Source organism: Gopherus evgoodei, chromosome 5 (genome assembly GCF_007399415.2).
Source record: "Gopherus evgoodei ecotype Sinaloan lineage chromosome 5, rGopEvg1_v1.p, whole genome shotgun sequence".
Lineage (NCBI taxonomy): Eukaryota > Metazoa > Chordata > Testudines > Testudinidae > Gopherus > Gopherus evgoodei.
This window is the reverse complement of record NC_044326.1, coordinates 53,406,691-53,647,349: the sequence shown is the minus strand read 5'-3', so window position 1 is coordinate 53,647,349 and position 240,659 is coordinate 53,406,691. Positions and strand designations below refer to the sequence as shown.

Sequence of the window (240,659 nt, the reverse complement as noted above, 5' to 3'; positions counted from 1 at the left end):
ATTTATATTAGTGTCTTTGGATTTTCAAGGTGTTTAGCAAGGGGATTTGTGGTCACTCCTTCCTTTCAGGCCCAATCCAACATTTTCCATGCACTCAGAACTCCCATACATTTCAACAGGAGTCTTGGTTCCACAACAAATACAGGATCAGGCCCCTGATTTTCTTCTCAAGATGGAAGCCAAGAGAATTTGATTTTCTCATATTATTACATGCTGAGAAAAACTTTTAAAACTAGCAGAGGCGGCTAAAAAGTACAACAGTAAAAATATCCTGAGACTCCATATAATCTGGACACTGAAATGCAGAAATATGACTTGACATGCAAAACAACCACAAGTGGCAAATGAATTTTGGATTATGCCCCATCTGATCCCTTCTTCAACTCGTTTAGGTTACCTTTATGGAAGGGGGCCTATACAGTCTGAAAAAAAACCCTTCTGGTATTAGGAAGGTAGCTTCTGGAGGCTCCAGCTAGATGAGGGTCCATTGTGCTAGTAAGAGACAGTCCCCTCAGTCCAGACAGACAGAGGATGGAGTATTATCCCCATTTTACAGACAGGGAACTGAGGCCCAGAGAGATTAAGTGACTCATCCAAGGTCCCCCCAGGGAGTCTGTGGCAGAGGCAGGAACTGACCCTTCATCTCCCAAGACCCAGTCTGTTGCCTTATCTAGAAGCCCATCCCCTAAGCTGCAGATGCCCCCTAAAGAATAGGAAATGCTCCACAGTTCAGGTCTGCACCCCATGCTTTCCATGATGGCAGCTGAGTTTTCTCTAGCAGCAGCAGGATTGGCTGCTTTAAATGCTATATTTACAATACTCCCTGCCGCAGAGATTATACCCTGGACCTGTAGCCCCACAAGTACCCACCCCCTTGAGCCAAGGGAACTACCTGATTGGCTGTGATTAAGTGGGAACCAGCCACTAGGGGGCACCATAGTCCCACAGCCTACCCAATGTTTACACCCATAGATGAGTGAATCTGATTCCCCCCACTCCACTAAAAAATACATCTAGGATCAGCCTCCTCCCCCACGCCAGCACAGAAGAGGGCCTGGTCCACACTGAATCACTCTCACATATCATGCAGTCCCCCTGCATATCTGGGTTGCTGGGGTGCTCCCCAGCACCCCTCGCCACAGGTTCTTTTATGCACAATGTAGGCTCCAGCAATAAAACCCAGACGCCTAATCCAATGTCTCAGGCATCTCTCTTGTCTCTCTGCATTAAGCCTTCAGCCACTTGGAATTGCTCACCTCCTTCCCAAATGGGTTTGTAGTTGATATTCTGCGCATGTCACTGGTAATACCTTTGATCTTTTGAAGACATTTTGCTGCAGTAAATGGGACTTGGGAGGGTTTTTTTTTTGGACAGAATGGTGCACTGGAGAGAGGTGCTGGGTTGATGGCTCTGGTACCTAGAGTCACCTCTGTTCCTGTAGAACAGGAGAGCGGCAGGACCAGCCAGCCAGCCCCCCTCATAATTCCCCAATGATGGGCTTCTGTAGATAAATCTCTGATTTTTACATTGTGCCTCGTCATATAACCTTGTAGTGGGTCTACCCACGTGTGACCTCCATTTTCATGAAACTTTGTATCAAGGCCTCATATAGAAGCCTTGTACTGATGAGCCTTGGTATATGAAAACTTTGTATCAAAGCCTCATGTAGAAACCTTGCATTGCCCTTGGAATAACGTTATAGACCCTAAGGATAGAATAAGATAGAAAAAAATGTCTCTTTGCTAAGAATAGATTAACCTTTCCCCCTACCCCTTAATCAATTGCCCCGTTGAATGAATGAAGTGTGAAAGAGGAAGGTGTGAAAGGCAAGCACTTCCAGACAACTGCAATAGCTGAAGAAGGGATGGAAGCCAGACCCAAGGACAATAAAACTTGTCAAGTGAGCTCACATACTTGATCATAGAACACAATATCATTCTTGTGTTTTTATTTAAAGTACAAATAAATATGTATAAGGAATTTAAAAGTATGTAGTCTGTAATTTGATATGTCGGGTGGTGCCTTTTTTTATGTGTTCACTCCCCCAGATGTTAGAACCTGGCTATGCCAGTGATCTCCCTAGACCCCCCCCCAGGGGGGGTGTACACCCCCCCTGAATTTCCCCAACACCCCCCCTAGTTTTGTGAGCTAGTTACGTACCAATTTAGTGACTGTTTGGAAATCTGAATGTAAACTGAAACATTAATACACACTTAAAAGCTTATACAGTGTATGATAAAATACATGTATCTGAAAAAGTATACTAGATTTGAAAAGTATGAACATAGACTAGCTTCCTTGCTTCCTTATATAGCTGTTGTTTTTTTTTGATGTCAGTCCATTCATTTTGGTGATGTTGGCCAACCTAATAATTTCAAATGATGATTTGTAAGCAAAGTCTAAATGAACTCTCCCTGACAGCTAGTGATGAGCTGGGGCTGTGGGGCCAGATTATATTTACATTCACACCTAATTTACCTAGGTATCCAGCAAACAGAGCTATGTTGTCCAAGTGATAGATTTTGGCTGTGGTTGGGTTACAAACCACTTGAATGTGGGGGGAATGGGGGATGAAATGTTGTTCTTATTGTATGAGTAAAGGGCAATAGAACTGTACTTAGCCTGTGGTGATTTGAAGGCATCAAGAGAGAGGGTGGGGACCTGTCCCTCTCCACTGTTTAAAGACAGAGCTGATTAGGCTCCATAGAGAGTCTTTTGTTCTGTTAAGTGACCACTGCAGCTGAAATCACTGACAATCAGGTCTAAGTGCTTAGTCCTGTTGTGGGGACACTGTTCCTGTGGGTACAATGTTTTTGTGTACAAGACAGCCCAGACTGCACTAGCAGTGAGCGAGGTTCCCGCACTGAGAGCTCAGCTGAAATCACTGAGAGCTGGTGGAACCTCAAGAGACCAACTCGCAGAGGTCACAGTGGCAGGTGGTAGCAGAAGGTGACTGCGCAGGGCCATTGGCAACAGAGCGGTGGAGTGAACGGTGGCACAGCGAACAGACGTGGCCAGAGCGAACAGTGAGCAGCTGGAGGAACAAGCAATGTGCCTTCTTGTCCCCCACCTGGGAGGTGAACTCACATGAAAGCACCTCTGAACTCTGAGTTTCCACTGACCAAGGACAACACCGGTGAGTGGAGTGCGGTGGAGGGAAAAGTGAGGGGCATGTTAAATAAACGTTTGTTGGACTATATTTTAGTCATTTTGCTTCAGAATGCTAGATTTGTTACTGAGAATGGAAACTTATATATGTTTCCTAGTAGGCCAAGATTTTTAAAATGCATTATTTGCCAAGGTTGTTATCTCACATTGTTGCTATCTTGGGAGGTCATTATGTTGGGGAGTTTCTGTACTAAACATTTTTTATTATAATTAATTTTTACATAAGAATGGTCATACTGGGTCAGACCAATGGTCCATATAGCCCAGTACCCTGTCTTTCAACAGTGGTCACGGCCAGGTGCTTCAGAGGGAATGAACAGAACAGGGAATCATCAAGTGACCATCCCCTGTTGCCCATTCCCAGCTTCTAGCAAGCAGGCTAGGGACACTCAGAGCATGGTATTGCATCCCTCCTGATCCTAGCTAATAGCCACCGATGAACCTATTCTCCAGGAATTTATCTAGTTCTTTTTAAAATTTTGTTATAGTTTTGGTCTTCACAGCATCCCCTGGCAAAGAGTTCCCTGGGTTGACTTTATATTGTGTGAAGAAGTACTTCCTTTTGTTTTTTTAAAACCTGCCGTCTATTAATTTCATTGGGTGACTGCTAGTTCTTCTGTTATGTGAAGGATTAATTAATATTTCCTTATTCACTTTCTTCACACCAGTCAAGGTTTTGTAGACCTCTATCATATCCCCATTCGTCATCTCTTTTCTAAGCTGAAAATTCCCAGTCATTTTAATCTCTCCTCCTGTTTCACACCCCTGATCATTGTAGTTGCTCATCTCTGTACCTTTTGCATTTCCAGTATGTCTCTTTTAGGATAGGTGACCAGATCTGCACACACCATTCAAGGTGTGCACGTACTATGGATTTATATAGAGGCAATATGATATTTTCTGTCTTATTATCTATCCCTTTCTTAATGATTCCCAACATTGTTTGCTTTTGTGACTGCTGCTGCACATTGAGTGGATGTTTTCAGAGAACTATCCATAATGACACCAAGATCTCTTTCTTGAGTGGTGACAGCTAATTCTGATGCCATCATTTTGTATATATAGTTGAGATTGTTTTCCAATGTGCATTGCTTTGCATTTATCAACATTGAATTTCATTTGCCATTTTGTTGCCCAGTCACCCAGTTTTGTGAGATCCCTTCGTAGCTCTTCGCAGTCTGCCTCGGACTTAACTATCTTGAATAGTTTTGTATCATCTGCAAATTTTGCCACCTATTAACCCATTTTTCCAGATCATTTATGAATATGTTGAACAGTAATAGTCCCAGTACTGACCCCTCAGGGATACCACTATTTATCTCTCTCCATTCTGACAACTGGTAATTTATTCCTACCCTTTGTTTCCCATCTTTTAACCATTTACTGATCCATGAGAGGACTTTCCTCTTACCCCATGATGGCTTACTTTTCTAAAGTCAATTTAAATTAAATACTTTTTAAAAAAAATGTATATATTTTTAGAAATCTAGACCTGTTATGTGTTTTGGTGTAAATTGCATTATTCTTATGTTAAATTTGCATAATCCTAACAAAACATTTACTTTATTCATATCTTTTTTATTTATCTCATTGGTCCTGACACCCCCCCAATTGCAATTCCTGGGGAAACCACTGGGCTACACCACTGGGATACCACCCTATTTGCACCCCCGGCTGTGCCAGCCAGCGTAGCTCTGCTGGTGGGCCCTTCTCACAGCAGTGCCTGAGTGATCATGCATCCCTCCAGACATTCTGAGGACAAGGCTATACAAGGGAATATGGAACCCTCTGCCACCTCAGTTCCTTACATTGCTCCCCCAGTCAAAATTAGGAACTTGAGGATATAGGAAGGTGGCCAGGAGCTTAAATAGGCAGAGTCCATCTCGAAGAACTCCAGTTCCAGGTAAGTAGCCATCATTTGGGTGGTGAAGATTCCAGGGGTCAGGTGTATGGAATTCAATTCCCTACTCTGCCATAAATTTCCTGATTGTGGCCAAGCAAGTCGCTTAAGCCTCAGCCTAGACACAGAAATTGTGTTGGTACACTGAAAGCTGTACGACTCCCTGCTGCTTCCCACTATGCACTTAGTTATAATCTGTGTAAAGTTACGTTATATTGATGTAGTTATTCTGTAGGGAAAAATAATCACCTGCAGTATAAAACACCTTTATATGAGTTATAAGTAGGCAGAATAACTGGGCGATCAACTCGGAAAAAAACTCCTCTCCTTGCTGAACATGCGCAGCCTCGTATCCGGTGCAGGCTGTGATTTTTCCCTTCGACTCCTCCTCCCTGCAGTGGGGCTGCGGGCTGCGCAGCGGGACTCTGGCTTCCGCCTGCCCTTCTGTATAACACGAGTCTTGTTTCCCAGGGGCGATATGGGGGGAGGGTCATTAACGGGAGCGAAGCACCCAGCTAGCACAGGGAGGGCAGCGTAGGAGGCAGGACTGCAGCGATCGGCTAAGGGCTTTCACGCGGCTCTACGCGCTGTGCCCGGCTGGTCTCTGCCAGCGGTTCCCTCGGGCTGTGCGACGTCCCCCTTTCCTCCTCCCACCGAGAGGCGCTGGGGATTTTACCAACCCTCCCGGGGTGCAGAGCGGGGCAGTCCCTGAGGCAGGTTAACAAGGCCAGGGACTCCGCGGTCAGACCCCCAGGGTCTCCCACACCCGCTGCCTCCGGAGCCCTAGGTGTGGGGCGGCCGGGGGACCCGCCCCTAAAGGAACTGGTGGCGCTGGGCAGGGTGAGGTAACTGCTTTGGGGCCCGCTCGGGCGGTCCCCACCGGCGCAGGGGAGAGCCCACAGCTACTGCCTCTGTCGCCGCGCCGGCAGCTCAGCCCGGCGGAAAGGCGCCATTTTCTGCTCACGGAGCCACGGCGTCTCTAGCGGGGTGCTCTGAGGTCAGGGAGCCCGCCCGGGTCTCGCTTACGTAGCTGCTCCGCGCGCCACAGCTGGGAGGCGCTCCTGGAAAGAAAGCACAAGCCGCGGTGGGAGGCCGCGCATGCCCCTTAGCGGCCAAGGCAAATCACTGGCCCAGCCGCGGCTGCCTGGCGCACGCGCACTGGCGCGGGGTTTAGCCAGTCTGGTGGTTGGTGTTGCCGGTAGGCTCTGGCGGCGCATGCGCAGTGCTGGCGGTGAGGGAATCGCAGGCCTGGCTGCTGCTGGAGGAGAATCTGGGCTGTCGGTGGGTTTGGGACTAAGCGCAGGAAGCGGCTTCGCACGCTGCGAGGAGCCCGGGGTGGCCAGGCGGCGTGGGGAGCCGGGTAAGGTGCGCGCTGAAAGGGCAGGCGGGGCGGCTGTGGCCGGGCGAAATCCCCCGGATCCCGGCCGGGCGCTTGGGGAGCCATTAAAGTTTGACAGTCCTGGCGGGGCTCCTGTCTCCAGGGCAGCGGCTGCCCGTAGGGCCGGGGCCGGGCGCGGGCTGCGGCCCCCGGCGGGGCAGGGCAGGATCTGTTTCACAAGGGACCCGCTAGGCCTTGTGACCCACTTTACTCCTGTCACAACTCCCAGCACGTTTGGAGCCCTGCCCGGCTGGCCCGGCGCCCGGCCGGGCTCCGCCCGCTCTCACCGCCCCCAGGGCGGGGGTGGGACCCTAGAGCCGCCAGCTCCCACCTGCTCGGGCGCGGGTTGGAGCTGGCGCTGCGGCGGGGACCCTGTTTGGTTTTTTTCTCGCGCCTGGAACTGTAGGCGGCGTCTCGTCCGGTCTGTGCAGCCGGGAGCGGCGCTCCCCCCGCGCTCCCCCGCTGTCAGAGGGGCTCTCCCGGCTGCCCGAGCTCGTTGTGTACCGCCTGGGCTGCGCCTCGCGGTTACCCCGCCGGCTCCGCGCCAAGCGTGTCCGCCGCAGCCGTAGCGCCAGGAGCGGTCCTGACTGCGATACAGGGTGGACAGTACAACCAGGCGGCGTGATAGCCCCTGGCCTGTCGTTGGCAGGGCGGGGTGTTCCTAGTGTTACTGTTCAACTGGAATGAAATTCAGTGGTGTGAGAAGTTATAGGACAACTGACGTTTGCAGCTAGGGTGACCAGACAGCAACTGTGAAAAATCGGGACGGGGTGGGGGATAATAGGAGCCTATATAAGAAAAAGACCCCAAAATCAGGGCTGTCCCTATAAATTTGGGGCATCTGGGTACCCTATTTGCAACTGCCCAAGTTATTTGCCCAAGTGCTGTCCTGTGGAAACCAACAGTCCTACTGACCTGCCGGAAGGTTTGTAAACTCAGACACATCCCTTTCATAGGGCCCCAAGGCGTCCACTTGCCTGGATCAGCTTCCAGGATCTATCTCTAAATCTCAAAATGATTCACATCATTAGTAATTATAATAGCTAATGTTTGTACAGCGATTTCAGTATAGAAATAGTTGCTTAAATTCTGTTGTAGCAGAGAGACTGAAGTTAAGGGTACAGTGAAACATTAAACATTTTTGTTGAATGAAAACATTTTACTTTGCTTTTATGTAACACTTTTTCAGCATCATGTCTAAGCAGTGTTTATTAGTAACACTTTAAATTATTAGAAGTGAAGATTTTACAGATAAGTGCCAGCAGGACTCATGAATATATGTACATGCTTAATTTCAAGCATGTAAGTAGCCTCTCTGATTTTAGTAGAATGGCATGCAATGCATACATACAGCTAAGCATGTGCATTGTAGGATTGGGATCCTAAATTACTTGGCATTCTTCTTGTGTTTCTCTCAACCTGGAAATTGCAACTCCGTGAAGTTTATAGTCAGTCTAATTTTCAGGTTCTCATTGTTCCCTTATTGGAGTTTTAGATACAGTAAGGAGAATGTTTGTTTAAAAGCTATTTTGATTGGTGATTTTTGTTTAATAGTGGAAACATTTTGTTTTTCTGAGGTCTCTTAGTATTATGGAGATTCCAAGAAAAATAACACGTCTCAAATAGATTTATTTTATAATACCAGGTGTTCTTGTTAAAGTGTGACTATTGTGCATCTTGGAGCTGATTTTAAACTATAGACAAACTTGTTGAAAGATAAACAGTTATTCAACCTAGTAGTGCAATATTTTCCTGAATAAATTACTTTGCATTATTACAGAATAGCATGAACAAAACAATTATTTTTCCGGCCTGTGTTTAGCAGCCAGACTCAAACATTATACAGCTGCTTCTCACTTACTGCTTGTTTCAGTTTCTTTACATGTGCACTTAAAGAAGGATGAATGTTTTCTTTGAGGTCTGTCATTTTATGCATATTTTGTGTGTTACTTTTTGTAAATTGTTTTGTTTATATTTTTAGGACTACTTGAATTCCCTTTGGCGGCTAATTTAACATATAATTTAAGACTGTCAAAGAGTGGTTATTTGCCCATGTAGTTTTAGACTGATCTCCCTGTGAAGTGCCTCATTGAGGTCAGTGGGGCTCCACATCAGGGTCCACCTGTGAATGACAAGTTACAGGTAGAACTCAATGGGAGGGAGGTGCCTTAGGTAATAGGTGATTACTGTAGTTATAATGATTGAGGCCCCAAGAGGCTGTGAGGATCTTCAAGTTTCACCTGATCTGGCTGCCCTCTCTGAATGTCAAGTGTTTATTTTTGGATTGTTTAAACAGATTCTTCTTCTTGATTGTATGGCACTAATATATATTTTTCTCTCTACGATCTTTTCCATCTTATTTTTTCACATATTTAAGTCCCCTTTTTACGCCCTCATGTTACCTTCCATGCTGAAAATTTCCTTCCCACTCCTTTAGAATATGCACTGGGAAGCAACATTCTGCCCCTGGGTTATATAACTTTTGCTGCTTTGATATTCTAGAACTGTATGCTGCTCAGAAAAATTTGCAATTTCTCATTTATTTGCAAAGTGACTTTATATTTTATCTGATATATTTTAACAAGGATGGTTCTGATAATTAAATATGTCTCCTGCAATATAAAGGATTTTAATAACGCAAAGAAAAAAATATACTCAGTGCTTTTAAAAAAAAAAAATGTTGACATTGCTGTTCTCCAGGAAACACCTTTGACAGAATTTGAAGCTTGTAAACTGAATAGAGATTGCGTATGCCTCTCAATTTTTAGTTGCTTTAATTCTTAAGCGAGGGGCATTGGTATACTAATACATAAAAAGTTGAATTTTAATATTCTGAGCACAGCATCTGACATTGAGGGCAGATTTACTATCCTCAAGGCTGAAATTGACAATTCTAAAATCCAGTTTGCCAATAGGTACTGGGCAACCCAGGATGACCCAATTTTGTCTTAATTTTTTTGAGTATAAATTACGTGGGCCACCATCCTGTTATCATAGCTGGAGACTTTAACAAAACTCCTGACCCAACCCTTGATAAAATCTTCTCCCTCTCCATATAAAAACATGAATACTCATGTATTTCATACATACATAGCAGATTTAGGCTAAAAAAGTATGGAGATTGGGTAGTCTTATGACCAGAGACGATATCTTTTTTTCTGCAGCTCATTCGGTGTATTCAAGATTGAACTATTTCTTAGTGTCACAAAACTCGATCAATTCTGTCACTGATTATACCATTGGTACTATTGTTATATCTGACCATGCTCGTATACATATGTCTTTTAGGCCCCCAGGGTATGCACCCCCAACTAAAATGTGAAGATTAAATACCTCTCTTTTCTTTTATACAACATTTGTTAACTTTGTCCAGCAAGAGTTGGAACTTTTCTTTAAAACAAATAGCTCCATCGCTTCATCAGTTATCACACTTTTGGGAAGCCTTTAAAACTTTCATCAAAGGCCATATGATCTTTTATGCCACATTTAAAAACAAACGGAGAGAGCATAGAATTGATACCCTTGTGACGAAAATTAAGGCCTTGGATGTAGACTGTGCTTCTAATTCCTCCCCAGAGAAATTCTGAACTCTCATCAGTTTAAAATATGAAATCAATAACCTTCTGTCCCAAAAGGCTGAGTTTGCTTTATTCTTTTTGAAACAAAACTACTGGGAATCTGGCAAGAGAGACAACCTCAAGCAAAAGGCTAACAGAAGTAAGATTGCTGCTATTCCTGATAGTAGCAATAAATTATATACAACTGTCATAGTATAATTCCCAATTCTGAACCTTAGTGTCCAAAATATGGGTACTAGCATGAATTCCCCTAAGCTTAATTACCAGTTTAGATCCTGTAGTGCTGCCACCAATCAGGACTTAGGGTAGAGTGCCTGATAAACTCTGGTCTCCCCCAAAACCTTCCCTGGGGACCCCCAAGACCCAAATTCCTTGAGTCTCACAACAAAGGGGAATAAACCATTTTCCTTCCCCCTCCGCCCTTCCAGGTGTTCCCTCTCTGGGCTCCTGGAGAAAGATACAGATTCAAGCTCCGTGAATCTAAACAAAGGGATTCCCCCTTCTCCTTTCTTCCTCCCAGATCTTTCCCGCCCTGGGTACACTAGGAGATCACCGTGATTCAAACTCCTCGAATCACAACACAGAGAATTCAGGTGGGTTCCCCCCCCTTTCTCTTTTCCCCTCACCCAGAGGCACTACAGATTCAAACTCTGTGAATCTAAAACAAAGGGATTCCACCCTTCTTCCCTGTTAAGTACAGACTCAATTCCCTTGAGCCTCAACAAGGGGAAAAATCAGACAGGTCTTAAAAGCAAAACTTTTAATAAAAGAAAAAAAGAATAAAGAAAATCACTGTAAATTCAAGATGGAATATTACAGGGTCTGTCAGCTTATAGACACTAGAAAGAAGCCTCCCCCCAGCAAAATACAATTTAAAATACTTCCAGCAAACTACACATTTGCAAATACAGAAACAATCAAAAGACTATAACCGCCTTTCTTACTAAAATACTCACTATAAAAGACTGTAGCGGGGGATTGGCAAGAAAACTGGTTGCCCGTCTAGTCCCTTCCAGGACCCAGAGAGAACAAAGCAAAACCCCAAAAATACAAACAAAGGCTTCCCTCCACTGAGATTTGAAAGTATCTTGTCCCTGATTGGTCTCCTGGTCAGGTGTTTGGTTCCTGGTTTGTTAACCCTTTACAGGTAAAAGAGACATTAACCCTTAACTATCTGTTTATGACAACAACAGTCAGATATTAATAAACAGTTTCAACAATTTTATTCAAAACTATATTTAGCTGAAGATGGAATCACTAAAGATGCCCTAGATAACTTTTTAGTGGATTGTCTCTGCTGCAAATCTCTGACTCTGATGGAACTTTTGGACACCTGTTTAGAAATCACAGATATAAAAATATGATGGTCAGAAAGACTCCTGGTGCAGATGGGTTCCAAGCTGAATTTTACAAAAAGTTCTCTGAAACTTTAACACCTAGGTTATTGAATATGTTCAATGAGACCAAGAATGAGCAAACTCTTCTGCCTACTCTATGAGAAGCTGTAATTTCAGTTATTCCTAAACCTGGGACAGACCTTGAACAACACCTCTACCCCGATATAACGTGACCCGATATAACACGAGTTCTGATATACCACTGTAAAGCAGTGCTCTGGGTGGACAGGGCTGTGCACTCTAGCAGATCAAAGCAACTTTGATATAACACGGTAAGATTTTTTGGCTCCTGAGGACAGCGTTATATTGAGGTAGAGGTGTATGTAGTAATTACAAGACAATTTAAGCAATTGTGATGCTAAGATTTTCGCTAAAGCTCTTGCTATGTGATTGGACAAAGTTCTCTCTTACATTCTACGCACAAATCCAGTAGGCTTCCTTCATAATAGATGTGGCTCAGATAACTTGTGTTAACTGATATTATTACCACTTCGAAAAATTCTAAAGAACTCTTAGCTGTCGTTTCTTTAGATGCTGTAAAGGTCTTAGTCCCAGGCTATGTGGGCAAATTTTGCTAACATCACAAAAGAAACTGGATTTGGTAAACAATATATTGCTTGGATTAAGCTCTTAAACTTTAACCTGACTTCCAGGGTAGTTATCAATGGTATTATTTACACCTCATTTTCATTACAGAGAGAGATGAGACAGGGCAGCCCACTTTCTCCTCTTCTGTTTGATTTAGCTCCAGAACCTTTAGCCTTTGCCATCTGAGCAAATAAACGTATTAATGGTATCAGGGTGGCCCAAACCAAGAATAAAATTGTGTTCTATGCAGATGATCTTGTATATGTGTTCCAGGTTGTCATTCCTAACCTCCAAACTACTGGTAATAAGTTTGGACACCTCTCAGGATATAAAATTAATTGGGATAAATCAGAAATTTTAGACACTAACAATATGCCCACAAAGGCCTGTTCTCAAATTGGGACTTTCAGTGGCAATCCTCTTATCTGAAATATTTAGGAATACTGATTCTCAAAAATATTCAGGGCATCTCTAAGATAAATATAGAACCAGTTATTGCCCAAGTGGCTAACGATTTGGGGAGATGGAGTTTAATGCTCAGTTTGTCAGGTAAAATTAGTACACTGTTCTTTCCAGAAATTTCTATGTCCTGAGCAGTCTATTTCTATTCCTCAAATTCATTTTGAGAAATTCAATAATGTTTTCTCAGCATTTCTTTGGGAACAGGTAAGAAATCTAGACTGGCTCTGAACAAATTACAGAATTACTTTTTGTTAAACCAGGCATCTCTGTGGATGTTACATATGACACGCAGACTCCACCCTAAGTTCAGATTGAATGAGAATTGGTATATCCCAGAGGTGGGCAAACTATGGCTTGTGGGCCACATCCAGCCTGTGAGACCCTCCTGCCCTGCTCCTGGCCTGGGAGGCAGGGGGTGAGAAGCCGGGGGAGGGGCAGATAGAGGGTGGGGGCTGGCCACTCCTGGCTGTTTGGGGAGGCACAGCCTTCCCTAACTGGTCCTCCATACAATTTTGGAAACACAGTGTGGCCCTCATACCAGGGCGGGCAAACTTTTTGGCCTATCCTCTACCCTTTTCAGACATTGTTGGATTATTATAGATTTGATAGCTCCAGAGTTCTCCCACTGGTGGCTGTCATCTAAGCTTGGTCAAACTTGGCTAACAAGTTCTGCTTCCCTCCGTTCTTCCATGTAGAAGTGGTCATGTGGAAAAATCCTGTTCTGAAAATCAGAAGCAAAACCTTGATCTGGAGGGATTGGATGGACAGAGGAATTATGGCTGTCACAGATAACTGACAATGATAAATTTAAACCATTTATGTAGATCTTCAATAACAGTTTGCAGAGTGGTTAACTCTGCTCTGGAGCATGGAAGTATCTACAGTTAAAATGTTTACTTATTAGTGTATTTAGACCAGATGCATTGGGAGTTCCAGATCATGTATTATTTTGGAGGAAACTTCCTGGATTTATTCAGCCAGTATCCTTTTATGATATTCTGGCCCAAAAAACTCTGCCAAAGATTGATTATTTGAGAGTTGCTTGTAATAGAGATTTGGATACACATCTGGCTTTGATCCAATGGAATACAATGCTGTCTAGTGTAAAAAAGCAGCTATAGAGCTGACATTACGGCTTATTTGCCAAAAGACACTTTTTCAAATATACTGGTCCCTGCGTAGGCTAATGGTAATGGGCCTCACAAATGCTGTTGGAAATGTAACTCAGTTGGTGCTACATTAAGTGCCCCGTGTCAAGAATTTCTGGTATGAGGTCAATCAGAGGACCAGTTTCATATTGAATTCTTAGTTGGAGCCCAAGTTTCATTCTTGAATATATTCCTGATATCTATAGATGACCTTGTAACAAGGAAGCATGGTTCCAACCTGCAGCTTTGTTTGCTAAAAAATTAATCCTGCAAAAATGGAAAAATTGATCCCCACCAGAAATTAGTGCCTTGCTCAGTGATATGGCTGACCTTACATGCAGCGAAAGGGAATGCCCAAAAAATTCAAAACAATGTGGGCTGACTTTGTAGAGGTCTACTATTAACATAGGCCTTGAAGATAGCTATTTCACTTCCCCTCCCCTGCCTTTATCATAACCCTCTCTGTTTACTTTTTGTATTATGATGAATCTGGTATTTTGGTATATTTATTGTATTTGGAAAAATTAATAAATGTCTTGCTTTCCTAATAAAAAAGCAACAAATTTTTGACTTGAGTCCATATCCTGCATCTAAATATTCACAAAATACACTTTTTTTAAAAGGCTTTGCGTAGTAAAATAATGAGCACTGAATGCTTTAGTTTTCTAAAGTAAACTTTTTAGATTGAAATGTAGCTGTCATGCAGTCTGGAGTGGCTTGTGACTGAGAGTGCCTGCCTCAGGGCAAAATTTCAAAAACAGGGCAGATACCCCAAACTGGTGGTATGTTCTATACTTAGATTTTACCAAGGTAATAACAAATGTGAACTCCTGCATCACTACTGTGGAGTCACAAACAGTCCCCTTAGACTCTCTAGTCTCTCTTTCCACCTATACAAACTTAGCTTAATGATAAATGGTCACTTACACAAAAATCAGACAATATTCAGGTTGCTTCCAGTCTCTTACACCAGATCAATCGGTACCCTAGACCTTAGACCAAAAACAATGCCTGTACCCAATCCTGTAACAAACTATCTGAAGATTTATTAACTAGGAAAAGGAAATGAGTTATTTACAGGCTAAAGCAGGGTTTGGCAAACTATGGCCTATGGGCCGGATCTGGCCTGTCAGAGCTTTGGATCCAACCCACGGGATTGCCACCACCATGGCGCCGTAGGCCCTGCACCACTCTGAGAAGCAGCTGGCACCACATCCCTGCGGCCCCTGGGGAAGGGCAAGGGGAGCGAGCAAAGGGCTCAGTGTGCTACCCTTGCCTGCAGGCACCGCCCCTGTAGCTCCCATTGGCTGGGAACGGGGACCTGCAGTCAATGAGAGTTTCGGGGGAGGTACCCACAGGCAAGGGCAGTGCGTGAAGTCCTCTGTCCCCCATCCTCCAGGGGCCGCAAGGACGTGGTACTGGCTGCTTCCAGAAGTGGCGTGGGGCCAGGCAGGCAGGGAGCCTGTGTTAGCCTCACTGCGTGCTGCTGCTACTCCGGAGCTGCTCCAGGTAAGTGGCGCTGGGCCGGAGCCCGCACCCCAAACCCCTCCTGCACCTGAACCCCCTGAGTCCCCTGCTGCACCCCAACCCCCTGCCTTGAGCCCCCTCCTGCCCCCCAACCCCCTGCCCTGAGGCCCCCTGTACACCCTGCACTTCTGCACCCCAACCCCTTGCCCTGAGCCCCTTCCTGCACACTGCACACCTTCCCACTCCCCAACCCCCTGCCCCAGCCCTACATTCTTGGCTCTGCATGCAATTTCCCCACCCAGATGTAACCCTCAGGCCAAAAAGTTTGCCCACTCTTGGGCTAAAGCATGCAAACATATGCACAAATGAGTTGCAATCTAAATCCTAAGAGTGACGAGTTGTAGTGATCTGTCAATTCAAAGCCTCTCTCAGGCAGAGGCAGATTATGTTTTTTTCTGGCGCCCTGGGGCAGTCCCCGCCTGCAGTCCCTAGTCCCCGCCTGCAGTCCCTGCACCCCTCCCCTGGTGCTCCTGCCAGGGAGCAGGGTTCGGGCTCGGGGCTTGTGCTGCTCTGCTCACCCAGCGCTCCTAATGAGTGGATTCAGGGTGCAGGGTCTTCCCCCGCTCCCTGGCAGGAGCGCTGGATGGGAGGAGTGGGACAAGCCTCCTTGCCCCAGGCCTGCTCCCCAGCAGGAGCACTGGGAAGGTGGAGTGGGCTGGCGCACAGGGGTGCCCATTTTCCTGGGGCCCCTGGGCACGGGCCCAACTGGCCCAGTGGCTAATCTGCCACTGCTTTCAGGGTGGAACTATGAGTTAGACTCTGGGGATCTCTGGCTTCAGTTTCGAGTCTCTGACCCCATGAGAGTTCAAACAGCAAAGAAATGGAAAAGTTTCCTGTGTCTATTTTATTTTTTTTATTCAGCCTTCAAATCCATAGGCCAAGCTTCCTTTCACACAGCTTTTACAAAGTGTGATAGGGCCATTGCCCAATCCTTTGTACTGCAGTGTTCTTTGATGACCCATCTCATTTTGATAGTTCTTCTGGACGGCAATACTCTTCCCACATGGGTTTACAAGTTTAGAGCAAACATTTTCAAAATTATGAAGCAAAATTTGCCTATTTCCTTAGCATGGACTACAGACATTACAAATAGGATTAATGCATGCAGCAACTTATAAGGGTTAAACATTCTTAAAGGTTAATATATATATTGAGCTACACTAAGGCCATATCTACACTAGCGAACTTACAGCATCACAACTGTACTGATGGAGCTATGCTGCTGTAAGATCTCTTGCATAGCTCTCCTGTTGGCATAATAAAACCACCTCAGTGAGAAGCTCTCCTGCCAACATAGCACTGTGCACACTACCACTTATGCTGGCGAAACTTGTCTCTCTCGGGGTATATTTTTCACACTCCTGAGCAATGTAACTTTTGCTGACATAAGTGGTAGTGTAGACATGGCCTACTTAACACATAAGTGAACTGGTCTGGTCTCCAGTTATGAGTCTGTCAGTTCTTTGCTAATGTTTGCAGCCTTGGCAAGAGCTGGCATCTGGCCTGCCAGTGTCTCAGCAGCCACATTCTGCCAATGAGTTTTTCACTCATTGTGTCACTGCGTCACTCCCTCTTAGTTTGGGAGAGCTATGCCTGTGTTATACCATTAGTCATCTTGTGTTCGGCACATCAAGGGTGAATCTGTCTTGCCTCGAGGGTCATGGTGGTCTGCCTGGAACTGAACACTTGTGTATTAATAGGACATTTAAGATAAACCACACTGTGATATTGCTGGGCAGAAGCAGAATTGCATGATTGTTTCTTTTATATTAAATAGTGTCATAAGATTTTCCATGATGAAAGTATCTGGAAGATCTTAGGAGATGGATTAAAAAAAATAAATCAGCCTATTGCTTCAGCATGTTTAAAATGTAAAGTTTAATACCCAAATGGACATTCAGAGAGCTTGGAGTCAGTAAAAGTTAGTACCCAAGCCATTCAACTGTCCCTGACCTTGTGGTGATTCAGTACCATATTTCAGAGTAAAATAGCACTCTTATCTTTTGTTTGGATTTAAAAATCTTTTGCAACAGTATAAAAGGTGTCTTTCACACATGTCAATTCAATAGTTATGATTTCTAGGCTTTACTGAATGTTTTATAGTTTCCTGGTTTGTTGGTTGATTGGTTGGTGATTCATATTTCCTTCGGCTAGGCAAAGTTTATTTGCTTTGTATTATTTTATTTCCATAGTAAGTCAGATTGGTTGGGTAATAAAAATTATGCTCCTTAATTTTCAGTCTGAAGATCTCTAGTTTAGTTGTCTGTGTAGTATTTTTAACTAGATATGAAAATTTAATATTATTGATTATTTTTTCATATTCAAATTTTGCAGCTGCAAAATTTGGACAAATGCATCTTACTAGTATGTAATCCGCGTGACCATTAAATTGTTCAGCAAGTATGTGTTTAAAGATTTTAAAACACTAATTTGGCCTAATTGCAGTTGCTTGGGGTTGTGCAGTATAATTTAAACAAAAGTAAGTATTTTAATCTTAGATCAGGTTCACATTGTGAACATAATGTTTTTTTAATCGGCTCAGTGTTCACCAGAAATGTAAAAATAGTCTGTTGTATGGAGTAAAACTATGTTATCTGAACGTGTGATACAGGTGTACTGAGTTTTTATTCTACAAGTGGACTTACATGCGTATGTGGATTATGTTTGTAATGCTGAGGTCTGAATTTTCAAAGAGTCCTGTGTTCAGCTTTTAACTTTGCACCTGAAATCTCGTTCCCACACTTAGTCATAGGAACAAATGTTTAAATTTTTAAATTCCCAACTACTTTATTTGATTGACAGATGCAAGTGTTTTTTGTGCCAGCAAATCGACTTCTAAATTCTAATGCTTGTTTTCACAGTTTATGTGCATATAATATTATATCATCATTTGACTGTAGGTAATAACTGGAAAACTTTTTTGGGGTAAAACCTCTAATCTTGCATATAAATTAATTTGTTTTTCTTCTTCAAGGTATTGTTTTCCTTGGAGTTTGAAACAAACTTTTGTTTTCAAGTAACTTCACCATCTTTTAATAGGGATCAGGTTTATATATCCGTAATGTGTCTCTATATCAAAATTTTGGAAAGGTAACCATTTGTTCCTTATTTTTGTGAATTCTCCCTTTTTTCCTGCACCAGAGCCATGTATTTTACTTGATGTTTGAGGCAGATAACAGATTTTACAAAACTGCAGTATAATTATGTAAACTGTTGATGATAGTAGTATTGAAAAGAGCGTTTTTCATAAATATGAAGTCCTGAGTACTGTAGAGTTCCTATATATTTAGTATTATGTAGCAGCAACAAAATTATTTTGGTTCTGAGTCCTTCAGCAACTTCAGCATTACAGGTTTTGGACTCTTTCCATTCCAACCCACGTATTTAGAATTCAGATCTTTTGTGTTAGTTTCCCTATCCAGTCTCAATGTGCTTATGAACAAAATTGAAATTAGAAAATCAATTTCAATATTATTTATTAAAGTACATACTTAAATGTAAAAATTAAAAGCTATAGTATGTAGATCTTACAATATGAGATTCTATTAATAAGAGGTTTTTGTTCGAAAGGAGAGGAGAGGTCAAGGCTTGTGGGTTTGTATATACAGTGAGCACACTCCACGTGTATGGAAAAAAAGGTAGCTATGCTTATGTAATTGTTCCAAATATCGTTTTTAGAACCTGTAAGTGATTTCATAGGCAGCATATGTCATGATTTAATAAACAATTTATTTTTTGGAGTAGGCTGAGATCACTTTAGCTTTTAAGAGAGCCTATTGTGAGAGAGGACAAAATCAGTATAATAAACTGTTAGTACAGCCCAATAAAGCCAGTACTGGAGTAAGATTTATTTGTTAAAAACATTAGTACAAATAGATCCATGTGGGTGTACGTCCTCTGACATAGATCCCTTTGTAGTACTAGGCCATTGAAGAGTCAATTTGGGGTAAGCTATGTGAGAAGTCTTTTAATATGCACTGATTTGTCTCATGATACTTTTCAGACTGAAAATACATGATTGCTATTCCCTTCCAAAATAAGGTTATGGTCTAAAACCCTGCTCCTGCAAGCATTCATTCTGGTAGTTTTGTTATAGCAGTAATCCCATTGACTTCAATGGGACTATTTGCTTGAATAAAATTACTTGTGTGTGTTTGCAGGATTGAACATAAATTTGGCTTTATGCAAAGGTGACAGGCAACTGGTAAAGTCGGGGTAAGGCCAGGATAAAGGCTATAACAATTTGATTGGGGTTGCTTTTACCATTAATATCATCTTGGTTCTTAATATATTTCAGTTAAAATTATTGAAATATTTAATTATACCTATTTGTTATTACAAACAAAGGAAAGAGGAAGATTTGGACAGGAGTGAAGCGGTAAGAAGAAAAGAATAGTGAGGAGTGGTGGGAAGAGAAGTGGTAAGGAACAGTGCACAGATCAAGGCCAGAACAGCACGATGCATAGCGATAGTGGATTGATAGCTCACAGAAAACGAAAGTGAGGAAGTACTGTGATGTAAAGAAAAAATAAATGTAAAGTTGGCAGAGCTAGTAAAAATGGCAACAGTAAGTTGATTTTGGCAGAATAAGACAAAATGCAATAAAAATAGTGGTACTGATGTATTTGATTTACTGAGTGTATTGGAGTGGAAGCAATGGATCAGATAAAGACTAGTTAAAGGTTAAAACCCGGAAAATGTGTAACTTAAAATCACATGGCCTGTGACTTCAGTTAAGTGGAAAATCACATCTCCAATAAAAAAATAAAAAATTCAAGGAATTAACCTTTTAATGGATTAAAAGTAGATCACCATAATGCAATCCACAATGTATGAAAATGATACAAGTGATACCTTTGATCCAGTATTGCATTTATAATGGTAGCAATCCAAAAATAAAATTGGGAATAGGAAGCTTGAGGTTAGTTACATTAATATAGCAAGTTACTTTCAATTTATACTTTCTCCATTACTGAAATTAATTGTGTTGTTTTCTTTAGAAATCTTAAAGAATGTGCACACATTCTTTAAGATCTCTATAGAATGCATGTGTATACATCTATCTTTGCCGTCTGTGATCTCTTAAAGAAATATTCAGGGAATTCTCATAACTTTTTTCTGTCTGTGCTCAGATATGACAAACACATGTTGCAGGTCATTCTCTAATATTAATTCATGACTCTTGTGTATCTTATCCTTAGTGTTTCGGAGCAAGTGCTGGGTCGCTGAGAATGTGAATCAGCTCAGCAGTTCCTGGGATGCTTCTGGTATCTGAGTGGGACTGGTTGCAATCGCATGAGCTACCGTGTGATATTTTTGGCAGTTGTGACTTGCAGATTGAGAACTGCTGTTGATTCATGTAGGGTGTCAAATGTGTTACTGTTGCTAATACTCTCTAGGCTACTATGAGAGAGATTTGAGTTTCAGGTACACTAAAATGGATGATTGGAATGTTGTAAAAATAAGGGTTTTATTTCTATTTGGAGGAGAAATGATGGGAAATTTTTAGTTGGGAAATGAATTTTTTTTGGTTACCAATCCAATTTGCCTAAAAACTTGAACATTTTTGTCTTATGCTGAGCTATTAATTCCTCTTTTTTCCCCTCTTGGCTTTCATTCATTTGTCTGAGTGCATCCATCCCCTCCCAACGCATATTCCCAATCTCACTAACCTGTACAAATGTCACATTATTTTATACTTGTTTCTTTTTTCTTCTCTTTTCTTTGTCATCTTCTTTCTCCTTCTAAGTTCCTTGTGCATCTACCTATATTTCCCTCCTCCCTTCCCAGATCACAATACTCAAAACACTTCTTTCTGAACAAACTATTTTCTACTCTTGTTGCTTGAGATGCCAGAAAAGGCAAAATAAGTGCTAATTTCAATAGCAGATGGCAAAAGTATATTCTATTACTTAATGCTTTTATTTATCAAGAGCAGTCTTTTGTGCAGCTTGTTTTAATTATACCTAAAGTATTTTAACATGAAGTTCTATTACTAGTTCTAGCTTCATTACTATTGTTTAGTGCATCCAGCTATATTAGTAAAGTATAGTATTATGTATGTTAACCAAAACTGTTCTTCTTTGAAGTAATTAAACAAGCATACAGAATTGTCCAGAAATGTAGTGATTTTTAGTTAATGTGCAAGGAGCAAAATTGTTTCCTTTCGTTCTTTTCATAAATTGCAGTTTTTGTGGGTAGCGAGGATATCTACTGTATAAACAAATACCTTGTGCTTGCTTAAACAATCTGCCCTGTGCTGTAAGCTGTTATCTTATGACTTTGCATTTATTAGTGAGTTGTTTTGGACTCAAATATTTGAATGGAATGGTTTTGGATCAGAGTGCTAGAGAATGAAGTTTGCATATAAATGCCAAAGATTTGGAGTAGCTTGCGTTCCTTATAATTGCTGTGGAAAGTTGAAGTTTTTGAACATATCTTTGAGGGGAAATGTTTGCACATGGTAAAACTTATCTTTAGGAATACATGGAGATGGGCCAGGAACCCTTGAAACGGAAATCTGAAAATCTGAAAGGTCAGAAAATGTACTCCAATGAAACCATCTAACTTTCCTCAGTTCAGTAGACAGTTGCAGACCTCTCTTCATCAAAAGCTATAGGAAATAGAATGGCATTTTTTTAAAGGATAAAGTTGTAATTGACATTACTTGTTGGAGCACACAGTGTCCCTTATTTTTACCAAGTGCTTCTTACCCTAATCAGAAATGGTGGTATTGGTTTCTCTAATTAAAAGGTTGTGTAAGTTTCTCATCTTGGATAGGCATGTGAAATATAGTTTACCTGAAATACATATCTCTGCATTCTTCTTTGCGGTTTGTGGGTCTGATTAAATTAACATTTTAATATAGTGATTCATTTTAAGAAGGCTTGGTTTTTGGCCATCCAAAACAGATCTTTTTTGCACATTACATATATATGTAACTGAGCTGCTGGTAGTTTGAAGCTGGGGTTCCACTGTAAGTCCTACTTCTGAACCCTGAACTCCATCACTTTAAATGGTTTTGCCAAAAAAATGTTCTTTTGGCCTGAAATTTTCATGTTTACTGCAGTTGGGTCAGAGGGGAATATTTTGAAAAGTTGAAACAGTTTCCTTTAAATTGTTTTTATTACAGCAAAAAAAAAAGTACCGTTTTCAGTCTTTTCAAATAACGTTTTACTTTTTTATATCTGTCTTTATTATTAAATATTTGTTTTCATAACTTTGCATGGTGCTTTAGAGATTAAAAAGCATGGTCCCTGCCTTGAAGACCTTGCAATCTATATTAGATTAATCTATTAATCTATATAATAGAAAGTGAAGAAGAGAGCCTAAGGAAAGAGGAGGAGGAAGGATTCAAATGAATAAAAATGTGTTATAGTGAATGAATCATACAAGTTGACATTTTGAGGTAGAGACTGAGATAAGATGGGAAGGGAGGATAAGAGAGAGAGTATAAGTGGAAGACAGTGGAAAGCAAGGCTGAGGAGGGATTTGAAGGAGGAAAGTGAGGAGCCTTGGTAGGAAGAGGGATGTTATTCAGATATAGGAAACAGCTGAAAAATTTAATGAGGGGAAGAAGCTACAAGGTAAGAAATTGAGAAATGGTAGAAGATATAGGCTAGAAGATGTAGACTTAGGGCTTGTCTACATTGTGCTAGAGCAAACCAGCTGAGATGTAAATTCTAGTGTGCATCAGAATATTGCACACTAATTGGCCTGTTGGACTGTTTGAAACAGGACTACGTTAACATGCATTAGGGAACTTTTTTGTGCATACCAGCAGGGTCCACACTGACCAATTAGTGTGCGACATGCTGGTGTACACCAGAATTTACACCCCAGCTGGGGTGTATTAATGCACCATGTAGACAAGCCCTTGGAAATGGGTTGAAGAGTTTGGCCTTCATTCAGAAAGAGACAGGAAGACAGTGGTCACCAACCAGTCGATCGCGATCAACTGGTCGATCCTAGAGGATCTCCTGGTTGATCGTGATCTCCGGTGGCATAGCGGGGTTGCTGCTCCCTGCCTTCCCTGGCCCCATGCTGCCCCGGAAGCAGCCAGCGTTGCCCTGAGGGTCGGGGGGGGGTTGGGGTCTCCCTCTGCACACTGCTCCTGCCTGCAAGCACTGCCACCGCAGCTCCCGTTGGCTGGGAACAGGGAGCTGTTGCCAGTGGGAGCTGTGGGAGCAGTGGTTGCAGAGAGGAGCAGCGCGTGGATCCACGTGCCTCCCACCCCCCCAGGGGCTCCAGGAGTGCATTGGCCCCTTCCAGGAGTGGTGTGGAACTGGGTTAGGCAGGGAGCCTACCTTAGCGGCAGCCACGCTGCACTGCTGATCGAAAGCTGCCAGAGCCTAAGTGCTGCCTGGTGGGAGGCCGCACCCCAGTCTTGAGCCCCCTCTTGGAATCAGCACCCCAAACCAGCCCTGATACCCTCCCAGAGCCAGCACCCTGTACCCCCTCCTTCACCCCAACACTCTGCCTTTGCCCGGAGGCCCCTCCTGTACCCAAACTCCCCCCCAGAGCTTGCACCTCATACTCCCTCCTGCATCCCAGCCCCCTGCCCAAGACTCAGCCCAGACCCCCTTCCCACACTTGAAAACCCCTTGGCTCCAGCCCAGAGCCCACACTCCCTCCTGAACTCCTACTCTAGCCTGGTGAGGGTGGGGGAGAGCAAATGACAGAGAGAGGGGGGATGGAGTGAGTGGGGTGGGGCTTTGGGGAAGGCGCAGGACCACGGGGAAGGGGCATGTTAGACCCTGGGTTGTCCTTAAATTCAGAAAGTGATCTTGAGTGTTAAAAGGTTGGAGACCACTGCAGTAAAGGGACTTGAGGATGTATTTATATGGTCAGTGTGGTAGGAAGGAGGGGACACAAGTTATAAAGCATTAGTACTGTTTCAATACTCTTTCCTTTTTTAAAAATCCTAGAAAATTTATGTTAAGACAGTCATAAAATAAACTCAAGAACAGTGACTCCTATAACTGAAAATTCATTTGAGCTTCTAATTCCAACATTAACTCTGCCTTCATATCCAGCTAATCACCTCAATAAGCCTGAGACCTTTTTACTAAGTTGTCCTGCCTCATCTATATTTTAATATTGTTAAATAATAATCCACATATATGCACTTAAATATCAAAGTGATTCATATTTTCGGTAAAATAATGATTGAATCACTGACACCTCATCTCATGTCATAGGCTTAAGAGCTGGTCTTGTACTGGTTTAACTAAAATTGGATTTTAATTTGATTTCAACTGATACATACCCTTGTATGTTACTTTCAATTGCTTTCATTTGAGAATCCAATTTGTGCTCATTTGCCAAGGACCTCGGTCCTAATTCTTTACTGGGCATCTCTCAATTGCAAAGGTTTGACTGCATAGTTCTTACTGCAAGATTAGTGTCATAGCCATCAGTAAATCCTGATGTCCTGCCATTTGCCCCAGAAACTATTGTCTTGGACTCCGGAAATGCTTTTTAAAAGCACATGAGCATACTAGTGATAACGTTAATGGACTCTAAAAAAAAGTTTACACTGTCCCTTTATAGTAAATAGAAGTAGCTGAAGTAGCAATTGCTTTTGGTTTGTATGTTTTTCCCACTGCTAGCAATGCTAGGGGCTTGATTTCAGAAGTGTTGGGCACCTGTAACTCCATTTGACTTCTGTTGGAGTTTTGGGTGCTGAGTGCTTCTGAAAAATCATACGCCCATAAGCAGTGTATAAGACTTAAAGAAGAGATGGCTAACTTGGTCACATGGTGACAGACAAAGAAGCTGCTACATGAGATGCACTAGCTCAAGAACAGTCTTAAGACTTGTGTTTCCTGGATCAGTTTTACTCACACATGTAAGTGAGGTGTTTGAACCCTCAATGGACAGTAATTGCTGTGTGTATTATCACCATTTGCTAGCTCAGTTGTGGAGTGCCATTAGGAGCCTTTTTGAGTCAGAGAATTGATGCTCTTGGAGCAGCTGTGTAATGAGAGGTAGAAGGGTTAGAAGATATATCATTGAATAGCTCCAGAATGGAGAATTGTGGAACGTGTGAAAAACTCTTCTGGGTCACTGCTAAGAGAGACTAAGCATCTGTGCTTGAATAGTTATGATGGGGCAGGAGGAGAAGGTTTCACTTCTTGGGTTGTTTTCTTCATTTTAAAAATAAAGTGTATGCTGGCAAACTCAAAGGACTTCATTAGTGATCTGTACAGATTAGCATTTTTAAAGCAATGAATAAATTGCTGTAGGTTTATATAAAACCTTTTTAAAGGTCTGAGTTATGTGTAGGTGTAAATACAATTAATAAACTTGAGCTGCAGTATTACCAATAATAAACAAGAAATAAGCAGTAACCAGAAAGTAATAATTATTAAGTGTTCACTAAGCTTTTGAGGCTGTGGGAGCTCACAACCAGCAACATAATGTGATTAATTGAATTCTTCAATACGATTCTCATTAAATGAAGTGGATTAATAATAATAATAATAATGAAAAAAAAAGCTTCTCTGTTCTTCCTGCTGCTCTTTAAGCGCTTGCAACAAACCAAAGAAGCTTATGACTTCCAGCAGGGGTTTCAGAAAATCTTGTTGGCATCACTGCATCACTTGTACTAGCTTCAGTTTTAAAGGCTGCTTCTGTTTTGGAGTTTGTTTCAGGTATTTTTGGCCACAGGTTGAATACTGTAGGATAACAAGGTACGATTGAAGTGTTGACTAAACTAATTTACTAAATCAAGTTATTTTAGAGCTAAAATATGCAAGTATAACAAAATGTTCCTAATAAAGTAGATAAAAGCAAGTTAGGGTTATCAGACTTCTCTAGTTGATAATTCTGGTAGAAGTAGAGTGCTAATTTACTAAGGCCCAGGCTACATTACAAACTTAGGTTAATTTAAGTTACCTTGCATCAACCTGCTTATTCATGTGTCTGCGCTCAAATATGTCCCCGGATGACATAAGCATCCCGTTACTGAGGTGCAATAAAACCACCTCCCCCAACAGTGTAGAGCCATAGAATCATAGAATATCAGGGCTGGAAGAGACCTCAGGAGGTCATCCAGTTCAATCCCCTGCTCAAAGCAGGACTAATCCCCAACTAAATCATCCCAGCCAGGGCTTTATCAAGCCAGGCCTTAAAAACCTTTAAAGAAAGAGATTTCACCATCCTCCTAGGTAACCCATTCCGGTGCTTCACCACCTCCTAGTGAAAAAGTTTTTTCTAATATCCAACCTAAACTTCTCCACTGCAGCTTGAGACTGTTACTCCTTGTTCTGTCATCTGGTACCACTGAGAACAGTCTAGATCCATCCTCTTTGCAACCCCCTTTCAGGTAGTTGAAAGCAGCTATCAAATCCCCCGTTGTTCTTCTCTTCTACAGACTAAACAATCTCAGTTCCCTCAGGCTCTCTTCATAAGTCATGTGCTCCAGCCCCCTAATCATTTTTGTTGCCTTCCCTGGACTCTTTCCAATTTTTCCACATCCTTCTTGTAGCATGGGGCCCAAAACTGGACACAGTACTCCAAATGAGGGCTCACCAATGCCGAATAGAGGGGAATGATCACGTCCCTCAATCTGCTGGCAATGCCACTACTTATACAGCCCAAAATGTGGGCACACCGTTGACCCATATCCAGCTTCTCATCCACTGCAACCCCTAGGTCCTTTTCTGCAGAACTGCTGCCTAGCCATTCGGTCCCTAGTCTGTAGCAGTGCATGGGATTCTTCCGTCCTAAGTGCAGGACTCTGCACTTGTCCTTGTTGAACCTCATCAAATTTGTTTTGGCCCAATACTCTAATTTGTCTAGGTCCCTCTGTATCCTATCCCTACCCTCCAGCGTATCTGCCACTCCTCTCAGTTTAGTGTCATCTGCAGACTTGCTGAGAGTGCAGTCCATGCCATCCTCCAGGTCATTAATGAAGATATTGAACAAATACGGCCCTAGGATCAACCCTTGGGGCACTCCGGCTGCCAACTAGACATGAAGCCATTGATCCCGATGATCTAGCCAGCTTTCTATCCACCTTATAGTCCATTCATCCAGCCCATATTTCTTTAGTTTGCCGTCAAGAATACTGTTGGAGACCATATCAAAAGCTTTGCTAAAGTCAAGGAATAACATGTCCAGTGCTTTCCCCTCATCCACAGAGCCAGTTATCTCATCATAGAAGGCAATTAGGTTAGTCAGGCATGACTTGCCCTTAGTGAGTCCATGCTGATTGTTCCTGATCACTTTCCTCTCCTCTAAGTGCATCAGAATCGATTCCTTGAGGACCTGCTCCATGATTTTTCCGGGAACTGAGGTGAGGCTGACTGGCCTGTAGTTCCCTGGACCCTCCTCCTTCCCTTTTTAAAAGATGGGCACTACATTAGCCTTTTCCTTAGTCATTCGGGACCTCCTCCAATCGCCATGGGTTTTCAAAGATAATGGCCAATGGCTCTGCAATCACATCTGCCAACTCCTTGAGCACCCTCAGCTGCAGTGCATCCGGCTCCATGGACTTGTGCTCGTCCAGCTTTTCTAAATAGTCCTGAACCACTTCTTTCTCCGCAGAGGGCTGGTCACCTCCTCCCCATGCTGTGCTGCCCAGTGTAGTAGACTGGGAACTGACCTTGTTTGTGAAGACAGATACAACAAAAGCATTGAGTACATTAGCTTTTTCCACATCCTCTGTCACTAGGTTGCCTCCCTCATTCAGTAAGGGGCCCACACTTTCCTTGATTTTCTTCTTGTTGCTAACACCTGAAGAAACCTTCTTGCTACTCTTAAAATCTCTTGCTAGCTGCAACTCCAAGTGTGATTTGGCTTTCTTAGTTCACTCCTGCATGCCTGAGCAATAGTTTTGTACTCCTCCCTGGTCATTTGTCCAATTTCAACTACTTGTAAGCTTCTTTTTTGTGTTTAAGATCAGCAAGGATTTCACTGTTAAGCCAAGCTGGTCACCTGCCACATTGGGATGTTTTTTTTCCTGCAACCTCAATAAGGAGTCTTTAAAATACAGCCAGCTCTCCTGGACTCCTTTCCCCCTCATGTTATTCTCCCAGGGGATCCTGCCCATCAGTTCCCTGAGGGAGTCAGTCTGTTTTTCTGACGTCTAGGGTCTGTATTTTGCTGTTCTCCTTTCTTCCTTGTGTCAGGATCCTGAACTCAACCATCTCATGGTCACTGCCTCCCAGGTTCCCATCCACTTTTGCTTCCCCTACTAATTCTTCTCTGTTTGTGAGCAGCAGGTCAAGAAGAGATCTGCCCCTACTTGGTTCCTCCAGCACTTGTACCAGGAAATTGTTCCCTACACTTTCCAAAAACTTCCTGAATTGTCTGTGCACCACTGTATTGCTCTTCTAGCAGATATCGGGGCGATTGAAGTCCCCCATGAGAACCAGGGCCAGTGATTTAGTAACTTCTGTTAGTTGCCAGAAGAGAGCCTCGTCCATCTCATCCTCCTGGTCTGGTGATCTATAGCAGACTCCCACCACAACATCACCCTTGGTTGACCTGTTTTAGTAGATGCAGTGGGAATGTAGACACAGTCCTGCCCCGTCAAGCTGTGTTCAATGTGATTGGAGCCGGAGAGTGGTGTTTATGCCAGTGTCCTCCAAAGCTGAAGTATCAATAAACATTTCTCATTTAAAGTTTCCGTGGAAATAAGGGAAGGTGTCTTGTCGACCCTAATGGTCCTTCAGCTGCTGTCTCACAGTGCCCCAGTCCCTGTGACAGTGACCATTCTGCTCACAACTATAAACTCCACTGCCCAGGGTTCACAAAGACCAGAAGCCCTCTGCCCCCCTTTAAAACCCTAAGTGTTTTTTTAAATGCCATTTCCTGGTTGCTCTCTGTGGTGAACACACCTAGCAGCTGACCTTTGTTTGCATCCAACCAACCATGAATCCATGCACGCAGAGAGGTGCTAGATGCACTTCTGCAGGGAGCAGACAAGGAGGATTTGATCCCCTGGATCTGTGAGGAGAAGATGCTATGCAAGGACAAGTGTGGAACAGCTGAAGAAATGTGGACATCTGTGAGCAGATTGCGTGGAGGACAGAGGCCGAAGGGAAAGACAGGGATCAGTAGCAGTGCTGCATGAAAGTGAAAATACTTTGTCAGGGACACCACGTGATAAGGAAGGGCAACTGGAAATCTAGTGCTGAACCACAGACCTACTGCATTTACAATGAACTGCATGCCATACTGGAGTGACCCCACCAGCACCCTGTGGATCCTCAAAAGGGCCTGAGATGGAGACCCCTTCTCTGAACAGCAAGGAGAGGAGAGAGGAGATGAAGTGGTGGACTCCAACCATACTGTGAGCCAGGACCTCCATAGGAGTTCAGCCAGTCCTGCCAGGCAAGTGTGGATGAGCCCACTGATGAAGGGGATGGGAGATTGGGTAAGTGAGTGCTGCATTTTTTTCTTACAATGTTTTATTTGCTTTTCCTTCCTCTCCTCCTCCCCCTCTGCCCTTTACAGATGGCCTGTCTCTCATCCCAAAGTGTATGAGACAAAAGTATTGACTTTTCATCGTTTTACTGGTATACTGTGAGAAATTAAAAAGTTAGGAAGCAGATTTGAAACAAATTTCTGAACAGTACTATGGCAGGCCAATTTCACGATCCACATCAATTCAGTGTCCTGTGTTCGGGTAGAAGTAGAGTCGACATCTGCTTCTGTTGGGCTAGGTGAGGGACCATGTGGTGCACCTTGTTTATGTGAATAGGGATGTCCATTTTATCTTCCTGAGAGTTCTCGATGGCACTTTCATGGAGATACTCACAAACCTTTGGGAGAAGATTGCAAAGGATGGTAGTCTTATTTCTTCCTCTGCAGTAGGACACTTTCCCATGCCACTATGTGATGTATTCAGCTGGCCCCATTGCAGGAAACAGGCTAGCAGCATATGAGCCCACGTGGCTTCAGGATGCCAGTAGCAGCTGAGTTCTCTGTGCTTTTGTTACCCTCAGGAGTGAGAGAAACAAAACTCATTGCCTGTCGGGGGGGAAAGTGCCAGTAATTACTGTGATTGTCATATACTCATACCTATGGAATAGGGGCTCAAATCTTATAAATTAATGCAACAGAAAATTTGCCCCACTCTCCTCCATGCCAAGCCATATTCACCATGGCTGGAGTTTGAGAGTGGTGCTGTTCTTAGGTGCTCCAAAGCTCAAGTATCAATAAGCATGTCTCGTTAAGTTTCAAAACACCCTTCCCTTATTTCCATAAAAACTTCTATCTTTCCCTTTCCGTTGTGACTGTAAATCTAATGGTGCACCTTATCTGTTTTTTATCAGCAACTTTTGACATGGTGGCTTTGAGTGGTGTCCCTTCACTCCTGCAGTACACCTGACCCTGATGAAGAGGGAAAGGGCTAGGAGAGAACATGTTCCATGAGATCTTACAAGCCAGTGTTGCATCAGCCTGTGAACAAAGAGCTTGGAGGGCCAATGTGACTGAGATAGTGGAGAAAGGACAACAAGGACAAGAAAGCAAAAGGAGTCCCAGCAGGACAAGGAACAGAAAATGTACTAGAACATAATGGGTCTTCTCAAGCACCAAACACAAATGCTGCAGATCCTAGCTGACCTACAGATCCAAAAATGCCAGTCTCATCAGCTTTTGCACTCCTTGGAGAACTCTGTGGTTGTTGCTCCCTACATCCCCCCAACATATCTCATGGCATGGCATCCTTACCCCTACCACTCCATGCCAAGGGACAAGAGAAAATGCTGACCAATGAAAACCACAGATTGGTGTATGTGTAGCCAGAGTAGACTACATTGGACTATCTTTTTGTTTAAACAAATGGCAATAAATATTTTCTTCCTTTTCAGTAGGAATTTTAAAAGATTTATCCCATTATGTTGTGTTTATAACATTGTGTGTGTTTGATTTTGCGCACTCAATTTTTGTACTCAGAGTTGTATTTTTGGAGAATTAAAATATCTTTTATTAGTTCACAACAGATATTACAAAATACATAGTGGCAGTCAAGAAATTGAACAGTATTTATAAATCTTCAAGTACCATATAGTTCATATGGCCCAAGCCTTGAAGTATTTATAATTTGCAGCAGGCCCAACAGAATAGATACCAGTAGGCAAAGACCAAAAAAAACCATTATTTAAATTACATAAGACAGGCTCTACCTCAAGCCAGCAAGAGAGTACACTACTTTGGCTGACTGTGAAAATGAACTTTTAAGTATCCCTCAAATGCAGGAGTTCTCAGACTTCATTACACTGTGACTCCCTTCTGACAAAAAAAAATTACTACATGACCCCAGGATGGGGGACCGAAGCCTGAGCACACCCATGCTCTGCAAAAGCTCAAGCCCCACCACCCTGGGTGGGGGGACCAAAACTCAAGGCATCAGCCCTAGGTGGGGGGCCTGTAACCTGAGCCCCATAACCTGAAGCCCTCAGGCTTTGGCTTTAGCTCTGGGCGATGGGGCTCGGGTTTTGACCCTGGGCAGTGGGGCTCAGGCTTTGGCTTTGGCCCCAGGAAGTCATGCCAGCCCTGGTGACTCCATTAAAATGGTGGTGTGACCCAGTTTGGGGCCCCGACCCACAGTTTGAGAACCGCTGCTCAAATGAATATCTCCACATTTTGCTCATCTAAATAGCCTTGGCATATGACTGTTGAGGTTCAGCAAACAGCCACTCCACCTCACCCCCTTCTCAGTATGGGCATTTCCCCATCACCCTCAACTGCTCAGGAAAGAATGTCCTTGTATGCAGCTTTCTGAACAGTCTCATGTTCTTAAAGATGCAAGCATCATGTACCTTCCCTGACCTAGCCATAGTGATATCCGTGGAGTGTCCTCAGTGATCCACTAGTGCTTACATAACTGGAAAAGTATCCCTTTATGTTGATGTTACTAAGTAGCCAGGTGGGCTGGTGCCACAATAGAGAGATGCATTCAATCTGTCACCCCACTGCTGCAAATCTATCCAGAATTTCTTGCACATTGCTGAGAGTAGCAGTCCTGTATAACGGGAGACTATTAATAGCCCTATGCACTTGTATGACAATGGCTCTCATAGGTTTTTCAACTCCAAAATGATTTCCCACTGACTGATAGCAATCCAAAGTGTGATCATCATGTGCTTCTCCATTGTCAAAGCAGGTCCCAGTTGGTGTCTCTGCACTGGAGGGCTGGGGTGAGCTCAGCACACAGATTCAGAAACATGACCTTTTGCATCTGAAAGTTCTGCAGCCACGGCTTGTTGTCCCAAATCTGCATTGTGATGTGATCCCACCAGTCAGGGCTTGTTTCTTGGCCCAGAAATTTTGCACCACCTTTTGCAACTGCTCCATGAATGCAACCAGCAACCTGGGACTTTTTTTCACTGTGTCAGTCCAACAAACTCTCCTCAAAGATAGCCTCATGTTCCTCATTGTGAGCCTGAAGGTGTGCAAATACAGGACAATTTTGCAGCCTGAGCCCCGTGAGTCTGACCCTGGCCAGCTGTGGGTTTTTTGTCCCAGTATAGACATAGCCTGTCGCTGCCTCTGCCACAGAGTTTGTGTGTAATACTAGGGAAGTCACTTAAACCAAACCTTTTCAGAGTTGTTCACTAATTGTGTGTTCCTTGTGGTCTGGGTGACCTGGGGCCTGATTTTCAGAAGTGCTGAGCATTCACAACTGCAGCTGATGTCAGTGGGAGCTGTGCTTTGATATGGCAGTGCTATATCATGCTAAGTTCTCTGAAAAATTAGGTCCTAGGTGTCTGGGTTTGGGGAGCCCAGCATTAGTGGATTCTTTTTAACTTAATCTCTGTGCTTCAGCTCTTCAAGTGTAAATGGGGAAAATACCTCTCACCTCATAGGGAAGTTGTGAAGATTGATTAATGTTTATGAAGTATTTAGATACTATTGTGATAAACACCACAGAAAATCATGAGAGGAAATGAATCATTCTGTCTTTAGAGCAGAGTTTGAATAGTGTGCAGTAAGTAAAGCCTAGGGCTACACACACTGATGAGCTGCCAAAATATTAACAACCGGTTCCCTCCTCCTCACCCCACGAGGGGACCATGCCCCCCACCCCGGGACTCCTGCCCCATCCTACCCCCCCCACATTCCTTGACAGCCACCCTCCCCAGGACCCCTGCCCCATCCACCCCCCTTCCCGGTCCCCTGACTGCCCCCTGCCGCCCCATCCAACCTCTCCTCTCATTCCTGATGCCCCCCCCCCCCGGACCCTTGCCCCATCCAACCACCCCTTCTCTCTGTCCTCTGACTGCCTCTGGAACCCCTGCCCCTGCCTGCCCCCAACCTCCCCATCCAACCCCTGCTCCTTCCTGACTGCCCTCTCGGGACCCTTGCCCTCATTCAATCCCCCTGCCCTCTGACCGCCCCGACACTAATCCACTCCCCCAATTCCCCTGCCCTCTATCCAAGACCCCCTCTCTGCTCCCTGCCTGGAGGTAGGGGCTGGGCCAGGCTGGGGCCAGGCTGGGCCACTTAGCCGGAGTTGGAACTGGAGCCGGGGCATGGGGCTGGGGCCGGGGCCGGGCTGGAGCCGCGCCAGCCAAGGTTGGGACCGGAGCGGCCCCGCCCGGCCGGCCGAGATCGGGACCGGGCTGGAGCCGCACTGGTTGGGGCCAGGCCGGTGCCGTGATGCCCAGCTGGCCGAGGTCAGGGGCCAGGCCGGTGCTGCGACGCCCGGCTGGCCAAGGTTGGGGGCCAGGCCGGAGCCGCGACACCCAGATGGTCGAGGTCGGGGTCAGGCCTGGGCCAGAGCTGCACCGCCTGGGTATGGGGTCGGGGGCCAGGCTGGAGTTGTGCAGCGCCTGGAGTCCTCCTCGCACCCCTGCCCCCCTGCCCCAGCTCACCTTCTGGAAGCCGCTGCTTCCTTCTCAGCCCTCCCAGGCTTCCCACTCGAACAGCTGATTTGCGGGAAGCCGGAGTGGGGGAGGAGACAGAGGCAGAATAAGGTGAGCTGGGACTGGGGGAAGGGCAGGGAGCTGCTGGGGCTTTTATTAAATTTAAAAGCCCTTTTCGAACCAGTTGTCCCTCGTGGGACAACCGGTTCTAAAAGGGCTTCTAAATTTAACACCGATTCTCGCTAACCGGTGAGTACCGGCTCCAGCTCACCACAGGGTACACATTGAATAATGAGGAGAAAACAAAATATTGAATAGTTGCTTGTTAGTTGTGCACCATCCCTTCCATGCACTGAATGAGGCAAAGGTCCTCATAGACTCTAGGACTGGAAGGGACCTCGAGAGGTCATCGAGTCCAGTCCCCTGCCCTCATGGCAGGACCAAATACTGTCTAGACCATCCCTGATAGACATTTATCTAACCTTCTCTTAAATATCTCCAGCAATGGAGATTCCACAACTTCCCTAGGCAATCTATTCCAGTGTTTAACTACCCTGACAGTTAGGAACTTTTTCCTAATGTCCAACCTAAATCTCCCTTGCTGCAGTTTAAGCCCATTGCTTCTTGTTCTATCATTGGAGGCTAAGGTGAACAAGTTTTCTCCCTCCTCCTGATGACACCCTTTTAGATACCTGAAAACTGCTATCATGTCGCCTCTCAGTCTTCTCGTTTCCAAACTAAACAAACCCAATTCCTTCAGCCTTCCTTCATAGGTCATGTTCTCAAGACCTTTCATCATTCTTGTTGCTCTTCTCTGGACCCTCTCCAATTTCTCCACATCTTTCTTGAAATGCGGTACCCAGAACTGGACACAATACTCCAGTTGAGGCCTAACCAGCGCAGAGTAAAGCGGAAGAATGACTTCTCGTGTCTTGTTTACAACACACCTGTTAATGCATCCCAGAATCATGTTTGCTTTTTTTGCAACAGTATCACACTGTTGACTCATATTAAGCTTGTGGTCCACTATGACCCCTAGATCTCTTTCTGCCATACTCCTTCCTAGACAGTCTCTTCCCATTCTGTATGTGTGAAACTGATTGTTCCTTCCTAAGTGGAGCACTTTGCATTTATCTTTATTGAACTTCATCCTGTTTACCTCAGACCATTTCTCCAACTTGTCCAGATCATTTTGAATTTTGACCCTGTCCTCCAAAGCAGTTGCAATCCCTCCCAGTTTGGTATCGTCGGCAAACTTAATAAGCGTACTTTCTATGCCAACATCTTAATAAGCGTACTTTCTATGCCAACATTTTCTTCCTGTGGAAGAAAATGTCGTCATGTAATTAAAGAGTATTACAAAGCATTTATGTATGGGGACTGAATTAAGGTTGCATAGTGCATAACTTCGCAACATTAACAATGTTCATTTAATGTAGCTTTTGGTGTGTTATACTTCATATATACTCCATGTTTAATGTATTGTCTCTAGATGGAAGGCCACTTCCTATTTTTTTTAAAGAGTTGTTATTTGGAATCATTGTTTCAAATGCTAACTTCTGTAACCATTACTTGTTTGTTTGTATAGCAGTCGCCTCATTGTGCTAGCTACTGTACACATGTACCTATGTAATCTATGTTTTTCCTCTCCCTTTGCTTCTATGTGTTTTAAATAGAAGTCACCTACTATAGGACGGGCCCAACAAGGAAAATAACACCACTGGCCATCACATACAGCCCTCAGCTAAAACCTCTCCAGCGCATCATCAAAGATCTACAACCTATCCTGGAAAACGATTTCTCTCTCTCTCAGACCTTGGGAGGCAGACCAGTCCTTGCTTACAGGCAGCCCCCCAACCTGAAGCAAATACTCACCAGCAACTACACACCACAGAAACACTAAGTCAGGAACCAGTCCTTCTAACTAACTTTGTTGCATACTCTGTCCCCATTTCTACTCTAGTGACACCATCAGAGAACCCAGCCACACCATCAAGGACTCATCCACCTGCACATCTACTAATGTAATATATGCCGTCATGTGCCAGCAACGCCCCTCTGCCATGTACATTGGCCAAACCGCACAATCTCTATCTAAAAGAATAAATGGACATAAATCAGACATCAGGAATAGTAACATACAAAAGCCAAGTATCAGGGTATGTCTACATCTAAAATTTTGCAGCGCTGGTTGTTACAGCTGTATTAGTACAGCTGTATAGGGCCAGTGCTGCAGAGTGGCCACACTTACAGCAACCAGCGCTGCAAGTGGTGTTAGATGTGGCCATACTGCAGCGCTGTTGGGCGGCTTCAAGGGGGGTTCGGGGAACGCGAGAGCAAACCGGGGAAGGAGACCAGCTTCGCCGCGGTTTGCTCTCGCGTTCCCCGAACCCCCCTGCAAACCGCAGGGAAGGAGACCTGCTTGCACGGAGGTTCGGGGAACGCAAGAGCAAACCGGGGAAGGAGACCAGCTTCGCCGCGGTTTGCTCTCGCGTTCCCCGAGCCCCCCTGCAAACCGCAGGGAAGGAGACCTGTTTGCACGGAGGTTCGGGGAACGCGAGAGCAAACCGGGGAAGGAGACCAGCTTCGCCGCGGTTTGCTCTCGCGTTCCCCGAACCCTCCTGCAAACTGCAGGGAAGGAGACCTGCTTGCACGGAGGTTCGGGGAATGCGAGAGCAAACCGGGGAAGGAGACCAGCTTCGCCGCGGTTTGCTCTCGCGTTCCCCGAACCCCCCTGGCAAACCGCAGGGAAGGAGACCTGCTTGCACGGAGGTTCGGGGAACGCGAGAGCAAACCGGGGAAGGAGAGCAGCTTCGCCGCGGTTTGCTCTCGCGTTCCCCGAACCCCCCTGCAAACCGCAGGGAAGGAGACCTGCTTGCACGGAGGTTCGGGGAACGCGAGAGCAAACCGGGGAAGGAGACCAGCTTCGCCACGGTTTGCTCTCGCGTTCCCCGAACCCCCCTGGCAAACCGCAGGGAAGGAGACCTGCTTGCACGGAGGTTCAGGGAACGCGAGAGCAAACCGGGGAAGGAGACCAGCTTCGCCGCGGTTTGCTCTCGCGTTCCCCGAACCCCCCTGGCAAACCACAGGGAAGGAGACCTGCTTGCACGGAGGTTCGGGGAACGCGAGAGCAAACCGGGGAAGGAGACCAGCTTTGCCGCGGTTTGCTCTCGCGTTCCCCGAACCCCCCTGCAAACCGCAGGGAAGGAGACCTGCTTGCACGGAGGTTCGGGGAACGCGAGAGCAAACCGGGCAAGGAGACCAGCTTCGCCGCGGTTTGCTCTCGCGTTCCCCGAACCACTCTGCAAACCGCAGGGAAGGAGACCTGCTTGTTTGGGGAACGCGAGAGCAAACCAGGGAAGGAGACCAGCTTCGCCGCGGTTTGCTCTCGCGTTCCCCGAACCACTCTGCAAACCGCAGGGAAGGAGACCTGCTTGTTCGGGGAACGCGAGAGCAAACCAGGGAAGGAGACCAGCTTCGCCGCGGTTTGCTCTCGCATTCCCCGAACCACCCTGCAAACCGCAGGGAAGGAGACCTGCTTGCTCGGGGTTCGGGGAACGCGAGAGCAAACCGGGGAAGGAGACCAGCTTGATTACCAGAGGCTTCCTCAGGTATGCTGGGATACCTGCTTATTCCACGGAGGTCAAGAAAAGCGCTGGTAAGTGTCTACACTTGATTACCAGCGCTGGATCACCAGCGCTGGATCCTCTACACCCGAGACAAAACGGGAGTACGGCCAGTGCTGCAAACAGGGAGTTGCAGCGCTGGTGATGCCCTGCAGATGTGTACACCTCCTAAGTTGCAGCGCTGTAACCCCCTCACCAGCGCTGCAACTTTGTGATGTAGACAAGCCCTCAGAGGGGTAGCCGTGTTAGTCTGGATCTGTAAAAGCAGCAAAGAATCCTGTGGCACCTTATAGACTAACAGACGTTTTGGAGCATGAGCTTTCGTGGGTGAATACTCACTTCGTCAGATGTGGGTACATGTACATGCATCTGACGAAGTGGGTATTCACCCACGAAAGCTCATGCTCCAAAACGTCAGTTAGTCTATAAGGTGCCACAGGATTCTTTGCTGCTTATACAAAAGCCAGTAGGAGAACACTTCAGTCTTCCTGGACATTCTATAACAGATTTTAAAGTAGCCATACTTGAACAAAAAATCTTCAAAAACAGATTTCAAAGAGAAACTGCAGAGCTACAATTCATTTGCAGATTTAACACCATTAATTTGGGCTTGAATAGGGACTGGGAGTGGCTGGCTCATTACAAAAGCAACTTTCCCTTTCCTGGCATTGACACCTTCTCATCAATTATTGGGAGTGGACTACATCCACGCTGATTGAACAGGCCCTGTCAACACTGGTTCTCCACTTGTTAGGTAACTCCCTTCTCTTCATGTGTCCGTATAATAATGCCTGCATCTGTAATTTTCACTCCATGCATCTAAAGAAATGGGTTTTTTACCCACAATACTAATGCCCAAATAAATCTGTTAGTCTTTAAGGTGCCACTGGACTCCTCTTTGTTTTTTTAAATTAGATTGTAAGCATGGGCATGCTTTTCTTTTTTTGCTGTTGTTTGTATTACAGTAGTGCCTAGAAGCTCCAGTCAGGATTAGAGCCCCACTATGCCAAACACTGTACACACACATAATAAGAGACAGTTCCTTCCCTGAAGAGTTTATACCCTAAGTTGTTGCATTTATGGTAATAAGACTTTGACAAGACCCGGACTCAGAACACGGATTACTGAATTTAATATCTTAAATCTATCAGATTTATAATTTTACTGCACTTTTAAATTTATTTGAAGTTAGTTAAAGCTTCCTGAAACATCTACAGCTGTGGAATCTTCGGAAAAAGTCTATGAGCAGCCATGGCAGAGGCTGATGATTTATTTTACGTCTTAGCTATGTAATATGCCATATTATACTAGGCTAAATGCTACAGTTTTTGGACTGATGGTGTTTACTCTTATTTTACTTCTTGGGGAATTCTGCAATACTTCTTGTGCATAATTAATGAGCTGTGCATATTTTTAATTTTTGCGCAGAAAAAAGTGTCTACTGAAATGTTGCTGCAGTTACACCTTTTGCCCATCAGAGGGTGCTGTGGTGATAGAACACAGCAGCTCCTGACCTGCTAGGAAAGAGAAAGAGCCTGCCTTCTTCGCCGTGCCTGTCAGGCCAGGTCAGGAGACGGGGGTTATGAGGAGACAGACAGCGTGGGCTACTGTGGGGATCAGATGGGGCTCATTAAGGGCTAGTGAGGAAGGACAGACTGGGATGGGCTGAATGGGAGTGGAAGCACAGGGCCACAGGGTGAGGGAGGTGTAGGGTCACAGGGTAATGGGGGAGGGGCTGAAGAGCTACATAGGGGCAGAGGGTGGCTGAGTGGGGACACTGACACCGGGGGGACAGGAGGTGGCTGAGTTGGGACACAGAGACATGTGGGGATTGGGGTGCAGGGACACAGGGACAGGGGTGGCTGAATGGTGGCAGAGACATGGGGACAGGAGGAGGGGGTGCAGGGACACATAGGGACAAGGGGTGGCTGAGTGGGGGCACAGAGAAACATGGGGAGGGGGGAAGGGGTACAGGGCCACATGGGGAGGAGAGAGGGGGTGTCTGAATGGGGGTGGTGGAACACATGGGGATGCAGGAACACATTGGGACAGGAGCAGATGTGCCTGACTGAATGGGAGAAGCTAGGGGTCAGCCAGGGTCTGCATGGGGGAAGGTCCCTAACAATCCCACCCCCCAAAAATGCCTGTTCCATATGTTTCCCACCCATACCCAACAACTCGCAAAGTTCACAGCCAGGCTTCCCCAGCAATTTATTTCCCTCTCCCTCAGCTCCTCCGTTACCCCTGATTCCCCAAAGTCTTTGCACTGCTTCTGAGGGGTGCGGGAAATACGATTCTGTATTGCAGTTTAAATTAATTATTACTCAGAGTTCTGTATTAATATGCCTAGTAAGGAATATATTTGTCAAACATCTACTGAATCTTTTTTGTTGTTTGTATTGTTACAGACATACTTGCTGACAGTATTTTGAAATAAATGACCAAAAATAATTGAAACTGGTGTGATTCTATTGTGTTATATTGATGAATAAAATGTGCACAATTTTGCAGAATTTTAAAATATTGTGTGCAGAATTTTTAATTTTTTGTTGCAGATTTTTTAGTTTTTGGTGCAGAATTCCACCCAGAATATTATTTGCATTGATAAAGAGTATTTTACTTCAAAGCATACTTTGTTCTCCCTGTTATCTGAAGACGGAAATAATTGTAATTCCTAGCTTTAGTTCCAGTTTTCTTTTAAGTGAACTGAGAGCTTGTTATATAATGTCTTGGCATGTTAAAGATTTATGGTGACCATAATTTAAGGCATTTTATATGGTGTTTGCAGCATTTGTGTCTAGGTCAGAAATGTTAACATCCTCTTCTTTGAGTAAAGCAAACGTATTACCATCCAGGACCAGGAGAACCTCGAATGGCATATGCACTTAAAGTGTGTTGATCAAAGTAAATGTCTCGTTAGTGACAGCTTTATCATCTATATTTAAAATATAAACAAAGCAACTTAATTCATTCAATTTTAAGTCTTTTTTAAAATGCAAGAGATTATGTCCAAAAAGTCTTGAATTACACGATCAGATACTATTTTTCCCATAGTTCCTCTGCCTCAATTGGTTCACTGAATGGATGGTACCCTTGGAATTAATCAGGGTTGTGTAGTTAGTGAGGCTGGTGTCTGCAGGATCCCTGTCTTGTTTGTTGCAGAAGTTGGAAGTTGTGTGGTGAATGAATCAGTGAGCACATAATTAGATTGCATCATAATACATATGCCCAAAGGGGCAAGTTAAGGTTGTTCAGACAATCTTAATTCTGGCATTTTCTAACTTGTAAGTGTTTTACTCTGCAACCTTAACATTCTTTTAACATAGTTTTTTAGATGTTAAAATATTTTAGCACAATCATGGTATCTAACATAATATGCTTGGAGTAGAGCTGGCTGAAAAAAGGGAATCCAAAAAGTATTACATTGGTACACAAAGCCAAAAATGCTCAGATTTTCACAGAAAGGTGTTTAAAGAGAACCAAGGCGGAATTTTTTGGCTTCCTGGGTGCCTTGCCAACCCAGCTACTGAAGGGGCAAAGACTGCTAATGCTTGTGCTGTTTCCCCCTCTGTCAATGCTTCCCTGGCTACCTCTCCCACCCCTTGGAGCTAGTCCTCCAGGAAAGCTTTTATCAGTTTCACTGGCAAAAATTGAAATTGAAAAGAGCTTTGCAGGCAAGCTACCAGGCAGCTGTCATTTTTTCAATTGAAAACTGAAATTTTTTTTGCAGAAAACTTCAGTTTCACAAAAATATCTTTTGTTAAAAATCATTCAAATTAAAAAAAATTTCACCAGCTCTACTGAAGAGCAACAGTTTCTTGTGATAGCTGTAACAGCACATTGGAAAAAAAATGGGTAACTATATTTCATCATAAGAGAGTAAAATAGTAGCGGATTTTCATTATCATGGTAAAGACAGGTGTGTGAGTTTTACTGAGAGCGGTGAATCTTAACAATTTTGCAAGTTTTATGTAAAACTTCAATTCCTGGAAAGATAATGGAGCAACTAATTAAGCAATCAATTTGCAAACACCAAGAAGATAATAAGGTGATTAGTAACTGTCAGCATGGATTTGTCAAGAACAAATCATGTCAAACCAACCTAATAGCTTTCTTTGACAGGGTAATAAGCCTTGTGGATAAGGGAGAAGCAGTAGATGTGGTATATCTTGACTTTAGTAAGGCTTTTGATACCATCTCGCATGACCTTCTCATAACCAACTAGGGAAACCTAGATGAAGCTACTATAAGGTGGGTGCATAACTGGTTGGTTATGTAGTTATCAGTGGTTCACACCAAGCTGGAAGGAGATATCAAGTGGGGTCCCACAGGGATCAGTTTTGGGTTCAGTTATGGTCAATATCTTCATCAATGATCTACGTAGTGGCATAGAGAGTACACTTATAAAGTGCTTTGGAGGATAGGATTAAAATTAAAAATGATCTGGACAAACTAGAGACATAGTCTGAAGTAAATAGGAGGAAATTTAATAAGGACAAACCTAAAGTACTCCAGTTAGAAAGGAACAATCAGTTGCACGCATACAAAATGGGAAATGACTGCTCAGGAAGGACTACTGTGGAAAGAGATCAGGAGCTCATAGTGGACCACAAGTGAAATATGAGACAAGAGAATAACACTGTTGCAAAAAAAGTGAACATCATTCTGGGATGTATTAGCAGGACTGTTGTAAGCAAGATATGAAAAGTAATTCTTCCAGTCTACTCCATGCTGATTAGGCCTCACCTGGAGTATTATGTCCAGTTCTGAGTGCCACATTTCTGGAAAGATGTGGGCAAATTGGAGAAGGTCCAGAGAAGAGCAACAAAAATTATTAAAGACCTAGAAAACATGACCTATGAGGGAAGATTGAAAAAATTGAGTTTGTTTAGTCTGGAGAAGAGAAAACTGAGAGTGGACATAACAGTTTTCAAGTACATAAAAGATTGTTTCAAGGAGGAAAAATTGTTCTCGTTAACGTCTGAGGATAGGACAAGAAGCAAAGGGCTTAAATTGCAGCAAGGGCAATTTAGGTTACACTGATTACACTGTCCCTCCCCCTCATACCTGCTTGAGGGCTTGTGCAAGTCTGCACTACCAGGGAAAGTCGATCTAAACAATGCAATTTGGGTTACATTAATAGTGGAACTCAAGTCAATATAGCTTAGATCTACTTACTGCGGGGTCCATACTATGCTATGTCAACAGGAGACATTTTCCCATCGACTCTCCTTACTCTTCTTGTTCCGGTGGAGTACTGAAGTTGATGGGAGCATGATCTGAAGTTGATTTAGAGTAAATCAAGTAGTGTAGCCGCAGCGTTGATCCACTGGTAAGTGGAGACAAGCCCTCAGGCAGACTTGGAGGAAGTGCTATAAATATCCTGATCCAGTTGAGTATGGTGGTGGCTGCTACTCTCACAGTTTCTTCCCTTTTGGGGAATCCCTTAGCACTCATCTCAGTTGCTTTGGTAGAGGATTTGGGCATGTTATATGTAGTTTATATGTATGTATAGAGTGTGTGTGGCAGAAAGAATAGTTGGTAATAAATGTTATGAAGGTTTTATCAGCGTTAATTCAGAGTTACTTTATTATAAATGAGAGGAGCCCGCAAATGGGTTATGTAGTTCCTGCCAGATGTGTACATTTCTACTCCAATTTTAATAGAAGACCACTTCTATTAAGAAGCTGATTTTTCTTAATCCTTTGAATGGTTAAACAAGTTTTCCTCTAGTTTTTTTGCTGCTAACACGTTTGTTCTTCAGCTCATGAGTGCCTGGACTGTCTATTTGCATGATCTGTTGTCTGCTTCTCTGTACTATTGTCTGCTTGTGAGCTGCTTTGAAGAATAGTAAAAAGGACTGTTCATGTTCAAGTACAGTAGAACCTCAGAGTTACAAATGCCTCAGGAATGGAGGTTGTTCGTAATTCTGAACAAAACGTTATGATTGTTCTTTCAGAAGTTTACAAGTGAACAGTAGCTTAATGCAGCTTTGAAACTTTACTGTGCGGAAGAAAAATGCTGCTTTCCCTTTATTTTTTTTAGTAGTTTATATTTAACATAGTACTGTACTGTATTTGTGCTTCTTTATTTGGTCTCAGCTGCTGCCTGATTGTGTAATTCCAGTTCCAAATGAACTGGAATTCATAGTGTGTGGTCCACTGGTCAGTTCATAACTCTGGTGTTTGTAACTCTGATGTTCTATTGTACAACAAAGTTTTGTATTGGGACTATTGTGGATTATTGTCAAGATAATTTTAGTTACCTAATGATTAACAAGAAGCAAAACAAAGTTGCCAAAGATTTCTGTACTACTTTCTGAAAAATAAATGACAAACTACCATAGTAAAATTGTGTTCTGTATTTATTGGTCATTACATTTCCCTGCCACAGTAAACTTGAGATTTTTATTCTTACACAGAAAATAGGTTTGGTGTTGCTACATTTATCTTATGTTGTTTCAGTACAGTAAGCTGTTCTTCAAATTAGTTCATTTAGTGTTCATTCTTCCTTAAAGCAATGTTTTTACAAGTTTAGATGCTTTATTAAAGTTTGCATTAGATCAATCAGTATTACATTAAATGTGTGTTTACTGTTGTACAGATTTTCCAAAGTCCCACATATTTGATTATTATTTTTTGTTTCACAAATTATTTAGAGTGCTGAATTTTAGTTTTAAGTTGCTTAAAAACTTACTACAGGCCAGATTCTGTTCATTCGTTTCTATTATCCCATTGACTCTAAGGTGGCTGCATGGATGTAAAATAACAATTTTGCTCTATTTATTTGATGACTACTTTAAGAAGTGTAGATTTTAATGTTTAGATGATAGTCCCTGACCCAAAGAGCTGCCTCAAGTGTTTGTACATTGCCTGGCACAGTGACACTCTGATGTTGTTTGAGGCATCTAGGTGTTACCTTTGCACAAATCATTAATAAGAAAACTGTGAGCCAGGGATGCAGGGTTCTATGCTTGTCTGCTCAGCTTATTTCCTATGTGATTCTAGACAGCTCATACCAGCTTTTCTGTAAACTGCCTATAATAACGTACATACAGTGATGTTAAGGCTTGTTTGTAAAGCATTTAGAGATTCTTAGACAAAGATCACCTATAAATATTAAGCATTTTCCTTCATGATAATCAGTGACTCATAGGAACTGGGATGGAAAAATTATTTACTTAGCAAGCTAAACTAAATGTCCAATGCCCTTCACTACCTTGGACTGAGTTGTGTAGACTTAAAATAATGTGTATGCATCTCCTTTCACAAACACATTCCCAATTGCATTACACATAGCAGCAACATTAAACACATACCTTTTCAATATCTGTTTAAAGGCTAAAACAGTTTTTGCTGTCTGAATATTAAGAGTATTCTACAACTCTTATCAAAATCCCCATTCTATAATATTTAAAGACCAACTCTTCCAAAATGACTAGGTTTATAAAAGAAAAAGCAGTTTACAAAGCTCACTTTCTGTAGGTGAGCAAAGTACTTCAATACCAATGAAATAGGATTTTGGAGGATTTGAGAATAAGATAAATAAACTTAAACCAATAACTGTTGAAAATTGCCGCAATTGGACTTCTGTCACTTCCTTCAGATGCTCATTAAGAGTTAATGAAAAAAGAGTTTAAAAAATGTTAGATGATGATCAGTTTAAATGTTCCTTTGCTCATGAGTTGTCCAATTAGTTCTAGGTATACACCTTTGAACCCCTCCCTAATCCAGTCCTCTCAATTTTTGCTGGCTTAATTCTTTACACACTTTAAAGCAACGTGTTCCCTAGCGTGGTGGGGTTTGGGGTCAAACTATTCTAATTTTTTTCTAAGCTTTCCTCCTAAGTCAACCCTCTTGTCTGTTCAGCATTTGTAGCAAGTCTCTGAAATCTTTTCAATGTGTTGATTTATGCTGTAGTGTTCAGACCAGATCATTGTAAAGTAGGTATGTTTTCACCATTGCCGTATGCATACAGATGCTTCCCCACTTATGCAAGCGGAACACCTTGCGTAACTCAATTTTTTTGTGTAAGTCGGAAGCATATACCCAACAACTTTTTCTGTAACTGCGGATTTGCGTAAATTGGGTTTGCAATCGGGGGCCATCTGTACTGTGTGCGGTCCAAAATTGCAAATAATTTTTTCTGTTACCATACTGTGAGCTTATACGTAGAATAAATCTCTTTGCCATTATTTTTTTCCAAAAGCACATTGACTTTCTTATACTGAATACCAGTTTTGGATTATTAACTTGCACTATCCAGGTTGCGTCTCACTTTATTTCCTCCATACATTCCTCTCTAGGTCTCTTTGTATTATTTCTTTGTACCATTGATTAATTCCTTTATTCTCTATGTTTTACTTGGGCTGTAAATCCTGAATCTGAAGCTGCTCTTGATCATATAAACTAATAATATAGCTGTGACAGAATACACCTCTGTATTCACATCCTCCACACTATTGTAATAATCTTGGTACAAAGTGTGCCTTGTTAAGGTATCAGTTAAAAAATTATAATTTGCTACTCAGGATTGTCCTGGTAAAATATGTATGGCAATATTGTATGTGAAGTTGTAAGATTCTCTTGTACGATGATGGTAACTCATATTCCAAACTCCACAGCCGTGCCCAGGCAGAAGCTAGGCCTGTGCTAAACGAGGAAGGTGCTTGTCTTAATTTGCATTTAAGCAGTAAACAGAGTCATCAGGCAGGGAGGGAAAACAGAGGAAATTCAAAGTGCTGGGGAAAAAAACCGAGCAGGACTATCCTTTTACGTAGACTCTTTGTCTCCTGGGTCTCTGCTGGAAATATCACAAGGGAGACTGGAACTATAAGAACAAATACCCCTTTCTTTCTCTCCTTGTCTGTCACATTCTCTGTACCTGAGAAGGCATAAGGAAAGAGCTGTTGGACTCATCTGAAAAGTTTAGTCAGTAATCTGCTGGAGCATGTGATGAGAAAGTTTTTTAAGTAAATGTTAATAAGCATTTTGTCTTTATTTTTCTTGTAACCATTTCTGATTTTCATGCCTCATTACTTATACTCACTTAAAATCTCTTTTGTAAGCTTATGTTACTGTTTTTATCTAATCCAGCATGTTTAAATTGAAGTGTCTGAGCAACTATGTAAGTTAATAAACTAGCATATGATTCCCTTAATGTCTGGCTCGTCCCTCCAGGATTCGCCGCTTGATGTGTAGATGGTGCAGCCAATGACGCAAGAGCAAGTGACTGGTGCTGGTCAATAAACTCATCTCCTCTTGGGAATTCCTTATGATGCCCAAGGGTGGGGTAGTGGGACAACCTGGGTGAAGGAAATATCCCCAGAAAAGTGGAAGAGCCAGTATCCTGTTGGCTAATGGTACCAACACTACTGGGACCAGATCCGTTTAGAAAAGGCGCAGTTGCGGATGCGATAATGCAGGTGCTTTTTCAACTTGGAGCTTTCAAATTATCTTGACCTTCATCTTGCCATTGAAGTTCTATAGAGAAGAGAGAAGATATAGGGCCTATGGCAATCCCTTCCTTCTTTGTTTTGCTTAGGCTTACACATTGAGGTTCTGTGCTCGATGGTCGCTCCTCTTGGTGGGAAGGACCCAGGCATTTGACAGAAGCTCAGATGTCCAAGTAGGGGAAGGTCTGCTCCTCGCACTTCGGGCTCTTCTCCCACACTACTGTCAAGCACCATTGACTGGCTATTTTCATTGTGTTTTCTTTCATCAAGACGTTGGCTGGCCATGTAGATTCCCTTAAAGGAATAATGGACTTAATATACTGGTACTCTCCAGGAGAGGGCTGGGCAGTACAGGACATACATTTCTGGGGGAAGATCCGGGAGTAGGAATGTGGTGGGATCACTCTGCAGTATAACCATGACTAGTGAGTTATGTATGTAGCTGGCAGATTGCAGTTACACACAAGCACTTAGGGTGTGGCATGTTGCAAGGCTGTTTGTAAGTGGTCCAGGTCAGAACTGCTACAGCAAAGCGTTGCAGGGCACTTAAGGTTACAGGGCAGTGATGACACAGCTCCCTACTAGCCTGAGTTGTGCCCTGGTATGTCATAGGAGCTTTATTTTATAATAGATTTTATGAAAGATGCTATCTTAAATTGTTTTATGAAGTAAGTAATTACAAAACCTAAAAGTTTAAAAGACAGTAGGCAAATTAATTAAGCTGCATAGACAAGGGATGATTTCAAAAGAAATTTGGAGAGGTAAAAGCGAAGGAAAGCTGTTTCAGATGTTCTTGCCTCTTCCTCATCGCTTTGTGTGTATGATTGTATGTGTCTTGCTACTCTTGCTAGGAGTGCACCTGTGCTGCTGCTTGTTCACAAAACCATTTTCCCAGGTGGAGCAGCAATGTGAAACTGAGATCTTCTTTAGATGCATTTTGATGTTTCTGCTGTGGAAGCACAATGAACAGGATATAAAGCAGTACAATCACTGTCTTCCCAGAGGCATGGCGAAATGTTGTATTTCCCTGCAGTTAAATGCCTTAGTCATAATTACTGGGGCTGCGGTACCTCTCGCTGTCAGGAGGAAATACAATTAGTTCAAAAATTGTGTACTAGGGTGTAGAGAACTGATGACCTGAGAAAATAGTCTACTAATTCCTAATCAGGATTTAATGAACAAAAGAAGAAACTGGTTCAAAATAATACATCCCAGGCTTGATACTTGCCCTAATGGATTATTAAAGGAGATGAGAAAAACATAGGTGAACTACACTCATGAGAGGGAGAAACAGAGGGCTTGTCTCCACAAAAACTTAATGCACAGCAAGCTAGGTTGTGAATGTACAATATACTAGCCTGCTGTGTGCTTTCTGTGTGGACCCTGCACTAAAAGTTCCATAGTGCTCTTTGACATACTGCTGTTAAAGATTTGCTGACCGGAAACCAAGATAGGCAGCACTGGAAGCAAAGGTTTGCCCTGTCTCTTGTTGTCTAAACTTAAAAATTGTAATGGCCATATCTGTGCCAACTTAAGCCCTGGTGTAGACCTAGTTAGATTGACAGAAGATTCATAGATTCTCCACTTGAGGAGTGGATTACTTACAGTGATGGAAAAACTTTTTCCATAACTGTAGGAAGCATCTACAGCAAGAGTCGGCAACCTTTCAGAAGTGGTGTGCCGAGTCTTCATTTATTCACTCTAATTTAAGGTTTTGCATGCCGGTAATATAGTTTAACATTTTTAGAAGGTCTCTCTCTATAAATCTTTATTATATAACTAAACTATAGTTGTTTGTAAAGTAAACAAGGTTTTTAAAATGTTTAAGAAGTTTCATTTAAAATTAAATTAAAATGCAGATCTTATCAGTTTAGTGCAGTGGTTCTTAATCTGGGGTGCGCATACACCCTCGGAGGTGCGAGATATCCTTTCTGGGGGTGCGAGACATGCAAGATTTTTTTAGAAGGTATATCATTGAAAATACAAATGAAGCACAGACTCTACTTCGTTTCATCAAACCTATGTATTTATTAACATTATACATGTTTTAACGATTACTGTAATATATAAAGTTTTTAAGTTTTCAAATTTTTAAGCTAATTGTAGTGTAATTTTTTATAAGGGCTGCAGAACGCTGGGACCAAGCCAGGAGCAGAGTCCTGGTACCCCAGGCTGGCAGGAGGGCTGAGCAGGGCCGGAGGCCTGGACCCTGGCTGGCAGGGGGCCGGGCGGCTGGAACCCCAGACCAGCAGTGAGGTGCGCGGGGCCGGTGGCTGGTATCCCAGGCTGGCAGCGGGCTGAGCCAGGCCAATGGCTGAGACCCTGGCTGGCAAGGGGATGGCGGCCAGAACTCCAGAACGTCTGCAGGCTGAGTGGATCCGGCGGACAGAACCCCAGGCTGGCGGCGGGCTGAGCGACTCAGCCCACTGCCGGGCTGAGCGACTCAGCCCACTGCTGGTCTGAGGTTCCATCCGCCAGTTACTGCCAGTGGGGTCCTGGCCGCCGACCCTGCTCAGCCTGCCGCCGGCCAGGGGTTATGTTCGTCCAGGCCGGCAGCAGGCTGGGCAGGGCCAGTGGCCGGGACCCCGGCTGGCAGCAGCGTACCAGTAAAAATCAGCTCGCGTGCTGCCTTTGGCACACGTGCCACAGGTTGCTGACCACTGATCTACAGTGTATTGCTGCAACTATGCCACTGCAGCACCATTGTGTGGACATGGCCTAAAATGAATGAAAAGAATGTGACCAGAGACTTGTGTTCTTCTGGTTGAACAAGATCCCTGTTTGTTGTGTTCTTGGTTATTTGCTTAACCAAGGGCTCCTGTGCACTTTCTCTCCAAATGTTCAGATTCTGGCTGTGTCAGTTACCCAGGTAGTGTGTGTTGTGCAGAAGTTAAAGGGCAGAAAGAAGTGTTTGAAATTGTATCACTTCTCCTTGGCAAATGTACAGATTAAAAATGAATACAGAAGTCATGCTAAAATGTTGTGGCGAATTATTTCACAGTGGCATAAAATTTAAAGGCAACATATTTTAATTAATGCATATAAAAACTTCAGATATATCTGAATTTCTTTCCAGCATTAAGACAGAATTACCACCAAGCTGTGTGGCTGATTTTTGCATTTAAATCCATCAAGTACGGAAGGAAAGTTCTGAACGAATAAGAATTTGTTATATTTGTCTTTCATGTTAAGTGTATGTCTAGTCTTTGTTTTGGGAACTGCTTCATGAAATGCTGCATTCCTTTTTTGCAGTTGCTGAAACTGAAAGGATTTAAATTTGCATGGAGCTTTTGGAAAATTACTGCAATGCTGTAAATCAGAACCTCAGTTAAGTTCGGTGAGTGTCTATGGATATTTTTATTATCCTGACCATATAAGGAGTATAAAGAGTTACTCGTGCATTGGGATTTAGTGTTGTAATTTACAACATTGAGACAAGGCTCTACCATTTAGCCCTAAAATCTTATGATCTAATTGATCGATAAGTTTTCATATAAACATTATTTTTCCCCGTAGAAGTTAGTTTATTTTAAGCAATTCTATAAATCAGTTCCTTTCATTACTGTTAGGTTAAATAGTTTTGTATGCCCTATAGGGATTTAATTCAATACCTTCTCTACTAGGTTTGAACAGAGTACTTTGTCCATAGTTTGGCAGGAGCATAGAATAAAATTTCCATATTGGTTTCACTCTAGTTCTGCTGTTCATGGTAGTACCACTGGGGAAGTGCTCTAGGAGCCTCGTAAAATATGGGGTACCCTCAGTCCTATGCTAAACTGAAACCACTGCATCCTTGGTCTCATTTTTTTTATTTAGTTTGAATATGTTTAGTACTGGTTTTTGAGACCAGTGTAAGGGACTGAATTTACCAGGACTAAAGATTTGAGTGTGCGCTGGTATGGACTGATAAGGTTACCAGTCATTTTTTTCATTCTTCGCTGCTCCAGTCCATGAATTACAAAGTAAAATTGACAAGATCTCTGATGCCTTAGTTGAAGGGATCTGAAATCTTGACAGTTTCACTTTGCTGCTGGCATGTGTAGCAGAGCTGTAAGAAGGGGAAAGAAATTGGGCGGGGAGGTGGGTAAACAAGAAGTAAGGAAAACGGGTTGCTGGGGAAGTAAGAAGGGTCATAATATTTAGTGAAGAAACAAGGATAGAAAAATGTGAAAAGATTGAGGAAGGGAGACATGGGAGGGGGTGAGGGTAAAGATAAAGAAACAGCTGCAGTAGTAGGAGTGGATATCCTAATGTTCTTGCCTCATCATTATTTTCCTGCCACTGAGTTCTGAAAGAAGCCTAGCTCAGAGTGGGAGGCATATCTATTTTATGATAGCCACTAGAATACCATATACTAATGAAGTGTTACCTCTGCCATCTACAACATCTAATTTTCTTTGAAATATGTGTTTAAAAAAGCCACACTGAATCCTTTATGCCCTCGTAGTATTTCTAATATATCAGGTACCTGTTTTAATTAATCTCCTTTGGAAAGACATTACTGTAAGATTGTTTAGTTTCTGTCATGAATGAAGGTACTGAGGTGAAAATTCAGAATCTATTTGCATACTTCACCATTGCTAGGTTCATCATTGTTGCTAAAAAGTCTTTGCTTTTTAAAAATCTTTTCTTATTTGAATACTTTGACCTGCTTTAAATCTCAGCATTAACATGCTTCACTCAAAATATGCATGTTCCCTACAATCCTTTACTGTTGCCAGTCCCAGGGAGGTGGAAGAATATTGTAAGGCATAAATTAACAGTGAGAGTAGCTCACCATTGGAACAGCTTTCCAGTGGTTGTGGAGGATTCTCCATCACTGACAATAATTATTTCTGGGAAGTTCTTTGGCCTTTTTGTTATGCAGGAAGTAAAACAAGATGATCATGTTCCCTTCTGGCCTTTGAATTTATGAATGTATAAAGTAGCGTGAATAAAAATGATTTAAAACTTAAAACAGTTTTTAAAGTGTACATAATGGATTTTAATTTACGTTTTAAAAATGGAAGTAATTGTAATTTACATAGTATTGGTTTGCTTCTTTCCATTTTATAGTCTTTAAGTTGCTAAAATAGACATTTTATATTTGTTTCTTTAGTTTCCTAATTTTTAGTCAGACTTTAGATTTTATATTATTTTTTCTAAATTTCACATCTAAAATGTTCATCTGTGCTGAAAAAGACAAGTCTAGGGCCTCACTGCCATCTTTACTGTGAGAACAACACAAAGAGCCCCTGCTATATTTACAGCCAACACATCGAACTTTGTCAATAAAGTTGAAATGCTTCAACTGGACTTTAGTCTGCCACCAGGGTTGAAGTCAATGGGACTTGTACTCCGAAGGTCATTTAGGTGCCTTTGAACGCCTAAATGCCTCAAATGCCTAAATTTGAGCATAGGAGCATCATGGTAAGTGCCTTGTTTTTAAACTCTGGCCTGTGTGTGTGTGTGTATGTGTGTATACGTATATGTATATATATACGTTCATAGTAATTTTGTTAGCATTCTGAAAGTCCAAGCTTTTCATTGTTTGCACTGAAGTAATTTTATTTTGAAGTGATAACATTTTATCCCACAAAGTAGTTTTTAATAAACCTTTAGCCTGTGACGCTGCAAATGCTTGCGCTTAAATAAGACTGCTCATGCACATGTTTAATTGTAAGTCAATTTGCATGAGTAAAGTTATGTATCTGCTTAGATGTTTGCAGGATCTGAGCTTTAATTTTCAATATTTTGGTTTTTGCCCATAGCAGTTTTATAAAATTCAAATAAAAGACCCCACCAGTAGTGACATTTTTTCAATAGCATTTATAATTTAGTTTATTATAAATTTTAATCTGAAGTTGCAATGGCACAGATCTTTAAATTAATTTTACAAATCCTCAACCTGATTTTAAACCAGTGGTTTTAAAAAAAAAAGTAAAGTTGTTTAAATAATTTAGATTGCCTTATGTTAGAGTTATGAATATATTTGATTCTTTTGGATCACAACATCTTTGCATCAGGCATTTAATTTTTTCTGAAATACGTATTACTGAAAAATATAATGTATTTGCAGCACCATAGCTAACAAAAACAATGCATGAATAAAGTAAAAATATAACTATATTTTGCCAAAAAAGTCAAGCAAAGAGTTGTCATGCTTTGTTTATAGCCATTAAAATAGAGAGTAGCAACTTGACAAACCACCCATAACAAAGCAATTATTAGTATAGTTGTGTGCAAAGATCGTAAGCTTTAACATTAGAAAGTTTCTTGGAAGAGGAAAAAGCCTCCATTGAAAATGAAGACTAATGTTGTTGGAAAGTGTAAATAAAATTCTAACAGCTCTTAATAGCTTACTTTAAAGTCTTGTCTATACTACAGAGTTTTGTGGACACAAGTTAAGCCAACAGTGAAAACCCGGTATAATTACATTGCCTGTGTATGTTCATACAACACTCCTGTTGGCAGAGCATGTTCACAGCTGGTGCTCTAGTATTGACAGAGAGAGCAATGCACTGGGTAGCTATCCCACTGTGCTACTCACCACCTTCTGTAGCTAGGAGTTGTGGGAAGGCAGAGAGGATCACAGGGCATCATGGGTGCATGCTTAATGTCCCATGATGCAGTTCTTTCTGCCCCAGCATTCCATGGGCTTCCGACTGTTTCACAGCATTTTTCAACATCCCCTGTTTGTTGTGTGCCTGCCATCTCTGTCTGAAAGGATGGATCACACATTGCTCTCTACTATTGTGATCAGTGTTATGAACACAAAGTGGCTGGTCATGCAGTATATCATGAGCTCCAAATATGAACAGGAATCAGAGTTTCCTGACCTGCTGTGTGCCATGGAAAGAAACAGGACCAGATTACTTTTTGCCTTCACGGAGTAGTTGAACACGATGGACTGTCGCTTTTGGGCTCAGGAAACAAGCACTGAGTGGTGGGATCGCATTGTTAAGCAGGTCTGGGATGACAAGCAGTGGCTGCAGAACTTTAGGATGCAGAAAGTCACCTTCTAGGAACTGTGCAGAGCTTGCGCTAGCACTGTGACCCAAGGACACCAAAATGAGAGCTGCCCTCGGTGGAGAAGCAGGTGGTGATCACTTTATGGAAGCTGAAGACTCCAGACTGCTACCACTCGGTCCCAAATCAGTTTAGAGTCAGGAAGTCGACCATTGGGACTGCAGTAATTCAAGTGCGCAGGGCCATTAATTGCATCCTGCTACAAAGGACCATGACTTTTGGCCACGTGCGTGAAATATTGGATGGCTTTTCGGCAGTAGGATTCCTTGACTGCCATGGGGCGATAGGTGGCATGCATGTTACAATTTTGGCACCGGGATGGAGTACATCAATAGAAAGAGGTACTTCTCTGTGGTATTGCAGGCACTTGTGGATCACTGCAGGCATTTCACTGACATCCGTGATGGTGGTCCAGGAAGGTGCATGACATATGCATTTTCAGGAACACCGGCCTATATAGAAAGCTCCAAACAGGGACTTTCTTTCCAAACCAGAAGATTTCAGTGGGGGGTGCTGAAATGCCCACAGTGATCCTGGGAGACCCAGCACACCTCTTAGTCCCATGGCTCATGAAGTCTTACATGGGAAACCTGGAGAGTAGCAAAGATGCTTCAACAATAGACTGAGCAGGTGCAGAATGACCATAGAATGTGCCTTTTGCAGATTAAAAGTGTGCTGGTGCTGCCTTTATGGCGTTTTAGACCTAAATGAGGGAAATATTCCCGTGGTCATAGCAGCCTGCTGCACACCCCATAATACTTGTGAGGCTAAGGGTGAAAAGTTTCCCCTGGGGTGGAGCATGGAGGTGGATTGTCTGACTGCTAGGGGAGGAGGGAGTGAGCGTGCATGTGTTCTGCCTGGAGCGTGATTAGGGACTTCAGCATCTCTGTTTGCTCCTCCATCACTTATCATCCGCTCCTGGCCCTTTTACAATGTGCTCCTCACTCTCCTTTCTGTCCTGCCATTCTATTTTAAATTTGTCTTTCAAGGTATCTCTCTCTCTGCTCCCTGCATTCTCTTTTTTTCAGCCTCTGAGGATTGGAGCTCCTCTTGGAACATGTCCTCCTTGCTCCACCTTGGTCTCTTCCTTATTTGGCAAAGATACTCCACCGGTGTGTAGGGGGTTCCCCTGAAGGCCACATCTGAAGAAGCACAAGAAACTACAGAGAAGCATGATTGTTAGTTCACGCAGAGCATTGAATCATTATAGTAAAATACACCTCTTTTTACATACAAATCACTTTCTCTCTGTCACTTGATAGGCACACATCTCAGCGGACATCCTAAACATGGTGAGTTTGGCCCAGGGAGATGGGGTGGAGGTTTGAGGGCTCAAGATGAGGATAAGGGTAAGGGAATCACTGCAGGCCATTAGGCACAGTATTGTAAAAATCTGCCACCATTTTCCACAGGCAGGGGTCATTGAAGCTGAGATCTCACTCGTGAGGGTAAGCAAGTGTGCATCTCCTGCACTTGTGCGGCTTCAGACCATGTGCTGCCCACCCTGTGTGCTGCTTTAACCCCTGCACAAGTGACTGCTGATTGGCATGGGAAAGTTTCCTACAATGAGGGAAGGAACAAAGCAGTTCTGCCAAGGAACCTTCAGCACAGGATTGGCAAGTACCTGCAGGAAAGTTTCCTAGAGATCTCTCTCGAGTATTCCCATGAAATCTCAGTGAGCATTAACAGGCTATTCTGCCGCACTGCTTAGCTGCACAAAAGAATGTGGAGCACACTCAGACTCAGCTAGTCTTGTAAATTTCTATCCCTTCATCCACTTCTAGAATATACAGAGCAAAGGACAGTTCTACTTCATATAACTGAGCAGCATCTGCTCAAAAAGATCACTTACCAGGGCTCTCCTCTCCTGCATCATGCGTGCCAAGAGATTGACTGCTATGACTGGCTATACCCCTCTGGAGTAGAAAAGAGGTCTTGACTTGCCGCGCCACCAGACGGCCCTGCTGTGTGCTCCACATTGTCCTCCAACTTGACCTCCTCGTCCACAACTTCATTCTCTGGGTTGAGTCCACTGTCCACTGCCTCCAGCCCTACTGAAGTATCCACAGGGCTCTTGGTGGTGGAGTGGAGTGGTCACCAAAGATTGCATCCAGGTCCTTATAGGAGCAGCAGGTCTTTAGCACAGCACCAGAGCGATGTTTTGCCTCCCTTACTTTCTGATATGCCTGCCTCAGCTCCTCTATCTTTGCACAGCATTGATCATAGAATCATAGAAGATTAGGTTTGGAAGAGACCTCAGGAGGTCATGTAGTCCAACCCCAACTAAATCATCCCAGCCAGAGCTTTGTCAAGCTGGGCCTTTAAAACCTCTAAGGATGGAGATTCCACCACCTCCCTAGTTAACCCATTCTAGTGCTTCACCACCCTCCTAGTGAAATAGCTTTTCCTAATATCCAACCTAGATCTCCCCCACCGCAACTTGAGACCATTTCTCCTTGTTCTGTCATCTTCCACCATTGAGAACAGCCTAGTTCCATCCTTTTTGGAATCCCCCTTCAAGTAATTGAAGGCTGCTATCAAATCACTCTTCTCTTCTGCAGACTAAATAAGCCCAGTGCCCTCATCCTCTCCTCATAAGTCATGTGCTCCAGCCCCCTAATCATCTTCATTGCTCTCCACTGGACTCTTTCCAATTTGTCCACATCCTTTCTGTAGTGGGGGGCCCCAAAACTGAACGCAGTACTGCAGATGTGGCCTTACCAGTGCCGAATAGAGGGGAGTAATCACTTATCTTGTCCACTTAGCAGTCCTCCTACTAATACAACCCAATGTGCTGTTAGCTTTCTTGGCAACAAGGGCACACTGTTGACTCAAATCCAGCTTCTTGTCCACTGTAATCTCTAAATCTTTTTCTGTAGAACTGCTGCTTAGCCAGTCGGTCCCCAGCCTGTAGCAGTGCATGGGATTCTTCCATCCTAAGTGCAGGATTCTGCACTTGTCCTTGTTGAACCCCATCAGATTTCTTTTGGCCCAATCCTCCAATTTGTCTAGGTCACTCTGGACCCTATCCCTGCCCTCCAGCCTATCTACCTCTCCCCCCAGCTTAGTGTCTTTGAAATTGCTGAGAGTGCAATCCATCCTATCATACAGATCATTAATGAAGATGTTGACCAAAACTGGTCCCAGGACTGATCCCTGGGGCACTCCGCTTGATACCAGCTGCCAACTAGACATCGAGCCGTTGATCACTATCTGTTGAGCCCGACAATCTAGCCAGCTTTCCATATTTCTTTAACTTGCTGGCGAGAATACTGTGGGAGACTGTATCAAAAGCTTTGCTAAAGTTAAAGTGTATCACGTCCACTGCCTTCCCCATATTCACAGAGTCAGTTATCTCATCATAGAAGAAAATCAGGTTGATCAGGCATGACTTGCCCTTGGTAAATCCATGCTAACTGTTCCTGATCACCTTCCTCTCCTCCAAATGCTTCAAAATTGATTCCTTGAGCACCTGCTTCATTATTTTTCCAGAGACAGAGGTGAGGCTGACTGGTCTATAATTCCATGGATTCTCCTTCTTCCATTTTTTAAAGATGGGCACTATATTTGCCTTTTTCCAATTGTCCAGATGCGTGTCCCATTCATAGCCCTTATCCAACAAGCCACAAAAAAATCTGCCTGTAGGTATCAGAGTTCCTACAGCTGGAGCAGAGCTGGGATTGTGCCGCCTCCTCTCCCCACAGTGTCAGGAGATCCAACAACTCAGATGTGCTCCAAGTGGGAGAGCGTTTGCTGTGTGGTGCCGCCATTGTCAGCTAGGAAGATGCGATGTGAGCCGTCCACACTGAGCAAACAGGAATTGGAATTTCAAAAGTTCCTGGGCCTTTAAAGGGGGAGAGGTGGATGCCTGTGTTCTGTGATCACAACTGCTGATCAGAGCGGTCAGGATGTGCATGTGGGACACCTCCTGTAGGCCACTTATAGTGACATAACCAAGTGTGGTGTCTACACAGACACTTTGTCGATATAACTTTGCTGCAAAAAGCTCAGCACTTCTTGTCGAGGTGATTTTATTTTGTCAGCAAAACAAAAGAGTTGTGTTGGCAGAAGGAGCATTGCGGTGTGTACACCTCCATGTTTTTGTCGATTTAAACTTGATATTTGTTGACAAAGTTGTGTAGTGTAGCCAAGGCCTAAGTAAGCTATTAATAAATTAGAACATAGACTCAACAGCTAATTTACACAATTTTTTCATGATTTTCTAATAAATCCTCTAGTGGTTGGAGTCCCAATTTTTTTTATTTTGTTGCCAGTGTTAAGTAGAGCAACAGCAGGCTCTGCCCTTTATTGGTGGCATCACTGAAACCTCATTCTCAGTGTTTTAAGGGAAGATATACTCTACTGAGCAGAAATACATATTTCTTTAAAAAGAAAACTTCTTACTACTTTTCCTTCTATACAGCTGACCCCTGTTAGAGAGCCAAACTCCAAATATTGTCTGTATGGATGCCTGTTTGTGGGATGCTTATGTCCTCTAATTTGATAAATAGCAATGACCAGTGACACAATATGTGAGATTCAGGCATTTTCAGGACCTTCCATAGTGCTGGATTATTTGATTCAATTGGCAAACTGGGAAGCAGAGTAGGGAATGGATTCAAACCTATTTACCAAAATAAAATGTATTAACTGTAAAATAGTCTAATACAACTTGGTTTTTAACCCAAATATGTTAGAATTGGTAGTTATCTTAGTGTTTGGCTTTGCTAATTTTAATATCTTCAATAATGATCTGGAAAGAGAGGATAGCAATATGCTACTGAAAGTTGCTGATGCTAAATTGGGAGACATTGAGAACTTGAGAGGACAGAGGTAACACAGAGCAGCCTAGGGAAGTTAGAAATATGGGGAAGAAGCTTTAAACTGGGTATTTAGACTGAAAATATTCAAGCAGTATGTGAGTTTTGGGGTAATGGTGGTAGAAATAACAATCATTCTGTCCAAAACCTGGAAAGTGGTAGTGCTGAAAGACTTAAGAGGGACTGAACAGCAAACTAAATGTAGCCATTGCAGCCCCTCAGTGGTCAATATGATTAGGCATTACATGCTTGAGGCTTCAGGATGAAGGAATAAGGGGGTGATAATCCCTATATGACTAACTATGAGAGATCATTAAGAATTTTACTTTTAATTTTGGTATATTGTCTTCTGGTCTAAAATCAAGGAACCTTTTCTTTGGGTTTAAAATCAAGCATGGAAAGTTTCAATCTTCAAGAAAAATTTGAAAAATTACTACTTTATTGATTACATGCATTTTAAAGGCACCCATTACTGTGGTCTCAGTGCACATGATGCGTGGCTTCAAGTCAAGTTATTAAGATTTCCCAATAAAAAGTACTGGAGTAATACACCCAGTCTTCCGCAGTTTAACTTAAAACCAGAAAATGTAAAGAACTGACCTGTCAGCTAAGTGCCATGGATTTCATAGCTTACCATCTGTGTAATGCCTGGTGAAAGCAACTGCCCAAGATTTTGCTTTAAATACAGTTCCCATGGGAGCAAATTCCTGACATGGAAACCTGCATCAGAGCAAGTTATGAGGGGGTTATGGTGGAATACAGAATATAACCATAAGCTTTGCTATCCTGAATGCAACAATTTTCATTTTTGTTTTGTGAAGGCAAGAAGGGAAGTTCTCCCTTGCTCTATCCAATTGCAGGTGCTAGGGAGTCAAATTTTCAGCTATTGAAGTTTTTGTTTAATTATGACCTCCTGTTTTTGTAACAGGTAGCTGTAGTGGGAGGGAAGTGGAAGAATCCAGTGACAGCCACCAGAGTTTTAGAAAAGTAAGTTTTTTATGTTGTCATATTTTGTTAGTTTCATAAGAAATAATAAGAAGTTATAACTGGTCAAATACGGAATTGTATAATAGAGCTACAGTGTTTTCTATTCCTTGAGTATATTTTAAATGTAGGTTTCCCAGAGTTTATTCACTGTTTCATCCCCACCCCTTCCAGCCTCGTGATTTGAGGTGAGCTGATTCTAAAATACTGAGGTTCCACAGTGATGATTTGGATGGGCAGACTGGTATAAAAGTCTCAATTCAATTCCCTGCCAAACTCTCTCAGGCTGTCACTAACTGAAGAGCTGAGGAGGCAGTGCAAACTGTCCACTCTCCACAAGCACTTAGGTAGCCATTCAGATGTGTGAGATTCACCCGTATGCTAAGAGTTAAGCATCAGAAGCAGTTTTAACAATGTACAATCCTAGAGATTTAAAAACCGCAGCCACTGTAAAAGAATCCCATTAACAGGCCCTTATTTACATATGTTTGCATTTCCACAAATGGAATAATCAAGTTTCAGATTAAGTCTTAGGTTCCTTCAGTAACTATACTTGAGTGATGCAGAATGCATCTACTATTCTGTTCTTGTAGACTCTGTTAGCTACATTTCAGGAATCTTACAAATTACATTGCCAGAGTCCTCCACTAGCCTTAGGATTAATGCATCCTTTTGCTGCGTGTACATAGCCCCATAGTGGTGTCCTTTATGTAGATGAACACTGAACATATTATTAAAATATGCAAAACTCAGGTTGACATGTTACTAAGTAGAAATAGCAGCTAATATTAGTGTGTACACATTGCATAAATGCTCTGCTTTCTGCATAGGCTCCCCATTGAACATACAGTTCAGTTCCAGGTTTGTGTCCTGATACTCAAAGACTTCTGAGCCTGGCCCTAGCTATCTGAGTTCCCTGATTAATGTGGTTCACTGAAATGGTGAAATTATTAAACAGGGAAGAATGAATGTGATATTGATTACTTTCAGAACTAAATACAGAGCTCATTTAAATCCATTTATCTTTCCCTTCTCACACACACACATACAACTCACCTACCCACTCACAAACAAAAATCCCTAAAGACAAACCAAGCTAATTTTCTACATGCGGGAAGGAAGAAAATGGGAAATATATACTTCTAATTTAGAATATTTGGAAGGCTCTCTTATAGTGTGCTTCTGGTAAGCAAAGATGGTAATATACGGCTACTAGCACTGTCTGAGTTGTGGTATTAAATGAGTTAATGTGTTTGCAAAAAATTGGGTGCTCAGCATCACATAGGAACTCTTGAGTGGCTCTGAAACAGAGCAGGGATAGAAGGTTAAGAAAATTGTGTGCTTGACTTTGCAACCTTTACATTCTTTTAATGTAGAGGTTATTATGTAACTTCTTAAGTCTTTAAAAAAAAAAAAAAAGCAATCCCCCTGCCTAATTCTGTCATATGGAACTGTATTGACCCCCGCCCCCCAGTTGGACCATCAGAAGGGTTTCAGCCTTTAGATCACCAGCAGAGACTGCTAACAGTAAGTAGTAACATTAGGATAATATCCTCTATGTGGCATTATATGGGGATGACACACATACTTTGCCAGTGGGTTTCACAGCAGAGATAACGTGGACTCCAGAATTCCAGATTCAATCCCAGGCATTGGAGAAGGGTGTGCTTGGTGCCCTCTTCCTTCTTTCTCCATTGCTACCTCCTTCCCACATGTCCCCAGCTCCTGACCCCTCTGCCTCTATTACCCCCTCCCAAACTTCCCCTCCCTTTGCTTCTATCCATATCTCTCTTCTTCTGCTTCTCTCCACCTTCTGGTTCCTGCAACACCCTCTTTCCCATGTTCCCCTGTACAGTCCAAGGGTATGTCTACACTGCAGCTGGAAATGTGCTTCCCAGCATGGGCAACGAGACATGCACTAGCTCTGCTCAAACTAGCATGGTAGAAACAGTGCCCAAAAAAGGCAGAATCTAGGGCCTTCAGAAAGCCAAAGAGAGAAGAACTGGCTCCTTTCCTTTCTGAGTCAGTCTGGGTGGTCAAGGCTCTCAAGTGTTTCTCCAGTCAGAAACCCCTTCTTCTGAGGGCTAGGGAGCTCTGAGTTATAGCCCTACTCCTTCAGGGTATGTCTACACGGCAATTAAGAACCCACGACTGGCCCACGTGAACTGACTCGGGTTCATGGGGCTCGGGCTGTAGGGCTGTTTAACTGTGGTGTAGATGTCTGGGCTGGCACTGGAGCCAAGGTTCTAGGACCAGGCAAGGTTGGAAGGTCCCAGAGTTTGGGCTGCAGCCTAAGCTGGAATGTCTACACCGTAATTAAACAGCCCGCAGCCCAAGCCCTGCAATTGTGAGTCAGCTAGCATGGGTCAGCTGTAGATGTGTAATTGCAGTGTAGACATACCCATAGAGTCCTGCCCCAAACTAAGCAGGGATCCACCTTTTTAAGGACCCCACCCTCTCCAGACTTGACAGACTTCACAGTTGCAATGGGTTGGGGCTGATTGTGCCCAGAGGAGATTTTTAACACCTGGGGTGGGGTGTGATGGGTTCGATCGCAGAAACCCCCTTGGGACTGGAACCTGTTATGCTGAGACTATCTCTGAGCCTGTTTTCTCTGCTGGCTTGGGACTTAAGAACATAAGACTGGCTGCACGGGTCAGACCAAAGGTCCATCCAGCCCAGTATCCTATCTGCCGACAGTGGCCAATGCCAGGGGCCCCAGAGGGAGTGAACTTAACAGATGATGATCAAGTGATCTCTCTCCTGCCATCCATCTCCACCCTCTGACAAACAGAGACTAGGGACACCATTCCTTACCCATCCTGGCTAATAGCCATTAATGGACTTAACCTCCATAAATTTATCCAGTTCTCTTTTAAACCCTGTTATAGTCCTAGCCTTCACAACCTCCTCAGGCAAGGAGTTCCACAAGTTGACTGTGCGCTGTGTGAAGAAGAACTTCCTTTTATTTGTTTTAAACCTGCTGCCCATTAATTTCATTTGGTGCCCCCTAGTTCTTATATTATGGTACCAAGTAAATAACTTCCTTATTCACTTTCTCCACATCACTCATGATTTCATATACCTCTATCATATTCCCCCCTTAGTCTCCTGTTTTCCAAGCTAAAAATCCTAGCCTCTTTAATCTCTCCTCATATGGGACCCATTCCAAACCCCTAATCATTTTTATTGTCCTCTAAACCTTTTCTAATGCCAGTATATCTTTTTTGAGATGAGGACACCCCATCTATATGCAGTATTCAAGATTGGGTGTACCGTGGATTTATATAAGGGCAATAAAATATTCTCTGTTTTATTCTCTATCGCCTTTTTAATGATTCCTAACTTCCTGTTTGCTCTTTTGACTGTTGCTGCACACTGCATGGATGTCTTCAGAGAACTAGCCACGATGACGTCAAGATCTTTTATCTGATTAGTTGAAGCTAAATTAGCTCCCATCATATTGTATGTATAGTTGGGGTTATTTTTCCTAATGTGCATTACTTTAAATTTATCCACATTAAATTTCATTTGCCATTTTGTTGCCCAATCACTTAGTTTTGTGAGATCTTTTTGAAGTTCTTCACAGTCTTAACTATCTTGAGCAGTTTAGTATCATCTGCAAATTTTGCCACCTCACTTTTTACCCCTTTCCCCAGATCATTTAAGAATAAGTTGAGATTGGTCTTAGGACTGACCCTTGGGGAACACCACTAGTTACCCCTCTCCATTCTGAAAATTTATCTTTTATTCCTACCCTTTGTTCCCAGTCTTTTAACAGGTTCTCAATCCATGAAAGGATCTTCCCTCTTATCCCATGACAACTTAATTTACAGAAGAGCCTTTGGTGAGGGGCTTTCTAGAAATCTAAGTACAAGACTTCAGAACCCTAAGACTTCAGAACCCTGTCTTGTTGAGCCAGAGACATTAATCTGCTACAACACAGACCCAGGGTCTGACCTACGCTCCCAAAGCTGCAGACTTAACTGAAAATGGCTTAACAGGTACTAAGCACCGAGGTACCCAGTTCCCAATGGGATCCAAACCCCAAATAAATCTGTTTTACTCTGTAAAAGTAAAGCTTATACAGGGTAAACTCATAAATTGTCCGCCCTCTATAAACACTGATAGAGAGATATGCACAGATGTTTGCTCCCCCCAGGTATTAGTTACTTACTCTGCGCTAATTAATAAGCAAAAATGATTTTATTAAATATAAAAAGTAGAATTTAAGTGGTTCCAAGTAATAACAGACAGAACAAAGTAAGTTATCAAGCAAAATAAAACAAAACGTGTAAGTCTAAGCCTAATACATTAAGAAACTGATTACTGATGAAATCTCATCCCCAGAGATGTTCCAATAAGCTTCTTTCACAGACTGGACTCCTTCCTAGTCTGGGTCCAGTAATCACTGACACCCTCTTAGTTATAGTCCTTTGTTCCAGTTTCTTTCAGGTATCTCTTTGGGATGGGGAGGCCATCTCTTGAGCCAGCTGAAGACAAAATGGAGGGGTTTCCAGGGCCTTTTATATTCTTTCTCTTGTGGGCAGAAACCCTTTTGTTCTCCTGTGCAAAATCACAGCAACAAGATGGAGTTTGTAGCCACCAGGCAAGTCACATGTCTGTGAATGATTCCGCTTTTTACAGGCTGACGCCATTGTTAGTTTGAACATTCCCAGGAAAGCTCAGATGGGGATTGGCTTCTCCCAAAGTCCAATGTCAGTTAAGTGTTTCTTGATTGGGCACTTACTGAGAATAGTCCTTTCTCAAGAAGCTGACCAAATGCTTCACTGAGGCTACTTAGAATCAAACACATTGAGATACAAGTACATAGCCAATATTCATAACTTCAGATACAAACATGATACGCATATACAGACAGCACAATCATAAAGAGCAAACTACAGCCTTTCCATAGACATCCCACTTGACCTCCTCTGTACAAGACCTAGTGCAACCACAGGACCCTGGTTGTAACAGTGATCTATATGGTCACAATTCATGTCAATAACGTCACAGAGGATCTACTCTAGTGCAGTTATGTTGATTTTGAATCTGACTGATGACAGTATAAATGTTAAATTATTTGTAAAAGAACTTAGTCCTGCCAAGACTGTCATTACCTCACTTGTTCAAGAAACACTAAGTTTCAGTGAGGTTTTTTTGTGTGTGTAGACCCTGAAGGTTCAGATTGGTGTAAAATTGCTAGACCCTTTTGGATTGCTCCTGGAAAGATGAGACAACTTGCAAAGACAAAAGCAATACTGACCTAGACTCAAAGATATGTTTTGAATGCTGCTGCTAATCAGACTGTGGAGGATTGAGTGCAGAAATAATTTATATTTAAAAAAAAGTTTTATTCTCTACCTTTACAGTTCTTTGACAGTTTGCTACTTTTGGGAAGAAATTGTTTAATAATTTGAGCTAATTTTTTAATGAAAATTCTTCTGTGTTTTTCAATAGTAATACAAGAATAAAACATTTAAAATCTCTTTTGTCTTTGGTCAGATATATTAAAATGTTAATCTTCAGGGGAAAATGTGACCAGCATTTTTAAGTGTTTAAATATCTGAAATTGCTAACACACTATGTATTGAGTATGGGTGTCTGCAAGCTGATAGTGGTCTCAATGCTATTATTTTCATATAAATGAAAAACCTAAGTGCATTAATATTTGAAAATTACATCCTTCGTAATCTTCTTAACTCTGAGACGTTTTCAAGAGAAAATAATTAAGATTTTATAAAGGGGCGTGTTTCTTTTGTGTTTAGCACTTCTGATGTCAAATAAACACCAATGCCTGTTAACTTGTATTCATCTTGCAGAAGACATTTGTTGCTTTGCGCATACTGTTTTTTGTCTGGGACTATTACTGATAAATCATATGAACATGGGTAACTTTGGGTATCTACATATGGTGTTTCTCCCATTTTGAACTGGCAAATAGTTACTGTCATTTGCATGCATCTTCAGTTTATTTGAAGGAAATTGGAAAAAAATAAGTGGAATGGTTTTGCCTTGTTACATGAGAATGTATTTAGCTTGATATGGCTCACATGAGAAAAAAATTAATAGCAGGAAGTTGAGACTAGTTGACTCTGAGTTTAGGTTTGCTGCTAAAGTAGGGATTCAACCAGCTTTTTTACACATTAAGAATGTAGCGCATACTCTCCAAAATTATAGCACTCTTTGAAGTGCAGAATAAAGTTTGAGAATTTGCGAGCAGTATCTCCTGCATATTAGGCTTTCTTTGTTTTTTTGGTTATTTATTAAAGAAGGGAAAGAAGGGAAGATCAAAGGTAAGGAAGAGTGAATATACAAGCCAGGATTGAAGCAGTAATTTAGTTTAGACTAGAAAAGAAAGGGAATTGATTCCCCAAATCAGGCTGTTAATCCCTAACTTTTGAAATGCATCATCAAAATATTTCAACATCATTAGGCTTATACTCATTATTGATTGTCTGTTATTTATGGTTCTTCATTGTATTGAGCTGGGAGGAGGGGAAGTGTTCATTGGTGTGCTGTGAAGATCAATTTTTAAAGCCAGTTTCATTTAATATCTTAATGAGCTGGAAGCACACTAAATATCATCTGAAAATACAGTTAATTGGGAGATGTTGAAAACAAAAGTGAGGACAGAGATAATACTCAGAGGCCTAAGAAGGGAAGAAAAGATGGGCTTGTGATTAAAGCACTGGACTGAAACATAGGACATTTTGGGGTCTATTGCTAGCTCTGCTGCTGATTTCTTCTCTGACCTTGGTCTTGTCATCTGTAGCAGATGCCTTTGCCCATGGGAAGCCTAGTGCAGGATTGGGAACTTAAACTCTTTGTACCTCAACTCCCCATCTGAAATAAGGAAAATAATATCTACCAACCCCCTCACAAGTGTGTTGTGAAGATAGTGTGTGTGAGGTACTCAGATATTATGATGATAAATCTCACAGAAAAGCCCATGGACAGGGAATAACAAAAATAAATTACCTGAAAAGAGTAAGGCATACATGCATCTATTGAATAATCCAAAAATACAGATATTAGTTGAGAAGGAAATACCTAAAGAGAAATAATGCCAAAAGAATCCTAGGCTTGAGTGTATAACAGACTTGATGTGCTTGCGATATAATATGATGACATAAAAAAAGCTAATGCAAATTTGAGCTAGACACCATGAAATCATGTTACAGATGAGAGAGAGTGAGAGTGTCTATATTGGTTTTATTTCTGGGCACCTCAAAACCAGAGAGAGAGTGACAAATTGGAGGCAATACAGGGATGATCAAACATAGTGATAAATGGGTTGCAGAGACTGACTTGGGATAAAGGACTTACAAGAAATTTGTGTTTAGCTTAGCAAAAGCAATTAACAAAATGTTGTAAACATTTTTAGGTATTCTAAATATGTAAGCACCAAGTGGAGAGAGGAAATGTTTAAGGTGCAGCAAGGAATAACAGGGTGAAATTGAGCTAAGAAAAACTCGGGTTGAATATTTGTGAGGGAGGGGTGAATGAGGGGATTCAGGACTAGAAGACTGTGGCTATGTCTATACTACAGCTTATGTCAGCATAACTTATGATGCACAGGGCATGAATAAACCACCCCCCTGAGCGAGATAAGTTACATCGTCACAAGCGCCAGTGTGGACAGTACTATCTCAAAGGGAGCGCTTCTCCTGTCAGTATAGATACCACCGCTCACAGAGGTAGTTTTATTATGCTGACGGGAGCCCTCTTCCCTGTCAGCATAGAGCATCTTCATGAGATGCACAGCAGTGGCGCAGTGTAGACATGCTCTGTGAAATCCTCTTCCAGTGGTGGAACAATTCTGCATGTGCAGGAGCATGGAGAGAGATAACTTATTAGGTCTCTTTCATCCCTAACTTCCTGACTTCTGAGAGAATATTCTACATTCTGACTTTCAGTTGAGCGTGTCAGCCTAGTGTGAAAACCCTATCCTGAGGATTTACAAAGCTTGTTTTACTGAAGAACTATTATTACTTTTAAATGGTTTGTTCCTTCTGTTTTTCATTTCTAATCTCTGTGGCTCAGTTTGATATTAAAATAACTACAGTGACCTGACCTCTTGATAGTATTTTTAACCTATTCAAAATCATGAAAAAATCTTTCCTATAAAATATGTAATAAGATGTAAATGCAAGACTTCTGTAAGTCCCATAACATTTACTTATAAAATGTCATACACATACTGAAAAGGTTATACAACCACACTGTATATACAGGCAAGAAGTTAGTATAGACCTAGGCCAGTGAAATATTAGAAAAAGGCATGAAAAATGTAAACCCCTGTAGAATACTAGTTGTATTTTCAATGTGCCAGGCAGGAGATTAGGTAGAATGCCAGTTGGAATAAGAATTGCACAATTCTTGTTCCATCATACTCTTCTTTCCCACACATGGTGGTTTCTAGGCTCTTACTGGCTGCTGCCATTGGAGGAAGGGTTTTTGTTGTGACTAAATACTGTGAATGGTAGTGTGGCAAAGTACCTGTCTCTCCTCTCCTAGCTCAGTCCTCCTCAGCCTTGGAGACACAGGCTTGGGCAAAAGCAAAAGCCCTTCACAGTCGCGCAGGGTCTGGCTGATCCCTTCTCAGTCAGGCCCTTGTTCTGTTTTCCTCTCCTTCTGGGGAGAGTGCAACCTGCCTTGCAAGAGAAGTTTTTAGAGTTCAGCTGCCTCTACTCGCTGGCAGCTACTCTACTTCTCTCCTCCCCCCCTGCTTCCCTGCCAGGGAGGGTTTAAAAAGGTCTCCAGCCATTGGGGCCAGCTGAAACTAATTACCTCCCTGGTAACCCCTGTTCCAACTGAACCTTATTCCTCCATGGTTAAGCCTTCTGGGACTAATTACTACCCCACGCTTGGTAGCTAAGTGTCCTGAGTTTGCCACATATCCCCCCCCCCCCCGCTCAACACTATGGGGTTGGGCTACTTGGGTCGGAAAGCAGTGCACCCTCGACAAGCTATCCGCATCCATGTTGGGCTCCCGACCTGTGTCGTACCGTGAAGTGGAAGGGTTGAAGCGATAGGAGCCATCTCATTACTCTCGCATTTTTGTCCTTGTTTTGGTGCATCCACTGCAACGGGGCATGGTCCGTGACCAAGGTAAACCTCCGTCCGAGTAGATGGTAGCGGAGGCTTTCAACGGCCCATTTTACCGCCAAGCATTCCTTTTCCACTATGGCGTACTTCCGTTCCCTAGGCAGGAGCTTTCTACTGAGGAAGAGGACGGGGTGTTCGTCATCTCCGACCATTTGTGAGAGCACCGCCCTCAGCCCTACTTCAGAGGCATCTGTTTGCAGGATAAACTCCTCCCTCCAGTCTGGGGCTATCAGCACAGGGTCTGTGCAGAGGGCCGTTCGCAGATCTGCAAAAGCGGCTTCGGCCTCAGCAGACCATTTTACTATATCTGGGCCCCGAGCCCTGGTCAGGTCCGTTAGTGGGCATGCCCTGGTGGCGAAGTGGGGAATGAAATGTCTATAATACCCCACGAGTCCCAGGAATGCTCTGACCTGTTTTTTCTGGAGTGGTTGGGGCCACTTCTGTATGGCGTCTATCTTGTTGAGTTGGGGCCTCACCACGCCCCTCCCCACAATCTATCCAAGGTATTTGGCCTCAGCTAATCCGATCGAACATTTGGAGGGATTCGCAGTCAGTCCGGCCTTTCTCAGGGTATCCAGGACTGCCTCTACCTTTCTTAGGTGCATCTCCCAGTCAGGGCTATATATGATGACATCATCAAGATAGGCAGCAACGTACTCCCCATGGGACTGTAACAGTTTGTCCATCAGCCACTGGAAGGTAGCGGGGGCCCCATGCAATCCAAAAGGAAGAATAGTATACTGATATAGTCCTTCTGGGGTTGCAAAGGCCGTCTTCTCCTTGTCGGCTTTAGCCAGGGGGATCTGCCAATAGCCCTTAGTAAGATCAAGGGTAGACATGAAATGAGCTTTTCCCAGTTTGTCAATCAGCTCATCTATCCTGGGTAAAGGGTAGGCGTCAAATCGGGACACCTCGTTTAGCTTGCGGAAGTCATTGCAGAACCTCATACTGCCGTCTGGCTTAGGCAATAAAACCACGGGACTAGACCATTGACTATGAGACTCTTCAATGACTCCTAAGGCCGGCATCTTCCTGACCTCTTTCGTAATCTCTTCTCTCTTGGCCTCCGGGATCCGGTATGGCTTAATGTGCACCTTCACTCCAGGTTCTGTGAAGATGTGATGGTGAACCTCAGTAGTCCTGCCTGGCTTTTCTGAGAACACATCTTGGTTGCGTTTGATCAGGCTGACCACTTTGGATTGTTGTTCCAGGGTCAGCTCTGGGGATATTCCTACCAGGTTGGGCTGATCGCCTTTAGGGGATGGTGCCCCAGCGCAGCTACCAGAGCTTCTCTATCCCGCCAAGGTTTCAGCAGATTTATATGGTAGATCTGCTCCTGCTTCCAGCGACCTGGCTGCCGGACCTTATAGTCAACTTCTCCTACGGCTTCGATTACCTCATAGGGCCCCTGCCATCTGGCCAGGAGCTTGCTCTCCGCCGTGGGTATGAGCACCATCACCCGGTCCCCCACCTGGAACTTCCGAGACCGTGCTTGATGATGGTAGTACGTCCGTTGCGTCCTTTGGGCCTTCTCCATGTGTTCGCGCACAAGAGGGGTGACTCGGGCTATTCGGTCTTTCATTTGCAGCACATGTTCCACAATGTTTCTCCCTGGGTTCGGCTGCTCTTCCCAGTCTTCTTTAGCCAGGTCCAGTATGCCCCTGGGGTGTCGACCATATAACAGCTCGAAGGGGGAGAATCCAGTGGAAGCCTGAGGAACTTCCCGTACGGCAAACAGTACATAAGGTAGCAGGGCATCCCAGTCTTTTCCGTCGCGGCTAATCACCTTCCGTAACAGGCTCTTCAACGTCCTATTAAAACGTTCAACGAGGCCATTGGTCTGGGGGTGGTAGACCGATGTTCTGAGGATCCGTATGTGGAGCATGGTACACAAGTCCGTCATCAGTTTAGAAACAAAGGGGGTCCCTTGGTCCGTCAGGATCTCCTTAGGTATCCCTACTCTGGAGAATATCTGGACTAACTCTTTGGCTATGGGCTTGGACATGGCATTCCGTAGGGGGATGGCCTCGGGGTATTGGGTGGCGTAATCTAGTACTACCAGGATGTATTGATGGCCCCGGGCCGACTTCTCCAATGGCCCCACTATGTCCATAGCTATCCGTTCGAATGGAACCTCAATAATTGGCAGAGGTACCAGAGGGGCCCTTAAGTATGGTCTGGGCCCATGTATTTGGCATTCCGGACAGGAGGAACAATATCGCCGGACGGCCGCATAAATACCAGGCCAAAAAAACCTCTGTAGGATCCGATCAAGGGTCTTATCCATCCCTAGGTGGGCCCCAAATAGATGACTGTGGGCCAGATCCATTACCGCTTTTTGATGCTTCCGGGGGACCAAGAGTTGTTCGATGACTTGCTCTTGGACGCGGACTACTCTATACAGAAGATCTTTTTTAATCATATAATACGGCCCTGGGCCCTTAGTTCTCCCCTCCACTGGGACCCCATTTACCTCGACTACTTCCTTAAAAATGTTGTGGTATATGGGATCATTGGCCTGATCCTGACCAAAAGTCCCGTGCGCGGTCCCTATTGGCCCTATTTCGGGGGGGTCTACCTCCGTCTCTCCCTCAGGGACAGAGCCTGGGGAACCCGGTCCAACAATTGGGTTGTAGTTGGCCGACCCCGTCCCACTGTCAATTGAGTTCCTTCTTTCTCCTGCTAGTGTAGGCATCAGGTACCGTGTCAGGATCCTCGTCCCCCTCCTTTTATCCGCCCTCCGTTCCCTCCGAGTCTTCCTGGACTTCCCCGGTGGGGAGAACACATCCTGTCTAAACTCGTGGAAGGTGGGGAGAGGGTCCCCGATCTGGGCCACCATTTGGATCCCAAAGTCCTTCTTTCCTTCTCCCTCGTCCCCGGGGAGTAGGCCATCAACCCCAGAAAGTCTCGTCCGATAAGGACAGGGTAAGGGAGTTTCGGGACGATTCCCACTGTCAACTCAGCGGGGTTCCCTAGAACTTCTATGCGTACGGGGATGGTCGGGTAATAGCTGATATCCCCATGTACACAGGAAATTCCCGAGCGCTTGGCCCGGGATAGTTGGCCCGGCCTGACCAGCTTCCCTGAGACCAGTGTGACTGCACTTCCCGAGTCTATTAAAGCTGTGGTCTCTATACCTTTCAGCTTAACGGGCCTAGTGTACCTATGGGGGACCATCGCAACCCCGACTAGACTTATTAGCTCGCATGGTCCCCCTATATCTCCCAGTTCACACTGCATGGGCTCTCCTAGATTAGGGCATTGGGCAGCAATATGCCCTAATTCACCACAGGCATAACAACGGTACCCCCCTCGGGGCAGCCCCCTATTTTTCGGACTGCTGGGATTTATCCCCTGAGCCTTTCTTCCCCAGTCCTCCCGTCTCTCCGGGACTGCCAGCGGCTCTTCCACCTCCTGCCTCCCCTCCATTTTCCAGCCTGGAGCTGGGGCAAACCGGGGCCTCGGTGCAGAGGCTGGTCTCCGATACTGGTGCCTTCCTCCCTCCGGGGTCGGAGAAAGTTCTTGGGCTGCCAAATGCCTCTCCACGAGAGCAACTAGTTCGTCATAAGAGGAGGGATCATTTTGGCGGACCCACCCCCGTATGTCCGGCGGCAACCCTCTCATGTACTTCTCCAATACCAGGGTTTCTACTACCTTCTCTGGCCCACGGGTCTCGGGGCGGAGCCACTTCCGCACAAGGTGTATCAAATCAAACAGCTGGGACCTTGGTGGTTTGTTCTCCCGGTACTTCCACTCGTGGAAGCGCTGGGCCCTTATGGCTGGCGTCACGCCTGCCCTCGCCAGGATTTCCGCCTTCAGCCGAGGGTAATCCATAGCTGCTTCTGCGGTCATGTCGAAGTAGGCTTTCTGGGCCTCCCCACACAGGAATGGAGCCAGGAGAGCTGCCCACTGGTCTTGGGGCCAGGCCTCCCGCAGTGCCGTGCTCTCAAACGCGAGGAGATACGCCTCTATATCGTCATCCGTTGTCATCTTCTGTAAGTAGTTGCTTGCCTGTAGCAGCCGGGTCCCCTGGGCCGCGTGCGTCATCGTAGTCAGGGCCTTCAACTGGTTCACTACCTCGGTCAGGCTGGCTCGATCTTGGGCCGCCTGGCTCATCAGCAGCTGGTTGGTCTCTTGTTGCACCCGCACAGACTCTCGCTGGGCCGCCACCTGTACTCGGGTAGCCTCCTGCTGAGCCGCGGTGGCCTGCATCAACGCCTTCAGCACATCCTTCATTTTTCCCAAAGAAAAAAAATGTTTTTTTTTTCTCTTTTTTTTTTTTTTACCTTGCCCTTTGATGGCTTGCTACCGAGCCACACTCACTAGTACGTCCCACTCCTGACACCATGTGTGGCAAAGTACCTGTCTCTCCTCTCCTAGCTCAGTCCTCCTCAGCCTTGGAGACACAGGCTTGGGCAAAGCAAAAGCCCTTCACAGTCGCGCAGGGTCTGGCTGATCCCTTCTCAGTCAGGCCCTTGTTCTGTTTTCCTCTCCTTCTGAGGAGAGTGCAACCTGCCTTGCAAGATAAGTTTTTAGAGTTCAGCTGCCTCTACTCGCTGGCAGCTACTCTACTTCTCTCCTCCCCCCCTGCTTCCCTGCCAGGGAGGGTTTAAAAAAGTCTCCAGCCATTGGGGCCAGCTGAAACCAATTACCTCCCTGGTAACCCCTGTTCCAGCTGAACCTTATTCCTCCATGGTTAAGCCTTCTGGGACTAATTACTACCTCACGCTTGGTAGCTAAGTGTCCTGAGTTTGCCACAATAGGCATATTAAGAGATGTGGTGCCAACATAATTTTGAGTTGTATTTGTGGGTTTCATTGACCTTTCTTGTAGTTTGTCTTTTAATTAAATCTTCCACCTTCCTCTATCCCCTTTTTTTCATTTAAATTTCTCACCCTCTAATCTCAAAACCTGTGTGATTTACCAGTTCCCCCCGTTACAAAGCCCACATGTCTTCCTCTGCCAGATCTGACTTTCTGATTGGTCTATCTTCCAGCTTCATCTTCACTGAGGACTTCATTGTGCAGGTTGATGTCCCTCTTGAATCTTATGACTCCCTTAGATTTACTTACAATTTGTTATCACTTTTGCCCATGGCCATACCATGGCAGCAGCTTCTACTTTGTCCTGTCTAATTCTTGTCTATGCAACTCCTCCCTTTATTTTGTTCGAGCATGTTCCCCTTTTTGTTCCTTCTAGAAATGAGCCTATTCCATCACTCTTGAAAACATCTTGATCCTTCTAGAGTTCCTCCAGTTCAATTTCTAATTCTTTCTCTTATTTCCCCTGCATGTCCTAACCATCTTGCCCTATCAGAACTTGTACTCCCTGCCTCCCACACTTCAAATTCTGTCTGGCACACTGAAAAACTCCAACATTAATTTAAGTCCTTTAAATAAAAAAAAAAAGGTGGTTGGTAAATCAACATTAAAGTCTAGAAATTTTGTCAGATAGTCTGTGCTGAGGGAGAGGAGCAGAATGTTTAATGAAAACACCATGATCCTGATCCACCTCCCACAACTGCAGGCAAAGTGGCAGGCATTAGAGTCATGCACAGGACTAGTGTAGAGCCCCGAAGGAAGACTGGGATTCCATGGGTCCTGCAGGATCCGCTGCCATAATAGCAGGAGCGAGATTTAAAAAAAGTCCCCTTCAGAGTTCTAGCAGACATCTCCTTGAAAACTACCTGCTACTTATGGTGGCTCCTACTACATGTGGTTACAGAAGCAGGTCATATGTACATGTCTACAGGCTTGGGTATTTTCCTCAGTGTTCAGTTCGCACACTACTTGGCTCAGCTTGGCCATGAGAGAGCATATGGCCAGGCACCTCTCCAAACAGCACATATTTTTCCGGGGTGGGGAGCCACAGAGAAAAAGAGAATTAAAAAAAATTAAAAAAGACATGCGTGGGAAAAAGCAAGATTAAAAAAAGGATAAGAGAGAAGGAGAAAATGAGGGAAAACAGAAACTATTCTGGGGCATAACGTGATATATGTTGCCCATCCACACATCCCTTGCACTTGGGTGCTCCAGGAAAACAAGCTGGGAACCACTTAAAGAAATTAAAAAAGCAGCTTTTTGCTCACCAGTAGTACCCAAAAATATATGACCATCCCCAGCGTTCCCATTGTAAATAATGTTTGTGGTGTAATGGTTAGATCAGGAGGCATTGTATAACTGCAGAGTATTGTTCTTGAGAAGAGTTTTGATTTTTTTTAAATCATGGAGGATTAGCAATAGAAAAGTCCTATTAGATCATTAGTCAATTCCTTTATCATATTAGGATTGTGGCACAGAACTGTTAAGTACTAAAATGTTAATGTTCTGCCCCTGTTTTCAGAAATACTTACTAAACCTAGCAAGTTGGAAAACTGGGATACGTGCAGATTCTGTCAGAAAACTGAATTCTGTTTTCTGTGATCTTTCCTGGGTGAAATTCTTTGACTTAATGCTGTGTAAGAATAGATGATGATAGTTGTTTTCCCTTCTGGTCTTAAAATCTATGGATTTTCTGAAGTTGTTTGTAAAATCAATCTATGTATATATAATATTGTTTACAAAATAAGATTAAAAATTCACTGTCTCTTTTAAAATATTTAGTGATATAGGAAAAATATTGACTGGATTGACTGCCCTTGAGATTTAAGTTCTTTGTCCACACAACAGATATATAGGGTAGGTAGAGGCAATGCAAGCTTCCCCACACTGCTTCGGCAACTTCTCAATTCTATCCTGAAGGGACTGGTGCCAGGAGTGAGACGATTGCTCAACCTGCAGGCCTTGTTCCATCTTTGAACTCACTTCTGAGAATCAGTGGTATCAATGTTAGTACCAGTTGTGGAGGTAGAAATCGACTGTGATTACTGATACTTTCCGTATAGATATCTGCCCCCATCCTCATGTGGTGTAAACTTTCATTATTATCTTGGGCAGGATTCCAGCTGGTGACCCTGTAAGTGCTTTAAAGACTCAATATTTCATTTCCTTTGGCCACCCAGGCATGACTGTGCTGCAGTTGGGAACATTTGTCTGAGCCCAGATAAAGAGACACATACTAGCTCACTAAAATAGCAGCATCAACATTGTGACACAGGTGGCAGCTCAGGCTAGTTGCCAAAGTACAAATCCATCCAACACTCTGGGTCCCTACTCTGGTGGCTACCCTGTGTTACCATCTGTGCTACAACGTTGAGACTGCTATTTTTAACGTGTTAGCTCAAGCAGAGTTGTCTGCCCAGGCTGGGAGGCACGCTTCCAGCAACCATCTAGGTGTACCCCTCGTCAGTCACTGTCTACCTCTGCTCTGCAGGTCAGCATGAGGTGGAAATGTGATAGTGTTGCCAATTGTCATGATTTTGCTGCAAGTCTCAGTGTTGTTTTTCTTAAAGCCCCAGCTGCCAGAATCAGGAGATTGCATGAGAATCTCTGCTTTAATTAAAAAAAAAAAGTTTCTAGCCCTTATGATTGCAGAGAAAAGTTTGAAAATGTTGCTGGAATATACTCTAAAGGCTTAGCATCTAGAAGGCAAATAAAAGAACCTAATATATATTTAAAAATCTCACGGTTTTTGGAGATCCTCATGACCTGTGAACATTTTGGCCGGGCAATACTTATGTGTAGGCATCCAGACCTTTCTGCAAGCTTTCACATGCATGCAATTTTCTACTTACCAGAACTATGTGGTTTTATTTTCAAAAAGCTTTTCCACCATGTTCAGCTTTTTTCTTACTTTCGTTTAAATTTGCATAAGTTCAGTTACCAGTTATGAAATAGTCAAAAAATTTTTTCCTCCTTTCTCTAAATTCCCTTTTCAATGTTCCTTCAACTTCCTTTTTATTATGCTCTTTTTAGATATTGTGAAATGTGGCTCTGTTCTGTTTAACCTCGGTGTATCCTCTGCAGTAGGAGATATCCTGCATCTGCAGCTCGTAGAGCTGTAAAATTTTCCTCATTAGAGCTGTCAGAACTTTTGGAAGGGTTAGCAAAGGCCTCCTGCTCTGAACAGCTTAAAAACATAGGCTTCATATTACAGTCTCTGTAATCTAGATTTCAACAGGTCTCTTTGTAACTGTTAATGTTTATACTTGTCAAACCAAACAAAACTCTCTAAATATAAGATGAGGTTTTAACTGCCTTACAAAAAAAAGTAGGTCAATGGGCCAACAGGTTATTAGGCTAGAGAAGATTGAGCGGGTTCACTGAGTCATGCTGTGTAGTTGTTTTTTCTTCTTCTGCAGAACGTTCTGCTTTGCTTTAATTTCATGTTTTTTTACAAGTGTTTTTTTTAACCAGTTCCTTCTTACCGCCCGTGACAGTCATTGGAACTGTGGAGCGCAGCTTTGCTGATCTCCACTCTCCCTTGCATTTGTTTAGTACCTGTTAATAGTTTGTGCTTAGTTGTTAACAGTTGTTGATAGTTGTTAATAGGAGCAATCATTGCCTTTTTAACTAAACTAAACCATAGTACTTGTACTTTTTACTTTCCTAAGAATAATAGCTATTCAACCTTTAGCAAAAAGTACAAATTCAGTACTTCTCGCTTTAGCAAAAACTATTTATTTTTTTCTTATAACCCAAAATACATTATAACATTAAATATAAGGCACCAGAGTGAAAATGATAGAAAACAGTGGCATATGATTCATTGTATAGTGAAGAAATCAAAACCTTCTGTCAGTGTGGCCAACAGCTGATGCAGGGAGAAATGAGGTATGGCAAGGGAGGAGAGATGTGTGTTTAGATAACTTTGAAAAGAGATGCAAAGTGGCATGGAGAGCAGTTTTAGACAACGGGAACTGTAGAAGAGAATTCATTAAAACCAAAAATGATTGTATGAAGAGACTGGAAGGTAGTGATTGCTAGATTAGTGAAGGGGAGCATGAAAGGGAGTAGAGACTTAGATCTAGGAGGTAGGTTTGGAATAAGTACTTAAGAAGAAAATGATATTGGACTTCATTTTGAAAAGAAAAGGGGGAGCCAGTGGCTATGTTTGAGGTAGCAGGAGTAATGTAGCTGGGTTTCTCTGTGATTGAGTGAGCAGCATTCTGAACATTCTGGAGTCCAGAGAGGAGTGATTTGATGAAACCAGAGAAGAACTGAGGTAATCAGTAGGAAAAGGGATGTAGACGTGAATAAAAAACCAGCAGAGAAGGAGTTGAGGGAGTGGCATAGACAAATGCTGTTTCAGAATTAACAATAGGGAGATTTAGAGACTTAGGCAATGTGGGAGATGGAGAGTTTGAGTCAAGGATGACACTATGATTACAAATAGAGGTAAATAGGAGATCTTAGTCAAGCTGGATGAAGTTTCAGAGTATTCCTCTTGCTGAAGAGAAGCACTTCTGTTTTTGACACATTGAGGGCTGGTCCAGACTAGGGGGGGGAAATCGATCTTAGATACGCAACTTCAGCTACGTGAATAACGTAGCTGAAGTCGAATATCTAAGATCGGATTACTCACCCATCCAGACGGCGCAGGATCGATGTCCGCGGCTCTCCGTGTAGATTCTGGAACTCCGTTCGGGTTGATGGAGTTCCAGAATCGATATAAGCGTGCTCGGGGATCGATATATCGCGTCTAGATTAGACGCGATATATCGATCCCCGAGCAATCGATTTTAACCCGCCGATACGGCGGGTAGTCTGGACGTACCCTGAGCTAACTATATTGAGCTATTTCTGTAATTCATCAGGCAGAGCATTACATTTATAAATGATATATCACAATAGTACTTTACTAGTAATCAGAATAAATGATGGCTATAAATATTGCATTTGAATACTAGTGACATACAGAATTGCAATCATTTCCAGTTCTCTAACTTTTCTTTTTTGATTCTTTACAGTGCAGAGTTTGATGCTCTTCTGTAGAAGAGGATATATTTAAACCCACATTCATCTGAAGGATCAGTGTTTATCCTAAATATCATGGTTTAACATCCCAAAAAGTGTAAGAGGTAAAGAAAGTCTTGCTGTAATTATGAGCTACAGTGTTGTAATTTGATTCCTGTGATTTCTTATTAACTACATTAGGGATCTGTTCCCATTGTCAAGGAAGTTAATGGACTTGGTTCCAAAAAGGTATAGAGCCCTCAGTCCCCATAAGACTTGATCTAAGGCCCATTAAAGTCAATGGGAGTCTCTTCATTGATTTCAATGGGCTTTGCTTCAGGCCCATACAATTCAGTAAGAGTTGAGGATGCTCAGCACCTTGCAAAATTGGACTCAGAGGGAGCAGGAGCAGGCCTGAAAGAGAGAAGCAAATGTCTATTGTTTTTTCTTTGGCTTTTGGGTATTTGGAATTTAGGTACCATACTTATGCTGCTAATTTTGACATAAAATCTGAGTACATTCAGTAAGGTGAAATTGGTATTATAACAATATTGAATATACTTCGCTGTTATGGAAATAGTGATTCTGACTTCTGATTCTGCATATTGAAAAGTTCAGTCTTGTTCCATGTGAAGTCCTTTTGTGCTTTGCTATTCACACATTTATTTCTTATGAAAATAAATGGAATGTTATGTGATTTGATATTCTAAAAATTCGTAGAGTCTTTGATGCATATAGTAAATGTTGAATACCAGATTTGTTTTGAGGACTAATTATGCGATTATGTTACTAGCACATTCAGTAGATGGGGAAGGGATAATTCAGTGGCTTGAGCGTTGGCCTGCTAAGCCCAGGGTTGTGAGTTCAGTCCTTGAGGGGGCCATTTAGGGATCTGGGGCAAAAATCTGTCTGGGGATTGATCCTGCTTTGAGCAGGGGGTTGGACTAGATGACCTCCTGAGGTCTCTTCCAAGCCTGACATTCTGTGATTTTAAAGGAAAATATATTTACAATTTTCCAGCTATTGTCAAGTGAAAGCCTAAGGGTATTAGTTCTGTCTCTTTGAACACTATATTTATCTCATGTAATTAAGCACTGGAAGTGGCTTGCATCAGCCGTGAACGACATGTAGTGAGACAGAATAATATCAACCAGTTTATAATAATATAAACTGAGGTACACAACCATAAAAAATTCAGATCTCCCACATTCTCCACATTCTCTTTTTAGTGCATTTCTGAACAGTTGAATAAAGGACCATGCCAGCTTCCAGTCTTATGCACTGAAAATGCTTTGGAGAATCTGTGAATTTCATAATGTCCTTAGTACACTGTAGGTGGAGGCACCTCAGTGCTAATAAGCATCTGATTGTTCTGTAACATCAAAGATGAGCAGCAAATGAAAAAATTGCCACCTCTGGTTCAGCACCATTGTAACACGCATATGTGTTGGGGCACTAATGTAAGTCTGCTTTGTTAGCAGAGGGGCTTCTAAAGCTTTACACACTTCCTTTAGACTCAGTGGAGGCAGTTTGCCTTGAAGCAGTTACTACTTTACCTATATTACAATTGATACCCTGGATCAGAGCAAATTATCAGTTTTACTAACACTGCTACTACAAAATTAGTTTTATTATATCATTGTCAAAGGAAATTGGCAGTTGTTACATGGTAATCGGTTCTAAATATAAAGATTTTTCTTTCATGTGGAAGTGGAGGGAGAATTTGAAGAACACTATCACAGGGCAGGGCTTCTCCTCAGCTTCCAAGCACATACTACCATGCCCAGTCTTCTTTAAGGCTGTTTATTTTCTTAAAACAGGCAACTGAACAAACAGAAAAGTCTTATAACTCACTCCTTTGTCTTGGACTTCAGGGCCACCCCTTCCAGGGGTCTCTGGCACTCCTGCTTCTTGTTGCTTTCCAGTTTTAATCAGATCTGCCCCATTCCTGGAGGAGCAGCCCCAGGGCTGTTTCCCTGAGGACCTGGATCTTTGCTACTGTGGCTTTCCTTCCCCAGGCACAACCTGTCTTAGTCACCCTCTCCTCCACCTCTCATTTTCTGCCCTTTATAGGCTCAGGCATAGTCCAGCCCCCTTTAATTGGCTGGATTGGGCTCCTGTACTCTGACCCAGAGGAGCTAGGACTGGCTGTACTCACAGGGAACAGGTACGCTGTGAAAACATTTTCTGCCAGTTCAGTTCTGAGAGATTAAAACTACTTTTTCAAACAAACACCCCCCCTCACCCTCCTGGCCCCTATTTTTCCTTTTCACAAATCTAATCAAGTACCCCTTGTTTAGGCACTCACCAGACTTCCGTAAAGGTAGCAACATCTGAATCCTGTGTCCTCTAAGCCTCTTGAGTCTGAACAAAATCAGTCAAGGCACTGCCTCTGTCTTGGCTACTGTAGGCAGTGTCCAAATCCCCTGTCTAACACCCCCTTCTGACAGCTGATGAGGAGTTCACTGGACCGTTAATGTTTTTCAGTAAGTCTTGTAAGTTCCAGAAGCCTGGCAGAATGCTAATATTGTGCCCATTTTTAAAAAGTGTAAATGGGATGACCTGGGTAATTGTAGGCCTATGAACCCGACGTTGATCCCAGGCAAGATAATGAGGCGGCTGATACGGGACTTGATAAGTAAAGAACTAAAGTAGAATAATGTAACTAATGCAAATCAGCATAGGTTTATGGAAAATAGTGTCAAACTAACCTGATGTCTTTTTTTATGAGATTATAAATTTGGTTGACAAAGGTAATAATGTTAACATAATATACTTAGACTTCTGTAGGGCATGTGACATGGGACCGTATGACATTTTGATTAAATTTTATACCATCCTAGTTTTTTTTTTTTAACATGGCACACACTATATGGATTAAAAACTGACTGATAGGTCACATAATGTAACTGTAAAGGGGGATTATCATTGAGCAAGTCTGTTTCCAGTGAAGTCCCACAGGGACTGGTTCTTGGCCCTAAGCTATTAAACATTTTTATCAGTGGCCTGGAAAAAACATAAAATCATCACTGATAAAGTATGCAGCTTACACAAAAATAGGGGGAATGGTAAATAATGAATAAGAAAGGTCACCGATTCAAAGCAATCTAGATCATTTAGTAAACTTGGTGCAAGTAAACAATATGCAACTTAATATGGCTAAATGTAAATGTATATATCTTGGAACAATGAATGTAGGCCATACTTACAGGATGGGTGACTCTCCTGTGAAAGCAGTGACTCTGAAAAAGGTATGGTAGTCGTGGTGGATAATCAGCTGAACATGAACTTCCAGTGTGATGCTGTGGCCAAAAGAGTTAATGATCCTGGGATGCATAAACAAGGCAATCTCGAGTAAGAGTAGAGAGGTTATCTGTATTTGGCACTGGTGCAACTGTTCTGGAATACGGCATCCAGTTCTTCTGCGAGTACTTGCTCATATCCATTCCAGTTAGGTACGTGCGCCGCGAGCACAATCGTCGGAAGATTTTTACCCTAGCAACACTCGGTGGATTGGCTGAGGGGCTCCCTTTAGTGGCACCTTCATGGTGCCGGATATATGCCCCTGCTGACCCAGTGCCCCCTCAGTTCCTTCCTACCGCCCATGACAGTCATTGGAACTGTGGAGTGCAGCTTCGCTGATCTCCACTCTCCCTAGCATTTGTATAGTACCTGTTAATAGTTTGTGCTTAGTTGTTAATAGTTGTTATTAGTTACTTAGGATAGTTAGAATTAGTGTACTTAGGGGGGTGGAAGAGGGTCTTCTCCCCTAGCCCGGTACCTGGGCCCGTGCCTGGGTCTCCAGGCTTCAAACCCTGCTCGGCTTGTCTGAAGCCGATGCCAACGGGAGACCCCCATGACTCTTGCCTAAAGTGTCTGGGGGACTCCCACCAAGCGGACATGTGCTGCATTTGTAAAGCCTTCAAGCTGAGGTCTAAGAAGGAGCAGGACATTAGACTGAAGCAGCTGTCATAACATTTCTTCCCAGATCTGGACCTTAGCGTCCAAAATATGGGTGTTAGCATGAAAACCTCCAAGCTTAGTTACCAGCTTGGACCTGGTATTTGCTGCCACCAGCTAGGAATTATACAGTGCCTCGCTCACTGTGGTCTCCCCAAAACCTTCCCTGGGGGACCCGCAGACTCAGATGCCTTGAGTCTTACAACAAAGGGAAATAACCCCCTCCCCTTGTTTCCTTGTTACTTCCTCCCAGGCTCCCCTCCCTGGACCACCCTAGGAGATTTCCTGCTTCCAGTCCTGGAAACACAAGTACCGAGAGATCTAATCTCTCTTCCCCCTCACCCACAGGGTATGCAAAGTCAAGTTTAGTAAATCTAACACAAAGAGATTTCCCCCGACTTCTTCCTCCCAACAATTCCTTGGTGAACTGCAGACTCGATTCCCTGGAGTCCCCACTAAAGAAAAACTCCAACAGGTCTTAAAAAGAAAGCTTTATATAAAAGGGACATTAAAAATAGTCTCTGTATAAAGGTGACTATATACAGGGTCAATTGCTTAAGAAAAAAAGTGAATAAACAGCCTTATTCCAAAATAATACAATTTAACACATTCCAGCAACTACACACATGTAAATACAAAAAAAACAATATAAACCTATTGTCTTATTATCCTTGTACTTACAACTTGGAAACAGAAGATTAGAAAACCTGGAGATAGAAAAATCACTCTCAGAGACGAGAAAAGGAACAGACCAAGACAAAGAACAAAGAACTCACACCCAAAACTTCCCTCCACCCAGATTTGAAAAAGTCTTGATTCCTGATTGGTCCTCTGGTCAGGTGTTTGGTTCCCTGTGTTAACCCTTTACAGGTAAAAGAACATTAACCCTTAGCTATCTGTTTATGACAGCAGCTCCTTATGGAGGTGGCACTTAGCCCGGTTCCTTCCTCCGCTCACCGGGACTCGGCACCATCATCTTGAATGCGGAGTGCCCCTGCGGCACCGACTGGCCCTGCATTGCATTCGGATTCTGCTAAAGTCTCACAGCACCAGATCTCCCCGGCACCTCCACCATGGTGGCGGTCCTTTTCTCTGGGCCAGAAGAAGAAGCAACCCACGCAGGTGGCGACTGCTCCTTGTTTGCTGGCTCGACAGCCACCGACGCTTTCCGCCCTGCAATCAGAGCCACCTTCTTTGCTGGAGGGCACAGGACAACTAACCGCTCCCGCACCGTCGACTCCGGCACCGGAAGGGCCGTCGAGTCCAGTGCATATAAGCTCCCCGGTGCACACTGTGGTCGAACTGAGACTGCCCTCCATGCCAGAGACCTTCTCAACAGTGCGGGACCTGATCGTGCTCGTAGAGCCAACTCCTCTGCAGCCGGCGGCACCTCTGGTGCAGACAGTGCTATCGAAGGGAAAATCATCCTTGATATGACCACGGTTGCCGAGCGAAGCAGGACGGCACCGGTCCTGGTCCCGATCATGGTTCCGGCACCCATCACGGTGTCATTCACAGTCCTGGCACCGATCTCGTTCTCGGTGCCAGGCCTACTCGCAACACCGCTCCGGCTCGCAAAGATCCGAATCGTGGTATGGCCGGTACCGATCAGACTCCCAGCACCGTTCCTGGTACTCGTTCGCACTCATTCCAGAGCCGATCCCGGCACTGATCTCACCAGAGTCACCATCGAGATCTAGATCACGTTCCCGGTACCGATACAACTGCAGGCACCAATTGCCGTCTTGGTACCACTCTGTATCATGCCACCGGTTCCCAGCACCATGGCATTGTACAGCACCAGCCGCCTAGACTTGTTTGGGCTCAAGGTGTACTTGGCTGGAGGCTTGCAGCTCAGGGTGGCCAACCAGCAGATGCTTGTGAGCCGATATGACTATAATTTGTGGCTCTCTATGGCAAAATTCAAAGAGTTGATTCCACAGGAGTCCAGAGAGGAATTTGGGGCTCTAGTAGAGGAAGGCAAGAAGGTAGCCAGAACCTCCCTGCAAGCCTCTCTGGACACAACGGACTTGACAGCTTGGACCCTGGCCTCAGGCATAGCCATGTGCCACATCTCATGGGTGCAGGTTTCTGGCTTACCACTAGAGTTGCAACAGACCCTCCAGGACCTACTCTTTGATGGCCAGGGCCTATTCTCTGAAAAGACAGACTCAAGGCTGCAGAGTCTGAAGGACAACAGGCCATCATGCGTTCACTGGGCATGCATACGCCGGTAACGCAGAGAAGGCCCTTCAGACCGCAGCCTCAGAGATCCTACTCTCCCCCTCAGCCAAGACAGGACTTCTTTAGAAGACACGGCCGAGGCGGTAAAAGAAAACAGACTGAGCACAAAGCCGGTCAAGGCGAAGGCCCTCTCAAGCTATCAGCAGGGCCTAAGCAGAACTTTTGATGGAGCACCAGTCTCTATTCAGGATCCTTCCGTGCCTTTCCAGAATCGTTTCTCCCACTTCCTCTGTGAGTGGTCTTGCATAACATCAGACTGTTGGGTCCTGCGCATGGTGGAAAGGGGATACTCCCTCCAATTTGCTTTTTCTCCCCTCTCCCACCCTCTTTCCCCTTCCATCTTCAGGGACCCTTCTCACAAGCACCTCCTTCTAAAGGAGGTCCAATCACTCCTACATGTGGGGGTGATAGAGGAGGTTCCAAGAGAGTCAAGGGGCAGGGGTTTTTACTCCCTCTACTTCCTAATCCCCAAGGCCAAAGGCAGGCTTTGGCCCATCCTGGACCTACGTAGACTCAACAAATTCGTGGTAAAGTTGAAGTTCCAAATGGTCTCACTAGGGACCATTATTCCTTCCTCGATCCTGGAGATTGGTACGCCGCCCTCGACATGAAGGACGCATACTTCCACTTTGCGATCTCCCCAGCGCGCAGACGCTTCCTTCCCTTTGTGATAAATCAACAGCACTTTCAATTCACCGTCCTCCCTTTCAGCCTCTCCATGGCCTGCAAGGCGTTTACCAAGTGCATGGCTGTTGTGGCTGCTTCCCTTCGTTGACAGCGGATCCAAGTGTTCCCGTATCTCGACGACTGGCTTATTTTGGGTCACTCCAGGGATCAGGTTCAGTCTCATGTTCAGCTCACCATGAACATGTTCAATCAACTAAGCCTTCTGCTCAATGGCGTGAAATCCACTCTTGTACCAACGTAGAGGATAGAATTAATAGGAGCAGTCTTAGACTCAGGTCTAGCCCAGGCACTTCTGCCAGAAGCACGCTTCCAATCCCTGATGAACATCGTCCATGGCCTGCAAAGCTTCCCAGCCTCAACTGTGAAAACATGCCTATGCCTTCTGGGGCACATGGCCTCTTGCACGTTTGTGACCATGCATGCTAGACTACGTCCACTCCAAGCCTGGTTATCAACAGTTTACAAACCAGGTCAGGACAGCTTGAACACGGTGGTTACCATTCCGCTAGGGATATTAGCCTCTCTAGACTGGTGGCTAGACCCCAAATCAGTGTGTGAAGGGGTGCCATTTCACGCCCTGCAGCCCTCCATGTCAGTTTGCCCAGACGTCATCCACTCTGTCTTCCGGAAGTGGGGCTTTCCCCTGATAGACCTATTCACTTCTCACGAGTATCGGAAATTCCAGGTGTTCTGCTTTCTCCAAGGACGCTCCCCAGGTTCCCAGTCGGACGCCTTCCTAATACAGTGGAAGTCTCACCTGTGCTACGCCTTTCCTCCTTTCCCACTAGTCCACAGGGTCCTGCTCAAACTGCTCAGGGACAGAGCCCGTCTGATTTTGGTCGCCCGAGCATGGCCCAGACAGCACTGGTATACCACTCTCCTGGAGCTGTCAATGGATGCTCCAGTTCCACTCCCACTGTGGCCAGACCTGATCACTCAAGACCACGAATGGCTCTGTCATCCTGACCTGCAATCTCTCCACCTCACAGCATGGATGCTGCATGGCTAACTCAATCTGAGCTGTGCTGCTCTCACTTAGTACAGCAGGTCCTTTTGAGTAGCAGGAAGCCCTCTACCAGGTCCACATACTTAGCCAAGTGGAAGCGTTTTTCCTGCTGGTGCGCTCAGAGTCCTACGGCCCCTCTGCTGGTGTCAATGCCTATCATCTTGGACTACCTCCTGTCCTTAAAGCGGCAGGGCTCGGCAATATCATCTATCAGAGTGCACCTGGCAGCTATTTCAGCTTTCCACATGGGTGAAAACAGGTGTTCTGTCTTCTCCAATCCCATGGTCACTAGATTTCTCAAGGGGTTGGAGCGCTTGTTCCCACGAATTAGACAACCAGTCCCTACATGAGATCTTAACCTGGTCCTCTCCAGACTCATGGGTGCCCTGTTCGAGCCGATGGCTTCCTGCTCGCTGCTGTACCTTTCCTGGAAGACAGCCTTCCTTGTAGCTATCACCTCGGTGAGAAATGTGTCTGAGCTCAGGGCACTAACATCGGGACCACCGTATACGGTGTTCCGCAAGAAGAAAGTACAACTGCAACCCCACCCGGCCTTCTTCCCTAAGGTGATGTCCGCCTTCCACGTCAACCAGGACATCTTCCTCCCTGTCTTCTACCTGAAGCCTCGCATCTCTAGATGGGCACAACAGCTGCACTCCCTGGACATTCGCAGGTCCCTCACCTTCTACATCAAGCGAACAAAACCTTTTAGGAAAACGTCACAGCTGTTTGTTGCTGTGGCAGACCGGATGAAGGGCCTCTGGTCTCCTCCCAGCACATCTTGTCCTGGATTATATCATGCATTCATGCGTGCTATGACTTGGCTGGTGTCCCAGCTTCGAACCTTACCACCCACTCCACGCAGGCTCAGGCTTCATCCTCTGCTTTCCTGGCACACGTGCCCATACAGGAGATATGTAGAGCAGCGACTTAGTCATCAATGCATACCTTCGCTGCCCACTATGTGATAGTTCAGCAGTCCAGGGGTGATGCTGCATTTGGCTCAGCAGTCCTTCACTCCATGACATCTCACTCCACCACCTAGGAAAGGCTTGGGAGTCACCTAATTGGAATCGATATGAGCAAGCACTCGAACAAGAAAAGACGGTTACTCCCCTTTGTAACTGTTGTTCTTTGAGATATGTTGCTCATATACATTCCAAGCCCTCCCTCCTTCCCCTCTGTTGGAGTAGCCAGCAAGAAGGAACTGAGGGGGGCACTGGGTCGGCTGGGGCATATATCCGGCGCCATGAAGGCACCACTCCAGGGGCGTGCCTCAGCTGACCCACCGAGTGTTGCTAGGGTAAAAATCTTCTGATGATCGTGCACGCTGCGCGTGCAGACACCTAATTAAAATGGACATGAGCAACACATCTCGAAGAACAACAGTTACAAAGGTGAGTAACCGTCTTTTCTGGTGCCCACAATTCAAGAGGGATGTGGATAAATTGGAGAAGATTGAGAGAAGAGCCATGAGAATGAGGCTGTCTACACTAGAAATCTTACAGCAGGACAGCTGTACTGATGCAGCTGAGCTGCTGTAAGATCTCTCATGTAGCGACTTTATGCCAATGGGAGAGAGCTCTCCTGTCGATATAGTTAAATCATCCCCAATGAGTGGCGATAGCTATGTCAGCGGGAAAAGCTCTCCCTCTGACATAGCACTGCTCACACTACTGCTTACACCGGTGTAACTTGCGGTGCTCAGGGGTGTGGGTTTTTTCACACCCCTGAGCATCGTACGTTTTCCCCTCATAAGTGATAGTGTAGACATGGCCTGATTAAAAGATTAGAAAATATACTTTATAGCAGTGGTGGCCAAATTGTGACTCGTGAGCTGCCTGTGGCTGTTTTACAGTTAAAGTGCAGCTTGTAGAGCCCACCATATGCCCCATTCTCTGCCTACGAGACTGCGGGGGGCAGGGACTCAGGGCTTCTGCCATGCGACGGAGTGGTGGGGCTCAGGGCTTCTGCCAGAGATGACTGGTGCCTGCTGAGACTGGGAGGCGGGGCACAATTTAAAGGTTCGGCCCTCCCAACAGCTTGAGGCATGCCCCTCTTCTTATCCTCAGCGGCCCCTCCCTGCTGCTCCCAGCTGTTTGCCACTGCTTCTCCCCACAGCTGCAGCTCCCAGCCTGCTGGCTTCAGCAGTTGCCATGCGGGAAGGGGCCTGGCGACACTATGTGGCAAAAATCGAGTGTGGGGGGGGATGTGACCCCACATGCACCCCATGCATTGCCTCTGGTTTCTGCCCTGGGAGGGGGGCGGGTGTCCTGGAGCTTCAGCCCTGTGGGGCACAGCTGCCCGTGCGTGGCTTTCAAACTTTGAAGATTGTCGTATGTGGCTCGGAGGGTCAGTAAGTTTGACCACCTGTGCCTTATAGTGATAGACTCAAAGAGTTCAATGTATTTAGTGTGACAAACAGAATGTTAAGGGATGGCTTGATTAGTCTATAAGTACATATATGGGGAGCAAGAGAAAGGTATAACATGATGTGATGGCTGGAAGTTGAAGCTAGACAAATTCATAAGGCATTCATTTATAACAGGGAGTAATTAACCATTGGGGCAATTTACCAAGGGTCCATCACTGACTATTTTTATATAAAGATTGGATGTTTTTCTAAAAGATCTGCTCTAGAATTATTTTGGGGAAGTTCTATGGCTTGTGTTATAAAGGAGATCAAACTAGATGATTACAACGGTACTTTCTGACCTGAGAATCTATGAGTCATTAAGGCTATGATTATAGCATGGAGGCCACAGTGTTCACAATAAATTGTGAATTTTTTTTAAGTCTGTGACATCAATCAATGCTGGTTCTTGTGGGTCAGGATGCCTGCTCTGGCCACGTTTGCACCACCACTCAGGTTTAGTGCATCTGCTCCTCCATTGATGGAGATGAAGGGGCAGATGGGCCAAATTTGATTGGCATAGTGAGTGGCCCATGTGGTCAGAGTGCCACTCAGGTTTGGCATGTCCACTCATCTAATGCATTATAGAGGGACAGACAGGTCAAATTTGATTGGCATTCCGATCTGGCCCATATGGTTGCAGCGCCACTCAGGTTTGGTCTGTCCACCTCTCCATAGCATGACAGAGGAGCAGACAGGCCAAATTTGACTGGTGTGGCCAGCTAGAGCACGGGGTTGCAACGCCTCGTAAGTTTTGGTGCATCTACCAGTGGCATGATGGAAGATAGAGAGGCCAGATTTGATCGGCTTTGGAACCTGGCCCATGTGATTGCAGCACCACTTAGTTTTGGTGCATCGGCCCCTCTATGACATGATGGAAGGGCAGATGAGCCAAATTTGTTTAGTGTTGCAACCTAGTATACAAGGTCACAATGCCACTCAGTTTTGGCACGTCTGTCTCTCTGTAGATTGAGACAGAGGGGAGGATGCATCAAACCTGAGTGGCCATGTTACTTAGTGTATGGGATCACAATGCTCGGTGTGGGGAGCCACGCCCAGCCTTGCAGGACAGGAGCTGCCAGTGAAGGGTGGGCTCACTTTCCAGTTTCCCCAACACCCATACCACCCCTCCTTACTGGGGCAGACTCAATTTCCAGCCCCCTGGCACCTCACTTGAGTCAGGCTTGCTCTACACCCCCTTCTATGGGCCATGAGCTTTCTGTGGTTATGTTTTTCCCTCCACACACCTCTGACATGAAATGGACTAAAAATTTGTGTGACAAAATTGTAGCCTTAATCATCTACACCCAAAGTCTTTAGTCCCATTTCCCCATAAGTTCTCTTACTTCTCAGGCAAGTTCAAGGTTTCCAGTGGGGGCAGGCACCAGTTGGTGCCCAACACTGCCCAAATTCAGCACCATTCTACCCAAGGTGATTGTGTCTCTGTTCTGTTCTGTAGAGGTTTTTATGCCATGCTGATCAATGTAATAGTATCTGAGCACCTTCCAGCAGTGCATTAAGCAATGTGACTATGCATCTCACACATTTGTTTTTTCTCTCATCCAAAGGGAGAAGTGTGTGTAATAGAGTGTATTATTTTGGTAAGGTTTTATTAATTTGTTAAATAAATATATCTGTTGCTATGTGTTTATATTAAAGAAAGCCAGGTCAAAGAAATTGGTACTGCTTGTGAAGAGGAAAGTGGTGAGGTTTCTTATGGTTAGTTCCTGGAGGAGTTCATTCCACAGTCTTGAACCACCCCCAGGAAAGGTTCTTTCTCATGCACAGATGAAGTGTACTCTTACTGTGGAGAGTTGCCTTGTCCCAGAGAAGTGAAGTTATCAACTATGGTCTTCACCCTGGAGCTTTAGAGACTGTCTTCTACATATCCTGGGCTCAGGCATGGGATGCTTTGAAGTTAAGGACTGAGACCTAGAACTTGATCTGAAATTAGAGCACCAGTGTAGAAGGTGGAGGACAGGTGTGATGTGCTCGTGTAACCTGTCTTCCTGAGGGGAGACACTGCAGCCTTTTGTACTTTTGGAGTTTCCTAAGTGATGAAGATTTCATGCCCAGTTATATTGCATTGCTGTAGTCCAGCTGATAGTGATGAAGACATAAATAACTAAGGCCAGGTCTTCATCCACCAAGATGGGATGGAGTCTCCTAGCAAACCAGAGATGGCAGAAAGTATTACGCATGTCTGTTGTGATGTGAGAGCTCAGTGTCAGCGAGGAATCTGAGAGTAATCCTAGAATACGGACTGAATTGACCAATTGTAGATGGGAACCTTCAACCAAAGGGGAGATTGCACCATAGCTGCAAACTCTTCAAAGTACTTTGCTTTACCCACCAGCATCATCTCTGTTTTGCTCAGCCAGCTGTTTTTGATTCATGAGCTGATCTCATCCAAGCATTGGGCCATCTTGGTGTGGTCACATGTGGTGCAGAATAGGTAGAGATGTGTGTCAGTTGTGTATTGATGGTATCTGAGTCCATGTTGTCTGACCAGTTCTCCTAATGGTTGCATGTAAATATTGAAAAGGACTGTATAGAGAATTGATCCTTGTGGAACCCCTCAAGTGAAGGGTCCAGTGGTGGAGGTGGTTTCCCATCACTACTCTTTGGGTGCATCCTTCCAGGAAGGACTCAGACTATTTTAGCACGTTACCCTGGACTCCTACTAAACTTCTCAAGCAAGACAGCAGTATCTCATAGTCAACACCATCAAACACTGCAGAAAGGTCTGGGGGGATGAGAATGAGTGCCTTTTGATAGGATGAGATCATTCATCAGTGCCATAAAACAGTTTCAGTTTCTCTCCTGCTCTTTAGGGAACTGTTTTCCCCTTGGCAGTCTTTCACCATGCCTTTCCTCTTGGGTGTGTTCTCCCCTCCTCCTTTTTCTGGAATGAACAGGATTTGGCTTACATGGTCTCCAGACCACTCCCACTTCTGAAAGGATTGGAGTCAGTTGCTTGGGGTTACTTTTTTCTTCTCCCCTTATGACAGTTCACTTTGTCATATTCCCTGAAATTTATTCACGTTCTTTGAAATATGGGCCAATATAAAGAATAAAAAGCTGTTGCTGAATACAGAGGTAAATGAAAGTTTAAACTGGCTTAGCCCAAGTTGATTCATCATGGCATATAGAAAAGTGATAGCCTCTTAACCCCTGTATCTGGTGAAATAAGATGTTTAGGTTCAGCTATATGGGATACATAATTGACATAAAGAGAAAAGGTGGAGGGAAAATAAAGGTTAGAAGCACCACTCCTTTTGGGGCAAGCCGGAGCTTCATACTTTCTATGAGGGGAAAACCAACATGTTCTACAAAAGTTATATTTTCATTTGTTTCTGTTCTCAACCAGGCAGACGTACAAATGTCTACCACAAGACTAAAGTGTGACATGTTATGTTCTTTACCATAAGGACCCATAAAATGAGCTCCATTACCGACAGGTATGTTGTTAGATGATTTTGTTTTAACTGATTTATAGGTAAACATTTTGATGATGTATTCTTATTTAAGATTAAGAGTAGAAGGACTACAAGTCAGACTTAAGTGTAATGAGGTTTTGATTTTTGGCAAAGTTAAGGTCTGTTAACTACACTTTAGTTATGAAAACATAGCTATGTAGGCATCACATGTTGTAGTACGTGTTTTTGTTTAAAATTATATTATTTAAATATGTTTTATATTTGGAACAGCAGCTGCCTAATTGGAATTGTGTTTTGAAATTTGTTGTATTCTTAGGGTTTTTCTCTTGAAACAACTGATCTGGGGACTTGTTTTAGAATTACTTGAATCCAAGAGCTGGGCTTAAGGTGCTTTCATAGCAATCTGTGGCCTTCTTTTTGTTATAAAATGCTTTACATTAAAGTTTTGAAGTTTTTAGAAAATGAAAAAAGTTTGCCTATTGTATAGAACACAATTGGGTTTTTTATAATCAATTCATCTATCCAGAAACTAGGGGTAGAATTTTTTTAAGTGCCAAAATGACAGCTTCCCAAGTTTCAAAAGTGACTTGGGCACTTAAGAAACTAGGTTTCATTGACTTTCAGTGAAACTTGGGCTTTTAAATGTCACTTTTGAAAATGGGACTTAGGCGCTTTTGAAAATTCTACCACAGAATTCTCCTGCACTGGCTTATTAAGGAAACGGAAAGAATAATCAAACATGTTTCATAACATTACACCCTTCCTCCTCTTTTTGTCAACTGTTGGTACTGTATTTTACAGTACTAACAGACAATACAGTTCTAGTGCTTGCATATATCCATTACACTGTAGATGTGTGTGCATCCTATGCACCAGTGCCAGAGAGTTTTCCTTAGTGGTACCTTTAGGGGCATCCCAGCTCCTTGTGCTTTGAATGGAGAGTATATAGAGGATGGAGCTGCCCCACCCCTCCTTCAGTTCCTCTCACCATTAGTGGTCAGAGAGTTCTGTGCTCCTCATGAACAAATTTCTTGCTTCTTTTTTTCTTACCTAGTGGTACTTTTTCATCACTCCATTTTTTTCTAATTTTAAAATTTCTGGTTTTAGTTGGGGAAAATATATATATATTTCAGTCAGGCGGGCCTCAAGGTCTTGCCCTTAACTGGGGCAAGCTTGTGCCAAGATCCCCTGGCTTCAAGTCCTGTTTTGGTTTCCAAAATCCCATGTCTGTCAGAGAACCTTATTCATGCTGCTTCAAGTGCTTGGGTGAGTGCCACAAAAGAGAGATGGGTGCTCCATTTGCAGTAGTTTAAAGGGCAGGGCAAAGAAGCTGAGAGAAGAACACCGTTGTTATATCCTTGTGGAGGCTGTCCTTAGGCCAGTGTCTGAACCCCTTTGGTTGTCCAAGGGAAGTTTATTGACAGCGCCTTCTTGGAGTGCTCCTTTCGCTTTACCTGGGAATAGGAACCACAAGAGAGTTCTGTCACTGGGACTCTTGTCTTTGAGGCCGAAGACATTGGCGCAATTGTGGTGAAATAAACATAAGAAATAGACACTGGAGTCCTTGGAATCTATGATACAGGATTGCTCCACGGAAGGTCACTGCAGTACCAAAGGTAGAATGACATCTCTGATCGTGGTGGGGCAACAACCCATATTAGTGCAGACAACGCCAGAAGCCTATGTGGTGACGAGAGATGTGCTATGCCTATCAGTACCATTGTCGGCATTGATTCAGGGCAGAGATCCTCGGTCAGTACTGGTGCAGGTTTTGAGACTGTCAGCTCTGGGGCACTCTGTTATGGGTCCATCACTTAAGGGCCCAGTACCACTGTTTTTGGCCTCATCCATTCTGGTACCAGCCTCTACCCTGTGACATCAACTAGGAAGCCCTCTATGTTTCCTCCAGTGTCACATTCCTGGCATAGATCCAGAGGATCAGACTCAATACAGCACAACCATGGCTATTGGAATACTCTGATTCTTCATCAGACTTAGAGGTGGGCTTTTGAGTCTCATACTACCGAAAGTTCAGAGTGCTGTTCTGGTCCTTTTCTCTTACTCATTAACTGTTTTGAGAAGAGTAGAGCCAGGAATTGATATGTTTGGACCTGTGCTGGACCAGTATTGGGACCCATTACTGTACCAGCCTCCTAGCTGGCCTTATTGGATGCTCCCCAGTATCTGGATCAACATTGCAACTACCTCACAGAAGCAGATCCCTTAGGGAATAATCTTTTTCTGATGGTACTAAGGCCTGTGACGGTTGGTACCCATCAACCTTTACCTCAGGTTTTACCTCAGCCTGCTTCAGACCAGTAGCCTAATCCAGTACTGTAGGACCACCCTCGGGAGCATATTCCCTTGCCTCCCTTTCATGCATCTTCTTCATCACCTGATGAAGCCCTGATATTGGAGGTGTCCTCTCTGGTCCCAGATTACCTTTAAGGTGTACCTTAAAGGCGAATGCCAATTCTTTACAAGTGGATCTTGTGGAGGAGAATACCCACCAACTGATCAACCCTGTGCATCTGGCTATGACAGGAAAGGTAGCCCTGCCTACAAATGATGCCATTATGCAGGCTATTTAAGATACTGTGGAAAACCCCATCCTCCATTTCACCTGTGGCCAAATTAATGGAATGCAAATACCAGGTTTCATCCCAGAGGTTTGAGCAATTTTGTGGTGAGTTGTCTGGTCTCTCAATCAGCTCTGCAGCGTTCCTTGGATGTGGTGGATTCTGCTGGCAGGGCTATGGCAATGACTATGCACCCTTGTACTTGGCTGCAGACCTTGGGGGTTCCTGAAAACATACAACAGACAAATGAGGCCCTTCTCTTTCAGGGCTGTCCTTTGTTCTCATCCACAACAGATGAGGCTTTACACACTCTAAGTTTTAAAGCTCTTGGGCCTCTACACTCCAGCTATGAAGAGGACAAAATATCATCCTCAATTCCAGCCTAGACAGCAATATTCCTTCCATTATGCTGACCATTCCAAAAGAAAGCAAAGGTTTCAGAGAGAGAGAGACCTCTTCCTCTTACTTCCTAAGTCTCTTCATCCAGACATCCACAGGCCACGGAACAGTCCAAGTGGTCACTGAGAGCATCTTAGCAGTGGTTTTTTTGTGGACAAACAAGGGAATGTCAAGTCAGACCACTTCTGCCAGGAGGTAGTTGAGCTGTGGAATTTATACTGAGTCGCTCTCAGGATTTCTCACTTGCCAGGTATTCAGAATGGCTAGGTAGATCACCTGAGCAAATCCTTCAATTTAGACCACAAATGGTCTTGCAACACAGCCATTCTAGCCTTGGTGTTTGGCATAGGAAGTTTTCTGATGGTAGATCTGTTTGTGACTTGGCAAAACAGGAAGTGTCCCTGGTTTTGTTCCAGAGCAGGTCACAGAGCTGGGTCAATCTCAAATATTTTCCTGGTTTCCATAGGATAAGGACGTGGTGTATGCATGTACCAGAGCCCCTGATTCCCAGGTTCATTCTCAAGCTGAAACAAGTCTAGGCAGAATGATCATTATAGCTCCAGCCTGGCCAAGGCAGCCATGGTATTGTGAGTTATGCGAGCTGTGTGCTCGAGGACCCTTGTTGTTGCCACTAACCAAAACTGTGGGCAGATGTTGCACCCAAATTCTCGGTGTTGCACCTCACAACATGGTTCATCAGTGGTCAAATGCAGAGGAGTACACTGCTCAGCGGCAGTCCAGAATGTCCTCCTTAATAGCAGAAAACCTTGTACAATAACACCTTACCTGGGTCAATGGAAGTGCTTCTCCATATGGACAACCTCCTATAATGTATTCCTGATGCAGTCTAGCAATCAAACAATTCTGTACTACTTCTTGCATCTTAAGCAGTGGAGAAAGTCTAGCTGTCAGCTCCATTAGACTGCATCTTGCCACTGTCTCAGTGTTTCACTCTCAAATTAATGGTAGAGCTGCTTTTATTAATCCTATTAATCCTATCCTATCTTGACCAGGTTTCTGAAAGATCTAGATGAGTGTTTCCCACCTATCTGGGACCAGTGCCAATTTGGGATTTGAATTTAGTGTTATCTGCTTTTTTATGGATCCTTTTGTGGCATATGTCCCTGTTATGACTGTCTGAAGATCAGTGATGTAGTCTTCCATACATACATTCACCAGACATTCCACGTTGGCTGAGACATCAAAGGAAGATGCCAATGTAGGGAGAATAATCCTACAGTCCCTCTTCCAAAGAGACTCTGAACCCTGCCACCTTGGATTTACAGCTTGGGAGTCACTATTGCGAGATGGATATATGCATGAACTCAAAAAGAGAGAAGAAATACTCACCTTCTCATAACTGTTCTTTTTGAGATGTGTGGCATATGTCCATTACACAACCCACCCGCCTCTCCCAGTGGATCATAGTTTACCATCAGTTTCCAGTGCAAAAGAACTGAGAGTTCAGGGCAGTTCTGCTCTTTATACCCTCTCCTCCGAACATGAGGAGCTGAGGTATGGGCAGGGCCGCCTCTACAGGTACTGCTAAGGAAAATTCTCCAGTATTGGGCGCACAGGATATGTGCACACCTTATCAGTGTAATGGACATCTGCAACACCATCTTGAAGAACAACAGTTTGAGAAGGTGAATACCATTGATTACTAGCATCTACCATTCACAGTATCACAAATCACTTTACAGTATGTGAGTCACAAATTAGAGAGAGAGATGAGTGCAAGGGAAGATTTAGAGGGAAAGTGTTTTCATATCTTGAAGGAAGGAAGATTAACTTTCCCAACTCAAATAAGTTATGGGGAGACAAAAATTGGAGGACTGTACTAAGTATACATGGAAATTAATAGAATAGCTGAGAGAGGTAAGATGGAGAAAGTCTAATATATGGTAGTTTTGAAAACCAGGCATGGATTAATTCTCACTTTAAAATAAATACAAAGAAGTGATATAGGGAATAAAGTGCAATATGGTCCTATTTAAGTGAAGAGTATATTCTGCATTCTGGGTTTAGAGACTGATTTAGGAACACCGTAAAAGAAATTGTAATGGTCAAAAAGAGGCATTGTGTAATTTTTGAGTGATATTTGGAATATTATTTATAGCTAATTTTAAATTTTATATTTGTAAAATAACATAATGGGATGAAATATAGCACATTCCTCTTCCGTCTAATCTTAATAATTTATTACCATATACAAATGATGCTTTAAAAAAAAAACTATGAATAACCCTATAATTTAAATTAAGGGCTTGCAAACAAACAACAAAGATCTTATGGCAAAGTGATTCTGTCCTCTCCTTTGTTTTGAAGGACAGTAGCAAAGGCACATATTTAAAACTAACACAGGATGGTGTAAGCTAAGTACACAGAGAGGATATTTGTGAGATATCTCATTAAAAACTTAAATATTCTGAAAATAACTTGAGATATATCTTAGAAATGTCAGCCTTTCAAAATACAGGGTTTTAGTAAACTAAGGCAACAACTTATAAAGTCCGTGGATTCATGGAAGCTGTAGGCTTTGTAAAACTTAGATCACAATAAAACAGTGCTCCTGTATCTTGGGTTAGTTGAACTATTGAATGATGGCTCCTTTGCTTGCTATTTTGTGTATTCCTTCTCATAGTGTTAGCAGTCTGTGAGAGACTATTGTGCTCTAACGTTTGTCTGTTTTCTCACTTGTAGAGATGATGGTAGTATTTTGATGGTCTGGTGGAAGAAGATGACAAGGATAAAGCAACAAAGGTAGTCTTTTTTTAAGTTACCTTATGCTAAAATGGCCTTTATTTGACTGCTTTGGTAAATTCCAAATATATAACAAAAAAAAATGTGACTGTGTTTGTGACCATACAATAAAACAGAAGTTCCCCGTAGTGTTTATATGTCAGGTTATGTCATATTTTTCTACATATGGTTTATTTATTTTGAGGTATTGGTTAAAGGAATCTTTGTGCCTCAAGTTCAAATATGGCTATTCTTGTATATGAAGACTCATATTTCAAGTAATGGGCAGCTTATTCCTTCCCTGGGACAATGGATGCCTTGAATGGAGGATCCCTCCCAAACGCAGCCTTCACTGTCATGGCTCCAAGGGTATGTCTGTACTGCACCTGGGAGTGAGCCTCCCAATCTGGGTCCACAGACCGCCACTCCCACTCCAGGCTTGAAAGCCTGAGCTCCAATCCAAGTTACATGATCTCTGAATAGCAGTACTATATAGAACAGAACCTCTTCCCAGGTTATTAACTCAAGTCACTAATTAGGTTTGGACTCTCAGTTTTCTTTTAAGGTGGTTAAAAGGGTTTCAAGGCTCAAACTGATTTCAGCTGGAACATGAATAATCTCCACTCCTTCCTGCCTATAGCTGATTTAGAGAATGGCTGGCTAGTAACAGGCTGGTTGTGCCTACTGGATTCCTGCTCTTGCAGATGCTCCCAGAAGGATTTATGGGTGGCCCCCCCAATCTTCACCAGTAGGCACAAGGCATACGTGGCAAGCATCCCATTCTAGTGATTCGGGCCATCACTGAAATAGGCACTTGCTGCTGTGGACAGTAGGAGAATTTCTCAGTCATCAGAGCCAAGTGCCTAGATTAGATACGGTTCTCCCCTTTTTATCCTGCTGACCCACAGCAAGACAAAAGGAAGGAATGTATATTGTGGAAATGACTTAGTTTCTGAAATCTCTGTAAACATCCTTGTTTGCGACAGTGACTAGTGATCACCCAGGTAAGAGGACGCATAGTAACCTAATTTAAATAAACAGCTGAATAATTTTTGTCCACGTCCCTAAGTCCTCCATATACTTAACACTTGTATCCTGATCACAAATGAATTGTTAGATGTTTGACTATTAGACGAATATTGAATTGATGGTATATTTGCTACCATCATCAAATTTTATCTCATTTTGGTGTTAATCTGTAAGTAGTATGTTCGTTGTACATTCACAGAATTCATATACTATCAGTAATACACACCTTGTAAGAGGTGACTCCTCTAACTCTCATTCCAAATTGAAAATTTGATTAAACCTGTCATCTGTGAAATATTCTTGACACAGTTTGCTTCTGTTTTTATAACATGGTTTCCATTTTTGTCTTTTTCAGAGGTCTAGAAACAAGTCTGAAAAGAACGTAGAGATCAGTTTTAATGTTCTCATCAAAGAGCTTGGTTCCATGCTTCCGGGTAATGTTCGGAAGATGGATAAATCCACTGTACTGCAGGAAAAGCATTGACTTTTACGGAAGCACAAAGGTAATTCTGTGGTGTTACAAGACAAGTGGAAAACTGGAGTCTTTCAATTGGGTTTGGTTCAGGCCTTTAGTTCTCCCCAGTAAACTGCAAACAGCTCCCCAAACCAAGCTGTACAAGGATATCTTTACCGATGAAGATTTCCACATCCAGACATCATAAATGGAACATGTGTTTAGTCACTCAATAAGTAACTTAAGCCAAGGAAAATGTTGTATGAATAGATTAGCATTGTACAAAGTGCACCAAAATATTAATTATAGTTTAATTTTTGTATTGTTTAATTTTTCAAAACCTACACATTTCCGAAGCGTCTCCATTTAATTCTATGAATACATCTACACAGGAAACCCCCCCCCCCCCCCCCCCCCCCCCCCCCCCCGCCCCCCCCCGCCCCCCCCCCCCCCCCCCCCCCCCCCCCCCCCCCCCCCCCCCCCCCCGCCCCCCCCCCCCCCCCCCCCCCCCCCCCCCCCAAATGTCTACACAGCAATTTTTAGCCCCATGGCATAAGCCGGAATCAGTTGACCTGGGCCCTGAGACTTGCTGCCCTAGTGTGCATTTTTTGTTTTGCTGTGTAGACGTGCCCTGTGTCTCTTTGTGTCTTGTTAGTTTTTTATGTTTTTGATCCCTTTCATACATAATAATTCTAAAGCTACTTCTTGAGCAGAATTTTGAAGGAAATTACAATTTTTTATTTTATTTTCATGTCACATGATTTTTAGTAGCTGTCTTATGGTATTGTTAGTGTCTGATCTCTGAGAATAAACTGAAGAATTAGCATTTTCTTGTCAGTCCACTAAGTTATTTTCTGTGTACTTTACAAATTCCATTGAAATCCTCAGTTTCAAAGAAACTTCAGTATAAGAGAATTTTCTGCTTTGAGAAAATTGTCCTTATTTGTTCGAGTGTCTAAACTAAGGAAGTTTCTTAATGTATTAACAGAATGGATGGTTCTTTCTCTCCAGGGTGGTTGAGTTTGATTCAAAAGTATCTTATTTTCTCTCAGTCTTTCTCTCAGTTAAATACAGCTTCCTCCACACCTAGTTTTTTCATTTGTTCTTTATACATTGATAAAGCACCTTGCAGTTCACGCTGATAGCTATGAGATAAAAAAAATTGTTTATACAAAGGTACACCTAATATACATGCTCATATACTAATATACTCTGAGTTAGCCTTCCAGACTCAGCAGATGAGAGCTATTGCATGCTAGCCAAAAACAAGCAAACTGAAACAAAACACTGTGTGCTAGGTAACATCCAGGGGATATGATGAAGTGAAGTTGCCCTCTTCAACTGTTGAGCAGAATATACTGTCTTTCCCGGGAGGAGGTGAAGAAATAAGAAACATATAATGGTAATATAACCCGTATGAAACAGATGGATAATATAACAAGCAAAGCTGGGAAGACAGTTCGTACATATACCTATCCACATGTTCATATGGTGATTGTCAGTACAACTTTCATCACATGGTTATGCTTGCATGCCCATTGTATGTCCTCTATTTGAGTATTATGGTTACTGTCTTGATAGCACCAGGTGCTTATTAGAACAATACCATTAAAACAGTAAATACAATAATTAAAATGGAACAAAAAAGAGAAAACATGCATGCATGTATTAATAGATTTAATAACATTAAATGTTTAATCATGCTGTGTTATATTAGTAAGACATATGTTTAACATTGATACTTCTGAAAACACAGAAACAAATCAATCTAGTATCAAACTCCTTTTCTCCAAGGAGAGTTAGTCCATGTAGGACACGCTGAAGTTTTTGTAATGTTTTCTATTGACTAGTTATTACAAGTAGGTGAAATATGCTACTGTTTTGTTTCATAATGGGTTTATTGCTTGTATTTTTAATGGCTGTTTGCAACATTGGCATCCCAAAACATTTAAAATAAAAAAAAAGTAAAAACCACCTCTGTAACAAATTTCATCAGTCAATCAGCAAAAAATAATGAATGAATTAGAGACTTTGCCCCACAAAAGAATTGCGAGGGTTTCTCTGAAATTCACTAGAGATTATTGCTATTGATTTTAAATGGAAGGCTCTCAGATACTATGGTAATGGATGACAGTAGAAAACTGTAACTTAGATGTCTCAGGCACTTAAAAGTCTGGGGTAGGCATTCTTTCTCGTTTTGTTAATATTGAAATAAGTCAGCTTCCAGAGTAATGGATTAGTACAGTTGACAGCAGATTGGTGCATCTGAATCAGTATCAGGCTGTAAATAAGAAACTGCCTCCTTTATCAGAATTATTTTAAAAATTAACCATTTCACAAATGAAGAAACACATTGGAAATTGAAGTATGTGTTAAAATGCAATTTCGAAAATGTGATCACTAACAAATATAGTGAGAATAATACCTACCCCACTAAATGAGGAGTGGTCCTACTATTTGCTCAAATTTACAATCTAGGGATCTGGTCAAACTCTGAGCTGCAATTAGAAGATCAGGTACATCAACAGCCAGGACAGCTTTTTATTATTTAAGTACAACCAGGAGATTGTGACCATTCTTCTCTGTTATGGCGGTCAATTGTGTCTTTAACACTTTAAGATTAGACTGCTTCAACTTAGTCTGCATGGCCTTAAAATTGACCAGAAACTGAAGCTAGTGCAGAATGCCTCAGCCTTCTTATTAAATAGAGTGTCTTGCCACAAGCATATTCAGGCCATGCTTGATGACCTGCACTGGCTTCCTGAGGGTTTCCAGATGAATTTTAAACTCTTTGTCTCATTTATCTGGAGAGCGCTTGTCCAGTTTACCACTACATTAACATCAGATCAGACAGAATCACAGCACAAGGTGATTTGACTGCAGCTGTGTGAATACAAGTTTCTGCTAGCATTGCCTTCCTACTCTGTAAAACAGAATGTTGTCATGCTGTTGGATAACTTTTCCATTTTTTAATCACCCTTCCAGGAACTAACATTCTGGTGTGATGAGTGGACTGCAGAAGGGAATGGAAAAAACTGACTCTTTTTTTTCCTTCTTCATATTACAGCAGACTAAAGAGCTTTTCCTCAATTCATATAATTCAGTGGTGTGAATTAATTGCTTCCAGGAGTGTGAATCATAAATGAATATTCATGTATATATTTCTGATTACAGAAATCACTGCACAGTCAGATGCCAGTGAAATTCGACAGGACTGGAAACCTACATTCCTTAGTAATGAAGAGTTCACACAGTTAATGTTGGAGGTACATTATTATTTCTGTCTTTTTGAAAAGAGAGGATTCTCCTTAGCAAACCACCACTATGTGAAAACAGAATCTTTTAGCTTAATGGTATTCCTTTTCAAATCCATATTTTAATTGCAACACTATTTACCTGGAAATCTGCAAATAAATATCTTGACAAATGTAATTTTAACTAAATGGGATATAATATATTGTAAATACAAAAGTGTACTGTTAAGTTTATGAAAACTGTTCCTTAAAATGGAATAAAATATTTTCAATCTCTATAATTAGAAATCATTTTTAAAAAGGCATAACTATGCATCTACACAATGATGACTAGTACCTTTGTGGCAGAGTTAGCTTATTTTTTTATGCTTAAACTAAATGCCAATTACCAAAACTATTCAACATGCTCTCTTCTTGATTGAAAGTATGGCTATAGCTTATGAGAAGGGTATGCATAATAAAAAATGTACTTTGTGTATCTGCATATTATCCAGCAGATTATTGAGGTTGCAAAATCAGGTGCTCAGCCGTTAGGAAATGCATTAAGGTTAGCTGTGCAACTTTAATTCAACCCCTTGTGCATATGCATTATGATACAGTCTTTACTTACATCATCACATATTACTTTTTCTCAATTAGTGCATAGAATGGGCAGGACTTTCTTAATGAGCAGATATTCAGTGTTTTAGTTTTTTCCCCATGTTGGTCAACGTGTAGCCCTCGACCTTATTTACTGCACACTATTCAAATTCTGCTCTGAAGATTGAATTATTAATTTCCTCATGTGGTGCTTACCACTATAATATCAGAGTGCTTCATAAGCATCAATTTTGACAGCACTCCTGCAAAGTGAGGGAGTGGCATAATCCCATTTTACAGATGGGTAACTGAGGCACAGAGAGATGACCGTCAAAATAATACCTACCTCTTGTATAGTGCTTTCTTCAATAAATCTCAAACCACATACAAAGAAGGTAAGTATAATTACACCTATTTTACAGATGAGGAAACTGAAACACAAAGTTAGGAAGTGACTGGCCCAAGGTCACCAAGCAGGCGAGTGGCAAAGCTGGGAATAGAACCCAGTTCTCTTGAGTCCCAGTCCAGTGCTCTATTCAGTAGGCAACACTTCCTCCCCTTTAGGAAAGTTTTGTCCAACTTGGAACTTGCTAACAGATGAGCTAGAGCAAGCACTTAAAGAACTAAAAAAAATCTTGTACAGAAATTCAAAGAGCTGGGAGAAAGCCAGCAGAAAGCAAGAGAAGCACTCATGAGCATGGCCCTGAGAGGGAGCAGAGAGACAGAGCTCCTTGGAGCACAAAGCTGGTTGCAGAGGCAGACTAGGAAATTGTAAGCAAGGAAACTGCCTGCCGTTTTTCAGTGGTGTTCCAGGGAAACAGAACTTACCTGCAATTTTGTGTTTATACAAAGACATTTCTGACTCATCATCCATTTCTCCTCATAGGGGAAACAAATATGTGAGGCCCTGAATATGGACTAACCACTTGGGCCAAGAGGGGCAATACTGGCAACAAAAGTATAAACTAATTCTGGGTTTACAATTTGTTACACATAGGAGCTGATTTTTCAGAATGCTGAGCATTGTGTGCCACTTCATATGTTGAAAGCACAGCTTCCATTGACTTCTGTTGAGACTGAGAATGCTCGACATTTATGCAAATCAGACCCCAGGATCTCAAGTTGAGTGCCCAGAAACAGTGACTACCTGTGAAAAATCTGGTTTAGGCAACTAGCCTGGTATCACTTAAGAACTTTGTGGAAGAGGCAGGGATAGAATCAAGTTCTCAAAGGCATTATTTGACTGCCTTAACCATGAGACCATCCTTTGTTCAGCCCCATTGGAAGCAAGACAGTAGGTAGTGGATGTGAAATAAAGCCACAGTTTTATTCGCTTAAAATATCTGGAACTACTTGGCAATAAATTGTACAATATAGTTCATCATCATTTCCTTAAACATTACCATCTCTCTGAGGGGCAGTTGTCACCTCTCCCTCTTTCCAACCTGCTCCCTGACCCCCACCACTCTCCTTTTGTCTGAAGGTTAAGCGGGCTATAAAAAGAGGGGGGTTGGCTCCCCACTATATCAGATGTAGGAGCCTCAAACCTCATAATGGATGCTTTCTTTCCAGTCCTTTCTTAGTCCATTTTATCTGATAACTGTATCCCTTCCATGTATCTGCCTTGGATATCTGCTGCCTCCCCTTCATCTTGCATGGTCCTCTCACCTCAGCTTTCTTCCCCCTTCCACTCCTGTGGCTACCACCCACACTTCTGCCGGCACCATTCTTGCTCCCCGTTGGGTGGTGGCGAAAGGCACGGGCATGGACTTGGCTGCTAAACCTACCAACAACAACGAGGCCCGCTCAAGTCAGCAAGAAGAGCCAGGGCAAGAAAAAAAGGGAAAGAGCCTTGCCTAGTTGGCTTCTTCCATCGCAGCAGCTGCTACTGGCAATGGTTCACTCTCCCTGTGCTGTCCCTTCCATCAGCTCTGGGGTTGCCTGCCCTTCAGCTCCACAGGCATATGCCCAGGTGGCCACAGCCCCATCGCCATCTGCAGTGGCCCCTCCATCCACCATTGCCGCTACTGCTGCTGCTGTCTCCTCCTTCTCCTACTGTGGCACTCAGGGCCCCTGTCATAAACAGATAGTTAAGGGTTAATGTCTCTTTTACCTGTAAAGGGTTAACAAGCTCAGTGAACCTGGCTGACACCTGACCAAAGGACCAATCGGGAGACAAGATACTTTCAAATCTTGGTGGAGAGAAGTCTTTGTTTTGTGCTTTTTGTTCTGTTCTTTTTTCTCTCTTGGGATTAAGAGGAGCCAGACATGCAACCAGTTTTCTCCAATCTTTCTGAAACAGTCTATCATGTTCTAAATAGTAAATACTAGATAGGAGGTGAATTAGTTTTTATATTGGTTTTCTTGATTTGCAAATGTGTATTTTGCTGGAAGGATATTTTACCTCTGTTTGCTGTAACTTATATTTAAGCTAAGGGGGAAGGAGTCCCTCTGGTCTATGTAAAGCTGAGACTCTGTAAACATTTTTCCATCTTGGATTTTACAGAGATAATTTTTACTTTTTCTTTCCTTAATTAAAAGCTTTTCTTTTCAAGAACCTGGCTGATTTTTTTATTCTTGTGTGAGACCCAAGGGGAGTGGGTCTGAACTCACCAGGGAGTGGTGGGGGGAGAGAAGGGGGAGGAAAAGGGTAATTCCTCTCTGTGTTAGGATCCAAGGAGTTTGGATCAGTCTCTCTCTCAGGGAAAGTCTGGGATGGGGAAAGAAGGGGGAAAAAGGTTAGTCCCTCTCTGTTTTAGGATCCAAGGAGTTTGGATCAGTGTATATCTCAGGGTTCCCTAGGGAAGGGTTTTGGGGGATAGAAAGTGTACCAAACACGATATTTTGGTTGGTGGCAGCATTATCAGATCTAAGCTAGGAATTAAGCTTAGAATGGACATGCAGGTCCCCACTTTCTGGATGCTAAAGTTCAGAGTGGGAAAGAGACCTTGACATGGTGGCACAGCTGTGGAAAGTATAGGACTCAAAAGCCAGTGAGGTTTTTTTTCTCTCTCCTTTCTAACTGCTTGGAAAACAGTATCAAAAGCCAGTAGGATTTTTTTTCTTTCTCTCTGTTAGCTGCTTGGAAGCAAGCTGAGAGAGATGTTTTAAAACTAAAGCCAGTGAATTTTTTTTTCTTCTCTCCTTTCTGGCTGAGGAAGACCACCTGAAGGCATAGGTGTTAAGTTCTTTAACAAGGGTCTTTGTTAAACAAAGGAGGCTTAAGCTGTGAGCCAGCAAACACCAGCAAAGGAGTATTTGCAAATGAATTGTTTGTTTCCTTTCTAACTCTTTGGGCAAAGTAATAGCCCTCGTCCAGACTAACCCGCGGCATCGGCGGGTTAAAATCGATTGCTCGGGGATCGATATATCGCGTCTAGTCTGGACGCAGTTTATTGATCCCCGAGCGCGCTTACATCGATTCCGGAACTCCATCAATCCGAACGGAGTTCCGGAATCGACACGGAGGGCCATGGACATCGATGCGGCGCCGTCCAGACTGGTGAGTACCTCGATTTTAGAAATTCGACTTCAGCTACGTTATTCTCGTAGCTGAAGTTGCGTATCTAAAATCGATTTTAATTCCTAGTCTGGACGTGGCCATAGTTAGAAGTCTCTGTTGCCAAGCAACCCTGAGGAAGCAGCTAGAGCTGCAGCATTTCAGGCAGTAAGCAGCAGAGGACGCAGTCAGCACAAGGAAGCAGGAACAATGAGTTCCAAGGAACGGGCAAAACCGGATGCAGAAGAACACGCCAAAGAAGCTGCCCACAAGAAAGACATGGAAAGGAAATTAAAAGAGAGAGAAATAAGAGAAAGCGAAGAACAAGCCAAAGAGGCGGCCCACAAAAGAGAGATAGAAAGGCAACAAAAGTAGCTGGAGATAAAAGAAAAAGAGATGGAGCTCCAGAGGGAGGCCCACCAGCAGGCCATGGACTTAGCAAAGACTAAGACAGATGTTCCAGCCAACCCTAACAACCCTTCTCCAGTTATTGTTCCCCATCCCAGGAAATTTCCCACCTACAAGGCAAGTGATGACACTGAGGCCTTCTTAGAAAATTTTGAAAGGACCTGCCATGGGTACAACATCTCTGAAGACCAGTACATGATAGAGCTGAGGCCACAGCTCAGTGGACTCCTAGCAGAGGTGGCGGCTGAAATGCCTAAGGAACACATGAACAACTATAAACTTTTTCAAACCAAGGCCAGAATCAGAATGGGGTTAACCGCTGAGCATGCCCATCGGCGGTTCAGAGCCCTAAGGTGGAAACCAGATGTGTCATTCACCCGACACGCCTACCAGATTGGAAAGAATTATGATGCCTGGATATCAGGAGCAAATGTTAAATCTCTGGACGAGCTGTCCCTCTTAAAACAACTGGAGCAGTTCTTAGAGGGTGTTCCTGAGGAAATAGAAAGGTACATCCTAGATGGGAAGCCCAAAACTGTCACCGAGGCGGGGGAGATTGGAGCCAGATGGGTGGAAGTGGCAGAAAAGAAAAAAGCTACTGTCAAGGGGAGTGAATATCATAGGGGGCACACAGACAATAAACCCTATTCCCAAGGGCAACCCAAGACCCCACCTCCCACCCAAGGAAAGCCGCAGACTCCCTATTCTCCCACCTCACCAGTCTCCAGCAACCCACCTCGGCCCTGTGACCAGTCAGCTGGGTGATGCTTTAAATGTAATGAACTGGGACATATTAAGGCCAGCTGCCCCAAGAACCCCAACCGAGTGCAGTTCATTACACCACCATCACACCAAAGATCCCCAGGCCCAGATGCCTCTCAAATACCCTCGGAGCGAAGGGAAACTTTGAGAGTGGGCGGAAGGAAGGTTATCGCATGGAGAGACACGGGGGCACAAGTGTCAGCTATCCACTAATCCTTAGTGGACCCCAAATTCATCAACCCAAAGGCCCAAGTGACAATTTACGCCTTCATGTCACAAGCTGTAGACTTGCCTACAGCTGAACTGCCTGTCCAGTACAAAGGCTGGTCACGAATGTGGACTTCTGCAATCTATGACAATTATCCCATCCCCATGCTACTGGAGGAAGACTTGGCCAATCAGGTAAAGCGGGCCAAGAGGATGGGCATGGTTACACACAGCCAGGCCAGGCAAGCTTCCAGACCCATCCCTGTTCCTGAGCCGTCCACAAGGGCCCTGTCTGCGTTACCAGAGACCCAGACAGAGGTGGTGGACCCGGATCCCCTGCCAACGACTGCAACAGCCACAATGCCTCCAGTCACAGAACCGGAACTGGAAAAGCAACCAGCACCAGAACCGTTGCCAGCACTGATGTCGCCGCTTGCAAACCCATCTTCAACCCCAACGCCAGAGGGCGCCAGTGGGCCTGAACTGGCAGAAGCAGCAGACAAGTATACCCAAGAGGCTCAGCCAGAGCCTGAAATACCACCTGGTGCACCAGTGGAGAGCGGTTCACCAGCAACGAAAACAATCCCATCACCTCCAGAGGGACCAAGCCCAAGTCCACAGTCTAAGGAGGAACTGGTGTCTCCAGCCTCAAGGGAACAGTTCCAGACTGAGCAGGAAGCAGATGACAGCCTTCAGAAAGCTTGGGCAGCGGCATGGAGCACTGCCCACAGCCTCTCAGCTCTTCTAACCGATCCTGGTTTGTTGTAGAACAAGGACTTTTATGTAAGGAGACTCTTTCTGGTGTACACCAGGAAGACTGGCAGCCGCAAAAACAGTTGGTGGTTCCAACTAAGTACCGGGGGAAGCTCTTAAGCTTAGCCCATGATCATCCCAGTGGCCATGCTGGGGTGAATAGAACCAAAGACAGGTTGGGGAAGTCCTTCCACTGGGAGGGGATGGGCAAGGACGTTGCCAATTATGTGTGGTCTTGTGAGGTGTGCCGAAGAGTGGGAGAGCCCCAAGACCAGGTCAAGGCCCCTCTCCAGCCACTCTCCATAATTGAGGTCCCATTTCAGCGAGTAGCTGTGGATATTCTGGGTCCTTTCCCAAAAAAGACCCCCAGGGAAAAGCAGCACATACTGACTTTCGTGGACTTTGCTACCCGGTGGCCGGAAGCAGTAGCTCTAAGCAACACCAGGGCTAAAACGGTGTGCCAGGCCCTAACAGACATTTTTGCCAGGGTAGGTTGGCCCTCCGACATCCTTACAGATTCAGGAACTAATTTCCTGGCAGGGACCATGAAAGATCTGTGGGAAGCTCATGGGGTGAATCACTTGGTTGCCATGCCTTACCACCATCAAACCAATGGCCTGGTGGAGAGGTTTAATGGAACTTTGGGGGCCATGATACGTAAATTCGTCAATGAACACTCCAATGATTGGGACCTAGTGTTACAGCAGTTGCTTTTTGCCTACAGGGCTGTACCACATCCCAGCTTAGGGTTTTCACTGTTTGAACTTGTGTATGGCCACGAGGTTAAGGGGCCATTACAGTTGATGAAGCAGCAATGGGAGGGGTTTACCCCTTCTCTAGGCACTAACATTCTAGACTTTATAAGCAACCTACAAAGCACCCTCCGACACTCTTTAGCCCTTGCTGAAGAAAACCTAAAGGATGCTCAGAAAGAGCAAAAGGCCTGATATGATAGACATACCAGAGAGTGTTCCTTCAAGGTAGGAGACCAGGTTATGGTCTTGAAGGCGCAGCAGACCCATAAGATGGAAGTGTCATCCCTCTCCCTTCCCTGAATAGGAGGCACTGTGTTTGCTGTCTGCTAGTGGCCGCCTCATCCACATCAAAACCTGTGTGCGGGCATAGGCTCAGATGGTGGGGGCTCTTGGACATTGTGATGGCTTCCAAGATGTACAGGAAGGTCATCTTCTTCCGGGCAGCAGAGGTTGCTGCCCAGAAGGCAGTGCAGTTGGGCATTTTGGTGGGGGTCTCTTTGTTCCCCTCAAACTCTTGGAAGGCCTGAGAATACAGTGATGCTTACTTCCATCCTGTCCTTCCTCCCCAATGCTACCCTCCTGCTTGCCCTCTTGTCCTTGGGGAAACTGGTCTCCCCTCTTAGTCTTCTTCCTCTGGGCGTGAGTAGCTCTTCCTCAGTCACATGCTCTTATTCCTTAGGCATGGAAGTCACCATCCAGTTACCGCTGGGAGATTGGAGGGGTCCTTTGTGGTGCCCTGTTAGGACTTCCTTTATTGCATATGTTATTCATCAGGGCAGGCTCAGTGATTCATTTGCTGGGTTGCGGGGTACATCTGAAGGGACTGTCCCTTGGCCTAGCAAAGAGGAGTGTTAGGTGCCTCTGAATCCCAGGAGGACACCAGCTCCACCACCACCGGTAACCCTACTCATCCTGTTCCCCGTCCTCTTTCCTCTTTAACATCCAGAAATCCTGTTCAGGTGCAGAGAGTGGCTCCCCTGTTGTGCCCAGCTGAGTGGGTGGATCCCATCTCTGAAACCCACTGGGTGGGGCTTGTGTGCAGGGGTTGAGGCGATGTGAGGGAGCCAGGAAGAGGGCCCATCTCAGGGGGAGATCATCTCTTCTCCTGTTGTCCTGTCCCCACTTGCTCCAATTGCCGTTCTGTTACCCTGACCTACTGAGCCTGCCACGCTCAGTAACAACAGCAATGAAGTCTGGGTGCTAGTAACAGGGCAGTAAGCTCAGCAAATGCAAGTCATGGGCCCAGGACCTCTCACTTGACCCAGGGAAGGGCAGAAGGCTTCTCATATGTCAACTAGTGGAGGGAGTGTTGCTAAACTTACTTCCTCACCACCTCTATTTCTGTTCTCCTTAAGTGGTATGTTACTATGCAAGGATAACTTGAATTAATGTGCAAATTAGATACAATTAAGTTAGGTTTGAACAGAGACTGGGAATGGTTGGGCCATTACACTAATTGAATCTATTTCCCCATGTTAAGTATCCTCACACCTTCTATGGGTCATCTCAATTATCACTTGAAAAGATTTTTTTTCTCCTGCTGATTATTGCTCATCTCAACTGATTGTCTTCTTACAGTTGGTATGGCTACTTCCACCTTTTCATGTTCTCTGTATGTATAAATATCTTCTTGCTGTATGTTCCAGTCTATGCATCCGATGAAGTGGCTTGTAGCCCCCGAAAGCTTATACTCAAATAAATTTGTTAGTCTCTAAGGTTCCACAAGTACTCCTGTTCTTTTTATGCAAGGATAAGGATTTCCACTGAAATCAGTGGGATTACTGCTATTTTGGGTGGTCAGGTATTACTCCAAATAACAAGGATGCCAGAATTGTGCTCTTAATTAGGAATGTTAAAGCTTACACAAATTTTAAACTACCACCAGTAATTAAAGCAGCCACAGGTAAGGTTTATTAAAACCCATGTCCTTCACATTTCTTAATTTTAAACTGAGGTGGTGAATATTTATTTTTTGCTGAGTTTCTTTAGGAAAGAATTGGAACGTCAAAGATTTTAATGATTGAAATCTGTCATTTCCTCCTCTTTCTACCCTTCATCCTTTTTCCTCTTCCCACTCTCTGATTTTCTGTGCCTATTATTATTTTCTCCTTTCTTCAATCTCCATATTCCCTTTTAGCACTACCTTGCTTCCTTGTCATTCCATGTTCTTTTTTAAAGACTAGAATTCTAGTAGTGTAGGGGTGGAAGAAGAGGGAAACAAACCTGCCAATAGTTAGATCTATCTCCTAACCGAAATTTGGTAAATTATACATGGCTTTTTGAGAACAAAACAGTATGAAAAATGATAATGGTAAAGCTGATATAGTACAAATGGTATTCAAAGGTGTTAGTGATAACACATGCTCTCATTGGTTTTAAAGTAAGTAAAATGAAGTCAATCTAGCCTTCATGCTTAAGTATAGGTTTTTTTGATTTGTCATGTGCTACTGTGTTCCTTTTCATTTAACTGCCCATTATGTTTAATTTCAGGCTCTTGATGGTTTTTTTTTAGCAATCATGACAGATGGAAGTATAATATATGTGTCTGAGAGTGTAACTCCCTTACTTGAACATTTGCCAGTAAGTATGAACTGCTTCCAGTAAGATATCCGTGTTAGTCTGTAGACTAGGTTTTGCTGCAAGCACTATTAACCTCTCAAAGCACTCGGAGCACAGACAATGTATGTTCTGTCCTGAAACCTCTGTTTTTCCTCTAAAACACCTTCCTCCCTGTGTATTGATGTGTCCCCAATCTTAATCTCCTCAATTGGAAAAGTGGAATAAACACTCTCCTCAGACGCCACTGTTACTGTTAGTCCATTACTCATCAGCTGAGACTGCTAAAGAGAAGCATGCTTGGTACTCTTGAAACTACTGTCCACTGATCTTTAGTTACCCTGATCACTTCCCAAACTCGGGACTCACCAGGAACAAATATGCTGTTGCTGCTTGACTGGGCTGACTCTTATATGTCATATTCGTACTGCATCTCATTCATCTTTATTTGTACTGCTAATCTCATTGGTATATTTACTCTCTAGTCCATGCTAGTATAGGTGTCACCTGGGAGTGTTACTCTTCTGAAACCAAAGCTAATAGTGTTTTAAAGTGAGAAAAGTGCTTATATAAAATTCATTATCAATTCCAAACCTGAGGTGGAAAAAATAGTTGTGTCAGAATGAATCTGATTTATAAATGTCTATAAAATACATCTACATTGACTAGAAGTTTCTTACCAATGGTTCTGCAAGGCAAAAAATTAATCTTTGATGTGAACGGTGTGAGAATGAGAACTTGTCTTAAAATGAGAAAAATGTAAATGGCTCAATTTTCCAGCTAACCAAAATTTATATTTCCTCAACTCCAAAATGTTCCAGAGGGACAACTTTTAAGTTCTATTTTTTTCTTATTAAAACATATCTTCTGTGGAGATTTTGTTCATGTATTCGTGCATATAAACAGTATCAGTAATACTTTGTTGTTATCTAAGAAGAGCTCTGTGAAGCCTGAAAGCTTATACCTTCCACCAACAGAAGTTGGTCCAAGAAAAGATACCACCTCACCTACCTTGTCTCACCTCTATTTTTGTTTTTCAAGATGAAGATTTTAAATCTTTGGTACCCCCAAGAGGCAAAAATGTATACTGATATTTTAAATCAACAGTACACAATTTGATTCCAGTGCTTCACTATTTGAAATTATCAGAGCAAAGGAAAGACAGTAGGTTCCAGTATGCTTTTACATATGTATCTGTGTTGTGTTTACAGTAACATTTATTTCTTTTTCAAGTAGTGTCCCTGTCAGTGGTTCACGTCAAGTGCACCTGCATCCTTGATTGGAGATTTTTTGTACTTGTGCCTACTGGACCAGTTCGTGAGTCGCACACACCTTCTTGTCCCATGCCGAGGCTACATGGGGCTGTGCGGGTCCTTCTCAACTGCCTTCAGCCAGAGACAGAGTCTACTGTGTGCCTGTTCACTCTATAATTAGTTAGTTATCTTATAGTCTGTGTAGTTGGAACAGCTGTTCCTTTTATTTTCATTTCCTTTAACTAACTAAATAATTTTTTTTTAAATTATTACTGTGTAGTTAGATACCAGTTAATAGCTTTCCCCTTCTAGGGGTCATTTTTTATTATATTACTCAGGAATGCCACGCTCTCCTGAGTTCAAATGGTGCCTCTCCTGCAGTGAGGTGATTACCATTCAGTGACTGACATTCCCCGTGCCTCCACTGTTTGGGAGATAACACATATCCCCAGTAAGTGCAAGATCAAATTTAAAGTCCTGATGATGAAGCAAGCTTTGTGCCCATATTTAGATTCTAGGGTGGAGGACCACCCTGTTCGCAGCCCTTCCAGTACCGCTAGTACACTGTCCGCATCAGGACCTTGGTCATTGGAGACTGCTAGAGATGTAGGCAATACCATAGCACTAAGTACATCTAAGGTACCAAAATCTTCTGTAGAGGTAGCTTTGATAACTGCCTTTAAGCAGAAGGATGTAAGGAGTAAATCTCCAAGAAAATCTTGGTCACTGTCCCATAAGAAGACTACGGAGACTTCAGGTCCCAAGGGGAGTTACATGCAAACTTCAGGTGATGCTAATACTGCAAAAGCAAAGAGGAATCTGTTGTCTAATGCAGTGTTGTTGTAGCCATATTGGTCCCAGGATCTTAGAGACAAGGTGGGTGAGGTAATATCTTTTATTGGACCGACCTCTGTTAGTGAGAAAGACAAGCTTTCAAGCTTACACAGAGCTTTTCTTCAGGTCTGGGAAACTAACTCAAAGTGTCAGTGCTAAGCACAAGATTTGAACAGATTGTTTAGCATAAGTAGTTAACACTTATTTTAAGGGACCAGTCAAGGTGAAGTTGCCTGTTAACACACCTCCAGTCATAGGCAGGAAAGGTGGGGTTGTTAAAGGGTTACAGATGTTGCAATAAACCATAATCAGTATCTCTATTCAGTCCATGATTTTCAGTGAGTAGCAAAGTTATGAATTTAAGCTCCTATTCATAACTTTGATAAACACTAAAAATCGTGGTCTGAATAGACACCGGATTTATAGCTTATTGTAACAATCTGTAACCATCAAGTACCATTGATAACCTTCCTTTTGATGGTGGCAAGCTCTTTGTGGACTCAATGGATACATCTTTCCACACTTTAAAGGACTCGAGAGCCATGCTGTTATCCTTAGGGATTTATATTTCTGTAATAGAAGGAGATGTAATTGGTCTCAGATGGCACAAAGAGCATACCCAGTCCTGTGTTCAACTTATCGTAGGCCATCTGACCCCCCAGCCAAGAGACCAAGGTATTCTAAAAAGAAACCTCTTTCAGCTACGGCCACATCTTCTCAGCCATGTACGTCCTCCAAGCAACAGTTTTGATGGTGTGGTCAGGAGTGTTAACCATCCGACAGACAGAGGTTTATACCTGCAACCTCCTACCCCTCCCTTCTCTCAGATGTCATCTCTCCCCTTTTGGGACTGTGTGGGAGAATATAACATTAGACAAATGGGTTTTAGAAACCATAACATCTGGGGATAGCTCAGTGGTTTGAGCATTGGCCTGCTAAACCCAGGGTTGTGAGTTCAATCCTTGAGGGAGCCACTTAGGGATCTGGGGCAAAAATCAATACTTGGCCCTGCTAGTGAAGACAGGGTGCTGGACTCAATGACCTTTTGGAGTCCCTTCCAGTTCTATGAGATAGGTATATCTCCATATATATTTTACCCATTCCTCCTCCCCATCCTTCTTCAGGAACCCTTCTTGCAATCAGTTGCTGGTGCAAGGTGTTACCTCCTCTGTGTTTAGGAGCAATAGAACCAGGCCCTGTACTAGCACAGGGGAAGGCGATTCTATTCAAAGTACTTCCTGATCTCCAAAAAGAATGGTGCCTGGAGGCCAATTTTACATCTCATGTCTCTCAACAGATATGTAAAACAACAGAGATTCAGGATGGTGACCCTTGCAGCAATAATTCCCTTGTTATATCTAGGGGATTGGCTTACAACTCTTGACCTACAGGGTGCATATTTTCATGTTGTTGTTCACCCTTCACACAAGAAAATTCTTTGTTTTCTAATCAACAGCGAGCACAATCAATACAAGGTGCTCCCTTTCAGCCTATTTCTGCCTCAAGGGTATTCTCAAAGATTCTGGTGGTAGTTGCTGCCCATCTACATCATCTGGTTATAATCGTTTTCCCATATCTGAATTATCGGTGCAGATCATTTTAGGAAGTCTTGGCAGCAGTAAAGATGTGTTCTCTTTTTCACAGCCTGAGACTTCAAATCAACCTTGAAAAGCCCATTTTTGACTCCAGTACAGCGCCTAGACATCATAGGAGCTTCCTTGTATGCAGAGACTGGCAGTGCCTACCGCCTTTCCAGCAAATTTCTCACACTAATGACTCTCATCTCAGGGACCAGGACAAACCTCAATTAACAAGAAAAGATTGTCTTCACATGCAGGGACATATGTCAGATTGCATTTTTGTAATGCAACATGTCAGATAATATCTCTGAGGTCTACAGGAGTGGCTTTGAACAGTTTGAAGAAGTTTACAAATCAAGCAAGCACAGCCTAGGAAGATTAGGGGGCTGACAGTAATGGGTTCTGCAGTCAATCATCAGTGCAGGCGTCCCATTCTTTCAGAATCCTCCTACCATAGTGATAACATTGATGCTTCACTTTTAGGTTGGGGGGCACATCTGGGACTAATAAGGTGCAAAGAAAATGGTCACTACAAGAGCAGCTTCTTCACATCAATAATTTGGAATTGAGAGCAGTCAGAAATGTTTGTCAACACTGTCTGCCTCTAGTCAGATCTGTAAAGATAGTGACAGACAATGTGACATGCATGTATTATATCAACCATCAGGGAGCATGTTCCCATTTCTCTGTGTCAAGGTGATAAAACTCTGGAATTGGTGTATAGCCAATCAGATAGTCATCTCAGCTTCTTGCCTCCCAGGTATACAGAACGTCATGGCCAGATGACCTCAACAGATACTTCTTTCTAAATTACAAATGGGAACTGGACTCTTGAGATCTCCACACAATAGTCAGCTTCGGAATTCCCTGAGGCTGATCTGTTTGCCACTGCAGCCAACACAAAATGCATCAAGTATTTCTTCAGTGGGGGTCTCAATCCCCAATTGTTAGGGGATGCTTTTCTCATCTCATGAATGAAGGTGCTTCTTTGTGCACATTCACCAACGCCATTACAGTTAAAGTTCTCAACAAGATCGGACCAGAGTTGTACTGATTGCACCAAAGTGGCCAAGATAAAATTTGGTATTCCTGTCTAATCAGACTCATCTTATGCTCTCTGTGGTGACTTCCATTCATTCCTTATCTACTGACTCAGGATGCCAGTCAAACACTTCACCCCAGCCTTCAGATTCTGAGGCTCCAAACATGGCTTCTTGTGGTTTTCGAGAATAGTGGTATCCTGTTCGTCAGCAATACAACACATAATATTAGTAGTAGAAGAGACTCCACAAAAATACTCACCTTCAGAAATGGAAAGATGTTCTCTTTGGTATAACAGCAGTTGTCAGATTTTGCCAACTTGATCTCTTCCCAGGGTATTGGATTACCTGTTGGAATTGAAAACATCAGATCTTTCTATGAATTCCATTACAGTACACTTAGCAGCACTTCCATTAGGTACTTAGCTTTTCACACACCCATGGGGTTTTTTCGTTCTTCACTGACTCAACCATAGCAAGATACCTAAGAGATTTGTTGAATCCCCGCAAATCAGAAATCCTACTCCTAGCTGAGACCTCAACCTAGTCCTTAATTGCCTTATGAAACATCCTTTTCAGCCATGAGCTCTGTGAAGACAGCCTTCCTGGTAGTCATCACTTCTGCCCCAAGGGTTTGAGAATTGGGGGGCTTTAATGGAAGACCCCTCTATTTATGGTCTCACCAGAGACAAAATGTCACTATGGGCCCATCCAATATTTTTACCTAAGGTGTCCTCAAAATTTCATATTAATCAAACCTTTCATCTCCCATTTTTTCTCCAAAACAACATTGGACTAGTCAAGAAGCTATATTCTATACACTAGATGTCACAAGGGCATTACTCTTTTATCTTGAGAGAGGACCAAACCATTTAGAAGATCTCCTAGACTGTTTATATCCACTGCAGACAGAAACAAGGGTTTGGTCATTTCAAAATAGAGGTTATCAAAGTATATCTCTGGATATATTAACATCTGTTACAACTGAACTCACGTTCAGCCCCTTGAGAGTGATAGCACGTTCCACAGAAGCACCAAATATTTCTGTAGCCTTACTTAAGGATGTACCAGTTGCAGTGGCAACTTGGTACTCTGTTCATGGTTTCTAATCATCATGCCTTGGTGTCTACAGCTAGATTATGTCAAAGTTAGAATCAGGACTCACAATTTGTCAGACCACTCTTTTATTAGTGCAGCACTCCGCCAATAACACCCAGATAATGTGAGCACCATGCAAGGCACAAACTATCTTATTTATACAGAAAAAGGGTGAGTATTTAACAAGATAACAAAGGAAGCAGAATCTGATAAGTTTACCTGGGTAGGCATGCATATCTATTTCCTTTACTAACTATTACCTATACCTCTGTTAATGTTTCACCATTAGCACCCTTGTTTATGCCTAATGTTTCTTTTCCTGGTACCTGTTATTTCAACATTCTTATTTCTGCTTAAAGGTACATACAACATTTATCCATTCTTATTTTTACAGTTTAATTCATTCTACTTTCATAATCCCTCCTTTTGGTCAAGCTCACGCCATGACCAAAATTTTACTGGTTCCACAAATCAATTGTTCTTTATTTCTTCATCAGTGATATTTAAAATCGTCATATCAGCACTCTGGTTTGGGGCAGCTATCTGTGTGGCATGTCTTACACCATTTTGGATGCAACAGGAGATTAACTGAAGACATCCAAAAATTACTAAGATTCCAAACAGGATAGTCAGGGCTCCATGAAACAACCAGTTTCCTATGCCAGAGAAATTGAACAGGTTACTTAGCCACTTCCATAAAGAACTTGGCTCTACATGGGGAAGATATGCAATTTGTTCTAAGTGGCTATAGCGATCTGTTACCTCATTGATATTGTATAAACACACAACATTGTTTTCCAGTGAGAGCACAGGTCCCTCCTTTGGCCGCTAGCACTATGTCCAATGCCTGATGGTTTTGGAGGGCCACCTGTCGGATCGCCCCTGTTTCTTTGGCCAGGGCTCTTAAACTTTCTCTGGTTTTATTTGCCATTATTTTAACTACTGATTGTAACCTTAAGAGCCTTTTTGCCTGGTGTATTGCTCCCCCAAGTGGGATAAAGGAACTGCCAATCGCCTCTTCCCAGGTGTCATTACTGTTCCATATTGTGTTAAATGGACAAGGTCCTCCAGTGAGGTCTGGGGAATTGAATGGGTAGCCAGGACAGGAACACCAGTTTGAGAGTGGGCTGGGATGTGGCTGCAGACCTAGCATTTAGAAATATTAAGGGTCTGAGCTATCCACACTTGCTGCTGGATAAAAGAATTGTCATTGTGGACTCCCCAGACCTTAAGACACCAACAGCCGAGGAACAGGCACCACCAGAGGTGCATTTTGGAGGCAGGGCCCTTCTGGTTCTGACAACCTCAACTGAGGGAACTGCAGTCACAGTTTTATGTCCACCAGGCAGCAGGCGCTAGGCTCACTACTGCTTCCTCTTGGGCCTTGCTTTATGTAGTCGTCTGCTTCTGGCAACCCTTAGGAGAACATAGATTGTAAGGTATTGCAGGCTGTTCCTCTACATCTTCTTCTGGAGTCACAATTGACTCTGCGTGTTCCTGAGGTGATGATTGGTTCACTGGGGGTGGTGCATTTATACGCGGCGAAGCATGTATCCACTCTAAGATGCCAGACAGTTTAACAGCCGTCAGGGTAGTAAGCAGTGCCTGGTGATTCTTTGATATTCTTTAAGTCTCTTTACTACTTCTTCCTTGACTCTGGCTATAACAATGGCCTTCACACCTTTATCTTTTCCTGATGCATACATTCCTCATTCACACAAATAGATTGAGAATACAAACAGTAGTATTTATATCGAGCAAAAAAGCATTGCAAATTAACCCTTGCAAGTTTTGCAATTGATAACCAAGACAATTTACATTGAGACCCAGGCCTTCAGTGTTTCTCTAATTTACTTAACATAGACACAATAGAGAATCCTGTCTCTTACTACCTAAATCTTAAAACAAAGAGTTAGAGAGGGCCCAATTTGTAATGCATATGGGAAAACGGAATCTTATAGTCCCAGGCGGTCATTTCTTTCTGCTATTCAAAAAGGGTGGCTAGCAGGATGAAATCAAATTATACTTTAATTCTTATGGGACATTATAAAATCCTGCTTCTACATATCCCCCTTTTGACACTAAGATTATTAATCGCCAATGTCACTTTTTATTTAATTCACGTAATAGAAAATACTGGGAGGTGATTTGGGCCTGTGACTTTAGCTTTGCACACATTTGTTTTATCCACCAGCACATTTTAAACATTTTAATTAAACACATACAATTTAAAACCAAAAACACAATTAGAGGTAGTAGCATTAGTATGCCAGTAGTTGTGGGAGACCATCCAGAAAATATGTTATACCAATGGTAAGCTGTTATGTTTTTCTGTAGTGGCAATTCTTAACATGTCCCCATTTGTGTGTATAATACAAATGGTCCAGTTTTTCACATTACCTTTTTACCTTTTAACAGATGATTGGTAACTGTCTGCCATTTAATGCCAAGCTTGATAGAGAACTGAGCTAAATTAGTGCTTACAGTAAGCTGAGACTTTTTTGTTGTTGTTGTCGTGGCAGATAGTAAATGTGATTATTGGTAAACACAGTACTTACATTACATTTACATTTGTCTTCTGGTGGGTTGCTAACACGTTTTTAAAACCTTTTCCCCAGAATTAACACATACACATAGCCCATTATACAGTACTTTGGATTATCTGAAAGACAAAAATAACATTTTCTACCCCTTTTGAGGTGGCATTGATTATTACTTAAAAGATTCCTTTCTTTTACAAATACCCTTGCTGATTGCAGGCAAAACAGAGGAATTACCACCATATTTTCTTGTTTTTTTTTTTTCTATAGGCAGGCCAGGTTTTAAAGGCTTCTACTTTTTAAGGGTTATGCGGAAATTATTCCACTGTTTAGTTATTAAATTCATGAGGTGGTGTACCTCAAGTTTCTCCTCTTATATAACAGACCAATTTTGTAATGTTTTTCCTGCTGTGTTAAGCTTTAAGTTTATTCACAGGTAATCGCTGAGAAGCATCATTACCATATTACTTTAAAGGATTTTTCCAAAAATCATACACACTACAAGTTGTTACAGGGGTACTTACTAACATTAAAGTTATTTTAATATTTAATATTAACAGTAACATTAGCATCAAATCTATTAAAGGTATCTTGTTATACCATGCCTTTTATGTAGGCAATTTGTTTGCTGACCAGATATGTTCTTTATTTGCAGCTTCTTTTGTGCTGGCAGTTCTCACCTTTCTTTATCAGTTAGGTAATTTGCATCAGCACAGGCTTGGCTTTTGGATTCAAAGCCTTCAGCAGAGCTCAGAGACCCTGTCTTAACACACAGGGATCTGAAAAAGAAAACACAGCCTATTGCGGCTCTATTTGGAGCCCTGATAGGATTTTAATTTAGCAGCACGTTTCATTTGCATTTTTTTTTTACCCCTTTCTACAATATACACTGCACATGTCCTAGGGAAAATGCATATTCTTTCTATACTATAACTTTTTAAAAACATTAGCCATATTAATTTTTACATAAGGTGTAACTGTTTCTTTTGTTCTTACAGAATTTTCATGTACTCTTATCAAAGTGACAGTCTGATTACGCAGAGCCATTTTAAGGCTCAGTGTTTTTAACATAGCTTCTTTTTGTTTTGTGTACCTCACCTCTGCTGTTGCTTCAGAGGGTCACTGTTAATTTCTTATTCTTTCATTACAGCTCTTATCTGCTATTGGTACAAAAAAAACAAACCAAACAAACAAAAAGACTCCAGAATCTCTACCTATTCTCCTGATTTTGACTGCCCTATTGCAGCCATGACTTGGTCTTTATTTAAAAACATTTTAATTTTTGTAAAGAATCAAGTTACCCCTTAGGGGTTAAATGCTAAATCCCAAAGCCAAACAGCACTAATTATCTGTGTCTTGCAAAAAGGTCTGTCAGTTTTGCAACTTTGAACTAAAGAGTCAAATGAATTTTTAGTGGCATTAAAAACAAAAACAAAAACAATTTATCTTACAGCTACAAAACAGGAGTTTTACAAACCAGATGTGCTGGTTTAGATTTAGAACTTTACATATTTTCACAGACAAATAGATACATACACATTTTCTTTTCCTTAACATTTTTTTTTACACTGCTTTGTCTTTACATAGCTGTATATATATTTGGATTATTTACAGGCACTCTTCTGGAAAAGGGCCCATTTTCCCTTCAGAATGGCTGCAAAGAAACCAAGAATTCTCTCTCTTTAACATGGTCCTTTTTTAACATTTTCACAAAGTTTAACTGCTTAATTCTCTCCAGCATCTGTAGAGTTAACTTTTCACTCTCTTTCCTTAAATCACTTGTTTATATCCCAAAATGACACCTTTATCACCTCAGATTTCACCATTTTAAGTATTGTTCCAGGGGTTCATGCCTGCACTTCCTGCTTTTCTTATTCCTGACACTATTCCCTTAGGGCTTTCAACCTGTTTTTCAGTTTATCTGTTGCTTGCCTGCTTGTCTGGGCTCAATCCTGCTTTTTCCAATGAACCTTTTGTGAGTGATATTGTGGTCATTTCACAATTTTGAAAGAAATGTTCAAGGAAAGGGACCAGGAAGGGTGGGGGCCTAGTTGAGGAGCCCCACGCCTTGCTGAATTGGTAGTGGAACACTAAAGAATCAGTTTCTGAGGCAGACAACAAAGGGGAACAGAACAAGGGACTTTTTGTCCTTTTTACAATGAGATGGGAGTATGAAGGGGGTTGGATCAATCCGGGGTTTGGAGAACGGGGTAAAGGGGGGTGCTCAGTCTGGTGGTGGGAGAGGAGGCTTTTAATAAAGCTTTTAACTTATTATTTGAATATTTGAGAGAGGCGAGTTTTGATTTTGTCCACCTGTGATTTGCCTCTTGCCACCACTGCATGAAACGATTAACCTCTCCTTTAGCCAATTTAGTTCTAGATTGGCTGAATTTGTCCTTTAAAACGTCCACTCAGTCTTTGTTTCAAGATTTTAACAGTGGCCACTGAGTTTTGAGACCCGCTGAGTTAACCTAGACCATTTTTCCAGAAATTTACAGGAGTCTGGACCCTTTTTACAGGAGTCCGGACCCATCCTAAATACATAAAATGAGCCGGCGTTCATTTAGGGAACGGTCCCGACTTAGACGTCTGGTTACCAATACAGGAGGACTTCACACACCAATCACACAAGAAGGAAATTCGGGTTCGTCAGAGCGATGCCCAGTGCAACACACAAAAGGAGCCCACAGGCTACTGCCTCAATCGCCCTTGCTTTCACACCAGGGGTTTTACCCAAAGTGTGGTCCGGCTGCGATTGTGCAGATTCCGCTCACTCAGACCGCGGGGACAGGAACCCCTTGGTCAGCCTATCCCCGGACGGAGACAGCACCCAGACTCAAACACTCCACAAGAAGATGGATAGACACAGAGACAGGACAGTCCTCAGTTTGGACAAAACACAGAAATAATTACCTGACCAGATTCCTGATGTCAGATCCCGGGATCCCTTCCCGAACAGAATGGGAACCAACAGGTTCGATGGCGTAGACCTCACTGTGGCTGTGCACCTTTCCGCTCTAATGGAGGACCGCTCAGGCCAAATGCCCAGGTGCCGGCTGCCACGGTCATCCTACAAAAATGGTCAGGAATCAAACGGCTCCAGTGAAAACGGTTGCCATCTCGGTGGAACCTCCAAATTGTCAAAGTTAGAATCAGGACTCACAATTTGTCAGACCACTCTGTTTTATTAGCGCAGCGCTCCACCAATAACACCCAGATAATGTGAGCACCATGCAAGGCACAAACTATCTTATTTATACAGATAAAAGGGCAGTACTTAACAAGATAACAAAGGAAGCAGAATCTGATAAGTTTACCTGGGCTAGGCATGCATATCTTATTTCCTTACTAACTATTACCGATCCTCTGTTAATGTTTCACCATTAGCACCCTTGTTTATGTCTAATGTTTCTTTTCCTGGCACCTGTATTTCAACATTTATTTCTGCTTAAAGGTACATACAACATTTCTTTAATCCATTCTTATTTTTACAATTTAATTCATTCTACTTTCACAATTAGATGCTGCTGTAGGCAATGCAGTCTCTTCTGTATTGGACTCTGCTCCAAATCTCCTGCCTCCTTAGGGGGGGATATTGCTGGAGAGTCTCCTGAATTGTAGCACCCATAGGAACACTACTCGGAGAAGGAGAGGTTACTCACCTTGTTCAGTAACTGCAGTTCTTCAAAGTGTGTCTCTATGGGTGCGCCACTGCTGCCCTCCTTCCCCTCTGCTTCAGTGGGACTTTGTAGTGTTGAAGGAACTGAGGGTGGGTCACCCGCACAGCCCCAATGTAGCCTTGGTACAGACATGAGGATCTGTGGGGCACATGCGTGGGCTGAATGGGCATTGCTACCAAAAAAAACCTTGATCAAAAGTTCAGGGTGCAGGCACACCTGATGTGGAGCACCCACAGGGAGACACATTTCAAAGTTCTCCAGTTACTGCACACTATAAGTAAACTCTCCAACAGTGTCAAAAATCTGTGCAATCAAGAGATGATCACTTCTTGCAAAATGGTATTTTGTTCCTCAGAAGATGGTTTTGCTGAATCTGTAATGTTTTTATATGTTTGTTTTCTCATCTCTGATCTCTTTAATTGCTTTACATTAAAACAATGGGCTTTGCAAAGATGTCATGTCTTGCGTTATTAAAATGTTTCTGAAATCTTTTTTCTTTTTCAGTCTGATCTTGTGGATCAGAGTATATTTAATTTTATCCCAGAGGGGGAACATTCAGAGATTTATAAAATACTCTCTACTCATCTGCTGGAAAGTGATTCATTGACACAAGAATATTTAAAATGTAAGTTGTATTGCTAAAAAATCTGGTAGATGTGGGAGTCTTATCATAGAGTCTTTATATGGGCAACTCAGTTTCAGTGAAAGTAAATGCATATGGGATTTCAGGGTGAAACTTATAGGTCTTAAAGGAAAAAGATGATTCATTTTATTTTCTGAAGTAAATCAATCTTTTATTTTAAAATTTCCCAGTGACCAGAATAACATTGCATGTCATAAACATTTCCAAAACACAGGGAAAGTATTTCTGTTTATAATTTATTATCACATAATCATAGCAGCTGGAGAGGATAAAGATCTATTACGTCATACACCACTGGAATCATACTTCCAGGCACTTCCCATTAGGCAGCTGTCCATGGAAACTTCTCTAGTAGGAGTTCCGCTCTTCTGTGGCTTCTCTGTAAAGCTGAAGTATGGAGAGTGAGTGCTGCTGAGCCTTTCCAAACACAAATCCAATAGTTTTCTCTCCACTACGTTGGGTAATTCCATGTTGGGAAAAAAATAAAATACCATAAGCCATTTTTCTCCATTGCAGCATGTATATTAAATTCTTTATTAAATATGTTGTTTGTGATAGTGTTGTTGCCATGTAGGTCCCAGGATATGAGACAAAGTAGGTGAAGTATTATCTTTTATTGGACCAACTTCTTCAGTTCAAGCTTTTGAGCTATACCAACCTCTTCTTCTGATCTAGGAAAGGAAATCAGAGTATCTGAGCTAAATACAAGTTGGGGACAGATTGCTAAGCATAAGAGAAAAGGGATATGGCATGTTGCAGGAAGCCACTTGAAAGGAAATCTGCAACTGAGGATTATATTGTTATGCATGGGGGTTTGAAGAAGGTGATTAGGGATAGTGTGCGGTGGGGTGTGTTAGAAATTATTGTAATGAGCCCTAAAACTAGTGTCCCCTATTGCAGCTGTAGTTTTTGGTGTCTAGCAGATTTATGAATGTAAGTTCCCAGGCTCAGTTTTGAAGGTGTTTTGAAGGTGCTATGCAGGTTTTCTTTGAGGATGAGTATTGAAAGATCAGACAGGGAGAGACTGCTTTGTGAAAAGTTTCTGCCTACAGGTGATATAGTATTTTTATCTTTTATCATTTTTCTGTGTGAGTTCATTTAAGACCATAGTGATATCTGGTTTCATCCACAAAGTTATTATTGAGGCTTTTGATGCACTGGATGAGGTACACCACATGTTGTGATAAGCATGTTTAGGACCCATGAATTTTAAAAGGTATATTATACGAGGTGTTGATCATTGTAGAAGTGATGATATGTCTGCAGGTTTTGCATCTGTTGTTCTGGCAGTCTGGTGACAGTTTGAGTTGGTGAGCTCTGCTTTGTAGGGAGCTTGTTTCAGATGATTAGCTTGGTGAGATTTGGGGGATTGTTTGAAGATCAGAGGAGGAGTTCAGGAAAAAATTATTTCAGGGTATGGTCCCCATCAACCATAGGTGTAATTGTTTGATGGTACCCCTTATGGCAGGGGTCCCCAACGCGGTGCCCATGGGCGCATTTAAATGGGCCCGCGTCCTGGCTGGCAGTTGGACATCCGCTGAAATTTCGGCGGCATTTTGGTGGATGCTCGACTGCTGCCACGGTCCTTCGTCTGACGCCTGCCAGACGAAAAGGTTGGGGACCACTGCCTTATGGGTTTCCGTGGGGTGTGGTAGGTGAGAGCTAGGGGTGTGCGGTCAGTGGTGTGTGTTTTTGTTTGTGTTTTTGCTGTATTGAGGCAGGTTCTCTGGGGGATTTGGATGGCCCTTTCCATGATGCGATCTACTTCTCGGATGGAATGTTCTTGTTTAGTAAAGGCAGTTTTATGTGTATTTAGGTGAGTATTCTGGACTTCCTCTTCAGAGCAAGTTCTGTGGTATCTGAGTGGCTGGCAGTAGATAACAGATTTTTTGGTGAGTCTGGGGTTGTTTCTAGATCTTTGGAGATAAATATGGTAATCCCTGGGTTTCTTGTGGAAAGCTGTTTGTACGATTCCATTGTTGAATCTGATCATGCTGTCCAGGAAGTTGATGCCGGTGTGGAAGCGTTTTAGAGATAGTTTGATCAGTGGGTGGTTCTGGTTGAAGTTGTGGTGAAAATCTATGAGGGAGTTGGGTCTTCTGTTCAGAGTATGAAAATATCAGTATATTTGTATCTCAGGTATATTGTTGGTTTTGTGGTACATTTTTCCAGATATAATTCCTTTAATGGGCCCATGAGTAGGTTAGTATTTTGGAGAGCCATGCCAGTACCCATGGCTGTTCCCATGGTTTGGACAAAGTGTTTGTTGTTAAATGGGAAGTTGGCCTCATTGACGTAGTCATCATGTTTAAGGGCTAAAGCAACTCCCTCTTTGCTGGTTTGATCACTATCTGGTGGTTGGATTTTAAAGGCAGCATGTCTGTCCTTTTGGTGGTAGGAAGACTGTGGTGATGTAATATTTGTGGAGGATTTCATTGTATCTTTTCATAAAGGAGTTGATGTAATGATCCAGTGTTGGTTTCATCCACAGGGGTGGGGGTCCAGTCAGATGATTCTTTTTTCTTATGACTGTCAGTGGGATTGTAGTAGTTGTGGGTGGTGGTGTCTTAATTGTGAAAGAATTCCTTGAGGAGGTGCATGGGTCCTACACGTGCCAGTCACGTGTGGTGTATTCATTCAGCGCATCAAAGCCCCGGTAACAGCTATCTGAATGAAACAGACAATCGTGCTCTCAAATGAACTCATGCAGAAAAATGATAAAAGATAAAAACACCCTGTCACCTATGATCAGACCACTTTTCGCAAAGCAGTCACTTGGTATCTGATCTGTTAATACTTGTCCTCAAAGAAAACCAGCACAGTACCTTCAAACGTGAGCCTGGGAACTAAAATTCATAGGCCTGCTAGACATTAAAATCCTGGACTCAGCCGGGACACTAGTTTTATGGCTTATTACAAAAATTTGTAACACTCCCACATCACACCCCTTATGCATCACAATTTAACCCTAAATTGCACAATTCTTTTTCAAGTGACTTCTTTCAACATGCTTATCCCAATTCGTATTTAGTTCAGAGACTCTGATTTCCTTCCCCAGACCTGAAGAAGAGCTCTGTGTATCTCAAAAGCTTGTACCTTCTACTAACAGAGGTTGGTCCGATAAAAGATACTAACTCACGTATCTTGTCTCTTTTATGAAATACATATGCTAATTATTATTGCTTTTATATGAATCTCTATTGGTGCATGTTTCATTATGTAAGCTGCTTTTCATTATATTGTTTCAGCAAAAAATCAACTAGAATTCTGTTGCCATATGCTGCGAGGAACAATAGATCCAAAAGAACCACCTACATATGAATATGTAAAGTTTATAGGAAATTTTAAGTCTTTGAATAATGGTAAGAAATGCTTCACTGTAATGTGGCTAAAATTAAAGGCACTTTCCAAAGGTTTATACATTAGGAAAGTTTGTGAAAACCTAGTGATAATATTTAAAATATTTCTTTCTTATTTTGAAAGATACTAGACCATGACACAGGTTGTGTTGTTTCTACTTAGCATTACTGAAAAAATAATACTTCTTTATATTTGGTATTATATTGTAGACAGTAATGTCTGAGCAGGTGAAAGTAAAATAAAAATAGTACCTTTCAGCTCTATAACTCCTTCCATTAAAGAGTGTTAATGTTTGTAAAACACTTTAATAAACATTTTACACAAGAGAAGACATGAGGTAAGGAAAAATTTAGGCCAGTGTTTTAAAGTGCCTAAGTCCATATCTAGGTACATTACTAATTAACATGTTTTTTAGAGTTACTGAATACCTACAGCTGTCATTGGCTTCCAGTGGGTTCAGAATTAGAACCTACGTCTCCACCTTACACTCAATCCTGTGATTTAATCAACAATTATCCTTCATAGAACACTCAGAACAAAACCACAGCAGCTGTTGTTTTCTTTAATATGGTATCGGAAGGGCAAGGGAATTTATCTCTTAACTGCACGGTTTTTCCTCCAGAGTATAAGATAAATTGAGCTCTCAAAGGATAAATGTGTGGATGAGGCTGCCTAAATTGTTATACATTTTGTAAGCAAATAGAATGTTATAAATATTCTGCATTTGGAAGACAGTACAGGAGGCAGAAAAGTCCTAAATGCTGTAGAACTTACCAGTTTTGACATGAAATTTAAATACACAATATATCCTAATGGAATATTTTAACCCAGGTTATATCAGATTGGTATTATGTAGGAAAAAGATTTCAAGCAAAGACGTTCTATAGGAGCGACTTACTTGTTCTCTGCTAGCTGTCTATACTTGATCATGTAGGAGGATTAGTGGGCCTCTGCGTTGTTGCATCAATAAACTGGGTGATGTTATCTTGAGCTGAGCAAAGTCTAGAAAAGAAAGCCTTACCTAAGGATTCAAGAGAAAAAGGTTACTGTAGTACTTTTCTCTCATGACTTCATTGGGGCTAAAAATGACAAAACCTGATGAAAAATTCAGAAATTTAAAACCATTTGTTAACAAGTAGTCGAAAATAATCTAGCTAATTAAAATAGAGCTATTAAGAAGCAATGTTCTAAGTTTTATTGGTTTCCTGAAACCATCTGTTGTCCGTGACTGTATTTAAGTAGCTGGACTCTAATTTTAGTTGTTAGAGAAGTCCCTTGCTGGTTTTGATAACATGGATATGACTAGTACTATTAAATTATATGCCACATCTATGTATTTTTAAATGTAGCTTTGCTCATAATTCGTAGTAAATTTATAGTATCTTACAATAAGTTAATGTTGGGGGTTTTGCCAACTTTGTGCCTCCATGCACATTTTGTAACTAAGGCTATGTCTACACTACCACTTACTTTGGTAGATCTTATGTCAATCAGGGATGTGAATAAGCCACCAGTGACCTAAGTGCCAGTGTGGACAGCACTATGTCTGTGGGAGAGTTTCTCCTGCCAACATAGTTACCGCTGTTCATTGGGGGTGGATTAATTAAGTCCACGGGAGAGCTCTCTCCCATTGGCTTAGAGCTGCAACGCTTGGGAGCTTACAATGGCGCAGCTGCATCGGTGTAGCTGTGCTGCTGTACATTCTCTAGTATAGCCATAGCCTAACTCTTCTCCCTCTCCATCTTCCCCCCACTCCATCTCCTTCAGTCCACAACTCAGCGCACAACGGTTATGAAGGAACTATCCAGCGGCCCCATCGGCCTTCATATGAAGACAGAGTTTGTTTTGTAGCTACAGTTAGGTTAGCTACACCTCAGTTTATCAAGGTACGTTTGGGATTTTCCTCCGCACAAGTGAAAACAAGTGTTTATGACACTTGGTAAACACTTGAGTGTGCTCAGATCATGAAACTTTCAATGTGACCGTACCACTTTACATACTGCTACAAACTTTTGATCCAAAACAATGCGGACATCTGGTCTACACTGTTTTCACCGAGGAGTGTCCTCCACATTGATGACAATATTAGAGAAGTATTTTTGCAGTTTGTTACAGTTTAAAATAACCTCAAAGGCCATTGGTTTCAGTGCATATTCCAATGTCATAAATATTGGTTTTGATTTTGATATCACGCCAGCATTACTCAAGTCAGTTGAGTTATGCCAGTTTAAAGTTAGTGCAATTGAAATCAGATTTTGGCTCAATCTGCTTTAAATACATAAAAACAATGAAAGTGCCTAAAAAATAACTTTTAAAGCTATGTTCTTGTGCATTTATCTGCCTACTTTGAGTAAGTCTGAATTTCATAAGAGCTTCTACATTAGAATTGAGCAGATTTGAGAGACTTTTTTGTTTATTTTTCTAGGAAATGTGCACTGTTGAAGAACCCAATGAAGAGTTCACATCTAGACATAGCTTAGAGTGGAAGTTCCTGTTCTTGGATCACAGGTGCCATTCCTTATAATAAAGTAGTACATAGTAGCATTCTGGCAGTAATCTTTAGACTACGTTAATCAGCACTAACTATTCATAATCTGGGTTGGGATTTGTGTGGGTTTTTGTTGTGATTATTTTGGAGAACATATTGTAAATATGAACTAGAATGAGACTGATTTTATTGTTTTTATATGTAAAAATAAAGTAACATTATCTTCTGTATTAACTAGGGCACCTCCAATAATAGGCTATCTACCATTCGAAGTTCTGGGGACATCAGGCTACGATTACTATCATGTAGATGACCTAGAAAATCTGGCAAAATGTCACGAACACTGTAAGTAAATGTCAAAACTCTGTGTTACAAAGACCAACCTCAATTAAACATCTGTACATTATGTGAAAGACTTCTTAATTATATTGAATTGTGTGGAGAGGGCAGGATATATACTGAAATCCTGCATCACTCAAGTGATGCTGTCTGTGGCAAGACCACTGTTTTCTGCTGCAAAATGTTTATAGTTCATTTATTTACAGACACCTGAGATGTGATCTCATACCACAGCCTTCTAATATAAAGAAATTACAAATCATGGCTGCTGTAGCTGAAAAAATTTGTAATATAACTTACTGAAGAGCCTTCTCTTCCATTGTGTGTAGTACTTGAAATAGAAGTTCCTCTTTTTCTTGTCTTGTTTTTAGTCATTGTCCTAATGTCAGTCAGATTCAGGGGAAGATCTCTTAGTTTAGATTTAGTGAATAATATAAATAATTGAATTACCACTGTCAAGTATCAGAGGGTAGCCGTGTTAGTCTGGATCTGTAAAAGCAGCAAAGAATCCTGTGGCACCTTATAGACTAACAGACGTTTTGGAGCATGAGCTTTCGTGGGTGAATACCCACTTCCTCAGATGCATGCATGTTGCATCTGAAGAAGTGGGTATTCACCCACGAAAGCTCATGCTCCAAAACGTCTGTTAGTCTATAAGGTGCCACAGGATTCTTTGCTGAATTGCCACTGTGTCACAGAATTAACATAACATGTGAAAGCAAAGAAGTCTTGTTCTTTTTTATCTTCTAGTAATGCAATACGGGAAAGGGAAGTCATGTTATTACAGGTTCCTGACAAAGGGGCAGCAGTGGATTTGGCTTCAAACACATTACTATATTACTTATCATCAGTGGAATTCCAGGCCAGAGTTTATTGTCTGTACACACACAGTAGTAAGGTAACAGTTGTTTTTTATTAATTTTAGAGAAGCTCTCTTAATTGGCAACTGTATTGCTGATGTTTTTAAAACATTGGAAAGATTTAACTAATAGTAGTTTGCAAAGACATTGTGTAGCCTCCTGAGTGTTTGTACCCTTTATTCCATGAGCATAACAGCATGTCTGAGGAAGTCACATTTTAAGACATTATTGTAAAAAACATTTAGACGAGGTATAATAAATGTGGTTTGTTCTTTTGTAGTTATGCAGAAGTTCGAGCAGAAAGAAGGCGAGAACTTGGTATTGAAGAGTCTCTTCCAGACATAGCAGCAAATAAAGTGAGCTTCCTAACTCTTTTTTTTTTGTATTATATGGTGTCCCTTTGTACTGCTGTATATCTGATTTTTTTTTTTTTTAAAATCAGAATGTAGGAAAGTTTTTATCCTCTGCTGCTACAGCTAATGCAATGCTTTTTAACTATGAAATATTATCTCATGACTAAGAAGATGTAGGAAAGGTGACTGCTTCACAACATACGACCTTGGAGTTCTTCTTTATTATTTTTCGCTTTATTATATGTATGACATAGCATACAGAGGCCCCAGTTAGGATTGGGGCCCCAAAGTGTTAAATGCAAACACAAAGATTGATGTAGTCTCTTCCATCTGAAAAAACAAGGAACAGATAAGGGAGGAAGAGAGAGGGAAATCAGCAGAAAGGGGACAGCATAGCTCCATCACATGGCCTCCCCCCACTTCTGAGAAGCATCCAGAAGTCTTTCTGGATGAATACCCTCCAGATGAGACTCTGAAGGTGTTCAGGATATTGGGCCTCAGAAAGGTAAGTCAGGGGCAGGCACTCATGATGTGCTCCCTTGGTAGTCTGGCAAATTTCCCAGTGGAAATCTGCTGCTTATGGCACAACTAACTATGCCTGCATGTTTCAGAGTAGCAGCCATGTTAGTCTGTATCCACAAAAAGAACAGGAGTACTTGTGGCATCTTAGAGACTAACAAATTTATTTGAGCATAAGCTTTCGTGGGCTACAGCCCACTTCATCGAACACGTAGAATGAAACATTTAGTGAGGAGATACATATACATACAGAGAACATGAAAAGATGGGAGTTGCCCAACCAGCTGTAAGAGGCTAATTAATTAAGATGAACTACTGTCAGCAGGAGAAAAAAACTTTTGTAGTGATAATCAAGATAGCCCATTTAAGACAGTTTGACAAGAAGCTCTAAGGATACTTAATACGGGGGAAATAGAGTCAATGTGTGTAATGGCTCAACCATTCCCAGTCTCTGTTTAAGCCTAAGTTGATAGTATCTAGTTTGCATATCAATTCAGGTTCAGCAGTTTCTCGTTGGAGTCTGTTTTTGAAGCTTTTCTGTGGCAAAATTGCCACCTTTAAATCTGTTACTGAATGGCCAGAGAGGTTGAAGTGTTCTCCTACTGGTTTTTGAATGTTATGATTCCTGATGTCAGATTTGTGTCCATTTATTCTTTTGCATAAAAACTATCCAGTTTGGCCAAAATACATGGCAGAGGGGTATTGCTGGCACATGATGACACATATCACATTGGTAGATGTGCAGGTGAACAAGCCCCTGATGGTGTGGCTGATGTGATTAGGTCCTATGATGATGTCACTTGAATAGATATGTGGATTATCGCTACAAAAGTTTTTTTTTCTCCTGCTGACAACAGTTCATCTTAATTAATTAGCCTCTTAGAGTTGGTTGGGCAACTCCCACCTTTTCATGTTCTCTGTATGTATATATATCTCCTCACTATATGTTCCATTCTATGCATCCAATGAAGTGGGCTGTAACCCACGAAAGCTTATGCTCAGATAAATTTGTTAGTCTCTAAGGTGCCACAAGTACTCCTGTTCTTTATGCCTGCATGGCTTCTTGCTCCTCCAAGAGAGTAATAGAGTACACAGCAGTAGGAAGTGAGTTATGTTTCTGGAGAGGGAAGGAAGTTTGTGCAGCAACACAGGACTGGTGCAGAACTCAGAGTTGCAGGATTTGCCTGCATATCTTTGGACTCTGGGTTTTCATAATTTTGTCTCGCCTTTCTTTTCATGGTACAAACCTGGTCAATGGAAACTCCATAAACTTAAACTTGTAGAGTATAAAAGGACAAAACTTTTTCTGCAGATTTATCTGTCAGGGGTTGATTGGCCCAGATATTTGTTTAATTTGCTAAGCTGTGTTTGCCAACTGAAATATTTATTGTCTATGTACTGAACCATCAAATAAAATGATTTTTATTTGTACCCCTTCAGAATCAGGACTCCGGATCTGATAATCATATAAACACGGTCAGCCTCAAAGAAGCATTGGAAAGATTTGATCACAGTGGTACACCTTCTGCTTCCTCCAGGAGTTCGAGGAAATCTTCGCATACTGCAGTCTCAGATCCTTCATGTATGTGCTTACCATTGAAAACATAATTGCCTTATAAGGGGAGACTGCATCTGTCCTTTTTTGCTGTGTTTTTATTGAAATAATGCATTTTAAAACTTTTAAAATATTCTCTTAATAGTATATCTGAATGAAACACTGAATTTAAAAATGTCCCTCTCAATGACTTAGCTAACAGTAATGCAGCAGCCTGAGGATACCAGGTTTATCCAGAGAGTTCTACATTTAAATGTTGTCCAGTAGAAACCCATTGAAACATCTGATATTAAAATAAAATCTTATTTCATACTATCAGGCCTATACAATTGACAGAAATGTACTTTTGAAAAATTTACCTGAAGCTTTCACTCAGGCAAAACTCCCTTTGACTTCTTTGTGTATGGAGTTACAGGATCAGGCTTATCATTCATATTATTAACAAAATATGTTTTCACTTTTACATTGATCACCATTAGCAACGCCAACAAAGATGACAATGGACACTAGCACTCCTCCAAGACAAAACTTATCTGGTCATGAAAAGACTGCACCAAGGAGGTCATCACTTAGTAGTCAGGTAACTCTTCAAAGGAGAGCCTCTGTGTAAAATCCATTTATTTCACTTGTAAATGAAAATATTTAAATCTACAGTAAACTTTAAATTTTTTTCCCTTAAAGCATAGATTTTGAACTGGAAGTGAAAACATTTTCAGTCTGGGTACTTGATTTCTAAGATTGCATGATCAAGGTTACTTACACAAACGCTTATGCAGGTGTTTAATTTTACATGTTAAACTAAGTGTGACTACTCACATGCATATAGTTAGGGCCATTTTGGTCAATTTCATGGTCACAGGATTTTTAAAATAGTCAGTTTCATGGTTTCAGTTGTTTACATCTGAAATTTCACAGTGTTGTAAGTGTGGGGGTCCTGACCCAAAGGAAGGCCATGGTGAGGGTATCATGGGATTGTCACCCTTACTTCTGTGCTTCTGCTGGCAGGGGCACTGCCTTCAGAGCTGGGCGGCCAGAGAGCTGCCGACTAGGAGCCCAGCTCTAAAGCCAGCGCCGCCATCATCAGCAGCACAGATTTGAGGGTTGCAGGGTATGGAGGTGACTGTCGCTTTTGGAGGGAGCAGGACCAGCATTATGGGTGGGTGATTGCCCAGGGCCCTGTGGTCGAGGAGGAGGGTGCTGTTGTTCCTCCCACACACAGCCAGCTCAAGGCCCCTTTAGCCCCTGAGCACCGTGCCTGGAGCTGGGGAGGGCCAGGACTGGGGGCACTACCACCAGGGTCTCCTATCATGCACTGGGCTCCAGCTGCTAGTCCTAGTGGGGCTAGGGAGGGATGGGACTTCCTCTTCCCCTTCCTGAAGCTAGGTCAAACCCATCTCCAGGAGTGTGCCACCCTTCCTTCAGCACTACCTTCAGAGCTGGACTCCCAGCCAGCAGCTGTGGAACTTCCTGCAGCCAGGGGAGGTTCCTAGAGTTGGGTCTGACCCAGCCCTGAGGGTGACCCCTGCAGGGGAGGAGGAAGGCTCAGCCCTGCCAGGACTAGTATCTGAAGCCCAGCGCACAGTAGGAGCCCGCCTTCCCTACGGTAGCCAGTTTCTTGGGGGAAATGAGATTTCATGGTCCATGATGCATTTTTGATGGCTGTGAATTTGTCAGGGCCCTACATATAGTTAAGCATGTGTTCACTGGGTGGTCGCCTCCCATGACCCCCATCAGGGCCTTCGGACAAGCCTGAAATTGGACCCCTGCCTCAGTGTCCCCTTTCAAGGGGCTTCTTGAGTAAGTCTCAAACACTTTTGTCTATTCATACACCTCCTTGGGGTCTGGTTTATTAAATTAATAAACATTCAAAATAAAATTCTCAAGTCCTTCCTCAAGTTCATTGGTTTACCCCATTATCAGGTCACTTCCAGAGCTTTTCGACCTGTAGTCTCAATCCCCAAGTTCCAGATTTCTCTGATGGAGCCTACTTGTTCCCAGCAGCCTCTCTTGTGCATTTTGGTCTCCCTGAGAATTCTCGCTCTACAGTTTTCTGCTGCATTTTTATAGGTGAATGAGCTGGTCCTTGCTCCTCAGGTGTGCTTCCTTATTAACTAGAGATGACTGTCTCCAGACCTCTAGCCCTTAAAGGGCCAAGACAACATGTATAAACATGCATGTTACAACATGCATAAATCTGTGCTTTCTTTCTCATACAATTTTTCATAAACTAGGTAGAACCCATCCAATAACAAAGTTATGGAATAATTCCATATAGTTCTTGAAACTCTGATAATATTAGAAAATCCCATACAAGCCCTCAGCTATGAGCTATTAATTGACTGTGATTTGAGGCTGGTTTATTGTTGGTTTGAGATAATTAGTAGAGGAATAAAAAGATGCTGTCAACTTTAAAATGTTTGAAAACAAGTATCTTTACTTACTAAGACTATCTTTCAAATGATTACAGTTCTAAAATTCCCATTTCCCTTTCACTATTTGTATTCTTACTTATTTCTGACCTATATCATAACTTGAACAAAGATACCCCATGTAATCACTTGTTCCTGCATGTTCACAGTACTGCAATATTTCAGTTTCAAACATCGCAGGGAGCATTTAGTTGCTTAAAGACTATTATCCCCTTGAAATATTAAAATAAATGTAGACACATTTCTGTTGGCCTTGTGTTATATAACAGTGTGTTTTAACAAAATGTACTGTTTTGCCATCGTGGAATTGACAGTTTCTCTTAAATAATTTAGTTATATCTAGTGTGAGACAAGTTCTGTTGGATAATTATGGTATGCTTTTAAATCTTAGTCCTTAAACGCCCAGTCTGTTGGACAACCATTAGCACAGCCAATGATGTCTCAACCTGCAACTTTACAGATCCAGCCAGGCATGTCCCAGGTATAGATTAGTTTTGTATATTTATTGACTAGCTCTTTCAGCAAATAACCACATCTAGGAATAGCGCATTAAGGATTTTATCATTAACTGAACTGTGTGATGAAAAAGCAGCAAAGAGTCCTGTGGCACCTTATAGACTAACAGATGTTTTGGAGCATGAGCTTTCGTGGGTGAATACCCACTTCGTCGGATGCACGTGTGATGGAAGTCTATTTTATGCAAAGCCATCTTTACTTGCATTCTCTCTTGTGCCTAATTAAGATAAACTTCTCCCAAAATGAGTGTAACAATTGATTTTTGGCCAATTTTGTTGAATGCAAATAATTGTTGTCGTTGTTTATTTAGTGCAAACTGAAGTACCTGAATTGCTATCAGATCCTTAAATGTCCAAATGACATAAATTGTCACTGTTAAAAGTTAAAATCCGTTTTAAAAATCCAGCCGTAAGTATAAAATCAGATTAATATTAGAGTATATGCTCTGGCAGGAAGGAGGGGAGATGCACAATGTACTGGCATGGCAATAGCCTATTTGGCTTTTGTTCTGGTTATCTGCGAGACTGTATCCTCCATGCCCTGTCCTGACAGTTAAAGTTAGCTGATGCTGACAGTCCCTAGAGCTATACAGCTGAGGTTTTGTGTCTTCAGGCTACATTGTAAACCCATCTAATTGCTCAGGCTTTTTGCTGAGAGGTTGACCTGGGTGTAGGGCAGCTGTGTGTTTGTGGGTCCCTTTTGTTTGTTTGGGTTATTTTGTTGAGAGTTCTCTAAACATTAAATGTATGTGTCAATCTCAGAACTTTTCACAACTAAGTAATTGTGCCTAGAGAAGTGCTCCCCAAACTGTCGGATGTACCCCCTCCTGGGGGGCTGGGGTGGAGAAACGTTTTGGTGGGGCCCCTGCACAAAGGATGGGGATAGAGCACCACCCAGCCCTGTTCTGCCCCCCGACCAGCTTCGATCCAGCCACAGCTCCACTCTGCTTCCTGCTCTGCCCTAGCCACAGCTCTGCTCTGCCCCCTGCTTTATCCACAGCCCAGCTCCGGCCCCAGCTGCAACTCCACTCCGCCTCCTGCCCTGCCCCCAGCCCAGCTTCAACCTCAGTCACAGCTCCACTCTGCCCCCAGCTCTAGCCCCAGATGCAGTTCCAGTCCGCCCCATGCTCTGCCCTGCCCTCATTCCATCTCCGCCCCCAGGCCAGCTCCCCTCAAGCCCCAACTCCTCCCCTATTCTCAGTTATGCCCCCAGCTCCACCTTCAGGCCAACCTCCTCTGCTGGGCCAATTGTGCAGTAATGGAGAGGGCACAGACAGGCTCCATTACTGGTAAGGGGGGCGTGAGAGGAAAAGTTTTGGCACCACTGGCCTGGAGATTGTGATAGACAACAAACCGTAGCATGTTACTAGATAGGGCTTGGTTTCCATTGCTACTAGGAAGGGATGATTTACCTTTTGTAGGTCAAGTTTGTCTGTTTCTGATTCAAACTCTTTTAACCTATACATGGCTCTGCAGCCTATGTTCCAGTTTTCAGCCCAGTTGGGAGCCATGCAGCACCTAAAGGACCAGTTGGAGCAAAGAACACGAATGATAGAGGCAAATATTCATCGGCAGCAAGAGGAGTTGCGTAAGATTCAAGAACAGCTTCAAATGGTCCATGGTCAAGGGCTTCAGGTGAGTTACAGTTGGATTAACACTGACTTCTGAGTAAGGACTAAGGATTTAAATGACTTTCAGTATGCTGTCTAGTCAAAATGGATAATATTGGGAAAGCCCTGCCTTATAGATTGTTGCTACAGACAGTCAATTTCCAGGGAAGAAATTATGTATAGTATTTGTGTCTGTCAGTTATAAGATTATTTTCCCATCATTGACTTCATTTCACTAAACTGCTGGAGACACTGGAAAGAGAAACGCAGTTTCTAATTAATGTTGTCTTTTTCAAAATTTTGTACAAGTTGTCTTTGTGCTTCTGTGTAATTGCAAACCTTAAACTAAATATGTAGGGATCTAATTCTTTTCACACCAGAGTAGCACTACTGTATCTCTGTTAAATATTGAATGGCGTTATTCCAGAATGAAACTGGTGTGCGAAGGAGGTTTTAATCATGCATTATCCATTGCTTATAGTACACTCATAAAGCCTCTGACACCTACAATTAAACAATATTTCTGTCTTTAATTGTTTTTCAAAGGTATTGTATTAAAATTTTTTAGTAATACTCTAAACAATCAGTAGTTTGTTTTAAACAAACTAATTTGTGGATTTTCTTAAAGATGTTTTTGCAGCAATCAACTCCTGGATTAAACTTTGGTTCTGTGCAGCTTACTTCTGGGAACTCTTCTAACATTCAGCATCTTACGCCAATAAACATGCAAGGTCAAGTTGTTCAGGCTAATCAGATTCAAGGCGGAATGAACACTGGGCATATTAGTACTCAGCACATGATGCAGCAACAGCCTTTGCAGAGTACAGCAACACAGGTAAAGTTTGTCATAAGTACCTATGCTAGGTGGAATAATCGCACAAAACCAAAATTGAAACCCATTATGGGCCTGCCTGATCCTGCACTGATTCTATATAGAGAATTTCCATTGAAGTCAATGTAAATTTGAATGTGCAAGAAACACAGGTTCATGCCCTAAATGTTTAGGGTTGAAATACATTTTGTTTTCTCTTTCAGGAAAAGGCTTAGATTTTATAGTCTTCTCTTGATAGAAGAATTATCAAGTGTAAATGATGAGCAGTGAATAACAAGTAGTTCTTTTGGAAGGGCCCAGTCTCAAAAGCAGGCTTTAGCTAATCATTCTTCCTTTTCATGTGGCCTTCTCATTCCTCACCCCAGCACTTCCAGGGACTGAGCATGCTTGCACCTGCAGTCCTGCCTGGCCCATCATTCCACCTTCTTGTGCAGTTCTCCTAATGTTATAAGAGTTTTGGAAGAGGAGCATGGGACTGGGAGTGAGAAACTCCTAGATCCTAATCCTGGTACTAACACTTACTCACTGCATGGCCTGGGACAAATAATTTAACCTTTGTTTTCTCATCTGTAAAAACTGGGATAATATATATTTACATAACTCACAAAGATGTTGGAGGACTGGATTAATTATTCTGTACAGTGTTTTGAGAGTATAAATCATATATAAGAACATTCAGTATTAGCAATAATTAACTATTAGTGTATAGCATTTTTATTTATGCCCACAAAGCAAGCTGTGCCTTCTCTGTGTTTGAAAGGGGTGTTTATTTTTACATTTTTACAGCTATATTCAATTAATTTATTACATATTTTTCTTTCTTAGCATACTCAGCAAAATATACTTAGTGGGCACAGTCAACAGACTTCTCTTACTAATCAGTCACAGAATACACTTTCAGCCCCCTTATATAACACAATGGTGATCTCCCAGCCAACAACAGGAAATGTTGTCCAGATTCCATCTAGTTTACCACAAAACAACAACCAGAGTGCTCCAGTAACTACTTTCACCCAGGACAGACAGATCAGGTAAATATAAAGGAGCAATATTCATTGAGATGATTTTGCTAGAACTTTCTGTGCTTTTGTAGTCACCAGGTCTTATGGAAAAGGAGACAAAAGTTAAACCAACAATTTCATGCCGTTTTACTTAGTGTAGGCTTGTGCATGTGCTGTAGTCTGAGAACCAAATCTGCAAAGAGATACTCCTGTAATTCCATTAAAACTCATGGTGTTGAGGCACTGGTGGAGGGGTGGGCCTTTGAGGGCAACATGTAGCCTGTTGCACTTGAATTTGGTTAGTTTGTAGTAAGCAAAGGAAAAATTGGTTTGTCTTGAATGACCCTGTCAGTGATAAACTGGCACTTACCTAATCAGATTGATATAGGAAAGTTCATTCAGTGTATCTGAAGCAGATTTTTCCCCCCAAAACTAAGCTGATAGGACCTTCTGATGTCTTTTTTCTTTAACAGATTTTCTCAAGGTCAGCAGCTTGTCACAAAATTAGTCACTGCCCCTGTAGCATGTGGAGCGGTGATGGTACCGAGCACTATGTTTATGGGACAGGTGGTGACCGCCTACCCCACTTTTGCTGCACAGCAGCAGCAGCCACAGACGTTATCAATAACGCAGCAGCAGCAACAGAGTCAGCAAGAGCAGCAACAGCAGCTCAGTATAGTTCAGCAGTCGGCTCCAGCTCAGCTGACGCAGCACCCGCAGCAGTTCTTACAGGTAATGCAGCACTGTTTAGAAATCTGTCAGATTGCACAGATAGTGACGTAAACAGGTTCAGCATATACTGCAAGTTTGATGACTGAGAATGTTATTTAAATAAGCAACCTTGTTAATCTCAGACAAGCCATATGCATGGGAGGAGGTTCTTTCATAGACCTTATTTAAAGTCTCTTGCAGTCTTTATTGTCAAGTTCACAAATAAGAACTGCACTTAAATAAGTCTGTTTCCCAGTCAATGGGCATTAGAGGACACTAGTAGTGGGACATGGAGAGAAACAATGGGGACAGGAAAAATTGTCACACTGGGTCCACCTCATCTCACCACAGACATGCTTGCATGATTCTAAGTAAAGGGGCAGGCATCTCTTTGTAAACCTCACACTTTCCCTCCAGTTACCATGGTAGCCCACAGTGCAACAAGGTGTGAGCTGACTTAGGAGGCAGTGTGCCAGCCTAAGTGTCTTTTCTCTGCTTCTGTGTAGCTGCAGGAGCACATGCTGCCTGGACCTCAGGGAGATACCAGTGGATGCCTGAGCAGCAATAGCCTTCTCATGAATAAGGAGAGAAGAAGCCACCATGGGGGAGAGAAGAGAATGGATCAGAAAGAAAACAGAGGGTGCAGGGAAGGAGGAACAGACTGAGAATAAAAAAAGCAAAAAAGAAAATACGTACTAAAAATAAGAGAAGTCAAAAAAAGACGGAAGAGGGGGGAAAGAGGAGGTAGACTGGACTAGAAGAAGGAGAGGCAGCAGTGACCTTGCTGAATTAGTGTACTGGAATGTGTCTCACAGGAAGGCCTAGGGAAGGGGGCAAAGGAGACGTGTCAGTTGCCAGTGCATTAGAGGGACAATCTGCTACAACAAAAACTTTGGGAACCACTGAATTAGAGACACAGTCAACCTATTTGGACCTGAAATTTTGCCGCCTTTTAAAGGAAGATAATCCCTTACAGCATCCCTAACTAGTTTTTGTATATATGTCTGGGCATTCTGTTAAAAGAATGTTAAAATTGCAAGTTAGATTCTTGAAATGTCAAAGTTAAAGTTGGCTACTCAGCCTTAACTGTATTCAAATCATTAGGGGTATGTGCTCTTATGAAGCCTTTAATTACAAGTGCTGTGTGTCTCTGCCTCTAACTATTGCCATAGTTCTCCTAGCCACTGACATCAAAAACAGAGATCCAATAGGTTGCTTTACAGTTAGTCAGATGCTGAAAATATTAATACTCTGTAGTTGGCTATTTTATTCTGAATGAATCTTCACTTTGTGCAATTGTAAGTGAAAGTAGTCGTGGTCTTATTGATGTTTAAGCTCATGTGGGAGTTTTAAAATGTAACCAGACCTGCATTTTCATAGTGGGGGCAATAATCCTCTTTTATTTATTTCTTCTTAGACATCCAGGCTACTTCATGGAAATCAATCAACTCAGCTTATTCTCTCTGCTGCTTTCCCACTACAACAAAGCACTTTTACTCAATCACACCACCAGCAGCATCAATCTCAACAGCAGCAGCAACTCTCACGACATAGAACTGACAACATGATTGATCCTTCCAAAGTTCAGCCACAGTAGGACAGGGATTCACTTCTTCTAGAAGCAAACAGCAGGGAGGAGCTGCTCCATAAACAGTTGCACTGATGATAGTAGAGGTAGAAGTCCAAAGGCTTTATAAAGTACAGTATTGAGGTCACGTCTAACTTCTGGGAATCTGTTTGCAGAAGAAACTACTACAAAATGTTGTGGAGGTACCTTAGATACAAACAGCAAAAAGATAATAGGGACATGGCCAACTTTTACAGTCTTTTAGTTGTCCCAATATCTGTGTTCTGAAGGATGTGCTACCACGTAGTAACTTGTCCAGATCAAGGCTCAAACCTCAATGAACTGAAAAGGGTACTAAAAATGTTGGTATCTTTAGCAGTCCTGTAAGTTTGTCAAATGTGACCATGGACACACAGTTGCTCACAATAATTCTACAAATACAGTCCAAAAGACATTTAATTTTTTTTTCAGATGATTATGGGACAAGTAAATATTTTCAAAATGTTGTGTGGAATCAGATTCTGTATTGTACAGATGTTGTAAAATAATGTGTATATGTCTGGATAAAAGGAGAGAGAGCAAAAATATTTTATATGATGCATGAAAATGTAATCTTGTTGTTTGTAGGTTTGAATGTTTCCCTAAATTCTCACACCATGCTCCAACTAATATTTTCCTCTGTTCTACTCTTTTGTTTACAACATGATGCATCATAATTTTCACCCTTAATGTGGGCACAAGTCTCTTGTTTGTGCTTTGTCTGCGATGTCACAGTTTGTTCAGTGAGGTATAGTGTGTTGGTTAGTGGATTTTTTGGAGTTAAATTATTGATGAAAACTGTTTGAACTGGTGGTCATGCATCAGGATTCAAGACATTCAGATTTCAGAAATATCATCCATTTAACAATTATTCATTGTTTTTTGATTGAAAAATAGGAATTTGCACTGCTTTTTTGTGAATGATTTGGAATTTTACTCCCCAAAGCTATCTTTTGAGATCATAGTTGGAAATATTTATGTAAAAGGTTTTTAAAAAACTACATGAAAGTAATTTTCAAGAATGTGTCAGTTATAGGAGTAATTTGCACAACAATATATTTACACTTAATAACATTTTAGGCACTTTTTAACCACCTTCTCTGTGGTGAGAATTGTAACCTTTTAAAATATGTTGGAATCTTTTTATTCTCCTTTAAAAATTAGATCTTTCTTTAGTCAGAACTGATTCAGGGTCATTTTAAAACAAAAAAAGAAGAAACCCATAGTGCCTTGATTTTAATTCAGGTGATAACATTGAACATCTTGAATAATGTTGTCTTGAATCTATTACAATTTCACAATTTTGAAGTCTTAGTACAATCTCAACAAAATGTGTTTCTACTTCAGAGCTATATCTTGCTTGTGTTCATATAACAAATATTTTAACAATCGTCTGAGTTGAGATCATGAGCATTTTTTAAAGGAGTGCTTCCCCCCTCAAACACTAAAATGGAAACAGGTATCTAATATTTACATGTATCTAATGATTTACCTGTAAAGTGTTCAGAGAGTAAGGAGTAGCGCTCCAAAACAGAAATTAGTCATTTTTGGGGGGAGGGGGGAATTAATCTGACACTTCTTAGTCAGCTCAGATCCAATTTTACTTTATTGATTGGAATTTAATGAAAAAATAAAGAGGGGATTAAGACTGCATGTTTAACACTCTGAGTATTGACTTAAAAGGGATACCACTAAACTAAGACTTCAGAAGGCAACCTCACTTTATAAAGATAATAAAAAGTTCCAACAGAAATGATTTCCTATTTTTAAATGTTCAGTAGATTTCTATGGTACTACTTCATACAAATCACATCTGCAGAGCAAAATGAGCTAATACCAAGATAGACTTGGTAGTTAAAAAAGAAAATTAATTAAAATTAGCACTGAGGAGGAAAAGTTTTTAGTCAAGAAGCTGAATTAAGTTAGAGTATTAGGGAGGAGCTATATGAATGTAACCAAATTGTGATGGAATATTAAATGTTAGGAACAGTTTGATTGTATTATTGGGTGACCAGCGCTGACGGAAAGGTAGTGCTAAGTTAGTGAACACTAGATGCAGTTACCTTTTGAGGCTTCTTCCTAAAATGAGCCTTGACCTTTCCCACTGTCATCTCCTCATTAGATTAGCCCCTTACCTCCAAGCCACAAAGCAACAGGTCAACAGTGGATCCTGGGAGAATCACAGTGGTAAAGGGAAGAGGGCATAAGAAGTAAAGAACCAAAGAGAACTGCTCCAGGAAGTCTCTTGCAACAAGGGGTAGGAACAGATACAAATTAAACAAATCCAGGAAATTTTCCATCTCTGTGCTCTTTAAAGGCATTTCTGTCATTCCCTGAACCAGTAGAATTGTCAGAAACATATTTTTTTTAAGTTTTAGAAAAGCAAAACTCCATTGACTTTTTTTTTTCCAAATTGCCTTGCTAATCCTGCCATACCATTCCACCTGTATCCAAAATTTAAGCTGCATTGACCAGAGGTCCATTCCATAAAGACTATTAGTGGGAAATAGACCTGTTAGATAAAGGTTTTAACCTAACTACAATAATAAAATAGCACTAAAGAAAATTGGGAGAGCTTTAATATTACTCTTAGAAATATAGTGTGGTGGTAAAACCAGCCAATAAACTGTAGCAGTTGCAGCTACAGTAAATGCAGAGCATAACCAGCAGACAGCTGAGAGAGTTTTATATATAAGCTTCATTCAAACCCTTTCTATCAACCAAAAAAATATTGTGGTGTGCTGTTGTAGGTCAGACAATAAAAAGACAGCCTAACTTAGGTATGGGAGGTTTTTATATAAACATAGATATTGGAAGAGGACTAAGAGGAAAAAACCTGCCTTTTGATCAAGAAGCCTTCCATAAGCTCAGAGGGGAAAGTCATCCAAAAATGAAGCTACACTTTACCTGCTAGCTGATAAAGAGAAGGGGAATTCTAAGAGACTGGAAAATGATTACATACATTTGAAAAGCTTCTGCCACAATTCCGGCAAATGTTTAAAAAAAGAACAGAAAAAGCACACAGTATTTCACTGACTCTAATTGGTGTAGATGCTCTGCTTCTCCTTCACTGACTATTAAAGGCTTTGTGTTCAAACAAGTTGCTCACTTCTGCTCCTATTAAAGTCAGTTGCAAAACTCCATTGACTTCTGTGGGAAGAAAATTGGGCCCCAGTCTCTCTCTCTTCTAATCAGCCTGCTGCTTCTGCCCAGCTTATTCGCTTGTGTGGCAGACCTGTTGTTTGTGACCTCCCAATAGATATCACAGCAGCGAATGCTATGATGTTTAATGTTACAGAATGACTCTGACAGGAGTGAGGAAGTTGGCTAAGAAGGAGAAAATATTGTATTATGGATAAATGCCTTGGTGACATACAGTTAAGTAAAATATCATGCTGTATTTTCTTAATAGAGTTTTGATGAGAAAATTAGTAAGTTTGCCTGAGTTGGGTGAGAACTCAAAGAAAAGCCTCAGAATTTCAGAGGGAAAAGAAATATAGCTATTTTTATATTATATTTAATATATGTTATATTTGTATATAAATATGAAAAGATTATAGTAAGAACTCTCCATATGCCTTCCATTTTATTTAAACGTTTACCTCCTGGTGCTGTGGCTCCAGTGTATCACCATCTTTGTAGGCATTATGCCTGCTGCCAACCAACATCAAAGTTAATGTTCCAATATCCTTACAACAGATAGGCCCCCGTTCAGCAGTATGCCTAACTTGAAGCATATAAGTTAGTCCAATTTAAGTGAATGCTGACATACTGTGCTGAATAGGGTCCTTAGTTCTCATTGCCCATGCTGGCAATTTTTCATGGGAAAAGGAGAAACCCTCGCCAGACTCAAGTAGCGCAGTTTAAAAAACGGGTTTTGGAATAATGATAAGCACTTTACTGAAAAGAACTATTTGGAAAACAGTTAATTATTTTAGGCAATGGAACGGTTCAAAAGTGGCCCAACGGAATCCGAATGTAGAAAACTGTCAAAAAGAGGCATTTCTGGAAAATGTTTCTAAATGTGGTGATCCTTTGAGGCTCTAAATGTGAGATTAAAAAGGCATCTAAAATTGGTTGATTTTGTTTTAATATGGCCTTGGGAAAGGCTAAATCTGCATAAATACTAGCTTCTTGTAGAGATTTCTTTTAAAGTTGCACAATTGCCTGTGAGACAGAAATGATCAGGAGGGTTATTGGCCTGTTCAGTAATTCTAAACGGCCCTTGGGATTATAATTTGCATTAAAATATGTGTAGAGGGTTTACAGATGTGGCCTTTAGTAGACTGTTGCAGTCCCCAATTCTAGAATAACTAGTATTCTTAGAGATAAAACCAGATGTAGTTCTGAGTGCATTTTAAATGTCATGGCATCATGCGATGTCAGCACATGCATGTTAGATTCGTGTCTCCCTTTGAAGTCATTCTTGAAACAAGATACTCATTGAGAAGGGCTGGGGAAATTATTATTTTTGGCTAAACGGGAGAAAAAGACCAGCATAGAACCGAATCTTCTTTTTTTACTCGTCCCCAGTGGAAAAAGTTAAAAACTATTTGAAACTAATTGGGATAAAGAATTTTGTATGCAATATATTTGATGTTGAGTGGCTCATAGTAAATGAGATAAACTTCGAGAGAGATTTTTAAATTAAATCTGGTTGTCCATTAGACCTTTTTTTTAATATCCTGATTTTAACACTACATTCCTTGTTTTTTTCTTTAATAAACAAGTAATTTACAAGCTCTGTTTGCTTCATGCTTTGTCATCTGCATGGGTTTGGCCAGCATGGTATGCTAAACTGTAACTACAAATAAAGAGGGAAAACAAAACACTGTGTATGAACAAAATACTGTATTGCCTGATATGGAGATCCCAGCTCTCAAGACTGACAGGTGCTGCTCTAACAGACAATCAAAATGAGTGACTATTTATGAAAGACTTTTGGGAATGGTCTTAAAGAAGTAACTGCTTTGGAAGCAGTTGAGTTTTTTAAATAAGGTAAAACTATTTATTTTAAAATATATCAATTGGATTGAATGTTGAGTTTTTAAGCAGTGTTGAATTCACAGTGTCTTGGGTTTTGGTTTGGTTTTGTACTTTCTAACTGGCATTAGATTTGTATATGTAGAAAACTAGTGCCACTGATACTGACGTCAGGAAATGTAGATACAGTTTCCTGGTGTTCATGTGACCATTACTAACTGTCCATTTTTTTAATTGAATAAATGTAACTCATTTGAAATTCTACTTCTTGTAGCTTCTAAGGTTCTGGTAACTTTTCTAATTTCACTTTTATACCCTACAGGGTTCCATAGTTAAAGATCTTTTAACATTTGAACAAATATACCAACGGCACTTCCTTTCTTCCATACCCCAACAAAGAACAGTGATATGGCAAATGAGGGTAGGGCTATATTTAAAATGTATATTGCACTTTTTCTTGCCTACTTTCTGTATCGCTTCATAAAATGATGGCCTGTCCTGAAGATTACAGAGATGTCCGTATTTCTTATATCTTGTGTTGTTTTCAACCCTTGTGTAAGGGATATAAGACAGATGGTAGTCTCTGTTTTAGTTAAAATAATCTAATGCTTTCAAAGAGTAGTATTACCTGTTCAGATTATACCCTTGGATATATCTGTGTATTCCTCATGATGTGTAGGTGTAACAGAAGGCAGAATTTGACCTCATTTATGTGTCTTCATTATTATCTTGACACTGATCAAGACAGTCTTGTTTGAACATGTACTCTTTGCACTAAAATGTTTTAATAATGAAGTGTAAAGATTTCATGCCTTCCTTACATCTGCATGGTGACGTAAATAGGAGTTCTGTATGCAGCACTGGGGCAGCGTATAACCCAATGTGGTGGTTTAACTAAACAGACTGGGCCAGATCCTGTTCTCATACTGAAATAACTCCATTGACTTCTGGTTGGCGTTGGTGGAGTTACCCTGGAATGTGGAATCGGATCTAAAAGTGTTCTCTGTAACTCAAGATAATGGGAATGTGACAAATGTGCCAAAAGGTTTGTTTTTGTTTTTAATTTCTGGACAAACTATGACATCACTTCATTGTCAGAATGTTGATCTTTTCATGTTAGGAGTGAGATTGTACTGGTGCAATCCCATTGCTGGCAATGAGTGCACTGAATCTATTTGTGTGAAGTTAATGTAGAATTAGCCATACAAAAAACAAATCTGCACCAGATGGTGGTGTCTTTTTATAAAAATACAATCAGTTTTCTTAAAACAGAACTTAGGAAATATCAGTGTATTTTCCCATATACTTATCACCCAGAAGAGCTGTAATTCAAACTGCTGGTATAACTGAAGCAGTGTTGTTCAATTACATTTCACTGTTGTGCAAGTTTGGGAACCAGCACCTTATTTAGACAAGACCGTAACTGTTGAATATTTGTAAAGATTAAAAATGGAAAGTCTAGTTAACTCAGCACTTTTTTCTGCCTCAAAGGGCTAGTGGAAAATATAAATGTTTAATTTTTGTAAATTTCCTATTGTTGACATGGAGTAGTAGTTGAAACATGAATGAATAATTTTTCACTCTTACTAGTGTGCTGTACAGAGCTAGGGATGCACTGTCCTTTCCATTACTGTCACTACTGCTTGGCTCTTGAAATGAATTGGATCATTCATAGTTAATTTGGGGGGAAATCATCCTAGTCAACTAGAAGAAACTAAAAAAAACTATGGTACATGCTAAGTACAGATAGGTGACATGTGAGTGAATAAAAAGCTGTTTTTCCTTCCCCAAGAACACTGCTGGTGTTGCAAATGCTGCCTACACTAGCCAACTTCATAGCTGTAATTCACCACTGATGGAACTATTCTGGTATTAGGGTATGTCTACACTTACCATGGATCTACACTGTGGCGATCATCCACCGGGGGTCAATTTAGCATGTCTAATGAAAACCCGCTAAATCGACCACAGATCGCTATCCCGTCAACTTCGGTACTGCACTGGAATTAGAAGCCTAAGGTAAGTTGATGGGAGAGTTTCTCCCATCAACCTAGCGCGATGTAGATCCCACAATAAGTCGACCTAAGCTACGTTGACTCCAGCTACTTTATTTACATAGCTGAGTTGTGTAATTTAGGTCGACTTAACCCCATAGAGTCGACCTGCCCTTTGTGTAGACCAAATAGTGACTTTAGCTTGTGAGACTTGGGGGCCATAGATGCCAAGAATGTGAATGACAGCACTGAACAGATTTAATTTCATTATTTAATTTCCCAGAACATGAACTGAGATTTTGGTTAGGATGAGACCCTGTATTAACGTGCGTAGAGTGAATGGCCCAAGCCACAAAGATCCAGTCTTGCACCTTTACTCATGTGATGTCAGCGGGGCAACTCATGAACAAGGTCTGCAGGATGGGACTATACTGGAACTTTGACAGAAGGGGCTTCAGCTGGATTGATTACTGACATGATCCAGAATCCAGGCCTGCAAAGTCTAGTATGAGCTGCATTTAGGAATAGACTGTGAGGTTAGGGTCACCAGATGTCCTGATTTTACAGGGGCTGTCCCAATTTTTGGATCTTTTTCTTATATAGGCTTCTATTACCCTCCACGCCCTGTCCCGATTTTTCACACTTGCTATCTGGTCACCCTATCTGAGGTTGATACTGGCTGGTTTTCAGGTATAATTGGAGGACAATTCAGCTTGTATAACACACCATTCTAACCTGTGTAGTCAACACTGACTCTTGACCACACAATTTACATCTAAATGTCATTAAGTAGTCATGCTTCACAACTTTGTAAGCCCATTAGCAGGATTTTTCTGGAATGTATCCAACACATTCACATTGCTCTCCTGATACTGTGTTTTATTAGTGTTGAAGATTGTACTTGTACTTTGTTTTTGCCCAGTTTCTATTGAAAACTTTGTACTGGCAACATAGCAAACCTGATGTTTAAAAGTCTGGTGTTAGCTTAATCTCCCCTTAGTATTCTTTAACATATAGAAAAATTAAATGAGACAAAGAATTTTGTTTTACCAAGTTATCTTTAATTATGCTGATCTTTGTACAGCTTTAAAAAGATAAGCAAACTTGTACAAATACTGTGTTCTTTTTCCCATTTGAAATACTATAACTGACGTCTCCAGAATTACATTTCATCCCAACAGAGCCAAGCAGTAGCCACTACCCCCTTGGCTGCCTTTTTTTGCTTCCATTATTAAAGCTTGGAAATAAAACATACCTCACGTTTTTTTCCATGTGACTTACATTTCAGCTTGGTTTTTGCCTGCACTGAAGCCTGAATACATTGTTCACCACCTCAGCATTGCACTATAGTTTTATGGACAAATTGGCTATTAAGTGAGCTGCTTAATCAGTGATGCAGCTTCACATTTGTTTACATTCACTTGGCCCCAACATCTACATCTGTTTCCTTCCCATGAAACAAGGAGGAGATCCTATTAACCATGTTACACAGAAATCTATCATTGATTATGTTCCTAAAGTAGCATTTATCTGCAAGACCCATGGGCCTTCTCCAGATAACTGCTTACAATATCAGTTCAATGAGGGTAGAGGACTACAGAACTCAAATTTAGGACTATGTATTCATATAGTACAAGCATCAGAGGGGTAGCCGTGTTAGTCTGGATCTGTAAAAGCAGCAAAGAATCCTGTGGCACCTTATAGACTAACTGACGTTTTGGAGCATGAGCTCTCGTGGGTGAATACCCACTTCGTCAGATGCATGCATCTGACGAAGTGGGTATTCACCCACGAGAGCTCATGCTCCAAAACGTCAGTTAGTCTATAAGGTGCCACAGGATTCTTTGCTGCTTTTATAGTACAAGCATCAGTTGGGAGCCAGGAAAAAATATGGCAAGCAGTGGGACAAGGCTAGAACAAGTAAAAGAAAACATCATTTGCTCTTTCCAGAAATGCTTTAGATGTCAGTTGCCAAAGCCAGAACACAACTTAATGTATATTACAGCCACTCATAGGGACCATCAGTGTTAATCAGGCTTTCTACAGAAGAGCTATTTAAGGTCACTGGAAAGGCTCAATGCAACCTTTACATGTTAATCAGTAGTAGGGCTCTGTGTTTGTCACCGAGGTTGCAGAAGTCACTGATTCCACACTGGCCGCTGCTGGAGCGGCTCTGCAGCCAGCCACTCAGGCAGCCCTGCAGCCAGCCTCTGGCAGTCCCGGGCACCTGGCCCTGGGGATCACCAGTCCTGGTGGTGGTGGGAGCTGCCACAGCTCGACAGCTCCTGGCAGCAGGGCCAGGAGGCCTCAGGAGCAGCTGGCCTTGGGGCTCCCACCCACACCCCCGCAGCTGGTGCTGTAGGCTACTCTCCCTGCCGCCTCCCAAGATTCAATCATGGGTATTTTTAGTAAATGTCATGGACAAGTCACAGGCTGTGATATTTTCTTTCTTGCCTGTGACCTGTCCATTTACTAAAAATACCTGTGATTAAATTGTAGCTTTAATCATTAGGGAAACAGATCAAAAGGTTAGCTGGAAACTGGCTAATTTGAGGGGGGGAGGGGGCGTGGTAACCATGGAGGGGCAGATGGAAGGCACAGGTCACCCTGAGAGCTCAGGCTTCGGAGGCTCTTGTTTTCAATAAGATATTCCATTTCTTATTACCCAATACTAGGAGCCTGGGTCATAAGAGGAACTGGACACTTTTGGATAAGGAGGAATACAACTGCCATTACTGAAACCTGCTGTGGTGATTTGTGTGATTGCAATGTTAAAAGCAGGAGTTATAACCAATTAGGAAGGAGAAAGTAGGTGACAGGTGTGGGGAAGGGAGACACCATTAGCTGATTTATATTTATTAATCACTCAGAACTGCAGGCTCTTAAAGGCCCAGAGACCAATGTGCTAACCCAGGAGAGTCAGAGAATCAGAAGAGTTGTACTTGGCTGAATTGTATGGAAAGAAAAATTGTGGTGTGGGGGCTTCAGTTGGGAGGCAGACAGTAAAATATGAGTTTCTAAAAAGTATACACAAGTTTATAACACAAGATACTGCAGCCAATGACAGGTAACGTTTGGACCTAATAGTGGATAAAGATGAATTAATCACTGTAAGTGGTGGTTCCCCAGTGATCTGCAACCTTTCTACACCCAAGAGCACTTCTTGAATTTAAGGGCAACCTAGGAGCTACCCTACTCCTTCCCTGAGACCTCCTCCTCCCCCTAGTCTGTCACTCACTTTAACCGGGCTGGGGCAGGGGTTTTTTTCAGGAGGGGGGCTCTGGGCAGGGGCTGCAGGTTGAGCCTGGGGCAGAGTATTGGGGTGCAGGAGGGGGTATGGGATGCTGCCTCTGGGGGTGGTCAGGGCTGGAGGTTAGCGCACCCCCCACCTCCGGCAGCTTCTCGTTAGCAGAGCAGTGGGGCTAATGTAGGCTTCGTGCCTGTACCTGTCCCACTCAGGCACATCGACACCTTCTCCCCATCATGAGCTGAGCCACACACCCCCATACCCCCCCACCCCGCCAGCCAGTAGCGCACTATGTGGCCATGCTGCTCGTGGACCTGGAGGCGAAGGGCACGTGGCACTGCCACACAGCTCCCATTGTCCACAGCTCCCTGTTCGTGGCAAATGGGAGCTGTGGGGGCAGTGCTTGCAGTCAGGAGCAGGGTGTAGACACCTAGGCCCCTCCTCCCCACCCAAATCTTCCCACAGGGGCATGCTGGCTGTTTCTGGGGGTGGCGGGGAGTCCCTAGGATCAATGGGTTGGTGACCAATGCCCTAGGGGCAGGGAGGACAATTCCAACCAGTAATGTAGATCCTTGGTGCTGCAACAGAGCTGAGGAAAACTATATGCACAATTAGTGGGAGGAAGCAATTGGGCAGAAAGATGAAAATGAAAACTGTGAATTTAAGAAGAGTTTATTAGATGTTTAAAAGCCACAATTGTAAAAGAAAACAGCTCAGGGAGTAAACACATCAATTAGAAATATTATTGTGTTCATAAACAGTGGGGGGCAGTAGCAACCAATATGTGTTATGAACTGACTCTTTTACCATACAGATTCTACATACCCTTCCTAATAAAGTGCCAGAGTCTTCACTGTAGCCTCAGTCAAGCATGGAGAAGGGCAAAACTCAGTTCTCAAACTTCATTGCACCGCAACCTCCTTCTGACCACTAAAATTACCGCACAGCCCCAGGAAGCAGGACCAAAGCCTGAGCCTCACCATCTGTTACCTTAGCCCCGCCACCCAGGGCTGAAGCTGAAGCCTGAGCCCCGCCACCCAGGGCACTGAGGCTTCAGCTTTGTCCCTGGGCCCCAACCAATCTAACACCAGTCCTGATTAAAATGGGGTTGTTGTCCACTTTGCCATCATGACCCTCAGTTTGAGAACTGCTGAGCTAGTGGCTCATATCCCATGGGACCGTTCAGCAGAGGTTTCAGGATGGAAGTAAAAACTATTCCCAGAGTGTATAGATAGTTGCTGGAGCAGTAGGTCTAGATCTGGACCTCCCACTTGAGTGCCATACCCACCACCTGAGCCACTCATTCATTTTTCCCTAACTCAGTGACTTTCTAATTATTTATCCCCAGTGCAGGTGGGTCTCCAAGAGGCTGGGTTAGAAACGGGTGAGACCCAGCCACTGCCACCTGTTCTGACTCTGGTGGGTCTTACAAGAAATGGCTTAAGTGCCTGGCTCAGGGTTGCAAGCAGAGATAGGTGCCTCCTTCCAGTCTGGACTGCAGAAGAGGGGTTGGTTGTAGGACACACACCTCTCATCACTGCCACTGTAACACCCCCCAGACCCTGGTCTTCGGTGGTTGGGATTGAAATGGACCTCTTGACCTTAGTGCATGAGCTAAAAGCCATATGGCTGTTTAGCTAGGACTGTAGAGCAGAGACCTTAAGCTCTAAGTGATCTCGAGGGGACAGAACACAACACCTAGGCAGCCTGTGGGTTACACCATGGCCAGCTCCAGTATCTCCCTGCTCAGCAGGCTTTTATGAATCCTATTTCTTCCCAGCCATATATGCACCTCATCAAGGCTTATATCCCAGTATTTTTTCATAGGTGTTTTGACATAGCTTTAATGTCTGAAGTCCCTTTATGAATCTAGCCCAAAGTGTGTTCTGTGCCTCCACACTGCAGCACTGTTCCACTATCCGGGTCAGATGAACCACATACTGCCACATCAACAGTGGCTCAGTTTTATACTACAGGTAAGCTACTCCCTAAGAGTTGTAGTGTTATGCAGTTTGAACAGCTGTAAAATGACAGTTTTGGGAAATGCAGTTGTATAGCTGTATGGGCCTCACTATATTAGAGAACGCAGGTGAGATTGTAACCACTTCTGTTGTAGATTGAAAGCTTGTCTCATCCACTTCGTCTCTCTAACGGGGGGAAGGTATTCCACCCTTGCATTCCTTTTGCATATTTCACCTGCTGCACAGTCCCAGCACAGTACATAGACCTAGCTTTACAGGGCAAATGAAAGCATAGACGTTACACTTGCATCAGCTCCCTCCAGTTCTTGTTCCTCACTGTATCAGAATGTTTTCCACCATGGAAAAGGGTCCATGCAGTGCTAAGCTTCAATTCCACAGCACATGGCTGCTTTTACCCCTGTTCTGCATGTCACACACTGGACAGCAGCTGGGGCTGAAAACCGAAAAGATAATTTAACCTGGGCATTTTTTGAAATGTGACTGTCTGCTTTACACATAGCTTAAAATACTCCCTCCCTTACCTCAGGTCTTCATTTCGGGTTTTGCACTGAGGCTTAAGAGTTTGGTGCAGTTATGAAATACAGGAAAAAAGGTCACAGCTGGTGGTATGGGTAGCGCTGTAGATGAGACTGGGTGGGTGGTCCTCTCCCATTGTGAATTAGCTCCAACTGAGCCACTGCCACTAGTCCTTAGTGTAGAGTACACTAAAGTCACCCAACTCATAAGTAGCTTGCTGCCCAAAGGTTCTCAGCCCTAATTTAGGCACTCAGGCTCACCCTCCATTGTATGAAGCCAGCTCTATACTACAGAATTACATCAGTATAACTACATTGCTCAATGGGTGGCAAAAATTCACACCCCAGTGACAGAGTCATACCAACCTAACCCCCACTGTAGGCAGCACTACATTCGTGGCAGAGCTTCTCCCATGGACACAATCCACCTCCCTAGAGGCAGTAGCTAACTACACTGACAGGAGAAGTGTCTTCACTACAGCAACACTGGTACAGCTATAGCACTGTACATGAAGGCAAGCCCTACGAAAGGGATTCTCAGAAGCCAGCCAGCTAAACAGGAGCAAAATGCAGAGCAAAGGGGCAGGCCTAGCTCCTCAAAGGTATTTAGGCACTTAGTTTAATGGAAGTTGCACCCCTAGGCACTTCACTGAGGGCCCAAAGGGAAATGTCACCTGCTGCTCTGGCTTTTCAGCCATGCACATTCTTCTCCTGCAATTAGCTGGAAAAATGAGATACGCTCCCTTATAGGCAACGGCCCATGAGGTAGGGCACTCACTTTAGCTGTGGGAGAGCTGGCTTCAAGCTCTTAACTCCTCTAAATTACTGACAATTCCCCCAATGGTAGCTCAGCTGTCTTTTTGTGCAGGGGCCCAAGCTCTAGGTATGGTCAGGTCATAGCTGTGGGACTGTTACTAGACCCTGGTGCGCATGTAGGCGAGGAAATACTTAGTTGAAAGTCACACTGGGACTCAGTTGTGGGCAGCCTCAGGACTTTAAATTTAAAGAGCCACCAGCTATTCAGATTCCCCATCTGTGATGCTGAAGTCACAACTAGAACCCTTCTGAAGTAGCAATAGGTCTTGATCTGGAAACTCTAGTGCAATTAGTAGGGAATTGAGAATGGGAGGCTGAAAGACAGTCGTTTGATTCACTTTATTTTCATAACTTTACACAGATGTTCAGAAACCTTAGAAGGCAACTTAATCCAAATAAAATATGCCCAGGTTCATTTTTCTGGAAAGCTTGATGTTGCGTAACCCACTTTAACATTTACTTTAGTATACGTGCAGTTTGTTGTTCAACTAATCTTTCTAAGAGGCACTTCAGAGGGGTGCATTTAGGTTTTTGTTGTTAGGGGTTATTTGAAGGAACATCTTTGAGTAAGAATGTAGTGCTGGGTGGGAAGGCTATTACTACAGTTAAAGGTACAGTTCATTTGGTAAATAACATACTATAATCCGAGGGCATTTAGACAATTGCTTTTTTGGTCAAGTTTTGCCTGCCCCAAGAAGTTTCAAGTTCAAGTGTTTGTGAAAGTCACACTTCAAGCCTACAACTATTCAGGTCTTCACTTTGTCAGACTCAGTATTTATATTTGTCCTAGGCAGGGGTGACAGTAAGTTAGGCCACTTACTGGTACAGGTTGGGGGCCTCCAGAAGGGATGGGGCTGGGAGGTCAGCATCCCCTAACCAGCCCTTTCAGGCCACCTGGTCTGCGCCGCCTGGGGCTCCGGACGCTGATGCTGCGCTAGTGGCAGCAGCGTCCACAGCCCTGGGCCCTTTTAAATCGCCGTCCCCAGGGCAACTGCTCCCTTTGCCCCCGCCCGTCAGAGGCTGCAGAGGGGGGCCCAACAGGGCAGGGACATTAAAGCACTGCAGGGCGCCTATGGGGGGAGGGAGGACACAGAAACGTTAAAGCGCTGCCATGGCAGTGCTTTAATGTTCCTGCCCCTTTTGCCTCCCCTCTCAGCAGCCCTGCTGGTACAGACCCTACCAGCAGGGCCATCGATTGGGGGGGGGGGGGAGATTGGGGGGGGGGCAGTGACATTAAAGCACTGCCACAGCAGCATTTTAATGTGGGCTGGGTATGGGTCGGTACAGGTACCGGCCCATACCAACTTTCACCCCTGGTCCTAGGGCACCTGCTCAAGTCAACTATCATGGATTGCACTTTACAGAGGTCTCCTACTTCATGTATGTCAGCTTAAAACACTGCATTATACGCCATGCTCCTGGTGTGAATTCAGAAACCAACTCCACATTGGCAGAGTGCTCACAGATATATTCCGGTAATGAAGCTGTGCAACGTTGTCATGACATCTTATCACTCCAGCCACAAAAATCCACATAGCTTCCCTTTTCAACTGTACCTGGGTAAGAAGCGAGCCTCTCCCTCAGTGCACGCAAGAAGCCATTACCTTGCTCTCTGCTAAGGGAATTAAATGAACCACCATCAAAAGAGAACTAAAATGGAGACACCACTGTTTTATTTACATTCCCCCATTACACTATTAAAAAAAATATGAACACCACTTAATCTGTAAGAATTGCATTATTGTTCAAATTTGGGAATGCAGCATTGTCAAATATTGACCATTTTATTACTATGATGTATATTTATAAGTTTTCAACTTAATACAAAAAAGAACTGGTTAAATAAAGAAAATCAGATCTAGCCAGATTGTCTGTTGTTGAAAACAGTACATCGTGAGTCAGCACTTTTGTTGACTTCATACCAAAGACCCCTGATTAAGATATTTGCTTTTTAAAATTAATTCTGAACATTTCAATAGGTGACTCAGTCACTTAATAGGTGACTCAGTCACTTAATGGCATAGGAGCTGCCCTCAGGTTTCTTAAGCTACCAGGGTATCCTGGAAGTGAAGTGTGAAAGTCAATGATTTTTTCCCTCATATTTACTATTGGGAAATTTGTAACATCATAATGCCTGTTGGCAAGGTGGCTGCTCCTTTAGCCAGATGGATAAGCTTTAGAATAGACAGCAATAGTGATCATGTGGAATAGAGGAAGGAAGCCTCATGTTTGTGGATGCAGATCCTCAAAAGCCATCTGATCAGGTTCAGCAAGCAAGAAAGCCACTCAAATCCTGTGAGGCACCCAACCACCACTTAAATACACCTTGCAAACCAGACAGGAAGCAGATCTTCATGGCACAAGGTCCATGAATGTGCCAAACTCACAAATCATTGCTATAGAAGTGCAGTATCTCATTTTCAGTGCTTGTTTAGCAACAATACCTGTACATTATATACAGCAACATAGACGGACAAGCGTGTTCCTCCCAATCCTTGCTCTTTAAAGACAATGAAAAAAAAACCTTGTTAAAAACCAGACTCCGGGCTTATAAATAGTGCAGAGAATGCAAATGCCAAGAAAACAATGCCTCCTATGATTGTCACTGAAAGACAAAAAAGAAAAAAAAAAGTTAGATGTTGTACAGGTAAAAATAGTTTTTAAACAAGTTAAATGCACTTCTACCATGCCTCATGGGGGCCCATTTTCATGGACTTGACTTCCACACTAACATGCACAGTTCAGAGGTTACTTAAACTGCCTGCACTGGAAGTTATTTCTGGCTCATGCAGCACCCTGCCAAAGTGTGTCTATTGTCATCCTCCTGGCTAGCTGCACAGATGTAAAATAAGGATCAATTTTGACCCTTAAAATGAAACTTGGTTTTAACTCTATTATATATAAACCAGAATAAAATGCAGCCTGCTCCCCCGGAATTGGGAAGTTTTGGCTGACGAAAGAAAAAAAAACCTACTTTACTCTACATTAAGGCAAAGGTGCAGTCACAAAGAGCAAATGTTGATGAGTACTGCTAGCATAGTTCTCCAGAGTGTGAAAATCTGACTTTAGAAACATTACAACTCCACCTCCAGTGACCAGAGAAATTGTATCATGATGCTTCTCAGCAACATCTTAAGTCACTATTTGCTGACGAGATACTAACATTTCCTTGGCCAGTATAATCAGGGGACTATTTACTTTTAAAATGCGTGCACGCTATTGCTGCAGAAATGAATTTTCTTGATGTGTCTTGTACCTTTTCTGGGGGCAAGAAAATAAGACTATTACATTTGGACAAGCTGTGGCCTGCCTCCAAGTTGGGCGTATCCCTGTTAGTCAGATTATTATAAAAACACCCGCTATGCACAGCAGATACCCTGAAAAGCAGTTGTTCCGCATGTACAATAGCTCTAAAAAAGGTTGAGACAACTGGGATTTTTGGATAGCCTAACCCCCTTAATCCCTCTCCTTTGAAAGGCCTAGCCTAAACTCCTATAGGGTAGAATCCCTGCTGCTGTCTGCCAGACAGCATACTTTGCGTTTCTTAGATGCTTAAGATTTTCTTCCACCACCATACCCCAGGAGCTAAATTATGTGCCTCATCTTAATTTACTTTTAAACCCAATATTGGAATTCAGTACCCACCTGAAACTCAAATCACAGTAAGAAAAGACTTGCTACGTTATGAAACATGATTATGATTGAGCTCCTGGACTAAGCTCCTCCATAGCACCAACCAGCACTAAATTACAAGGAACACACAATCTTAGCTTGGCTGGTTCTACTTGCGGTGGCATGTAGGCTATGCGTCGCTACATGCTACGTGAAAAGCAGCCTGTGTCCACACTGTGGTGTGTAGCTCCACATGCTGGGGATAGACTCTGGCAACAGGGAGGCAGTGTGAAAATAGCAGCATAGATGGGCGAGACACTGCTTGGGTGAGTAGAGAACAATGCAGTGTGTATACCGCATGGTTCAAGTGTGCCTTCACTTTACTCCCCTAAGCCATGCTTCGCCATCTGCAGTGCTACATATACCCACGCGGGGGGGAGGGGACGGGACACAACATGTACATACTCTACCTGCCACTGGAAGAAGTGTGCGGGGCAGACATACCTTGAGAGCTCTCCTCTGCATCAGTGCACTGATATGAAGGGCAGAGGATCACGTCCTCACAGGAAGGGTGCGAGGTGGAAGTGACAAGTGCTAAAGGCAGCTATAAAAGCCTCTAGTGAGTTTGGCAGTGTGACAATTAAAAATTAACAAACACACCATTTTAAGCTCCTTCACATACCTTCTTTAGCATTAAAAACCCCTCCTTTAACTGCACCTCAAGTGCACATACCATCATTTTCGTTCTGATGGTCACTGAAGCCAGCTATTGTTGCACTGAGTATTGCTTTTTTCAGTTAGAATGAGATTTCACTTACCAGTCCTAACAGAAATTTTTTGTGCTATCATCCTTCCTCCAATAACTGCTAACCCAGTGCATAGACAGTGTCCTACTGTTCCTCCCACTGCCACACCATAGGGATCCTATGCAAACACACAAGATCAACATTAGCACAGTTGAAAACCTACAAGGCTCAAACAGCAGTTTACCAGGAAAAAATTATGCTTTCCTAGTTTGCTGCAAGGCAAGGTAACTCCCAGAGAATATCATCAACCCTTCTGAGGGGTTTTGCATGGCCTAATAGCAGTTGTTTCCTGCAACACTGAGGAACGATCACAACAGAAAAAGACTTAAATCAGGAGCAACCTATTAAACTACTTAAAGATGGTTGAAAAGTGCCATAACACAGACCTAGGATTCACTTTGTTTACCTACCACTGAAAAGCAGCCATCTCCAGGGTGGAGGCAAAGCAAAACTACACAGTTAGAAGAACACTCACTCAAAAGTTAAATGTCAAACTGTAAAGAGGACCTTTTGGTAGTCAGAGCACATGCTAGTTACCAAAAGTATTCTGTCAAGGTACATGAGGCCAATGCACCTTCGCTAAAAAGGCCACCCAAAGAACTATGAAATCAGAGGAACTAGGACTGGAAATATAGGTACCAAATTTTAGCCTAGATGGAAACTGTTATTCTATTCTAGGTTTACCAGCAGTCACAACTGTAATAGCACTGGATGAAGTTTTCAACTGCATATATTTAACTTATCCAATACTTAAATGGATAGCTAAGATTTACCTACAAACCACTTTACAAAGTTGAAGGCTTTAGACTTGCTATTTTTGTTAAAAGTTACTGGAAGGGTAAATAAAAAACAAGAGACGACTGCTCTGCTATAGAGAAAAGACGGTTACTCACCTTTGTAACCGTTGTTCTTCGAGATGTGTTGCTCGTATCCATTCCCAGTTAGGTGTGTGCACGCCGCGTGCACGTTCGTCGCAAGATTTTCTACCCTAGCAACACCTGGTGGGTCGGCTGGCCGCCCCCGGCGTGACGCCGCTATGGCACCGAATATATACCCCTGCTGACCCATCCGCTCCTCAGTTCCTTCTTGCCAGCTACTCTGACAGTGGGGAAGGAGGGCAGGTTTTGGAATGGATATGAGCAACACATCTCGAAGAACAACAGTTACAAAGGTGAGTAACAATCTTTTCTTCTTCGAGTGCTTGCTCATATCCATTCCAAGCAGGTGAATCCCAAGCCTTACCTAGGCGGTGGGGTCGGAGTGAGAAACTGCAGAATGCAGAACTGCCAAGCCAAAGGCTGCATCATCTCTGGACTGCTGCACCAGGGCATAATGGGAAGTAAAGGTGTGTACTGAAGACCACATAGCTGCTCGACATATCTCCTAAATAGGTACTTGAGCTAAGAAGGCGGACGACGAGGCCTGGGCCCTGGTAGAATGTGCGGTAACATGACCCGGAGACGTATGAGCTAGCTCATAGCAAGTGCGGATGCACGCAGTTACCCAGGATGAAATCCTCTGAGAAGAGACGGGCTGACCTTTCATCCGGTCCGCCACTGCAACAAAGAGTTGGGGCGTTTTGCGGAAGGGCTTCGTACGGTCAATATAGAAGGCGAGCGCCCTACGGACGTCAAGCGAATGTAACTGCTGCTCCCTACGAGATGTATGAAGTTTGGGAAAGAAGACCTGTAGGAATATGTCCTGGTTGAGATGAAAAGCCGAGACTACTTTAGGGAGGAACGCCGGATGTGGGCGTAGCTGCACCTTGTCCTTGTGGAATACCGTTTATGGCGGGTCCACCATCCGAGCCCAAAGCTCAGAGACTCTCCTAGCCGATGTAATGGCTACAAGGAACGCTGTTTTCCATGATAAATATAGGAGTGAGCAGGTTGCCAATGGCTCGAATGGGGGACGCTCTGAGGAACGGTGACGATCATGTCTATAGCGTCCCTGCCTGGGCGGTAAACTGAGGAGCCAGGTTTGAAGGGGACGCAGGCGTAGTTTGGCATGCTTGGTTACAAAAGTGCACGCGGCCATGTGACCGAGAAGGCTGAGGCGGGTGCGGGCCGAGGTCGTCGGAAAAGTTTGGAGGCTTTCTATGACCAAAACTAGTGCCCGAAACCGGGGTAGTGGAAGACAGGCTGTTGCGAGTGTGGAGTCTAGAATGGCCCCAATGAATTCTACTCTTTGAGTGGGCACTAGAGTAGACTTCTCTAGATTGATCATCAGGCCCAACCACGCAAATAGGTCCTTGATGATAGCAACATGCCTGGTGACTTGAACCTCAGAGGTCCCGCGAATAAGCCAGTAGTCTAGGTAAGGAAAGATGTGTATATGTCGACAGCGGAGGAAGGCAGCCACTACAGCCATGCACTTTGTAAACACACGTGGGGCGGTAGAGAGACCAAAAGGGAGGACTGCAAATTGAAAATGTTGGTTGCGCACCATAAACCACAGGTACCGTCTGTGCAGAGGGTAAATGGCAATGTGAAAGTATGCGTCCTTCATGTCGAGAGCAGCATACCAGTCTCCGGGATCCAAGGATGGGATGATGGTCCCCAGGGACACCATGCGGAACTTCAACTTCTTCAGAAAGACCTTGAGACCGCATAGGTCCAGGATGGGTCGGAGACCCCCTTTTGCCTTGGGGATTAGGAAATATCGGGAGTAAAACTCCTTGCCCCTGAACTCCTCCGGTTCCTCCTCTATAGCTCCGATGGAGAAGAGGGTACGAACCTCTTGCCAGAGGAATTGCTCGTGAGAGGGGTCCCTGAAGAGGGACGGGGAGAGAGGGTGGGAGCGAAATAAATTGGAGGTGGTATCCAAATTCCACCGTGCGTAGGATCCAATGGTCTGAGGTTAATTGGGCCCATGCAGGGAGGAAGGAGGAAAGGCGGTTGGAAAACTGAAGAGGATCCTGGGGAAGGACTGGTGCTCTACTCTTGGGCGCACCTTCAAAAGTTCGGTTTTGGTCCCTCTGATGGTTTGGAGGGACCGTTATTCTGGCCCCTTTGGGAACCCGATTGCCATCTGCTGTTCCCGCAACCACACCTCCTGCCAAAGTCTTGACGTGGTCTGGGCAGGGGATAAGGGCATTGAGGCTGGGTATGGAAGGACCTCCGTTGGGTCTGCGGAGTATGCATCCCGAGGGAACGCATGATGACACGATTGTCTTTGAGACTCTGGAGTCTAGGGTCCGTTTTCTGAGAGAAAAGGCCCTCTCCATCAAAAGGAAGGTCCTGAATAGTGTGTTGCAGTTCAGGAAGCAGGCCTGATACCTGCAACCACGATATTCTCCGCATGGTAATCCCCAAGGCCATGGTTTTGGCCGCCGAATCAGCAGTGTTGAGTGAGGCCTGCAGAGAAGTTCGTGCCACTTTCTTCCCTTCCTCCAGAAGGGCTTGGAATTCCGGGCAGGAGTCCTGTGGAACCAGTTCAGCGAACTTACCCACCGATTGCCAAGTATTATAATTATACCTGCTGAGCAGAGCCAGTTGGTTAGTCAGCCGCAGTTGGAGGCCTCCGGCGGAGTAAACTTTACGCCCCAGTACATCCATCCTTCTAGCCTCCCGTGATTTTGGGGCAGGGGCTTGCTGGCCATGGCACGCTCTCTCATTTACAGATTGAACGACCAGAGAGCATGGAGGAGGATGGGTATATAAGTATTCATACCCTTTAGAGGGTACCATGTATTTCCTTTCCACGCCTCTGGCCGTGGGAGGGATAGACGCCGGGGATTGCCAAATGGTATGTGCTTTGGCCTGGATGGAACGGATGAATGGCAGAGCCACGCGAGTTGGGGCATCCGCCGACAGTATGTCTATGATCGGGTCTTCCACTTCTGGGACCTCCTACGCCTGAAGGTTGATGTTTAAGGCAACTCGCCGGAGAAGGTTCTGGTGGGCTCGGAGGTCAATCGGGGGTGGGCCCGATGTAGAAGTACTGGCTACTGCCTCGTCTGGCGAAGAGGAGGACGACAGACCCAGCATGGTTGGCTCGTTGAGTGACTCCTTTTCTGGAGGAGCATTAGAGTCCTGGAACACCTGAGGATCCGGCGCAAGAGCCGAGTTGTCCGTTCCTGCTGGAGGAGAGCGCTAACAGTGGCCCCTGGTGCCCGATGTTCCGACGGGGCGGAACGAGATGGAACCGTGGGTTCGCCTTGGGCCTGGTGATATGCCCAAGGCGTCCAGAAGGACCACTGAGGCGCTTGTTCCGTGCCCTGAGGCTCCTGGAGGACACGGCTCTGCGTTTCTGAATCTCCATATACGACGCTATCAGCATGCGAAGACTCAGATAGGTGCCGTGATGGCCATGGCGGAGCAGAGTGCACTTGAGGAGGAGCCCTGTGCGTAGGGTATCAAACGTCATGCCTCACAGGAGAGCGGTACCGGGAGTCGTACCGGTGCCGAAAGGTTGACTAGGACCTGCGACCGGCGTGGTGCCAGGAGGTCGACCAGGATCGTGAAGCTCTATGGTGGGAGTGGCTGCGGCACAAACGGTGCCGGGAGCTGGACCACCGTCTGGAGTATCGGTCCGGAGAGCGGGAACTTGAACGGTACCGCGAGTACGACCGGTGCCGAGAAGGAGATCGGTACCGGGACTGCGAGCGGTGTCGAGATCGGGACCGGCGGCAAGACCTCGATCTCAAGTGGTTCCTGCCTGCGGCATCGATGGAAGGTGGCCTGACTAGAGCAGGCTTCCCTGCTGATGCAATAACCCGCACTGGCGGTGCCGGGGGTTGGGACAGGGAGGGCTCCGTTAGGGCAATGAGTTCCCTCGCTGTCGAAAAGGTCTCTGGCGTGGTGGGAACAATAAGCTCGACCTCAGCATGTGCCGGGGAGCTCTCATGCACCGGACTCGACGGCTCTTGCCTGGCTGGAACCAACGGTGCCAAGATTGCCAGTGCCGTGGCAGTTGTTGGTGCCGGGCGACTCGGTTTCAGCTGCTGCTCAGACTGCGGTGTAGATATTGGAGCCGCAGGAGCTTTGGCCTTTTTGGCACGCGGGGAGAGGGAGCAGTGCCGGGCTGGTTTCTGGGCTGGTGACGGCTGGTGACGGGGCATCTTGGCAGTGCCGGCGCTCTCCGGTGCCGACGAGGCACTTCTCCCCGGCGCGGACTGTGCGGTGCTCGGTGCCGAAGACGGAGGAGTGAGGGCCACTTCCATTAGGAGCCGCTTTAGACGAAAGTCCCGCTCCTTCTTTGTCCGCGGCTTGAAGGACTTGCAAATCCACCACTTATCTGTCAGATGGGATTCCCCCAGGCACTTCAGGCAGGAGTCGTGGGGGGTCTCCCATTGGCATCGGCCGCCGGGAGGCCGAGCATGGTTTGAAGCCCGGTGAACCAGGCATGGGCCTGGACACCGGGAGAGGGGAAGAGGCTAATCCCCAGCCCTCTGAACTATATACACTAACTAGGGTTACAAAAGGTTATTAAAAGTGTTAACTAGAACTATAAAACTATATACGCAATAGAACTAGAACGAGTGAATAGCTAGGGAAGTGGAGATTAGCTAAGCCGCGCTCCACTGCTCCAACGACCGACACGGGCGGTAAGAAGGAACTGAGGAGCGGACGGGTCGGCAGGGGTATATATTCGGTGCCATAGCGGCGCCACGCCAGGGGGCGCCCAGCCGACCCACAGGTGTTGCTAGGGTAGAAAATCTTCCGACGAACGTGCACGCAGCACACGCACACCTATTTGGAATGGATATGAGCAAGCACTCGAAGAACACACACGGTGGTAAGTGTTACACAGCTTCTCAAGGTATCCTCTCCTTCTGTCTTACCTTCTTACGGTAGTCGGGATATAACTAATAATCCTAGACTGTTTTGAAGATTTCCCCAAGTCATCTTTGGTGTTAAAAGTAGCAGCTGGGTACCTAGTTGTCATTTGTACTTTTGAAACTTTTTGTACCTCCTCTAGGAAGGAAAGATGTTAGACTCTCAACAGAAGGAAAAAGAAATGACAGTACTTCTTCCCTACAAGGAATGCATGGGGGAGGGTCTCTAGAAAGCAAAGACAAGAAAAAGTCTATTCAGGGAAACATCAGATCCAGAAGGAGAGTAAATTGGGACTGGCTGGGCAAGGAGACTAGGACAAGGATCCATGGAGATGTAGAAAACAACTGATGGGACAGGGAGCCCAGAGTGGGGGAGCTAGGCAAGGGAGAACTGGATTGGGATGAGGAGCCATGGGTGCAGAAGAAACAAGACAGGGAAAGGTTGGAGGGGACAAGACAAAAAGGGGTCACATCTGGGGGGAAAGGAATGGGCAGAAGGGTCTGTGCTCGCTACAGCACACTCCCCTCCACAGACAGAAATGGAAACCAAAATTCCTGAGTCTCACCAGTCCTGTGCTGTCAGCAAATCTGTGAAACCCTCTGGCAAAATGTGCTTCATATGCAACAAGTGCTGGTACACAGAAGATGACTATTGCTATCAGTTATTCTGCTAGCTGAAGTGGCAGAGGTTTGTGTGGAGGATCTAAAGGCTCCAACCCTGCTGACAACCCACGTGGGTGTCAATGTCATGCTACATGATGGAATTGGTTTTTTTTTTCCAGTTTGTTTTTAAAACCTAGGAAATTGAACATAAAAATGACATTTGCAATACATTAAAAGTTCCAGAGCTGAACATTCAAAGTTAGGAATGCCAAACTTCAGGTTGTCCGAGAGACCTTAATTCAGCTTCCTGGTGCGTACGCATTATTATGTAACTACATACATAATCAGTCTAATTACATGATCACAGGATGCCTGCCTCTTTCAGTTCTCGAAATTGATAGGGTTCACTTAATGAGCAGCTACTCAATATTTTGTTTTCTCCTCATTGTTCAAATACTATTTGAACACTCCACGCTATTCAAACCCTGGTCTGATGATAGAATTATTAATTTTCTCATTGCTTTTCTATTGTACTCATCACTACGGTATCCGAGTCATTCGCAAACATGAACTGACTTACCCTAGCAACACTTCTGTGGGGTGAGGAACTATGAGGCAGAGTGTGTGTAAGGTCAAAAGTATCCACTAATTTGGAGTGTCCAACTTGAGACTTCCCAAGACCTGATTAAACTTAGCATTATATAGATAAAATATTGTAAATACTATCGTAATGCATACGCACAAAGAGATCAAATTAAGGTTGCGCACACAACGTTTTTTGTGACAGTTCCTACTTTCTGAGTGCTTGATTTTACAAGCATAATGTTTGTAATATATAATAGAAAAGGGTGTGTAATATATAAAAGAGAAATGCAGCATGTATGCATCTATCCAGAAAGATTATCTTTCCCCCTCCATTTCCAGCACACCAGAAGCTTAAGTGTATTCCCCTTTTCAGTGTCTTCCTTGCTTTAGCAGCACTGTTGATGTCAATCAATATAAATAGTATTTTAATGCTTGTTTTTCAGAGCAGCTTACAATTAATAGTGACACATATAAGATAATGCATTTTGGATTCTAAGAAACAATCAGCTTTTAACAGTTTTGAGGACTGATCAAATTACAAGTTCCTCTTTAAAGCTATAAATAGTTTTAATAGCAATATCTGCTTAGCCTGACATTTTCAGAAAGGTTTCTTAAATGATGATTATTGCATGGAACAAAGTGACAATCTCTTATTCTGTACAGATGGGGAGAGAAAACAGCTTTTTCCAGAAATGACACGCAGTCCCAAACCATGCAGTTAACAATATAACTGTCTTTAGAAGAAGACTGTAACAGCAGTAACACCTCAGGTATTGAGGATGCACAGAAATAACCACACTGCCTTCAGATTCATGCCTCCATATACCCAGTTAATGTTGGGAGCATATCTAATACTCTACAAAGGAGAATCTGAGAATTTGATGTGCTGACGAAGGCTACACCATCTGTCTCTCTACCTCATCTGCTGCCAATATTAAAAAACATGACAAAAGAAGGACATTTTGTATCCATCACACTCACCTCTCTTGCTGCCAGGACTATTGTTGTCAACTGAGAGCGATCACCCCATTCTGCTACGAATGTTAAAGTAAAAGCTTGAACAAAAATTGGAGAAATAAAATGCAGCCACTTCTTCTGAGGTATATTTGTGCCTGTCCCTGTTTCCACATCTCCTGGCCCATTTAATAGTTTCGTTCTCTGGAACTGGAAACAAGAAGCCCTTCAGAAGAACTGAAATATTATCCAAATATCCCAATACAAATACTGCTCAAATGTAAACCCAATAATTTAATACCCAGAACAGTCAGACTTTGAACTATAAACTTAACTGTTGAATATTTAAGATTACCTACAATTTACATATATACTCTTACCCTTTTCCTCCAAATAACTGTCTACCTCAAAGCTGTACACCTAGACATTTAGACAATCCAAATATTTAGCTCCTACTATAAACGTGCAAAGTAGGCAGAAACAAAAGCAAGAAAAATCATTTATTTTAGAAAGTGATATATGATGAGCTGTTATGCTATTTTTAATTATACTGAGAAGAAACTGAATGCATTATTACGGTGATAAACAGTGGTGGCTCTTGAGCTGGGAGAGCGGAAGACAGTAAAATTAGTGACAAGAATAATAAATGAAATTGTATTAACAGTATTCCTTACAGCTGCAGTATTCTGCTTAGGTTATGTCCACAAGGACACCTGCAGCAACGCTAGCTTCAGTATTACTCTACTTAAAGGTTATAAATAAAAGCAGCAGCAATGGCAGCTGTCAACATTCTGGCTGGTAAATCCCCAGGTGAAAGAGATGCATAGAATTCATGCCTGAAATATGAAGAGGCAGTTCACTTCTCTCTCCCACCTAAAAATACAGCCATACAGCTGAAAATTACAGCCAGCTGTTAAAACGGTCTCCAGGAAATTAGCAGGAGGCATTCTGTTATGTGGTCCTATGGCGAAGAGGGGCATTTCTGTCTGTTTTCATGTTATTGTTAACCACACATATTTTTGCATCAGACTCGTATTACACATATACACAGCTGAGCAACGCTCTTCCTTAAATGTGCAACCTAACTGGCCTAAGTGTTCCATCAGTCATCACTTCAAGGTACTTTATGACTTACTTCTTCATCTTTTTTCTTGATTTCTGCTTGAACTTCCTCCAGCTCCTCCTGACCCTCATCTGGGCTCATCTTCAAGCCTTCCCGAAGCATTCGGATGCCAAAAATTGCAAAGAGTGCAGTTGACGCATAGTATGTGTACACTCGGGGGATAACTGTGGTGGCATAGCCAAATAAAACTGAAAGAAAATAAGTTACGTTATGTGTTAAATAATACAAAGATGAGCACATGATATTACTATTTGTAAGTGCTGCTTCTTAGCAAAGTTCACTGTTCAAAGACCTATTACAAAACATTCACTTTGTTTTCCTGTATTCTGAGGTATAGAGCATCGCATTGGTGGCCATGGTAAACTGTTGCGACAGTAACCTTTGGAGCTGCTCTAACTTATACTGAGGGCAGTGCCACCCTAGAATCCTAGAGATGTCTAAAGCTACCTTCCACTCCCAGACCCTGGCTACTTTTTCTGTGTACTGCACAGAAAAAGCATCACAGAACCTGGCCCTTAATCTCATTTACACTTGCAGAGTGGTATGTAAGCAAAAGTCCAAGACAGCCCAATTTATATCAATATACATGTTATCTCTGAATGCCCTCTGTCTTCAACTAATGAATGAAGTTATACGATCCCATTGCATTTACTTGGAAAGGCATAACATTTATATGATAAAAGACTACAAAAAAAAGCTAGTAGCCCTTAAAGCTATATAGAAAAGAATCACTAACAAATAATGCATACCTGCTGCATTCATTTTCACTTTGGTTAAGATTTAAAGATGACAGACTATATGCATACATCTAATCAGTGAATTCTGAGAAAGGTAGCAAAGAGTTCTAACCTGATAAGCATGTCATCAGTCCTAAAGCAAGCATGGCACCAGCCATTACAGTCAAACGATTATAACGCATTGCCATGATGGCCGCAATAAAGAAGGTCTTATCCCCCAGCTCTGACACAATGATGACTGATATGGCAGCCACAAAAGCATGAATAAACCCCAAATTAGTTTTATCAGCAGATTCTTCACTGATAAGATGAACTGGAGGAACTGGCGTGGGCCATTTCTGTAAAAGAAGAAAATGATTGCTTAAAGTTGAACATTTAACTCCCAAAAGAATGCAACTCTAGTTTTCTCCTATTGCAAACCATTACGGTTTAATACTTTATTCAAATATTTTCAAGCAGGATTATTGAAGTTTTCCTTCAATCAGAATATTTTAACTACTACTGACTGCCACCTATCGGAGACTATAGTGATCAGTCATTAACCTATGATATCCTGCTACGATTAATAATGAAATACCTCTGTACAGGTTATATTACTTAGATATAGCGATCACTATCATAGTAAATGGAAGGTACATTCAAGTCACTGCAATACTGCAATTTACAATACATGGCTCTTTATTATTCTGGCAGATCAGTGAAGCAAGCAGTTTTCAGGTTACTGTATTACATCTTAAAAAAAAAGAATGAGGAATACTTATGGCACCTTAGAGACTAACAAATTTATTTGACCATAAACATTCGTGGGCTAAAACCCTGCATCTGATGAAGTGGGTTTTAGCCCACAAAAGCTTATGCTCAAATAAATTTGTTAGTCTCTAAGGTGCCACCAGCACTCCTTGTTCTTTTTGCTGATACAGACTAACACGGCTACCACTCTGAAACCTGTATTACGTCTAATACTTAAGCCAAAATTAAGTGTTCATAATATCTTGGCACAAGTGTAAAGCTTCTTAACGTTCAAGCACGATCAGGTGTAGCTTTCTTCTCTTCCTTCCAAAATTCTATTATCTAAGCCACATGGAAATTTGATACAAGTGTTATTTTACTGCCATCATAAGTGCACTGCCTTATTTTTGAAAAGCATAAAGAAGTTTCTAGTGAACTCATGCTCATTTATCTCCCTTGTGAAGATCACTTGGGATTTCACTAACAAAAGCAGTCTGAATTTTGCAAAAAGAAAGATATAGAGCCAGAACATAGACATTAAAACATACAGTGAAGTAAATATAAAGTTGTTCACGTTTCAGCAAAAACCTGGTTAGAAGTGTCAGTTTTAATGTATCTATCAATCGTGATAGACTACCCTATATTTAATAAATAAAAATGGTTAATCTTCATCTTTTCCAGAACCAAGTCTTTCTAATCTCCCTTAAAATCCTGCATACAGCCAGTTACATTTAAAGCTCATGCTTCACGCTACAGGGACTAAAAAGCACACATTACCTATACTTTCACCAACTTGTTGGCAGCTAGAATCAACCAGCTGAACCAAGAACAGTGAAGTTATCTAAACAAGTTAGAATATTACAACATTTAGACATTAATCCTAATTTTCAGAATTGAAAGATACTAAGAGCTTATCATGAGTTTCAATTTAAGGCAAAATATTCTTTCCTTTGGTTTATGTCAAGAACACCTGAAGAAGTCAGTTCCCCATTCACTAGCATGTAAGCAAACACGCTGTCATCAGATTAATGCTTTCAGACTGTCATCTTACTTTTTGTGGTCAAGTTTTGTTGTTCATTTTATCAAATGCCAAATTCCCAGTTTAATGTCCCATTTTCGGTAGACCAATTTCTAGCAAATTAAATTCCACCCTATATTTATCTCTCCGCCCCAGCCTGCAGGCTCCTTTGTTACATCCCATGATCATCCATTCTGGAGTTTCAGCCACCACTTGTCAATTCTTATAGTAAGAGCTACAGCAGAAATAGTCTCAACTCTCAAGTGAACTACGGTACCTAATTCTTCAGAGAGATGCATTAACAGATTTAACTTGAAAATCAAGATTAAGGAGTCAAGTGTTGTAGGCTAAAGGTTCTAGTTTCTTGCATACTGTATCTCTTAGCATACTGTACGTGCCTCTGCCTGTCAGCCCCACATACCAATGAATATGAAGTCAGTAACTGGAGGTGGAGACAAGAAGCAAAGTGAAATTTTTCTAGAGTTAAGGAAAATGTTTACCAGCAACATACTTAGCATTATTTAGATTGCTATAATGTCCAAAATATACTAGACACTTTCTAAACACAGCCCTATTCTGTGCCCTCAAGACAGTCCAGTACAAGGTACTTAGGAAGATTTTCAGAGGCACAAATGGGAGTTAGGTGCCTAACTGCTCTTTGTGCCATTAAAAGTCTTCCCTTTCAGAAGTAAATACTGACAAACCTAACAATTGATATCCCTGTACAGATTCAGGTTTTTCCTAATAACAGATTAACTTTACCTCAATAACCTATTCTTTCTTAGGTTCCAAGATTCCCATAAGAGTTGTTTTAAAAAAAAAAACAAAAAACCAACAAACAAAAGACACCACTTTTCAGACAGATGGAAATTATTACCTTTCCATTTCTGAAACCACTACTTTATAGTCAGAGACTTGATAAGTCTGGGAAAGAATAAGAGGGCAGATGATTGAGATAAAAAGCCATGAGCAGAGTTCTGGGTCTAAAGTGACTCCTCAACAAGCTCTAGATGAAATCGTCATTAGCTCTTACAGGCCTTTGGCCAAAAAGTTAAATAGTTGGGGGAGGGGGTTGGCTTTAAACTTCTATTAGGCTAGGAATACAATAAAGGAAATATTTTTCCATTCATGTTTCATTCCTCACTAGCACTTATCCCTGTCTTCCCAATCTCGTCACCTCTATCCACTTTGCTATGTCAACTGTTTTCCTCTTGAAGTTTGGCCTTTCTCCTTCCTTTCCACTCTGCATTTTAGCCTACACTGCTCATTTTCTCTCTACTTCTCTTTTTCTTCTACCCTCACAGTATCAAGTAAGGAAATACTAAAGGACTTCTACAGTTCCTCCTAAAGCATATGGTCAAAGTGTTGCAGCAGCATTCCCTAACATAGGACCCCACTAACTAAGGATTAATGTGCTTGATTAATTGATGGCCAGTATTAAATGATCCAGAACATTTGGGGAAAACATGACACATTTCAATAGTTAAAGACACTAGTATGTTTGCATGAATGACTTCCCCTTTGTTGTTCATTTGTAGCCATTAGGGCTTTGCTTCAACATACATGCTGGGATCTAGTTAACCAGATTATCCCTTCAGAAAGGTGAGCCAAAGTCATTCTTTATTCAGACAGGAACAAAATCCACTTTTAATTCTGTGAACAGGATATCAGTTTAAAATTGCACATGCCTCTCTATCCATTGCTGGACTCCCCATTGCCGTCAATGGGAGGTCTGCAGAAAGGCCAAGGGACTACAGTCTTTTACGCTGCAATTAATTACGTGTTATTAGTTAGGTGTTCTATAAATCAAGGTTAACTTGGCAGCCATGTGGGTTGAACACCTTTTCTTCTAGATTAAAGCTTGGATTCTGTAGATCCACCCTAGGTCACATACCCAGGAGCGCTCAACAGATAGGACAGGCTAGAGACACCCGACGCTCAACCCAGCCGGGGTGTCTGCCCCCGCCGCAGCCCGCCCACCCCGACCTCATCCCCCCGTGCCAGGCGCTGGGCGACAGGCGGCCTCCCCCCCCGCGCAGGATGCTGCCACAGGGCTCCGGCCGCTGTGCACTCGTGGGGACGGAGGGGAAGGGGCGGGGAACACACCCCAGCACCACACACGCACAGTCCCCGCCTCACCTCGGCCCGGCCCGGATCTAGCCCCTGCACCGCGGGCTGCGGCTGCTGCTGCTGTGGCGGCGCAGGCGGCTCCTTGTTCCTGCCGGTCTCTTCCTCCAGGGCGGCGCGCAGCCCGGCGGGCGCGGCCAGGAGCATCAGAAGCATCAGCGCTGCGGCCCGGCAGGATGCTCGGCCCCTCGCTACCCCCGGGCCCTGCCGGCCGCCCTCCGGCCCCATCCCGGCCTACGACTCGCGGAGCGGCCCCGGCTCGACCCGACCCGGCCCCGCAGGGAGACCTAGCGGCGCCGCGCCATGGCCGCTCCCGGGGGAGGACGGGCCGATCTCGGCAGCCGCCTCAACAGTCTCCCGCAGCGGCCGCCACCGAGTCGCAGCGCGCGGGTGGGGGGGCAGGGCAGGAAGCGATCACTCAGGAGCACCGCCTCCAGCGCGCAGAGCAACCGAACCCGCCTCCACCAGCCCGTCCTGCTTCCCGCAGCCGCGCCCCTGATTGGCTGCGATCGCCATCACGACGTGCAGGCGTAAGAGCGCGGAGCTGACAGGTTAGGCTGAGCCACGCCGATCCCCTCCCAGAATAAGGGGGAACCGGCGTTGTCTGAGACGTGAAATCATATGACACGCCGCTGTCCCGCCCCCTCCCTCCAGCGCCTGCCTGTGGAAGCTTTACGTGTCCTTCCCATGATCCTGCTGCCTAGCAACGCGCTGCCCGGCCTCTCTGCCCCGTGCGAAGGGAGGGGGAGGGGCGAAAGACCAAGGCCTCTGAGTCCGGCGCTTTGCAGCCCCTCTCCCTGGGCTGGAGTCTGCGCAGAGAGCAGCGCGGCCCCTGCGGGAGTCACCCGCGGGAGGCCGAGGGAAGAACGCGGCTTTGGAGAGAGTTTTGAATCCCAGGGGGGAGACAGCCAAGGTCAAGACAGCTCATGGCCCCACTGCAGGTCTCGCTGCACGTGGCTTGGGGGGACCTTGTTGCTGTCACTAGGCATAAATCTAGGTAGCTCGGGAGGGTGCACGATCACGAGTGCCAATGAAGCCCTCCTGCTTAGGCCTCAATGAACCAATGTTCCTCCATGTTAAACACTTTGTGTAACCTAATGTACTAATAGCTGCAAAAATGTAGTGTTAGCAGTTAGTTTTCGGTTGTAACAGCCAGTTCTCTGCTGTAATACATTGAAGCTAGGCTAAAGCACGCTCAAGGCCGTTTTAAGATACATGTCTCAGCAGCGGAGAGGGGGGAGGAAGGAGGAAGACAAAAGATTGAATGAGAAAAGATACTGCAGCTGGATGGGAATGGAGGAGAGAGTGAGAAATGAGCTAGTCAGCAAGAAAAAGTTTTGTAGTAAACAACTGGGATATAAAAGGAAGAAACTGCTTGTTTTAGGTGTGCAGGGTTTGAGATTGTTATTTCTCCCTGGCACCTTATTTGAGCTCAAATAAACTTGTGTTTTGCTTCTCCACCCTGGTGTGTTCATTGGTGCTACGCACTCTGGGCAACGAACCACTGTTGCTTGCCTCGGGCACCCTTTGTGTTGGCAACAATTCTTGGCATCCCTGGGTGGGCTCGAGGCTAAAATTAGCCTTGCCCGGATCCCTCCTGGTGGTCAACGGATCGCGGCAACAACCGACACCCAGTGCACACCGGTGACTTCACCGGGGGCCTGGCGGAGACACGGTGTGAGCAACCCCAGAGGGCACAATAGTGCAACGCGCTCAAGTAGTGGAGAAACAGTTGCGGGCAACGGTGTGGAACCGGTCCCTTGGATAAGGTAGGAACAGTCCGGTTGTCTGGACTTTCTCTGTTAGGACTTGGGGACGCCCAGTGTCTTCCTGCGGCATGGGGCAGAGACAGAGCAAGGTGGGGAAGGCACGGTGTACTCCCCCTAGAATGCATTCTAGAAAATTGGAAGATGTGTGGATCAGATCCGATGACCAAAAGTAGGTTACAAAGGTTTTGTACAGTAGACTGGCCTCAGTAGAAATTGGAGGGTCAGGAAAGGTGACTACCTGAAGGATCAGTAAATTACAGTACGATCCTCCAATTACTCCTGTTTTGTCAGTGAACAGGTAGCTTCTGAAGCTGTTTGTATGAAAAGCTCTGGTAAAAAAAAAACAAAAAAAAACCCCACCGTAGCTCCTGTTCTTCCCCGTCTGGTGGAGTGCAAGGATCCAAAAGTAGGTTAGGGATAGTTCAGGGACAGAGGAGGGACCTGTCTTGGAAGGGGAGACCCTATATCCTAGTGCACTCTCTCCCTGTGGTAGCTGCTTAAAAAAAAAAAAAAAAAAAAAAAAGAGGCCAGTATGAGTGACTGTTACCAGAAGACGCCCAGAGTACCCTGTGAAGCAAAAGCTCATGACCAGGACTACTCTAACGCAAACCCGGTAACTAGTGGATCTTTAGGAGGTCCGACCCATGGTGGGCTGACTTGGCCTGGCATCGTCCGGTGAGGAAGCTACCTGGGTCTAGGAGTGTGTGTACCCATCTTCCCTTCCCCTTTTCTTTCCGTATGGGCTACTGACAGTCTGATCATCTCACTGGATGCAATCAAAGTAAGTGGCGCCGTCTCCCAGAGACTAGCCGATGCTCTTTACTGAAGGGAGGTATAGGAGGGTCGTGGCCATCCTCGTTAGCCTCTCCTGTGTGAGTACCCTGTAGGGAAAAATCCTTAGTTTATGAGCCGCTAGCGCGGACAGGGCACCCTCCCTGTGTGTGTAAGTGGAAAATGAGTGGGGGACACTCTAAACATTCCACCTCACCCCCTAAGGGTACCCCCGCATATTACATTTATGTATATTATGGTTCATCAGCCTGCAGGTATTTAGAGAATTGGAATATTTACAGGCGTGACAATCCATCTAAACAATGCCCACTAGAAGGTACTTTAATCTAAATAAGATCATACATCTAAGAGGAGCGTTTAATCACCAAAAATCCCTAACACAGCGTGAGCTAATTTGTCTATTGAGGAAAGGAACGGGTTAATTTGAAATTCATCTTGGCCCAGGAAAGTTGCTCTGCGTTCAAGGTCAAGAATCAACGCAGACTATGCTTAGTACAAAGAAAAACTTCTTTCGGCCCCAGCTGGCTGTGGAAAAAGAAAAATTCACAGAGGCGAGCCAAAGGCAATATAAGTTACAGAACTGAGATTACATTTGCAAAGCTTAACTGTCCAGTTAGATCCAACAGTGTGCCTTTGTGACCCCGGAGCCGGTGTGGCTTGGTGACACTGAAGAAGCCACAGGCAGCCGAGCTGGACTGGAATCTCTGAAAGAGACGCTGCAGGAGATTCCAGGGTGCAAAAGAACAGCCCTCCCAAAAGTGGAAGCATATTGGAAATTCTGGACAAGCTGTATATAGGATAATCTCCCGTCCACCTCTCCCCCTTCTCTGAACATTATACACAGAAGTGGCCAGTCTGGACATACGTGTGTGAGTCTGAAAGGGGCTTGGAGCATTAATGTTTTTTTCCTGAGTGATGTGGGAGCATTCCCAACACTCTCCATTGTCGTTCTATTATTTTATTAATGAAACTTTAAAATTCAGTTATATGGTGTGTTTTCTTTATCTTCCCCCAACGATCCTGTAGTGTCAGCCTGATCACCTGACACGAGGGATAGATTGGTAACAGAAATTTGTCACAGTTTGGTGAGCAATTAAAAAGGGGGGAGCCCTGCAGAATTTACACCATCTATTTGTTTTACCCTTGTTATTTTATGTTTGCTTTGCTTGGTACTGTTGGTGTTATATGTTGAGAACTGCATAATTAAAAGTGAGCCCTAATAGGATACGGAAACGCTATCTGGTTTTGGTTCTGTTCTGTTTAACCGGTTACTGTTGTTTTTCTGCTCTGTTCATTTGGACGTTAGGAGTGTGTGCGGAACTGAACCTCTCGTTCATAATTCCTCGGAGTGGAAGCCATGCGTGTGAGGAAGCTCTGAGGTCGAATTGAGATCCTTCTGTCCCGTCCCCTGTAGCGGTCAGTGTATAGAAGTGGGAAAGCCTGGCTTAGACTGTAATTCCCTCTACTCTCTGTGTAATTCTCTTTTCTGTTTAAGTGTCAGCAGACAGATGGGTGGGTCTCTGGGTAAACCCTCTAAAGGGGTTTGGATTATATGTTAAGTAAATGGCCTTTGCCCAATGGGCCATGTGTTTTTATCCAGGTGGCAAGCCTCACGAGGGAGGACTCTGGTAATTTTGTGAGTAAGAATGTTTAAGGGAAGAGACCAGGAGGGGTGGGAGCTAGTTGAGAAACCCACCCTCCTAGCTAAACTGGTACAAGTGGAACAAGTTGGTGCCCGTGGAAGGGACAGTTCAGTGAGAAAAGCAGGATCGGGTGCAGGCGGGCAGGCAACAGACCGAGAGATTGGAAAACAGGTTGAAATACTTTGAGGGTGTAGTGGAAGGAAGGAGTCAGTAACTGTAAGCATGGGGATTTCAAATACCCAGGACTTACTTGGAATGGTGATTTAAGTTGGTAAAAGTGGCTGTTGGGAGACAAGCAAGTGATTTAAGGGAGAGTGAAAAGTTAACTGTAGTTGCTGGAGGGAACAGCAGTTGAACTTCGTAAAAATGCTAAAGAAGAAAGTTCTTGGTGTCTGTGAAATGTTTGTAAATAAATTCAGGCAAAAAAATTATTGGATTGCAATTATTTGATTTGGCTATGAATAATTTAGTTGAATTAGCTGAAAAATGTATACAGTGTTATGTAATTGAAAATCTGGGATGCCTGTGAAACTAATACAAGAAACTATGGGATAATTCTTCTCTTTTGCCTGAAATCAACAAGGGTAATTTGTATATTTTAAGAGATGACTGACTGCCCAGAAGGGGTAGATCTGTTGTTGTTTTTTTGTCTTTCAGATAATCAGAGAAAACTGATGCCAGCTGAACAGCATTCAATGTACCATGCATTTACTGGCACAATAGAAATTATGTTTTGTGTTCTATGTTCTGTCTTGTGGTGTTTGTCTTGTGGCCGGAATTTTTGTGTTTAATATTTTTATAAAATAGTCTAGTTTAAAATCAAACAAAAAGGTTAAATTAAAATGCAGATACTTGTTTTGTTCAACTTGAAATACAAAGTGTTTGAATAAATCAGGAGAATGTGATATACTAAGGTCTAATGCATTTCCTTAAGAAAAAGAAATTTCATTGGCCAAATTGTTAATTGCAAAAATTGTTGTTAAAATTTGCATACCAACAGTCTTTGAAAGTAAAGACATGAAAAGTTAACCCTCTCCCCATACTGTACATGGGATCCTTCTGGCTACCTCAGATTTCTAGCCAGAGATCTGGGGATGGTGGAAAGCTATTGGACTATTGGTTGTATTAAGTGAACTCCTCAAAGTGGGTGTGCTTGTCCTGGCTTGTTGCTCCAAAGTTCTGTAATAAAGTTATTTCAGTGGAAGGGTATATGTGGCATACATTCATTAAAAAATAAGATTATTGTACTGTATAATGGCAATGTTTATGTGTTCATTGTTGGAAAAAGGTGTATAAGTGAAAAGTGGAAGTTTCCTTTGTAGGTTAAAAGAAGCCAAAAAGGGGAAAACGAAAAAGAACAGAATGAGTTAACTGGAAAAAAAGAATTAGCTAGCAAGCTCAGGCTACAGATAAGACACTGACTCTATTCAAGGACACTACTCACAGTTAAGACTTAGCTAACAACCAGGAAAAGGAGGGCTTGAATTTGCCCATGCAGCTATAAGGTTTGCAAAACACTGCCAGGCACTAATGAAATGTGTTAGGTTTCTTTTCTCACAGGTAAAAAAGTGCTACCCAAAGACCTCAGCAGCCCTGCCACTCCTTGGAATCAGGAAACTGGATTGATGTAAAGGTCCACCAACGAAAGACTGCTCTGGCTCCACGCTGGAAAGGCCCTTATTAAGTCCTGGTGACTACCAACATTGCTGTGAAGTGCCAAAAAGACTGACTGCCTGTACCCATGGATTCTCACTGCAAAAAGATCCCTCCACGTCGGGAGAATTCTCCTACTGAAGATTAGCCTATTTCTCCTTCTAGCTCCACTGTGCCTTCTGGACAGCAGGGAAAAAGTACAAGGTGAAGTGCTAGTAACCTCTCCCTTGTCCACTGACAGATCTATTGTGCCTTTGAATTTTTCTAGAAAAAACAAAACTATTACAAAATGATGTGCTGGTAACCTCTCCCCTGTAGGATGCTGCACCACGACTGTTTTGGGAAAGAAAAAGAAACACTTGCTCCACTGAAATTGCCAAAGTCCAGGAATTCCTGACTAGAAAGGACATTAAGAACTGACCCTGGTGAAGAAACAAATTATACACTGGCGGGAGGACATTTGTGGGACCCATGCTTGGGAATGTGGTATTGATTGGGTTTTGGGGTTTATTCTACAGGCTGCGCCCTGTGTTCTCGATAAATCCTTCAGCATGTATTGCTTTCTCTAATTGGATTTTAAATCACAAGTATCCGAAGAGTTTGTTATGCTACAAAAAATTTTACCCATATTGAAATCATTCCAGTGACTAATAATGTAACCCCTCCCATGCTATTAATGTTAATGCCTTTTGACAGTACCTGAGAATAGTTAAATAACAGGTGTATTATAGTACTACACCAAGGAAAGATGGTATTGAGTATCACCGAGGCTGGGAAGGCATTGCAGTGGGATCTAGTATATGTAGGAATTCAGGATTTCCTGAATGACCAGCTGATGGCCATTCGGAGTGATCTTGAGTACCAGACTTGGCCCACTGCCCTTACAGACGCATCAGGAATACCATCTGATCTGTGACTATGGAGACATGCTTGGACACTTTCTGGGTGAAAGTGTGGCTTTACAGGGCGGGGTGTGCGCCCTTATAGGGGATGAATGCTCTTATGTCCCAGAAAACACACAGGATATTAACAAGCACATCCTGTCAGTCAAACAGGCTTTTTGAGCAGTGGAAAGCCCAGGAAAGGGAACCCGCTATTTCTGATTCCCTCTAAGGCTGGTTACTCTACCTGGGGAAACTAGGGGAAGGCATTGTTCGCCTCCTGCTCACTGGTGTGATGTTGTGTATCGTTACTCTTCTCTTGCTTGCTTGCTGTAAAGCACTCCAGCTCCCTAGAGCTTAATCGCATGTTGTCCTTTGAATGTGAGAACACTCAGCCAAAAGTTTGTTGAGTATTCTCAAAGGATGGAGTTGTTGGTGTCACTAGGCATAAATCTAGGTAGCTCGGGAGGGTGGACGATCATGAGTGCTGATGAAGGCCTCCTGCTCGGGCCTCAATGAACCAATGTTCCTCCATGTTAAACACTTTGTGTAACCTAGTGTAACCTAATGTACTAATAGCTGCAAAAATTTAGTGTTAGCAGTTAGTTTTCGGTTGTAACAGCCAGTTCTCTGTTGTAATACATTGAAGCTAGGCTAAAGCACGCTCAAGGCCGTTTTAAGATACTGTATACATGTCTCAGCAGCAGAGAGGGGGGAGGAAGGGGGAAGACAAAAGATTGAATGAGAAAAGATACTGCAGCTGGATGGGAAAGTGGGGGGAGTGGGAAATCAGCTAGTCAGCAAGAAAAAGTTTTGTAGTAAACAACTGGGATATAAAAGGAAGATACTGCTTGTTTTAGGTGTACAGGATTTGAGATGTTATTTCTCCCTTGCACCTTATTTGAGCTCAAATAAACTTGTGTTTTGCTTCTCCAACCGTGGTGTGTTCATTGGCGCTACGCACTCTGGGCAACGAACCACTGTTGCTTGCCTCGGGCACCCTATGTGTTGGCAACAACCTGGCTCCATAGCTCAGGGGTTAGGACATTGGCTTCATAAACCAGGGCTCACAAGGCCAAGCTGCTTTAGCAGCAGTTTCTGGATGGGCCTCTTAGTGGCTCTCTGCCTGACCTTCGCTCCCATCTCAGTTTCCTCATTTGTTGCACCCTAGAATTGCTTGAGATCGGGATCCTTAGGCTGGGAGAGACAGAGACACCTTTAAGATTGGGGCGGGAGTCAGTAGGTGCACAGGACCCAGCAGCTGCAGCCAGTGCTGTTGGAACCACCCAGAGCATTCAAGGGACCAGCCAGGAGCTAGCAGCATCCCAAACAACCCCTGGGTTGTGTTAGTGTTAGCAGCATCCCAAACAACTTAGTACAAATGCACTCCATTTATAAGACTTACCATACAAGAATCAGCCACATACAGTGATCAAAACCACTGGAACAAAATCATTCCTATACTAATCCTGCTAAAATACTCCAATTTTAAGAATCAAGCAGTCCACATATAAAGATCATTTGGGGGCAAACTGACTATTTGTAATACAATAATCAAGTGCAAGGACACATAAAAAGCCAATAAAGCTGTTTTGAATTTGATGACATATCATGTTACTAGGCAAGTAGTGTGTCTGAAGTATAATCCCAGTGTAGAAACAAGATGTGCCATTTATGTGTGAGTCAATGTGGCAGGAAAAAGAAAGATGCTTTCTGCAGATGGAAAATGGTATAATTCCCCACTCTGAACCTTAGCATCCAATGGATGAGGTACCAGCATGAATTCCTCTAAGCTTAATTACCAGCTTAGAACCTGTAGCGCTGCCACCAACCAGGAATTCCAGTGCCTGGTACACTCTGGTCCCCCCCAAAACCTTGCCCGGGGACCCCCCAGACCCTCTGGATCTTAACACAAGGAAAGTAAACCCCTTCCCCCACTGTTGCTTCTCCCAGGCTTCCCCTCCCTGGGTTACCCTGGAAGATCACTGTGATTCAAGCTCCTTGAATCTTAAACAGAGAGGAAAATTCACCTTCCCCCCCTCCTTCTCAATCCCCCTCCCAGACTCTCCCTGAGAGCGAAAGTAATCCTAACACAGAGAGAAATTAATCTCTCTCTCCCCCTTCCCTCCTTTCTCCCCACCAATTCCCTGGTGGGTCCAGACCCAGTCCCTTGGGGTCTCATCAGAATAAAAAAAAATCAGGTTCTTAAACAAGAAAAGCTTTTAATAAAAGAAAGAAAAAACAGTAAAAATTATCTTTGTAAATTTAAAATGGAATAGGTACAGGGTCTTTTAGCTATAGACACTGGGAATACCCTCCCAGCCTAAGTATACAAGTACATATTAAAATCCTTTCAGCAAAATACAAATTTGAACTCCTCCCAGCCAAATACACATTTGCAAATAAAGAAAACAAACATAAGCCTAACTCGCCTTATCACCTAGTACTTACTATTTTGAATCTATAAGAACCTGTATCAGGGAGATTGGAGAGAAACCTGGTTGCACGTCTGGTCACTCTCGGAACCCAGAGAGAACAACCACCAAAATCTAACAGCACACAAAAACTTCCCTCCCTCAAGATTTGGAAGTATCCTGTTCCATGATTGGTAATAAAGAACCTCATCATCAGGAAAAGTCAAAATCCACAGTGTTTGAAAAATGTGAGACATCTTGCAGCCACTCTGCTGCCAATGCATGTGCTTGGATAACAGGCTATCTATTCAGTGAGTGGCTGAACAACTGATATCAAAAGTTGGGCCTGGAAAGGAGAAAGACTTTGCTACTTGTGGACAACTGCACAGCCCACGTGACGAAAGATGTAGCACTGAGGAATATCCGACTTTAATTCCTCTGAAAGAACACAACTTCTTTCCTTCAGCCATGTGATCAGGGAATTATCAGAACTGCCAAGGTGTACTTTCACAAGCAAATGGCTCACATGGTCAGGGACAGCAGGTTTGTATAATTTTTCGTGGTGCCCAGAATGAGTCCAAGTTCCGCCCCCCACTCTCCTCACACACACCTGCCTAAGGCTCTGAGGGGGAGTTTGGGTGCAGGGGGGGGTTGGAGTTCAGGCTCTGGGAAGGACTTTGGGTGCTGGGTGTGGGCTCTGGGCTGGGATAGAGAGGGTGCAGGAGGGGATGCAGGGCATGGGGCTGGCCAGGGACGAGGAGTTTGGGGTGCAGCAGACAGGCTTCCCCAAGGCTGGGGCAGGGGGCCACAGAGGAGGATTCTCCTCAGCCCTCTCCCTGCTGGCAGCAGCAAGCTCCAGAGGAAAGAGGCCCCTCCCTGTCCCCCACATTCCCACAACACTCACCGAAGCTCCCCCAGGCTGTTGCGCAGGAGGTCCAGCCAGGATAAGCCCCCTTTCCCCCCTCGCCCCCCAAGTCGCCTGCTTGGGGGTGGGGGGCTGCTATGTGCTTCCTCCCTCTGCAGGTGCAGCAGCCATCTCAGCCTGGTCCCTGGTGCTGCTCCCTTGTAGCCGGCAGCGGCCAGTGAGGGAACACAGCATGAAGCTGCAGGGGACAGCCACCCGCTGCCAAGGGCAGGCAGGGACACATGGTGGCGGCAGGCGGGGATGGGGAATGCTCGGGGGTGGTAGGTGGGGCCAGGGGAGAGACCCAGTCCCGAACATTGGTGGAGCTGGGCCGCCCGGGCCCTGAATTTGATGGAGCCCGGTCACCATGGGCTTATACAACTTTTCGCCACTGCACAGGGTGTTACACTACATCAGTGATGAGAACAGCAAAGCCATTGCTGTGGAAATTGCCAGGAAGATCAGTCTTTTAGATCAGTGGTTTTCAAACTGTGAGTTGCAACCCAGTACTAGGTCACGGAATGTAAGACACTGGGTTGTGGCAGAACTGGTCAGCACCGCTGACTGAGCCAGTAAAAGTCCCGTCAGCGGTGCTGCCCGACTAAGGCAGGCTAATCTCTACCTGTTACAACACCGCACTGCGCCCCAGAAGCAACCAGCAGCAGGTCCGGCTCCTAGGCAGGGCTGCCATGGAGTTCTGCGCACTGCCTCCGCCCCGAGCACTGGCTCTGCACCCCTGTATTTGGTATTTGTTTCAATTCACATCTTTCAGAAATATATATTAGCAAAAAATGAAACAGTCGTAACTGGGAGTCTCTTATCCTTATATTCAAAATATCCTAGTTTCCTCTCCCCATTAATCCCATACTCACTTTCCTCTAAGAATACCAACTACTTTCAAAATTATCCATAGAAAAATATTTAGAGGCAATGCACCATATTCTTAACAGTTAGCTTCTTTTAATAGATTTAATGGTCATGCTGTGTGGGGTATGAGTATAGTTTTCTTTTAAAATATTAGTTAAAAGATGAAATACAGTGGTTTCTCCTCACTTTGAGCAACTTCCCTTCCCTACATACGTGTGTGTTACATATAAAATACAGGCACACATTTTGGCTTGCTACATGTGTCATAAACAGATAGTTAAGGGTTAATGTCTCTTTTACCTGTAAAGGGTTAACAAACAGGGAACCAAACACATGGCCAGGGGACCAATCAGGAGACAAGATACTTTCAAATCTCGGTGGAGGGAAGCCTTTGTTTGTGTTTTTTGGGTTTTGCTTTGTTCTCTCTGGGCTCTGAGAGTGACCCCACACGTACCTACAGGCTCTCTAGTCTTCTATTCCAATTTAGTAAGTACAAAAGGTAGAAATGCGGTTTAGTCTTTTTAATTGTTTTTGCTTTATTTGCAAATGTGTATCTGGCTGGTAGGGGTTCTAATGTGTATTTGGCTAAAAGTATTTTAAATTGTATTTCTGCTGGAGGAGGCTTTTTTCTCCAGTTTCTATAAGCTGACAGACCCTGTAATATTCCATCTTGAATTTACAGTTATTTTCTTTATTCTTTTTTTCTTTTATTAAAAGTTTTGCTTTTAAAACCTGTCTCCTAGTGTACCCAGGGCGGGAAAGATCTGGGAGGAAGAAAGGAGAAGGGGGAATCTCTTTGCTTAGATTCACGGAGCTTGAATCTGTATCTCTCTCCAGGAGCCCAGGGAGGGAACACCTGGAGGGGAGGAGGGGGAAGGGAAATGGTTTATTCCCCTTTGTTGTGAGACTCAAGGAATTTGAGTCTTGGGGGTCCCCAGGGAAGGTTTTGGGGAAGACCAGAGTTTATCAGGCACTCTACTCTAAGTCCTGAATGGTGGCAGCACTACAGGATCTAAGCTGGTAATTAAGCTTAGGGGAATTCATGCTAGTATTTTGGACGCTAAGGTTCAGAATTGGGAATTATGCTATGACAACATGGCAGCAATGAAAGTGGTTTAAATATTAAACATGAATGTCAAGTATACAAATGTTAAACATCAGCAATTCTTGCACTTTAACTGAGGTCTTTAATACCATGTACAGTTCAGATTATACATACTGTAGATATGTCACATCCCAATGGCCCCCTCCATCAAGGGGTCCCCCAGCGGGAGGCAGGTCATCATTGTATATTGCTAATGCTGTTGCAAGCATCGCAGGACATTTTGGGAAGAGTCAAAGGTGTGAGTGTGGAATAGAAGATTCCTTTGCAGATTGCAAGAGGCCAAAGAAGACAGAGGAAGAGAGCAGAGAACACGTTAACTCACTGTAACTAGCTAGCTCAGTCTGACAATAAGACGCTAGAGACATTTTTAACAAAAACAAAGGTTCTAAAAAAGAAATGGTATAAATGCTTTTCGATGTGTTGGGTAGCAGCTGAATTTGTTCACATAGAACTCATGGCACAGAACTGCAGCCAATGCCTGGTTAAACAACACAAACATTACTACAAGCCACCAGGTTAAGTTTTGAAATCCAAATATGACGGCCATGGATACATATATTAGGAGTTCAGCAAAATAATGTGGGCAAGATACTCTCTCAAACCAGTCTCCAAAAGGAATGCTGTGGTTCAAGCTTACTACCTTTCCTGTAATTTAAAGAAAGAAAGAAGTTAGTTGATAAAGCTTATTTTAAATCCATGCTCTAACTCTTAATCCATATTTATGTATAATTATGGAGTAATGCTGAGCACCTGCAATTCCCACTGACTTCAGTGGGATTTGTGGGTGCTAAGCACTTCTGAAAGAGAGTCACTTCACTTTTATTACGTGTCTACATATGGGTTAAGGAGCCTAATTTTAGCCACTCAGGTTTGAAAATAGTGGCCATAACTCATTCCCAATACAATGTTCTAATGTTATGGTTACTTTAAGAAGTGAGGTCTATGCATTGAGTGAGAATTTCTAATCATGGCTTAGGAAAGTAATTTATTCTGTAGCCTCTGCATATCAGTCTCCCCATTTATAAAAGAGAGATGATAAACACTTAACTAATAATCACAATTACCTGATAAGTGTTCCTAACACATTTTAGACATATTTCTATTCAGGATGATACAAGTGTGAACTTTGTTTTAAACCCTGCATACTGTGAATAACTATATCTCACCAGCTCATTTCTCTTCCAGATGGAAAATGGTCTGCACAGATACATATTCACATCAGCATTCATTTCACTGAGTTTTTGGAAAATACCAGTGTTCTAAGGGATTGGGCTCTACAGAGATTCATTGTGACACACAATATTTAATGGAAAAAATTATTACAAACAGCTCCAAGAAGTGAAACATCTCACCTGATTTACCTTTTCTAAGATTAGCTAGAATCACATGGCATCTATGTTGGTGAACAGAGGCCCAAATGTACATCATAATTCCTAGGATGTGATACCAGCAGATCTGCATAAAGAGGTCTTTCCCTGAATTAAAAATGAAAACAGTATGCCTACTAATACAAGATTAGAAAAAAGTCTGCATTGAACCCTCACCAACACCATCTCAAAAAAACGTTCAGCATAAATATATCTATTTAACCTTGCAGCATTTTCCCAGTGCACTCCCCTCTTCTTGAATAATGGTGAAGGGGGCTTTTAAACACAACTTATGCAGACAGTGAACCACACCCTAGTTATGAACTGCTGCAGGCCTTTATTCTTAAGTGCCTGCTACTGCAAATTATAATGAGTCAGTTTTGTTTTTAATCAGTAGCTGTAGGAATAAGGGATGGTGCATACCACAAGCAGAAGGGGTCATCATTTGGTTCAGGTCTCCATATTCTAACATGTTTTTGACTTTGACAGTGTTTATAGAAGTGTATTCTTATCACCATGTTAGAAGACAGTGCCCTAGCTGAGGTCAAGATATTACAGAACTGTGTTGCCTTAACTATACTAGCAATAAAAAAAACCGGTTAGAACAGATTACTCTGATTGAAAGAAATTTGCACTATGGATGGGCCCCAGTGCTTATGCCAATGCACCATCTCTGTGGAATGACAAGATTAGGAAGGTAGAAAATGCACCCAGACAGTGCCACCTAGAAAAGGCTTTGCTTGCACCAAAATCATTCTAAAAGTGCTGTAAAATCAGCGTGGAGGACAAACACTACCTCTTAGATAGCATGAAATGACAAATTCTGTATCTAGTGCTGACCACATAAGAAAAATTAGTCATGTGAAAAGCACACCAGGCCGTTTGGGCGTTTTGGTTCATCCTGTACCTATGCAGCAGAGCAAACAACAGCTCAACTGTAGGACTTGGTGCAACATGTTGGCAGAAACAGGTCACATCATTCAAAGAGCTCTACAGGATTCGCGGATACTTAACTGGTCCAAGTAGCAAAGAGAAAGGAGACTATCTGATACTAGACAGTTGACTGGAGGCCAAGAACTAAGTCGACGGACAAAGGTGCTGGCCATGGGGCAGGCTCATATTTAAAGGAGGGTCCATAGCAAAGAGAAACTTCAGACTATAATAGCCATGTAACCAGGGAGATCCTGACCTCTGCTGAGCTGGAGGTTCCTTCATAGAGTGGAAGCACCTCATTGACAAAGACATGATGTGTTGGGCCTGGGAGTCTAAGGGACATGGTGGCATACAGCAAACAATGGTACTGAGCTATAAGGATACATACTACAGGTGTGCATGTGATGTCATGTGCTAGCTAATAAGTCTAACTTCAAGTAAGTGCAATAAGTACTTTTATAGGTCTCATCAAATACCTCTTATCTCACATACACCTGTACACTCTGCAGATAGAACTTTAGAAAGTGAAAAGATTAGGTATACTACTAATCTCTCGCTCACCCATCCCCCCCACTCCCGCCCTCACCAAACCATCTTGTGATACTAGAAACAAATTAAAAAGAAGCTGCAACTATGGTTAGCACTAAAGAGGCACTCACCATTGCTGACATTAGCTGGCACTTGACACAGCACCGTTAAGCCAATAACAATATAGTACCCAAGTCCCATGCAGTACTGTAAGATATGAAGGACACCACTGGAGAAGACACTGATGTACAGGCACTCTATGAGCCTTTGAAAGCTGTGTAACAACAGGAGCATGAGAACCAGGAGGACAGACAGGTGTTTGTTACCTACAAGTCAAACAGAAGTGACAATCTCAAACTCTTTCTCTTCAAAAACAGAGCTGTGAATTCCCTCTGGAAAACAGTTTCCACTATAATTTAATTTGCATTAATTTTAAAATTATCTAGAGGGACATCAGCTATGGAACCTGAACAGCAGGAATGAGAGAGAAAAAATCAGTGCGTGTATTTTTAAGATGACTGCCTTGAAAGATGGAGAGTAAGTCCTTTTGGAAAGAAAGGATGCTTTTTAATTTGCGTATATGGCACCCATATTGTGTATATGGCGATGATGAGCACATTTAGCGTTTGTCTTATTATTAGTGTTGCAAAACGAACACTGGCAACCTGAAGGATGGTAATTTAAATTTAAAAAAAAATAAAGTTAGAAGTGAAGGCAGGTGTAAAAACTACCTCCAAATTCCCCAATTTGCCTATTTTTTTTTTTAAAAACTGCTTCTCATTCCTCTGTTGGTGTCTGAAAGAACCACACAAAAAGAGAAAACGGACTATACTGAAATGGACTACACACATCAATTTGTCAAATGCATAATGTAAAAAAACTTAAGAGATTTTTAATTTCTTTCAGTTGCACAGAAAAACCTCAGCTATTCAAAATGTGAAAACATCCAATAAACTGGCATTTGTTTTTTCCAAGTTTTGGCTAGGACCTCTGAGCAAGATTTACTGACTCATTTTTCAGGCAGAAGTTCTGGGGTTTTTTTCAGTTGACAATGTGCTAAAGGTGAACTGTAAAGCAAAATACTTTTTTTGGTTGTTGCTTTTATTGGATTTTGATGATGTATTAAGATGACCCGCCTCACCATTTTTTTTCCTTTTTTTTTTTTTTTTAAATTAAGGCTGAGAATCAGCATCCCCTCCCCTCTGAGTTGGGGGAAAGGAGAGCCACACAGGTTCTCCCCATTTTTCTTGCTAAGGTAAAATAAAAGAAAGGCCAAATACTTATAGTGTGAAAAAACAAAGGAATATATTTTTTAAAATTATGAAATACTCTTTATATATCCTAAAAACAATTGTACAGGGCAAAAAAGTCTTGCTTTGCCGTCCACTTTTAAATCAATTAAACCAAGAGATTATTCTGGAACATCCTTTCCATTACTTTCTTCTGTCTAAATAAAGGAGGGATTACTTCTAGAAAAGGACTATTGAATAGTGGTCAAAGCCTTGAACAAGGCCACTGACCCTCTCTGTGCCTTAGTTCCCCGACCTGTACTTCTTATGGTGGTACTGCAAAGATTAATGTATGTGTATCATGGAATTCTTTGTTTACAGACTTCCCAAATCTATAAAATCTTTACATAGTTACACCCTAATCTAGAATGTTTCAAATAAAGTATTTCCTTAGCAATCCAATGTGAGATCAAATTTGCTTCTTTCAGATCTAGTCTAAGTTTCTGATGAAGGCAGGGGCTGGGAAGGTGACACTGCACCCCATATTCTTCACAGCCTGTAAACAATGGCTGCTATAAACACTGCAAGGACATGTGCCAAGACCATATGTCTCTGGTCTCCATCGTGGGATGTCAGTATTTTTCCACAAACCGGTCTGGCACCCAAGTTTTGAAACAAAGGGTTCCCGCTCTATGCTAAAGCTATATAAGGCAGGGAGTGACATCATTGGTTGTTCTTCACTCCCCATGCAAGAAGACTCCTGGAAAGACCTAAGGAACAAAGACTAAACCGGGGGAAGTGCTGGAACCAGGCTAAAGAGATTTCTAGCCTGCATATGAAACACCTGGGAATTCCAAGCTGCAAAGCAAGTGTAGCCTGTGCCTTAAGAATCTGTAGCCTGCTTGTACCATCTATCAGGGTGGGAAACTGCTAATGTGTTAGACTTTGTTTGCATTTTTGTTTATTTACTATGTAATGTGCTTTGATCCTGCTACCTGTAGGGCAAGGAGGCACATTTAACCCTGAGCTCTGATGGATGGAGTATCTGGCTAGTGATTTACGCTTGATCTACGCCAGGGTGGGCAAACTTTTTTGGCCTGAGGGCCGCATTGGGTTTCCGAAATTGTATGGAGGGATGGTTAGGGAGGCTGTGCCTCCTCAAACAGCCAGGCGTTGCCCAGCCTCAGCCCCATCTGACCCTTCCTGCTTCTCACCCCCTGACAACCCACCCGGGACCGCTGCCCCTGTTCCATCCTCTGACTGCCCCCCGCTCCCCCGCTCCTGACTGCCCCCCCGCCGCTCCATCCAACCCCTCCTCTCATTCCTGACTGCCGCTCCCCTGAAACCCCTGCCCTATCCAACCACCCCTTCTCCCTGTCCTCCGACCACTCCCGGAACCCCTGCTCACCCCCCCAACCAACCTCCTCCCCTTCCTGACTGTCCCCCCCAGGACCACTACCCCCATTCAACCCCCCGTTTCCTGCCCTCTGACCACCCCGACCCCTATCCACAACTCCACCCCCTGACCTCCACCACCACCCTGAACTCCACTGCCCTCTATCCAACTCCACCTGCTCCCTGCCCCCTTACCATGCTGCCTGGACCATCTGTGGCTGGCATGGCTACAGCTGTGCCACCCAGAGCAGTAGGACAGGCAGCCATGCCACCCGGCTGGAGACAGCTGCACCACCCAGCGGAAGCCAGCCACGCCATCGCACAGCACAGAGCACTGGGTCCGGCCACGGCTCTGCATCTGCGCTGCCCCAGGAGCTTGCAGCTCTGCTGCACACAGCATTGCATCGGTGGCGCAGTGAGCTGAGGCTGTGGGGGAGGGAGAACAGCGGGAAAGGGGCCAGGGCTAGCCTCCTGAGCCAAGAGCTCAAGGACCAGACAGGAGGGTCCTGCGAGCCAGATGTGGCCTGTGGGCCACAGTTTGCCCACCTCTGGTTTACACTATAGTTAAGCTGTCTTATGTCGACCTATGTTGTGTCTACACTACAGCCTTGCTCCCACCAACGTAAGTGCTCTACTACACTAACATCATAACTCCACCTCCACAAAAGGTGTAAGGCTTATGTCAGTGAAAGTGAGAACAGGTGTTCACATGACACTGTTGTAGCCAGCATTGCAAGATGTATACATGCCAGATGTGCTAAAGATTTATATGTCCCTTCATGCTTCGGCCACCATTCCAAGGACGTGTGTCCATGCTGTCAATAACGATCCAAAGCAGTGCGGACCAACGTATGTTCATTTTCATTATCTGAGCCAGATGCCACCAACAGGTTGATTTTCTTTTTTGGTGGTTTGGATTCTGTAGTTTCTGCATGGGAGTGCTGCTCTTTTAAGACATCTGAAAGCATGTTCTACACCTCATCCCTCGCAGATTTTGGACATCACTTCAGATTCTTAAACCTTGGGTCTAGTGCTGTAGCTATCTTTAGATAGCTCATACTGGTACCTTCTTTGCGTTTTGCCAAATCTGCAGAGAAAGTGTTCTTAAAATGAACAACATGTGCTGGGTCATCATCTGAGACTGCTATAACATGAAATATATGGCAGAATGTGGGTAAAACAGCTGAAGACATACAATTCTCCCTCAAGGAGTTCACTCAAAGTTAAATAACACTTTTTTTTTCTTAAAAACAAGCATCATCAGTGTGGAAGCATGTCCTCTGAAATGGTGGCCAAAGCATGAAGGGTCATATGAACGTTTAGCGCATCTGGTATGTACTACATATAGCTTGCAACTCTGGCTACAAAAGTGTGATGCTAATGCTTGTTCTCACATTCAGGCGACATTGTAAATAAGAAGCAGGCAGCATTAGGAAATGTAAACGTAAAACAATGTGTTTGTCTTAGCAACTGGCTGAACAAGAAGAACCGAGTGGACTTGTAGGCTCTAAAGTTTTACATTGTTTTGTTTCTGAGTGCAGTTATGTAACCAAAAAAAAAAAATCTACATTTATAAGTTGCACTTTCATGATAAAGAGATTGCACTACAATAGTTGTATGAGGTAAATTGAAAAATACTATTTATTTTCTTTATTATTTTTACAGTGCAAATATTTGTATAAAAATAATATAAAGTGAGCATTGTACACTTTGTATTCTGTGTTGTAACTGAAATCAATATATTTGAAAATGTAGAAAAACATACAAAATATTTAATAAATTTAAATTGGTATTCTCTTATTGTTTAACAGTGTTATTAAAACTGAAATTTTTAAAATTGTGATTAATTTTTTTTTAGTTAATTGCGTGAGTTAACTGTGATTGAGAGCCCTACTATAGATTAATAAATTAGAGATGAGTAGCTGATGCATTCTCGAAGGGAGGTCACGAGAGTATACCAGTTCTGTGTTACAACATCTGTGCATCTGTCCATAACATGTGGAGTACTTGCCCACATCCTGGTTTTGCGAAGCTCCACCAAGAGCACTGAGCAAATTCTGAAGCCATACTGGGAAAGGTCTTGATAGGAACAACGCTTGAATAAGCAATAGGAGCAGAAAGCTGTTCCAGACCACAGAAAGAATATAAAAGTGAGAAAACCACCTGTGGAAGAAAGAAGCAGCAGTATTAACTTTCTGGATTTTCAGTCAGTTTTTTCTTATCACTCCTTTCTTCAGTGTTGGAATTCAGTGACCAGGTCTAAGGGGAACGGCTCATTTTCATTTGGCCTAACCTCCCACAAAAGACAATGGGGCCTTTTATGGAACTACCAGATGTCTACCATAGCCTCATTCCAACACTCTCTCCCAGTTATATCCCGCTTAGAATACTAAACCTCCCACTCACTGTATTTTTTTCTGTGTTTTTAGACCCTTCAGGTGGCTGGACTGGAAAAATAGAAGAGTGAAGACCACACAAAACAAGTGTAAGACTCAAGGCTTTAAATAAATAAAATACATAAATACAAACCACACAGCAATACATGAAGGTAAAATGAAATTTTGAAAATATAAAATCCTTTGGTTAGAAATTGCACAGTTAAAAATCTGAAAATGACATGTTTTAATACCCCAGCCATCCTACCTGGAATTATTTTCTTGGCATTTCCATGCTGTTGCCTCTAAAAGTATTTTCATCTTCTTCACCTCTTCTGGACAGACTATGCAGAGCATAGAAAAATTACTACTGTTCTGCATTGGTCTTTTGTACAAAATCACCCAGACACCATTACACAGCTGGACAGTGTGTTGTTTTGTCACCACACAAATCCATTTAAATTGTCTTGTAGACCTATGGATTATTCATCTCTCTTGATATCTTTAAGGCAAGACTGGATGCCTTTCTGGAGCATATGCTTTAGATAAACACAAGTTATTTGGCTCAATGAAGGGGTAACTGGATTAAATGTAACAGTCTGTGATATACAGGAGGTAATTCTAGATGATCTCATGGCTTCTTCTGCTCATAAAAATCTATGAATAAAATCAGGACACCTGGTGATATCTGCCAACAGAATAAACATTCAGGATGGGCATGCTCACTGACCACAGTACTTCCTCGGATGATCTTATACTGACAAAGTTTTGACTGTGTAATCAAATAAGACTGTATTTAGCTTCAGAATATGGCAAACTGACCTGGCATTTGAGGTTGATGACTTATTTTTCAAATCATATGGGAAACAGAATGCAGAGGAGCTGGATATTCCACAATGGCAAATAAAGATGTGCATCACACTGAGAACTTTCCAAGGGCTTGATAAATTTGACTTTATGGGTAACATGATCAAATTCTCCTAATCACTTAAAATGGGTATAAAGAACAGGAGTACTTGTGGCACCTTAGAGACTAACAAATTTATTAAATTAATAAACATGGCTGCTACTCTGAAACCTGTTAAAATGAGTATGTTCTACAGTGTTGACAGATCTCAGCTGGGACCTTTAACTTCTCTGGATAGACAAGAGTGCTCCATAAGAGTTTTGGCTTGTACCCAATGCTCAGGCTATCATTTGGGAGCAGGCTATCAGCCTCTGATCAGCATTCTACAACATTCTCTCTCAACCAGCAATACAAAGTCACTCACACAGATGCAGAGCTTCATTGTGCACAGAGCAACCATTTGCTCGCTTACAGCAGGCAGACCAAGCAGGTACAGATTTAATTTATCTGAAAACACTCTTCATACTCCAGTCTCTGAGCAAACACCATATCTACACAGCAGGGGTTGTTATAGTAAAGTAGCACTTTGGGCTTAAAGACAAACAGAACTCAAACTGCTATGACTTTTTACGCAAGCCAGGTCTCCACTTAGCCCATATTCAAGTCAAACTCAAGTCTTGTTTGAAATGGGCAGCTTAGACTCTTGGGGAGGCCTCCAACAGTGGAAAGTTTGTGTGGGGAAAGGGATAGAACAGAGGCTGAAAAGGTAAATAATGAACACACACTTCCCTCTCCTCTCTAAACCCCTCCCAAGGGTTTTTCATTAGAGTTATTTTAATAGCTGGTTGGTTGGTTCAGTGTTATGACTATATTCCCATAAATAACAGCTCAAACACATATGTACGTGTGTGCAGGTATGTGTGTATTTTAAACTATTTGTTTAGGAAGTTTTTCAAACATCTATAAATATCAGAAACAAAACAATCATTACCAGTTAGCTTTCATTTATGTGGGAATATAGTCATCAAAAGGTTATATAACAAGGTGTTACCGTATTACAGAGTGAGCATCATTACAACACGTGTCCTTTCTAGTCATTTTATTAAACTGAGTGAAATCTCTACGTACACATTTAATAGCCCAGACATGTCTATCAAATGCTAATATTTAAAAAAAACAAACTGTCCAGGTGTATTGGTTCAAAACATTTATCTTTTTAATGTAAAGAGTGGAGTGCAATTACTACTAAGGCTACTTAAAAGAGTTCCGTAGCCACTGCTGCAGAGGCCAAGGGGACTGAATTCTCAATTACAGTGTGCTGGCTCTGCTGCAGCTAGCAAGCCCTGCAAAGCCAATTAACTTAAGATGTCCTAGTGCTATTACAGTATACTATAGGAAACCTTGCCTGCAAAATGTCCTGGGACATCCAGGACCAAATCATCCATCTTGCCTCCACATGCAGAGAAGAGAAAAGACTAGAGAATGCCTACTCATAGGCATGGGTACAAAGACGTGGCATTCACCACTTATGACATCATATCGCCTTTCACACAACCTTGCAAAAGAAGCCTCTTCATTGAACTCAATGAACTCCATGAAGAGGAGGAGGGAAAAGACAAAAAAGAGACAAAGGATGCTTTTCACTGAGTCACATCCTCCCACAATTCCACAGGACTTTATTGGGCAAGTTAATGACAACCCTGTTAGCATACATTTGCACCTTTTGTGATGTGGAACTTCCCTTAAAGGTCTGGAACAGTGTCAAGGTCCACGTACAGTCTGGCAGTTTTGGAGCCAAATCACACTTTCACAATGGAAAATGCATTGGAAAATTCTATTAGCGCAAATTCACTAAGTTTCATTACCATTATGGGGGAATAGAGTGCATAAAAGATTAATTTAGCCTCACAATACTGTGCAGTAGTAGTAGCTATGCCCAGTTGCAGGGCTGGGACTAGAAGCCAGGAGCCTAGGGGTCCTCTTCTCTAACCTTTAGAAGGATTCTCTAGTTGATAGCACACTCAAGAGATCCAGGTTCAATTCCCAATTCAGACACAGATTCCTTTTGTGAACATTGGCAAGTCACATGATCTCTCTGCCTCAGTTCCCTATCCAGAAAAATGTGATATTTCTCAGAGGATTTCTGAGGATAAAACCCATAAATAAGTATGATGCATTTAGAAATCATGGTGGTGAAGGCCACTGCGTGTCTAGATAGACAGCCAGATAGCCTAGATAACACATCTTCAAACTCATTCAGGTCATTCTGGAGAACTGCAGGGAGTCTTAAGGAGAGATTAATAAGAATGGGACTTTTCAGCTTGAAAAAGAGAAGACTAAAAAGGGTTATGATAGAGGTCTATAAAATCATGACTGGTGCAGAGAAAGTAAACAAGGAAGTGTTATTTACTTCTTCTCATAACACAAGAACTAGGGGTCATCAAATGAAATTAATTGGCAGCAGCTTTAAAACAAACAAAAGGAAGTATTTCTTCACACAACGCACAGTCAACCTGTGGAACTCCTTGCCAGAGGATGATGTGAAGGCCAAGACTATAACAAGGTTGAAAAAAAGAACTAGATAAATTCATGGAGGATAGGTCCATCTATGGCTATTAGCCAGGATTGGCAGTGATGGTGTCCCTAGCCTCTGTTTGCCAGAGTCTGGGAATGAGCGACAGGGATGGATCACTTGATGATTACCTGTTCTGTTCATTCCCTCTGAAGCTCCTGGCATTGGCCACTATTGGAAGACAGGACACTGAGCTAAATGGACCTTTGGTCTGAGCCAGTATAGCCGTTCTTATGTTATGTCTTATTTGAAGCAATGCATTATATTTGTTTGAGCTGAGTGATTTGCAAAACTTGTGCACTTGTACAATGTGCTACTTGTATCAACTGATCAGCTCTACAGTAAGCAATGTTGAGGGAGTATGTGTAATTTGTCTGTGGTTTTAATCTTTATAAACTAGCTAAAATTTAAGGAGGGCAGAGCCACCTTGCATGGGGCCATGCTAACTCTCCTTTCATATAGGCTTGTATAAAATAAAGAAGCCTCAGGCTGTCTGATCCAAAAATCAACCGTGGGGTCAGTTTTCCACAACACATATTACTGTGGCTCTTCGGCAATGTACACTGGTAAATTCTGGCTCCTTCTCAGGCTGGTCACCCCTGGTCTATACACCTCTCCTGATACAGGGCAAGACACACTTGTAGAGCAGCTTGCAATGCTGATGATCATTATATGCTTTAGCACTGAACAAACAATTCAGCCTCCTCTACAGCTGCCATCTTAGCATCTTTCATTCCAAGACCTTAAAATCAGATGATGCCAGCTCTCCAGATTTTAAGGACTCGCTCCCTCAGTGGGTCCCATGGGGAGGCAAATTAGCATTGTACGTTGCTAACACAGTTGCAAGCATTGCAAGGCATTTCAGGGGAGGGTCAAAGGTGTGTAAGTGTAAAGTAAAAAATTCCTTTGCAGGTTGCGAGAGGCCAAAGGGGGAAGGATGAAGAGAGCAGAGAATGGGTTAACTGAACACCTCAGCTAGCCCTGTCTGAAGATAAAATGCTGGCCCAGGTACAAGGTCATGGGCTCAAAAAAAAAAAAAGTTTGCAGCAGTCTAGCCGTGAAAAGAGGAAAACTAAGTAAAGCCAGGCTACAAAAATTGCAGTAAAAAGAGTAAGAGCAAATAAAACGGCAAAGGACAATGGGGGGTGGGGGGGACAAAGTCTCTAAAGCCAGTGTCTTTTGGAAAAGCCGAGGAGGCCACAGCAAGCCGGTTTAAACTGGTACAAAAAGCACCACGAACAGAGGGCCCTAAAACAAAAACACCCCCCAAAACCTAAAAACCCTCCAAAGAGCCAAAGGCAAAAAATCACAGCAAACCCCAAACTACCCGGGCCCAGAACAGAACTCCCATCCACCCTTCTTACGTTACACCCAGGCTTGGCCAGCCTCGGGTAAAGCCTGTGTAAGTATAAAAGCGGGTTAGGGCTTGGGGCACTAACACTTTCTTCCTTCTTCTAAGTGATGTGGGAAACACGCATCACTCTATGCCGTTATTTTATGAATAAAGCTTTAAAATGTAGACACTTGGTGCGTTTCATCATCTCCTCCTCAAACAATCCTGTGGCTTCAGCCTAATCATCTGATGCCTCAGGTAGATTGGTAATATACATGCCACATTTTTGGTGGAGAATTGCGGAGGGATGGAGCCCTGCAAAGTGCGCCAACTGTCCTGCCCTTGGTATTTCACGTTTGCTCTGCTCGGCACTGCTGGTATTTCATGTTGAGGATTTCATAATTACAGGTGTGCCCCACCCTCAGTCATAGCATGGCTGAAAACCGGAGAGGGGTTTAGCATTCCTCTCTCCACCATGGTCCGCGGAGGGAAGGGTGCAGGTGGGTCAGCCCCCGGTCGCAGGAATGCCGGGCAACAGAAGGGGGGCTTAGAGACCCTTGCTCCACACAACAGGTATTCTCGGTGCATACACCCTCAGCAGCAGCATGACTGAGCATAAAAGAAGAATTTAGGATTTCTCGCTCTGCCCCTGGAAGGGCTTTTGTATTTGGTGTATGAACCCTCGGTGGTAGTAGGCCGAGTAATATGGAGGGAGGCTTAGCGTCTCTCCCTCTGGCCCAATGGGGTAACATTGGACGCTCCGGTGCTGGTGTGGGCTACATAAAATCTCAAAAATTTTTTTAAAAAGTCTTAAAAGTTGTACTAAGGGATTGTAACATGTTCAGGAAACAGAAAGGTACAGCTGTGGATTAGGGAGTCCCGCAGTCGTGGGCAATGACATCAGCGATGGGTTCAAGGCTAGACGTATGGGCATTAGGGAGCACAGACACGGTAGTCTGGCTGCCCGGTCAGCTGGCGTCACAGGAGGCAGGTGAGCCTGATCCCCAAGCCACAGGGGAAGCAGCAAAGAGGAACAGAATCCTGCTGCCTCTTTCAAAGGGGGAAAGGGTGTGAAAACCTCTCCTGGCTGGAAAAGGCTCTCACCAAGGTGGGATACAATCCCTGGGGTTCTGTGGCGGAGTGTCAGAGAAGGATGCAAACTTGGCAGAATTTGTTAAACCTATATGCCAAGTATAAAAAGCAGAAGGGTAAGAACCTAGGGGCAGCTGTGGAATTAATTTGAACTGCAGCAGCCATGTGGTATCAAATGTTGTTGGGACAAAAAGAGGAGTTGGGGAGAAGGGACAAGGCACATGCCTGATTGCTAGTGGAAACTGAGCAACTAAAAGCACAAATTACTAACCAGGCAGCAACCCAAGCCTACACCCAGGACAAGTTACAGGCTTTAAGACAGGACTTTCAGGCGCAAAAAAGCAAAACGCACCTGCCTGAAAGCCGTGGCTAAGCAAGTACTCGTTCTTCAAGAACTTGTCAAAAATTTACCTATTCGTGTTCACCAGACGCCACAACAGCAGTGTGCTTAACAGTTAAAACGTCAATTGGCTGTGCGTTCGGTCCAAGTGGCGAGCCTCACAGGGGAGGATTCGGGTGACCCTTGTGAGGGCTTAGATCTCTCCCCTTGTGAGGATCCTCAATTTGGGCAGAACCTTGTCGTACCCCTAGAGCGACCCTCATTAAGGCCAAGGAGAGATCCAGAGGGTGAAGGGGAAGAAGGTAATATGTATGGCACCCCCAACTACAAAAAGAGCAGCCCCTGGGGTAATTACAAAAAGGAAAGGGACCAGGAGGTGGGGGGGCTATTAAGGAGCCCACTCTCCTTGCTAAATTGTGGTTGAACCACTCCTTTTTATGTGCCCATAAAAAGGAGTGGTTCAACAAAAAAGCAGGCTCAGGCCCAGCCAAGCAGACAGGCAGCAGACAAAGAAATTGGAAAACCCCTTAAAAGCCCTAAAGGCGTAATGGCAAAAGTTAAAAAAAAAAAAAAAAAAAGTAAGTGCAAATATAGGGAAATTTAAACCCTAAAACAATACTTAAAATAATAAAATTTAAGTTAATTAAAATGTCATTTTAAAAAACAAGTAATTTTTAAAAAAAAGTAAAAAGTTATTTTTTTTTAGCTTTTGCAGAGTTAAGTAGTTAAACATTATAAAAGTATTTAAAAAATTCTTGGTTTCTTTCCAGCTATTTTAAAGAAAAATGGGCCCTTTTCCAAAAAAATCAGTAAATAATCCAAAGAAAAAAAAACTACTAAAAATCACTTAACTATAAACAATTTAGTAGTCAAATTTGCAAATACAAACAAAACAAAACCACACACACACACACAGGCAGAGAGTTCTATTAAAACTTAACTCCCTCAAATATACATAAAAAAAGATTTATCTACGTACAGCTATGTAAATCTGACACAGTCTCACAATATCTAGTGTGTTCTTAAAGCTCCAGCTTCTGGAGTTGTGGGATTACATGATAACCTCAATCTTCATTGTAAAAAAACCAAACCAAACCAAAATAAAATCTACATTTCCAACTCTCATGATTACAGAGAAAAACTGGAAAACATTAGGCGTGTATATCAAAGCCCAGAAGCCACTAGATGACCACAAAGAAACATAACCCAATATTAATCAAAACAAACATTAAAAAAAGCATAACATTTTCAAGCCAATCTCACGACTTTCCAAGGCCAGACCGGACTAGCATCACTCCTGCAGCCCTTTACACGGCTGAAGACGGGGTCTGTTGCACAAGCACACCCCTCCCACAGGGCTGAAGGCTGCATGGCAAGCGTGGGGCTCTCTGCAGCCGGGGGCACGGGGAAGGGCCGGTACCAGCCTTCCCAGCAGAGCCACGCCGCCCAAGGCGGAAAGGGACAGAGCCCCTGCTAGGGCGGGCTCAGGAAGGCGGGTGTCCCTGTGCCGGGGACGCGCTAACAGACCCGGCGCTCCTCCCTCCTCACCTCTTAGGCACATCCAGAAGCCGCAGCCAGGCTGGGCGCTGCCCGCAGCCGCTCTTGGTCTTCCCGTAGCGGATCAGGTCCTGGAAGAGGCGGGCTCCGAGCCCCGCACGCGGGGCCTGCAGCAGCTCCAGCAGCAGCGCGGCGAGGAAAGCGGCGGCCAGCAGCAGCCAGAGGGCGCTGATCGCGGACACCATGACCCGGGAGCCTCCCTGCACACGGACAAGGCACGGATCCGGGGCCAGACGGGTCTAAGCACCACCCCCGCCGCGGAGCCGAGCTGTAGCTGTGGGGAAAGGGAGGCGGGGCCAGCCACCTCCCAGCTGAGGGGGAGGTCCGGGCAGTCTCCCCGCCCCCGTGGAAGGTGCCCGGAGAGCCCAGAAACCACCCCGCCTCCCCCGTCAGCTGTGCATATGTGACCCTGGGTGCCCTCAGCCTTGATACCTGTCTCCTGTCTGTCTTCCCTCCCCGGCCCGCACGGGACTGCTAAAATGCCCCACTTCGCCTCTACTCTTTCCCAGGTTCCCTTGTAGCAAGGCACTTAAAAACAAAAATGCTGAAAAGGAAACAAGCTGAAGAGAAACTGCTGAGCTTCAGTTCATTTGCTAGTTTGACACCCTCAGATCAGGATTAAACAAAGACTGTGGATGGCTTGCTAACTACAAACTGCTGCCCAGAGGATTCAGGGAGGCCCGAGGCAAAGCAATTTCCGGGGCCCCGTCCATAGAAAAAAGTTGCAATAATATGGAAGAATAGATTTAAAATTTTTATTAAGATGATGTTTAAAAAAGTGAATGGTACACAGTTTAAGCATAGAAGTTTCTGGTTATCAGGGACTAACATACAGATTATCGAGGGTGCAAAATTTGGTTTAAAATCAAGTGGCATAAGGAATACATAATCTGTGATATTCCCGATTGGGGGTAAAAGGTTGATGGGTCAAAGTACAGACATTGAGATATGAGGGTATGAAGTTCATAAAATGGCTATGTTTGGGTGTGGAGTATAATGAGTAGATATGAGGATGGATTGATCCTATTCTCATGGAGGCCCCTGCGGGGCCTGGGGCAAATTGTTCGACTTGCCCCCACCTCTGGGCGGCACTGACTACAAAAGCAGTTCCTCCTCCCTTGGTGTTCACACCTCAACTGCTAGAAGAGGGCCTCATCCTCTCTGATTGAACTGACCTCGTTATCTGTAGACTGATTCTTGCCTGCATATTTATACCTGCCTCTGGAAATTTCCACTACATTCATCTGACGAAGTGGGTATTCACCCACGAAAGCTTATGCTCCGATAAGTCTGTTAGTCTACATGGTGCCACAGAACTCTTTGTCGCTTTTTACAGATCCAGACTAACATGGCTACCCCTCTGATAGCTAATATAATGAAGCATCCTGTAGGATGGCAAGCAGAGGCGCAGCCTGTATCGGTTCTGTACAGCAAAGCCATTGCCTGTGCATTTGTGAACAAACTGTGCAGAAAGCTCAATTCTTGCTTTAAAATGTATGGAATAAAAACGGGGAGCAAATAAATGGAAACACCAATACATCTCTCACACAGGAATCCTCGAGTTAAAGCTCTTTTTGGGAGGACTGTAAAAAAAAGTTTCACTTCAGTGTTAAAGGAACTTACAATTTAAGTGTCATACTCACTTGATTTCTTTTACTTATTGCTGTTACAAGGAACACCTATGACTATTATAATAAAAAGAATACAGAAGAAAATTTCCCTTCTATTTACAGTTTGTTTTATGTTGTGTATTTATCTGCACTTTATGTATAGTCAACTGCATTGTTCTTTTTGTGTATTGTTACCAGATTTCCCCGTTACTTTGGGGTATGCTCATTTATTAGGGTTATTCTTCGGGGGGAGGTGTGTCTGTAATTCTATCAATGTACTGCTTGTGTCACTTGTGTTCTCACATGGACCTTTACTCCCTTCTGCAAATTCCCTCCCAATGGAGCTATCCTGCAGGACCTATGTTCCCCAGGGCTGGGTTCTTCCAGCCGCAGAATCAAAGGAACGCACGCACACTAACAGAGCACGTCTGAGAAGACCAGGTTAATCAGCACACCCAAGCTGATCCCTTATATATTCCTAGACTCAGTAGGCTGGGTCAAGCACCACTCCCAAGCTGTCACCCTCATATGCCCTTGGACTTAGCAGGCTCAGTCGAACAGCACCTCCAAACTGTCACCGTCATTTGCACTTGGACTCAGGAGGCTGGGTTGAACAGCACTTCCAAGCTGCCACTCTCATATGCCATGGGCACTGCACCAGAATAAAGTACGCCTGGGCAGACTGGGTCGAGCAGCACTTCCAAGCTGCCATCCTCATATGCCCCACGTTCAGCATGTCCCTATCCCCACTTTCACATTGCAATTGTTCTGGTAGTAACCCACTTGATGAGCAAACCCCACAGGATTTTTGGGCGCTGCAGGGATCTTTAGCTTAGGCACAAGAAGCGTTGCTGCGCAGAGAGAGAAAGCAACCAGCTTAACCATGCAAGTTATTTATTGCCAGGTAATAACCACACAAGGGGAACCAAACAAACAAAACAGTTATAATATTAAATGTAACTTAAATTTGATTATAAAAGTCAGTTTTAGAAAACTATAAATGATCACACAAGTCAGGGTCAGAAGACTATACTGAGGAGGGGGCAGGGTTCTCACCACTCCGTGAAGCTTGAATCAATCAGGGTTCCCAGGTAGTGGGGGTAGCTGAGTGTCTGGAGTGCTGGAGACAGGCAGAGTCCCCAGCATGATCAGTCAGGAGAAGATGAAGTCCCAATGGAACTGTTTCAGAGTTTGGATCCAGGCATCAGAACACTTACCTAAGTATGGGAAGGGATTTTTGTAGGGGAAGAACAATGGTTCAAGGGAGAACCCTAGATCTGTTTATGGGTAAACTGATGGCTCAAGGGAGTACACCAAAGTTGTTTTGTCCAGGCAAGACAATAGGAACTGATTATTCCTGGCGATGGGCGCTGTTCCTTCAGGAGAGCTCACAATGCAATTAGGCAGCTTCAGTATTTTGGATACTAATAAAGGATTTATTACTAGAATTGGTTTGATAACTACTGAGCTGGGTGTGTACAGGTGTGGGTTCATTAACATCTGGACCAGAGATTCCCAGTCATGCAGTGCTTCCCTGCTTTTCTAGTTCCAGAGTTCGGTGCGGTTCTTGCCTTGGAATCTCTGTTCTCCATTCTGTATACTAATGGAGATGCCCCCCAGTCCCATCTTCAGTGCAACTGAGGTTAGAGGAGTTTCCTTAATCCTGTTGTTGGTGTCACTAGACATAACCCTAGGTAACTCGGGAGGGTGGAAGATCACGAGTGCCGATAAAGCCCTCCTGCTCAGGCCTCAATGAACCAATGTTCCTCCATGTTAAACACTTTGTGTAACCTAGTGTAACCTAATGTACTAATAGCTGCAAAAATGTAGTGTTAGCAGTTAGTTTTCGGTTGTAACAGCCAGTTCTCTGCTGTAATACGTTGAAGCTAGGCTAAAGCACGCTCAAGGCTGTTTCAAGATACAGTATACATGTCTCAGCAGCGGAGAGGGGGGAGGAAGGGGGAAGACAAAAGATTGAGTGAGAAAAGATACTGCAGCTGGATGGGAAAGGAGGAGGGAGTGAGAAATCAGCTAGTCAGCAAGAAAAAGTTCTCAGAAAGCAACTGGGATATAAAAGGAGGAAACTGCTTGTGTTAGGTGTGCATGATTTGAGGCGTCAGCCTCCCTGCACCACTTTGAGATCTCAGATAAACTTTGTTTGCTTCTCCACCCTGGTGTGTTTATTGGTGCGGCACACCGGGCGACAGACCCCCCGCTGTTGCTTGGCGTTGGGCACTGTCTGTGCCGGCAACAATTCTTGGCGCCCAACGTGGGGCTCAAGGCTAAAATTAGCCTTGCCCGGATCCCTCTTGGTGGTCAACGGATCGCGGCGATGACCGACGCCCAGTGCACACCGGTGACTTCAACCGGGGCCTCGGCAGAGACGCAGTGTGAGCGACCCCAGAGGGCACAACAGTGCAACGCACTTGAGTAGTGGAGAAGCAGTTGAGGGCGACAGTGAGGAACTGGTCCCTTGGATAAGGTAGGAACAGTCCAGCAGTGTGGACTTAGGCCCGAGGCTGGGGACACCCAGTCGTTGTAATTCCCATTAGACGATAGAGCGTCGTATAATGGGTCAAGGGCATGGTATGGGGCGCCAGGTACGGTGTACACCCTTAGAATGCATTCTAGTGAATTGGAAGGTGTTTGGCTCGGATCCGATGACCAAGAATAAACTGAAAAAGTTCTGTACAGTAGACTAGCCTCAATATCAACTAGAGGACCAGAAAAGGTGGCCACCAGAAGGATCACTTAATTATAACACGATCCTCCAATTACTCCTGTTTTGTCATGAACGGGTAGCTTCTGAAGCTGTTTGTATGGAGAGCTCTTGTAAAAAAATCCCCTACCGTAGCTCCTGTTCTTCCCCCTGTCTGGCGGAGTGCAAGGATTCAAAAGCAGGTTAGGGATAGTGCAGGGACAAAGGAAGGACCTTTCTGGGTCCTAGTGCACTCTCTTCCTGTTGTAGCTAAAAAGCAAGATCAGATGCAGAATGGTACTGGGGGCCAGTGTGAGTGACTGTTACCGGAAGACGCCCAGAGTACCCTGTGAAGCAAAAGCTCATGACAAGGACTACTCTAACGCAAGCCTGGTAACTAGTGGATCTTTAGGAGGTCCGACCCATGGTGGGCTGACTCGGCTTGGCATCGTCCGATGAGGAAGCTACCTGGGTCTAGGAGTGTGTGTACCCATCTTCCCTTCCCCATTCCTTTCCGTGTGGGCTACTGACAGTCTGATCATCTCACTGGATGCAATTAGAGTAAGCGGCGCCGTCTCCCAGAGACTAGCCGACTCTCTTTGCTGAAGGGAGGTGTAGGAGGGTCGTGGCCATCCTCGTTAGCCTCTCCTGTGTGAGTACCCTGTAGGGAAAAATCCTTAGTTTATGAGCAGCTAGTGTGGACAGGGCACCCTCCCTGTGTGTGTAAGTGGAAAATGGGTGGGGGACAGTCTAAACATTCAGGGCCGTAGCAACAAAGAACGTGGCCCCCTCCGAACATATGTCCGGGGCCCCTTACAATGCAGAAACTGGAATGTGGTATTTATTTTATACAATATGCAGGGTTCATATTATGTATACATAGGCCTACAGTGTACATGTATTCCTTATTTACGCTAAACGCTTCTTTCGAGCCTTGTTTTCCGCAAATTGGTTAATCAATGTGTCATAGTCCAGAGATCTGGCAATCTTGTTTTCGATTGAGATAACTGGAAGCGCAGAAAGCCTGTCATCTGTCATGGTTGAGCGCAGGACATTCTTGATCAGTTTCATTCTGCTGAAGCTCCTTTCAGCACCAGCGACAGTAACTGGTGTGGTCAGAAGAATTCTGATGCAAATGCAAAGATTCGGATACATCTCCTGAAGGCTGTTCTTGTATATGTACGTTAAAAAATTGTTTGCCGTGACAAGTCCTCTCTCTTTCTCGATGACATAAATAAAACGATTCAATTCCATTATGAGTTCGTTGGCATCAATGTCTCCTATTTTTCTTTCAAAATTTTTGCTGTGATTCTCCAGTTCTTTTTCTCTGTGACACTGCTTCAGGCTGTTAGCGTTGTACAGAAATCCAAACAACTTATACCACTCCACGAGTTGGTCAAATCACGACGAAACAGAAGATATGGCCTGATCAGTGAGAACAAGAAAGAACTGCGATTTGAATTTTTCTTCGGCAGAAAGACGACTCGAATCATCAGCACATTCGTAATCAAACATTCTCTTCTTACGTCGCACCCTGGTTTCTGGAAACACCTGCTCAATACCCATATGCTCTGCTATTTCATGTGCATTTGTGACCACAAAGTTATATCCTGTATTTCAATAGTCTTCCAAAAACTTCATTGTAGCACCAACTTCTGCCTGCAGTATGTCAATTGACACATCTGGTGACTGAATTAATTTGCTGGTTTTATTGACGTGAAATAGTACATCGTACCACGTGTACACAATCAGAACAAAAGGCTACCTAGTAACATGGTCTAAAAGCGCACCGGCTTCTGTTGCTGTATTGCCATCTTTCTTTTCGAGCGCATATTCTCTCAAAGATGACAAAGCATTGCACAATTCTTCAAGGTGATAACGCAATGGCTTCACAGCATCAATTCTCGACTCCCAACGAGTGTCCGATAACTCTTTAACAGATATTGGCATATGTTCTTGAAGTATATCCCAACGTGAAGGTGAAGAAGAAAAGATAATGTATATTCTGTTAATCAGATTGAAAAAGTCAACGCATATTTCGATGACTTTGCTGCGTCTGAGATCACAAGATTCCAAGTGTGAGCTCCACATGATAGATACAAGGCACGGTCATTTATTTCTAGCATGCAAGCTTGAACTCCTTTATTTTTTCCTCTCATATTTGCGCCGTTATCATAAGCTTGGCCTCTCATGTCAGCAATGTCTATTCCTAAGTTGTTTGCCTTTTCAAGAAATGCTTCCAATAAGCCCTCGCCAGTTGTATCATGAACATTAAGAAAACCAACAAATGCTTCACAAATATTGACACCATCTTCACCATTGCATTCAACAAAGCGTAACACCACAGACATCTGTTCTTCATGTGACACGTCGGGAGTACAGTCCAAAATAACTGAATAATATTTTGCTTTTTTAAGCTGCGCTATGTTGGCCTCTTGAATGTTACTGGCAACAAGTTGAATCAGCTCGTTTTGGATCTGTGGACTGAGGTACTGAACATGTGTCTCTGCCTTCTTCATCCTCTGTAAAAGTTCACTGAGGACAGTATCATACTTTGCAAGCAATTCAAACAGTCCCAAAAAGTTGCCATTCGAAGGATCGCCGAGCTTTTCATTACTTCCTCGAAATGCCAAGTTTCTTTCGGACAAGAAAATAGCAACATCAACCATGCATTTGACAACATTTCTCCAGAAATCTCTTTCTTTCAGAAAAGCCTGCAATTCGAGTTGGTCAATAGATGTACGGTTTACTATGCCTGACCGAAGGTCAAACCATTTCACCATACAGTCTTGATGACCTTTGCCTGTTTCATGCTGCTGAAGTCTTTTTGACAGTGCTTTCCAAGCAGATGTTCCATGACGTAGCGGTATGTCGCCAGTGCCAAATAATTTACAATAAAAACAAAAAATGGCATCTTTCTGAACTGAGTACATTAACCATGAACGTCTTATTTTCTCGCCATTTGCCATGGTTCGATAGAAATGAGTACTTGTGAACCTCCGTCTTTCCTCGTTAAATGGAAATTCGTAACTTTCATTCTGCTGCGGTGGGCCACGTGCAACAATGTCACACACTTACCTGTCCGATACTATAGACGGCCAATCTCCTGGATCATCAGTCAGTGGTTCAGATTCAAATACTTCTTTCCCGGCAGCAGCTGGAATATCTGTCACAGTTTGTTTGGTAGAACAACTGGCTTCACCTTCGACCTCACTTGAAGCATTTCTGGATACTTCTGGATACGATTCGTTGCTGCTAGCGCTGTCCGTTTCATGTGCCTGTACCTGTCCGTTGGATAGCAGCGCAAAATACGTTGATAACTTTGGAATTTTCTCAAGTTCCTTCTCGGCATCTTTTGCTGCCTTTCGTTTACTAGCTCCACTCTTATACATTCCCTTAGACATCACAAAGCACGCTTCTGCGTTGGAAACGATAAAAAACTAAACAACTAAATTAATAACATTTATCCACCGACCGCCATTATGAACGCAAATACACATTCTTTGAATGGGTCCAACTAAAATTTGAAACTGACCGACAGACAACTGATGTAGCCAATAGCATTATGATGTATCATAGTGACTTCACGGTTTTGTCAGTAAAACCGACATGGATTGTGCAATGGCGTCAATAAATGTCACTTACCTAGTTATACCTTACATTTTTTTTGCCACTTTTAGGGGCCCCCTTCCTTGCGGAGCCCCCTCCGGTCGGAGGGTACAGAGGGCTCTCGCTACACCTCTGTAAACATTCCACCTCACCCCCTAAGGGTACCCCAGCATATTACATGTACGTACATTATGGTTCATCAACCTGCAGGTATTTAGAGAATTGGAATATTTACATGCTTGAAAATCCATCTAAACAATGCCCACTAGAAGGTACTTCAATCTAGATAAGATCATACATCTAAGAGGAGCATTTAATCACCAAAAAGCCATGACACAGCGTGAGCAAATTTGTCTATTGAGGAAAGGAACGGGTTAATTTAAAAATCATCTTGGCCTAGGGATGGAAGGCGGGGGGGGGGGTGTTGCTCTTCGTTCAGGGTCAGGAATCGGCATGGACTGTGCTTGGTGCAAGGAGGGGCTGCTTTCAGCCCCAGCTGGCTGTGAAAAAAATATAGACGGAGGCGAACCAAAGGCAACAGAAGTTACAGAACTGAGATTACATTTGCAAAGCTTAACTGTCCAGTAAGAACCAACAGTGTGCCTTTGTGACCCTGGAGTCGATGTGGCTTGGTGACACCAAAGAAGCTACAGGCAGCCGACCTGGACTGGAATCTCTGAAAGAGATGCCGCAGGAGATTCCAGGGTGTAAGAGAACAGCCCTCCCAAGAGCAGAAGCATGTTGGAAATTCTGGACAAGCTGTATACAGAATAATCTCCCATCCACCTCTCCCCCTTCTCTGAACATTATACACAGAAGTGGCCAGTCTGGACATATGTGTGTGAGTATGAAAGGGGCTTAGGGCCTGGGGCATTAATGTTTTCCTGAGTGATGAGGGAGCGTTCCCAACACTCTCCATTGTCGTTCTATTATTTTATTAATGAAGCTTTAAAATTCAGTTATATGGTGTGTTTTCTTTATCTTCCCCCAACGATCCTGTAGTGTCAGGCTGATCACCTGACACGAGGGATAGATTGGTAACAGAAATTTGTCACAGTTTGGTGAGCAATTAAAAAGGGGGGAGCCCTGCAGAATTTACACCATCTATTTGTTTTACCCTTGTTATTTTATGTTTGCTTTGCTTGGTACTGTTGGTGTTATATGTTGAGAATTACATGAATAAAAGTGAGTCCTAATAGGATAAGGAAACGCTATCTGGTTCTGGTTCTGTTCTGTTTAACCGGTTACTGTTGTTTTTCTGCTCTGTTCATTTGGGCGTTAGGAGTGTGTGCGGAACTGAACTTCTCGTTCGTAATACCTCGGAGTGGAAGCCGTGCGTGTGAGGAAGCTCTGAGGTTGAATTGAGATCCTTCTGTCCCGTCCCCTGTAGCGGTCAGTGTATAGAAGTGGGAAAGCCTGGCTGAGACTGTAATTCCCTCTACTCTCTGTGTAATTCTCTTTTCTGTTTAAGTGTCAGCAGACAGATGGATGGGTCTCTGGGTAAACCCTCTAAAGGGGTTTGGATTATATGTTAAGTAAATGGCCTTTGCCCAATGGGCCATGTGTTTTTGTCCAGGTGACAAGCCTCACGAGGGAGGACTTGGGTAGTCTTGTGAGTAAGAATGTTTAAGGGAAGAGATCAGGAGGGGTGGGGGCTAGTTGAGAAGCCCACCCTCCTAGCTAAACTAGTAGTGGAACAAGTTGGTGCCCATGGAAGGGACGGTTCAGCAAGAAAAGCAGGATCGGGCCCAGGCAGGCAGGCAACAGACCGAGAGATTGGAAAACAGGTTGGAAAACTTTGAGGGTGTAGTGGAAGGAAGGAGTCAGTAAGTGTAAGCATGGGGATTTCAAATACCCAGGACTGACTTGGAATGGTGAGTTAAGTTGATAAAAATGGCTGTTGAAAGACAAGCAAGTGATTTAAGGGAGAGTGAGAAGTTAACTCTATAGTTGCTGGAGGGAACAGTAGTTGAACTTTGTAAAAATGCTAAAGAAGAAAGTTCTTGGTGTCTGTGAAATGTTTGTAAATAAATTCATGCAAAGAAATTATTGGATTGCAATCATTTGATTTGGCTATGAACAATTTAGTTGAATTAGCTAAAAATGTATACAGTGTTATGTAATTGAAAACCTAGGCTGCCTATGAAACAAATACAAGAAAACATGGGGTAATTCCTCAGTTTTGCCGGAAGTCAACAAGGGTATTTGTATATTTTAAGTGATGATTGTCTGCCTAGAAGGGGTAGACCTCTTTTTTTTTTGTCTTTCAGATAATCAGAGAAAACTGATGCCAACTGAACAGCATTCAACGTACCATGCATTTTCTGGCACAATAGGAATTATGTTTTGTGTTCTATGTTCTGTCTTGTGGTGTTTGTCCTGTGGCCGGAATTTTTGTGTTTAATATTTTTATAGAATAGTCTAGTTTAAAATCAAACAAAAAGGTTAAATTAAAATGCAGATACTTGTTTTGTTCAACTTGGAATACAAAGTGTTTGGATAAATCAGGAGAATGTGATATACTAAAGTCTAATGCATTTCCTTAAGTAGGAAAAAGAAATTTCATTTGCCAAATTGTTAATTACAAAAATTGTTGTTAAAATTGGCATACCAACAGTCTTTGAAAGCAAAGATATGAAAAATTAACCCACTCCTCATATTGTATATGGGATCTTTCTGGCTACCTCAGATTTCTAGCCAGAGGGCTGGGGATGGTGGAAAGCTATTGGACTAAAGGTTGTATTAAGTGAACTCCTCAAAGTGGGTGTGCTTGTCCTGGCTTGTTGCTCCAAAGCTCTGTAATAAGGTTACTTTAGTGGAAGGGTATATGTGGCATACATTCAATAATAAGACTAATGTACTGTATAATGGCAATGTTTATGTGTTCGTTGTTGGGAAAAGGTGTATGAGTGAAGAGTGGAAGTTTCCTTTGTAGGTTAAAAAAAAAAGAAAGCCAAGAAGGGAAGAAGGACAAAGAACAGAATGAGTTAACTGAAAAAAATAAAATAAAATAGCAAGCTCAGGCTATAGATAAGACACTGACTCCACTCAAGGACACTGCTCACAGTTAAGACTTGGCTGACAATCAGGAAAAGAAGGGTTTGAATTTGCCCACGCAGCTATGAGATCTGAAAAACACTGCCAAGCACTAATGAAATGTGTTAAGTTTCTTTTCTCACAGGTAAAGAAGCGCTACCCAAAGACCCTAGCAGCCCTGCCACTCCTTGTAACCAGGAGACGGGATCAATGTAAAGGTCCACCAATGAAAGATTGCTCTGGCTCCACCCTGGAAATGCCTTTATTGAGTCCCGCTGACTACCAACACCGCTGTGAAGTGCCAAAGACTGACTGCTTGGACCCAAGATTCTCACTGCAAAAAGACCCCTCCACATAGGGAGAATTCTCCTACTGATGATTAGCCTATTTCGCCTTCTAGCTCCACTGTGCCTTCTGGACAGCAGGGAAAAAGTACAAGGTGAAGTGTTGTAACCTCTCCCTTGTCCACTGACAGATCTATTGTGCCTTTGAATTTTTCTAGAAAAAACAAAACCATTACAGGGTGATGTGCTGGTAACCTCTCCCCTGTAGGATGCTGCACCACGACTGTTTTGGGAAAGAAGAAGGAACACTCGCTCCACTGAAATTGCCAAAGTCCAGGAATTCCTGACTAGAAAGGACATTAAGAACTGACCCTGGTGAAGAAACAAAGAATTATACACTAGTGGGAGGACATTTGTGGGACCCATGCTTGGGAATGTGGTATTGATTGGGTTTTGGGGTTTATTCTACAGGCTGCGCCCTGTGTTCTGGATAAATCCTTCAGCACGTATTGCTGTCTCTAATTGGATTTTAAATAACAAGTACCCGAAGAGTTTGTTCTGCCACTAGAAATTTTACCATATTGAAATCATTCCAGTGACTAATAATGTAACCCCCTCCTATGCTATTAATGGGAATGCCTTTTAACAGTACCTGAGAATAGTTAAATAACAGGTGTAATATAGTACTACACCAAGAAAAGATGGTATTGAATATAACTGAAGCTGGGAAGGCATTGCAGTGGGATCTAGCATGTTTAGGAATTCAGGATTTCCTGAATGACCAGCTGATGGCCATTCGGAGTGATCTTGAGTACCAGACTTGGCCCACTGCCCTTACAGACGCATCAGGAATACCATCTGATCTGTGATCATGGATACATACGTGGACACTTCCTGGGTGGAAGTGTGGCTTCACAGGGCAGGGTGTGCGCCCTTATAGGGGATGAATGCTGTACTTATGTCCCAGAAAATACACAGGATATTAACAAGCACATCCTGTCAGTCGAACAAGCTTTTGAACAGTGGAAGGCCCAGGAAAGGGAACCCACTATTTCTGATTCCCTCTGGGGCTGGTTACCCAACCTGGACTCTGGGGAAGGCATTGTTCGCCTCCTGCTCACTGGTGTGGTGTTGTGTATCGTTACTTTCCTCTTGCTTGCTTGCTGTAAAGCACTCCAGCTCCCTAGAGCTTAATCGCTTTTTGTCCTTAAAGTATGAGAAAACTCAGCCAAAAGTTTGTTGAGTATTCTCAAAGGAGGGAGTTGTTGGAGTCACTAGACATAACCCTAGGTAACTCTGGAGGTTGGAAGATCACGAATGCCGATGAAGCCCTCCTGCTCAGGCCTCAATGAATGTTCCTCCATGTTAAACACTTTGAATGAATTTTCAAACTTAGCCACGGCACATATGCAGAAGTTAATGGTTTAGTTAATGAATTCACAGGGAAACATTCAAATATTTTAAAAATGTTTTGTAATATAGAGGAACTCTGATTTTATTAATGTCTCCAAAGCCACCCAAACCTTCATAAGATCAGGAACCCGCTGATTAGGAGCTGCAGAAGAAAAGGGAACCAGTTTCCCCAAGGTCAGCTAGGGGACTTAAGGCCTGATCTATATAGGACTTAAGGCCTGATCTACATACAGTTTTTTGTTCCCATAATACCACTTTTGTTAGTGGTGTGATTGTTCACTAATATAATCATGCCACTACAACCTTTAGTTATACCAGTATAAAAATGGTATAGTTTATTCCTCTTCCCATACAGGATTAAACTATACAGTTGTAAGCAGTTTTAGACCAGTATAATGACGTGCACGCTAGGTGGGCTGTACCATTTAGCTATGCCAGTATAATATAATATTTTTTTTGTGTAGACAAGGCTTGTGCTTTACAAATTGGCTTTATAAATTTGCTGAACTAGGGCCTAAGTCATGCTGCAGTGGTTTCCAGAGTCACACATTTATAATAGTGTCATAACATTTCTGGAGACCATTTTAGGCCATGTTCACACTGGAGAAATTTACCAAAAAAACTGTGTTGCCACTAGTTCATCTGCACTAATGTTACCTGCTGCAGGTTTAACCAATATGGTAGTAAAAATGCCAGAAGCCATTGGATCCTTGCCTACACCAGGGCTGACACTAGAACATGCACAACTGAACCATTTGTTGTGCCAGTGGCAATATTTTGGTAACATTTCCTAGTATAGACAGCGGTTAAAACATTCTCTGCTAATTTATATACCAGAATCTTAATGGACATATCAGCACAACATGTTATAATAATCATCAGAGCCTATATCTGTGTGCATGCAACTTTTTGCTGACAAAGCTCTGGGGCTCAATCCAATTTACCTGGGAATTCAGGTTGAAAGAGTCATACACCAGTGTGGGAATTTTATAGTTAAAATATATAAAAATTAAACACAATATACAGGGAGATATTTGATTGGCTCTGTTAGGGCTAATTCCTGCTGTGATGCCCACTGTCTGCTGTTAAACTTGAACTATCAGAGTCTTAGCTCAGAATTCTAAATTACGTCTGTTTGACTTTCTTGTCCTATCATCTGTGCGTCATTAAAATATTATTCAGATGATATTTACCTTTCTAAAATTTAAAATAATTCTATTACATTTCCACATTAGTTGTTATTATTATTATGTGTTGCTGAGGATCGTGATACCACTCAGTTCTGTGTTCTTGGGGAACCGGGGCTCAGTATCTAGTCTGTCTGACTCATGACAGACACTCCCCCACCCAGGAGCGGCGCCAGGGTTTTTGGCGCCCTAGGCAGGGGTCCTTCCGCACTCGTGGTCGTTGGTAGCAATTCTGCGGCGGGGGGGTCCTTCTGCGCTCTGGGTCTTCGGCTGCAATTCTGCGGCGGGTCCCGGAGCGAGTGAAAGACCCACAGTAGAATTGCCACCGAAGACCCAGAGCGCGGAAGGACTCCCAGCTGCCGAATTGCCGCCGAGAGTGGCAAAATGCCCCCCCCCCAAATCCTAGCGACCTAGGCGACTGCCTAGATTGCCTAAATGGAAGCCCCGGCCCTGCCCCCACCCCATACCAGACTCTGCTTGAACCAAAACCAATCAGAGAAAAGGCTTGCAGAGAGCACTGAAGGGCACTGGGAGACACACCGAGACCGCTCCTGACAAGGATTAAGACATCTCTATTTGCATACAGAATGGAGAGCAGAGACAACTCCCCTACCTCAGCTGCATGAAAGATGGGCCAGAGTTTAGCATACAGAATAAAGAACAGAGAATCGCACTGAACTCTGGGATGAGAAAAAGCACGGAAGCACTGCAACATGAGAATCTCAGCTTGAGATGTTAATGAACGTACGCCTGCCCACACCCAGCTCAGCAGTTATCAGAGCAATTCTAATAATGAATCCTTGACTGATATCCAAAATACTGAAGCAGCCTCTGGAAATTTCCATTACATGCGTCTGACGAAGTGGGTATTCACCCACGAAAGCTCATGCTCTAATACGTCTGTTAGTCTATAAAGTGCCACAGGACTCTTTGTGGTTTGTACAGTGTCCAGCATAGTGGGACTTAGATCCCAATCAGAGCCTTAATATAAGTAGTGCTACCTTAATATAAATAATAAATATGGTTAAGAAGAAAATCATCAGCTGCTTTATCAAATTTATCATAAATATAAGAAAAAAATCATACTTAAGATGTTTTGATGATTTTTTTATAATCTCTGGTAGTGCCTGGTTGTTACTGAAGAAAAATTAAGTAACTGGGTTTCACTTGGATCACATTTTAACTTTGTCATGATCATTAAGTGCCTCAGATGCACAGCTTTCACTGAAATTAGTGAACTGCCATAGGGTTAGTTCCAATGTATCAAATGTGCTTCCTTTACGGAGTGGAAAGGAAAGTGTACACACACATTCCATTGCAGTGCATGAGCATGATATTGTTGTCATTCTGTGCACATGGATCAGAATCCAGCTCATATCTCTAAGGGGTTTCCGCTAGAAAAGCCATGTAAACAAGTATTGTAATAAATATGGGCCAAATCCTTCTCCCAACTTACCAGCATGTAGGCATAGAAAGGGAGAGGAAGTAGTGTTCTGTTACAGAGTAGGGAGTCAGCATGGTGGGGGACGTGGTGGGATGGATATTTGTTTATAGTTGTACTTTTTGATGGATTGACCCATGGTGCCACAATGAGTTGTTCTGAGCCAGGGTGAAGCCATAGGCAAATATGATGGATCTGTGACTGTGGATTCAATGTGGAAATCCCTCCCACTCAGGAGCTGCGCCAGGGTTTTTGGCGCCCTAGGTGGGGGTCCTTCCGCGCTCCTGGTCGTTTGCGGCAATTCTGCTGCGTGGGGGGGTCCTTCCACGCTCCCGGTCTTTGGGGCACTTCGGCGGCGGATCCTGGAGCGATTGAAGGACCTGCTGCAGAATTGCCACTGAAGACCAGCAGCGCGGAAGGACCCCCACCTGCCGAATTGCTGCCGAGGTCTGCAAAATGCCACCCTCCCAAATCCTGGTGCCCTAGGCGACTGCCTAGGTCGCCTAAATGGAAGCACCGGCCCTGCTCCCACCCCCGACAGGAGGGCCCACAGTTGTGGTGCAAAAACATGAGGATGGTGGGGAGGATTCTGCAATCCAAAACCACATGGAGAACCCCTGCACAATGTTTGTTTTCTTGGGCTTTCCGTAGCAAGGAAGGTCTTGGCCTTTTGAATGTAAGGTTAGTGACATCATCTTAAGATCCCACAGACTGACATAAATGACAAAACAACAAAAACAAAACCCACCACACTCCCATAGTCAGAGGGCTGAATCATCAGTAGCAGCTGGTATAGCTGATGAGGGTGGGAATGAAGGTAAGTCTGCAAAAGTTATGCCCCTCTCCCTATTAGTAGTGGGGTCAGTTCAGCTCCCAGAACAACTTAGAGCAGCTAAGGGCTGCCTGAAGTTGCATTAGCTGGTAACAATCCCCAAGGGGACAATCTGTTAGCTGGGGATCACTAGAGTGCTATAGTGCTCCAGCCCTGCCATTTTCTCCTGGCCATGCCTTCAATATTCCTTGTATGCTAGAGGAATCCCCAACCAGCCAGTTAATCTGACTTTCCCACTGCCAGAGCAGAATGAGAGTATGTCTACACTACAGGATTATTCCAATTTTACATAAACCGGTTCTGTAAAACAGATTGTATAAAGTTGTGTGCACACAGCCACACAAAGCACAATAATTCGATGGTGTGCGTCCATGTACCGAGGCTAGCGTCAATTTCTGGAGCGTTGCACTGTGGGTAGCTATCCCATAGTTCCCGCAGTCTCCCCCACCCATTGGAATTCTGGGTTGAGATCCCAATGCATGATGGTGCAAAAACAGTGTCACGGGTGATTCTGGGTAAATATCATCACTCATTCCTTCCTCCGTGAAAGCAAAGGCAGACAATCATTTCGCGCCCTTTTTCCCTGGATTGCCCTGACAGACGCCATAACATGGCAGCCATGGAGCCTGTTTTGCCTTTTGCCATTGTCACTGTATGTGTACTGGATGCCACTAACAGAGGCCGTACTGCAGCGCTACACAGCAGCATTCATTTGCCTTTGCAAGGTAGCAGAGACGGTTACCAGTCGTTCTGTACTGGCTGCTGTGCCATTGTAAATTGGCGATGAGATGATGGTTATCAGTCGTTCTGTACCGTCTGCTGCTGTCATGGGTGCTCCTGGCTGGCCTTGCTGAGGTCGTCCGGGGGCACAAAGACAAAAATGGAAATGACTCCCCGGGTCATTCCCTCCTTTACGTTTTATCTAAAAATAAAGTCAGTCCTGCCTAGAATATGGGGCAAGTGTACTGGAGAGCCAATGCATCAGAGAACCAGAGAGCACAGCCTCTCCGTTTCAGATCCCGCAGAAATGATGAGCTGCATGCCATTCTAGGGGATGCCCCTGCAACAACCTCATCCGTTGCTTCCCTCGTCCCCCAACCCTCCTGCGCTACCGTTGCAGTGTCCCCTCATTTGTGTGATGAAGAAATAAAGAATGCAGGAATAAGAAACACTGACTTGTTAGTGAGACAAAATGAGGGGGAGGCAGCCTCCAGCTGCTATGATAGTCCAGGCAGGACATTAAACTGTGGCGGGGAAAGGAGCTCAGCATCCTGCTGCTATGATAGTCCAGGCAGTATAGAATCTTTTCTTTATACATGAAAGGGGGGGCTGATGGAACTCCGCCCCCAGTTGCTATGATGAGGACGGTTACCAGCCTTTCTGTACCATCTGCCAGGAATAACCGGTAATCATTCCTAGTTTTACCCAGGCGCCCCCGGCCGACCTCACCTGAGACCAGCCAGGAGCACTCACGGGATGATGACGAGGAAGGCTATCAGTCTGTTTGTACGGTCCTGTCTGCCACCAGAGAGGGGAGAGGAGAGGATGTTGGTGTTCAGTGCCACAGTACCCCATCTACCAGCAGCATGCAGTAGACATTGCGTGACATTGAAAAAAGTCAAGAAAACATTTTTTCCCCTTTTCTCTCACAGGGGGGACGGGGGGCAAATTGACGAGATATACCCTGAACCACCCTGGACACTCCCGACAATGTGTTTGACCCTACAGGCATTGGGAGCTCAGTCAAGAATGCAAATACTTTTTGGAGACTGTGGGGACTGTGGGATAGCTGGAGTCCTCAGTACCCCCTCCCTTCCTCCATGAGCGTCCATTTGATTCTTTGGTTTTCCGTTACGCTTGTCACACAGCACTGTGCTGTGAACCCTGTATCATAGCCTGGAGATTTTTTTCAAATGCTTTGGCATTTCATCTTCTGTAATAGAGCTCAGATAGAACAGATTTGTCTCCCCATACAGCGATCAGATCCAGTATCTCCCGTACGGTCCATGCTGGAGCTCTTTTTGGATTTGGGACTGCTTCGCCACCCGTGCTGATCAGAGCTCCACGCTGGGCAAACAGGAAATGAAATTCAAAAGTTCGCGGGGCTTTTCCTGTCTACTTGGCCAGTGCATCTGAGTTCAGATTGCTTTCCAGAGAGGTCACAATGGTGTATTGTGGGATACCGCCTGGAGGCCAATACCATCGATTTGCAGCCACACTAACCCTAATCCGACATGGCAATATCGATTTCAGAGCTACTCCTCTCATCAGGGAGGAGTACAGAAACTGGTTTAAAGAGCCCTTTATATCTATAGTAAGGGCCTTGTTGTGTGGATGGGTGCAGGGGTAAATCAGTTTAATGCTGCTAAATTCGGTTTAAATGCGTAGTGTAGACCAGGCCTGAGGGACCAGGATCCAAACCTCAATATTTATGTTAGTCTCCACAGGCTTTTAAAAGGGGAATTGCAATTGCCGGGGTGGGGAATTCTTCAAGGGGGAGAGGAATTTGTGATGGATTTTTAAATTGTTGTGCTTTATTTTTATATTATGGCAAGGATAAGGATGGTCACCTTGTTATCACCTCTATACATCTAAAGAACTGAATTGTGCCATGTTATCTCTTCGTAACCGGGTATCAGTTTTGTACAGCAGTAAGAACCTTTCGGAAATAAATCCTTTTGAACTTCCTTTTAGATATGAAGTATTTTGAGTCATGGATTTTGTTCCCTGTGTTGCATGTATTATCTATAGTGGTGTACAAGTGACTGCACAATAAAGGTTTTAAAACTTTTTATATAAATAGTTGCCTCTAGATGGCACCCAAACTCTTTATTTGATTCCTAAAAGCAACCCATTCTCCTGAATTGTTTGTGGGTGTCACAGGTAGCATTTCAGACTTCTGTGGCTTATAGTCAGAAAGTCTGAAATGTTACTGACCATAATTGGACCAAACCTGTCCCTTCACAGCTATTTCCAAAATTAAATTTCTTGAATAAAGTTGTAGAATCTACAGTTAACATTTTTAACCTTTTTAAAATTCTGACTGCTTATGACTGAATATCATTGTTTTAGAGTGAGTATTTACTACCCATTCTATAGCATTGTTCACACTTCAGAAGTATAGGCTGAGCTTAATTTCACAGGGTTGCTACTAGTGAGAGATGAATCTCAAGAGATTCTGTATAAAAGTTTGTGTGATTGTCTAAGTGTATCTAAGGGCTGGTCTATACTGGGGTGGGGTGGGGATCGATCTAAGATACGCAACTTCAGCTACACTATTTGCATAGTTGAAGTCAAAGTTCGACTTACCTGGCCATTCTCACCGTGGCTCCCCCATCGATGCTGCTTATTCCTCCTGCCGAGGTGGAGTACGGGTGTCAATTTGCAGATCGATTTATCACGATCCGGCGGGTAGTATAGACGTACCCTAAAGCCCATGGTCTAGCATTGGGTCTGGGAGTTTCATGAGAAGTGGCATTCACAGGTTGGAAACAATCCTATTTCCCAGAAGTCTGTGATGAGTAGGCATGCTACCTGGGTAAGTACATGTGTGATTTCCTATCTGCTAGGTGAGAAGTACATTGGAGGTTAAGGGAAGGCTGTGTGACATCAAGTACTATAGTGTTGGGGTGACCAGATGTCCTGATTTTATAGGGACAGTCTCGATTTTTGGGTCTTTTTCTTATACTGGCTCCTATTACACCCCACCCCCATCCTGATTTTTCACACTTGCTGTCTGGTCACCCTGTATAGCGTTGATTTGCAAGTCACAGGGAAGGGCTGACCAAAGGGGTTGAGTGGGAGATGCAAAGAGAACTGAGCTGCCTCAGATACAGATGGGAGAAGAAGTGGCCAGGCATAGCAATAGAACTGAGGATGTTAGAAGGGAGGGTTGTGTGGGCCTATTTGATGTGAGCCACACAAAAAGTGCCATAGAGAAGGAGGTGCTGCTGAGCATGCCTGATGCTGGGCCTCAGTTTGGATGTATCTGTCTGTTGCTCTGATCAAAGGTCTGTGGTGACTAGGGAGGGGAGGCTTTGCATATGAGCCTTTCAACTACAGTCATGTAGTTCAAAGGAAGTTATCTTTGCCAGAAAGGCAAGCAACAGTTTTATTTACCAGCCATGCCAGAGCAGGCTGAATTGCAATCTCTAGAGTTTTACAAACGTAGCAGCTGCTGCTGCAAGATATGGTTTGATATCAGAAAGTTTAAATGTTTTGTGTAGCTTCCAGAAAGCATTAGGAGATCTCTGATGAAGGCAATGTTCATGTAGATTGGTGTACAATTTTTTGAATCAATTCTCTACTTGTATATGATGGTTGTACTGCTCATGTGAAGTGCATGGAGCAGCAAATGTATCGCTTTGTTCACAAGAAGTTTCTGTTGTTAGATTACTCCTTCAACTGCAACAGAAAGTGATCCAAAAATTTGCCACTTCAATACCACTTACAGTTGGCAAAATTACCTCACTTTTAGAGATTTTGAAATATTCTTCAACGTGCAAGTCAAAAATGTCCTTTATTTAGGACCAAGCTATAGTAACACAGAAAAAGACATAGACTTCATGGAGGAACTTTCAATGTCTCTTAGGGAAGTGGCTTTGAAATACATACAGAAAGTTAAATAATTTGTTGTACTGTCAGTGGACAGTTCTGCAGATGGCAAAAGTCAGCGTACATCAGATTTATACAGGATAGGAAGTCTGACCTCTTTACTGACCCAGTAGATTTGGAATCTGGGACAGCTGATGCTATCACACCAGAATAAAAACAGCTTTATGACTGATGAGAGAGGGGAAAGTCAAGGCAAAAGAATGCAAATCAAAATTAGTTGGCCTGAATTTAGATGGTGTAGCAGTGAGCAAGGACTGTTCAGGCCTTGCTTAGGCAAGATACTCCTCACTGCATCACACTGCAACTTTGAGCTTGTTGTTTTGGAACTCCAAAAAGATTATCAGTATCTTAAAAAGTTTGAAAGGGAGGAAAATCCCTAAATCTAAAAATATCGCTTGGCTCAAAAGTAGAGCTGTTTTAACCCTGCAAGACGTGCAAAATAGCTTAATGTGAAATAAATTTAATGAAAGTCATAGTTATGTGATTTGTTGTGATTAATTAATTAGCAGGATGTACTGTTCCACAATAGTTACAGATACTTCACAAACGCTATCTTTCATTCTGTGTTTGTACAGCACCTAGCACAATAAGATCCTGGCCCAGGATTAGGGCTCCTGGGCACTACTGAAATACACATAAATAATAATAAATATCCGAACATTGGCTGAGCTGTAAGTTAAATAAAACATAAGAATTTAAGGAAGAGAACACGTTATTCCTTCTCTGGCTTCTATATATTAAGTACCTTTTAAATACAATTAGGGAAAGAGTTTGCCTGCAGAAATCTTAGGATTTTCTTATCAGGAACCTTTCAGTGAAGTTACAGGCTTTAGAATTCTTGCATATATTAGGTGTGTAAGGTAAGAAATGGTGAAAATGAAATTGCTAAGTATTCATGATTTATTCAGGTCAACGAAGCAAACCTTGACCTTTACAGAGTAATGGAAGTGCATGTTACAAACAAAGTTCTTTGTTTCTTGTTGTTGGGGGACAGCTTGTCTTTAGCTTTGGGTTGAGAAGAAAAGGTTTTTTCAGAAACTGTTCTTAACAACTTTCAGTTTCTAACAAAAGAGTTTAAAACACTGAGGGCTACTGTGTCCCAAAGGAGAAAGGCCCATAGAACTGGAAGCAGTTTAAGGTGGTTATTTTTAATGTGGCTGTCAGCTAAAGGGTAAAAGGTACAGGTAAACTTGGCAGGCAAGGAGAAAGATTATATTAACTGCTACAACCATAAACTGGAGAAGGTTCACAAACTCTTCAAGGGAACAAAAGCCCTCTGTATATCTCTTCATACATACATGGATAGTGATGGAATCAGTGGCCCTTAACTGCCCTGGCTAGGCTCTTCTCAATCAAATATGTACTGTAGTACTGGCAATCCTTTCATAAAGCTCATCTGTGTAACTCAAGGGTATTTCTGGATATGCAGGGTGTAACCCACCTGCAGTCTGGTGGAGGTCCTGATGGGAGCAGTTCTGAAAGAGTATTAGAGATGTGGAAGGTTTTAAATATAAGTTGAACACACAGTGTTTTGGTGCAGGGTACTGCCTAAAAGTTCTGATGTGCAGTTCAAGAATTGTCCTGGCACAAAACACACATCAAAACCAGCTATTAACCTTTGGAGAAAATCAGTCACAGCAACTAGTATTGAGGGCTTCTGAAATTTCCTATCTGTGTTATTATAGAATAGTCTTTACTACAAAAAGGCTCTGTCTCATGTAGTCTGCAATTAAAACTGCTTAATTTCACAGGTTTCTTCTCTCATGAAGGAGATACAGAGAGAGAAACCCCAATAATAGGAGGAGCATTGATAGTGATAGATTTGAGATGTGAACTTGGAGCTGGTCCATGGCTTCTTGTTCTGGACTCTCTCTACTAAGAAACAAAGTGAGGAACACCTTGGGAGTTGAGGGTGATCATTATCTTGTAGGACTTGACACTTTGGGTGCATAGCCCTGAAGATCTTGGATGCTGGGAAGGGAAAGCGCTGCTGGCATCAGACTCCCTATCAAAGAGCTAGGTGGGAACGGGAAACCCACTGGTAATGATTACCCCAGTGATGTGGCACAGAGGAAGTCCCACTGACAGTGGGCTATCCCGCTACTTTTAAGATATTGAAAAGTCACCAATCATAGTATCTAGGCATCACTCTGATCCTGTAGCAAGGAAGAAAAGCTTAACTAAGCTTGTTAACTAAAGAGAAGTAGTACTTAGGACCAACAATTCATTTTGCACCTCCAGTTTTCTGGACACAAATAATTGTGTATGCCTCCTATGTAATTTAGACAGCTAAGCCATCTGATCTACAGATGCAGTCCTGTAGTCAGAGATCTAAATGATATTAGTTTCACACACAATTATTTGTGCCCATAAACTGGGAGGCTATTGCAAAATATTAGGGCCAACACTTTCAAACCAGCGTGGCTAAAGTTAGGCACTTACACCAGGCATCTTGGTACATTGCCTGTTTCCCAGAGATGATGAGCAGTTGTAGTTCCCAATGAAGTTAGTAGCAGTTATGGCTTCTTATCACCTCTAAAAATTAAACCACTATTAAAGTGTTTAAATATATATTTAGGTGCCTAAAAAGTTATTCTCCAGCTACTCCTGGGGGAATTCTGCATCACTGCACATGTGCAGAATTCATGTCCCCCACAGATTTCTTTGTTTCCATGCAGAAAAATGAATTTTGATGGGGAAGCCCCTCCCTGTGAGTGCAGGCAGGTTGGTTCGGGTGCCTGGAGTAGTCAGTAGAGACATAAATCTCTGCCGGGGATGGGGGGATGGGTAGTAATGCATGTGAGAGAGAGACACTTTGTTCCTCTTGCTTGCTATTGCAGCATGCTCAGCATGGAGGGGCAGGGTGTTCGGCTGTTTGAGGAGGCAGGTGTGGGGCAGGCTCTGTCTTCTCAGGCAGAGAAGAATGTAGCAGCCTGCCTGCTTAGTGAATTTTTCCCATTGTTTTTGTGAATTCTCTGAGGAGTATAAAACAAATGTGAAAGTTTTAAGGCTCCTTTACATTGCCAGAGTGGGGTAAATGACAGCATGGCCTTATAAATGCTTATGGTGCTTTACGGATCAGAACAGAACTAAATTTTTGAACTGAAAAAATTCCTTATCAAAATGTGCTCCTGACATACCTGGAGATGGTCAGTAGCCAATATAAATTGTATTTGATTCCCCAGCCCTCACTTGCTCTTCAGTAGCCTATGATGTAACACTAAGCATATGGCTGAACATATTTGTTGACTAATACCTAGAAATAAAGAATCAAACCTAGCTACATTACTATTAGGCCAGGGGGGTTGGAGCTTTTCTCCAGTGCTCCCCACTCCCAGTCTCCATTCATGGTATTGTAGTTTAAATAAATTACCAAAATAACTGAAACCAGCATGATTCTATTGTGTTATTTTGACAAATAAAATATGCAGAATTTCACAGAATTTTAAAATATTGTATGCAGAATTTTTATTTTTTTGGCTCAGAATTCTCCCAGAAGTATTATTCAATAATGTAGTTATTCCACCCCATCCTCCGTATATATAATCAATATGTTTTTAAGTTGTTCAGGTTACATTAATACATGGACGTTGTTCAAATATCTGTACTAAAAGGAGACTCCATTTTTTTTATTACTAAATGCTGTTTGGCAGCACGTTATCCCTCACTTACAAAAAGAGTTTATAGTTTATAAACTTTGATGTATCACAGTGGGAAATGGAAGTTGTTTGAGCATTAAACTCAATGTATTATTGATTTATAAATATGCTGGAAAATGAATTGTTAAAAATTATAGGTTAACTCACCCAGTGAAATTTACTAAAGATGAATGTTGTTCAATACTTTTATTTTCTTATTAACAATCATTCACCCACTTATAAAACAAAGGACAGAATATGTACTATGCCCTGTAGTTAATGCATAGGAGTCAATGCTAAGTATGTTGCAAATAATATAACTACTGTCAGTGCAATTACAGTGTAGTCTCCATAGCAGAATATGATCCTGATGATATTTCAAATCAAGATTTCAGATTGACAACGTAGATTTGAAATTAGGCAATCCTGTTTCACGTGAGAGACTTTTAAAAAGGCCTTTAAAGTATTCCAATATGAGGGAGACTCCCTTCCAATGAACATGACTTTATCTGCAGTTGTTTTACTATGGGTCCCATTTACTGTTCCCATTGAAGTCAGTGAGAACTTTGCCGTTGGCTTCAGTGGGAACAGAATCAGGCTCACTGCAGAAGCTGAGCCTTTCAACCCATTAGACATACTTATTTCAGCAGATTCCTATCTTAGCTTTTGCATCTATTCTGTTTCTCATATCCTTTCTCTTCACTGGATGCTCTGGTCCATTTCATACACAAAACTTTGTAATCTTTGTAACTCTTCCTGCTCCTGCTTTTAAACGTTATTTTCTGCAGATGATCAGCTAATGTGCTCTAGAATGAGGCTTAGCGTCCTAGTAGTACTTCCCTTGTTGGTATATGGTTCATTTTTTTCTATTCCTTTCTGCTAACTCTTTGGCTAATTTTTGTTTCAGGCTGCTTTTTTTGTTTGTTTTTGTAGTAGTAATTTTTTTTTTAAAGAAAAAAATGTCAATATGCTTCCTGTCAGAAAATCTTTAGTAAATATTTATCAGGAAAGTGTTATGTTTTTAAATATTTATTAGAGGCTTAGCACTACTAACCCCAGAAAAGTTCTAATAAATATTGACTACAAGCAACAGAGAACTCTGTCTGAGAGATACACTGCACGCTTCAAGTATGTTAAGACATATAAATTGAGATAGAATCTTACTTTTGAAATAATTTGTAGTTGGTAGTTATGTGCTATGATCTTTACCTATCCTTAGTGAATTTAATTAGAATACTCCTGTGATTAAGGGATGCAGGATTGGGCGCTAGGTTTAGGCTACAGAATTAAGGGGCAGATTCTCAACTGGTGTAGTTTGTCATAACTCAAGTGAGTGAGGCTATGACAATTTACATCAGCTGAGGATCTGCCCCAAAGTGTTTATGCTGTTTGAGAACACAGTATGTAAGTGGTTATTGACCAAAAGAGAAGACACCAGAGGAAATGAGTTTCTAAACATACCTTGTTTAGCATTCTTAGTGGCATCACCCTTAGCATGATGGATTATGGATCCCATGTGAACACTTCAAGAGTACCATTGTGTTTACGTCTTTAAAAATAAACAACTGATTTTCCACTCCTCAAAAACCTTGTATAAAGCCACATACTATGTGTTCTTCACTGGATGCACATGTGTAATTCACATTAGTTAATGAGAGCTATGGCACCGCAGCTGAAGAAGATGGGCAGCCAGCAAATTGTAGTATTCATCTTCAATCTCACCTTTTGGATTTCTTTTTTAAAAGTAACACTACAGCTTCCACTGGTACAAAATGTTGCACTGAATGTTGTAAACCTGAAACACGTTAGGAATGATCTATTTTATATAGCTAGATATGGATATAATTATTAATCATACACACACACATGAATATATAAATATGATTTAGCACAAAAATAAAAGATTTAGCCGTGATGATACAAGTCAAAGGTCATGTGTAAGTTAAATAGTGTTAGGGCCTTACCTAAAGGTTTGTATACACCATTGTATTACTCTAAGAATCCTAAAGGCCAGAAAAATAAATCATTATGAAGCAGTAGATCTGGTGGGGGTATGCGAGGTCTCTGACAATAAATAATCTAGACCTTTGTGCTCAGATTGTGAAAGGAGCTTCAGCTAACACTGCAACTCATTTGCCAAACCCACTGTGCACTGTTTAGCAATGAAAGTGCCTTGGCTAGCGTTTAACAAATATCCATTCTGCTTTGATTCAAAACAAAGGCTATATTCATTTAGGGTTGGCACAATTACCTGCCAAAAGACAGTGGATAATGTTGTCCAAAATTATTATTTCTTCGCTCTAATCAAAAGACAGTTACGGTGCAACCCATGGTGATAATGTGATGTCTAGTTTCAAAATACATTTTGAAAGAATGCAACAAATAAAGAGTGAATGGACTTTGCAGCCTGTTATGTCCATATGTTAGATGTGGTTTGTGTTCTTTTTGTGTTCCTTGAACATGCTGTCTTCTTCCGTCCGTGTAAGGAAAATACAGCAACATAACTAAGAAAATTCAGAGCTGAGGCTGACAGATGTTCCTCGACTGAGTCCATTGTGCCTAGACATGGCATAAATCTCTTAGCAGTGTACAACGATATGTACGGAGAGAGCTCTCCCACCGGCATAATTAAACCACCCCCAATGAGCAGCGGTAGCTATGTTGGTGGGAAAGCATCTCCCGCTGCCATAGCACTCTCCACACTGGTGCTTCTGTAGGTGAAACTTATGTTGGTCACGAGGGTATTTTTTTACTCTCCTGACCGCCAGCAGTTTTACCAAGAAAAGTGCTAGTGTAGACATAGCCTTAGTAACTAGCAAGGGTTTCCTAGCTCTTGTCAATTTATGTCACAACTTCATTGTCCCTTATACACAAAATACTATAGTACTCTGCAGTAATCAACCCCAAACATTGCCCGTTGCAAAAGAAAGAAGCAATGTTTTCGACCATTAACATTGGCTATCATAGTACTTTTTAAAATAAGTGTAATTTTTGCTGTACCATTTAGCACATGAATGACAGAAATAAGCATACAGTTGAGTAGTAGGTAGGATCGCTCATCATTCTGGGCCAGACTGTCCAGGCCAGTGCATAGGATAGGAATGGCACAAGGAAGATAGTGACTGAGCTGCTCCTCTGTGCACTCTCAGGGGCTCAAACCATCCCAGTGGGGTGAAGAGGCCATGACCCTGTCCCCTCTACACCGACCTGTAGAGCTCTTTGGCCAGGAAGAGAAGCACTTAGCTCTGCACAAAGGGACACTGTCGTGTGTAGATGTAACACATTGATCAGTGTGTGTTGTGTGTCTCTGTCAGTGCCCTGTTGATGGAGGTTGTGAGTCTGTTACAACACTTAGCTAGAGAGCCTGGCATGTTAGCGCTAGCCGTAGAGGCTCATAGCTCTGGAGATCTGTCATAAACAGATAGTTTAGGGTTAATGTCTCTTTTACCTGTAAAGGGTTACAAGCAGTGAACCTGGAACACCTGACCAGAGGACCAATCAGAAGACAAGATACTTTCAAATCTCGGTGGAGGGAAGTCTTTGTTTTGTGTTGTTTGTTTGTCTGTTGTTCTCTCTGGGTTCTGAAAGTGACCAGACGTACCTACAGGCTCTCTAATTTTCTGTTCAAGTAGTAAGTACAAGTAGAAAGGCGGTTTAGTCTTTTTAATTGTTTTCTTTATTTGCAAATGTGTATTTTGCTGGAAGGATTTTAATTTGTATTTGTGCGGGGGGGAAGGCTGCTCTCTAGTGTCTATAAGCTAAAAGACCCTGTAACATTTACCATCTTGATTACAGAGACAACTTTTACTTTTTTCTTTCTTTTATTAAAAGCTTTTCTTTTTTAAGATCTAATTGATTTTTTCCCCTTGTTGAGGCTCAAGGGAATGAGTCTGTACTCACCAGGGAATTGGTGGGAGAAAGGGAAAGAGAAGGGGGGGGAAGGTGGAATTCCTCTATTTTAGATTCGCGAAGCTTGAATCTGTATTACCTCTTGGGGAGGGGAAAAGAAGAGGGGGGAAGGTTCATTCCTCTCTGTTTTAAGATTCAAGGAGTTTGAATCACAGTGATCTTCCAGGGTAACCCAGGGAGGGAAAGCCTGGGAGAGGCAATGGTGGGGGAAAGGATTTACTTTCCTTGTGTAAGATCCAGGGGGTCTGGGTCTTGGGGTCCTCTGGGAAGGTTTTGGGGGAACCAGAGTGTACCAGGCACTGCAAGTCCTGGTTGGTGGCAGCACTACAAGATCTAAGCTGGTAATTAAGCTTAGGGGGATTCATGCTGGTACCCCATCTTTTGGACGCTAAGGTTCAGAGTGTGGGTTATACCATGAGAAGATCACCAGGTCAATTGCTGGTGTGTCAGCCAGAATGGCAGTTATCCTCATGTAAGCTAGCGAGATCAGGCTGGGGTTGCGCCTTGGGGGAAGTGTAGCCCTTCACCAACTCCCAAATAGGCTACTGGCTAAGTGCCACAATGCACCCCTTTGTCTAATCTGTGATCATTCCAATTCCAACAGGAAAATCCATCCTCCATCTGGGCTGTGCCGGACATTCACAGGCCCTGACATAATCTTGGATTTCATCTTCATGTCACGATACCTTGTCGCACATGCCATACACTGTCACAGCACCATAATATGACTGTTCTGTGGGATAAGCAACTGAAGGTGATAGATATAAGATGGAGGGAATGACTTGCTCTGCTCCAGTCAAGGTCAGTTATATTGCAACTGATTTTGGCCCCAGTTAACTGTTCATTCCCATTCAGCAAGGGATTTGAACACATACTCAAGTGCTTTGCTGAATAGTGATGGATTTAAACTGTTCATCAATGATTTCCAGAAGTGGGCCTTTCCTAGTATTTGTTGGTATGATAGTTACAAGCATGATTGTGATTGGTGGTATCTGTGTGACACCCATTTGGCCAGCATTTTGCTGATCATTCCTGAATTTTGACTCAACTACCTATGGACTTGTGAGAAACACATAAAATTCCTGCATTTCATTTCTTCTGCACCTAGTCCATCTGAGTGTCTCTGGGACAATGGCTTTTGTTCAGTTCCTGCATCAGCCACAGTGTTAGAAAAGTGTCCCTTCTATTAGTTAGTGCTCCACTATCAGAGAAGCAGATGAAAATTTCAGCACCTTGGAAGTTGCTCAGGGGCTAGATTTTCAAAATTGCATAGCTCCAGTTGAGATCAATGAGCCCTTTTGAAAATCTGACCACTCATTTTGGGAGCTTACATGGCAGCTGTTGGGCGCTCTGCCCTTTTGAAAATCTGGCATGAAAGGTGATGAACAGATCCAATTTTCCATTTCTTAATTGCATCCTTTTGCTCATAGGTTTGGCCTTTCATACTACCTATCATTCCTCATAATGGAATAAACAGCATGCTTTGAAGCTGAGTCATCCAAGGCCATTAGGAAAGCTGGGGTTCATTTTTCAACTATAAATAGTCAACTGATTAGCAGAGATTTAGGGCTGCATGTTATAGAGCAAGGAACTCTCCCATAATCTATTTTCACCACTTCTTAAAGTACCATATCAACAGACATTTTGCTGTGTTCCCATCTTTCCTTTCATCGCCCCAATGGCATCTGAAGACTAAGCAAGTTGACCATATGAAGAATGTCTTAATAAAGAAGCTACATTGGAGAAAAATGAAAATGACACTTCAGTTGTTTGCTATGGCCGCTTAGTGACTTGTTGTGGCCAAGAGTATTGTGCCATTACACATAACACATGTACTAATCCATCATATTATAGGGTTATTGAAGGGCCAGAAGGAATTAAGATATCTTGAGTAACAATCCATTTTCCCTGGAGCTTTGTAACTCTTACATTAGTATAGCGCCACGCTAACACATTGGGTTAACACTGCTCCTGTTGAGAGCTTGTCTAGCGTGGGAACAGGATCTGGCCCATTGTGATATAGATATATAGGCCTGAGTCTCATTCATACTAATGCACCTGTGTACCACTCTGGTAGTGTAAAGGGGCCTTGGTGGAAAAGAGAATCAGGCCAAACTATTTGCAATAAATTATTTTTATCCCCTCCAATTTTAACTTAGTTTTTCCTGCTACAGAAAATATAATATATGGAGATATACTATCTCATAGAACTGGAAGGGACCCCAAAAGGTCATGGAGTCCAACCCCCGGACTTCATTAGCAGGACCAAGAACTGATTATTGCCCCAGACCCCTAAGTGGCCCCCTCAAGGATTGAACTCATAACCCTGGGTTTAGCAGGCCAATGCCAATGCTCAAACCACTGAAGAACCTCCCCAAGAAAAAACATTTGGACCTGTGAGAGACTAGGGCCACATCCTTAGCTGTTGCAAATTAGCACAGCTCTGAAGTCAGTGGAGCTATGCTAATAGATACTAGCTGAGGATCTGACCCAATAAGCTGTTACATCTATTTTTTTTTCTTGTTGAACTTTTGTCCCCCCTCTTTTCATGTCCGAAAAGTCTTTCTGTTTTTAAAACAGCTATGCAGGAAATGTTTTTGAAGGGAGAGGCAAGCGACTTAAGTCTGGAATTTTTATGTACACCAGAAATCTCAATGTGTGGTTCAAGCTGATAGGGAATGATCTTGCCACACCTCCTTCTGCTTTCTTTCTAGACTTAGAAATATCTGGTTTGGAACTTAGCTTTGTAATGTAAAGAAAAGAAATTCTAGACCATGGAGACTTGCAAATATACATCACAGAAAGTGAAACATATAAGGATTTCAGTTCTTTAAGAACAACCTTTTAAATGTTTCCTAATGAAACAAATCCTAACAAAAAGAAGCAAAACACAGCCACATTTATTTACTCAGCTTTAAGGAGGCTGTTGAATATTTAGTGATGCTGCCTATACAATTTCAAAATCTGCATTTTTTATACATGAATACACATTGCATATATAGAGCCCACTATTGCATTTCTTGCCCCATCAGAATCTCATTGATCTCAAAGGGAATTTTGCATACAGAAGGTATGCAGGATCTGGCCCTTATGTAGCATCCCCAATAGCTTTAGGGGCAAATCTTCAAAAATTTGTCCAAACTGTGGCTAAACTGAGCATGTGAAACTAGAGCAGGTCAGAGATTTTTCCAGTGGAATATTTTTCTATTGGAAAATGTCAAGTAATTTAAAGGAAAACATTTCAACATTTCATTTTGGAAAAAAAATGGAACAGATTATTGATTTTCCATTTCAAAATGACTTTTTGTTTATTTTTTTAAATATATATTTTGTAATATATAATTTAAAAAATAGTCAAAATCAGAATAGAATATTTCAATTTTAATCAAAACAAGATATTTTGATGATCCATAACCATTTTTTTTCACAATTTTGTCTCTTAGGAAATTTTAAATGTTTTTGTTTTCATTCAGTTTTGGAATAAACAAAAATTCAAAATTGTAGAATTTCCTGTGAAATGGAAAATCGGGTTCCTATGCAGCTTTATCTGCAGCTCCTAATGCACGCTTGTCAACTGGAATGTTCGTAACGGGTGTGCAACCCCCAGCTTGCATTCATGCATCAGAGTTTTTGCATATTTAATACAGATGCCTGCTAAAAGTGTATGAGCCTGATTCAATGACTGTTAAAGTCAATGGAGGGACTCCAATTGGCTTCACTAGGGTTTGGCTCAGATCCTATACGCACTTCTGAGGTTTGGCCCTTACTGTCTTTTCACCTAGATTTGTGCTTTTGTTTACCTTACATATATAGTGCCACAGAAGTCAATGAGACTGCCCATCTGAATAAAGTGAGCAGGATTTGGCCTCAGTTTTTGGGACTAAAAGGCTCAGGGTAGCAATAACAGAATTTGGAGTCTTGCATAAATTTGTCACTGGTGTAGATTTTATCTAGGTCAATCTGAGGTTGTTATTTACCATGTGATGGTTATTTGGGGTCCTTTGTGAAATGGTGACAGGTGTCTACATCACAAAACCACAATCACAACTGGCAGTAGTAGGCATTTTTACTGCAGGTGAGGTAGACTGGTCAAGGATTTAATGTCATGGAGACTGACTTGTACTCTTAGCCCTATTAGGATGTCTCTCCACTCCAAGATAGGACTGAAGCATTTTGGGACAGGCAGGGGGAAAATGTCACTGCTCTGTGGACAAATAAGATTTTTGTCTCTCAGACTGTGGGTCTGGTCCCTTTCAAGAACACTAAATTCACTTAAAAGACATTCAGATTTGAATACATCTGTAAACAGATTATCCCTGAACCCTAGCAAATGAGATTGCCATGAAACAGTATGTAACTCTAAAACTCCACTGCTAGCCAATGCGAGCCTTCAAGAGCAGCTTCATCTTTGTGGGGATCCATTTAAAGCCTTAAAACATCTATGGCTCTGTAATTTTGTCATGAGCACATAGTAAACATGTCTAAACATAGCTACTGTGAAAGTCTAGAAGTTATGAGTTAAGATATCACAATGTAAGAAGTAGGCCGTTATCTACAGTACAGTACATTATCTACAGTTCTTAGACTTAAGAAATGTGTTTTCACAGACAATTTTAGTATTGCAGTTAATAGAGAACGATTAATTACATCTGTTACACTAAAGACTGCATAAAATAATCAGTTCATAAAATTTTATATTTCATTCAGCAAAAGGGAATTAATTGATTTAAAAGCATCTCAAAACTATAGTGAAAGTAGACACTTATTGATGTTTATTATTTTGTTAATAAACAATGCATCTAAGTGATGCAACTATGCTATTAGAAAATAGGAATATTGATAATTACAATTTATTATGGAGCATTTAGGTGTTTCCCACCTTAACAATGATTTTCCATTAACACACTGATGTTGACAGAAAAAGACCAAAGAAACCCTTGTGACTTTGCCAGAATGTCATAACAAAATAAAGGCTTAACCCATTTCTGAAGGATTGACTTTCAAGCAGGAAACTGAGTTATTTTGGAAACAGCTAATGACACTGTTATTATTTCTCCTAAGTGATAAGGTTGATGGATATATACCACTTGTATTTAGCTTAATCCTTTCTCTCCCATGCTCTGGGTCCATCACTTACACTATAGCATTGCTCAACCACTGTGATTTAAAAGCCATTAAAAATGAAAATATAAATAAACATCCTCTTGCTCTTTCATCATCATATTTGACTTCATTGCAGGTGAACAATAAAACTCAAAGTATCAGTTTTTCTTTGACAATAGATAAATGTGGGATTTTCAAAGGAGAGTAGGGGAGTTAGGTGCCCAACTCATTGAAAGCCAATGGGAGATGGGTACCTAAATCTCTTAGGCACATTGGAAATCCTAAAGGAAATAGGTGAGATCTAATTCTGATCTTTCTTATGCAGCAGTAAAATGTCACCACATATCCAGCGGGACAAGATGTGTTTGTGTAAAAAGTTCAGGTGTTAAGAGTAAAATACAGAGACAAGCAAATATAAGAGAAACAGGCAATAGTAACTATTACAGGTGTTCAAACTCAGATGTAATTTACATGGCTTTTCATATTGAAACTGAAGTTAGACCTATACCATAAATTATTATAGCAAGTATATTGTGCTCTGTAATGCATTGTACCCAACTCTACAATAATTGTTGCTTAACCTTCTTATATGGTTTTGTAAAATATATTTTTAACTGATGGTAAAAAGGTTCTAGTTAAAGAGAAGAAACGTGCAATAAAAACATGATTTTACCATCTCCCAACACTTCTTGAAGGTCAAAAGGGCAGATAAACAACTTCCTGCAGCTGTGGATACATCTGGCACACGACTGCTGCAGAAAGCGTGCTTTGGAAAGATAAACATATCAGGTTGTATCTACTTGGTTTCCTATGCTTTTGGATAAGGACTAGGGACTGAACTTGACCCTGTAGCTCCAACAGTAATTAATACAAATACTTTTTTTTGACACTAATTAATCAAAACTCAGCTGTGGTTGTGCATATTCGAAATTACCTGGCTCCAATGGTATATTCTCCTTGATGCTCTTGTGTCTGGGCATGATTTCTTACTACTCTGCACTCAACCTTCTGTGATCTTATTTTATGTGTATAGTTAACATCAGCTTCAGTTTGTCTCTGTCAACGAGATGTTTCAGGGGCTCCATAGCCAGAGAGGAAAAATGAGCTGTGAATCTGAATTTTATTCTTCAGTCAGCCAGTGACAGACCTGGAAACAGCTAACTAGACACTGGAGCAGACTTAACCAACTAGCCAACTCTCCCATCCAGTTCATGGACTCACAATGTATCAGCGTCCTTTAAATTACAGCAGCTGAGACTGAAAAATAGAATTTTTCTGTGGTTTATGGAGCAGCTGCTCTGTGAGGAGAGCTGAGCTGAACCTCCCTCTTGCTGAGTCAATAGAAGCTGTGGTGATTTTTTTGGACGACAGTTTCAATTTGCATATCTTCAATCTAGCACACTATGTTGGGGCTTTTTTATGAAATTCTCTCAGATCATTCATTATGATATTCTTGCCTCTCTTCACACCAGCTGATCCAGACTAAAAGGAAATGTAGTTCTATATATATATAATAAAAGTATTTAAAATATGCCTATTCACAGTTCAAGACATATGTAAAAACAAAATTCACTTCCATTGTTTTAGCCACACATACAAACCAAATTCACTTCTACTACTCATTCCCTCCTTCCCCACCTACCCGCCATCGCCAGGCCAACCAGAGAACCCTGGGAAAGAAATGAACTTTGCAACATTTGCTGTTGGTCAGTAAATTCTGGTTCCTGTGGAACATTGGGGTAGGTGGTGGGAAGCATAGTTTGGTTAAGAACGCTTCACTTAAATCCTCTGCCACCAGCACCATCCCATTTCAACCTGGAATTGATCAGCTCAAATGCCCCAGCTGATCTATGCTGGTTTTACATAGGATGTTTGTCTGCACTGCAATCTGGAGGTGTGATTGCAGCATGTATAGGCATACCCAAGCTAGCTCACTAAACATTGCTGTGAAACCCTCCTAAGTATATACCAAGGGTGCTGGGTGGGCATTTACTCAGGAAGCTATCCTGGGCCACCACCAATGCTGCTGCAGCTTCGCTGCTGTTTTTAGTGAGCTAGCTCACAGATCCCAAGGCCAGAAGGGACCATGGTGATCATCTAGTCTGATCTTCTGTATAGAGCTTCCCTAAAATAATTCCTAGAGCAGATCTTATAGAAAAACATCCAATTGTGATTTTTAAATTGCTAGTGAGAAACTACCATGACCCTTGGTACATTGTTCCAATGGTTGATTACCCTCACTGTTAAAAATGTATGTCTTATTTCCAGTCTGAATTTGTCCAGCTTCAACTTCCAGCCATTGGATTATGTTACAGGTTTCTCTGCCGGACTGAAGTACCCATTAGCTCTGGTATGCCTACATATGCTGCTCCTTACTGCAGTGTAGACACACCCAGAGAGACAAGTATTCTCTAAGTTAGCTAGGATTTATTAAAGTTCTCAGCATTGGCCTTTACAAATCAAAATGAATAGCTAGAATTGCCCCTAAACACAAATAGGAAGCCAGGCCTTATTCCAGAACCCAGTTGTAGAGTGCTTCTTATAGGAAGCACCAAGACCACACAGTGTGAGCTGCTGTTTCAATAGTCTTCAGTAGAGTGAAACAGAACCTATTGCTGCAATTTAATGTGGAAGAGACAAAACTTGAAAAAATACTCATGATTTTCTTGCTGCTCGCAGGGTTAATCCTGTCAGCTACCAGCTGTTAGTGCTACCGGCTCTCTCTAAGTTAATGAGGCTGACTCTCCTGCCTTTGCAGCCAATGGGAAAACTGTGATTTGGGATCAAGCCCAAATACTCAAGTTTCTTTTGATGTACCGATCAGAGGAAACTGCTTGGCATACAGGAGATTCATGAACATTAGAAAGGGAAAATTCAAGCTTTATCTTCTTCCCAAATCTCTGAAATTAACTAAAAATCTGAATTTTTTATAGCTGGGACTCCCTGCAGTCATGATTGCTTGTACAGGTCTCTTACACCAATTCTCTGAACATGGGTGGCGAGTGAACCGCTGGCTGTGGGAGGCTAGTCCCCAGAGTTGTCCCTTCCACCCAAGCCCCACCCCCCCAATGGAGTCCAGAACCTCCCTTCCCCTCCATGGCTGCCAGCCCCTGCCCCAGGCTAGTGCCCTGGAGCGCCGGGAGGGAGGAGTGTGTGGTTCCAGCCCCAGAGCATCAGGAGGGCGGGGTGTGCAACCCCAGCCTCTCCAGTCCTGGAGTGACAAGATGGAAGGCAGCACGGCCCCAGCCTCTCCAGTCACAGAGCGCCAGGAGGGCGGGCGGTGTGGCCACAGCCTCAGCTGGGTCCACTTCACAGGAGGAGCTGTAGAAAGTGCCTGGTGGTGGGGGGTGGAGCCACGCCTGGCTGTTTGGGGAGGCACAGCCTCCCCCAGCCTATACTACCGCTGTCTACATGTCTGAAGTTTTGGTTCATGCTAGAACCCTAAGCATCAGCCCAATTCAAACATCCTAAGACATAAGCTTTAGCTTTTCAGCAGTTTTTCTCTCTGCTAATTCCTTTTCTTTACTGACTGCCAACCAGAGTCCAAAGTGGGCTGGATATTTTGAACACATAGCTGTTAGGAAAAGGTTATTCACCAATATGAATCAAGTGAAACTATTCTGAATAATGTCATCCATTCCTTTTCTTTCTCTCTGAAGGCATGATTCTGTCAGGGGCTCATGGGGTAGGGCTACCATGTGGATGAGATCAGCAAGTGCTGCACACTGTATGGTGACTCTGCAGGTGTAGATCCCCAGGTGAGCCCAGTGCAGAGATCTACTTGCACATTGCTGCCATATAGCAGAGGCAGTCTGCCCGCACCCAATTCCACAGGACGTAGTGATAGGTGATGATGGGTGTAGTCAGGACTCAGCACCACATCTCCTGTGAACATGCTAGTGAGGAGGTGGTAGTGTTACCTGGAAGATGCTCTCCTCATTCTCCAAATTCCCTTACACCTACTGACTCCAAGTGCAGGGGCCATCTGGAGAAACAGGGACCAGGCAAAGAACTACAGGGACCCAGGAGCACCCTGGTCCTGGACACAGGCAGCCCTGCTGGAGAATGGGAGTACCTGAAGGCTGCCCAGCCCATGATGGCCCCACCTCAGTCAGCTGGAGAGGTGAGCCCAAACAGAATCCCTCTCCTTGTGCTGTTGTGGAGCTGAGCCATGAGCTCATCTGTGGTGTGTGAACCTCCTCTCAACATGGCCTGTCCCCTGCCACATGGGGGGGGTTTGCATCATACCCACTCTGCAGAGTGCTCAGTGCATTGCTGGATGTTTCTGTGTGCTCACAGGTGGCTGAGATCCACACATCAGCAGGATCAAGCCCCAACGGCTGATCCAACTCCCATTGAAATTGAAGGAAAAAAGCTCCATTGACTTCTATGGGGTCAGATTGGATCCTTATTTCAGGTTATTCTTTGTTTATCCACAATTAGATATACATGGACAGTAGCAGCATAGGCTTTTGCACAATATTTATGTTAAAAAAGTGCCCTGAGTCTTCAGTCAGGATCTGAACCTTGTTATGCTGGGCGTTGTACAAAGACATGCTTCCTGAATCTTAAGAGTTTACAGTGTAAATTCCAGATCTTGGAATTGATTCTTTGCAGGTGGACACTTACACCAGTGTGAAGTTCACCCACATGGAGCTAGTTACAGGATTGGGGCCTAAAATGACAAGTGGATATAGG

The 240,659-nt window shown here is 43.1% G+C and overlaps 3 protein-coding genes across 10 annotated transcripts; 1 reads left to right on the top strand and 2 right to left on the bottom strand.

The window, feature by feature from the left end:
• The first annotated feature begins 6,282 nt into the window (after positions 1-6,282).
• CLOCK (clock circadian regulator) lies at positions 6,283-148,628 on the top strand. 3 transcript variants are annotated; one of them, XM_030563074.1, is made up of 24 exons: positions 6,283-6,428; positions 50,303-50,387; positions 59,807-59,865; positions 78,824-78,934; positions 92,490-92,580; positions 98,241-98,300; positions 99,664-99,811; positions 102,937-103,028; positions 112,492-112,559; positions 125,065-125,185; positions 128,452-128,565; positions 130,331-130,449; positions 130,989-131,071; positions 131,290-131,396; positions 132,141-132,288; positions 132,531-132,606; positions 134,563-134,704; positions 135,157-135,257; positions 137,498-137,587; positions 139,098-139,256; positions 139,860-140,066; positions 140,889-141,094; positions 141,538-141,796; positions 143,193-148,628. In XM_030563074.1, exons 9-24 carry the CDS (start codon positions 112,497-112,499, stop codon positions 143,370-143,372), a joined length of 2,175 nt encoding a protein of 724 aa, XP_030418934.1. In that variant the 5' UTR covers positions 6,283-6,428; positions 50,303-50,387; positions 59,807-59,865; positions 78,824-78,934; positions 92,490-92,580; positions 98,241-98,300; positions 99,664-99,811; positions 102,937-103,028; positions 112,492-112,496; the 3' UTR covers positions 143,373-148,628. The 3 variants fall into 3 exon arrangements, with proteins under 3 accessions (XP_030418934.1, XP_030418933.1, XP_030418935.1); XM_030563073.1 differs by having other exon boundaries at positions 112,470-112,559; XM_030563075.1 differs by lacking the exon at positions 112,492-112,559.
• A 9,941-nt stretch (positions 148,629-158,569) lies between these two features.
• TMEM165 (transmembrane protein 165) lies at positions 158,570-175,360 on the bottom strand. Of its 2 annotated transcripts, XM_030563639.1 has the most exons (6): positions 175,004-175,329; positions 171,230-171,455; positions 170,393-170,568; positions 169,285-169,467; positions 161,349-161,454; positions 158,570-159,523 (listed from the first exon to the last, which is right to left on the bottom strand). In XM_030563639.1, the coding sequence occupies exons 1-6, from the start codon at positions 175,217-175,219 to the stop codon at positions 159,447-159,449; spliced, it is 984 nt and encodes a 327-aa protein (XP_030419499.1). In that variant the 5' UTR covers positions 175,220-175,329; the 3' UTR covers positions 158,570-159,446. The 2 variants fall into 2 exon arrangements, with proteins under 2 accessions (XP_030419499.1, XP_030419500.1); XM_030563640.1 differs by lacking the exon at positions 161,349-161,454 and having other exon boundaries at positions 159,437-159,523; positions 175,004-175,360.
• Positions 175,361-187,081: 11,721 nt separating this feature from the next.
• On the bottom strand, positions 187,082-203,142 carry SRD5A3 (steroid 5 alpha-reductase 3). 5 transcript variants are annotated; one of them, XM_030564175.1, is made up of 6 exons: positions 202,579-202,684; positions 195,115-195,190; positions 194,483-194,634; positions 189,979-190,173; positions 188,372-188,494; positions 187,082-187,664 (listed from the first exon to the last, which is right to left on the bottom strand). In XM_030564175.1, exons 1-6 carry the CDS (start codon positions 202,589-202,591, stop codon positions 187,405-187,407), a joined length of 819 nt encoding a protein of 272 aa, XP_030420035.1. In that variant the 5' UTR covers positions 202,592-202,684; the 3' UTR covers positions 187,082-187,404. The 5 variants fall into 5 exon arrangements, with proteins under 5 accessions (XP_030420035.1, XP_030420038.1, XP_030420034.1 ...); XM_030564178.1 differs by lacking the exon at positions 202,579-202,684 and adding an exon at positions 202,294-202,535; XM_030564174.1 differs by lacking the exon at positions 195,115-195,190 and having other exon boundaries at positions 188,381-188,494; positions 202,579-203,139.
• Positions 203,143-240,659: the final 37,517 nt, after the last annotated feature.

Coding starts and splice junctions, on each gene's coding strand:
- CLOCK (XM_030563073.1), top strand. Junction 139,257..139,859: donor TCCATGGTCAAGGGCTTCAG/GTGAGTTACAGT, acceptor ATTTTCTTAAAG/ATGTTTTTGCAGCAATCAAC. Junction 140,067..140,888: donor TGCAGAGTACAGCAACACAG/GTAAAGTTTGTC, acceptor TTTCTTTCTTAG/CATACTCAGCAAAATATACT.
- TMEM165 (XM_030563639.1), bottom strand. CDS start 175,219: ATGGGGCCGGAGGGCGGCCGGCAGGGCCCGGGGGTAGCGAGGGGCCGA. Junction 171,456..175,003: donor TAGATCCGGGCCGGGCCGAG/GTGAGGCGGGGA, acceptor CTTCTTTTACAG/AAATGGCCCACGCCAGTTCC. Junction 169,468..170,392: donor TCAAGAAAAAAGATGAAGAA/GTAAGTCATAAA, acceptor TCTTGTTTCCAG/TTCCAGAGAACGAAACTATT.
- SRD5A3 (XM_030564173.1), bottom strand. CDS start 202,772: ATGGTGTCCGCGATCAGCGCCCTCTGGCTGCTGCTGGCCGCCGCTTTC. Junction 194,635..202,578: donor CTTCTGGATGTGCCTAAGAG/GTGAGGAGGGAG, acceptor TTTCTTCCACAG/GTGGTTTTCTCACTTTTATA. Junction 190,174..194,482: donor TTCGCAAAACCAGGATGTGG/GCAAGTACTCCA, acceptor TTTGACTTGTAG/GTAACAAACACCTGTCTGTC.